Genomic DNA, 288,358 nt, shown 5'->3' on the forward strand with positions numbered 1-288,358 from the left:
AAAAGAACGCTTAAAATCTTATTTTGAAAAGTTTTAGATAAGGGTTAGGTCTCAAAAAAATTATTTCCAACAAATATTGATGTCAATTCTTAGTATTTAATGCTTCCCAACTTCTTATTGCAAATTAAAATGAAAAATCAAATTAAAAAATCTAACCCTATTGACTTGCATTTGTTTATAACGTTTTTTTCAAGATGAGGGTTAGAGTAAGAGTTGGACCAGAAACATCTTTTTGACCATATTTCAACTCTGACATACTGGTCAAAAAAATAAAAAACAGAAAATTCACTTTCGTTACTTGCAAATTTTCGTTGCAAAATTGCAGTTACATAATTGCACATTTTCGTTACCAGACTGCAGTGTTTCGTTACATTAATGCATTTGATTGAGCTGGGTCGCGGAGGTAGCGACTGTTGTGTTTCCTCTGTTGAGTTGTCGGCACATTATTAGTCATCGTCGTGAGTGTGAATCTACATTAACATTCGTATTTCTTTATTTGGGAGTGAGTGAGCGTGTGTGTCTTCTGTAGAAGTGATAGATTCTGTTCCAGTGTTGTCAGAAATATAATTTTCATATAAAGGAGAATTAGTTTTGACGAAATGTCCTCTCCGACCTCCTTGGAGCAGAGATATGATCCCTGTGTGAAAATAGAGGAAAGACCTTTAAATTCCTCTGTATAAATGGAAGGGTGATGTAAAAGTTTGTTTAACGATGGGTATTGGTTTCTTAAGCAGGAGGGGAAGGGCAAATTAGGGAACATAGAGCCAGTTATTTTAAATCCTCAGTCTTCTGTGGGAATGCATAGTTTCTTAGAATGTCCTTACTTTGTCTTAATCACTTTAGATGATGGTAAATCAATTTTGAATTAAAGGTAGGTCGCCACCCCGTGGTACAGGAGAACAGGGTACAATAAGGGAAAAAGAGAAATTTCTTTATAATCCCAATTATATGGGTATGCATTGACAGTATGTTCTCCCAGTTCGGTCTGAAGTGTCTATGGGTGAAAGGAAAATCAATTTTGTATATCTTGGCTGCATGAGGTGGGAGGGGTAGCGTCCAAAAGGGAAAAGAAAGCAAATTGTTTAAAAACCTTCTTCCAAAGGATGGCCTGGATTATTTTCCAATTTGGCCTGAAGCATCTTACGTGCAAGTGTTACCGATTTTGCATCAATGATGGGACCCAAGCCCCTCAGGAGCTGGAGGTGTGGAACCCATTATAGAAAACTGAGAATTAAAATAATTCTTCCACTGTAGGAAGATTCTGTCTCAATAGAAGAAATATGGTTGATATGTTGTCCTAAGAGCTAGCGGATTAAAAGCGGGTTAAGCTAAAATGCCTCATCGACAGTAGGAATTAAAGAAAGTTTGGCTAAAATATGTAACATTGGTGGTGGGTTAATTTTGTTTTACTAAAATGATGTCACACAGGCTGCTGGAGTAGAGAATTTGAAAAGTTTGACTTAAATGTAGTCACAAAAGACTGCATGATTAAACAAGTTTGATAGAAAAAGTCACATAAGATTAGATCAGTTTGACTGAAATGTTTCCCAAACTGTCGGATAAGGGAAGTCTGAAAATAGTTTATTCACACAAGACTGTCGGCTTAGACAAATTTTACTGATATCTAGGTGTCACCCTTACTGTTGGATAAGCCAAAATTGATTGAAATGTTGTTATCACGGAGACAGTACGATGAGACAATATTGATTGAAATTAAAAGTTTTTCGTAAAGATGTCGGATTTTTGGAGACCTATGACTCAAATAATTTACTCAAACTATCATACTAGACAAATATAGAAAAGCTGCCTCATAGACAGTAGGATTAAGGACATGTTTCGTGAAAATGTTCTTACGCATACTATCGGATAAGATTGATTTGAAATGTCCCTCAAACTGTCTGTTTAGACACGTTAGACTGAAATGTCCCTCAAACTGTCTGTTTAGACACGTTAGACTGAAATGTCCCTCAAACTGTCTGTTAAGACAAATAAGACTAAAATGTTGTCCCTCAAACTGTCTGTTTAGACAAATAAGACTGAAATGTTGTCACCCAAACTGTCTGTTTAGACAAATAAGACTGAAATGTTGTCACCCAAACTGTCTGTTTAGATAAGTTCGATGAAAATGTTGTCCTTCAAACTGTTTGTTCAGATAGGTTTGATAAAAATGTTGTCACTCAAACTGTCTGTTTAGACAAATAAGACTGAAATGTTGTCACCCAAACTGTCTGTTTAGATAAGTTCGATGAAAATGTTGTCCTTCAAACTGTCTGTTCAGATAGGTTTGATAAAAATGTTGTCACTCAAACTGTCTGTTAAGATAAGTTCGATGAAAATGTTGTCCTTCAAACTGTTTGTTCAGATAGGTTTGATAAAAATGTTGTCACTCAAACTGTCTGTTAAGACAAATAAGACTGAAATGTTGTCACCCAAACTGTCTGTTTAGATGAGCTTGATGAAAATGTTGTCCCTCAAACTGTCTGTTAGATAAGTTTGATGAAAATGTTGTCACTCAAACTGTCAGTTTAGATAAGTTTGATGAAAATGTTGTCACTCAAACTGTCTGTTTAGATACGTATGAATAAAATGTTGTCAGTTAAACTGTCTGTTTAGATAAGTTTGATGAAAATGTTGTCACTCAAATTGTCTGTTTAGAAAAATAAGACTGAAATGTTGGCACTCAAACTCTGTATAGAAAAATAAGACAGAAATGTTGACAGTCAAACTGTCTGTTTAGATAAGTTTGATGAAAATGGTGTCCTTCAAACTGTCTGTTTAGATAAGTTTGATGAAAATGTTGTCACTCAAAATGTCTGTTTAGACAAATAAGACTGAAATGTTGTCACTCAATCTGTCTGTTTAGACATATAAGATTGAAATGTTGTCCGTCAAACTGTCTGTTTAGATAAGTTTGATGAAGATGTTGTCCTCAAACTGTCTGTTAGATAAGTTTGATGAAAATGTTGTCACTCAAAATGTCTGTTTAGAAAAATAAGACTGAAATGTTGTCACTCAATCTGTCTGTTTAGACATTTAAGATTGAAATGTTGTCCGTCAAACTGTCTGTTTAGGTAAATTTGATGAAGATGTTGTCCTCAGACTGTCTGCTAGATGTAGCCAGACAAGATTTTCGGATTATCACACAGACTGCAACATAAGACAAATTTGACTGAAACTTTGTCATTCAAACTGACTGACGAGACAAACCTGAAATATCACAATCGGATGAGATACGGTTACTTAATTATTGTCACATAGACTATCGGAATAAACAAATTTTGACTGATTAAACGTCACGCAGACAGATAGATCGGACAGATTTGAGAGAAACAATATCATATAAACTGTCGGAATATACAGGCCTAGCTGAAATGTAGCTAGACAAAACTTTTGAAAAGACAAAAATTAGTGAAACCGTGTCTATCGCATTAAGAAAGTAAAGAGAGTAAACAAAAATAACATATTTTTTTATCACACTGTTGTCACATCGACTCTTAAAGTAAACAAAAGTCACACAGTATGTTGGATTGACTATTATGCTGTAATACACTGCATTGGACATGTTCGACTAGAACCTTGTCACACAGACTCGCTGGAATGTCTCATAGAATGTTGAATTATACAAAATTGTCGGAAACGTTGTCTAGTAGACCACAAGATACAAGCAATGTTTTCACATAGAGTGTAATACGACAACTTGGACCGAACTGTTAACACAAAAGTTGTTTAGAAAAAAAAAACTGGCTAAATATTGTCTTTTGAATTTGTTTGATTAAATTTAAGTCACAAAATACCTAATACTTAAATAACTTTGAGTGAGATATTGCAGCAGAAACCGGTGGATTAGACAGTTTGACCAAACACAATTTTATCATACAGACTGTTTAATCAGACACATTAAAATATTGTCAGAGAAACTGCTGGATTAGACAGTTTGACCCAAGAAAATTTTGTCATGCACATTATTTAATTAGACACATTTAAATATTTTCAAAAAAACTGTCGGTTTAGACAGAATTTACATACATGTTTTCATACAGACTGTCGGATTAGGCAATTTTAAGCGAAATGATGTCACAGATTGTCGGTTTACATAATGTATAATACTAAATCCTTTTGCAATGACAGCGACATGTTTTGTTGTTCAATTTTTATTGCGTCCTTGACATTCGCTACTTGATATTGACCAGTTTATCTTGTATATAGTCTAAGGGACTAGGGATATAATTATTGTTAATCTATGGACACTTTAGTTCCAATCATTTGTCACACAATCCATGCTAAGCCTTCAAGTCTTTCTCTTTCCTACACACCAACACTGGTACATGAGCGTGATGTACAATATAGTCACTGACACTACCCATCACTGTCCTCCGGAACTTTCCCTGTCCCCTCGTTCCAGTTACAATCATACCAGCCTTTTCCTCATCCGCAATCTTTACGATTACCTCTCCTGGTTTCCCAGACCCCGTTCGAAATTTCCCCTGGATCTGTGTTAAGACCAAATATTCGTTTTATTAGTGTTAGCAAACATTAAGAAGACCATGTGAAGATATATTCATGACTTTAATATATCTGATCAAGTTTCTAACAAAACTGACAAGAGAATTTAAAGTCATCGAAGGACAAAACAAATATATTCCTGCCTTGAACTTTGAATACTGCATTATGCGAGTTTAATAACCAAAGCATCACTGGCTTGAACATTGTATCTTTACAATGAAAATTGCCAAAAATATTATAGACAGGAACATTGTATCATGCTATTAAAACAACCAAAATATTGCAAGAATGCAATGGTAATAATAAGCAGAATATTGCTGGACAAAACGATTCAAGGTTATATTCCAACATCTTTATTGACCAACATTGAGTAAAATGACTAAAAGATAGCGGGTTTGAACATTGAATTCATACCATTAATTAAATATTGCTGCCCTCAAATTTGTGTCATGGGTTAGAGTTGTGGCATGACTATCGTATCTGGATGAGGGTAATCACCAAAATATTGCTGAATGTAACATTCAACCAATACAATTGTAATGACCAAAATAGTGCTACCTGAATATGGTATCATATGAAATGTTGTTTGCCTTATCATTATTATTGTACCGTAAAATCGTATTCTCCAAATTATAATGAGCAAAATATTGCTTGCCCGAAAAATATTATATAATGATAATGACATTAACTTTGATTATATACTAGCGGAAAAAAGAAACGCAAGTTCACTTTTGGTAATATAACTTTTTTATCCGTAGACCAAATGTTGTGAAATGTGACACATAATCGTCGGTTTAAATTCGGTCAACCGTGACTTCGGGCGACGCTGCCCGATTTGAACAGATTTTCCAACAAAGCGTGCGTCCGTAGCACTACCACGGGCTATCAACTTGAAAACCATACCAAATCCAAGTTATGAACAGCAAACATCCAGTGCACAACATTTCATTCCAAGGCGATTAAAAAGCAGCATGCCAAAAATGTCAGAAGTTGATAGGGGTAGGGCTATTGCCCGAATTCTACAGGGCCAATCGCAACGTCTCGTCGCCCAGCAATTTGGAGTCCATGAGTCAACGATAGCTCGATCAGTTGGGGCCACGGGAAGAGTAGCTGACCGTCCCAGGAGCGGACGTCAACGCGTTACGACGCCACGTCAAGATCAGGGCATACGTCTCTTACACCTACGTAACCGATTTCAGACAGGGACGGAGACGGCAAGTCATATTGTAGGCACTCATGGTCGCCGTGTGTGTCCAAGAACAGTTAGGAATCGGTTGCGGGAGGTCAATCTAAGGCCAAGACGTCCCTATGTTGGTCCGCAACTTACACCCAGGCGACGTCAACGTCGAATGCAATGGCTGCGTGCACATGCACCAAATCGGTTTCGTTTGGTCCGCTGGAGATGTGTGTTATTTATGGAGGAGTCTCGGTTCACGTTGTACAGGTCAGATGGACGAAAACGTTGCTATCGACGTCGCGGTGAGCGATATTTTGACGCATGCGTTAAAGAAAACGGCAGATTCGGGGGAGGGTCTGTTATGGTTTGGGCGGGGATTTCTCATGGCGTGAAAACACCTCTCGTGATCATCCAAGGCAATCTTACAGCCGTCCGATATCGGGATCAGGTCCTCATTGCTCATGTCCTTCCATTAATCCAAGCGCGAAACCTTACATTGCAGCAGGATAATGCAACGCCGCACGTTGCTAGGGTGTGTCGTAACTTCATCAACCAAAACAATGTCCCAGTACTCGATTGGCCATCCTACAGTCAGGCTCAGGAAGCGCGTCAACGTCCCAAACAACGTCGCTCAGCTCACGCAGGCCCTTCTTCAGGAGTGGAATAACATCCCACGAAGGACCATAAACAATTTGATGGGGTCAATGGTAAGGAGAGTTAGAGCAGCGACTGCAGCTCGAGGTGGGCACACCCGCTATTGATTTTGATCAGGAAATGGGGTAGTAGAGTATCCACGTTTAAACGCTATCCATGCCAACGCCGGCTGTGTTAAGACAACAGAACTTATCAAATTTTAATCAGTAATGAGGAATTAATATAAACAGCTTAACAATGATATGATCATCCATAAAACATTTGAAATATTTACCACCGGACAAAAACTTGCGTTTCTGTTTTCCGTTAGTATATTTGTTTTTTTGTTTCAAGATTGTTTTTAAACTATTACAGCAATAATTTTATTGCAAGTTAAAATACATTCCTGTTATATAAAAGATGCAGTCTGTTTACTATTATAAAAGTCTCCTGTAGTCTCCACAGTTATATCATCATCTCCAGAGGAATAGCTCTTATTTCTTCGGTTACGTCAGTTAGCCCTCAACACCATCTTAAATGTACTTTTAGCAAATAATATTTATCAGTTTGGAGAAGCAAAGGCAGGTTTTTGTGACATTGACCTCTTATCCATGTTTCATTAAATAACTTGATATACCGGATGTTAATTTTGACTAGTCAAATTCTATTCTTAGCAATGATCCCTTAATCTTGGCTTGATATCTGAAACACAACCCCTACCTACATATTTCAGTTCTCAACATTGTTGTAAGGTTTCATCAAGTTGCGTCATGTAATAAACTGGATAAAGAAACGAAAAAGAATTGTTAATGGACGGAGAGAGGCGAACGAACGAGATGTTAGTCCGTAGCAAATTATATTTTCAAATACTTTGATAATTGATAATTCACCTTGCCATCGACTTTTGCCTTGTACTTGTCCTCGATGGCTTTAACCTTCACTTCCAGTTCCTCTAGTATTTGTTGTACCACTCCGGGACCTGTAAAATCACAGTATGTATGCTGCTTGATTCATGGTAACATTGTGGAAATTAAAGGATATTTACATTTATGTCTACTCCAGTCAATTTATCAAACTCCAAAGCAGCTAAACGTACACAAAATCATTTGTCACTGATACAATCGCAGATGTTACCCTCCATATATCATTGCAACCTAACAAACCGGCATGCAGTGCTCAAAGAAAACGTTTTATCAGATGTCAAATTCCACATTCGCTAAAAGCATGCGGCAACTTTCAACTTTGAAATGATTTGATTTCTGTGACAAATAATATTTTAAAAAAGCAAGAGGCCTGGTGCCCTTGAATGTCAACTGAGACAAGCATTATAAGGTAAGTACTTTCAGGTGTAACAAAAAGGAGATTGTAACATTAATGACAATAAGGTATACATGATATGTGTTAAGCCTTTCAGGCCAGTGAAAGTTAATATGTGCATACCATCCAAACTGTAATGTTATATTGGTAATTTTGCGAATTTAAATTACATTACATGAATGAATTATGTTCAAATAATGTACTTTTCTTATATAATCTATAGAAACATTTATCGATTCCCCAGAAGGAAAGTTGAGACCAATTGTCATGAAATTTGCAATTTTGGTAAAGCACTTAGAGACCCTTCTATTCCTGATTTTTATTTATTCTACTATATGAAGGTTTCTGGCATTTAAGTCAATTTGACCACTATTGGTCCCGCCCATTAGCCCCTAGGATTCAGTCAAGATCAAAACGTTGTACAATGAAGCCACCATGCTTCGCCAATAATTAAACAAATAATGATCAACAATGTATTTTTCCTATATACACTATAGAAAATTTTACACTCTCCCCAAGGGGAAAATAGAGACTCTGGGGCCATAAAATTCACAACTTCGGCAGAGTACCGTAGGACCCTTTCATCCATTAAGAACTCTTGATTCTACCATATCTTGGCATTTAGATAAAGGGTTTAAAATTTGAGTCAATTTGACTCCTTTTGCACATCCGCACATCAACCCGAGTAGGTCAGCCAGGATCAAAATGTGAACACCATCAAACCTTCGTGTCGTCCTGATAAGTCTAACCAAGTTTTAAATTATTCCAGTGGAAATGATACAAATCATACTTAAACTATACCTTTCCTATATAAACTAGTGTAAATTATAACCACCCTCCTCGGAAGGAAATGTGAGACTCATGATATTAACAACTTTGGTGAAGCACCTGAAGACTCTGCCACCCACAAAGATTATTTGGTTCCACTATATCTTGTTGTTGAGAAGTATTTTTAAATTTGAGTCGGTTGGATTCCTTTTGGCCTGTCCATCGGACCCTTGGGTGGGGATGATATAATTCAATATTTTGTTTATCTTTGGTCAGGAAAAGTTTGAAAATATTATTGAAATTTTAGGTGTATTTGAGAGGAAGTCAAAACGCTGAAAAGATTACGGACACACGACGCCGGGAAAAGTCGATCGCAACACTTTATGTCAGATGACCAAATTTGTTAGGTAGTGGAATTAAAAGTGACAAAAATTAAAATTAGTTTATAAACATTCGATGCAATGTAAAAGTCATGTATAATTAACTCGGTTGTAACATTGATGGAATCTAATGTTCACCAGTTTGAATAGGTTTGCCTGGTCAATTTCGAGCACATTTAAAAACGGCTCTTTTTACCAGATTCACCGGTATCATGGGTCTCTTGCTTACTCAAAATAATCTTCAAATATCTGTCAATGTTTTATCCCTTTTCGAGTGTGACATGTTTTTTTAACCCTGCAAGCTTATGTCCAAATCCCATAGTCTGTTATTGCTATTTCGGGAAAATGTTTACCTTAGTCGCTAATTGTGCACGGTATGTTTTAGGACTGGCAAAAATAAACGAATACCAAATTGGCTTGCAGTTGACCATCTTATTATTTACATTTGTTATTGATATTTCTGGGGGAAAGGTATATATGTTCTCAAATTATATAACAAGGTTCCTCATAGTGTGTAGATATACATGGGCGATTATGGAATGGGTAGATAAAATAAAAGGCCTGAAAGATCTTTTTCACATTTCCTTCATGTATGTAGGTTCACCTTGACCCCTAGTTTTGGCCTTTTGTTTTCGGGACTAATCAGAAAATAAAATGCCTAGAGGAGATCATTTTGGATTTGACAATGACATATTTTTTTGTTCGATAATTATTGTAAAGGTTTTCATTTTCATAAAATTATTTGTACATCACGTACGAAAACAGAGAAAAGAAGGAAAAAGAACATTTAAAGATGATTAAACAATGGTGCAGGTAAAGGTGATTCATTTCAAAGTTTACTTTGGAACCATCTCATGCTACTGGTTCAATGTAATGGCTCACAGTCTCTTGATAAAAGCAAGATAGATTGAATGATGACGTGCAGCTAACACATAAAACACGTCTGTTCTCAAGCATGCGAGCTATATACCTACTAGCTAGGTGAAGGTCGTACGATTCGGGAACATGAATCAATACGAGGCTGTCGTTTTCCCGGCGAATATTCTCCATGTACCCTGGAATAAGAATTTCAAAATGATGGATGAGATCAGGAATAGAGCATGTCCTAGTAACTGTATGATTCTAAAGATATACTATTTTAGTGACTGTTTACCTCTAAAGATATACTATTTTAGTGACTGTTTACCTCTAAAGATATACTGTATTAGTGAATCTATGCCTCTAAAGGTACACTGCTATAGTGATTACATTAAGACTGCTTTCATCGTCCTTGCCTTAATACTAGTATTGATTGTTTTGATGATTGCTCGCCTCAGCTGAGCCATTGTTTTGGTGATAACACATCTTTAAGGAGCCATTGTTTTTGTCAGATGCAGTGTAGCTCAGGATACAACCGAAAGTTGTTGTGCTATCGTGTAGGTAATTTGCCCTACATAATTAAACACCAACCGGACTCTCCAAAACCTGATTTGGAATTAATTGCATCTTATGAGGATAATTTGGTAAAAGATTTATCAAAATCTATATGTTAAGTCTTTAGAACAAGTATTTTTTATTCTTTGTCATGATTTTCGTACGACACTGTTTTGTCAGCAATCATGGGTGTCAAATACTGAAATAAAAAAGGAAAGCTTTGAAGTAGCGCGACGTTAAACACAACAGAAGTGAATATTGTCAACTAGATGATATGATATATATGTCTTAAACATTGTAGATTTTCACCATTAATATGCCGTGCCAGCATAGCATCTTGATCAGTACAATTCTCATGTTGGGTAAAAACCTTCCGGTCTTCAGATTTTAGGAGTTCCAGGTATCGATCTAAATTTACCTTGACTCTTTGTCATTGGCACGACCAACTAAGGTCATTTGGAATAAACGCGTCTATGAATCAGCTTCTTAGCTAGACACCAGCTTTTTCCTATCGATGCGTGTACTTTTTAGCGACAGAAACGTTATCATACACATTCATAAATTTATAATTCAGCCAAGAACCATCCATAACTTCTGCATATCATTGTCGTAGATCAATCGACAACCATGACAAGCGATAATCCTTGATTTAATAGCTGAAGATCATTGCCATTTCCTATATAATTATATAATATATAATAAAGATCAAATAAGATGAAGTACACGAGAAAGAAAAACATACAACATTTCATAATGAGATTTGTGTACCTGTAGGTATACTGACCACGGTTTCTTCGGTTCTTAGAACGCACCCAATAAGTTGTCTGGTAGTGCAGAGGTAACGCACCTAATAAGTGGTCTAGTGGCGCAGAGGTAACGCACACAATAAGTCGTCCGGTGGTGCTGAGGTAACGCACACAATAAGTGGCGCAGAGGTAACGCACACAATAAGTGGTCTAGTGGCGCAGAGGTAACGCACCTAATAAGATGTCTAGTGGCGCAGAGGTAACACACTCAACAAGTGGTCTAGTGGCGCAGAGGTAACGCACACAATAAGTGATCTTTTGGCGCAGAGGTAACGCACATTATAAGGTAAAAGTTAACATCTTAACTCAATGTTCCTTTGTCTTTGACAGTGTAAATATCTTATTAAAAATAAAACACAGTCCTTTCACCTAGACGTCCGTGGTAAGATTCCTGGTATTATGTCTGTTTTACATGTAACCACGCGAGTTTTCTGTAATTACTCTGGTATCTTAATTTGGACCAACATCAGTGAATACGTTGAATAATTTGTTTCGCTGTTGTGTCACACAGTTACCAACAACCAAGTTTTATCACTCAATCACAATAATTCGAAACTTGTCTCACAGTCACTAAGGCCTCAGCATACGTTTAAGATTATCTAGGACTTGTTGCACAATTACAATTCCACGGCCTTGTCAAACATTTACAACCACGCGGACCGTTTCACATAGTCACATTAACTCAGACGTTTGTCACAGAATGCAAGTCGTTTAGATATAACCACACGATCACTAGTCACAACCTTCTTACACAATCACTTCGACCTTGTCATAAATCTACCATCACTAGAAACTTCTCTCATTAACTAAATAACTTGAATCTTGTCACAAATTTACCATCACGCGAAACTTCTCTCATTATCTAAATAACTCGGACCTTGTCACAAATTTACCATATATTATTATAGAGGCAAGCAGTCCTGTTCTGGTTAACTCCCTTCCGTCCTTCGTTATGCTGACAAGCAGTCCTGTTCTGGTTAACTCCCTTCCGTCCTTGGTTATGGTGACAAGCAGTCCTGTTCTGATTAACTCCCTTCCGTCCTTCGTTATAATGACAAGCAGTCCTGTCCTTGTTATCTCCCTTCCGTCCTTTGTTATGGAGATGAGTGTTTAAGTCGTGGTTATCTCCCTTCCGTCCTTCGTTATGGTGACAAGCAGTCCTGTTCTGATTAACTCCCTTCCGTCCTTCGTTATACTGACAAGCAGTCCTGTCCTGGTTATCTCCCTTCCGTCCTTTGTTATGGAGATGAGTGTTTAAGTCCTGGTTATCTCCCTTCCGTCCTTCGTTATGGTGACCAGCAGTCCTGTTCTGATTAACTCCCTTCCGTCCTTCGTTATACTGACAAGCAGTCCTGTCCTGGTTATCTCCCTTCCGTCCTTCGTTATGCAGACGAGTGTATATGTCCTGGTTATCTCCCTTCCGTCCTTCGTTATGGTGACAAGCAGTCCCGTTCCGGCTTTCTCCCTTCCGTCCTTCGTTATGGAGATAACGATCTTAATGCATTAATAATTGATTCTGTCCGCGAATTTTCCAAATTAAATCTGTTATTCATGATTCATAGTGTTCCACAATAAAGTTATTCATTGCCTTATTACAACTTTAAATGAGGATGTTGATCCTTCTATGAATGAATTATGGTTCATGTTTGCTGATTATACCATTCCACAAAGCGCATTCGGCATCGGTCTGACAATGTAATACTCTCGGATCAGACAGGATTCATCATATATATAGGCATTGACATTTTAAGAGGTAAATCATTTGTTCTCATCGATTGTTCATGTGTTTCTCAGTAACAATACGTATTCCATATCAAAAGAAAGGAAAACGAAATATCACACTACATTCCCCCTCCCTTACATATACACTATTACATCCACATATAAGAGTAAATCACACATCTTTACAAACAAAGAGGCTTATAACAATGTTTCTGGGGGATAAGGACATGTATTGTGTAATATAACTAGTAAAGGGACCAACGGAAATTCGAACAAATTCCGTTCAACAGTTTTGATACATCAACTACCTGCAAGGTAAATTAAATACATCTTACAGCTCATTTTTAATGAGAAACAAACGTTTTACACGATGTAATGGTGACAAATTAGTGTGGTATCCAATGACAACGCCGATGGTATGTGATTAATTCACTTTCAGGTAACATATTTCAGAGACATTTATATATATATTGAAACTGCAAAGATAAGTATCCAGTTCAAAAAATCCCTGAAAACAAACTTCTTTTCGAGCAGAACTTCATTTAAACATTAGATCAACCGCCATTAGTTTTGGCATTACCAAAATAGAAAAGGGGCATTTTCATTTTTCAAAAGGCGTATTTGATTTGTCAGTAACAATTCACACCCCCAGACATGCCAGTTCACACTCCTAGACATGTCAGTTCACCCTCCCACATGTCAGTTCACACTCCTAGACATGTCAGTTCACATTCCCACATGTCCGTTCACACTCCCAGACATGTCAGTTCACACTCCCACATGCCAGTTCACACTCCCAGACATGTCAGTTCTCTCTCCCACATGTCAGTTCGCACTCCCAGACATGTCAGCTTTCACTCCCACATGTCAGTTCACACTCCCAGACATGTCAGTTCTCACTCCCACATGTCAGTTCGCACTCCCAGACATGTCATTTCACACTCCAAGACATGTCATTTCACACTCCAATATATGTCAGTTCACACTCCCACAAGTCAGTTCACACTCTCACATGTCAATTCACACTCCCAGACATGTCAGTTCACACTCCCACATGTCAGTTCACACTCCTAGACATGTCAATTCACACTTCCACATGTCAGTTCACACACCCATAGATCAGTTCACACTCCCACATGCCAGTTCACACTAATAGACATGTCAGTTCACACTCCCAGACATGTCAGTTCACACTCCTAGACATGTCAATTCACACTTCCACATGTCAGTTCACACACCCACACGTCTGTTCACACTCCCACACATCAATTCACACTCCCATACATCAGTTCACACTCCCGCATGCCAGTTCACACTAATAGACATGTCAGTTCACACTCCCAGACATGTCAGTTCGCACTCCCAGACATGTCAGTTCACACTCCCACATGTCAGTTAACACTCCTACATGTCAGTTCACACTCCAAGACATGTCAGTTCACACTCCCACATGTCAGTTCACACTCCAAGACATGTCATTTCATACTCCAAGACATGTCAGTTCACACTTCCACATGTCAGTTCACACTCCCTCATGTCAGTTCACACTCTCACATGTCAGTTCACACTCCCACATGTCAGTTCACACTCCAAGACATGTCAGTTCACACTCCCAGACATGTCAGTTCGTACTCCCAGACATGTCAGTTCACACTCCCACATGTCAGTTCACACTCCCACATGTCAGTTCACACTCCAAGACATGTCATTTCACACTCCCAGACATGTCAGTTCACACTTCCACATGTCAGTTCACACTCCCAGGCATAATATCAATTCACACTCGGAGACATCATATGTTCATTCTTCTTATGCGGGAATGACGGATATAGTGTCAAAATGTGTAACTCGAGTGAAGGGAACCTAATTTTGAATTAACGGCAACGGCTACTATGACACTGTGGACACAGCAGTGCAAAATATAATAAACGGAGGAGAAACTTTCGAAATCCTTATTCTGTTGGGATTTAGATGCTTTAATCTAGTTTTGTATCAATTATTAGTCCGAGTTCCGAGAAATGTTGTGTTGTGTGTGTGTGTGTGTGTGTGTGTGTGTGTGTGTGTGTGTGTGTGTGTGTGTGTGTGTGTGTGTGTGTGTGTGTGTGTGTGTGTGTGTGTGTGTGTGTGTGTGTGTGTGTGTGTGTGTGGTTATGTCTGTCTGTGTGTGTGTATGTGGGTGTGGGTGTGTGTGTATGTGGGTGTGTGTGTGTGGCTATGTTTGTCTGTGTGTGTGTATGTGGGTGTGTGTGTGTGTGGGTGTGGGTGTGGGTGTGTGTCTGTCTGTCTGTGTGTGTTTCTGTGTGTGTGTTAACGGTGAAGCATGAAACATAAGTATTTGCGAGTACGGGTTGGGCCAAAGAGGAGTAAAAGATTAAAAGCTTTAGGATTAGTGTCACACAGCAGTGAAGAAATTCTAGCAGTTGTGTTGTCCAATTATGAGAATGTGTTTACAGAGGATGGGGAAAATCAATATTAAGGCATGTGTGTTATGACAAATACATTGTATGGTTAAAATCGATAAATGAAAAATAATTCTGTGTAGAGCTATCAGGATATATTATGTTTGTTACCTTTAAAAATCTGTTTGGGACAAAAAATGGGGAATCATTTTTAATCCTGATGAAACTAAGTCCCTTCTTTTTCTCTTCTCAAGACAGATTGACTGAGATTTTACATCTTGCGTTGAACTTCAACAACTTGATTATAAAAAAATTGTTGGAAGTTATAATCATCTTGGTTTATTTTTCAACAGCCATGCTAACTGGTCAAATCGTGTAAATTATATTTATGAAAAAGTTTACCAAAGAATAAAAATTATATTACTTTCATTCGTCCAATTTTAGAATATGCGGACACAGTGTGGGCAAATTGTACCAAAGGAGAGACCAACATCATAGAGTCAATCTAACTTGAGAAAATACGTATAATAAGCGGCTTGAGACCGGGAGCAAGACAAAGGGTTAGGGTTAGAGACCAACATCATAGAGTCAATCTAACTTGAGAAAATACGTATAATAAGCGGCTTGAGACCGGGAGCAAGACAAAGGGTTAGGGTTAGAGACCAACATCATAGAGTCAATCTAACTTGAGAAAATACGTATAATAAGCGGCTTGAGACCGGGAGCAAGACAAAGGGTTAGGGTTAGAGACCAACATCATAGAGTCAATCTAACTTGAGAAAATACGTATAATAAGCGGCTTGAGACCGGGAGCAAGACAAAGGGTTAGGGTTAGAGACCAACATCATAGAGTCAATCTAACTTGCGAAAATACGTATAATAAGCGGCTTGAGACCGGGAGCAAGACAAAGGGTTAGGGTTAGAGACCAACATCATAGAGTCAATCAACTTGCGAAAATACGTATAATAAGCGGCTTTAGACGGGGAGCAAGACAAAGGGTTGGGGTTAAATACAGAGAATCTGATTTATTTTTCATTTGTAAAACGTCGTCACCTTCATCGAAATATTTCATATATGTAATGTTGGCCCTGCTCAGGTTTATGATTCAAATCAACCTTATATCATTAATAATACTGATCAATATCCTCTCATAATGGAATTTTCAATGTTCTAGTAGCAAGACATCAAATATATCTTACCAGCTATCCCTAAAATTTATGTCTGAATAGAATAATAATCTTGTCTGTTTTCCACAATGGCGTTCATTAGTACAATAAAAATATGTCTTATTTCAACCTGTTGCAGATGCCGAACACCACCGCACTTCGTTAATGGGAAAGTAATTTCAATATAACTTTATGTAAGTTGGGAAATTCTGTTCGTACTTTGAACGCCGATTTATTTACCACCCACATAATACGTAGCCTTGTTTGTACCTCTTTTAACTAGCCAAAGACAGCAGACACCTCTTAACACTCAAACATTTCTAAATGGCTGTCACGAGTTAGATACAGTCACGAATAAATCTATTCTTGAGTTGATTAAGAGATCCATTACTGATACCAGACGTCTTTTTCAAACATCCAATTCAGACATTATTGTGTCAGGTTTTGTCTGCTTGTTATCTGTATGGATTCAGCAAAAGAACGTGAATTATGTATGGACAGTTTGGCTTTGCTGCCTTCCATGCCAATTGACTTTCGGACTGATTCTTGTCCCAGTCGTTGAGTGATATTATTACCACTAAAACTATTGATATCTATCACTGAACTCTTTCGTTATTTGACTAATGTGTATATTTATTTATAATAGCAAGTAGAGGGCTTTTATAGGCTATGCCTGTTTCCCAATTCCTGTTGTTAGTAAAATCATGACAAATAAAATATTCTGAAAAATACGTGTAACCTTAAACATTGAAGATGGTGTGAATATTAGTTCTAGTATCGTCCACTGACTTAAATCAGAGAGTGATTAATATGATCTTTTATTGTTTCCATTTGCTATGGTATTACAATGTCTGTTGGATAAACCTGTTCAATAAGATAATTACAGGTACAGGATCGTCAATATTACCATAGTCCCTGTTATTTTGTGTGTCACTGATATGGCTCTAGACTTGTATTTAACGTTCACCATTATCGTACTATGTAAAAGTGTGAGCACGCATTTTGATGACAAACCAACCGTGAGGTGACATTTTACTTATATACAGTTAAGTCTAGTAGGCATAACTTGTCAAGACAGTATTTTGTGAACAATGAATGATATCTAATTACCAATACGATTCGAATTACTTATACTCGGATTCATTTTATGGACAGCTTACAAACGTCACAGTGAATAACAAAAAAGGTCATTTATTTCATCCTACTTTTGATATCGTTTATATGCATGAATTGCATTGTATCAATAACTACTATAGAATAATTTTGCAATATTCTCTGAAAATACACCAAAACGTGGCACAGGAACTACGTCAATACACAGTACTCTGTGGAAGGAATTATTCGTATCGACCTCTGATGCCGCGAACACAAGACCTGCAATAATCAATAATCTACTGTCGTACAGCAACACTGCCTAGCCAATATGTTGTTGAATTATCTAAAATATTTTGTGCGTTTCGAACGCATTGCCATCTCGACGTAATTATGTTTTTACGGTTTTATCTTTATCAGAATATTTCTATTACTACAATCATTTGGTTTTTTCGTTCCAAGTGCTTGAAAAAATACCGGGTAGCTGGAGTAAAATGTGTAGTGACAACTAAATGGGGGCGTAAATCTAAGGAATTGTAAACAAACATCATCAACTTCTCTTAATCTTTCATATATTACCTGTAGTTAGACTTTATACTTATAGATATCAAAGTTGACCTTGACAGTGCACGATATATTACACTTGTGATCTATAAAGAGACAAATGGAAACAGAATGGCTATAATAATACCTTACTGTATACCACATTTGCTAGTCATTTACACTCCTGCTATGTGCATTTTATATACTTACAATCAAAAGCCTGTTCAGCGTATGCGCTTCCATCGATAGCAATCGCTACTACCCGAGTGTTGTCTGATTCCGCCATGTTTTATGCTTGTCAGGGACGATGATGACCGTTTGCTGAGGGATTTTGTGGTGCAGTGTTTAAACAACTGGCACTGTTACCTCCGTGCGGCTATGTGCTCACTGAAGAATATTTCTGGCCGTCAGAAGACATAATACAGAAGCTATCTGGTACAGCTTCAGGTCCTCGGCTATCGCATTGATTTCTATGCATACTCGTTATAGATAAGTGAGGCCTGACTATCAGTGACCCTGCTAGTATAGTATAAAAGTCATGTAGATACTTTATAGGTATCTCGTCCGCTGAAAGGCCGAAAGGTCGTATTAGTGGAAGTAAAACCCATTCAATAAATACATAATTTATTGTTATATAATTTATAGTCACGTGATGGCGTCAGCTATGGCACGTTCATAAACTCGCTCTGAAGAGAATCTATGGTTTTACATAATAATGGTCGAAATTTGTCAGTTTAATAGGACGGACTTGTAGCTTGGTGTTTGCTTTTTTCATGGACTCAAATTATTAACTGTGAAAAAGTGATTTAAAGGAGTAATTCTTGTTTATATGAGTACACCTGGACTGGTCAGTAAAAGTGAGTATATAAGTCCTGCTTCATTGGATGCAGAAAAACCTAGCGCCAGTAGAAGAAAACCTTCTGTATCAGACACTCCAACCATGGCTCATAAACCAGATGTAAATAATCAACAACCTAATCTCCTTACAAACCAGGGACAAACAATCAATTTAACTCAGCTCGTACAAGCTACTATAACTAACCCCAATTTTATAACTAGCATCGTTCCAAGTCTGGCATCAGCGTAAGGACCAATCATCGGTCAACAAATATCTGCCGTTATGAGCCCTTTCACGGAACAAATACAGTCCTTGTCTAAAGAATTGTCGGAAGTAAAACATGAAAATAACCAGTTGAAAGACGCTGTTATACAGTTAGAGGGTGAGTCGAAAACTTGGAGTGTTCTATAGAGGAATTAGAGCAGTACGGAAGACAAACTAGTTTCCGGGTTCATGGTGTTCCTTTGAAAATTGATGAGAAACAATCAACTGACGATAAAGTGTTAGAAATATGTTCCAAAATTGGTGTACCTATTACTTCTGAGGACATAAACATATCTCATATTATTGGTAAAACTCAAAACGGCAAAGCTCAAATTATCTGCAGATTTCGTAACTGGAAGGTGAAGAACAATATATATCAATCGAGACTTCAATTGAAAAATCACCCACCCCGCGCAAGAGTGTTCATTACTGAAGACTTGACGGTTTACAGGCAGAAAATAATCATGGGTTTGGCTCTGTGTAAAAAAGCTAAGAAAATTGATTCCTTTTGGACAAACGATGGGCGCATATTTTATAGACTACAGAAAGAACCGGCCAAAGTACTTGTAAAACGGTACAAGGATATCGCGGACATTGTTCCTGGAAACTGACCAGTGAAATCCAAACCTCTATGTAATATGTATATAATGTTGTTCAGTATTATGTTGTTTCTATGAGTCAGAAACATGTCATACTGAGGTTTTTGTGCTATATCATGAGAGTATTCTTTTTACTTGCCATTAATTATTATATAAGATGTTGTAAAAATTTTTTGGTAAGTCTATTTGTTATTAGCTCACGACGATCTACCTGAAATTATTATACATGTATGTACTGTTGGTAAGTGCACCCATAGTCCGAATAAAACACATATCTGAGCATGTACATATAGTAACACAAGTAATGAGGTGAAATCTACCCTGACCAATGTCTTCTATTAGCATGGTCATTGTGTCGTCTGCACGTACTTTGTACCCCAGTAGATTTACCTTGATTTTTGTCGTCTGCTATGATGTCTCGTATGGTAACTTATAAGTATAATGATAAACTTTTGTGTTGTACTACCGTTTTTACTTTTGTCTTCATTATAGAAATGGTTCTGCCCGAATTTTTGTGTTTAGAGGAGAGAAAACACATAATGTATTGTATGTAATGTTAACTAGTATTTATACTGAAAAGTACTTCAGTAAATCAAACTGCTTATATATATCAAGGGTACATCTATGTTTGCGTACACACGTGTTAGCTCACATTTCTAGTTGTAACTATATTTTGTATTTGATGTCTATAAGGGTAGCAGTTTAAACACTTCCAACTTATCATTACATTTTTCTTTTTTTTAATTCTTTTATTTTTTTGACAAGTTTTTACATGTTACACAATACACAATATACAAGAGAAACCACACAAAACATACACCCACACTCTCACACTTGTGTGCTCTTACTTGAATATGTCTTACACATATACATGGATCATCATCATCATCATCATCATCATCATCATCTTTATCATCATGCACATGTATCTTCTACTTACTGCACACAAACTCACTCATCAACATTCACACCCACTGACACTCGCATAGCAAACTTACATGTACTTAACAAAATACTCACACACACATACAATATCATATCACTTACACTTATCAAAGATATTTCCACACACACATACTCATGAATACATTTATATATATATATATATATATATATATATATATATATAAACTATACATCCGAAACAAAAAAGAGGGAGGGAGAGATAAACTATACATCCGAAACAAAAAAGAGGGAGGGAGAGAGGAGTAATAGAGAGAGAGAGAGAGAGAGAGAGAGAGAGAGAGAGAGAGAGAGAGAGAGAGAGAGAGAGAGAGGGAAAGAGAGAGAGAAATGGGAGGGTTATAATCATTATTAAATAAAAATAGCACTAATTTTGTGGAAATTCAATAAATTTAAAGTCAGTTTGGTAGAGCCAAGGCCATGGCCATTGGGAACAGACTTCTTAGCATACATACTATAGTTCCAAAATGGGCATCCATTTTTTCCAATTATTCTCAAAATTTGTTTTCATAATAGTGTTTTTGCTGGAAATGTTGTACTTTTGAACATGGAAATGATCCTTAATCTTATTTATAAGAGCATTTAGATTAAGACATTTTTGTAGAAATCTTGACATTTAAACATAGTGTTTAATGAGAATTCAAATTTCGTTATCTACAGTGTTAGCATTAGGATGGATAATTCCAAATAAATATGTTTCTTTGTTTATCCAAAAAGGAATCAGAAGAATATCAAGAAGAGATTCAAATCTCTCCAATAGAGTCTGTACCTCTATACACTCCCATAGACAGTGAACAATTGTTTCTCTTTCCATATTACATAGTGTACATAAAGGGCTAGGTATTATATTAATATTGAAAAGAAAGGAGTTCGTAACCAGAATGTGATGTATAATCCTTACTTGAAACCACTGTAGCTTAGAACTTTTTGTAATAATAAACGGAATTATTAATATATTTTTCCACTTCTGATCATCAAAGTGAAACTCATCACTCCATTTTCGAATACCAGTAGGGTTGGAGCTGGCTTAATAATAGCATTGTAGAAGTCTTTGTCACCTTTTTGACTTTTATAAAAAAAAAATTCCCATAGAAGTGGTATAAAAGGCTGAAAAAGTCCTAATGGATGGAAGTCATGTTTTCTCAAGAAACACTTGACGGCTGTAATCAAGCCATAATACTGTAAATAGTTGGTATTAATTAAAAATTTATGGAGAAACTCATCAAAGGAGAAAAATGTCAAATGATCAGAATTTTTAATTAGGTCATTGATGGTATATATACCAGCATTAAACCATACTGGATAGAAGACATATCTATTGCCCACTTGAATGTTATTATTGTACTATAAAGGGATTTTTAAAATTGACTCGGGCATACTTTTCCTATGTATATGTAAATCTTCAGCATACGCCATTACGTCATAAAGAGTACGAATATTTTCACCAATATAGCACCCAGATAAGAAACCTGTCTGATCCTCATTTATAAGCTTTTCTAGAACTGATTTTATCCTATGAGAAATTATTCCAGAAGCTATTTTGTAGGAAATGTTTAACAAAGAGATAGGTCTCCAGTTTTTTAAGAAATGACGTGGTTTATCTCCCTTTGGAAGAAAGTATATCTTAGTGTAAAGCTATCTGTATCGTCGGTCCTTAGTTCCGTTTCTAATCTTTTTGGGGTGAATATTTGTAACGTTTTCTTAATCTTTATTAATAATTCTGTGTATAGTTTAATATTATTAAACCTGTTGTTAATATGTATGGATGTTGAACTCAATCCCGGACCAAATATACATGAATAATCAATTTTTCACTTAATATTCGTAGTATTAGAAATAAGTTAAAGTATTTAGAAGATATAGCAAGTGAATATGACATAATTTCGATATCGGAAACTCATTTAGACGGAAAGATATCTTCCCAGGAATTAGAAATACAAAGTTTTAGTGAGCCTTTTAGAAGAGATAGAAATTCTGCTGGAGGCGGTGTTATGGTTTATGTTTCTAACCAAATTAAAGCAACTAGAATATACGATATTGAATTCGTGGATGGTGAATTAATATGGCTTCAACTGGAATTGCCGTCGAGTTGTATTTTCCTGTGTACTATCTATAGACCACCTAATGCGGCAAATTCCTTTTGGGATCATATGCATGCCTCTATTGAAAAAAATATTAGATATTACATCGAATATAAACATTGTTGAAGATGTCAACGTTGATTTAATTACAATGTCACAGTATCATAGACTCTCTGAAATTCTTAATAATTTTAATTTAAAAAACATTATTACCCAACCTACTAGAATAGGAAACATACGAGTTACTCTTCTAAATCCAATCATACTATCTGAATCAAGTAAATGTATAGAATCATCAGTATTGCCTATTACTAGAGACATTAGTGATCATGAAGCATGTATAGCATCTATTGAGGTAAATTTCAAATAAACAAAGTCTTATAAGCGTCAGGTTTGGTGTTATAAACATGCTGACTTTACTAAACTAAATAGATTAATAGAAAACTTTTCCTGGGAAGATATGATTCTTGAATCTAGGGATATTGAGGAAGCTTGTTTAAATTTTACTGATCAATTTATATCCTTTGCAAAAGAGAGTATTCCATCTAAACTTGTCATTATACGACCCAACGACGAACCGTGGATGAATTCGGAGTTGCGTAAAAACATCAGAATACGCAATAGACTACATAAAAAAGCTAGGTTAACCCAAGGTGAGAATGACATTTTATGGAAATTTAGATGACGTCATTGACAGTTTTATTAAATCCGACCCCAAATCATATTGGAAATTACTTAGAAATTTAATTAAATAAAAAAAATGCAACCAATGAAATACCTCCTCTTATAGATCCACATACTGTTAATGTAAAACATAACGATACAGAGAAAGCGGAACTACTAAATAATTATTTCATTTCAATAAGTCAGTTAGACGACTCTGAAGTTCAGGTACCAAACCTAGCCCCGAAAACAATTTCAAATTTTAGCAACATAATTATTGATACAGATGAAGTAATCGATGTTCTCAAAAGAATGAAATTAGGTAAAGCATCTGGTGTAGACGGGATCAGTCATCATATGTTACGTTATACAGCTCACAATGTGTGTAGACCTTTAACACCATTATACAATATGTCTCTCACACAGTTTTTTTTATTTTATCAACACTTAGCTTCTGAAAGGTACAACTTTGAGGAGCCATAAAAAACAAACCAAGTGACCTAAATCTTTATACTTTATAGATTTGTGACCACAACGGCATGGGGAATGCACCACCAACAGGAAATTTGAATCAGAGAAGGGGCCGTTTTGGAAACCGGCCCTTTGTGGAAAAAGGCAAACGTTACGCCTCTTTATAAAAAAGCAAAACATTCGCCATCTAATTATAGACCGATAGCATTGTTATCTACGGTTGGTAAGGTTTTTGAAAGAGTGGTTTTTAAGCATATTTATAATCATTTTTAAACAAATTCGTTATTTTATTCAAGGCAATCTGGTTTTATGCCTACACACTCTACCGTTCACCAACTCATTGAAATCTACCACAACGTTTGTCTCAATCTTGAGGAAAAGAAACACACATGCATTGTTTTTTGTGATATTTCAAAAGCATTTGACAGAATTTGGCACAAGGGTCTAGTATCAAAACTTAAATCTTATGGTATATCAGGAAACATTCTGAACTGGTTAATACATTCTTTAAAATCAAGACAACAAAGAGTATTTGTAGGTGAACATTTTTCTAATTACCAAAGTTGGAGTTCCCCAAGGTTCAATTTTAGGGCCTCTTTTGTTCCTAATATACATCAATGATATAACTGATGAATTATTTAGTGTATCACGTTTGTTTGCCGACGATACTTCATTGACTTATGGCTCTTCCTCTATACTAGAAAAAGAACGAGTTTTAAATTTTGATATGCAGCGTATAATAGATTGGTCCAAAAAGTGGTTGGTAACATTTAATCCTAATAAAACTAATGTCATTTTTATCTCAAACACGTTACGAAACAATGCCATTCATGTACAATTTGGTGAAACACGATTAAATATGTCAGAGAGCCACAGGCACTTAGGAGTTTTATTGAGTGCTAATGCAAAGTGGGGGAATCATGTTGACTTTATATATCAGTCAGTATTAAAAAAGATCAATGCCTTAAGGCAATTAAAATTTTAGTAAATAGAAAAACTCTATCTAAAATTTATACCTCATTTATACTGCCAGTTCTTGAATACTCTTGTGAAGTTTGGAGTGGTTGTTCTAAATTTCAGTCTGATTTACTAGAAGAATTACAATTAGAAGCAGCGAGAATTGTGACCGGTCTACCAAGTTACGTTACTAGGCAAGCATTATATTTCGAAACGGGGTTGGAATCATTAGAAAACAGACGAAATAGAAGAAATTTTATTTTATTTTACAAGATCCATAATAATCTAACACCTTCTTATTCACACGATCTTTTACCAACAGTTAACAGTAATTTAAACAGGTATGAATTAAGAAATAACGATGATTATGTATTACCGAATTATAGACTAACCAATACCAGATTGTCTTCCTTGCCTAACACTATTAAACTCTGGAACAATGATGAAATAAGAAATCTACCAACTGTGTCTAAATTTAGAAAAGCTATCAGTCCAAGACAAAACAAATCTACTATTTTTTTTTAGTTACGGACCACGTTAAATAACGATTTGTACCGTGTAAACTTAGTAGAATCATCATCATGTTCTTGTGGACATTTTTGTGAAGATGCATATCATTATTTTTTTGAATGTCCTAATTATACTGTTTTGAGAGCAAACATGTTTGTAAATTTGCGTCCGTATCACCCAATTAATCTCGAAACTCTTTTGTCTGGAAAATCTGAACTCGCCGTTACTGAAAACGAAGACATTTTTCACATCGTACAAACATACATGCGAGCCAGCAACAGATTCTGACTTCACTCTGTGAATTGGTGATCTTGCCTTCTTCTCCTTTTTGTATCTCTAATAGCTACTAGTAACTATATTAATGTTTTAATATTGAATGTTATTAATTAATTACGAGGAATGTTGCCTGGCACTTTCGTTAAGCTTAATTGAAAGCCTTGAAGAGAACGAGATGGGCTATAGGAGCGGTGTTTTAATGAACTGTGTAAGAAGGAATGATATGTTGTGGAGTTATAGTGCCAGACATGAGCGTTGACTACGTCAGATTGTCAAATCAATTTCTTCTCTTCCTCTCCCATCTTTTCTTTCCTTCCCTTTTCCCTACTATATTTTACATTTAAAAATGATTTGTAACTGTACATAGCTGTTGTCACATTCATTGCATATATCATTGTGGAGAGGGCTCTTATAAGTTGTGATAACCTGTGCCCAATCCATTTGCTTTCGACAATTAAATATGTTTAAACTAAAACTAAACTATCACATATCAATGATATAACTATAGTGCGAAGGTACATCCGATAAGGCAGCAACGGAGGACGATAGCTTTTCTGACAATTAACATTTCATTGATATATGTACAACTTGCCTTGTAAATTTACGTTTTCATCTAACAGGACAGTTTGATATTGCTTAACGTCCTCTCCGCAGCCATGGACATTTCACGACAATTGTGATACTTGGTGTAGATAACTACTGTTGCAACAATGGACCGTTCAAAAGGGAAACAAGTTTATTGCAACTGTCAATACAGAATTAGTTAAAGTAGAGACAGAATATGAATTTTACTGCTTCACATCACAATTCGAATTAAATATATGGATACCAGAAGAGCAATTTACATTGTACTTCTCTCACTCTCCAGAGAACAGGACAAGATATACAGTTCTTACTTTGTTACTGTACTTCTCTCACTCTCCAGAGAACAGGACCAAGATATACAGTTCTGTATGTTTCTTTGTTACTGTACTTCTCTCACTCTTCCGAGAACAGGACAAGATATACAGTTCTTACTTTGTTACTGTACTTCTCTCATTCTCCAGAGAACTGGACAAGATATACAGTTCTGTATGTTTCTTTGTTACTGTACTTCTCTCATTCTCCAGAGAACTGGACAAGATATACAGTTCTGTATGTTTCTTTGTTACTGTACTTCTCTCACTCTTCCGAGAACAGGACAAGATATACAGTTCTTACTTTGTTACTGTACTTCTCTCATTCTCCAGAGAACTGGACAAGATATACAGTTCTGTATGTTTCTTTGTTACTGTACTTCTCTCACTCTCCAGAGAACTGGACAAGATATACAGTTCTTACTTTGTTACTGTACTTCTCTCACTCTCCAGAGAACAGGACAAGATATACAGTTCTTACTTTGTTACTATACTTCTCTCATTCTCCAGAGAACTGGACAAGATATACAGTTCTTACTTTGTTACTATACTTCTCTCACTCTCCAGAGAACAGGACAAGATATACAGTTCTTACTTTGTTACTATACTTCTCTCACTCTACAGAAAATATAACAAGATATACATTACAGCTTACTTTGTTACTTACCGCCGTTCCTTATCTTTCCCACTTTCCTAATTTCAAAATCTAAAACTTAGATAATCAAGTAATATTTACATAAACCTCTATACCATATTTCGAAGAAATAATACCATGACAGCATTTTCTCTTCCATGAATGTGATTGTCTCTCCTTGTTTTTCATTAAACATAAAGATAATTTCTACTAATGAAATTTGCATGAATTAAAATTACGGTGCTGCTCCAATTATCAGGCCTCTAACGCCAACCAATATCATCAATATCACAACATTAATACCAACTTACAAACGTCAATGTCACAACATTTATACAAGATTACAAACGTCAGTGTCACATTTATACCAGCTTGCAAACAGCAATATCACAACATTTACACTAGCTTACAAACGTCAATATCACAACATTTATACCAGCTTACAAACGTCAATATCACAACATTTATACCAGCTTACAAACATTAATATCACAACATTTATACCAGCTTACAAACGTCAGTGTCACATTTATACCAGCTTACAAACGTCAATGTCACGACATTGATACCAGCTTACAAACGTCAATATCACAACATTTATACCAGCTAACAAACGTCAGTGTCACATTTATTCCAGCTTACAAACGTCAATGCACGACATTGATACCAGCATATAAACGTCAATATCACAACATTTATACCAGCTTACAAACATCAATATCACCACATTATACCAGCTTACAAACGTTAATGTCACACCATTTATACCAGCTTACAAACATCAATATCACCACATTTATACCAGCTTACAAAAAACAATATCACCACATTTATACCAGCTTACAAACATCAATGTCACAACATTTACACTAGCATACAAAACGTCAATATCACATTTATACCAGCTTACAAACGTCAATATCACAACATTTATACCAGCTTACAAACGTCAGTGTCACATTTATACCAGCTTACAAACGTCAGTGTCACGACATTGATACCAGCTTACAAACGTCAATATCACAACATTTATACCAGCTAACAAACGTCAGTGTCACATTTATTCCAGCTTACAAACGTCAATGCACGACATTGATACCAGCATATAAACGTCAATATCACAACATTTATACCAGCTTACAAACATCAATATCACCACATTTATACCAGCTTACAAACGTTAATGTCACACCATTTATACCAGCTTACAAACATCAATATCACCACATTTATACCAGCTTACAAAAAACAATATCACCACATTTATACCAGCTTACAAACATCAATGTCACAACATTTACACTAGCATACAAAACGTCAATATCACATTTATACCAGCTTACAAACGTCAATATCACAACATTTATACCAGCTTACAAACGTCAGTGTCACATTTATACCAGCTTACAAACGTCAGTGTCACATTTATACCAGCTTACAAACGTCAATATCACAACTTTTATACCAGCTTACAAACGTCAATATCACGACATTGATACCAGCTTACAAACATCAATATCACAACATTTATACCAGCTTTCAAACGTCAATATCACAACATTTATACCAGCTTACAAACGTCAATATCACAACATTTATACCAGCTTACAAACGTCAATGTCACGACATTGATACCAGCTTACAAACATCAATATCACAACATTTATACCAGGTTACAAACATCAATATCACGACATTGATATCAGCTTACAAACATCAATATCACAACATTTATACCAGCTTTCAAACGTCAATATCGCATTGATACCAGCTTACAAACGTCAATATCACGACATTGATACCAGCTTACAAACATCAATATCACAACATTTATACCAGCTTACAAACGTCAATATCGCATTTATACCAGCTTACAAACGTCAATGTCACGACATTGATACCAGCTTACAAACATCAATATCACAACATTTATACCAGCTTACAAACGTCAGTGTCACATTTATACCAGCTTGCAAACATCAATGTCACAACATTTACACTAGTTTACAAACGTCAATATCACAACAGTTATACCAGCTTACAAACGTCAATATCACAACATTTATACCAGCTTAAAAACGTCAGTGTCACATTGATACCAGCTTGCAAACATCAATGTCACAACATTTACACTAGCTTACAAACGTCAATGTCACGACATTGATACCAGCTTACAAACATCAATATCACAACATTTATACCAGCTTACAAACGTCAATATTACAACATTTACTCCAGCTTACCAACGTCAATATCACAACATTTATACCAGCTTACAAACGTCAATATCACAACATTTATACCAGCTTACAAACGTCAATATCACAACATTTACACTAGCTTACAAACATCAATATCACAACATTTATACCAGCTTACAAACATTAATATCACAACATTTACTCCAGCTTGCAAACGTCAATATCGCATTGATACCAGCTTACAAACGTCAATGTCACGACATTGATACCAGCTTACAAACATCAATATCACAACATTTATACCAGCTTACAAACGTCAATATCACAACATTTATACCAGCTTACAAACATCAATGTCACAACATTTATACCAGCTAACAAACATCAATGTTACATTTATACCAGCTTACAAACGTCAATATCACAACATTTATACCAGCTTACATACGTCAATATCACAACAATTATACCAGCTTACAAACGTCAATGTTACATTTATACCAGCTTACAAACTTCAATACCACATTTTTACCAGCTTACAAATGTCAATATCATAACATTTATACCAGCTTACAAACATCAATGTCACATTTATACCAGCTTACAAACGTTGTCCATGAGATCATTGTATGTAATTCCTTTATGATCATTTAGCATTTCTAGCAGTGAACACCAATAGTCCGTAAAATTTGAAGAATGATATTCTGCGATGTTCATTGAACTCACCAGTCTGGAAATTCAAATTCTGGTTCCAGAAATACTTTTAGGGAAGGGAACATACTTTTCATAGTAACATTACCACAATAGACTGGACAGGTTTTGTGACAAAGTTAAGAAAGGAGGAGTGCCAGTTTGGGCCTTCTGGTGGCCATGGCGAATACTTTTTATTTTTTTGTCTATTAAAAACTTGAGGTCAGGCGGTAATGACATGATATTAATCTAAGGTCAGCTCAAGGCTGTTCAGTTGTTATAGGGGGGACGAGTGGGGGATCAAATTCATAATTATTGCAATAATTATCAAACCAAAATATTTTTTTAGTTTTTTCTCTTAAATATCATTTGATGATATATTTCAAAACCTTCATTAGAAAAAATGACCAAAAAATATGCCATTGTTGAAAAGTAGGTCACGGTAATTAAGTACCTAATTACTAATTAAGTCACACTTGAGCATCGCTTTTTGTCTTAATGCATCTATAAACAATAAATTTCATAGTATAATAATTCTTCCGTGCACTAGTTGTATTCTTGAGCTTTAACATAAGATGGTTTGACACTAGAGCTTTAACATAAAATAGTATGACATCATGACATCTCCCTGATGTATACCTTGTGAATGATCTTGTTTCAAACACTAGCAAACTTCAGTAATCTACAATGCAGTGTATGTAACACATGGCATATCCAGATATATAAGTATACTTTGTTCTGTGTAGTTCGTACATGCATTGACTTATGCACATATCTTGTGTATCACTAAGCCGTTAAATATAATTTCATTCATACAAGAGTGACATATATATAAAAGTATTATAGTATTTTGTTTAGTTTTTATTAACTTTTTGTTATTTTTGTAAAATGCTAGTGTGTGCTTGCTGCAAAGCAGATTATAATGTCAGAATATATAGTCTGAATCAGGCAGATGTTCTGTCTTTCTTGAAAGATAACATCAATAAATATTTATGTTTAGGTGACCCTTTATGTAATAAATGCAGAGAGATTTTATAAACACCATGAACCAGTAGAGCATTCTAACAGTGGTTTAGACCATCAGAATGAGACACCTGACTCTAAAAAAATCAAACTACGCTTACTGAATCGCGATGTTTCGTTTGTGGAAAGTCCAGAGATGAAAAAGTAAAATGGTGAAACCATGCACGAAATTAAGAGTTAAGCTTTTCATTAAGACAGGTGTCTTGATTCCAAACACATCTAGGTGCTGTGCTTCTCATATAGTGGATGGTGATATTCATTCCGATGTTCTTCAGTCACTCACTCCTACCAGTGAAGACTCGGAACTGGATTCATCTGAAATATCAGAAATCCTGCTTTCACTGAAATCACTGGCTTCTAGAAAAACTGTTTGGACTTTGATTCACCTTATAGATTAACTGATCAAGATTATTATCGACTCGCAGGACTTTATAAATCTCAGTTTTCCGAGCTTTTACAGTCGGTTAACACATCATTGTACTCTTCACGAAACAGAAGTGCAAGGACTGCATTAGCTGTTCTTGTAAAGTTGAAAACGGGCATGTCCTTAGCAATTTTAGCTACTTTGTTCACTATGACAAAGCGAACGTGTGGAAAATGTATACACTCTGCTCGAAAAGCATTAATGAATCACTTTGTTCATTCCCTAATTGGCCTGCATCACATCACAAGAGAACAAGTTATCCAGAACCATACTACAATGTTTGCAAAGACTATGTTTGCTTCAGGTGAGGATGTCGCTGTGGTTGTTGCTGATGACACTTATATTTATGTTGAAAAATCCAATAATTACACATTCCAACGTCGCTCCTTCTCAATGCACAAGGGACGTCCTCTCTTGAAGCCAATGCTTCATGTAGCTTCTGATGGAGAACATCAATGATTGGTTTCAAGATTATGATGTCCTTGTTGTTGACAGAGGCTTTAGAGATGCGACAGATTTTTGAGGGATTCTGGTATCAAAACAGAAATGCCATTTTTTCTACCGAAGGGTTAGAAGCATCATACCGTCAAAGAAGCAAATGAATCCCGTCTTGTTACAAAGGTAAGGTGGGTTGTTGAGTCAGCCAATGGACGGATGAAGCAGTGGAAGACGTTGGGACATGTACTACCAAACACACTAATTCCCGTTGTAGGAGATTTTGTACGAATTGTTTGTGCAATTTGCAATGCATTTCGCCCTCCACTTGCTTCGAATTCTCCCAATGACATTGTAATTGCCGAGAGAATGATGGCATTGTCCAAAACACCTAACAAACTTCAAACTCTTATTGAGGCAGAAGGGTTAACAAGGAAGCGGTCTATTTGGGTAAAGCTTAATGAGGCCAGTTTGCCTGATTTCCCAAAGTTATCAGAACCAGAGTTGAGAGACCTTACCATGGGGGTATATCAGCTGATACAGGCAAAATCCTACACCAAAGAGCACTTAACTGAAGATGGTCAGTATGAACTTATGCTATGCAGGGAGAAACCTGACTTGATCAAAGTTCAGATTCGTTCACGACATGTTGCTTTGAAGGTGTACAATCTTTGGATTGAATATTCTAATGGACTGACCCCAATATCAGGCTGGTATTGTCAATGTAAGGTTGGTGCCAGAGTAGTCGACTGCTGTGCCCACATTGCATCTGTCCTATGGTATCTTTCTTATGAACAACTGCCTCCTCAAGTTTCCTTAGGTGAACTGGTCAGACTGCGACAGTGACTCCTAAATGAATATCCCAACACCACCATTCCCCTTACTCAAGCAGTAAACAAAAATACAATCCCGTAAGTAATAGACAAAGGTCATTTATGATCCTGTGAAACCCGGTGCCAAATTGATTTTTTTTTCATTTTAATATCATCCAAATTTGCAAAAATATTTCAAATAAATACACTGCATGTGATAAACGTAATGTTTATAGATGCATTAAGACAAAAAACGGTGCTCAAGTGTGACTTAATTAGAAATTAGGGCACTTAATTACCGTGACCTACTTTTCAACAATGGCATATTTTTTGGTCATTTTTTCTAATGAAGGTTTTAAAATATATCATCAAATGACATTTAAGAGAAAAAAAATTAAAAAAAAATATTTTAGTTTGATAATTATTGCAATAATTATGAATTTGATCCCCCACTCGTCCCCCCTATAACAACTGAACAGCCTTGAGCTGACCTTAGATTAATGTCATGTCATTACCGCCTGACCTGAAGTTTTTAATAGACAAAAAATAAAAAGTATTCGCCATGGCCACCAGAAGGCCAAAACTGGCACTCCTCCTTTGTTGTGTTCAATCATTCATGTTACATTTGCACAGCATACCTCTAAATAATGTATCTAGATATGTAGTCAAGTCAGGTACAGTATGAAATGAAATAATTGTTTAAAAAAAAAAACAACAGTAAGTCTTGGTGTAGTCTTGGTTTCCAACTTTCACAATCAATTCTGAAATATTCAATACTCAAACCTGGCAACATCTACATTGTCAGAAACCTTTCATATGATTTTGAACGTTGATGGTAACAGCGGTAAAATTTTCAAATGTGAATTCTTTATGAGATCAAAACAAAGTAAAATCGATATATAACATAGAAATACAAAGTAGAATTTGAGAAACAAGACAAATGGGTGAATAAGTTTCACCAACACATTGCCTCAACAAGATGAACCCATAAACTATGTATGAAATTCCAGTGACTAGTAGTGTAGGGGATTGAACCAAGACAATTGTTTTCTTAATTGCAGGTCAAGGTCAAAATGATGGTCAGAGTGACCTACTGTTCATTCGTGACAAATCGCCTGACAAAGGTGAACTGTACTCCAATTATTAGGTTCATGTATGGTGAACGGTTAATCCAAGTAAATTCCTGTGATTAGTAGTGTTGAAGTCCATGACAATCTTAAATATTTGATATAGGTCAAAGGTCCGAGGTTAAAATGTAGGTCAGAGTGACCTTCTTTTGATATGCAACTTACTGGCTTGACAAGATGAACCCATATCCAAGTACATGTATAAAGTTCCAATGATTAGTAGGGTAGAAGATAGGACCAAGATTGGATAGCAGATTGAAGCATGGCTGGAAAAAAAAAAAAAATACAAAACAAAACTATAGTTCCCTCTGGTTTCCCATGAGGAACTAATGACAATGGAGCCATCACCCCTCAATACTTCCACATATCTAATATGGAAAAACATGATACAGATTTTTACATTAGCGATGCTACATATGAACATGAATTGTGAATAAAAACAAAAACAAAATCAGTTTTTAAATAACAGTATTTAATCGCTTTCAAATCTGAACATAATGCATCATATGTCCATTTCATGTTGCTGTAACCGACTCACTTAGTTATAACAATTCTGGATAATAACAAATCATCTTATTCCTCAGGAAATTAGCAGCCAGATTAAGTCAAATATATGTGGTGAAACATTGTAAGCAATACATATCACATTAAAAAAATACCGCTATATAATCAAGGGAGAAAACTCCAGAAGAAAGCTATTAATCTGGATGAAGGAATGTGCCTTAATGCATTATCAAAGGTCCATTCTATTTCATGTTAAAATGGATTTTTTGTCTTTGTATCATTATACACCCACTACATACAAGATAGGAACACTGTTGTTTCTCCTCACAGTAAGACCATTATTCAAGTTTCTCTTGCACGTTTTCCTCTCATGCGATACTCAAAAAATTTTACACAATAATTACAGGAAATCCTTAAGCATGACAGACTTTCAGTCTTTCACAGGTATGTTTCCCTCAAGTTTCACTCGAATGATCCTCTTGACACCAGAGGTTCCTTAGCATAGATTCCTTGACACCAGACTCCCATACAAGATTGTCATTAGAATTCTCCAGGTACTAAACTTTTACATAAGTTCCTCAGAAAGCTGGGATAAAATATCATCACTCAGGTCTATCAAGAAAGAAAAAACATTCAAATGTATCTCAATGTTAAAAGTGGAGGCATCTTTGGGTGAAACTACAGATGGGAGCAAGATGAAGACATCCTGTCTAAGATGATGGAGAGCAGAATTGATTCACATTCCTTAGACAGTATTTGATTGTTATTTAAAGTGGATCATTAACTGTACAAACAATACCGTTATTACAAAACAGAGTGTTCAGGTGTAAACAGTATTCCTGGAAATGAGACATACTTTGTGCAGATCCTTACTCATTGATTCTTGTTTCACCAAGAAAAACTACATATATTTTAATTAGAAGTGATGATATATTTGCAGTTATTTCTGAAAATTCACTCCTAGATTTAATACACCTAAAATAATCTAGAATCAAAGCACTCAACTTCAAAATTAATCAAGACTTAAAAGATTTTTACTTCGAGAACAAAAACATTTGGAAAGATAAACTTACCATCTTGCCATAGATTTTCGACTCCCACATTTGCTTTCATCTGGGATGTTATGATAGCACTGCAAACAGGTGGAACATTGTCAAACTTGTTTCCTAATGATAAACCCAGGGAATTATCAGGAGAGGTAAGCGACTTGAACTTGAACCGTTTTCTGTAAGGTGTATTTGTAGATGATAGTGTTGAAGTGGACAGATCTAAACCTGTTGTACTGACATTACCAGTAGTATATCGGTGATTGTATTGCTGATTGCTACTATCTGAATCAAAACTGGACACAACACTTGGACAACTGGTCACATGGCACTGACCTTTACCAGCAACATGTATATTTGTAGGTGATGCACACATAACATGTGAAGAAGTGATTGGCTTATTGGTAAATCTTGGTGTATTATGACTTAATAATGCAGAGGATGCAGTTTCTGGTTTTTGAAAACCTGACTGATTATCCTTGGATGGATTTTGAGATTTGCCAGTATTTAGCCCAGGTTTTAGTCTGTCAGAATTAGTTACACCTGGTGTGGCAGGATCTTTTGACATGCTTAGAAATCCAGGTGTGTTCTTGGTAGTCCTATCTACAGGACATCCTGGTGCAGTACTGATCGTCGACACCATCCCTCCTTGGGGAATCTTACTAACAGGTGCTTTACCTCCTTGGGTAGCTACCGGTGAAATGGTACCACTGTGAAAGGAGATAGTCCAATCCTTTGGCTTGTGGATCACAGGAACAAAAGCAGAATCATTCTTCACAGATCTTTGATCAGGTGTTGAAAATCTCGGAGTGGGTGTATTTGATGCAAACCTTGACTGTTGGTTCCTGATATTTGTTGTCCTCATGTTTAATCCTGACTGGGGAGTCCTAACATCTGGTGTCCCCATGTGGAACATCGACTGACAAATGTTGGTTGCAGATTTCTGTGGTGTAAAGTTAACCATCATTTCCCTCTCCATGTCCTTAAAGATTGTGGGTAGTGCTCTATCCTTATCAAGGAAGCGAAGCCTCGTAAGACTCTTGGACTTAATACAGTACACACACACTATATTGGCAGGCGTGATGTTCAGGTAGTGGTTCCGTGATGTGGGGCTGATGACACTCACCTGTGGGGGAAGAAAAAGAACTTGTTCATGATAAACCTAACAGTCTTCCCTTGTGACATTATAACCTTATTCAAGGTACCAATGTACATTACTTAGGCATTGCATACTGTAGTTACAAATGCATACAGCATAAAACTGACACGCCCCACACAGGTGAACATCCAAGGCGGTGATGTGACAGTGGTCGTTATCAATATGCATAGTGTCAAGCGATCAACCGGGTGAACACCTGTGACACGACTGACTGAGTGTAACAAAACTCTCCATGTGGTGACAAAAATTTCTGGACTATCCCGAGAATATTACTAAAACAAGGACTCTCCCCTTTCCAAAATGCATTTCCAGAGCAGGATTTAGAATTTCCAAACTGATGAGTACAAATAATGTTATGGAAATGTGTTCCTGGACATTTTCATCCAGATTACGAGTTTCCTGCACTATCGGCATTCAGATTATCGAGAGTCCACTGTATATCAATTCAGTTTGTATATCCATTAAAGCTAGCAGTTATTATTTCATCAAAACACACATTCCATGCACTATATATTAAATGCATCAGTATAAAAATACTTAGAAGTAAACACAGGGATTAGAGCCAATGTCAAGGTGCTAGGTGTAGATAAGGGTGTTTCTGATATCCCTTGCTTGGATACCACCTGGTATGCAGGGCGATTGAGGAGTATTTAAATACTTTTGGTTATCTAGTAAAAACAATAAAAAAAACTGAACAAAAACAATCTGACCCTCCCATCCCAACTCCTTAAGTATTTCAGCAGTAAAAGGTGAAATAACATTGCTATCTCATTTTCTTAAAGTTTCCCGCCAAATTTCAAATCAATGACACTAGTGGAATTACAAATAATTTAAATGTATTTCTCAAGAAGGTGTTCATCGGCACCACATTAGATTTCTGACGGAAATGAAAAATGATGTTATGTCGGGATCCTTTCAGGCAGGTTTCGGCCGAGTACAACTGATCAAATTTGAGAAGTTTAGAAAAAGATATTGTTCAGAAAAAACCATGACTGCACAATCATGTTACAAAATGGTCACTGTTGCTGCCATGTCGCAAATATCATCATACAGGTTTCACCTATTAAAAATTAAAACTGTTTAGTCAACTTCAATATGCCAGACAACAATATATGTTCTCTACATTGTATGACAGTGTAACCGTTCTGTGTATTTACCTGTCTCAGGACTAGCACACTGCCTGTTTGGAAGTCACATCCATGCTCCTTCATCAGGCTCTCATGAATGGTGCCCTGGATAGAACCTTCCAAACAAATACCATTACATAATTAAACAATAAAAACAATCAAATCCTTCATCAATCTCTCATAGACTTTGCTGTGGACAGCATAACAAGCTAATGGGGCCTGTATTACTCACCTACATATTTCACCTTTACTTCAAATCATTTTCAGTCACTATTACATTAATTGTTACTTTTTTTCTAAACGATGAAGAACCAAATGACATTTTAAGTATATACCTCCAGGTTCACACAAAAAGAATGATTTCATATTCTAACTTATACTTGTTTTGCTCACCTGGTTTATACAAACTAAGTAAAAGGATTCTAAAGATTTACAGCTTTTTTTCCCTTTGGTCCACATCCCTACCAAATTAAGACTAAATCCTCTCATTTCTACAAAATAGGATTTCTAAGAATTTGTAACATATCCATTTGATCCAGAGGGCCTTTACCAAAAATTTTTATAAAATTGATTTCCTTCACCAAAGAAAGCCTCAGACAACACTAGGAATGAATCCAGGCACTCCTAAAGAAGCAGAACAATATCAACGAACATAACATGATCCCTTTCCCCAATTGGCTCCCCCATCCACCCAGGAGGTGGAACACACACTGTTCATACAAAAAAAAGAGTCTCCCTCATCCAAGGATATTTTAAACTGAACTGATATAGAATCCTGACTTTCCTACATAGACAGAAGAATTTTAAATATTTGCTCTGTTTCCCTATTGGGCACTGCCTCTCCAGCGCGAAGGGTTCAAGATCCACAGTTTATACTAAACTGATAAACCTTCACTCAGATTTGGGCAAAATCCAATAATTCCTACATGAGGCATATGAATGACTAAAGAATTCGTAAAATTTCCCCTTCTGGGCCCAGTTCCTCCCATCCCACGAGGTAGACACCCACCATTTATATAAAATTGATTCCTCTTCACTTTAAGATGGCTCTGAACAAATTCAGACAGAATCTTGACATTCATAAGAAAGAAGAATTTTAAAGAATTTTCTTTATTTCCCTTTTTAGACCTCTTTGTGTACCTTTACCAAGGTACCTAACTGGCATGGTGTCGATATCTGTATTACCGGACTTGTCCTTGAGAGTGACACAGGCATCCTTCCCAGCAGGCCATTCAAGAGTTTCTATCACAGCCATAACAAACGGAACTTTCCCCCTCATCAGCTGCTTTTTCTTAGCCTAAAATCAAGAAACAAAATCATGTAATTGTTCTATCGATCTACATTTCAACATTAACAAGGGATCTCATTGGGATCTTGGCAATGACCGCTGTCATTTCTTCTTTAAATGTTGCCTTTTTTCTGAATGTTTTCTCTTCTTTTCACTATTTTGTTTTAATTCCATGAACTGGAAAAAAAATCTTCATAAGAAAATGCTATACTAATCAGTAATTGCCAAATCCAAAATGGTCGCCAGGGAGACCTACCTTTGAATTTTGCTCAATCCAACAAAAGTCAAACTGGTACAAATAGGGACCATGAGGAACCTACTTATTAAAAAATTTGTGTACAGACTGACAAACCACAAACCCTGGACAAAGGGTGATTCAGATAGCCCAGTAACTGATGATGGTGGCACCAAAGAATGCTTCAAACTTCAAAGAAAATGTTCAAAATTTCCCTCTAGTCCCAGGGTGTCAGGAGTAGCGTTTTACATTAAAACATCAGCTTAATTCCACTTTTGGTGCCATGCTAGGTTGAAACCTGTCCAGGCATATGAGAGAAGAAGAATTTTATAATTTGATTCTTCTATTTCCCTTTAGCTTGCTCTCCTAAGAAGTGTGAAGACATTGCCTTGTGAATTCTGTGAAGCAGACAACATATAATCGTGAATAACTGTGTCCTGTGTTATTTATTTAATTCTATGAAATTAAAAACTCCTTTAAAGATGTATTGTGAATAATCTTAGATAGGAATCCAAAATGGCTGTTGGTCAGCTATTTTCATTTTCTGATCTATCCCAAAATCCAAAGGCACAATTTTGGAAAAGGATAACCAACAACTAAATCTGAGATGGATTCATCCAGTTCTCCTCAAGAAAGTGAAAAACTTCTGTTGTCAAAATCTGAGATAGTTGTTGTCTGTCAGCCCTTTGGCTTTTCTAATAAGTCCAAAAATCAAAATGGCATAAAAAGGGACCAAGGAGAACCTACATATCAAATTAAAAGGAAGAGGCATGAAGTACTTTCTAAAAATTAGAAATAACATTGAGATCACAAAGAATCTACATATGAAATTTAAAAAATCCATGAGACTCTTTTAAAGAAAGAGTGATTTTCATTGTCAATATCCAAGATGGCCATGTGTCAGCCAATTTGTTTTGTTTTTATTAGTCCAAAAATCAAAAACAAAGTTGGGGACTAAAGTTGAACAGAAACCAACATATGAAATTTGAGCAAGTTCACAGAAGCAGTGCTACTGGGTTAGAACCCTAATGTTTCATGTGCTCTTGGCCTTTTAGTTCATGGGAAGTCATTTAAAAGTTTTAACAAATTTGACCAATACGACATTGAATATAAGTCAAGGTCATTTCTTTTCACAAACTTTGTCTGGCTTTATCATGGGAACATACCAGCAAAATATCATACCTTTAGACCTTTTGGTTAATGAGAAGAAGTTGTTTAAAGGTTTGAACAAATTTGACACCTGTGACCTTGAATATATGCCCAGGTTATTTCTTTTCCTAAACTTGGTCAGCCTTCATCCTAGGAACATACCAGCTACATATCAACATATTAAGACATTACGTTCATTGGTTATTAAGAAGAAGTTTTTGAAAGGAAAAGGTTGGCCTTTCAGGCCAGGTGAGATAAAAATTGTCTTTTTAAACTGGCTATGTTTGGCAGCCAAAAGATAAGTTAATATTATCTCATGATGATATTTTATGATCCAAAGTGAGCGACTACATTCATTCTACCGATTAGAAGGCACCATTTCAGTGTCTTAATTCAGGATATACCATGACATAATTGTCTACATGCCTTTTGTAGGCTGGAGGCAAGAGAAAACTGCTGCAGTGTGTCCTGTCCAATCTCCTTTATGTCACTCATTAGCGTCTGCCAAGGTCGGTCATTAAACAACTCCTCCCCAGACTGAGAAGACAGGATCAAGTCAGTTTTCTGAAAATATAGCAGTTCTTCAAATAAATGATTTCATGCTTTCTCTAGATGTTAATTTCTGTTGCTAAAGTACTTGCCATTAATCAAAAGGACCCTGAGGTATGTGGACTGTAAACCTATGCTTAAACAGAAGGTTCAATCAGAAATGGCATTAAAACTGTGAACTTTGTTATAATTAATATTGTTAAGTTTGACAGAATGGCCTGTACCTTGTGATTATTGTCATGGTCTATATTTAATCAAATTTTTGTTTGTTATATTAAGACAACAATAGAATGATGAATTTGACTTCTGAGTGATCATGCACTTTCCTGTTTCATTTTTCTATTTAGCCCTGAATTAAAATCAGTTTATCATACCTTTATATGCCCTTCTTTTACCCAATTTTAATGATGGAATATTTGTCACTTCATCTCTCAGTAATGAGGATCAATCAATAATTCTTTTACCGTTCAAGTATGACAAATTGAAATGGTTTATACACATTAACAAGAGATCCCAGTGGGATCTTGGCGCCCACCATTTCAGGATCTGTTTTCAGTTCTTGAAGATTTATTTATTTTTTGTTTTTGTTACAGGTTTTGCAAATGTTCAAGAACTGGCCTTCATTGAATGTACTCAATGATGGCACAAGATATTATTATTAAGCACCTATTAGCAAATATCATTTGAGAAAGATCCCAAAGTATTATTAGATAGCAGTCAGTTACAGGTGGATAATGGACATGGTCTTGAATCAATCTGATAGATTATCAAAGACAATATGCTTGTGTTGTATTACTGTCGACATCCAAGATGGCTGCCTGTGGGCCACCTTGATTTCAAATCAATCCAAAAAAAGTACAATGCACAACTAGGGAACAAAATGAAACCAATACCTATGAAATATCAGAAGTATCCATCCAGTACTTCCTCGGAAATAGCGGTAACAAGATTTTACTCCCAAAATCCAAGAGGGCTGCCTGTCAGCCATCTTGATTTCGGATCAGTCCAAAAAGGTAAAATGCACAACTAAGGACCAAGGGGAACCTGCATATGAAATTTGAGAAAGATCCATCTAGTACTTTCCCAGAAATAGCGGTAACAAACTTTTACTTTCAAAATAAAAGATGGCCACCTGTCGGCCATCTTGAATTCGAATCAGTCCAAAAAAGGTACAATGCACAACAAGGGACCAAAGGGAACCTGAATATGAAATTTGAGAAAGATCCATCCAGTACTTTCTCGGAAATAGCGGTAACAAACTTTTACTTTCAAAATAAAAGATGGCTGCCTGTCGGCCATCTTGAATTTGAATCAGTCTTAAAAAAGTACAATGCACAACTAGGGACCAAGGGGAACCTGCATATGAAATTTGAGAAAGATCCATCCAGTACTTTCCCAGAAATAGCGGTAACAAACTTTTACTTTCAAAATAAAAGATGGCCATCTGTCAGCCATCTTGAATTCGAATCAGTCCAAAAAAGGTACAATGCACAACTAGAGACCAAGGGGAACCTGCATATGAAATTTGAGAAAGATCCATCCAGTACTTTCCCAGAAATAGCGATAACAAGAATTGTTTACGGACGGTCGGACGTCGGACCACGGACGCAGGGCAATTTGAATACCCCACCATCTGATGATGGTGGGCTAATAAAATACAGTCAGATATGTAAAATTGCAAGAAAGTTACTATCAGTAAAAACGATCATAACCGATAATAGTGCAACATCACTTCGAACATTAAGACTTCTGAAAACATTTTGGAGATTCATTATTAGGGCTTTTTACCAACTGGTGAAAAGACATATTGTTCTGTTTCTTATCATTTTTATTCTACTCCCATGATTTCTGTATAATCACCTGTTTTTGAGTTATTATCATTTTCATATTTTGACCAATGACATCTTGGTGAATTTAAAGAATCTTTTTAAAGAATTTGCCCTTTTCCCCTATTGGGCACGAGCCTATCTGCAAACCAAAGGGGCCAAAAGACCCATCAATTACACAAAATTGATTCCCCTCCATCGAAGAATGCTTCAGACCAAATTTTCGAGAACCGCCACTTATTAAAAAAAAAATTGCTCTTCTTTCCCAAAAAATGCTCTTCACCAAATTTGGTCAAAATCCTCTTGGTTGTTCATAACTAGTGGCGATTTGTAGAAAAAGTCGATGGATTGACAGACGATGAAAGAACAATGAGTCCCTAGGGCTATGATGTTATACCTCCTTTACCTACCTCAATCACCTGTACTGGGCTGACTGTATCTTCTTTCCTTTTGGATATATCAGGACTGTTCAGGCGTTGACCCTGTATACAAAACATTGTAAACCTAATTCAATGGCTGCTGATTTATAAACTTTCTTTAATATGTATATGCACATATATACAAGAGATCCAATGAGCCTGCATTGCACATTCATCACTAGGGTATTCAATTGTTTACACAAAAAAAAACATTTATAAAGCATCTATATTAAATCTTAACTTTGAAACTTGCAAGCTTACACTGCCAGGTGGACATTTATCTACTACTGATTGTAAGCCATTTCTGTGTTTTAATGAATTTGACTCCTGGTATCTTGAATAAAAAGGTCCAGGTCATTACATTAAGTGGTATTTGTCAGCTTTATCCTATAACTACAAGTCAAATGTTATAATTCTGGGCCCTTCAGTAAAACAAATGTTTATGTGGTTCAAAGATTAAAACACAGCTGAATGATAAATGCTGTATCATGTCCTGTTTCTACTAGTGACCTTTCATCTACACAAATATCACAAAAATAATCCAAATCCATTTCACCAGTTATTTTTCCATTCTTCTTTCCCACTCTTATATATGGTACATCTGGTACAAGGTCTTTTTACAGCTTGTGGAATGAAATAGTGGGAGTTATATACCAAACAAGTGAATTAAACTGCATCATACAGACCTTCTAGGACTTGTCAATGATGCTAATTATCTTTCTGTAACTCTATAAACTTTATATATGTCAACATAAAACTTGGTACAAGGATGTATTATTACCACATTAACAATATCTCTTCTGATATTGCTAACTTCTCTGGATAGTTTAGGTAAGTGTCTAGAAACACTTCACAATAACCCATGCTATTTGCATGAAATGTACATGTGTGCCAAGCTGTCAATCTCACTAGGGTAACATTGTCATAACTTTTATACATGAGATGGAAATTCTGTGTGTTAATGTTTTCTTATCTTGCTAACAGCATATCTTTTAATGTCACTAACTTTATAATAATTTTAAGATATAGCTTGAAGACACTGTACATGTATGCTGCTGGTAAATGAGGAAAATTGAATTCACCATCTATAATTTGAACAATTTTACAAACTTCAACATAAAACTTGGTACTAAGATGTATTACGATCATATATATCATGTGGCTTACCAAATTGTATCAAGAATGTTTCCAAAAAAAAGTGATCAATGAAAAATTTACTTTAATGATTCATTTTCAACTTAATTGCTAAAAAGAATGGTTCCCACAATGTAAAATATTTCCAGAAATTCTTTAAGTTCCATCAAAATTCTGTGAATACAGGACTCAGGACTCTGTGTCGACTGATCACTGAGAGACTTAACCAAACTTACTGCCACTTATTGTCACTTGATGATGATTATAGACAGACCTCTAAGGATGGATGTTATCCCAAAGTCCTCTGCGTTCCACCAATTGGTCCTTATTCAGAGAGTGAACTTTGGACCAGAGCAATGTTAATTTAAGTTCATGATTGATGCAAATCTCAATCAGAATACTATCAGGATCATTTAGCCTGTCAGTTTTGAGAAGCCTTTAGCATAATACTTGTTTGTCTCACAGCGATCTTAGAGGCCCATGGACCTTAATAGTCATCTGAATATAAAGACCTATCTATATGAAAGAGGCTCAATGGGCCTGAATTGCTTAACTGTTCAACAACTTACATGAAAGAATTTCAATATCTGCAATGTCCTGTTCCTCAAGTATGCTTTTACGCAAATGCCATGACCCTGGACCTATTCCTCATTGGAAGAAGAAATTTAAAGTTCTAAACACAAACTTGATTGCCCCTCACCCCAGCATGCCACAGTTCAAATAGTACACTTAGCCTCTTTGATTATTGATGTTGTTGGAATGGAAAGTTTACACATGGTTTACAATAATGGACGAAACATAATGGCTATATACTAAAAATGGTGGCATTATTTATGATATACAACTAACCACAAATATGCAAACAGGTAGCATTAGCCAAGTGTAGTTGTACCCAATATACTAACCTGTTAGTTTAAAACATTACTTCAGTCAAAACTTGCTCCCTACTATAGTTTGATATCTATGAGTCAGTTAGATACCAATAAATATTTAATTGGAGTTAAGAAAAGAATATCTTACAAGTTGCGGAAGGAGACCTGCTGGTCCTGGAAACTTCCTTTTCCTCTTGCTGCTGTGAAAAGTATGACCACTTCTTAAATCATCATCACATCCCGACGTGTAGCCTTTTGGACTGGTGATGAGCGAATCTCTTGGCAGGGCTACCTCCTGAACGAAAGGGACCAGGACTTTGGATGGCTGTATAGGGATGTTCAAACATGAACCCTGCATACTGTTACTCAGCTTCCCTAAAGAAAGGTAACAACCCTCAGTATATCAGTAATAATTTTTCAGGTGAGTCTAAATTATCATATCACAAAAATTTAATGAGTCTAATAATGTCATCCAATTAGTCTGATAATGTCATCCAATTAGTCGGATAATGTCAACTATTTAGTCTGATAGTTTCATCTTTTACCCCATTTGGCCTCTGGGGGTCAGCCAGGATCAATATGGGCATACCATCAAGTCATCATCCTTTGCTCATAATTCTAACCAAGTTTTCAATGGAAATTAACCAAATTAAGAACAAAAATCAAAGATCTTTGGGCCATGAAATTCACAATTTTTGTCAAGCAACTTTAGATGCTGCTATCCATGAAGACCATTCTTCCATATCTGGGTGTTGAGAAGAAGATTTTCGAAATCTGAGTCAATTAGACCCCTTTTGGTCTCACCTCTTAGGCCCCTGTGAGTTGGGGACTGCATAATTCACAATTTTGGTTCATCTTTGGTTCATCGCCATAGGTCACCATGAGACTTTGTCCCAAGGTGTGACGTAAACATACACACATGGACAGACAACGTCAGGTCTATGTATTGAGTAATACTCATAATGTGCTACTATGTACACACAGTCTACACTCAATATTCCAGGAGTTCCACAGGGTGCAGAAGATGACAGCAATAATATCGCCAGTATCACGAGGATTCTGGTCCCTCTACTACTAATTAGTATTAATGAGCATTAATAAACTCACATCGAATGAATCCCATCAGCTACGACATCATAAGCTTAACAATGCTGTAGCAGCCACCAGAGGTGTGAACAGCTATGGCATACGAGATCAGATTGAGAGTGAATATTCTTTAGTTTAATGAGGAATAATTTTATGTTGAAGCATTATATAGATGTTATTCAGCCATAAGAAATTTTACAGCGTTTCCAGACAGTTTGGGCAAAATCCAATAATTCTGACAGCAATAACAGGATTTTTAGAATGTGCTCTTTTTCCCGTTTTTGGCCCTGTGGCTGCCCCTCCTGCCCCAGAGGTCCCAGGATCTACTGTTTGTATATAATTTATTCCCCCTTCACCCAAGAATACCTCAGACCAAATTTAAACAATATCCATTCCACAGGAAGCTCATCAGTCCTTCAGATCAGGTGAGCTAAAATTTTGGTAGCTCTTTATATCATCATGCCACAGAGTTTAACTCCAGAGGCTTTGAAAGTAAGTCAAGGTCAATCATTTGAAAATGCTTGATAGTGCTTCATTACAGTATGATAATGGTCAATTATTGTTACCTCTGGCCTTTGGTTATTGAGAAGTCATTTGAATGCAAGGTTTATGCATGGGAACTGTGCATGACAATAGCGAAGTACAAGGTCTATAGGTAAACCTCAAATACCCTTAATAACAAAAAAGTTAAATTCCAAACCTCGGATAAAGTTGTTGTTTGGAGAAACATTGGATGACCCTCTATCACATTTGTTTTCCGTTGAGGGTAAAGGTTTTCCAGAGATAAAATTCTGGTTTGGGAATTGCCTTCCTTGATTTCCCAGAGCCTGATCATGGTGAGTTACACATCTTCTTTTATTGAAATAGTTCTGGTCTAAGTTGCTTGGTTGACCTTTCTGTAACTCTGAGTCTGTGACTTTAACTGGAGTAGCATTTTCATTACTGATGTCATTCAATGGTACATCCTGTGAACAGAATTGGGTGTTATAAGCTCAGTATGTTTTAAACCAGAGATATTACAAATGGGGTTTGGCCCCCACCATTGCCTGATCTTTAGTGGGTCTTTATCGGTTTATCATTTTTTAATTCTTTTCTATTCTGTCCCCTGTATTTGTGGTTAATTTTATAATAAAGAAACAGTGATGATAATTACTGGGATTTCAAGAAGTAACAATAAACTTTCATAGTCAAAATCAAAAATGGAAAAAGGATTTCTAAGAACTAACATTTCCCCAATTGGGTCACAACCTTAACTTATATCAAATAAAACAATACGAAGTCCATTCTCTTGAACAAAAAATTGATGTCATGTCCTTTTCCTCCATTTCCATAATTCATCTTCTACGTCTGTCCACCCCAACTTGGAATTTTTCACAATAACTTCAAAATTTTTTTTTAGATAGAATAATAAACTCAGGACTTTTGACATACAGATCAACATGTCATTAAAGAACATTATGTTAGATCCATTCTCTCAAATTATTGTTGATAAAAGTCTATTTTTCTTCATTTCTGTCATTTGGATTATTCAACTCCATTCCAGTAAATGTCCTAACCACGTATGTACACATGTGTAGCCGCATGCAAACGCATGTTGGAGGCCAAACATGCAATACCCCAATGTCCAACCACAACAAAATCTTGTAGCATAAATGCATTCAAAGGCATATGTGTATTTGTTTTTTGTAATTCGTCAACATAGGCTGCTATCATAGCATTGTTATGGAAATGCAAATCTTAAGGGGGTATGAAACTAATACAGACATGTATAAATCGACAAGTATAAATATTTGTTAGAGATTGCTAGGCCCTGTTGCCTATGGCTGTGCATGCACAATGAATAGTCATATCAATATTTTACCTCCCAAAATTTTTCATCATCGTCTGGTATTTCGAACATTAGTGAGATAATGCAGTTTTCTGTTAACAATACGTAGGATCAAGCATTGCGAACAGAAGAGAACAATGTTGTCATAATTCTTCCGGATACGGAGATTCGTGTCGAGCGCCTTTTGTGAATATGCACAAAATTATGTGATGTCATTGGTTTGTGTGTAGTGGCATCTTCAGACTGTATTACACATAACACTTCGCTTGGGCGGAGCGATCTACCCAAAAACCCTCATAAACAGCAAAACTTATCCCCAAACACCCAAAAGTATTATACAATATACCCAAAAGCAACAACTGGACAACAAAAAAGTTTTTTATATGGTTAGAACACATAACCTTCTGAAAATTACAGCTCCCGATATTAATTTGGAAGGGAGATAACACCTATAAAATTACGTTAATTCATTTAATAATGTCAGAGACGTATATCATGGACACATATATGTCTCTGATAATGTCTTCAAAATTAACAAATAAAATCCTTTTGCACCTTTGTTAGTTTGATATAATATTCCACTTGTTTCAACATATGATACAATATTGATGCAAATGAAGGGAAATTGCAGAATCTATTGCATATAGGGCTAGGATTGCACACACACACACACACACACACACACACTTCTTCAGTCTGATGAATGTTTGATTCAGTAGTATCAGACAGAAATAATAATGTTACAAGGCCTTGCGTCGAGATGGTACTTCTGCATGAAAGCCAATTTTCTTAATATGATCAATTGTACTTATTTGGTAATTCAACAATGACAAAAACATATTTAGAATGTTATATTAAATTGGGAATGATTTTGATCAAGCTATATCATTAATAAATTTGCTTAAAATACTTTATTCCTAAAACCCTATCCAAGATATTGCATTGCCACGACTGAGGTTTCCCTCACCTCCAAATAAAGGTATCAGAACGAAACATTCACAATGGACTTGTCACTAACACATCTACTACAACCTGTAACAGCCAGCACCACAACTTACCATGTCATCAGAAGCGTTCGAAATATGCAGCTGTCTACTTCATTATCAACAAAAATATCAAAAAATTAATTTTAATGGCAAGTTTTAATTTTTTTCTTAAACTTGCCTACCTTTTTCTAATGAAATTTTCTTAAAAATCCATTTGAAATAAAATCATTAAGATGCTGTCTCATACAATCTATGTCACCGAAACTTTTGTTCTACCAGGGAAGCAATAGTTATAATCCCACAATCAACCACGTTTTTTTGTTGAAGCACGTTTGAAACAATACTGTTGGAAACTTTGTTATATTTACCTTATGAAAGTGACACCTGCATTTCTAAAGAAGTTGATAAATGACACAGCTTCTGCTTTGTATTTAAATCAAAATTTATAAGGACCTGTGTAGAAAAGGAAAACACATGCCATAAGTGATGTATCAAATTTTGAAACAGCCAAATAAAATAAAGATGTGATGTTTCATATGTTGGCCACACAACATTCAAGTCCGTCATGTTTTCTTTCTTTTTTGATAAAGCGGTCAAGAAAAGATCGAAATCATGCAATATGATAAATACTCAGCATGAGATTTAGTGTAAACTGTCGCTAGAACACTGACGTTCGTCGGTGAGAGGATACCCGGACAAGTAGAGGAGTCACAGAGACTCCAGAAAAAGTACAAGGGAAAGTAGGGCAAGATTTTGCTTTTAACAAATTTTGTCTTAAACATCATTGAAGGTGGACAATCAATTCTAAGGTTAAAATTTTTGATTCAACCCATATTGGGACCTGGTGAGGGGACCCAAAAGGAGAAGTTAGTGCCCAGTCTTAATTTTCCCTACGATTGTAAACAACCCAGGATTCAAATTACACATTTTGAGGTCAAAATATCAAGCATACAAATACCAGAAGCAGAGACATATATTACACATATGTTATATACGTCTCTGCCAGAAGCAAACAACAACAAACAGCAGCAAACAACAGCGAACAACATCAGCAATATCAAAAAATTGTAAAAATGATGTTTTTGCATGTACAATATCAACAATACACGCCAAAACACGCCATGTACGCCATGCAAGTCACATACCAACCAATTCGTCAGTCGAATTATTTATTTAACTATAGCAACAACATCAATGATGTTGTCAAAACCAACCCGTCAGTCGAGTTACGTACTTTGCTATAGTTAAAAACGTCAATGACGCCGTCAAAACCATTCCGTCTGTCAAAATACGCACTCCGCTACCAAACAGAAACGGCAAGCAAGCAAAAATAATGACATCACACACAGTAAGTCAACGGGAAGTGTTGGTAGGAGTTTACCAGGGCCGTAGCTTCCACAGAAAGAAAATGGCAGGGCTTACACATAAAAAAAATCCGTGCATAGAGTATGTCGGACAAAAATTACAAAACTAAGGTTGAAAATAAATAGGTTGACGTTTGTTGTTAATAAATGAATAATAAAAAAAAAAATGTCTCAGAAAACGATTCAAAACATCTTTGATATCCTGAAATTCAGACCCCTCGGCTGGGCTTACACATTTCTGCTGGGCTAGCTACGCCCCTGTTTACTAATTGGTTAAGGAAATAGAGTTGTTACGAGATTACTTCTTTATTCATCGAATAATTGTAAACTAACTTATATGTATAATTTCAGCAGTGATCATTGCACTCGGAATTCTCGTGGAACATAACTGCCTTCGCTGTACATGTGAACTATTTTTACAGATGTATAATGCACGGGACGGGGTAGAGGATCACACCTCTCATTAGTGTCAGTAGGCCTATACACTAATCAGAGACGTATATATATGTGATATATACGTCTCTGCACTAATGAATTAGAGGATCAACAGCGCCCTAGACATGGACCAGAACTTCCAAACCCAGACAACATCGCTTTTGCAGTTTAGTGTCTCACACTGGTCAAAAACAGTTCTCTATTTATATATGTTCTGGCGGAGAGTAGATAATTTACTGCGAGCAATCCAGTAATTTTTTAATAGACTGCATTACCTAACTTTGTTCCACGTTTTCGACGCTAGACAGCGCTCTTTAAGTAATGAGATCGGACTCTCTCTAATCGTCCTTTCGGAACTTCTCGCGTATGTGCTTAGAAAGTGAAAGTGTAGGTAGCGGCCGGCCGGTAAGTTAAAATAGACCTGCTAAATAATTTTCAGATATGAAAAAATAGATTCCTCTCCTGAATTTGGCTATCAGTTTTTTCACACATACCACAGACCTTAATAACACAATGTCTCGTTAATATCCATTAGGCATCACTGCAGTAAGAAGTTGAACCACAGTGTTAGGAGTTTTACACGGCGAGAAATTTATAACTGGCGCCGTGGAACAGTCGGCACAATAATGTCAGTTTATGAAACGGTCGACCAGCAGCTTCTTATGTTATAGGACTACAGACTTGTCATACTAATGACAAGGTAATTAGTCAATCTATTGAGACAACCCGATTTGTGTGAACTTGTGGCCGTCACTTGAAGTGGTCTAAATCGACTGATAATTTTCTTTTCTTTAATTTGGTAAATGATTCGCTAAATATATCACACCCAAAATATGTCGCCAGACTTCTTAAAACATCATTAAACTGTCTGATTACAATTAGTCGGACACTCATCTGGCAGTGAAATCAGACACTCACCCAAAAAACCCACTTTGCTTCAAAACCTTCATTACATGACATGCAAGCAATTTACTTTTTATTTTTATTCTCCTCTTTATACTGTCAAACTTCACAGCTTAGATTATAATTTTCTCATATACTGTTCATTTAGACTATGATTTTAGTGTAGTAAATATTTTGATTTGTTGTTGCAGGCACAGTTTCTCAGCAAGAAAGCCATGAGACTACAGAAATCATTGTTCTGGGGACTCTCATACTCTTGCAGCCTAAGTGCAAGAACTGCATTATGTCTTTCCCAAGATGTGAGTCTGATTGGACGGCTGTCATCAAGGGTATCCCACAGTAATGCAACAACAAGACCAATGGCTTTATCTGATCAATATAATACATTACAAAGCAGTGATGTTTATGACAGAAAACCAGGGTGTAGTCAGTGTTACAGATTCAAACACCCTTTGTTGCTGAATTTAAACAATTCTTCCAAAGTTTGCAGCAACTTCTCATGGTCTTTACATAAAGACCGATTGACTCAATCAAGATTTCTAAGGAATAGTAAACCATGTCGTTATAACATCCATTCATCGCGAAACTCGGATCTGTTACACACAAAAAAATTGATGGACCCTTCTATACGCTGCCTGACTCTATCTCCTAAAGGTATTCTGGATGCTTCCCCAAAGAGAATTCAACCATATTTAAGGCTTATCAGATTTGATAAACCTATAGGTAAGATTGTATGCTAATTGTTACTAATATCCATTTAGTAGGATGGTATTTGAAAAGTATAATGGTATTCAAATGGTAAGTTTTGCAATTAGTTGATTTTCTGTTGACAAAGTATTTTTTTATTCAGAATATAACTTTTTCAGTTGAAATATCTAGGTATAACTGACACTAATTAAGTGATCACAAGCTGTACATTATAACACTAATTAAGTGATCACCAGCTGTACATTATAACACTAATTAAGCGATCACCAGCTGTACATTATAACACTAATTAAGTGATTACCAGCTGTACATTATAACACTAATTAAGTGATTACCAGCTGTACATTATAACACTAATGAAGTGATCACCAGCTGTACATTATAACACTAATTAAGTGATCACCAGCTGTACATTATAACACTAATTAGGTGATCAAAAGCTGTACATTATAACACTAATTAAGCGATCACCAGCTGTACATTATAACACTAATGAAGTGATCACCAGCTGTACATTATAACACTAATTAAGTGATCACCAGCTGTACATTATAACACTAATTAGGTGATCAAAAGCTGTACATTATAACACTAATTAAGCGATCACCAGCTGTACATTATAACACTAATTAAGTGATCACCAGCTGTACTTTATAACACTAATTAAGTGATCACCAGCTGTACATTATAACATTAATTAAGTGATCACCAGCTGTACTTTATAACACTAATTAAGTGATCACCAGCTGTACATTATAACACTAATTAAGTGATCACCAGCTGTATATTATAACACTAATTAAGTGATCACCAGCTGTACATTATAACACTAATAAAGTGATCACCAGCTGTACATTATAACACTAATTAAGTGATCACAAGCTGTACATTATAACACTAATTAAGTGATCACAAGCTGTATATTATAACACTAATTAAGTGATCACCAGCTGTACATTATAACACTAATAAAGTGATCACCAGCTGTACATTATAACACTAATTAAGTGATCACCAGCTGTACATTATAACACTAATAAAGTGATCACCAGCTGTACATTATAACACTAATTAAGTGATCACCAGCTGTACTTTATAACACTAATTAAGTGATCACCAGCTGTACTTTATAACACTAATTAAGTGATCACCAGCTGTACATTATAACACTAATTAAGTGATTACCAGCTGTACATTATAACACTAATTAAGTGATCACCAGCTGTACATTATAACACTAATTAAGTGATCACCAGCTGTACATTATAACACTAATTAAGTGATCACCAGCTGTACTTTATAATACTAATTAGGTGATCAAAAGCTGTACATTATAACACTAATTAAGTGATCACAAGCTGTACATTATAACTTTAATTAAGCGATCACCAGCTGTACATTATAACACTAATTAAGTGATCACCAGCTGTACTTTATAACACTAATTAAGTGATTACCAGCTGTACATTATAACACTAATTAAGTGATCACCAGCTGTACATTATAACACTAATTAAGTGATCACCAGCTGTACTTTATAACACTAATTAAGTGATTACCAGCTGTACATTATAACACTAATTAAGTGAGCACTAGCTGTTCAATTCTTTGAAAAACGAATTAGTTGATAAACAGAGGGCTTGCTGGTAGTGATATCTAGGGTTACATCTTCTGTGTGGGAACCAACAAACATAAAAAATAGAAGCATTTTAAGTATCATATCAGTTCTGTTTAAATACAATAAGCCTAGTATATAGCAACTATCGTCTCATAGTTGCAAACCATATGGAATCAACATGACTAATTTGTTTACTAAGTCAGAAAGTAATTACAAGTTAAAAAAGTCTATAAAATGTTATTATTGTAATTCAGCTACACTCAGTAATTGTTTTTATTATTTCAAAACCAATTTTAGGAATGGCCACCAATCCTCAGATTGTGGTTGTCAAGAAAAAATGAGCTACATGCACTTAGTCAACTACTTTGAAAGGCTTTGACACAGAATTTTTCTGTTGGTGTGTTATTTATAGGCATTGTACAGGGGCTGTTTTATGTTAAATAAAACATTATCAGTATAATTACCATGCACAGGTCACTCAAATTTGGTGTTTTTATACATGTATGAGTAGAAATGCTGACTGACCTGCAAGCATGGCAAAAAGATAAAATCATGAGTAGATAATCAGAACTCTAAACAACAGAAAAATAAAAGTGTTTCAATAAATCATTGATTTAAAAAACTCTCTCTTTTCATTGTTGACAATTTTTTTTTATAATAAATGGTTCTTTAATTGTCCAGGTACTTTATTGTTATACTGGCCCTGTACATGGAGCATTGCAATGGCTGCGACCCCAGGTCACATTCCTGATCTTTGGCTGTTGACATTATTTGGGACAGGTGCTTTCTTTATGAGAGGGGCTGGTTGTATCATAAATGACATGTGGGACAGAGACTTTGATAAGAAGGTAAAATTTAGTAACTGTAATCACTGGCCATGTGCTCTTGGTGCAGATAATTCTCTCTAGGTTTATAGTTGATTTATATAACAAAAAAAAGTTTTCAAAACTTTTAACTTTCAAAACTAAAATTGCATTAATAGTAATACAGGATTGAAGGTTAGAAATACTGAAATATTTGTAAATCTAAAGAGATTTCTCAGAAATGTTTTCACATATGTGGTAATGTATATTGGTATTTATACTACATACAAGTTCTGATATTCTGACCTTGTGATACCAGGTGGAAAGAACAAAATGTCGTCCCCTAACTAGTGGTGAGCTGAGCATGTTCCAGGGCCTGGTCTGTTTAGGAGGAATGCTATCTGTGTCTCTGGCAATACTTTGTCAACTAAATATGTTCAGGTTAGTCTGTGCTGTATTTTTATATAAACTGGGCAAAACTGATCATCTTTGTTCATCATTGTTTTGTTGACATTTTCACACAACTGCTACACTGATTTCAATAAAAATATGCAGAAATGTTCCATAGCCGAATATGACAAATCAAAATTATAAGTTGTGTGATTCTTACCACCAGGGGTTCAAAGAGCAAGGCTACATGAGAAAAAGATCATATGAGAGTGCCTGCCTTCTGGAATACTGTTTAGATATTAGACATGGTCAGTGGAAGGAACACTCTCACTCAAGTGTGACAAGTCCTTTCCATGTGCAAAAACAGGTATTGGGGACAAAATCAGAGGCACTTCCTTTCAGTGGTTAAGCTATTTGAAATATGAGCTGTCAGAACTTAAATAAAACAAAAATTGTGGTCAAAACTAAGAGACTGTCATTTAGATCTCTAGTTGGAAGATTTCAAGATTCTAACTTATTTTACCCATGTAACCTTGAAGATGGGTCAAGATTATTTATTTGGACACACTTGGTAGCACTCCATCTAGCATGCTACAAGCCAAATATCAGCACTTTAGGACTTGCGGTTATTGGGAAGAAGTCATTTAAATATTGAATGAATTTGACCATTGTGACCTTGAAAGTAAGTCAAGGTCATTTGTTTGAACAAACTTTGTAGCTCTTCATCCCAGCCTGGCCAAAGCTCAATATCATTGTACTGGTATTTGAGAAGAAATTGTTTGAAGATTTTAACCTATTTGATTTGACAGATTTTAGTTAAACTACACCATTATTACTGCATGGGTCTCTTGTATTTTGTGGAGGTAAAAAAACAGATTTGTATTTGGTGTCAGTTGATCTCTAGTTACATAATTTGTTTGTCAATCAAAACAAGCTTGGTTTTGTTAAATTCATGAAATGGAAATATTCTGAAGATTTTCTTTATGATTATGTTACATCTAATAATTACAGGTGCATTAATGCAATTTTCCTAGTGACGTTGTTATGAAATTGCACATTCTGAGGCTTGGTAGCTGCCTTGTAAGGGATCAGTGAAAACACAAATCTGTTTTGTATCTTTTTAAAAACATAGATTTTTACTTACTATCTTCAGATGATGGGTTATTCAAATTGCCCTACGTCTGTGGTCTGTCTGTCCATCATTCCCTGACAATTTCTTTTTGGAATTTGCCATAGAGAGACTGCTGAACTTGCCAAACTGGAACACCAGACATTAGATATCATTTTCTTTGTAAAAATTGATAAAGATCAGGCCCTTGAGCCTCATGTTGTTATTTCGTTTCCTTTCAGTATCATACTAGGGGCATCTTCAATGATTCCAGTGATTTTGTATCCACTAGCCAAGAGGTTCACCTACTGGCCTCAAGCAATGCTGGGTAAGGTTTGATTTCCTGTTTCCTTGTTACCTTTACTAACTTTGTAAACCTTTCTCTTCATCAGCCATTTATTGTACATAGAATTCCATGCATGACAACCAATGGCCAAGGTTGATGGCAAATGACATTCTTAATGTATATTATTATGTAACCCCAACCACCCAGAATACTCTCAACCCAGCCCTCTCCACAAACACACTCACACAACAAAGTTTGAAATACATGCTGGAATTAGCTTGTCTGTTCGTGCGTCCATCTGTCCGTCCGTTAATCGGTCCATAAAAAACATTTGTCACTTTTTTGTCAATTTTGTCTTACTTGTATTTGTTTAATTGAACTCTAAGCAATATTAGGGACCATGTTTAGATGTGCATGCAGGCTTTGTGTGATGGCCAAACACATCAGAAACTTCCAGAACTATTAATATGGAAACATAATGTGAGCTTATGGCATACTGTTTTGTCTGCCCATCTGTCTGTCAATATGTCAACTTTTCCTCAGTCACTACTGTAATCAACACCTAATCTGAAGCATCCTTTGGTGATGTGATTCATTGTTGGATAATGGAGGATCTATTCACTTAGGGCCTGAGGACAGGGATCACAAGGGGAAATAGAGCAATTTTTAGGTCACCTATATAGCATGTATAGCATGGGCTAGTGGGAATCAATTTTGTTTAAACATTTGGTCTTGGCCCCTTTAGGGCTGGGTGCATAACTCAATAGAAGAAAAATATTAATTTCTTTAGAATTCTTCTTCTTCTGTAGGAATGCCAGGATTCTATCCCAATTAGGTCTGTAGCATCCTTGAAGGAAGTGAAATCAGTTTTTTATAAGTGACTGGTCTTGGACCATTGAGGCATGAGGGGCTATGCCCAGTTGGGGAAATAGAGTAAATTCTTAAAAAAAAATCTTTCTTTTTTAAGAAGGTCAGGATTCTATCCTAATTTGGTTTGCAGCAACCTTGAGTGAAGAGGATTTTTTTTTTTATAAATGATGGTTCTCAATCCCCTTAAATGGGACACAATAGAGGAAATATGGCAGATGCTTTCATTTTGTTCTATTCTATAGGAATGATTGAATTTTACCCATGTCCATATTTGGTCAGAAGCATCCATGGGTAAATAAACTATATGATGCATATGACTAACCTAGATGCTGCTTTATTCTGTCCATCATGTCACACACAGGGTCCTGTTTTTTGCAGGTGTGACCTTGAATTGGGGTGTGTTGATTGCCTGGTCAGCCATCACTGGGGGTTTGGACTGGCCAGTACTACCCTTGTATACAGCGTGTGTGGTGTACACCATCATATATGATACCATTTATTCTCATCAGGTATTGCAGACGAAAACAAACCTTTGATCTCCTCCTTTGAATGTTTATGCACTAAAAGTTAATTCAGCTTATTTCAATGTTGTGAAGCATGTCTGTTGTCTTGTTGTTAGTGCATGCTATAAGGTATAGTGTATTTTGGGACCCTCATTGAAGATAGTCATTGTGTTTTGACCATTGTGTTGTTTGTAAACTTTCCATTCAAACCATTACTTCCTAGGGCAAAAGTAACTGATATTAGATATGCTTGTAGCAAGATGGGAGGAAAGGCTACCAAGTTTGTTCAAATGCATAACTTTGATCTACGTTTAAGTAGAGCTTAAATGTCAGTAGCAGATCTTGGTATTTGAATATTCATTCAGTGTATTTGAATGAATTTCAAATATTTGGATGGTAATGCTGACATTTATGTACTTATACTAAAATAGATACCTGTCTTATTTGTGTATACCAATGTATTTAATATCAATATGTTAAACGTTTCAAACTTGATTTCAATAAGACATACCTGGGATTTGGGAAATGTATAAAAACATGAGAAGAGCAAATAGTACAGCAAGATTTAAGGTACATTTCGTTTGTATAACAGAGGACTACTTTAGGGCCTACCTGTTTGTCTTTGTTTGTCATCTGTCTGTCTGTTTACCATCTGTCCATCATCTGTCAACTTTTCTAGTCATGTATGAGTGAGTCGATTTTAACTAAACTTCGTCTGAAGCTTCCTTGTGGGAAGTTGAACTGATTTTGTAAAAACAGTGGGTCTTGGCTCTCTGAAACCTGAGGGACAGGGCCCAAAATGGGAAATTTTGCATGTTCTTTTATTATGAATGGTGGGTCTTGACCTCCTGTTGGCCATAGGGGCAGGACCTAGGAGTAGTAATAGAGCAAATTCTGAAAAATTCAACTCCTCCAGTAGGACTGATTGGATTTTGCCTTGATTTGGTCTGAAGCATTCTTGGGTGAAGGGAAATCAATTTTGTATCTTTCTTTAAATTAATTGGATTTTACACATCTTTTGGGCTAAAACATTCGATGGTGAAGAGAATCAATTCTAACTGCTGAATCTGTCTCCCCTGTGGTCAGACGGGTGGGTCTCAATATGGGATAAAGAGCAAATTCTTTCAAATTCTTATTTCTTTGAAGGAATGCTAGGATTTGGAGTCTCCTCCAATTTGGTCTATAATATCCGTATTTGAAGGAAAATCAATTTTGTGTAAATGATGGGTGTGGAAGAGGTAGTCTTAATATTCCTCTTTAGGAATGAATGGATTTTGTTCAAAGTTAGCCAGAAGCAAGCTAGATTGCTAATTAAAGGGGTATCAATTTTGAATAAACAGTAGTTCATGACCCCATTAGGCAGGAAGTGTGGGGTACCATGCCGAATGAGATCAAATATTTCAAAATCCATGTTCCTCTGGAGGAATGCCTTTTCTGTCCCAATTTCGTCTGAAGTATCAAAGTTTGACCTGAAGCAAATTTTTTACATAAATGGTAAGTCTGACTTTGTTAGACCATGAGGCAGGGCCCAAAATAACAAAAATATTTTTAATACTTTATTTCTTAAAAATTCTTTGTTGAATGATTTAAAAGCTGAATTAGCTAAGTGGGATATACAGGCCACATGGGCCTCTTGTTTAAATGAATGACTTTGAACCTCTTTCAAAGTCATAGGTTTCAAATGATTTGTTTTTAACTGAAATGTTCAGAGTGCTGATATGGAGATTGTGGCATGTTGGGATGAATGATTACCAAATTAGTTCAAATGTATGACCTTGATCCACATTTCAGGTCACAGGGGTTATACATTTTTACTTATTTAAACAACTTCTTCTCTGTAAGCAAATGTCCCAGGGTACTGATATTGACTCTGTAACATGTTGGTATGAAGAACTAAGTTCAAATGATTATTTTAAGAACTTCTTTTGCTGAAGGAGCAATAGGTCTGGCTTCATGGCATTAGCTTTGTACCCTGCTGGATAAATAGGGTTTCAAATTTGAAGAAATTTAGTTAATGAATGGACAGTCTTCTGTATAATTCAGTTGCAGAAGAGTTAAACAATTTAGGAACATTCAGCTTTTTTTTCAGGTTAGTGTTTTTAAAACTTTAGTGTAAAATATATTCTGAACTATGTTAATTATTTAAAACTTTTTGTACTGCTGGTGTTATATATAGGTCTTATAGTGATCAGGTGACTGGTCCAAATGAAAACCACAAAATGGTGGATGCTGCTTGTTATGGCTTGAAATGAAAAATATTTTTACACGAAAACATAAATTTGCCTTAAAATTGATTTTCAGGGAAATGAAACCTTTGACTGTCGCCCTATTGGTACCAAATTCTCATTGGGCAGTTTGACATCATAGTACTAATGGGTTTGTTTTGGTTGCCAGGCTTGACCTTCAATTTTGGAGCCCTGTTAGGCTGGGCTGCTGTACAGGGCTCTGTTGACCTGTCCGTGGTGCTGCCTCTGTATTCGAGTTGTTTTGCTTGGACACTCTTCTATGACACCATTTATGCTCATCAAGTGAGTGCTACATGTCTCTCAGTATATACTGTGCATGCATCAATGTTTTGCTTCTGTTGTCGCCCTTAGTTGCAACTTTTTTACTTTATTATTATAATATTTACACATCCCGTGAAAATGGTGCAAATGAAATAATCAAACATATCTGCCACTTTTTCTCATCCTCTCGAATGGTAATTATTAATCACGGTGTTAAAACATACAATGAACAAACAAAAAAATTAATATGATTGCATAGCAGACAAGCAGGCCCAAATTGGTGAATATTTTCTCTGATTATTAAGCATGTGTCCAGCTTTTGTGCTACTGCCAGTTACCGGTATGTTGTTTTGCTACTATAAGAATTACATTCTTTATACCCATTTTTATTGGATGCATTTCAGTCTCCCTTTGTTTGTGATCCATCTTTTTTAGAAGCGATGAATTACTTAATAGATTTTCACCAAATTTGGTTTGAAGCATTCTATTTTACATATTCAAAATCCTTCTTATGCAGGAATTACAAGATTTTGTCTGGCTTTAAGCACCTTTGTTCAAGTGGGGGAAATTAAGGATTTTTTTCCTCATTTCTCAGGATGATTATATATTGCTTCTTTGCTCTTTGTCTGGGGATCACGGAAACTAAACTTGATCTTAAAATCTTTGTACTTCTGTTAGGCTGTTGGCATGAGTTTGACATTCAGGAGTGATTTGATTAATGGCCTTTTAAAATGTAATTACTACTGAACAAGAGTAAATTTGAACAAATTTTTATGCAACTTGGTATGCAGCCTTCTATGAACAATACCTAAAATTAATTATTTGATTTGATAATATTTACAGAGTTATGGCCCTTTACAGGTTTATTACCATAGACCTTATTAACACTTATTAACTTAAGTAAATATGGACAGGTTTAGATGAAACTTGGTATGCAGTGATACTTAAATAAGATCTCAAATGATTTGAACAATCGGACCAATTAGATTGTAATCAATAGATTTATGTCCCTTTAAATTGTAATTACCGTAGGAATTTATGAAGAATAACATGAGAAGATATGAACAGATTTTGATGAAACTTGGTATGCAGCCTTATATCACTAAGATCTCTGATGAGTTTGACAATAAGGTTTCATTCATTTGTATCAATAAGCTTTCAGATAAGTTCACTTAAGTAAATATGGACAGGTTTAGATGAAACTTGGTATGCAGTGATACTTAAATAAGATCTCAAATGATTTGAACAATCGGACCAATTAGATTGTAATCAATAGATTTATGTCCCTTTAAATTGTAATTACCGTAGGAATTTATGAAGAATAACATGAGAAGATATGAACAGATTTTGATGAAACTTGGTATGCAGCCTTATATCACTAAGATCTCTGATGAGTTTGACAATAAGGTTTCATTCATTTGTATCAATAAGCTTTCAGATAAGTTCACACACCATGCACACAAATATGTATTAGCAAGTTTTCCCCAGTTTTCCTGTCATGGACACGTTGTGTAGACATTGAGCACATATTGTACATCACATAACATTGTGTGATCCCACATTAGAGCCAATCAATGAATTAAACTGCAGCATACAAGCTGTTTTGTCCTTGACAATAAGAGCCTAATTATGAACAAAATGGCAGACAGGTGACCATCTTTGATTTGATACTGCAAGATTATTATTGTTATTTCTTAAGAGGAAATTCTCAAATTTCATATCTTTAAGAACAAATAAATGGAAAGAAGTGAAAATAAGGAAAAATCCTACTTTTACAGAACAAATGAGGATCACAGAATGGTAGGTGCCCAATCCCTTGGGGTTTGTTTATCATTGTAGTCATCCCTTGATGTTGATCTAAATATGATTTCCAAATCAGATATTAAATTATGAATGTTTGTCTTTTTAGGATAAATATGATGACATGCTGATTGGCATTAAGTCTACAGCTTTGAAGTTTGGTGACCAGAGTAAATACTGGTTGTCAGGATTCGCTACCACAATGGTGGGTGGACTGGTGACTACAGGGGTCATGTGTGATCAAACTTGGCCATACTTCACAGCAGTGGCCTGTACTTGTGGTCATCTCTTCCACCAGGTTTGTTAAATATAGCAATCAACTACACTAAACCATTTATTTATTGATAATATTTACTGACTATTCATAGTTATAATTTTATTTGTACTAATGCATGGTTTTTGTACAGATTTTGTCTAAAGCATACTATGAAGGAAAGAAGAAAAATCAATTTGTATAAATGGTTGATCTTAGCCCCTGAATTTGGGAAGGGCAGAACTCAACAGGGATCTACTGTAGAAATGGCAGTGTTTTGTTCAAATTGCTAAGGACAGGGCCCAGAGGAAAAACTTGCAATTTTTTAGAATCCTTTTCCATTAATTTGGATAAAGCCAAATTTCAAATGGTCTCTGACCTGACCTTAATTTCACAGGTCAGGTCCATTGGTCAGAAGTACAGTTTCTGCCTTTTGTTCACATAAACAGTGGCCAAACAGGGCAAAGCTGACTGGTTTGGCCAAATGGCCCCTTCAGTTCAGGCAGTTGAGAACCAAACAGGCACTATATAAACTGGCTGACTGAATGTGCAAATGAACAAACAAATGCATGAATTGTGAATCAGAGATTGAATGAAGATCAATAGGAATGGTCAATGTTATCATACTAAAGACAGTAAATGGGAAGGGGGAAGGGGAAGGTAGGAGGGGTTGGGCATTAAGGTTAACCATATTATGTACAATTACTTCATTTGGCCACAGAAGGGGGGTACAAAATTTCATTGCAGGTTTTTCATTAGAAGTTGAAAATGTTAAAGTTAACAATATATGACACAGGACAAAAGACAGTCACAGTAGATCACCACGAGACTCAGGTGACCAAAACACTTTACACATAGCATTAATAAATATCATACAATGTGGGACATCAAAATCCCTCTTATTAAAAATAAAAATTTCATAATCACTGTAGATTTTCTCATATTATTTTTCCTTATTAAGGTTTGGTCAGTTGACCTGGAAAACGCAGATGATTGTGCGACGAAATTTCGCTCCAACTCAAAACTTGGATTCCTGATGTTCATAGGGGTTACAATAGGAACGCTGATGAAAGCAACAGAAGGGGAAGATGAGAAAGAAAAGAAGAATTGAAGATGGCATTATTTCTCAGGAGCAAACATATTTGATTGATTTAAGACATTACAAGGAAACAAACAAACAAAAAAAAGGAGGTCCATGGTTTTAATAGTAAAAAATAATCAGATTATAAAGATCTTTACATAATGGCAGTAGTAGGAATGTAAAGACTGAAACAGTTCAAATTCAGAATATTTTAGCAGTGAAGACATGTAAGAGGCCCAATGGGCCTGAAATGTTCACCTTTTCTACAGCTTACAAAGAAAACTGTGTCAGTTCATGAAGCTAATTTTCTGCAAACTTGAAATCTCTTTCCAAAAGCATGCTTCTACACAAATACCATGACCAACAACCTATTGCTTCTTGAAAGAAGAAATTTTAGGCTTTTGATGCACTTGATCCATGTGATCAAGATCAAATCATTTGATAAACAAAGTAGGCTTCATTAAGCCTTTGGGTATTTTCACATTTTCCCCTGTGGACTTTGAAAGGTCAATGTGAGAAGTTGTTCAAAGATTTTAAGAGAGACAGAGAGAGAGAGAGGGAGAGGGAGAGAGAGAGGCAGGGGAGGGGGAGAGAGAGGCAGGGGAGGGAGGGAGAGAGAGGCAGGGGGGAGAGAGAGGCGGGGAAGGAAGAGAGAGAGAGAGGGGGGTGGGGGGAGGGAGAGTAGGAGTGAGCATATGTATTCAATGTATGCAAAACATAAGAATGTTTTCATCATTCAAGTTGTATCCATTTCTTCCTTTCCTTAGTAATTGCATTAAAATACTGTTCTCCTTTATCTATAAAAAAGGCATTGTATCTCTGAACTTTATACTATTTAATAAAAGGAAACAAATTTATAACTTTTGAACTCGAAGGCAATGATAAATTACAACAAGTGCAGGAATATCAGTATCTGTATTACTGTATGTCTATCAGTCTAAACATGTGTGCTTCTTCAGGACAATTTGTGGTGTGAATCTTACTCCTAAATTACTAACAAGAGATCCCAGTGGGATCTTGACGCCCATCATTTGAGGATCTGTTTTCAGTTCTTGAAGATTTGTTTATTTTTTTTGTTGCAGGTGTTGTAAATGTTCATGAACTGGTCTTCATTAAATGTACTCAATGATGGCACAAGATATTTTTATAGGGATATAGTGATAAAATGAACACCCTTTATTAAGTTGTATACTTCAAAATGGATGATGATGATGATGATGATGATGATGATGATGATGATGATGATGATGATGATGATGATGATGATGATGATGATGAAATGATGCACATGTACAAGAGCAAAAGTATAATAAAAGTTAAAGTTTTTTAAAACTATTTTTTTTTTGTTTTTTAAATTTCAAATTTTATACTTTATTTTATTACATTAATGTTTTTGTAACACCAACACTTGAATATTAGGAATTATTGACATTTTAAAAAAATCAATTCTTCTGTTACTTCTCATGTGTCAACCCATATGCCATTAACTCAATTCATTGCATGGTTTAGTATAAATACCCTAAACAGTGTATTTATCAATGTTTACTTAATTTAGAAAATCTGATACTTGAGAATGACTGATCATGTAGGCAAGAAATAGCCATAAAACAATTACTCGCTGTTCAAATCCAAGATGGAGAGCTATAGGCCATTTTGTTTTTCAGATCATTTAAAATATGGGACAATGCTTAACTAGGTACCAAGAGGAAGCTAAATATGAAATTTGATAGGGATCCTGTCACAGCAATAACAAACTACTGTATTACTGTCGACATCCAAGATGGCTGCCTGTGGGCCACCTTGATTTCAAATCAGTCAAAAAAATGTACAATGCAAAACTAGGGACCAAGGGAAACCAAAACCTATGAAATATCAGAAGGATCCATCCAGTACTTCCTCGGAAATAGCAGTAACAAGATCTTACTCTCAAAATCCAAGATGGCTGCCTGTCAGTCATCTTGATTTCGGATCAGTCCAAAAAAGGTAAAATGCACAATTAGGGACCACGGGGAACCTGCATATGAAATTTGAGAAAGATCCATCCAGTACTTTCCCAGAAATAGCGGTAACAAGAATTGTTAACGGACTGACAGACAACGGACGCAGGGCGATTTGAATACCCCACCATCTGATGATGGTGGGCTAAAAATATGGTATTTTTTTAAATTGTTACTCGTGACATTATAAAAGTCCTATGATCTTATCCTATTCTAATCATAGACTTTCCTACAGCATTTGAATTGAGAGAATTGGAATTCATGATTTGTACTCTGACACATTTTGAGTTTTTAGAAAGTTAATCATCGGAAGGAAATGGGTATTACATATTTACAAGCCAACGAGTCCATAAAAGATAGTGTATCACACTGAACAACATGATTATTATCATGTCAGAATCTCACACATTCTTATCATATATTGACATTGGAATATTGTTTTTTGATCAGATTGACTAAATATATGAAATTTTAGTAATGGAAAATAAACATGACATAGCCAGATGAACCACCAGAAACAGTCCATTGCTGGTCAGGTGGCACAGTAGAAAAAACCCTTATCCTTCCACCTTGGTGGTCTGGTGATCAATGCCCGGAATGGATGTGGAAAGGTATGGGGTCACCTGCCTGACCACATGGGTTTTCCCCGGGTACCCCGGTTTCCTTCCACAGTAGTAAAACCTCTTGTGTGCTTCCACCAGGGCCACTTAGAGGGATTAATATAAGCTTAAAGATTGCTTTGTAAATGTTGTAAAATTAATAAAGTTTATATTTTAGAAAACCCAATCCATGTGGATCACACAGGTGTAAGTCATCAAAGGGCGAGCACACCTCTAGTTAGGAGTCTGAAAGTAATCACTGATTAAAGGAAGGCAGTTGAGTATGATGAGTATGTATTAAGATATTAAGTGTCTTTGTTATAAAATATCAGTATTGAAATGAAAACAAATAATATTAAAATTACATTGAAAAAAAGAGTAAGTTATGTCTCCATCAATAAATTGTAATTTATGTTTGATGTTAAATTGTAGCTTTGCTTGTGCAACCAAAACAGTGGCAGTGTGAATGAAGTGTGTTGTGAATAAGAGCTCTCCTTCATGAGGACATATTTTGTACTGTGATATACATTGTAGATTTCTTTGTAAATAAAATATTTGAAAAAAAAAAAAAAATTTTCACATATGAACTCTGTAACCTTGAAAGTGGATGAAGGTCATTTATTTGAATAAACCTGGTGACCTGTCATTCTAGTATGCAACAAGATGACCTAAACTACATAACTTGAATGTGACATTAACATTTGACAGCTCAGCATTTGGTGACATTTGATGTTTTGTTGCCCCACCTGTTTGGCACACATTGTTTTGTTAACTACATTAGTCAAGAGGGTGGACAACAGTGCCAGCTTCAGACTTCTGAGGGAAATGAGGAATGTACTGCCTGATCCTAAGGTGAAGACTGATTTCATTGCTAATGTGGTGGTCTTCTATGCTCACATAGTGTTTCAGAGAAATTCAACTTTTCCATCTGTTGATGAGGATGTGGTTTGTGTCAAAGTGACAGCTAAGGATTTGGATATTCACCATGTTTAACTACAACTTTTGTCTTTCACCTGACCAGTTAGCACAGAGCGCTGGACTGGAGTCTTTCACCTGACCTGTTAGCCTTAACCTGACCTGTTAGCCTATCATCAGATGATCAAATGATAAACATACACAACCATTGATACCTTTTTTGGTGATCCCAATTTTATTGACATTGGTATAAAAACTTATACCTATATGAATATATACAAATATATCATAATCATTTTAATTATCACAGTTCTTTAGTTTCATGTGTACATATATAATTGCTTTAAGCAATTCTCTAATTCAACAAATCTATGAAAATTTCACATCACTGCCATTGAAAGCCGTGAAGAAGAAATCACTTGAAGGTTCCAACAAATTTGACCCTTGTGACTCTTGATGAGCTTCATTCAAGGAAACTTCTAATCAAATAACATGTTACTAGGCCTTATGGTATTCAAAAGACCTCATTTCATGGTTTTAACAAATTTCATCACTGTGACCTTGAATATGAGTCAAGGATATTTCTAACATATATATTGTCATGCTTTATCCCAGGCAAAATACCATAATTCTCAACCATTTCGTTTCAACAATTTTTTTTACAATCTTTCTCAGGCTTTATCCAAGGAGCCTTCCTCTAGATCTTCTGATTATTGATAAAAATCACCTGTAATCTTATATATGGGTCTAGTAATTTGTTGAAAAACACTTTGACAGGTCTCATCCCAGGAATCTTTTGATAATCAAAAAGAAGTTGTTGGAAGGTCACAAGTTTGACCCTTGTGACCTTTACAGGTCAAGGTAATCTTTTTTTCAGAAATTATGAAAGTGTGCTTATTATCATTTCACTTTTAAACCCACTTCACAAACATGAAGATACTTGAAAAATGAAACAAGTGGCCCAATGGGCCTGAATAAGTCACCTGTCCTGAAGTTAACACAGAAGACCTTGTTGGTAAGTTAAGTCAATGTCTTAAAAATACTAATTCCCAAATACCAAAACCCAACTTAAAAGAAAATAAGTTAACTCCCACTTTTGACCCCTGTGACCTTAAAAGAGGGTCAAGGTCAAACATTTGAACAATTTTACTAGACCTTTGTCTCAGCATCCCACTGGACAATATCATTACTCTCGATTTTTTGGTCAATGAAAAAAGTCATTCAAATGAAAACCTTTCCAACTAATGGTGAGATATCAAGAGGCCCATGGGTCTTAATGGCCTTGTAGTCCTCCATTTCAGTATGCTACAGAACTAATATTAGTACCCTAGGCCTAAGTTGACTGAGAAGACTTTCAAATGGAGTGGTGAATGGCATGGTATAATGGATGATGGATAATGGAGTTAGATTATCTAAAAAACTTGTTTCGATAAAGAATATACAATTATCCTCTTGAGCTCCACAGGAGGTTAAACAGAAAATATTCTTCCTATTCAGTCATACACAGAACAGCACTCTATAACAGTTAATTGTGTTCTGTCATTGCTACGTAGCAATCTGAAGTCCTTTCTGTAACAGTTCTAACATTATTGGGTAGATTGGTGTGAACTCCTTTCCGTGTCGAGACTTTACATGTTGGACATATCCCTCTAAGCTTCCCCTGTAAACAGATAGTAAATGCAATCAATGGAAAATATTAAGAACTTTGTACAAGTTTGTCAAGACTTAATAGGATCTGATAAAACCTATTGGCATTTAATAAGACATTTTTTGTAAAACAGAAATTGAAACTAATTGGATTTTATGTAAGAAAATAAAACATTCATGTAAATGGTTTAAAATATTTTTTCTGCAGGTTGGTAATGTTAACAGAATAGAAAATCTACCAACACAACCAGTAGAAAATTTTAGTGTTTAGTTTTAATGACTACACTGTCTCTTTTATAGGGTAAATTAGTAGTGTGAAGTACATTATACTGACCTATGGAGGGTAAAAGATGGTAATAAATTGACCAACTTTTTCAACTGTACTATAATCCTCTGTATATTAAGGACGAAACAATTAATCAATTTTAATAACTGCCCCACCCACACCTGGGGCTCAAAACCCACTGATGACAAAATTGATTCCCCTTCACCAACTGATGCTTCAGACCAAAGTTGAAATAATCCAGGAATTTCTATGAAAACAGGATATAAAAGAATTTGCTTTATTTTCCCTAATGGACAACCACCCTTCCAGTGCAAGGGGGCTAAAACCCATCATCTATACAAAATTGATTTCCTTTCACTCATGAATGCTTCAGACCAAATTGGGACAGAACCTTGGTATTCCTAGAAGAAGAATGATCATATTGAATTTGCTTCATTTCCCATTTTTGGCCCCATCCCTCAGGCCCTAGGGGAGTCAGACGAACTGTTTATAGAAAAGAAATTTACTCTCATTTCCTCCAATTTTGGTCAAAATCTGCTTAAATGTTTGAAAAGTTTAGGGGACGGAAGACATGCTGTGGTATGTCATAAGGAGGGAGAAGGTAAACTAAAAATTCAGAACCAGAAATACAAACTTGATGAGTGTCAGTCGGTCTTTCTCAGAGGGATGACTATCTAGCCACTGTGAGTAACGACTGATGGACCAATCCACCACCTGAAAATAAAAAAAAACAACATTAGTTGACCTTATGAAAATTTATTGATCTAATTTCTGCTACATGTTCATGGATGAAATCTATCATTTTTCTACCACAATATCATGCATTATTCCACCCTCAGAACATTATGTAAACATGCCAGATATATGATATGTGTACCACTAGTGGAATATGACCAGTGTGTCTTTTGTTTGGTTGAGAAGTTACATTTTGACCTGAAGGACACCATACGTTTTCATGGAAACTAAAACTCACAATAAGATGTTCATGACTGAATTTGTAATGATTTGTTTCTTTATCTCGATGTCTATCATTTTATAGCTTTGAAGACAAACAAACGAATAAAGGAATGTTCCACATATTTCTGAAATTGTCAGTTCATCATATTAATTAGTGGCAACAGGTCATATCACTATGCCCCAACTGATGTTGTAAGCAAAACAGCTGTTAATAAAGAGCAGGTAATTTCATTCTGGAAATATCTATTTTATTCTCGTACAAACAGGTCACAAAAAATCTCTCATTGGTCATTTTCCAAAAGTTACGAGATACACTCATTTTAACTTAATTCAGTGAAAGATATATTTTATACAACAACCACTTTTTACAACCAATTGTTGTATAAACTCCAACTTCACCTCGATATTTCAACTTTTACTTAAAACATTTCATTTACAGTTATATTACTACATTTTTCCAGGGGGAAATGTAAGACCATAGGGTCTTAAAATTCACAATTTTGGTAAAGCACTTAAAGATCATTCCACCCATAAAGAGCATTTGATTTCATAATATCTAGGTGTTGAGAAGAATATTTTTACGTAACCTCAGAGAAAGTCTCAGGATGACCTATTATGATTGCAATAAGCATTGGAGGCCAAGTGAACTAAAAAAAAAAAATCGAAAAAACATTCATCATCTGATGCTGTGCCCTACGTGCAACATGGCATAAGCTCATCTGTCCTTCTGACCAGGTGAACTAAAAATAGTCATAAGTATGATGACCAAAAAAAAAAAATACCAGGATTTACCAGAAAGCCATCCAGTAAATAAGCCACCCATATATTTCAATGTATATTATCATCTTTCTTAATGCTTTGCTGCAGAACTGCACAAAAGGTCACAAGTTGCTAAGTGCACAAAAATCACTACACTGATAAATTGACTTTTAAAGAGACATAGTGATAACTTGTGTTCTTATACACTAAAAACAAAATAATTACAGTCCAGTTTCATTGGTACTGTGATTATTTCATACATACTTCAAGCAAACACTTGATATGGTTATTTAAACATAAACATTGTTATGTAATTGACTATCATGAGAGGAATTATACACAATGGATTTGATTTTTAGTATAGCCATAGCCTTATGATCAAAATCAAAGAAAACATTTAACTGTCTCTAACTATGGCCTTTGCATTTATTAGGTCCCTATTTTTGCTTTTTGTTGATTATCCATTTAACCACACTGGGCAGCTTGGTAGATTCCCGTATGTTTGCATAAACAGAATCTCCTTATCACTTACAACATGTGGAGACCGCAGTTCTGGGGGAGCCCCTTTAGCAAACAGAAAGTGTAGACATGTGCTGTACGGAATGATGTCACCCAGAGTTGGACTCCGAGATATGTGTTCAGGTGTCTGAAAGAGGAGAGGTCTGGAACAAACCAAACATTTTATAAATGAGCTATTACAGGTTAATGAAAAAATGACGGTTGCTTCTAATCTGGTGTGAGAAATTGACAACAACATCAACAAGATAATTTGGTGATCTTATAGTCCCCCATTGACACAACGTCTCACCCAGAACATCCAATACACCAAGTTGGAAAATCCAGTGACAAGTAGTGTAGGAGAAAGAGCCAGAGTTTTATTAAATGTTGATCAAAGGTCAAAAGATAGGTCAGATTCATTTACTTTTGATACGCAACATGATGTCTCACTAAGGTTAATCATAACCCAAGTTATTACTTCCCATGATTAGTAGTGTCGAAAATTGACTACAGACAAGTTTTTCTTTTGGTGTAGCTCAAAGGTGAAAATGTAGCTTCTAGTGACCTCCTTTTAATATGTGATACACGATCTCGCCAATGTGAACCCATATTCCAAGTATTTGGCTCGCATGGTTAGCAGTGTAGAAGAAATGTTCTGGACAAGATAGTGAAAGGACAAATGGACATAACACAAAACCATATATAGTCCCTCCTTTACTTCAGTAGATGACAGCAGCTTAATGATAATTATTTCAGACTAAATATCAATTCAAATAAGTTAATATCTGACTGAGCAATAAAGTCATTTCAAACATTGTTACTGTCCATTAAGCCTGCTACCTCAATACATTTTTTCCTCGCCATTTTATGTTCAGGATCAATGTCATTTCCCTAAAATAATCCAAAGAATCAAAAAGTTCTACATCACATGAAGGAGGTTATTGGTCCAGGTTACAGGGTAAAAGGTCACATTTGACAACCTTTGTACATTCAACTTATAATTATACTTATTGATGGGAGCAGGACAATTATATCATAAAAGGAAAATTCTTTATCACCTAAAGGCCCTCAAAAGTCTGTAGTCTTTGCCAATATCGGAAACCCTTTTACAGAATGGAGAGATTGCCAATTCCATCTGAGCAAAATCTGCAGCCAGTCGCATCTTTCCGCCTTCCCCTAGGGGACGCACCAAACAGGCATGTCTTACAAATAGCATTACACATCGACTTGCTATTGGTTTGATGCTGTAAAATATACAAATGGTTTTAATGTCTCAACATTCCTATGATCAACAACTGGAATATGTCAGTATGAATATTCATTTTGATGAGAAAATAATTACTACTCAAGGCAGTATGACAAATTAAAAGATATTACTTCTTTATAGTTTGATACAAATTTAGCTTTTCATATAATGTAAATGATTTCATAGAAAATTATCTTCTGAATATTTGATATTTTGTACATGAAATGGGTTACACTAGTTTTAAATTGTCTTTGCACCGATGTCAAAATCTTTTAAAAAGATTTCCTGCCAAATTATGAAAAAATCATTATCAATAGATACAATTTTTATAACATATTATGTATAAATGTAAAACCAAGTCGTTTATGGATTTCAGACCCAATTTAATGTCCAACACCCAGAAGTTAAAGCTGCTTCTTTAGACATGAAATAAAGCAAGCATATTTTCCTTCTCTCAACCTGAACCAGGTTTTACCAATCTAACAAGCAACACAATGGGCCTGAAGTCTTTGTCTGTTAAGTAAATTTCCTTCCTTCAACAAACCAGGAAGTGCTCCATCCTAACATAATTCATGTCCAAATTCAATATTCTCTGATTTTTTTGTTATTGAGAAGAAGCTATTTAAAGATTTAACACATTTGACCCCTGTGTCATTAAATGTGGTTCAAGGTTATTCATTTAAACAGATTTGGTTTCCCTTCCTCCCAGCATGCAACAAGCCCATTATCAATATTCTTGGGCTCTTGGATATAATACATTTCATCCCTGTGGTAACATTGAAAGCTGATAAAGTTCAATCATTTGAACAAATTAATATCTTTTTATAATGCTAAAGGCCAGATATCAGTCCTCTAGACTTCTAGGTACTTATTGAGTGTGAAGTTGTTAAAACATTTTAACACAAAGTAGATCAAGGTCATTCATTTTTAGGAGCTTGTTAGCCATTCATCAGAGCATGCCACTGACACAATAATGGCACCCAGGGTTAGTGGGTTATTATAATTCAGAAGTTGTTTTCTGATTGAACAAATCTGAACTTGAAAGAGGGTCAGGGTCATTCATTTAAACAAACTTGATAGCCCTTCATCCCAGCATGCTAAAGGTCCAATATTGTTGTACTAGGCCTTTCAGTTATTGAGAAGTCATTTAGATATTAAACTTAATTTTTGAGGACAGACAGACAGACAGACAAACAGCTGGCAGTTTGAACTGGTCAAACAAATTTGGAATCATACAAACATAAAAAGATTTTTGAGTTGAAAAGAACAGTATTTGAAAACTACCATTAAATATTAATGTACCTTTCCATGATGAAGTCCTGACAATCAAATGGAGATAAGTAATCTGTCTGACATCTGGTTACAAAGTCCTGTAACTCCCGCATGTATAGAGAACAATGAGCTTCCTTCTGATGGTCCACATCCATCATCCTATAAAGTCATTCCAGAATTAAAAATTATCCCATGGATATTTCTTAGGAACGCTTTCATATGGTGTTTCATAACTAAAAGGCAAATTGATAGATGTAAATTCAATTATGATTTCATTTAAAATTACTGGCTTTGTAAAGGGTGATAACAAGTGAAAAAGTAATATTTATGAAGTTGTACATTCAACAAATAGATCCCAAAGGGTCTTTGGCACCCACCATTGTTTGTTCTGCTTTTGACATTTAAAAGATTTTTTTCTAATTTTATTCTGTTCCTTTTTGCTTTTTTTTTATTAAGTTTGAAAATTCCTCTTGAGAAAATAATCTTTAAATGTGGTCTCGTGTCAGCCAACTTGTTGTTTCTGATCAGTTCCAAAAGCAATAGGTCAAGGTCATTTTGATTCAAACACACTTTATTGTACAATCAATCAGATTTAGGCATAAGCTATCACAACTTAGTAACACCTTCTTTGTAAGGTCAAGGTCATTTATATGAAGAAATTTACAATTCTCTGGGTCCTCTGGAACATTAAAAAAGACTCTTACATTTCTCCTGTGACTAAAAGATAAGACAAGGTTATTCATGAGGAAAGTATACTGAACTCCAACCTAAGTACCTCCAAACCTAAATATCAGTTCCCAATCACTTATATTTTTTCCTTGAAGAAGATAAAAGTTGACTGGCAGACGTCTGGATGGACAAACAGATGACAAATCCTTTCCCATACCAGAGGCTCACTGGCACATCATACCAAGTAAGGTAGAAAGTGGATCTAGTTAGATTATGTCCGGATATATTGGTGTATGCTTACCCTGAAAAGTCCTCCTGGTGTATAGTCAGTATGATGGCTTCAACAGCATCGGAGATAGAGGACAAAAGAGGGTTTACTGCAGCACTCATCAGGCCCACAGTCACCTAGGATACAAGTATTTATTTAGGAGTATCTCCGGTTTTGTAACTGTTGGCTAACAAACCAATCTCTTGTTTTGATCGTATTTCATTTACTTTATGCTATACTGATATAACCTTTTACAGAAACCAATATCAACTCTTAAATGTAAGCCAAAGCAAAAATTTGTTTACTGGTAAATGTCAAAAAAAATGTATAAATTGTCAACATTATATACAACTCATACATTATTTATTCAGCTTATTGTAGATTCAGCCACAGCTTTTTTTCATTTGGTTACCAAATTTAATAATACATGACAAACCTAACTTCTGATAATAAGGTTCACCATACTGTTCTTAAATGAATGGTATATCAGTGAAATATATTCACTGCAGCATAACTCAAGATAAAGGTCATAATGAAAGAACTACCAGTGGCAGATTACACTCCCAGTGACAGATTACACTCCCAGTGGTAGATTACAATCCCAGTGGTAGATTACATTGCCATTGGTACTTTACACTACCAGGGAAAGATTTCAATCCCAGTGGTAGATTACACTCCCAGAGGTAGATTACACTACTATGGACAGATTACACTCCCAGTGGTAGATTACACTACCAAAGGAACATTACACTTCCAGTGGTAGATTACACTGCCATTGGTACATTACACTACCAGGGACAGATAACACTCCAAGTGGTAGATTACACTCCCAAAGGTAGATTACACTGCCATTGTTAGTTTACACTACTAAGGACAGATTACACTCCCAGAGGTAGATTACACTCCCCGTGGTAGATTACAATGCCATTGGTAGTTTACATTGCCAGGGTTGAGATTACACTCCCAGTGGTAGTTTACACTACCAGGGACAGATTACACTACCAGGGACATATTACACTCCCAGTGGAAAACTCTTCTTCCAGTCCTTACCTCCAAAGCTTTCTTGATACTTTCTGTAGCTTCAGTGGGATAAGTTGTGAGACCAGCTAAGATCTGAAATCACATGATATCAAACTGCTGTAGGATTTACAAAAACATACTTTCCATCTCCACCAAACAAGAGGCCCATTGGACCTGTATCACTCACTTGGATATTTCAGCTTTCACTGTAAATTGTTTTTATTCACTATTATTTTTTGTATTTGCACCAAATGTTGAGGAATGCTAAAGCTTTACAGTAAATTTTGACAAAATACTTTCATCAAAGCAGGAAAAGATTATCGATTTTAGACTTTTTTGTTTTGTCTTATATTCTGCCCCTACCCTCTACAAGAAATCCATGAGGGATCTTGGCACCCACCATTGTTTGATCTTTTCCCTTCTTTTCTCTTCTCTGTTTTTGTTCTTAATGATATGAAATTTGTACACTCCGTTTTCAGAAAAAGCAATGATAATCTTCACCTGCCAAATCCAAAATAGCCGTCTGGGAGCCATTTCATCTGATCAGTCCCAAAACCAAACAAGCACAGGGAGAGACCAAAGGGAACATATGTATGGAATTTGAGAGGCATCCATTCAGTACTTCTTAAGAAATAGAAATAATAATCTTTACTAGGCAAAATCCAAGATGGATGCCTATTGGCTATTTTGTTTTTCTGATCAGTACCAAACTCACAGAGGCACAACTAGGGACCTGAAGGAACCTATACATAATATATAATAAAGATACATTTAGTACTAGTTAAGAAATAGCGATAACAAACTTTCAAAGTCAAAATCCAAGATGGCCACCTGTCGGCCATCTTGTTTTTTTATCAATCCCAAAATCAAACAGGCATAACTAGGGACTAAGGTGAACCTACATATGAAAATTGAGAAAGATCGATCCAGTACTTCTCATGAAATAGTGATAACAAAAACTGTTTACAGACAAACGGACGATGGACCATGGATGCAGAACAATTTGAATAAACCCTTGATTTACATAAAGCTGAGTCCCATTCACTCTCACTTATTTGTAATGAAATGTGATCAACAATACTTTCATTGCCAAACAGGAGCAGATAGATTGCAAAGATTACATCTATCAGCCATACAGGGCCATACCGTTCAATTATCAGAAGAATTGGATATATTGTTTATACCAAGCTGAGGTTCCTTCATCAAAGTATGCTTCATACTAAGTTCTATTGTTCCATTTACAAGGAAGGAACTTTAAGAATTGGTGAAAATTCCCATAAAGGGCCCCAACCTTCAGGGATCAGGGAGCAAAACCTAACACTTCATAAATTAGCACTTAAACCATGCATTCAATACATACAGAACCTAATCATAATAATAATATTAAACTTCGTCTCTCTACTGTACATATTACCTTTCATCTCTCTATTATAATTTTATACTTTGTTTCTCTACTGTAAATATCAATATCACAGTTCATCTCTCTATTGCAAATATTACCTTTCATCTCTCTATTATAATTTTATACTTTGTTTCTCTACTGTAAATATCAATATCACATTTCATCTCTCTATTGTAAATATTACCTTTCATCTCTCTATTATAATTTTATACTTTGTTTCTCTACTGTAAATATCAATATCACATTTCATCTCTCTATTGTAAATATTACCTTTCATCTCTCTATTATAATTTTATACTTTGTTTCTCTACTGTAAATATCAATATCACATTTCATCTCTCTATTGTAAATATTACCTTTCATCTCTCTATTATAATTTTATACTTTGTTTCTCTACTGTAAATATCAATATCACATTTCATCTCTCTATTTTAAATATTACCTTTCATCTCTCTATTATAATTTTATACTTTGTTTCTCTACTGTAAATATCAATATCACATTTCATCTCTCTATCGTAAATATTACCTTTCATCTCTCTATTATAATTTTATACTTTGTTTCTCTACTGTAAATATCAATATCACATTTCATCTCTCTATTGTAAATATTACCTTTCATCTCTCTATTATAATTTTATACTTTGTTTCTCTACTGTAAATATCAATATCACATTTCATCTCTCTATTGTAAATATTACCTTTCATCTCTCTATTATAATTTTATACTTTGTTTCTCTACTGTAAATATCAATATCACATTTCATCTCTCTATTGTAAATATTACCTTTCATCTCTCTATTATAATTTTATACTTTGTTTCTCTACTGTAAATATCAATATCACATTTCATCTCTCTATTGTAAATATTACCTTTCATCTCTCTATTATAATTTTATACTTTGTTTCTCTACTGTAAATATCAATATCACATTTCATCTCTCCATTGTAAATATTACCTTTCATATCTCTATTATAATTTTATACTTTGTTTCTCTACTGTAAATATCAATATCACATTTCATCTCTCTATTGTAAATATTACCTTTCATCTCTCTATTATAATTTTATACTTTGTTTCTCTACTGTAAATATCAATATCACAGTTCATCTCTCTATTGCAAATATTACCTTTCATCTCTCTATTATAATTTTATACTTTGTTTCTCTACTGTAAATATCAATATCACACTTCATCACTCTATTGTAAATATCAATATCACACTTCATCTCTCTACTGTAAATATCAATAACACACTTCATCTCTCTACTGTAAATATTACCTTTCATCTCTCTATTATAATTTTATACTTTGTTTCTCTATTGTAAATATCAATATCACAGTTCATCTCTCTATTGCAAATATTACCTTTAATCTCTCTATTATAATTTTATACTTTGTTTCTCTACTGTAAATATCAATATCACACTTCATCTCTCTATTGTAAATATCAATATCACACTTCATCTCTCTATTGTAAATATCAATATCACACTTCATCTCTCTATTGTAAATATTACCTTTCATCTCTCTATTATAATTTTATACTTTGTTTCTCTATTGTAAATATCAATATCACATTTCATCTCTCTATTGTAAATATTACCTTTCATCTCTCTATTATAATCTTATACTTTGTTTCTCTACTGTAAATATCAATATCACATTTCATCTCTCTATTGTAAATATTACCTTTCATCTCTCTATTATAATTTTATACTTTGTTTCTCTACTGTAAATATCAATATCACACTTCATCTATCTACTGTAAATATCAATATTACACTTCATCTATCACTGTAAATGTCAATATCACACTTCATCTCTCTACTGTAAATATCAATATCATACTTCATCTCACTACTGTAAATATCAATATCACACTTCATCACTCTATTGTAAATTTGTTTCTTCATCCTTATACTATAAACTTTACATTTCATCCTTCTACTGTACATATTAAACTGACAAAAGACAAGTATTTCAAAATGGAATTTTAAAATTTTGTATTTATGATATTTTGCAATAAAAGTTGAATGATAAGATATGTTAATTTTCATATTGATAACAATATTCTAGTCATAGCTATGCCAGCTCAGGCACAGGTATCACACATTCATTTTGTGTAAACTTCTAAACTAAGTAAGATGAAGGGAGACAACTTTCCTTTCTTTGTACAAGTAAACACCACATTTATTTGCTTTCTCTGCCATTTAAGGCATAAATACTAACAGTTTGTCAGATTTTTTAGGCTTGTATTTGTTTCAATGTTGTATGGGTCTTATGGGTCACTATAAGCTGATGATCAGAGGTCATGTTTATGTTTTTTCATTAACAAATGACAACAAAAAGAACATGCTTGTAATGTAGTCCCATTTCAAAATTCAGGGATTAAAAAATCAGTATTGTTAGTGGTCAGAGGCCAGCAATTAGAAGCTTTAAGAGTGGATATGCACCGTGGTATGTGAACAAAATCCAATAACTCACTGCTACAAAGTTTATCATATGACATATCAGTTGTGAAACAGATGTAGTTAGGGGATAAATATCAGAAGCACATATGTTTGGATACCAAATGGAAGTTATTGTAATATACAATTGTAGCAACACTTTCAATGTTACAGACACTTGCAGTAGGGTTGTAGAAGCTGAGAGATACCTTGGAGATGGACTGGTGAAGCAGGTACAATGTATTCACTGTTGCACAGTTACGACTCTGGCCTTGAGAAGGTAGAGCTATCACCTGGCTAGCCTCCCCATCAGTAGCAAGCTACAAGTAAAAATAAAACAATGAAACAAAATTTAATTGAAAATGTGAGAAATAACGGTAAATTAACATTTTGAAAAAAAAATCAGATATCTTTATTTAGTAAATGGTATTAAAACATGCTGATAAATGAACTTTATGGTTGAAATATGAAGTGTGATATCAGCATGGCATGAAACTGGTAACACTAGGCATCTTTTTACCATCTGGTCACACTAGGTTGATTTCTTACCACATACACTATGTATGTTAGTGATAGTAAGCTTCACACTGGTCATTTGTCTAATTAAGGTGACACATGGTCTAATCTTCTGTAGGTTACCATCTACCCTATGTATGTTAGTAAGCTTCACACTGGTCATTTGTCTATTGAAGGTGATACATGGTCAAATCTTCTGTTTGTTACCATCTACACTATGTATGTTAGTGATAGTAAGCTTCACACTGGTCATTTGTCTAATGAAGGTGACACATCGTCTAATCTTCTGTAGGTTATCATCTACCCTATGTATGTTAGTAAGCTTCACACTGGCCATTTGTCTAATGAAGGTGACACATGGTCTAATCTTCTGTAAGTTACCATCAACTATATGTATGTTAGTAAGCTTCACACTGGTCGTTTGTCTAATGAAGGTGATACATGGTCAAATCTTCTGTTTGTTACCATCTACACTATGTATGTTAGTGATAGTAAGCTTCACACTGGTCATTTGTCTAATGAAGGTGATACATGGTCAAATCTTCTGTTTGTTACCATCTACACTATGTATGTTAGTGATAGTAAGCTTCACACTGGTCATTTGTCTAATGAAGGTGACACATGGTCTAATCTTCTGTTTGTTACCATCAACTATATGTATGTTAGTAAACTTCACACTGGTCGTTTGTCTAATGAAGGTGATACATGGTCAAATCTTCTGTTTGTTACCATCTACACTATGTATGTTAGTGATAGTAAGATTCACACTGGTCATTTGTCTAATGAAGGTGACACATGGTCAAATCTTCTGTTTGTTACCATCTACCCTATGTATGTTAGTAAGCTTCACACTGGTCATTTGTCTAATGAAGGTGACACATGGTCAAATCTTCTGTTTGTTACCATCTACACTATGTATGTTAGTGATAGTAAGATTCACACTGGTCATTTGTCTAATGAAGGTGACACATGGTGAAATCTTCGTTATAGAAGAGTATAATTAATTCCTTACCAATTGTTCACTCTTGTTACAGAAGAGTTCGATTGTTTTGGCGACATTCTTGGATACCGTTACACACAACTTGTTGTCTACACTCGCTACGTTGAGTTCACTGAAGTAATAATCATGACACATGCGTAACTGGTTCAGTCCACAAGGATAAGTAGTTCATCTCCAAGTAATCTACTTCTGGAGCTAAATTGACCACAATTGTTACACTACAGATGAAAGACATTCAGGATGATAGAATTCGTTTTCTCACTATTTTTTCTCTTGAAAAAATGGTCAAAACAAAATACAGAAGGGAGAATGATCATCACATTGACATGCACACCACTTATCACTAAAAATCTGAGTCACAGTCATAACATAATAATAATGGTGGTCTGGTGGGTCACATAACATAATAATAGTGGTTGGGGGGGGGGGGGGGGGGGGACATAACATAACATAATAATAGTGGTCTGGTGGGTCACATAACATAATAATGCTGGTCTGGTGGGTCACATAACATAATAATAGTGGTCTGGTGGGTCACATCACATAATAATAGTGGTCAGGTGGGTCACATAACATAATAATAGTGGTCTGGTGGGTCACATAACATAATAATAGTGGTCTGGTGGGTCACATCACATAATAATAGTGGTCAGGTGGGTCACATAACATAATAATAGTGGTCTGGTGGGTCACATAACATAATAATGGTGGTCAGGGGGGTCACATAACATAATAATGGTGGTCTGGTGGGTCACATAACATAATAATGGTGGTCTGGTGGGTCACATCACATAATAATAGTGGTCTGGTGGGTCACATCACATAATAATGGTGGTCTGGTGGGTCACATAACATAATAATAGTGGTCTGGTGGGTCACATCACATAATAATAGTGGTCTGGTGGGTCACATAACATAATAATAGTGGTCTGGTGGGTCACATCACATAATAATAGTGGTCTGGTGGGTCACATCACATAATAATAGTGGTCTGGTCGGTCACATCACATAATAATAGTGGTCTGGTGGGTCACATAACATAATAATAGTGGTCTGGTTGGTCACAGTCATAACATAATAATGGTGGTCTGGTGGGTCACATCACATAATAATGGTGGTCTGGTGGGTCACATAACATAATAATGGTGGTCTGGTGGGTCACATCACATAATAATGGTGGTCTGGTGGGTCACATAACATAATAATAGTGGTCTGGTGGGTCACATAACATAATAATAGTGGTCTGGTGGGTCACAGTCATAACATAATAATAGCGGTCTGCTGGGTCACACTCCAATAACCTGTCTGTAGAAGAGATCCCCTTCCCATAAATTGTCTACAGGGGGCTCCCTCTCCTATAACTTGTCTACAGGGGGATCCCCCTCCCATAATTTGTCTGCATGGGGACCCCCCCCCCCATAATTTGTCTGCAGGGGGATCCCTCTCCCATAACTTGTCTGCATGGGGGATCCCCCTCCCATAATTTGTCTGCAGGGGGATCCCCCTCCAATAATTTGTCTGCATGGGGGATCCCCCTCCCATAATTTGTCTGCATGGGGCATCCCCCTTCCATAACATGTCTACAGGGGGAATCCCCTTCACAAAATGTGTCTACAAGGCAGTCCCTCTCCCATAACTTGTCTGCAGGGGGATCCCCCTCCCATACCTGTCTACAGGGGATCCCCTTTCCATAACTAATATGAACTAACTGAAAACTGAGAGAAGAGGTCTGTGGAAAAGATTTACAAAATAAAAACAATAAGGGGCTGTAACTCTTGAAAAAATACAGATGAATTAAATTGCATTTCTTGTCGTGATAATTAAGCCCATCAAGTTTGAAAAAAAAAATTACTTGGAAACTGTGAGAGGAGATCTTCAGATAAATAAATGGTTACAAATGATAAAAGGACAACACTATACCATAATCCATCCTATCAAAAGTTTGGATGGATATAAAAAAGGTATATTCACAGAAGATGGGGGTCAACAACAACAAAATTAAATAGCTGTAGGTCATCCCGACACTTAACGTCAGGTGACCTTAAAATAAAGATAGAAAGTTTTCAGATTAATTTCATAAATCTCATATAGATGGAACTTTATGTAAGTTCCTCTATTTAGCATCTGAAAAACATTTTTACACATCAACAGATTCATGTTAATTGAACAGCTTCCTTCAACACCTACCTTATGATTGTTTTCACAACACTCTCCACCTCTGAGGCTGTAGGAGGATTCATGGAACTGCTGTTGCTGAAGATGAGATTGATAGGATCAAACAGTCGTGACAGAGACTTTGAGAGGTAGGCCATCTCAAACTTTGCCAGAGTGAGTCTCAGTGTTGTCTCAGGACTGTAAATACAATATGTAGAGTATAGTAAGAGGCCCAGTTGGCCTTCATCCCTCATCTGACATTCAATGTTCATCACAAATACATTAACACATACGCCATTGTCATTCAAAGTGGGCACATATGATCAATTTTAACAAATTTTCACAATAAACTTTAACTTCCAAGGCTCAGCTCTAAACAGTGACATTTATGACCTTGATTAAAGGTACATTTCACTTCTGTTTTCTTTTCTTTTTTTTTCATGGAATTTGTCAAGATTTGACCGAGAAACACTTTCCAACAGATATTCTAATTCTTGGATTTTTGGCTTATCAGAAGAAGTCTTTTAGTTTTTAACATTTTTTTAAAAACAAATTGAACCCTGTGACCTTGATTGTAACTGAAAGTCATTTTGTTTTGTAAACTTTGTCAGGCTTTCATCCCTGAGACCTACCAGCCAACTGTTTGCTTCTAGGACTTTTGGCTAATCAGCAGAAATTGTTTAAATTTGAACAAATTAGACCCTTCTAACCTTGAATGTCCGTCAAGATTATTTCTTCTCATAAATTTTGTCAGGTTTCATCTATACATGTTAATGTTAAAACCAATATATATAGATTCTGTAGTAACTATCAGGTAATGAACATATCAGATAATAAATTTGCATAAATATAAATAAATAAAATAAATAAAAGTAACCTCTTAAATTAAGTGAGTAATGGCAATGAAAACAGGACATTCTACCCTCAATGCAATGCCAATATTTATATACAAGGTAACAACCCTCATTATAATGCCACTATTTGTATACCAGGTAACAACCTTCATTATAATGCCACTATTGGTATACTAGGTAACAACCTTCATTATAATGCCACCAATTATATAACAAGTAACAACCCTCATTATAATGCCACTATTTGTATACCAGGTAAATCAGTTTGTGGTATCACATTCCACTTGACAATTGTATCCAGATTTCAAAATCATAACTATGAAATGGTATTGATCAGGAAATAACTTTACATCTTTGAAACTGAAAGAAAAAATTGCATTGAAATATGTTACTCACTCGTATTTGTCTCTTCTGTTGACCTGTAAAAAGAGGTCTTCTTCTCCACCCTCTTCATTGGTCAGATGGTCAGCCATGTGTGAAGAAGTGTTAAGACAAAACTGTTGTAGGCGGCGCCACAGGTCATTGTACAGCCGCAGCAGTTTGGGGTACTCTCCCTCAAATGCCTGTTTGAGGAACATGGATCCTGAAAACCAAGCATGACCATATACTTTAACATGAAATTATAATAGTCTCATGCTCAAGGTTTATCTCAACAAAAATTGGAATGGTAAAGTAAAATATATTTCTATAATTCAAATACTGATTTATCTATTGCAAAAAATTTAACATTAAGTTGACAAATCAGAGAGAAAAAATATGTTAATGGATCAAAAAGTTAGACAGAACCACTGGATTTTATTTTCCCTCTTCAACTCAATATTCCTTTTAATGTGTAAAAATATAACTGTTTTCAGTTGCATTTACAGTAGTACCCCAATACATATAGAACAGAGTACCGAGTGGTCATACAACAGGGTTGTCAGATGACAGGCAATCACACAATATATGAAGACTAAATACATGAAATTTCAATTTTAACGCACAATCATTTTTATCTAATAAATCATAATTATTACCTACATTAAAAAAATCACAGGACTTTAAGACAGTTCTACATTTACAAATGTACTTTTCAGGTATGTATATCACTGCCATGTATGTTCTTGATGTTGTCAGGTTTAGGTCAGGACTAAATAATAACTGAGGACACACAAAATTCTATCTAAATTATGACTGAGGACACACGAGATTCTATCTAAATTATGACTGAGGACACACGAGATTCTATCTAAATTATGACTGAGGACACACGAGATTCTATCTAAATTATGACTGAGGACACACGAGATTCTATCTAAATTATGACTGAGGACACACGAGATTCTATCTAAATTATGACTGAGGACACACGAGATTCTATCTAAATTATGACTGAGGACACACGAGATTCTATCTAAATTATGACTGATACAAAAGATTCTATTTAAAATTTTGGCTAATTAATTATTCAGGACAATTTGCTTTGTGTCATGTTACCTTCCGATGCCTCGGTAAACTCTGTTGTCAACATCCTTGTAACACTGTCCCAGAAGTCCTGCATGATGTTAAGGTTTCCTTCATGGTACTAGACACCAGAGAAGTAATATGAACACATCAATAAAAAGGAATTTTGTGGATTATGTATCTTTCAATCATTATGAATACATTTTAAAACAAACAATACACTTTGGATTATCAGGAAATAATGCTGACTTTAAATCAGCCTTAGTTTTACCTTGATTTTAGTTTTGATAAAGACTGATAGCCTACTTCCTGGACAAGTCTAAAATTTATTGCATGTGAAAACAATCGTGATAAATCTTTATTGGAACAGTTCAAGGCCATACACATTACTTTGAAGTTGTGAAATGTTATTGTTTTTTTCTATATTGTAAACTTTTTGTTTTAAATTTTGTGCATAAAGACTACCATCAAAAATTAAACTACAACAAATATTTTCAAATTTACAGTAGCAACATATCTTGCAATATCTTACAGGACAAAACCAATTCTGGTAATGTGTAACAAAATGAGTAAAAAAGGGGTTTACTGGTAACTTTGGAATGGTGTGTATCGTAGAGAGCAGCATCTTAGTTTAAAGTACATCAGGTCAAAAGTCAGTCAATGCTGGACCGAGGAAAAAACCCCGTGAGTGATAGGTAGTGATGCACGCCTGATAACGGGCGGGGTGTGTACCCAAGTGGTGAAGCACTGTGGCACAATATCGCCAGTATGATTGATCAGGACAGATAGATGCTCTCTTTTGTATGCCTCGCGCTGGCGAAAATATTTGTAAGTAAACAAGATAAGAAATGATGTATAAGGTAGATCAAAGATGGGAAGTTGATAACGGGTACTCTAGTCGCACGTGCCTTCATAATTAGATGCTCTGGGGGCTGGGTTATTGTTATCCAATTGGGACTAGGCTTAAATTAAGTATTTGGGTATCATTTATACAAAGACAATAGCCAGCAGAAGTCTAGTCGAGTCTGGGATTGAGTAGCTAGAGAGAGTTGGGAGTCGGACGTGGAGACGGGCAGAGTCCCGTATGGGACCTGCTCCGTGATGGAGCGGGCCCTGGCCAAGTTGGCCCATGGACATTTGTATGGAAATCTTTGATATGGACGGGCAGGTGTTTAGTTCTTGTCTGCCTTACACAGGTGGTTATTTTTGGTGCCACGACATGCTGCTGTATGTTGGTTAGGAACTATTTTTTGTAATGGATATTAACGCGAAGTACAAACTATGGAAAACCACTATACAATGAAATAAACATTTCGGTCAACCCAAGTAAACACCGTGTTTAGTCATTGTGTTACAAATGTGAATTAAAACTGCCTCTCCTCAGATCAAATATTGTTTTCTTTAAAGGTTGAAGTGAAATCACATGAGTTTAAATACTAGTACTATTTTCTCATCATTGACACGTGAGGCAACCAAACACGACCCAAATGGAACAATTATTACGATCATGTTTCTGAGTCCACAGAGGCTGAAATAGCTGAAAACAAATGCTCTTTCCATAAGCTGATTTAAGTCAGATGTATACATTTTTGTGTGACAAAAGGGAATCAATGTTACTCCTTTGAAATTGTTTAAAATCAGTGATATCAAATTACTTGAACACACTTTGAAGTTGACTAACTGTCATATTGATGACATGCCATTTCCATAAAGTGTTTGCTAATTTCATTTTCATTGGCTATAAATCTAACAGAAAAATGTGATGGAGCCAATGAGATTGCCTCATACAGGTTTTGAAAAAGTCCTGACACTGATGAATGAATGAATGAATGAATGGACGGGACTGCTAGATTATCTCCACCAACTTTCAGAGGACAATAGTTACAATTGTCATGATAACAAATTTTGGTGTATTTGATATTTGTTTACACACAAGGCTAGAGTTAGATATTAATAATCTATTTTCTACAGTGTACCGTTTCTATAGGGTTAGGGTTAATGCTTATGCTTGAATTAATCTTTCAACCAATTTGTCAAAAAGTGATCAAGCACTAAAATTTCATTGCACTAAATCAAGTTCATGTGCGATAAGTTTCTTTTGCAGGTCTATTATTTAACAGTTGTTCAAGTTTTGGCAAATTCACAGGGATTAAATTTTAGGCATGACTCTCATTTGGAATCCAAGTATACATGCATAACAGATAATATATATTGAGATTCAATGTAAATATGTTTGTTGGCTATTTAATTTGGTGCTATCTTCATTGATCATAAATATACATACAGAATATAGTTAATACATTGTAGCAACATTGCAAACACAATTTCTAATATCATAAGTAGTTTGATAAGTCAAGAATACAATTAGAATATAAAAAACCAGAAAGTGCAGAATAATACCTTTGCCAATTCTTCTATGAAGCACACATGAGTGACAGGGTCTCTCTTCTTCACCAATACTTTCTGCAGGTGTTGAACCTGGAAAGTTTACCCAAGATATCAAATTTACAGCCAAATATATACCTGTCCTATCATTACAGCTTTTCTGAAATAAAACACTATGACAATGAATATTATGACAGGAAATGGCCAAATGGCCAATTTCCTAGTTTACATAGTAAAATATGACTATATCCAGATAACAGTGAGAATTTTCAAGGCTAGCATTAGTTTTAACAGACTGATATATACCTGAACACATGAAGCATAGATATTGTCCATCATCTTCTCCATATTTGTCCACAGCAGTGCCCGGAAGGCAGCCGTGTTCCCAGTAACAGGCATAGAGGCCTTGCCAGGCCCTCCTATAACAAGTAAGAAATATGAATAATTCAAATATGTTGATGGTAAATGTTTCATGTAAGATTTTTACCAATTCAGAGCAAAAGGCACTTAATTGAAGCCATCTTACCAATTCAGATTGACAATTTGATTGTTATGTAACTTGTTAAATTCAAATCTTTTATTTTGATACTTCAAGGCCTGCAGCCCACAATACAATTATATCACACACATTTCTTCACACCAAACAATTAATTCATATTCCAAGTATAAAGCAAATATATTCAATTATATTTCTATGCCATGTCAATTTTTAGACAATGAGTTGATCTACAGGAGAAGTAGAAATTCAAAACATCTTCTCTATTTATTCAAAATTAATTCCCATTCACACAACAATGCTTCAGAATCAAATCTACTAGAGAAGTAGGATTTTAAAGAGCCAGACACACTCCTCGACCAAAATTATTTCATATAAAAAAAAATTCATGATTTTCTATTTTTCTCGGGTAGCAAAACTTCTGACTAACCCTGTAATACCGCAATTTTAAGGTAAATCACTACCAAGCTAACATGATAAATAGTTTTAAAAAAGAATTTGAAACGACTCAGTGCAAATTCATAATTGTGCGGAAGTCCTGCCCTCTGACGCATGCGCAAAGAACTGTAAATAAATCAGCCGTCTTCCAACATGACAGAAAGCATGCAAGGGATGCGAGGACGAAAACGTGTTTTGACGGACTCTGAGGCGAAAAGAAGAAAGATGGCTGGTTCATACTCTGTATTGCTCTCTGTTTGGCTCTCTCGTGTAGTATCACTCTAAAATCACATTCATAAATACTCTTATCATCGAATAATCGATTTAGATAGATCCATATTGTGAAGTTCTTTATGTTCGTTACCGTATCTTAGCCCCATTTGAGGGCTTCTTTGCAATTAATCATAGTTTTTCTCGTAATCTGCATGTTTTTGTGTCATATCTAAGCATTGAAAGATGTGATCAATACATACATTAGATGATTTCTATACATGATATATAGAGTATTGATCAAATTTCTTTACAAGCGATGACACATGGACGTACTGCTCACCTCTTCCTCCATTTTTGTTTTGGTTCTGACCACGTCTGAATGTATCACGTGACTTTCCTCATCAATATTCATATCCTGGTGTTGATTAATGAGACTAATTCCAGCACCGATATCTCCGGTACCCTTTCAGTTTCAAGTTCGAAACTTTATACAAGTCTTTATTTATATATTATCTATTAGTATACAACAACATTTCCAGTCAATAAAATATGAAAAAATATCTATAACGGGGTGGGTCTGGCTCTTTAAACTTTTGCCTTTTGGGTCCTTCTTTTCAGGCCCCATGTGGCTGAGATCCACCAGTTATGCAAAACCTCTTTCACTTTCCTAAGTCCTTTAGACCAGGTGAGGTAAAACAGCCCTGTGATAACCCAAAAACCTCAGGTCTAACATTGCTGAGATACTAGCCCTGTGGTTATCTTCAGACTGCCCTTATACCATGACAACAACTCGTGATTAAGAGTCAATTATGAGTAGCTGATCTACCCTTACTGAGATACTAACCTAGTGAATACCTTTGGAGTCACTGATCTAACCTTACTGAGACAATAACCTTGTTATTACCTTTGGAGTCACTGATCTACCCTTACTGAGACAATAACCTTGTTATTACCTTTAGACTGCCCTTGATTTAGAGTCAATTTGGAGTCACTGATCTACCCTAACTTAGACAATAACCTTGTGATTACCTTTGGAGTCACTAATCTACCCTTATTGAGACAATAACCTTGTGATTACCTTTGGAGTCACTAATCTACCCTTATTGAGACAATAACCTTGTGATTACCTTTGGAGTCACTGACCTACTCTTACTGACACAATAACATTATGATTACCTTTGGAGTCACTGATCTACCTTTACGGACACAATAACCTTGTGATTACCTTTGGAGTCACTGATCTACCCTAACTGAGACAATAACCTTGTGATTACCTTTGGAGTCACTGATCTACTCTTACTGACACAATAACATTATGATTACCTTTGGAGTCACTGATCTACCCTAACTGAGACAATAACCTTGTTATTACCTTTGGAGTCACTGATCTACCCTAACTGAGACAATAACCTTGTGATTACCTTTGGAGTCACTGATCTACCCTAACTGAGACAATAACCTTGTGATTACCTTTGGAGTCACTGATCTACCCTAACTGAGACAATAACCTTGTTATTACCTTTAGACTGCCCTTATACCGTGACAACAACCCTGTGATTTAGAGTCAATTTGGAGTCACTGATCTACCCTAACTTAGACAATAACCTTGTGATTACCTTTGGAGTCACTAATCTACCCTTATTGAGACAATAACCTTGTGATTACCTTTGGAGTCACTGATCTACCCTAACTGAGACAATAACCTTGTTATTACCTTTAGACTGCCCTTATACCGTGACAACAACCCTGTGATTTAGAGTCAATTTGGAGTCACTGATCTACCCTAACTTAGACAATAACCTTGTGATTACCTTTGGAGTCACTAATCTACCCTTATTGAGACAATAACCTTGTGATTACCTTTGGAGTCACTGATCTACCCTAACTGAGACAATAACCTTGTTATTACCTTTAGACTGCCCTTATACCGTGACAACAACCCTGTGATTTAGAGTCAATTTGGAGTCACTGATCTACCCTAACTTAGACAATAACCTTGTGATTACCTTTGGAGTCACTAATCTACCCTTATTGAGACAATAACCTTGTGATTACCTTTGGAGTCATTGATCTACCCTAACTGAGACAATAACCTTGTTATTACCTTTAGACTGCCCTTATACCGTGACAACAACCCTGTGATTTAGAGTCAATTTGGAGTCACTGATCTACCCTAACTTAGACAATAACCTTGTGATTACCTTTGGAGTCACTAATCTACCCTTATTGAGACAATAACCTTGTGATTACCTTTGGAGTCACTAATCTACCCTTATTGAGACAATAACCTTGTGATTACCTTTGGAGTCACTGATCTACCTTTACGGACACAATAACCTTGTGATTACCTTTGGAGTCACTGACCTACCCTTACTGACACAATAACATTATGATTACCTTTGGAGTCACTGACCTACCCTTACTGACACAATAACCTTGTGATTACCTTTGGAGTCACTAATCTACCTTTACGGACACAATAACCTTGTGATTACCTTTGGAGTCACTGATCTACCCTAACTGAGACAATAACCTTGTGATTACCTTTGGAGTCACTGATCTACCCTTATTGAGACAATAACCTTGTGATTACCTTTGGAGTCACTAATCTACCCTTATTGAGACAATAACCTTGTGATTACCTTTGGAGTCACTGACCTACCCTTACTGACACAATAACCTTGTGATTACCTTTGGAGTCACTGATCTACCCTAACTGAGACAATAACCTTGTGAATACCTTTAGATTGCAATTATACCGTGACAACAACCCTTTGATTTAGAGTCAATTTTGAGTCACTGATCTACCCTTACTGAGACAATAACCTTGTGAATACCTTTGGATTCACTAATCTACCCTTACTGACACATTAACCTTGTGAATACCTTTGGAGTCACTGATCTACCCTAACTGAGACAATAACCTTGTGATTACCTTTGTAGTCACTGATCTACCTTTACTGAGACAATAACCTTGTGATTACCTTTGAATTCACTAATCTACCCTTACTGACACATCAACCTTGTGAATACCTTTGGAGTCACTGATCCACCCTAACTGAGACAATAACCTTGTGAATACCATTAGACTGCAATTATACCGTGAAAACAACCCTTTGATTTAGAGTCAATTTTGAGTCACTGATCTACCCTTACTGAAACAATAACCTTGTGATTACCTTTGGATTCACTAATCTACCCTTACTGACACATTAACCTTGTGAATACCTTTAGAGTTTCTGATCTACCCTTACTGAGGCAATAACCTTGTGATTACCTTTGGAGTCACTGATCTACCCTTACTGAGACCATAACCTTGTGATTACCTTTGGAGTCACTGATCTACCCTTACTGAGACCATAACCTTGTGATTACCTTTGGAGTCACTGATCTACCCTTACTGAGACAATAACCTTGTGATTACCTTTGGAGTCACTGACCTACTCTTACTGACACAATAACCTTGTGATTACCTTTGGAGTCACTGACCTACTCTTACTGAGACAATAACCTTGTGATTACCTTTGGAGCCTATAACAGAAGATTGCTGCTGACTGAGGGCCTGCATATCTAGACAGCTGCGGATGTTCTTATGTAGCCCCTCCTTGCAGCCAGTCACCACCTTGTCTACCGTTTGATGCAGGCATCGCAAGTTGTGGAACACTTGTAGTGCAGTTGCCACTTGTGTCGGGTTCTGTAGAGAGCAACATATCTCAAAATCATGATGCTTCATTTGGAATAGTTATATGGAGGATGCTATGTATACTGATCAGTGTTATTTTCTCTCTTCCCTTTTATTTTCACTCTATTATCAAAAGAACATCCCACTACCATTGTGAATGTACATAGTAGTTATTTGATTTCTTCTAACAAGATGCACCTCAGATATATTTATCCTGTTTTTCTTTACTCCTGAAGAAGTTGTTTGACGATTTGACTAATTCGACTCAAACTGTGAAAACAAGTCAAATAACTTCATTATCATTGTATGGTTCTTTAGCAGATATTTATAGATTTACACATATTTTAAGTCCATATCACCTACATTAACAGACAGCTAAATATCTCAGTAATGACCTTACTGGTAATCCAAGGATTTAAAACTGAACCTGTGTAAAACATCAACATCAATATATAATGCTAAACATGAAATAGTACAAAAAATTATTGATAATTCTATACAAACTTGTGTTTCCAAGCCCTGGTCTAACATTTTCTGAGCTTGTGTTTCCACATCCTTCCTTGCCCCTCTAATGAATCTTCTGTCTTGTTCTATTATTTCTATACCAGCAAAATCCACTCCTTCACATATGTAATCTATAAGATAAAATATAGATATTAAGCCTCACATCTTACAACATGACTTACCTTACAGTGAAACTTTACTAATCCCTTACAGTGAAGTTTATTTCTTCACATTTATGAGAAGCATGAAATGCAGATTAAGACAAGAAATATAGTTATAATATCCACAACTTTTTGAAATACAGCTGTAATGCCTATGAGGATAAATTCCAGAAAGCTGGGATATTCCAACTGAAAGGCGTTTTTGTAACATATCAAATGTGTAGATGAAGAAGTGCAGTATCCAGTGAAAGGTCATCAGTCATACACTTACTAAATAAAAAAGGCTTTACTAGAAGGGTATGAGATACTTACCAATTTTTACCAATACTGAACTCATTTGAGATCTGACTTATATCAAGCAATACACCAAAATTGATTTTAAATTTGACAGTAAAATTGTTTGATGGAAATGATCTTTTCTAAGGATTCTGAAGTCATATAACTCTGGCATATACTGATAGATTTTGACCAATATCAAACTCATCTCAGATCTTAACAATATGAAACAATTTATAAAATTTGGTTCAAATATGACTAAAAAATCTCAGCATGGAAATCCTAAAACAGACAGACTAAAAACAAAATGATTCACAATCTTCAATCTCGAGGGTATGAAATATCTTTTGAATGTTACGGAGCATATCTCTTAGGATCATTCATGGTAAAATGTCGCTGTATCACAATGATGGAACTTGAGAAGACTTAAAAATAGTCATTCAAGAAAAACCATGATTGTATAAAGCCATTACAAAATGGCCACAGTACTGGCTGCCACCTTAATCTTTTGAAAAGGTAAAAAAAAATAAGAACGCTTTATCAGCTTCTTTTCCTTCACATTCCCTTCAATTTTCAGCTCAATGGCATCACAGGAACTTAAAAAGTTTTAAAATGTATTGAAGATGGCAGCCATCTTTGATTTTTGCCTGACCCAACAAATAAGAAGAGTTGGTCAAGACCATCTAAGAATTATTCCTGGCAAGTTCCAACTGAATCCCATTGGTTGAACTGATGAAGTTTGTAAATATATCACTACTGACATCACAAGTCTGAAGGTGCCCAATGACAGCTTAAACGTAGTAGCTGTAAGTCATCCTGACCAAAGTTCATTTTTCTTGATAATGAAAGGTTTTCAAAGAATAATGTTCATTAAGATTATTTTCAATTTTATCCTTTGGACCTACCCAATTCATTGAGACTCTGTGCTGCCTTGGTTATCTCCCTTGCCCCACCCTGCAGCTGACTGTGAAGCCTCTTGCTGAGGTACATAATGCGGATGATCCTTCTTAATAAGTCACAGGTTTCCTAAAAAATGGAAAAGGTTTTACTAAATCAAAAGTATCAAGTGGTTTCCATTTTACATAGATGTTTTCAAATGATAACAAGAGTGCGGTGGACACAATATATGCCGTCACAAAATATAAAGATCAAGATTGGTTCTTTTTAATTATCGCTTTTAACATGTCTGTATCATAAATCTTACAAAAATCAATGAACCGTAAAATCGCCCCTTCATGCATATCGAACCATGGTATTAGTGACATTGAGCAAGTTTTATGAAAATTGGATAATTAGTTTTGGAGAAGTTGCGTTCACAAAGCTCCACTTAGAGCAAGCTACAGATACAAAGTTGAAAATGGCATTAATCTTACAAAAATCAACGATCCAAAAAATCACCCCTTCATGCACATCTACCTATTGAAGTAGCGACATTGAGCAAGTTTCATGAAAATCTGATGACTAGTTTAGGAGGAGTTGTGTTCACAAGAAATGGGATGTACGGACGAATGTATGGCAGGACATACGGATTGGACAGACGGAGAAGATGACACCAATTTATGACCGTCTCCGGCAGCATATAAAAAAGATGTTGACCAGGGTTTTCAATTACCTGATATTGATTTTAACAATTTTTTTTTCCTTTTAACCTTCTTTTACCTAAAAAGATAAAAATTCTGACAGTGACATAATCAAAACTATGACTCAGTAAAATGAGGACAAAATATAAGAAAATAAATGATACATAAGAATTTGCTCATTTCCCTCCTACATCAAAGGTTGAGACACCTTTATACAAAAGTGATTTTCTTTCACTTTGGAATGTTTCAAACCATATTTGAGGAGAAATTCAATCAATCCTACAGAAGGAGTAGGATTTGCCAAATGTCCCTTTTTTTTAGCTCACTCAAGTCATTCATGACTAGGGGCAATTTAAAGGAAATGTTAATGGATGTAAGGACTATAGATACAGAAACATTGCTGCAGGCCCCGTGATAATATAACAAAGAAGACCTCATTTGCCAGAAACATTGTCACAAGCCCCTATGAAAGTATACCATACAAGCCCCCATATTTCCCAGAAACATCATTACAGGCCTCTGTAATAGTATACTATCTAAGTCCTATCCCCCAACAAGAAACATTATTACAGGTCCCTATTATTCCTTTTATTTCTCCGACCTATTCTTTAGTCTTTGTCTCCCCCTCCCTCTGACAAAACCCTTGTAGTCCACTGTGTTTTATATACTTACCTGTATCTCCTTTAGTTTTTATTTTGTTTTTCTTTTCTTTTTTGTGTGTGTGTTTGCAAATGGTTGTTCAGTTTTGCTTTCATATTGTTTGATTTTATATATATGATATAAAAAAATAAACTTCATTTATTTCAAATCGTACAAATCACTCTCAAGGTAAGCATGTGAGGTTTAACTGTGGGAGGAACCCAGAGAATACCCCTGTCATCAGGAAACTGATCCCCTACTTCTTCACATCAAACCCCTGATGTCAGATGACTGCTGTTGACAATTCTTACTTGTAAATTTCTCAGTTGTGCTGTTCTGGCTGCTATCTTGTTGAATGGTTCGGACACCTTTGTTCTGACCCTTGGTAAAAAAAGAAAAAACAAGAAGGCTGTAGGCATAAATGGTCATTTGAGAAGTTAAATGATCTATTTAAGCCATCTGAGAGTTAAATCTATTTAAGCAATCATTGCCCTCCCTAAGTGATACTTATACCAATGAAATTAGGTTGAAATCACTGTATACATAACCATTAATTACTATACCTCTCCATAACAGCCAGCAGGGACTGTATACATAACCATTAATTACTATACCTGTCCATTACAGCCAGCAGGGACTGTATACATAACCAATAATTACTATACCTGTCCTTAACAGCCAGCAGGGACTGTATACATAACCATTAATTACTATACCTGTCCATTACAGCTAGCAGGGACTGTATACATAACAATTAATTACTATGCCTGTCCATTACAGCTAGCAGGGACTGTATACATAACCATTAATTACTATACCTGTCCATTACAGCCAGCAGGGACTGTATACATAACCATCAATTACTATACCTGTCCATAACTGCCAGCAGGGACTGTATACATAACCATCAATTACTATACCTGTCCATAACTGCCAGCAGGGACAGTATACATAATCCATTACAGCCAGCAGGGACTGTATACATAACCATTAATTACTATACCTGTCCATTACAGCCAGCAGACACTGTATACATAACCATTAATTACTATACCTGTCCATTACAGCCAGCAGGGACTGTATACATAACCATCAATTACTATACCTGTCCATAACTGCCAGCAGGGACTGTATACATAACCATCAATTACTATACCTGTCCATAACTGCCAGCAGGGACAGTATACATAATCCATTACAGCCAGCAGGGACTGTATACATAACCATTAATTACTATACCTGTCCATTACAGCCAGCAGACACTGTATACATAACCATTAATTACTATACCTGTCCATTACAGCCAGCAGGGACTGTATACATAACCATTAATTACTATACCTGTCCATTACAGCCAGCAGGGACTGTATACATAACCAATAATTACTATACCTGTCCATTACAGCCAGCAGGGACTGTATACATAACCATTAATTACTATACCTGTCCATTACAGCTAGCAGGGACTGTATACATAACCATTAATTACTATACCTGTCCATTACAGCCAGCAGGGACTGTATACATAACCATCAATTACTATACCTGTCCATAACTGCCAGCAGGGACTGTATACATAACCATCAATTACTATACCTGTCCATAACTGCCAGCAGGGACAGTATACATAATCCATTACAGCCAGCAGACACTGTATACATAACCATTAATTACTATACCTGTCCATTACAGCCAGCAGACACTGTATACATAACCATTAATTACTATACCTGTCCATTACAGCCAGCAGACACTGTATACATAACCATTAATTACTATACCTGTCCATTACAGCCAGCAGACACTGTATACATAACCACTAATTACTATACCTGTCCATGGCAGCTAGCAGGGACTGTATACATAACCATTAATTACTATACCTGTCCATTACAGCCAACAGACACTGTATACATAACCATTAATTACTATACCTGTCCATAATAGCCAGCAGGGACTGTATACATAACCATTAATTACTATACCTGTCCATGGCAGCTAGCAGGGACTGTATACATAACCATTAATTACTATACCTGTCCATTACAGCCAGCAAGGAACGGTATACATAACCATTAATTACTATACCTGTCCATTACAACCAGCAGACACTGTATACATAACCATTAATTACTATACCTGTCCATTACAACCGGCAGACACTGTATACATAACCATTAATTACTATACCTGTCCATTACAGCCAGCAGACACTGTATACATAACCATTAATTACTATACCTGTCCATGGCAGCTAGCAGGGACTGTATACGGGTTTGCATCATCTGCAGTACTCCTGTAACAGAAGTCATGTGTACAATGAAAACTATCTGTCAGGGAACAGGAGTATACAGCTACTCATCATAGCAAACAAATATCTACCATCAGATGTGATAAACCAGTTATGCTAGGATGCAGATGATAAGATTCAAGTACAGCAAACATTTGTGATGCATCCCTTTAGTGTCCCATTCCTCCAGCTCCATGGATCTAAGGCACATTATTTATACAAAATTGGTTGGTACTTTCCCCAATCATACTCCTGACTGAATCATATGAGGATGAAAAAAATCAGCATAATGAAATAATAAAAAAAGTTACTTAATCCAAGGATACCAACAAACCAGTACCAGACATTTGTACCAAGTTTTTATGAGCACCTGTCCATCAGGTGTTTGAGACTGAAACAGATCGTCTCGAACCATCTTTTGAAACTTTATATAGGATGATTTTGAGATTTAAATAAAAATAGCATTCTTGTGGATTTCTTTTATCATACTTTTTAATATGAATCACAATTATATCTTCTAAACTATTGTGATTGCTTTGGAAGTCATAGCAGAAGTTTACAATAGCCTGTTGTATCCTGGGACTGATAGGTCATTGGGTCAAATTCTAGAATGACCATCATGCTCGTTAACGATAAGATTGGCTTTGTGTAACTTACAAAAAAAAATAGCTCCGCAAACGCCGGCAATATCCCACAGCCTTATTATAAAGTTGGAAATGTGTGGTTGGGGTGAGTGGAAAGTTATCTCAAGAATGAGATCATAGGAGATCACCATTTTCACTGAGCATTTTGGCTCTATGGACGTAAATAAGCCTGTAGATTTTTGTTGGCATTTGCATTCCGCTCACTATGTCACGACATCACTGCGAATCTCCATTTTCATTGGAGATGTTGGGCCTATGGACCTACAGAAGTTTCAGTTCTTGTTCTCATCTGACATTCTTGAGATAAAGAGCAGAATGCAAATTCAAGATGTAAATGACATAATGGATATTGGGCGGCGATAAAGAACAACAGAGTTGTATAGGTCAATAGGCCCAACATCCTCAGTGAAAATGGTGACCACCGGTGTTGTCGTTCTTGAGATAATGAGCGGAATGTAAATTCAAGATGGCGCACATAACCGCCATATTGGATATTGGGCGGCGATGAAAAACAAAAGGGTTGTGTAGGTCCATAGGCCCAACATCCCCAGTGAAAATGGTGATGACCAATGACGTAGTTTTTGAGATAATAAGCAGTAAGCAATTGTGGACGGATGGACGGCTCGACGGACGCCGTGCGTGATCGCAATACCCAACACCCTTTCGGGCTGTAGGGTAAAAATATCATAGGATTATAAGAATTTTGTCAGCCTGCAAAGGCCTTCGCTAATATCTAACAGTACAGACACTGATGGAGATATCGCTAAGTAAACTGTACATAACGTCAGACTCTATATCTATGCGTAGACATTCTTTGGAAGCTCAAAAGCAAGATCAATAATTGCTTTTTTTACAATTTTGAAACACATCAATAAGATAAAGGATTATCTGTATATAATTCATTTGCAAAGTTATATTAAATGTTTCACTGATGATCATATTTGCTTTCTGTTGTTTTATTATACTAATGAACTTTGGTCAACATCACAGTTACCACATGGTAAGAAAGTGTGTATATCTCGGTGCCCCTTAATAGTGGATCAAATTGAAAAAATCACTGAAAACCACCCCCTGCCGCTGATACTCGGGTGCGGCTTATAGCCTGAAAAATATGGAATTTGTGGTAATCCTCTTAAGGTCCACATATGAAACACAATTCCACCTTTACACAGGTAAAAATAATGATAGACAGACAATACATTTCATATTGTTTTCAATTTATTTTATTAGTTTTCATTGAAAAACCAATTGACAACTTCACTCTCCAGTCTTTTCCTCTGTGCTTTATGTTGTCACTTCATTAGCCCGAAAATAACATTAGCAGAACTTCATGTTTTAATCAATATTTTACTTTTGTTTATAGGTTTTAATCCTCTATGGGGGTTGGAGGAATGTATACTGAATAAAGATTGTGGAACAGTACAGGGTGAGATATATCTATATGTGTTTACATACCCTCCAATGTTTCCACTCCTGATGCCTGTGAAAGCAAGTCATCATGGTGAGCTACAATCTGAAATGTAACAAATAAATATGTAAATAGAAATAAAGCTTTTAAATGAGAATAGCATTTGTAAATTTGAATATATATATAATTACTAAGTAGACTGAAACATGGCACAAGACGTAAGTACTAGTTTCTGTTACAGTTATCTCCCTTAAATAAACGTACATTAAACATTGCTGTGATCTATTTCTTACAACTACATTCAATGATAAAGAGAGTAACTTTCATCAATTTCTAAGAATAATTTACATCTAAACAGAGAATACTTTGCCATGTGTATGCTTATGAATTTAGATAGAATACTTTACCATGTGTATGCTGTTATGAAGTTGAAGAGAATACCTGGCAATGTGTATGCTGTTATGAAGTTATATAGAATACTTTGCAATGTGTTTGCTGTTATGAAGTTAAAGATAATACTTTTCAATGTGTATGCTGTTATGAAGCTAAAGAGAATACTTTACTATGTGTATGCTGTTATGAATTTAAATAGAATACTTTGCAATGTGTATGCTTTTATGAAGTTAAATATAACACTTTGCAATGTGTATGCTTTTATGAAGTTAAAGAGAATACTTTGCCATGTGTATGCTGTTATGAATTTAGATAGAATACTTTGCCATGTGTATGCTGTTATGAAGTTGAAGAGAATACCTGGCAATGTGTATGCTGTTATGAAGTTAAATAGAATACTTTGCAATGTGTATGTTGTTATGAAGCTAAAGAGAATACTTTACTATGTGTATGCTGTTATGAATTTAAATAGAATACTTTGCAATGTGTATGCTTTTATGAAGTTAAATATAATACTTTGCAATGTGTAAAAAGAATACTTTGCAATGTGTATGCTGTTATGAAGTTAAAGAAAATACTTTGCAATGTGTATGCTGTTATAAAGGTAAAGAGAACATTTTATCTCTTATTACGAGTAGGCTGGTATATATGTTTTACGACATCATGTTACAAGAGCGTATCACAGATCGGTTTCCAGCTGTTTCATGCATGTCTGCACTACCAAGATGCAAAATATGACCTATATACTGGAGTGACCATGATGCATGTCCAATGTTACGTCCATGACATTAGATGAATATGAAGGCCAACCATTCAAAATGTTGCTTGAAATGACAGAACCTAATATTACTAGTCATTGAATATTTGATATATTTTACTGCTAATTATTTTTGTGAAGAAAACTTATTGGAGGGCCTAAAACTGAAGTAACACATATCCATGGCATTACAATATCTAAACAGAAAGTAACTTTTCATTAATTTGACAATAACAAGTACTTGAGAAGGAACTATATTCCCGAGTGAACAGCCTTTGGTGTCTTGTTACATCCAAAAACTCTACATATCATTCCTACAGGAGAAATAGGATTTTAAAGAAATTTCCACTTTTGGGCCACGCTTCTGAGGGTCGAAACACATTGTTTTCATATTTTCTGATTTTGAACATGGTATTCAATTCATCATTGAGCACTTTGCATTTCAAAATAACAGATTTGGACTTTTTTGGGATTTACCGACACATCACTACATTATTTATAAAGAAAACAGAATATCCTCTGTTTGTCCATTAATTATCAGACCTTCCCAATATCCCATCACTTCCTATAGTTAACATCTGATCATCTAACTTTTTATATGCATTGCTATGTGAAGAATATGTTTTCATTCAAGGTATATCCATCAATATAAAATCTGTAATGTACCTGTGAGTGAATTTCTCTATCAAGCAGTGCAATTCCTTCAGCTAGCTTGGACAACTGTTCTGCAATGGCTTGTCCTTGAATTGCTCTGTTGGCATATCCCTTAACATCAAATGATGCATCTAGGAACTGACTAAAAATGTCTGAAAAAAAAGGTTTACAAATGAGATCTACTATATTTTGATCGAAAGAATACAAAAGTAGTGAGTTTAACAAAATACATAATCTCATGAGGCTGTTGAAGTCTGGAATAAATGAATAAATTTCTCAATGATTAAAAAGAGACTTAATCGCTAACTTAGTTTGTTTTTCTAATCGGTCCAAAAATAAATAAGGCAAAATAGAGGCCTCGAGGAACCTTGTTATGATGATTGCGAAAGATCCATTCAGTACTTCTCAAGAAATGAATATAACAAACTTTTATAACCTAAAATGGCCCCTTGTCAGAAATTTTGTTTTCCTAATCAGTCCAAAGATTTAAAAGGGCATACCTAGGGACAAATGGAAACCTTCATACAGATTTGAGAAATAAGTATCCAGTAATTCTCAAGAAAAAATCATAACAGTCTTCCAATTCTAATGCCAACCAACTTTATAGACAAAAACATCAATCAATAGGAATGCACATCAGACTAAGCCTATCAAAGTCCTCTCCTTATGATGAGAACAGCTGGTAAGAAATACAGATCTATATATAACATACATTGATTTGATCAATATTCATAAAAATTGTCATTTCAGTAAGGAAATTTAACTTGATATATCTAATAAAATGGGAAATGTTGTGTCAAGTGAATAATACAAAATACTGGACAGTGTATTGTTGATATATCCATATGTGGAAAGTTATCAGGAATAAATATTCAAAGATATTGGATTCATAATCCCAAATGATACAAGCCATACAGTCCATATACATGTCACACTAACCATATACTGTTCAGGATTAAAAACCAGTTTCAACCAAAATAGAGATACATAATTTAAACTGGTAGGATTACACCAAATCTAATAAGTATTATGATATATGTAATTGCTTATTTGATTTAAAATATATTCCTTCACATCATTATGCAAACAAAATGGAAACAATACAAAAATCCATAGTTTATTACATAACAGGAAAATTAATATATTACATGAAAAAATAAAACAAGGTACTAGTATCTGTATGATTCCTATTGATATAACATTAATCAACATCAAGTGTATAATGTACTGATCACTTATATAAAGTCTGATACATAAAACCTCTTTGTACATCATTAACACTATTAAACAAAGCAACAGGACATTTATACATAAATGATTATGAATGCAATGATTACAATCTGTTGGAGAGTGTGATATACCTAAGTATATCTACTGCATTGAAAAACTTGGTTGCATTCGAGCTCCCTTATTGGAGATTCAAGTATCTGATCTTTGTAATTATCATAGTTAAGATTATAAGATTTCATAGTTGGGATATGTATAATGTTTGTATCACAACTGCCAACAAATTTAAAAAATATAAGTTGTGTAGTTGACTAAATGTTATGTAACTAATAAATTTTCATTGTCAAAATCAAAGATGGCCACCTGACAATCATATTAGTTTTTTATTATTCCCAAAATCAAACAGGCAAATGTTCAAAAAGGCACAATAGGGGACCATGGGGAACCTACACATCTAATTTGAAGATGAATTCTGTTCTCCATGAGAAAGAGTATGAACAGATGATAAATTTGTGGATTATTGGTATGTGATGCTGTTTTATAAATAAATTACATCTGAAAAGCCCATACCCAACTTCTTTAGCGAATCCCCATCCTCCGGTTTCGTGATTATTATGAAGATTTACGAGTCGTCAGCATACATATACATACCTGAACAAACCGTCTCAGGTTCATATATATATATATACCAAATATTTGATCAATGAGTAATGCAGACGGCATAAAAATCAAGCAATCCATATCAAAATCAACGCCTTCGTCGTATTTGCTTGATTTAGAAATGGAATTTTACTAACCGGTACAATATTCTATCTGTCTAAGGCAGGTAATTGTAATGTGCAACAGTAATAATAAAGCTACAATCTTTCAGATTGTGTATTTTTCATATGATCTTTCATCTAAGGTCGAAATCATATCATCAATTCTTGCAATATATATGGAAATTCTATATTTACCGTCCGACTGAAGCTGCTGTAGTAACTTGTCATCCATATTGGATATTTCTACTTCCGGTTTGCAACGTTGCTTAATAAACTGCGGCACGGTATCAAATGTGGTACGACAAAAACTCAAAACTAATCAAAACTTCCCAAAACTTATCCAAAATTATCCAAAACATACTCGAAATCGCCCATCACTTCAAACACCCTTAAAGAAATTCCATTTAAGATAGATACCGCAAAAATTCGCAACATTCTTGCTAGGTTTACGTTATTTTCATGATAGGATTTGTCTGTCTGTTATAGCGATTATCTCCCCTAAAACAAGTTACGAAGGGAACAACACGGATAAGCATTTAATATGAAAGTTGTTCAACAAGAAGCATATTTTTTACTGCCTGATGCATGTGTGTACTGAAGTGTGCTTTCAAAATTCGTTTTATATTTCGCTAGATTTTAACAAAACATCGGCACATACACATGCACCGATGCATCATCATCATCTGGAAATATGCCAAGTCCAAAACGAAAACTCACTGTAGTGTGGCCCAGTTGGTCAAACCTTCAGTGGACAGTAATGCCACAGAAAGCGGAGGTATTATTGGACTACTTTGGTAGTATATTTACACACTAGCCGGATGGAGAGATACCAACCCTACACAGTAAACCAGTACATACTCCACTTACAGATATACTGATTACGGAGAAACAAGTATTGGAGAAGTAACTACAACTGGACGTGAATAAATCTGCGGGTCCGGACGGACTTCATCCATAAATTCTAAAGGAACTAGCTCATACTATAGCGTCCCCACTTGTAACTATATTCAACACTTCAATACGGACTCGTGTTGTACCACATGATTGGAAAGTGGCTAACATCACACCTATTTTTAAAAAGGGTAAAAGAAAATTATCAAGTAATTATAGGCCTATTAGTTTGACAAGCCTTGTGTGTAAGACTCTTGAAGCCTTAAACGTATGCATCTAACAGCCCATTTCATAGAGAATAGTCTCTTCAGTACCCGGCAGTTTGGCTTCATCTAAGGTCGCTCAACCTCCCTGCTACTTCTACATGTAATTGAGACCTGGTCGAAGGTTCTGGATGACGGAGGAATTATCCGGATTGTATATATATGGACTTCATGAAGGCCTTTGACACAGTTCCTCATCAACGATTGTTAGGCAAACTACGTAGCTACGGGGTGGAAAGTAATGTTTTAGGGTGGATTTCATCCTTCCTTAGCGGTAGACAACAACGTGTATGTATCAACGGTAACAACTCTAATTGGGGTGAAGTTGTCAGTGTTGTACCCCAAGCAGCGTTTTAGGACCTATATTATTTGTGGTGTACATAAATGATTTGCCAGATGTGACGTCAAACTCTATACCGTACTTATTTGCTGACGACACAAAAAAATTCAAGAAGATTTCTTGTGGCCAGGATAGAACCCAGCTACAACATGACTTAACAGAACTTCAGGACTGGTTTGAAAAATGGTTATTGCGATTCCATCCAGATAAATGTGTTGTGTTAACAACTGGGAAAGATGCATATGATACACCCGCGTACTTCCTGAGCTCTGGTAATGAGAATCATTATCTACGCCAAGTTGATAGAGAAACCGACTTGGGAATTACCATCCGGATTCTAACTTATCCTTTGAACATCACATACAGGGGAAAATCAACAAAGCTAACAGTGTTATGGGCCTCATCAGAAAAACTTTCACTTATCTGGATGCTGACAATTTTATCCTTCTAATTTATTTATGACTATAGAGCTGCTCCACCTTGAACAATTAGAAAGAAGGAGCCGAATAGAGAGGTCTCCTAGACCTGTGTTCGGTATAATATCCTGAGGTATCATCATCAACACATCTTCTTCATCTAGAAAACAATGTATCATCGCAATCAGGCCGGTGGTGTGGTAGCGCAGTTGAAACACACTTATCTTTCACCTAGCCTCCGGGGTTTGATACGGGACCGGAGTATCCTCCCACAGTTAGGCCCCTCCCATGATTACTTTATATGTTGAAATTATAAAGTTTCCATATGTTCAGAAGTCATGCATATACAATCAAACAACATGAAAACAGACAAAGAAGAATAAAACTATAGACGACATGATAACGCAAACATGACATTATCCCCGCGCCTACAACTGTGCCAATAACAAAACCATTTAACTAATGTATAAAAAAAAATAACTCCTGAATACCTCAATCATTTTTGCCGCCTTTATCTGGCGAAAATAATCGTTACAAGTTACTATCAATAATAACTAAAGGATTCCTCCTTTCAGACTAATTCGTCTTTTCCACCTTCTACTCTTTACCGATGGAATAAATTAGAAATTGTTTGGCAATTCTCAATTTTCCGTGGACCTTAATACAAACATTTTTATATCATGTGCAAAACTTTATTTAATCCAGCAAGCGATTTTGATGCCAATGTGTAACAATAATTGTATATTTGTATTGTCGTGATTGTAATGTCATTTAAAATGTATATTGGGAGGAGGCGTTAATAAGTTGCAATAACTTTTGCCTAATTCAAAACTTTGTCGATCATTTGGCAATAAATGTTTAAACTATCGGCCTAATCATAATGATGCATTGTTTTCTAGAAGAAGAAGCAGAAGAAGAAGAAGACTTTATTATTATTATTAAAAACACGCTTCAGTGCAGACATGGATCAGACAGTTCAAAATGCGCATCTTATTTACAAACTTGCGCTCGCTTTTAGGCAGTGCCTATTTCATGTTATTATTCTTGTTATTTCAGTCGTCTGATAACTATATCTCACATAACAAATGTGATCACTTGTTCATATGTGTCAAAACCACGTGCAAAATGTAAATATATCCCACAAATCCCTTTACCGGAAACAATTTGAATTGTGGAATGTTTTGAGTATGCGCTTACGGTAATTCCGGCTAGTTACGGAAGCAAACAAGATGTCTGCCGTCAGTACCTCCAGAGCTAAGAAGCATGATGTAAGTTGACAAAGTCTCATACACTTCTTATATGTGTCCTGTAATGAAATTTCCGATATGCTGAGATTTATTTTTTCTTTACAGCCGTTGTCGAAGAAAACTCCGGCCAACCCGAAATACAGCCATATCGGACCGTCGGTTGACACAGGTAAGTTAGATAGATTCTTCAATCATTCCGAAACTAAACTGTAAACACAACGCGCAGTGGCTGTACTAATCCGAGGGGTTCAAACTACATATTGTACTGTCACTGTCGATTAGACAAATAATCGCTGATAAATGGTCAGAACGGGCTAACACTTTCCAAATCCGCATTACCTGTTGATAAAACTTGTCTTTAGTTAAGAGCCAGAATAAAATTAGGGGATGATATGCTTTTTATGGATATGCTGGAGATAAGATCATGAATTTTGTTTTAACACGAGACGAAGTTGAGACACACTTTCTCACAAAAGTGAACCTATAGCCCAAGTAATAAGTTCCAGTGACATGTAGTGCAGGAGATAGAGCTGGGACAAGATAGCAGAAGAATGGATAGATGGACACCTAAAACTATAGTTATCACCAGTTCCCTGTGGGAGATTTAGTACAAAATTCCTCCCAGACAGATGCTTTGTGAACAGCTATTAAAGTAACAATATCATAATGCATAATTCAGAAATTATGCCTACGGCTGGTAACACTACACATCCTACTCCTGTAACATAAGAGGCCGCGGGTTGGCCGTTTTATTATCTGACATTATTGCTACAAGGTGGCTATCATAAGTTTCTTGTTGTGTAAAACCTCTAACATTGTTGGAGTATAAATATCCATGACTGCTTAATTAGAGTTGAGTTTCCAGTCATTATCATGTTAACATTAACAACATGTATTCTATGCATCAGAGAATGAAAAAAAACTGCAACATATTAAAAAAAAAGCAACTTTATTTTTATGTTCCTGCAGAATAGAAGAAGTGTATTCTATGCTCAAGCCAAAACACAATTATTAAGATAGATTTTTCAGACATTCAGACAAATGAAAATGCATAAATTTCCATGCTAAGCATGGAAAACGATAAAAAGATCACATACTGTTAATCCTTGATTTATATTCTATTCAAGACTTAAGGACATATTTTATCAGTATATAGATTGTGATTTATCATTTAGGAAATGCAAAATATCTTACTCTTTATCAGAACTGATGGCCGGACCCGGGATTCCTGAATTTACAAGAAATAATTATAAAATTGATATAAATTGTTAACAAGCATTCAAAATAATTGATTTTGCAATTCAAGTTTCTAATGGTAAATATTCTGACACACAAAAGAAACGCAACATGTGATTTTATGCAAGAATTTTCTTACTTCACTGAATTTTGTCGTTTAAATGTAACACTTGATACAAGATTTAAATGTATTCTTTGGAATAACACTGTCGATTTCTCATTTTGCCCTCACCCATTCTGTAAAAAACGTCAAGGCTCAAGATGGGGTAGCCACTGAAATTTTCAAAATTCAATAACGAGTATGCCCACCGTTTGCATTTGTTGCAGCTCGAATCCTGCGATGCATAGAATTTACTAAGCAGTTTATTTGTGAAACAGGGATGTTCTGCCACTCTTCTAGACGTGCTTGATGCAAAGCGAGTATAGTCTCTGGTGGATTTGGACGCGTTCGAATGCGCCGATCTAGCAAGTCCCAGACCTGCTCTATTGGTGACAGATCGGGACTGTAAGGGGGCCAAGGTAGTGTTTGCACATAGTTTTGGCGTAGAAAATCCATTGCAAGTCGCACTACGTGACATCTGGCATTGTCTTGTTGAAAAATTAAGTTATGCTGGCGAACAAAAGGGACAGTGACAGGTTGCAGGACAGTGTCTATGTACCGCTGAGCGGTCAAATTGCCTTCAATGACTACTAAAGGGGTTTTGCAACCACCACAAATACCGCCCCATATCATTACGCTACCACCACCAAATCTGTCACGTTCCAACATGCAGTTGTCAGTGTATCGTTCACCACAATGTCTGAAAACACGTCAACGTCCATCAGAGCGATAAAACGTAAATCTGGGGACGTCAAAGAAGAGTACACGGCGCCATCTTTGCATAGGAAACACATTTGGATGATGTTATCGCAACCACTGAAGTCTGACGTCACATTGTCAACGGTTAAGTGGCATTCCCACTGCAATGCGTTGAGGTTTTATACCGTATGATCGCAAATGCCTCAGCACGGTATCACGGCTTATTCTCAGATGATGTGTCCCCCAGTCTCGTTTGTGGGTTTCTGTTCAGTTTGGAAGCGGTTGCACAGATGCTGCAACCTCATGAAACGGTCCTGGCGTGGTGTCGTAACCTTAGGTCGGCCAGTTCTAGGGAAGTCAGCAGTTGTACCAGTAGTTCTAAGGCGGGCGTATAGTAGTCTGATAGTGCTTTTATGGACATTCAGTACCCTTGCCACAGGATTTGGGGTGTTTCCATCCTATAGTAACTGCACTGCTCTGTTACGTTCATCATTGGTTAGCCGAGGCATCTTCTTTGCGCAACAAAAATGTTAATCAATAGTGGATAATTCTTACCAAATACCTGAAGGATAACAAACAGGTCTGATACTCACGAAGTGCTGCCACATGTACACGTGCACATGCAAATCAGGGTAAATGGTCGTGTCTTGTGTGTACGACAACAGGTAGTGTGACTGAGTTCAGTCAACCGTGAATCGATCGGAAATGTGTGAGGTATCATTTTAGTCAAAAAGGCTAGCAACAGTTTATTCATATTTTAAAAATGTTGACATTTCATATAGGTTGCGTTTCTTTTGCGTGTCAGTATATTATGCTAGGAAGTGTTTTCATGTTGATGTTTTCTTTTCTTATTTTCATACAGATTTTTAATGTTTGTTTGTTTGTTTTTCTTATTGTTGGATTTCCTTGTTAGCGAGTCCTAACATAGAGAACTAATAAAATATAGGAAAATGAATCCCTTTTCTGCTTATAGCCATATTTTCCCATTTTCCAAAAAAAGCTACAGTAGGCTGTATGTATAAAATATTGGTCACAAAAACACTGCCTAAAGAACATGAAAGACAAAAAATGAAAAATTTATTGAAAAGTTATCCTAAAAATGATTATTAATAAATGATAATAAATAAATGTTAATTGTTGAAATTAATAAAAACAAGTAAACAATATATCATGATTTTTTTTTTTTTTTTCTAATTATTATTTATGATTTTTCAACTTTGTAAAACTTTCCAAAAAAGTAACATGTCAATGGTATTTTCCCAATTTGTGGAAAAAGCTGATAATATTTCCCCAATTTTGCACAGGACCCCTTTCCCAAAATAGCTGGCAAAACCTCTGGGTTATGCACTCATTAAGAATTCTTGTGGGGATGAGCTGCAAACAGTGATTAAACATGCTCTTTATTAATTACTGGAAACCACATTCTAGTATATATTGGTAATAATATATTGTAGGCCTCTTGTAAAATTTCCAGACAAAATCTTACACAGGCAATAAATCACCTGTGCTTAGAATGTAGAAACGATTTGGATCTTCAAGATTGATTTCCTATTTTCTTATCTGCTGATAATCAGAAGGGTTAAACAACCGTTAACCGGTATATCATGATATGGATTCTACTGCTTTGATGATGATGATGACTTTGAACTAAAAATGGTTAAGAAAGTCATGAGGAAATGAGTGGAGATGTTGAAAAATTAAAAGAAGACCATAACAATAAGTAGGTTGGTAATTAAGAACAAATTAAAAAGTTACAAAAAAGAACATATTTTATGAACCTCTAGATATATTTAGCATCATCATCAAGTTTGACATGATTAATGTTTGGAGGTCAGCGATCTCCACTCTCTAGGTTTACCATATTCATGTTTTCTATAATGAATTGTTAGGATTTGTGACCTGGCCAAACATAAGTTCTTCAAGGATAAGTAGGTCAAGGCCAAATGCCTTACACTTCTGTTAATATTTTCACTAACTTCCATTATTTAAAATCCAACCTGTGCTGAACTACCAGTATATGTATGAATAATGTAAATCCATTCCTCTTTATAAATAGATCAAATTTTTTATTCTGTGATTCAGCTGGCATTGACATCACTACTAAGTCCAAAGTATGCCTACCACTCAATCTTTATATACATATCCACTCATATTAACCAACCAGTACATTGATAGAAAAAACATCCATGTACAATTCTTTATCAAAATAACTTGAAAAACTGAAGCAAGAAAATTTTGAAAAAGTTCGTTGAAATAATTAACGTTTGTCCATCCCTTTAGATTTTGTGGGATAAAACTTGATTAAATGAGTTTTATTTTAATGGTAGATATACTTACAGCACAATCAATACATAGTACACATTTGTCACTGTATTACTTGTACTACCATGGTCACATACAGATACATTCTTATGAATTACTGATCAGAATTTGAAGGAATTGATCATTTTGTTTCATTAATTTCCTTCTAACATATATTAGATATATTTATATCATATGGATATCATTGAAATGCATGATATAATTTGTAACTCTCCAAAACATTTATATGTTCCGGTAATAAGGAAATAATTGTCAGTTTTGTTGTAAAATCTGGTCTCTTTTACTGGCAAAATTGTCTTTAAAACCCTTATTTTTTCCATTTATTATTCAGCTTTTATAGGATAATTATTGTTTTTTTTTTCAATTTCTATTAAGACTTTCACATAAATACATTAAAATGAACAAATAAAAAGCATTAACCTCGCAATAAGTTTTTTTGAAAATATGATTGATTTTCTTGCTGGTATTTTTGTGAAATAGCATTGTAGTTAAGGCTTTGTACCACTCTGTTACTTGTGTTCAGCTCCTAGGTATCATGCGGATCAATACATATGTTTCCACCTGTCAGTGCATCTGTCCAACAGTATTGTAATATAATGATAACTCATTTACACCACTTGATATTACAAAAGTATGCCTGATTTTCAGTCAAAATGTACAAACTTGGCCTAACCTTACAAGTTCTACAGAGAATCTAACATAAATATGTCACTAAAAGAAAACAAAAAGAATGCTGCATTGTAATTTTTAGCTTACCTGATCCAAAGAAATGGTGAGCTTATGTCTTGGTGTGGCATTCGTCTGTCATATGTTATCCCTTGATCATCATCATACTAAAAATTGCTACTAGTCATTAACAATTAAACAGATTATGACCATATTTGGTCAGAAGCATCCTTGGGAAAGGGAAACCAAATTGTATAAATATTAGTTTAACATTGGTTTGAAGGATGTTTAGGTGAAGGGAAATCAATTTTGCATAAATTATGGGTCCCATAGGTTATAATGGGAACAGCTCATTTTGGGAAAGGGGTTGTATCTTTGAAGCAGTCGAGACCTCATAACCATGTTATACATGTAGCATTGCTAGACATCAAGAGATGAACACATTCATGATATCAGAATTGGTATAGGGCTAGAGTTTGTAGAAGACTATTGTTATATTCCATACATCTTTACCAGCTATAACTTCATGAATTTTGAATGATATTATTGGAGTTTAATGGCCTGATTGATAACTAAATCCTATATTTGATTTGTAAGTACTGCAAAGTAAATTTTTAGATATGAGAAAAAAAGCAAAATGTGCTAGTCTCAATGGACTACTTTTGCTCAATGTATACTTCTTACATCTTCCTGTTGTTCTCAAAAAATATCAATGCAAAATGATCCGTGATTTCTCTAACAATTTATCTCTAGCTTTACGGCTATCAACATTTTTGTTATTTTTGTCATGATCTAGTTTAGGATTAAGTTGGGGATGCCAAACATCAATGTTTCGGTTTTATTGTCATAACAACTATGTTGAAACAATTTGTAGTCTCTTATTGGTTTAAACTTAGATTTTATGCGGTTTTTACCTAATTTGGTATCAAGAGGATTAATGGAATGCCAAAAACAAATTTTCAACTATTTATGCATTTGTGTTGAATATAAGATATTCTCAGAATTACAAATATCATTAAATTTACTTTGTTCACAAAAGTCACCACCCTTATCCCAAGGCTTCATCTTGTGATTAGCAAACACACTCCAAAATGCCAACGTGAAATGTAAACTCCAAAATGGGATATTGGAAGGGTGTTATATACAGGGAATAAGATTACCTGGCTGTGGAAAGGTTGATTGATAATACCTAGGATTTCTATTGACTTGACTCATTAATATCTGAATCTATTGGTGTTTTAGGTGTTATTTCCCCTGATTTGAAATTTTTAAAAAATATAAAAAATGAAAAACTATTTGGTTTTCAGCTGAATATCAAACCCCATTTATCAGGCTAATTTGTTTTAAATTGAATGTTAGTTATCTCCCTTCCGTTATATGTTATCATTAATACCAGAGTCAATATCTATCTATATCAAAATGAGGTGAAACTTCACTCAAATTATAAAGGACACAATTTTTCATAATTTCATGTTTTCCGCTTACATGATGAAACAGTATCTGCAATTCACAGGATGACACCCCTCCTATTTTCAAACATGAAATGGATTTTTGAACTGGTCATTGAATCAGTAATATTGATTTTTGTGGTAAGTATTGATGAATAGAGTTAAAAAGCTGAAACAAATGAACATAATTGATACAAGTATGAGCTTTCAGAAAAAATCACGAACAGATACCATCACTGATCATTTTTACAGAAATTTACATTTTTCACGCAAATCTTGTTAATCAGGGTTAAACTAATGAAGAGAAAGGTTACACTAAAATGGTTATGTTTTCTCATCATCTTGGTGCAGTATGTTGTGATCAGTTGCTGCAGTTGACTTGGCAGATTGTACCAAAAACATAACCTAAAAATACTGAAACCTACAGGTGTGTTGGATAGTAGGAAGTGACCTGAGAAATATGTTTTATCACAAAATTTTCAAGAGATATAGTACTTAAGTTTGTCATTTTAATACCGTATTCGATCCAATAAGTGCCCAGGGCGCTTAAAAATTACAATTAAGGGCAGGTGAGGGAAGGGGGGGGGGGGGGGGGGGCGCTTATTAGAGACCATCTTAGATGTAAAAGAAACACATTCAGTGCTAAAAAATCTGCCTCCACCAAGAACTTTCCGTCTCATTTTTGAGGTTTTTTGTAAAGAGGTTTTCAATTCCGCGAATTCGCTTCCTATCTATACCGTACTGCTTTGATGCTTTGCTGTTTCCCCATTCCTTGGCAAGCTCCACAACTTTTAACTTGAAAGAAATTTCATATGACTTGATTTGGCCCTCTTTGTGAGATTGTGATGTATCTGTGGTCGCTATAATTTCAGTGTCAACCTCTATGTAACAAGGTGCACTCTGTCTTTATGTGCTTGTTGATAAATGTTTCAGAACATCTTAACATGATGACACGAAAGGGAATTTGTTTATGACAGAGAACATTTCTGATTGTTATCTAACTATATACATACTGAATATTTACTCTGGCAGTCATGAAATATAAACATATACATAATGTATGTGGCATATTGTCTTTGTTATACTTTTAACTTTGATGATATGTATTTATGCATTATTTTATATCTGTTTGACAATATCTATTGTTTTCATGATTGCATGTGTTCTGCATTTGTTTCTTAGTACAAATTACTGCCCACACGTATTGAACGCATTGAACATAAGAGGTATTTTGCGATTGCATAATAAGCATTGTTAATGTAAAGTAAAATTTATTCAAAATTGACAAATAAATCTTTAAAATCATAGTGTTAAATATTTTCAGGATTGTCTTTTTCAGAGCATTACGGTCTTATGATGGGCCCTTACCTTCATTCCCAATTGAAATTATTTCATATTTAAGACTAATTCCAAAAGTTGAAGTTTGCCCCTGAAAAGTTCCTTCCCAAAATGAGGAAACAATAAAATGTCCAATTCCTAATCAGTGAAAAAAGCCTTGATATTTATTTTCAAGTGGCCAACAGGACATGAAATTTCCTCTCTTTCTTTGTATAAAAAGATTATTAAACATAATGTACACACATTACTACTCAATATTTTGGCTGTATAAGTGAATTTTGATCTTTTATGGAATATAAACATTATTGTTACTGATTGGATCCTTGAATTGCTTTTTTTGTAGGAGCAAGTGTGACAAAGTACATGGCCAAGATCGAAGAAATGAAAAAAAGTAAGTACAATAAAATACATCATCAACTTATGATATCTCAGAATATTTGGTAATGTCAATAGAATAAAAATTCTTATAACACAACCAGTACATCATTTGAATGTGACATTTCGGTGACTACACGGTCACCTTCATCAGACAAATGACCCTTGTGGAGCGTACTAACACTGACGTACGTAGTGTACGAGATCTACACGGTCACCTTATATCAGACAAATGGCCAGTGTGGAGCGTACTAACACTGATGTACGTAGTGTACGAGATCTACACAGTCACCTTATATCAGACAAATGGCCAGTGTGGAGCGTACTAACACTGACGTACATAGTGTACGAGATCTACACGGTCACCTCCATCAGACAAATGACTAGTGTGGAGTGTACCAACACTGACGTAGGTAGTGTACAAGATCTACACTGTCACCTTCATCAGACAAATGGCTAGTGTGGAGCGTACTAACACTGACGTAGGTAGTGTACGAGATCTACACGGTCCCTCCATCAGACAAATGACTAGTGTGGAGCGTACTAACACTGACGTAGGTAGTGTATGAGATCTACACGGTCACCTCCATCAGACAAATGACTAGTGTTGAGCATACCAACACTGACGTAGGTAGTGTACGAGATCTACAGGGTCACCTCAATCAGACAAATGATTAGTGTGGAGTGTACTAGCACTGACGTACGTAGTGTACGAGATCTTCACGGTCCCTCCATCAGACAAATGACTAGTGTGGAGTGTACTAGCACTGACGTAGGTAATGTACGAGATCTACACGGTCACCTTCATCAGACAAATGGCCAGTGTGAAGCGTACTAACACTGACGTAGGTAGTGTACAAGATCTACACTGTCCCTCCATCAGACAAATGACTAGTGTGGAGTGTACTAGCACTGACGTACAAAGTATACAAGATGGTAAGGAATCAACCAACATTTTCTGTTGCACTATAATCCTTAGTTAACCTAAGATCGAAAATAGTGTGACGAGATGGTTAACAGAATTTAAATGAAAAAATATATTATGTGGTTATTATTACAATGCTTTGTAGTTGATTGTACGCTCCACACTGGTCATTTGTCAGATGAATGTGATCATGTAGTCATCAAAACGTCACACACCAATTTTCTACTGGCTGTAGTATAAGAACTACTGTTCTATCACCCTATGAGAGTCTGCCACATGATGGTAATTTCTGATGAAATGATGTTTTGAGTTTCCTGTTGACTGTTAAAACATCATATCTCTTGGATATTTACAATATCTGTAGTTTAATTTCTGTACTTTTGATAAAATTATCAATGTTCACTGGAATACACAATATTTATTGATGATTATCAGTAACCAACTATACCAACTTATCCAATAATTCATTTAACAATTTGAACAATACAGAGTACTGGAATACGATGTGACCACAATACAAACATCCTGTGTAGTGTTTACAATACATAAATGAATATGATGTGGCCACAATACAAACATCCTGTGTAGTGTTTACAATACAGAAATGAATATGATGTGGCCACAATACAAACATCCTGTGTAGTGTTTACAATACAGAAATGAATATGATGTGGCCACAATACAAACATCCTGTGTAGTGTTTACAATACAGAAATGAATATGATGTGGCCACAATACAAACATCCTGTGTAGTGTTTACAATACATAAATGAATATGATGTGGCCACAATACAAACATCCTGTGTAGTGTTTACAATACAGAAATGAATATGATGTGGCCACAATACAAACATCCTGTGTAGTGTTTTCAATACAGAAATGAATATGATGTGGCCACAATACAAACATCCTGTGAAGTGTTTACAATACATAAATGAATATGATGTGGCCACAATACAAACATCCTGTGTAGTGTTTACCATACAGAAATGAATATGACGTGACACTTTGTTATACTTAGAGGATTATGCAGTATACTACTGATAGACATATGGTTCACACCACATTAACAAAACATCATGTCATCTTCATCTCAAGAATGAGAGAATGATTTGTTAAATCAATATCAAGAAAATGTTTGATGGATGACCTCAAAGTCAATGGTAACCGGTCACATGACAAACAATTTGATGACAAATGACTGATACTCATACAAGAGGTTAGAAATGGCAGTACAACTACAGGTAGAATCTGCAATAGATTGTTACTTAATATCAAGGGACATAAGTCTTTCTGTCTTTGCCACATTCACTATTGCTCAATGTATGAATAGGGACACAACTCTTTCTATATTTGCCACATCACAATTTGTAATGGAAGGGACATAACTCCTGTTAGTCTATGTCTAGGTAAAGATACACATGTAGTGAAGACATGCTTTCAGATTGTAGAGTACATGACGTATAAAAAGTGGATAGTTACTGTGTAACTGAAGCTATTCATAGCATCCTGATAACTTCACCCCAAATAAAGGAGAAGAGTTGAAGTGATAGACATTGAAATATGAACCATCTATACAAACTTATGATTGACAAGTGTATTTCTTATCCTTATGAAGTTTTTATTGGCATATTTTCAAGGTTTCTTTTACAGAATTCACAAACGAGATAATTTTCATTACATACTTCAAATATTTACGTAAATCTTCTCTATCATCTGAACATGCAGTTATCTGTTGAGCCCTCAGGTATCTTGAAATCCTGACAGGCCTAAACTTTGGTTTGATTCATACGATATTAACTTTTTAATGTTCTATAGATAAAGTAAAAAATTATTATCAAAATGGCAAATGAAAAGATGTATTGGCTATTTCAGATCAACTCGGCTTTGACCAAGTCTGCTTCTGAATGAAAAATTACCCACGTTTAAATTGGAGTAGTTGTAATAGACTAGTACTTCAAAACTGTTAGGCCTTAGGTATCTTATAATAGGTTGTAGTTGCTATTTCTTGAGAAATACTATACTGTAGCAGAGAAGGGGTCATGCTTAAATTCAACATATCAACGGTATGGTTAGTTTCACTTGATTGATAAAGGTGTCTTTACTGAAACAATGTTGATCAATACTGTAAAATTAGAGTTGTTGAAAATAAATTTTCATACATTTTAATTACAGGTGATGAAACTAGATAACCATATAGTATAACTACCAGTGATAAAAATAAATTGCTATACAGTAGAATTACAGGTGATAAAATAGAGTTCTGTACAGTAGAATTACAGGTGATAAAATAGAGGTTCTGTACAGTAGAATTGCAGGTGATAAAATAGAGGTTCTGTACAGTAGAATTACAGGTGATAAAATAGAGTTCTGTACAGTAGAATTACAGGTGATAAAATAGAGGTTCTGTACAGTAGAATTACAGGTGATAAAATAGAGGTTCTGTACAGTAGAATTACAGGTGATAAAATAGAGGTTCCGTACAGTAGAATTGCAGGTGATAAAATAGAGGTTCTGTACAGTAGAATTACAGGTGATAAAATAGAGTTCTGTACAGTAGAATTACAGGTGATAAAATAGAGGTTCTGTACAGTAGAATTACAGGTGATAAAATAGAGGTTCTGTACAGTAGAATTACAGGTGATAAAATAGAGTTCTGTACAGTAGAATTACAGGTGATAAAATAGAGGTTCTGTACAGTAGAATTACAGGTGATAAAATAGAGTTCTGTACAGTAGAATTACAGGTGATAAAATAGAGTTCTGTACAGTAGAATTACAGGTGATAAAACAGAGTTCTGTACAGTAGAATTACAGGTGGTAAAATAGAGTTCTGTACAGTAGAATTACAGGTGATAAAATAGAGGTTCTGTACAGTAGAATTAAAGGTGATAAAATAGAGGTTCTGTACAGTAGAATTACAGGTGATAAAATAGAGGTTCTGTACAGTAGAATTACAGGTGATAAAACAGAGTTCAGTACTGTAGAATTACAGGTGATAAAATAGAGTTCTGTACAGTAGAATTACAGGTGATAAAATAGAGTTCTGTACAGTAGAATTACAGGTGATAAAATAGAGGTTCTGTACAGTAGAATTACAGGTGATAAAATAGAGGTTCTGTACAGTAGAATTACAGGTGATAAAATAGAGTTCTGTACAGTATAATTACAGGTGATAAAATAGAGGTTCTGTACAGTAGAATTACAGGTGATAAAATAGAGTTCTGTACAGTAGAATTGCAGGTGATAAAATAGAGTTCTGTACAGTAGAATTACAGGTGATAAAATAGAGTTCTGTACAGTAGAATTACAGGTGATAAAATAGAGTTCTGTACAGTAGAATTACAGGTGATAAAACTTTGAAAGAATATGTGAAAAAAATGAATTTTTGTAGATGTTTTGTTTCAAAGTTATGTATTCATGCCAATTAAAAAAATGTAGAGGGGGTGGTTGCAATCTTGATATAAATATTAATGTCTTATGTAACAGTTGTTGCACAGTATTGTGTTGTCTCTGTATAGAAAATATATGAATGGCCTTTCAACAGTAGATTAGGTTCTATAAGTTTAGAGACAAATGGTGTATTTAACAAAAAGCACTGCTGTGGTGTAACCTTATTATACAAACCAGTTAGCACACGTTACTGTTATAGAGTACCTGACAACCTATTTCAGTAACTTTTACTTTAAATATCTAATAATGGATTAATGAGTTCATTATTACTGGTAATACTCTGTACCTGACTGGGAGATTAGTGTCGTTAATCTTCATTCTTTTCCCGCCAGAACCTCAACATGTACAAAGGCCATTAGTTAAGAATAGAGTTATACATTTAGAAACAATCTAATTGTTAGGGGATTTGATGTCCCTGAAAACTTAACACAGCAGTGTATACACACCTATCTTATATTGTGTATTGGAGTGATTTGTTATATTGGACTTTTGTATATCATGATCTGGAAATATATCAAAATTACAACACCAGTGTTCATATTTTACTGTTGTTTAATTTTTCTGGGTGATTGTCTCCATTTAGGATAGTCCACAGTTTCTTTAAATTTTCTTTCATGTTAAATGTCTGTTGGGTATTTTATATGATGCTTTCTTTGATGGCTGCAAGTATGGTGAAATTAAATCACCTACAAATATGACTGAATACTGTATAATCATTAGTGTTTATGGCAGGTTTATTTTATCCATGAAATCAAATGTACACAAATAGTGATTCTTTTGGAAAACCACAAAAATTGAACTCCACAAAGGTATGATGTTACAGTATACCACAATATGAGGAAACAGCTTAAGATATAGAAATCAGTGGAAGCTGCATTCATTGGTACGTTGAACTTGACAACCGTCACCTGTTACAAACACTGTAATGTAAATAATTGACAACATCAATCCTTCAATGGTAATTTATCAACATAAATTGTGATAAAGACTTTGAAACAGGTACCATACACGCAAATAGTATATATAGACTGTGTATTAGTATTGACTGAGGGATGAATAATCACAACTGTAAAGGATTTAAAGAAAATGTCTCTTATGTGAAAAGATGCATTGGTGATTTCAGTGACTTTTATGTGTATACATTGTCACATTCATATCAAAAGTGGTGTATTTTTGAACATAATCGAGAGTGATTAAGTTTCAATAACCGCATTAGTTTTTATACCACTCTACAAATAGTACATTACATTTCCACATATCCTGCAGGAGTCTACTTATGTTATTGAATATCTTAACATATAAGTATAAAGAATGAGCTTAAGAGATAATCCATCACACTGTATTTACACCACAGAGAGATTTACACCAGAGACGAATGTCTAAGTGTTTTCCTTCTTTAAATCAGGACACACCTTTATCTTTTTTTTTTGCCGATTAATACTTTGAAACATTTTAAAAGCATTTAAAAGCCATATCTTATATTTAAATTAGATATAAAAAGCCAGCAGGACCTTTAGCTCATTACTTTCTATTGATATGGCTACATCATACCTGTTGGTAGATTAGACCTGCTTACCTTGGCCAGTGTGTATTGACATACAGGTATACAGGTAGCTGTGTTGTTCACAGACTCTGACAACCTTCTAGTAACACAACATTTCACCATTTGTCTAAGTTCCTTTCATGATTACATCAAAGCGAAACTATGATTTAGTCAGTTTCCCAAATCAGATCCAAAAGTGTGATCTTGGTTTGTTTCTGCATGTCTTTACATTGTATTGTGTCCCATCCAGTAATTGCTTTAATACAAACTGATTAGTGGATATCCCATACAGTGTGTACTGGGTGGCTGGTGTGGCCTTCCTGGATACAGGCTCCAGCGAAAATCTTTAACCAAGCTGGTATGGAGGAGATATATCCGTGGGTTATTGGAAACTGTTGTGCATTTTCATCTCCTTGCTAAATATCAAGATAAATTACGTCATTAAAACAACGAAATGCCCAAAAAAGGCAATCCATCGTTCTACAACTCGAGTTATATGACTCCAAGGAAAGCCCCTCCAAGGCCGAAACTTTTCAAAGAGGATCGCTACAAACTTACAGAAATATTGAGAGAAGCAGAGAAAGGTTTGTATTCTTCTGATTACAAAAATACTGTTATTTCATATGAAAACCATCCTAAATGTGTTTTGAGTATACCTATTATCAGAAAAAATGGTTATTAGTAAATCATTAGTATACGCTGGTTTCTGTTTAGTTCAAACACATGCAGAACTACAACAGTACTTGGGTCTTGTTTAGATATTTGGTTTTGAATAAAAGACCTTAAATTACTTGTGTTTGGGTGTTTGGGATGGAAAGCTAAATATTTGTTTTACATAGTGGTTTTAGATATTAGGTTTTGAATGGAAGACCTTAAATTACTTGTGTTTGGGTGTTTTGGATGGAAGGCTAAATAATTGTGTTACATAGTTGTGTTAGATATTTGGTTTTGAATGGAAGACCTTAAATCACTTGTGTTTGGGTGTTTGGGATGGAAGGCTAAATATTTGTGTTATAGTTATGTTAGATGTTTGGTTTGCCAAATAAAAGACTGAAGGTTATATTTGGACCACTGGGGTGTGGGATGGAAGGCTATTTCATATATGTTTGGGTGTTTTTGGTGTGAAACGAGTTCTCTTATCATATTCAATTTTGGTGATTTAGGGAATTTGAGAAAAGGCAGTATACCAGTACTTAGGGTTGGAAATTTGGAGTACGAGATGGAAGGCTATATATGTAGGTTTGAGGTATGAGAAAGAAGGCTATATATGTAGGTATGAGATAGAAGGCTATATATGAAGGTTTGAGGTATGAGATAGAAGGCTGTATATGTAGGTATGAGATAGAAGGCTATATATGTAGGTTTGGGGTATGAGATAGAAGGCTGTATATGTAGGTATGAGATAGAAGGCTATATATGTAGGTTTAGGGTATGAGATAGAAGGCTATATATGTAGGTTTGGGGTATGAGATAGAAGACTATATATGTAGGTTTGGGGTATGAGATAGAAGGCTATATATGTAGGTTTGAGGTATGAGATAGAAGACTATATATGTAGTTTGGGGTATGAGATAGAAGGCTATATATGTAGGTTTGGGGAATGAGATAGAAGATTGTATATGTAGATATGAGATAGAAGGCTCTATATGTAGGTTGGGGGTATGAGATAGAAGGCTATATATGTAGATTTGAGGTAGGAGATAGAAGGCTATATATGTAGGTTTAGGGTATGAGATAGAAGACTATGTATGTAGGTATGAGATAGAAGGCTATATATGTAGGTTTGGGGTATGAGATAGAAGGCTATATATGTAGGTTTGGGGTATGAGATAGAAGGCGTATATGTAGGTATGAGATAGAAGGCTATATATGTAGGTTGGGGGTATGAGATAGAAGGCTATATATGTAGATTTGAGGTAGGAGATAGAAGGCTATATATGTAGGTTTAGGGTATGAGATAGAAGACTATGTATGTAGGTATGAGATAGAAGGCTATATATGTAGGTTTGGGGTATGAGATAGAAGGCTATATATGTAGGTTTAGGGTATGAGATAGAAGACTATATATGTAGGTTTGGGGTATGAGATAGAAGGCTATATATGTAGGTTGGGGGTATGAGATAGAAGGCTATATATGTAGATTTGAGGTAGGAGATAGAAGGCTATATATGTAGGTTTAGGGTATGAGATAGAAGACTATGTATGTAGGTATGAGATAGAAGGCTATATATGTAGGTTTGGGGTATGAGATAGAAGGCTATATATGTAGGTTTAGGGTATGAGATAGAAGACTATATATGTAGGTATGAGATAGAAGGCTGTATATTTATACCTTGTTTGTTTGGTGTGTAGTTGATTAGTTTCTGTAGAGATGACTTGTGTTTGGTGTATGGATGAAATGCAATATGATTTTATTTGAGGTGTTGATAACATATAACTTTTGATAGGTATGGTATGGTTTGATATGTTGGATGTCAGGTAGTTGTTGGTGACATGATGTGTTTTGTAGTCAATGGCTGTAATCAATACAATTCCTGAAGCTAGGTATATATGGATTTCCCCTTGGGCTGAGAATGTGTAAATAATTGATTTTAAATTTATCAGCAGCTTCCGGTGTAACGACTATATACTCTATAAACTTTCATTACCGCCTAATCAAATTCAATTTCCTCAACTCTTTTTTAATTACTTATTATTACTAGTAACACTTGGTGATGACTGATTTTGATAAACATATCTGTATTCCATTCATCTGGTGTATGATTTGATGTTTGGAAGTTACTGCATTATATTGATCAAGAAATTTGTTAAAAAATCAGCTGGAAGATGTAGAAAATGCATTTTGCAGAACTACAATTCAGTACATTAAGTTTAATGAATGTTACTTGATGAACAAATTGGTTTCTGATGTACATGAAAACACACCTAAAAGGAATTTTAGATTTAGTAGAATTAATATAGATTAATAGATGGTGGGCTATTCAAAACACTCTGTCGTCCATAAACAATTTTTGTTATCACTATTTCTTGAGAAGTACCGAATGGATCTTTCTCAAATTGCATGTGTAGGTTTCCCTTGCTACCTAGTTGTGCATGTTTGATTTTAGGACTGATAAAATATACAAATGGCCAACAGCAGCCATCTTGGAATTCATCTTTTAAAGTTTGTTATGGCAATTTCTTGACAACTGCTCAATAGATCTTTTCTCAAATTTCCTATATAGGTTCCTTTTGGTCCCTAGTTATGCCCATCTAGTTTTGGGTCTGATCAGAGAAACAAAATAGCTGAAAGGTGGCCATCTTGGATTTTGACTTCGAAAGTTTGTTGTTACTATTTCTTGAGAACTGCTCTATAGATCTTTCTCAAATATCATGTATAAGTTCCTTTAGGTCCCTATTTGTGCCTGTGTGAGTTTGGGACTGATCAGAAAAACAAAAATGGCAATTAGGTGGCCATCTTGGATTTTGCTTAGTAAAGATTGTTAATGCTTTTTCTTAAGAAGTACTGAATGGATGTCTCTCGAATTCCCCATTGGTCTTTCCTTGTGCTCTTTTGATTTGGGGACTGATCAGAAGAAACAAAATGGCTTCCAGGCAGGCATTTTTGATTGGCAAGTAAAGATTATCATTGCTATTTCTGGAAAGGAATGTTCAAATGTCTTTCATTTGGAGCAAAAACAGAGAAGAGAAGAAAAAAGAAGGGAGAAGATTGAATTTTCAAAGAGCAAATAAAGATCAAACAATGATGGGTGCCAAGATCCCTCTGGGATCTCTTGTTAATTTTACATGTGAAGTGTTTAAAAGTTTAGTAAATTGTTTTTTAAAAAAAAATTGCACTTGCCATATACTAACAAATGCTACTTAACGTAGAATTTGATCGTGATGAAGCATAAAAGGGTACAGGTATATTTCTGATCCCTAGAAAACCTTTAGATTTGTTTTCACATCAGGATCATGTTGTTAACAACAGCTGTACCACCATAACTGTTGAGATTGATTAAGTTAAAAAAAAATATTCTCATTTCTTTTAGAGATTGATTGAAATGAACATATATACTGTAAGTAATTGCTTCTTTATTGGCTCAGAGTCAACATAACAGTAAAAAGTGGACACCAAATTGTGACAGGTAGTCAATATAAGTTTGAAATTGAACTGTTTAACATGAAGTGTGTAAAGTTAATATAAGTGGTGTCCTGTGTTTTGGACCACAGTTTGTGCAAGCATGTGAAGGTTTTTTCGAACGGTGACTGGTTTCATTCTCTCTCATAATTGGAGGGCTTACATGTTTTGTTTTTAATCCCATTCATCTCATTCCTGTCATCAACCACTTGCAGTAATAACACTTTCTCCAAAGTGAGCCCAAGGTACTTTGGGGAGAAATTTGTCAATCAAATCAGAAAAGTTGGACAGGTGAAATAGAATTTGATAATAGTGTTGTTACTGTTATGTTTATACTTAAACATGTACAGTAACTTCAGGTCAGGTTTCCCTGGATCTTACACCAGACATTAGATATACTGATGGATACATAGATGTCAGGATCTTAAAATTTGATTAGAATTTAAACCAGTCATTCCGGTTGTTTAAAATATGTGATATTTAATTTAGGTCATCAAACCATAAGGGTCAAGGTGACCTAAAAATGAATGTTTTGTCCGTCATTGCGTGCTGTCCAATGAGTATCTTGTTGAAATGCTAAAGCAACTTCCTTTCAATAACTGAAATGCTCAGGATGATGATATTTGGCCTGTATTATGCTAGGATGTAGGGCTACCAATTTTGTTAATATGAATGACATTGACCCACTTTCAAGGTCATAGGCATCAAATCTGTGAAGATGTTTAATGACTTCTTCTCAAGAACCAAAAGACCCAGGGTGCCGATATTTCACCGACCGTCAAAGGGGTCAAATGTGTTGAAATACTTAAAGCATCTTCTTCTTAATATTCGAAAGGTCAAGGGTCTTGATATTGGGCCTGCAGCTTGCTTTTTCAACAAGCAATACATCCACAGTAATAGCAATTGTGAGGTGCATGTATAAATATGATTTCAAGTTTGCAGAAATGGTATTGATGACCCAATAATGTCTTCTGTGTAAGCTGATATAGGTCTTTATAGTGAGATGATCGTTAAGGTCCATGTGGCCTCTTGTTCTGTTATAGATGTGCTGAGACAGTCAAATTGATATTCTTAGTGCTGCTTTTTTTAAAGTCCTTGTTTATCCAGTGCTAAAAGTTTAACTCTAACCAAGCTTTGAGCAGCTGGGGTCTTTCTGTCCCAAAATGTAGTATGTCTGGTATAGGAGATTGAGAAATGTGGTCAATTACAACCATAATTAGGTGGAACTAGAAATAGAAGTATAAATCTTCTATATTTTATCTATGATTTAATTACTTAACTGGACATGCATGGTCATCATGTTTCATTCTGGACATAAACTTGATTCATATATTGAACTTTTGATGATGAAATATATAGATCTAACAATGGTTGGGGCCAGAGATCTTGTGTCATGGTGTCTATAATGTTTTTAAGATACATCAAATGTGCACACAATAAAACAAATACAGATTAACTAAAACAAATAAAACTGGTGGAAAAAAGTAAAATTCATATGTTATCATATGTCTTAAGACTTTTTATATGCTAAGGATAACAAAACAGAATACAACATGCATTATCATAATTGTTGAATGATATTATTATGGTATATCAGACTTTCTCTTTATGGAAATTACAGTTTGACTAAAAAGACTACAAACTTCAAAGTCTATTATTATCATCATGTGTGATATGATTCCTGAACCGAAACACCACTTTCTTTGTTTATCAGGTTACAAATATTTCTATAATGGGTATGTCAACATTGAGTGGTTAACCTCAATTAAAATATATTGATTTATTTTTGGTTATTAATAAAAAACAGAACTCAGCTGTGTAGCAACCTGTGGGACTGATTTGTGTACTGGTGCCATTTTATTGATCTACAGGTACGTTTGTAAACATAATGTTGACAGTCTCTCAAAGAAGGAAAACAATTCCATTCACTTACTATACAAAGTCCTGCTTCCTTTGTTTAGAAAAGAAGAAATTTGTACGCACTATGATAAACATTTTTAGCAGTCTAACAGTTAAACAAATCTGTCGATATTCCTCCAGCAACAAAGCCAATTCAGATTGAATTGGTTACTTAAACAATGTTCTAAAGACGGCATTGTTACATATGGTCCAGCTTGCAGGAGCGGTTTTAAAACTTTTGAATGGTGCAGTCTGTAGTCAGAGACATTTTTTACAGAGTCACATTAAGAGAGAATTTTACAATTAAGTTTAGCAGTTGTTAAGAAATTAAAAGTGTCCATCATTATGTCGCGGGGAAGTCTGACCAGTACTGATGCAGTAAGTGATTCCAGACACAATACCAACACCAGCTGGTACCGGTTTGATCCAATCTGTCAGCCTAATCTTCTCTATCTTAATACCATCCAGAAGAAGGCACATTCTGTAATGATCAAAGGCGCTCTGGAGCGTAAGTTTTGATAAAAAAGGCACATTCTGTAATGATCAAAGGAACTCTAGATCGTAAGTTTTTATTGCAGCTTACTTGAAAAAATTTTTGATTTAGAACCATCTCTCTTCAGGATGGTACTTTGTGTTTGAAAGTGTTTTTAATTCTTCCTTCCACTTCTTTACATACAGGATGTTTTTTGTGGAGATTTTGCCTCATATTTCTCAGATATATTTTAGAGCTGACTGTTAAAGAATTGTAAAATCCTATATTGTCAGAGCAAAATCTATGTATTTATGTATCATACACATAAAAAGTACATGTAAAATCAAGGACTGAATAATTGTCTATATATTTACTAGTTATTGATCAAGTGGAAGGAGATTAATTATATCTGTGTATACAACTACTGTAATTAGAACAGTGATACCTGCATGTTGTATACAGGTACCTAGAACAGTGATACCTGTATGTTGTATACATCTACCTGTAATTAGAACAGTGATACCTGTGTGCTGTATACAGCTACCTAGAACAGTGATACCTGTGTGTTGTATACATCTACCTGTAATTAGAACAGTGATACCTGTGTGTTGTATACAGCTACCTGTAATTAGAACAGTGATACCTGTGTGTTGTATACATCTACCTGTAATTAGAACAGTGATACCTGTGTGTTGTATACATCTACCTGTAATTAGAACAGTGATACCTGTGTGTTGTATACATCTACCTGTAATTAGAACAGTGATACCTGTATGTTGTATACATCTACCTGTAATTAGAACAGTGATACCTGTGTGTTGTATACATCTACCTGTAATTAGAACAGTGATACCTGTGTGTTGTATACAGCTACCTAGAACAGTGATACCTGTGTGTTGTATACATCTACCTGTAATTAGAACAGTGATACCTGTGTGCTGTATACAGCTACCTAGAACAGTGATACCTGTGTGTTGTATACATCTACCTGTAATTAGAACAGTGATACCTGTGTGTTGTATACATCTACCTGTAATTAGAACAGTGATACCTGTGTGCTGTATACAGCTACCTAGAACAGTGATACCTGTGTGTTGTATACATCTACCTGTAATTAGAACAGTGATACCTGTGTGTTGTATACAGCTACCTGTAATTAGAACAGTGATACCTGTGTGTTGTATACAGCTACCTAGAACAGTGATACCTGCATGTTGTATACAGGTACCTAGAACAGTGATACCTGTATGTTGTATACATCTACCTGTAATTAGAACAGTGATACCTGTGTGCTGTATACATCTACCTGTAATTAGAACAGTGATACCTGTGTGTTGTATACATCTACCTGTAATTAGAACAGTGATACCTGTATGTTGTATACATCTACCTGTAATTAGAACAGTGATACCTGTGTGCTGTATACATCTACCTGTAATTAGAACAGTGATACCTGTGTGCTGTATACATCTACCTGTAATTAGAACAGTGATACCTGTGTGTTGTATACATCTACCTGTAATTAGAACAGTGATACCTGTGTGTTGTATACATCTACCTGTAATTAGAACAGTGATACATGTGTGTTGTATACATCTACCTGTAATTAGAACAGTGATACCTGTGTGTTGTATACAGCTCCCTGTAATTAGAACAGTGATACCTGTGTGTTGTATACATCTACCTGTAATTAGAACAGTGATACCTGTGTGTTGTATACAGCTACCTAGAACAGTGATACCTGTGTGTTGTATACATCTACCTGTAATTAGAACAGTGATACCTGTGTGTTGTATACATCTACCTGTAATTAGAACAGTGATACCTGTATGTTGTATACATCTACCTGTAATTAGAACAGTGATACCTGTGTGTTGTATACAGCTACCTAGAACAGTGATACCTGTGTGTTGTATACATCTACCTGTAATTAGAACAGTGATACCTGTGTGTTGTATACAGCTACCTAGAACAGTGATACCTGTGTGTTGTATACATCTACCTGTAATTAGAACAGTGATACCTGTGTGCTGTATACAGCTACCTAGAACAGTGATACCTGTGTGTTGTATACATCTACCTGTAATTAGAACAGTGATACCTGTGTGCTGTATACAGCTACCTAGAACAGTGATACCTGTGTGTTGTATACATCTACCTGTAATTAGAACAGTGATACCTGTGTGCTGTATACATCTACCTGTAATTAGAACAGTGATACCTGTGTGTTGTATACAGCTACCTAGAACAGTGATACCTGTGTGTTGTATACATCTACCTGTAATTAGAACAGTGATACCTGTGTGTTGTATACATCTACCTGTAATTAGAACAGTGATACCTGTGTGTTGTATACATCTACCTGTAATTAGAACAGTGATACCTGTGTTATATATAACTACCTGTAATTAGAACAGTGATATCTGTGTGTTGTATACAGCTACCTGTAATTAGAACAGTGATACCTGTGTGTTGTATACAGGTACCTGTAATTAGAACAGTGATACATGTATGTTGTATACAGCTCCCTGTAATTAGAACAGTGATACCTGTGTGTTGTATACATCTACCTGTAATTAGAACAGTGATACCTGTGTGTTGTATACATCTACCTGTAATTAGAACAGTGATACCTGTGTGTTGTATACATCTACCTGTAATTAGAACAGTGATACCTGTGTGTTGTATACATCTACCTGTAATTAGAACAGTGATACCTGTGTGTTGTATACATCTACCTGTAATTAGAACAGTGATACCTGTGTGCTGTATACATCTACCTGTAATTAGAACAGTGATACCTGTGTGTTGTATACAGCTACCTAGAACAGTGATACCTGTGTGTTGTATACATCTACCTGTAATTAGAACAGTGATACCTGTGTGCTGTATACAGCTACCTGTAATTAGAACAGTGATACCTGTGTGTTGTATACATCTACCTGTAATTAGAACAGTGATACCTGTGTGTTGTATACATCTACCTGTAATTAGAACAGTGATACCTGTGTGTTGTATACAGCTACCTAGAACAGTGATACCTGTGTGTTGTATACATCTACCTGTAATTAGAACAGTGATACCTGTGTGTTGTATACAGCTACCTAGAACAGTGATACCTGTGTGTTGTATACATCTACCTGTAATTAGAACAGTGATACCTGTGTGTTGTATACAGCTACCTGTAATTAGGACAGTGATACCTGTGTGTTGTATACAGCTACCTGTAATTAGAACAGTGATACCTGTGTGTTGTATACATCTACCTGTAATTAGAACAGTGATACCTGTGTGTTGTATACATCTACCTGTAATTAGAACAGTGATACCTGTGTGTTGTATACATCTACCTGTAATTAGAACAGTGATACCTGTGTGTTGTATACATCTACCTGTAATTAGAACAGTGATACCTGTGTGTTGTATACATCTACCTGTAATTAGAACAGTGATACCTGTGTGTTGTATACAGCTACCTGTAATTAGAACAGTGATACCTGTGTTATATACAACTACCTGTAATTAGAACAGTGATACCTGTGTGTTGTATACAGCTCCCTGTCATTAGAACAGTGATACCTGTGTTATATACAGCTACCTGTAATTAGAACAGTGATACCTGTGTGTTGTATACAGCTACCTGTAATTAGAACAGTGATACCTGTGTGTTGTATACAGCTACCTGTAATTAGAACAGTGATACCTGTGTGTTGTATACAGCTACATGTAATTAGAACAGTGATACCTGTGTGTTGTATACAGCTACCTGTAATTAGAACAGTGATACCTGTGTGTTGTATACATCTACCTGTAATTAGAACAGTGATACCTGTGTGTTGTATACATCTACCTGTAATTAGAACAGTGATACCTGTGTGTTGTATACAGCTACCTAGAACAGTGATACCTGTGTGTTGTATACATCTACCTGTAATTAGAACAGTGATACCTGTGTGTTGTATACATCTACCTGTAATTAGAACAGTGATACCTGTGTGTTGTATACATCTACCTGTAATTAGAACAGTGATACCTGTGTGTTGTATACATCTACCTGTAATTAGAACAGTGATACCTGTGTGTTGTATACAGCTACCTAGAACAGTGATACCTGTGTGTTGTATACATCTACCTGTAATTAGAACAGTGATACCTGTGTGTTGTATACATCTACCTGTAATTGGAACAGTGATACCTGTGTGTTGTATACATCTACCTGTAATTAGAACAGTGATACCTGTATGTTGTATACATCTACCTGTAATTAGAACAGTGATACCTGTGTGTTGTATACATCTACCTGTAATTAGAACAGTGATACCTGTGTGTTGTATACATCTACCTGTAATTAGAACAGTGATACCTGTGTGTTGTATACAGCTACCTGTAATTAGAACAGTGATACCTGTGTGTTGTATACAGCTACCTAGAACAGTGATACCTGTGTGTTGTATACATCTACCTGTAATTAGAACAGTGATACCTGTGTGTTGTATACATCTACCTGTAATTAGAACAGTGATACCTGTGTGTTGTATACATCTACCTGTAATTAGAACAGTGATACCTGTGTGTTGTATACAGCTACCTAGAACAGTGATACCTGTGTGTTGTATACATCTACCTGTAATTAGAACAGTGATACCTGTGTGTTGTATACATCTACCTGTAATTAGAACAGTGATACCTGTGTGTTGTATACATCTACCTGTAATTAGAACAGTGATACCTGTGTGTTGTATACATCTACCTGTAATTAGAACAGTGATACCTGTGTGTTGTATACATCTACCTGTAATTAGAACAGTGATACCTGTGTGTTGTATACAGCTACCTAGAACAGTGATACCTGTGTGTTGTATACATCTACCTGTAATTAGAACAGTGATACCTGTGTGTTGTATACATCTACCTGTAATTAGAACAGTGATACCTGTGTGTTGTATACATCTACCTGTAATTAGAACAGTGATACCTGTGTGTTTTATACAGCTACCTGTAATTAGGACAGTGATACCTGTTGTATACATCTACCTGTAATTAGAACAGTGATACCTGTGTGTTTTATACAGCTACCTGTAATTAGAACAGTGATACCTGTGTTATATACAGCTACCTGTAATTAGAACAGTGATACCTGTGTGTTGTATACATCTACCTGTAATTAGAACAGTGATACCTGTGTGTTGTATACAGCTACCTAGAACAGTGATACCTGTGTGTTGCATACAGCTACCTGTAATTAGAACAGTGATACCTGTGTGCTGTATACAGCTATCTGTAATTAGATCTGAGAATTGTTTATAGTATTAGGTTAGGTTTTGACTTTGTATTCATAGTATACATTTTGTATAATTGTTAGTTGTTTAGACAAAGCCTAACTCCACTGATGGGAAGAGCCATCAATAATTGATACAATGAATGGAAATATTTACTGAACTGAGTCTCTGGTAGCCATAACGCTGGAGTGTGTGCTTTGTTATTCAGCATTCCATTATAGAATTATCAGAGTATAGCTACAGCTTATAACTTACCAACCCAAGTTACTGTGAGTACATGTCAAAATTAACTCTGTCCTTATCTGTATAAATTGTTTGATCCCCACTGCAGAATGATTGACAAATTTTAGGATATTTCATTTGCAGGATAGATGGATGTTAACTTTACTCAATAATTGATGTGGTACAATGTATGTTGTGTATTAATAGAATAAGCCACTTTATTTAGGCCCTTATCAATCATTTGATTCAATCAATAAATTCAATGTACTACAAACCAAAAAATAATAATGACAGAGGATTTCTCAGGAATTGGTAAAAATGAGGCACCATTTTATGTGTATAAATGAAGCACTTATATACCCTGTCTAATTCCTCATTAGGTATATACCAACATGTGAAGGTTGTCATGTTTATGTATTGCTACTCCATACCATTGTTCCAGCTCTAGGTTATTAAAGTTTGTTTTCAGGAGATACACTGTGTTCTCCAAGAATCCTATAGTGTAATAACACTCCCCATGACAGCATTATGTTATCATGTTATCTACTTAATCTTCACACTAAATTATGATTAAATAATGCATGTATTTACAAAAAAATCTATCCATTTGTACTTTTTCAGATTACCGATTCAAAAGGGATGAAATCTTCAAACGAATGAAAGTGACAACATTTGTTCAGTTGGTAAGATTAAAATTTTACTTGATGTAACTGTTGGTGTTTTTTAAACTTTAATTTTGTGTATTTAAAACTAGACTGATAACCTCTAAAGCAAATCAAGGACATTGAAATCAATTAAATAAGAGTCCAGTTAGGTCTAGGTTGTGTGTAAAAAAGATGTTGAAGTATGATGGGATCTTATGATGGAAATGTCACATAACCAATTTGTTGAAGTATGATGGAATCTGATGATGGAAATGTCACTTTACCAATTTGTTGAAGTATGATGGGATCTGATGATGGAAATGTCATGACACCAATTTGTTGAAGTATGATGGGATCTGATGATGGAATTGTCATGACACCAATTTGTTGAAGTATGATGGGATCTGATGATGGAAATGTCATGACACCAATTTGTTGAAGTATGATGGGATCTGATGATGGAAATGTCATGACACCAATTTGTTAAAGTACAATGGGATCTGATGATGGAAATGTCATGACACCAATTTGTTGAAGTTTGCTGGGATCTGATGATGGAAATGTCATGACACCAATTTGTTGAAGTATGATGGGATCTGATGATGGAAATGTCATGACACCAATTTGTTGAAGTAGGATGGGATCTGATGATGGAAATGTCACTTTACCAATTTGTTGAAGTATGATGGGATCTGATGATGGAAATGTCACTTTACCAATTTGTTGAAGTACGATGGGATCTGATGATGGAAATGTCATGACACCAATTTGTTGAAGTAGGATGGGATCTGATGATGGAAATGTCATGACACCAATTTGTTGAAGTAGGATGGGATCTGATGATGGAAATGTCACTTTACCAATTTGTTGAAGTATGATGGGATCTGATGATGGAAATGTCATGACACCAATTTGTTGAAGTATGATGGGATCTTATGACATCAATGTCACATCACCAATTGTTGAAGTAGGATGGGATCTGATGATGGAAATGTCACTTTACCAATTTGTTGAAGTAGGATGGGATCTGATGATGGAAATGTCACTTTACCAATTTGTTGAAGTATGATGGGATCTGATGATGGAAATGTCATGACACCAATTTGTTGAAGTATGATGGGATCTGATGATGGAAATGTCATGACACCAATTTGTTGAAGTATGATGGGATCTTATGACATCAATGTCACATCACCAATTGTTGAAGTATGATGGGATCTTATGACATCAATGTCACACCACCAATTTGTTGAAGTATGATGGGATCAAATGAAGGATGATGATGTCCTTGTCTATTAGTGTATGTGTGATATGTACAGAGGGTGTTATCTCTATCGGTATCTGGATACCAACTCAGTATCAAGATACAGAATTAGTTTACATACAATTTCTAACAAGGATGAGTGATCCATAAAATGATGAATGATCAAGGTAGCCAAACTGAACATGTCTAATTTATCATACATATGCAGAGTTTTCAGACACTTAGGGATCACTTTGTCTGTCGTCACACGTTCTCTGAATTCATCCACATTGCATTTTCTGGTAAATAGAAGTTTTAATGGTTTGTTTCTCTCCTGTTTCCTAGTTGGTACAAGTTGCTGATTATGACCAGGAAGCCAGTTCAAATTACAGTAAGTTGAAATGTCAAACTAGACTTCATTTTAGTTGTTTATTATGTGAGGCTGTATGGTATCCTATAAATATTAAAGTGATGTACTTTTTAACATGATAAATAAGTTTACCATTCAAAGTGATATCCTTCTATTATAAAAAGTTTATCAGGTTCTGAGAGATACTTTTATTGAGGTATGTTTATCAGATGGAGAGACATACTGTACCCATGATATTTCTTAGTTTGTAATTCTCTAGAATCCTTACTACATGCATCTGATATACATATGTATAAGTTATTATTCCCCCTTTGGTAACAAATTACCTGTGACTGGAACTTCATGCTTGGGCCATAGGAAGGTCAAAGGGAAGCACTATGTAATACATCAAAAACAGTAATATTTTAGGAAGTGGTTTGATGTAGATTGTGGTGTAACTTGTGTACATAAACCTTTGATTATTATGTACAGCGAATGGCCAATATACAGACAGGACAAACACAGATGGACCCTACTCAGATCGACCAGACACCGCTGACAGAGAGGTCCTGAAAATCCAGGAGAAAGGAAATTCTCCTCGCCTCACAGAACGGAATGGGGGAGCTGGAGACACAGATAGAAGTCGATCCAAATTACAGAAGTAAGTTACATACAAAAAAAGAGCAAGTGCTTTCTGAAATTTCTCCATTTCTGAAAATAGGCTAAAAATTCCCTTTTTTCACAATGGATAATGCTCCCGAAATTCTAGATTAAAGAATGAGATTATGGGTCAAATGACAGCTTCAATTTGAAAAAAGTTATTTTCAAACAGCAACTCAAAATTTTTATTGTGATATAAAAATTATTATTGTTTGTAAGATAGGATAAAAGTTGGCATATAATGGTACTGTTGCAAGCTCCTAACTGTAATAATAAGACATGTATTTTCAGTGTTGTAACAGGTGAAGGGGAGATTCGTGAAGATAAACCACAGACTCTCAAGGTGACACACGACTGTCCGTACTTGTTACTGGATGTAAGAGATAATGATGACTACAAAGAGTGTCATATTATAACAGGTAAACTATTCTTTGTTACTTCCATAGATAGATAGTCTGTAAAACATGCAGGTAATCTCTTCTTACTACCATAGTTATATAGTCAGTGAAACATGCAGGTAATCTCTCATTACTAACATAGATATATAGTCAGTAAAACATACAGGTAATCTCTCCTTACTACCATAGATATATAGTCAGTGAAACATACAGGTAAACTTTCCTTACTACCATATATATATAGTCAGTAAAACATACAGGTAATCTCTCCTTACTACCATAGATATATGGTCTCCACAAACCAGATACAGTCTCCACAAACCAGATATAGTCTCCACAAAACAGTTATAGTCTCCACAAACCGGATATAGTGTCCATAAACCAGATATAGTCTCCACAAACTAGTTATAGTTTCCACAAACCAGTTATAGTCTCCACAAACCAGTTATAGTGTCACCAAACCAGATATAGTCTCCACAAACTAGTTATAGTCTCCACAAACCGGATATAGTGTCCATAAACCAGATATAGTCTCCACAAACCAGTTATAGTCTCCACAAACCAGTTATAGTGTCACCAAACCAGATATAGTCTCAACAAACTAGTTATAGTTTCCACAAACCAGTTATAGTCTCCACAAACCAGTTATAGTGTCACCAAACCAGATATATTCTCAACAAACTAGTTATAGTTTCCACAAACCAGTTATAGTCTCCACAATCCAGTTATAGTGTCACCAAACCAGATATAGTTTCCACAAACCTGATACAATTTCCACAAACCTGATATTATTACAACAAAACAGTTATAGTGTCCACAAACCAGATATAGCCTCCACAAAACAGTTATAGTCTCCACAAACCGGATATAGTGTCCATAAACCAGATATAGTCTCCACAAACTAGTTATAGTTTCCACAAACCAGTTATAGTCTCCACAAACCAGTTATAGTGTCACCAAACCAGATATAGTCTCCACAAACTAGTTATAGTCTCCACAAACCGGATATAGTGTCCATAAACCAGATATAGTCTCCACAAACCAGTTATAGTGTCACCAAACCAGATATAGTCTCCACAAACTAGTTATAGTTTCCACAAACCAGATATAGTTTCCACAAACCTGATACAGTTTCCACAAACCTGATATAGTCTCCACAAACCAGATATAGTCTCCACAAACCAGATATAGTCCCCACAAACTAGTTTTTAGTTGTATACTGACCATATAAAACCATCATCACTTGAATTGTAATGATGAAACAATGTTTTCTGATCATTTCAGCAAGGAATTACCCAACGATTATGTTATCAAGAGCTTATGACTCTGACACCAAGGAAATGCTTGCCTATGTATCCTTTTATAATCAGATAAGTTTTCTCTCTGCACCCCCGGAACATGTCGTAGCAAAATTGAAGGCACAAAGTTATTCTATTGGTTTAGGAGAAAAAACTCACCAGTCACAGACTGATACATTCCTTTTGAAGATTATGAAAGGGCAATATCCCAACTTCAAAGCCTCTACAATACATATATATATATACTAAACAAAAAAAGAAAGGTAACACTACTTTATTCTATGATTAATTAATTAACCCCATCATAAATCCTTACCAGTCATGTACGAATAAAGTAATTGATCAATTCTGATAAAACTGTAGTCATGGTTCATTATAAAACTTTGCGTTCAGTTGATTTTATTCGACTGTAAATGACGTTGGGGTCAATTTCAAAGATAACACCATTAGTAACGGGTATGGACTTTTTGCAAAGTAAACAGCATTGCAGCGTTGTCGCATGGAACTCGTAAACCGGCGGAAAATTCGAGGAGAGGTGTTGCGCTTCATTCAGCGATCAAGGCTTGGGCCAGCTCCTGCAAGTGTGACGGCTGATTTTGACGTTCTCTCACGCGTCGCCCAAGAACGTCCAAGACATGACCAATCGGTGACAAATCAGGTGATTTTGATGGCCAATCTAACACCTGTACATTATTCTGCTGCAAGAAAGTTCTGCTGACGCGACTGGTGTGTGCTGGTGTGTTATCCTGTTGAAAAATGGCGCCAACACCATGGCGTCTTAAGAATGGTAGAACCACTGGTCTTAAAATATCGTCCCGATATCGAATGCCGGCTAAATTGCCATTTAACACAACAAGCCTGGTACGAGTCCCACCACAAATACCTCCCCAAACCATTACACTTCCGCCGCCAAAGCTGTCCCGTTCTGTGATGCATCAGTTCGCAAAACGCTCCCCTCGTCGCCTCCACACTCTGCACCTTCCGTCACCGAAAACAGAACATTGTTCCATTGTTGTAAGGCCCAACGACAGTGAACACGGGTCCAGTTACGCCGATTATTACGGTGACGTCGCAACAAATTGGGTCCAGTGTAGGGACGCCACGCTTTCAATTGGTAGGCCCTCAACCTGTTGCGGACTGCTTGGGGAGACACATGACGCCCAAACAATGTCCTTGTAGTCTCTACTGCGGTTACGAATCGATTGCGCAAGTGTATCAATCGTATACGACGGTCATCCCTGGCGGTCGTTTTACGGAGTCGGCCGCTTCAAGGACGATCGGATGTTGACCCAGTTTGGTTTAAACGACTTACCAACTGGCAAATTGTCTTAACACTGCAACCAAAATGCCGTGCAACTCGACGGCGAGACTCCCCAGCCCTTTCTCTCTGTACTTGTGACAGCCGGGGCATAATGATAAAGTTGATATATAGCAAGATTCGGTGATTTCTAAGTCCTAAGGATCTAAGGAACGGTTGTCAGTTTGAATATGTATGAAATTCAAGCGAAGATACAAGTTAGTTGCAGAAAACCTCGTGCAGCTCTTTCGCTAATACAGACTTTCACGCTTGAATGATTTTGGTAACCCCCTTGGATTTTGTAATGTAAAACGTTACCATTTTCTAATGTTGCACAAACGTCATTTTGTTTCCACTCATTTACAGGTATTCGCCAAGGAAACATGTTAACCTTTATTTTTTTGTTGAGTATATATTCCATTACGCATCTTTGAGATTTGTTTCATATACATTAAAGAATCAAAGTAGCTTTTTCATCATGTCACTCATGGATCAAGCCTTCAATTTTACCATGACATGAGAACAGAGGTGAAGAGAGCAAAAGTGACCCCAGGAGTTTTGATGATGTCTAACCCTTCAAGGAGAGGGAAAAATTGTACCTACTGACCCAGCCCATTGGATGATTTTAAGAGCCAATTTAATCTGAAGATCAATCTTTTCTCTTCTTTTTAAGCAAGTTTATTTTTCTTTTTAATGTCTTCTTTGAAATGGCCTCAAATTTGACTTAAAGTTTGTCCCTTTTAGGAGGCCGTTGGGTTTTGTCCCTTGAACAAGACAAATGAGTGTATAAAATGGTAGATAGTACATCCTAATGAAGCTATGCATTGTGTTAGTGTAATGGCAGGTTTGCCCGTTGTGTGACTTGCTACAAACATAAAAGGAGCAAGATTTTACCATGCATGTGACTTTTGTCTTCTTGTTCTGATTTGCTGCAGGTAGTGACCCATGCACAAGTGCTAAACTTTGTCATTTTCCCAAATTTATATTACCACTCAACTTTTTAATGCCACTGAATTGACAAGACTGTCCGTAGGATCAGGGCAGTTTGTGATCTGTCACTGGTTCATATGACACGTATTTAGACAAAATATTTAGCGGTTTCTAAACATTTTATTGATCTTAAAATTATATACTAGGCATCTATATTTTGTTAACTTTCATTACTGTTGTGTTTTAAATTACACAGCATGGTAAGAAAAACATGTCTGCAAAGTTAACTAAAGTCAAAGTATGGTTTAGGTATGATATGATAGAGTTATCTCCCTTAACTGCTTTATCAGAAAAACCAAACTGGGAAGATAATTGTGTTGTATGATGAAGATGAGACTTTAGCACATAATGCTGCAACAACTCTAGTTCAGAGAGGTTATGACAATCTGTTCCTTCTATCAGGTGGTAAGTCAAATTTTACTGTGCATGTTGTGATCATATGAAAAATTGTGCAAAACACTTTTTATTTTTCGTTCAGCCATAGCCATACATACTTGAAAGATTATTCCTTCACGACACAGACTCCCTGTCATTAGTGAACCAGTCATTGTTTTAATGAAGATACAGTATGATTTTCTTCATTCTCTTGAGGATTTGATGTTCAGTTTAATTAAGTCAGTATCAAAGTTTTACTTGTTAACCAGTCACATACTTTCAAATTGTCTTTCTGGTAGAGAAACAACAATGCTTTTTGAAGTCAACTGATTTCCAGAACAACTAATATATGTTTTTGTTAGTTAGTTGTTTGTATTAGAAGAACAATATTCATTGATCATACAACTGTGAAATGTTTTGGAGATATTTACTGTACATAGAATATTGGATAGAATATACTAACTAGCAGAAAATAATGTGATTATAGAATATCAAAAATTCAAACTTCAGTATCATAAACTGTCTACATTAGAGTCATCGTGAGAGGACCAGGGATATCTGCGTTTTTGGAAATAATATTGATGAGATTGTAGTTTGCTTGTTATTTTTCGAATTGTGGGTATTTATTGAAGACGCAATAACTTGCATAGATGATAGACATCTGACATATTATGTGCAGGCATGCGAGTGGCCTATAAAGCATTTCCTGATGGCCTGTTCACTGGCACTCCAAAACAGAGTGTGACTGAGGCCAAACAAGCTCCTACAGTAAAGGTTCCTGCAAGTAAAGATAGATTATCTGAGGGAGACATTGACAAGCTTCACATGTACCTTGACAGTGCCCTCTCCGATCGCAGTGTTGGTAGTAAGTATTCTATCTTTGTGGTTTATCAGTTGCTTGTGGTAGCTTGTAACAGAATTTTAAGGTTGGTCGGGTAGCACATTGGTAATGTACTCGCCTTTCACTTAACCATCTGGAGTTTGATTCCTGGAATGGATGTGAAAAGGTATGGGGTTACCTGCCCGACCATGTGGGTTTTCTTCGAGTACTCCAGTTTCCTCCCACAGTTAAGACCCCTTGGATGCGTCCATCCGTGCCACAAGAGTGATTAATATAAGTTGGAAAAACTTCTTTCGCAATGGTTGTATAATAAATAGAATTTATTATTATTATTTATGATAACAGATCTTTTAAAGTGTGTGATCTTTGCCTAAATAATGCAGGGTTTGTAGTATAAAGTTAGAATGACTTTCTATCCCAATTATCAGATATTTTTTCTACAGTAAACTTCAGTGTGAGGTGAATTAACAGGATAACTTCGAAGAGCAACAGTGTTCAGATATAGGTTAATGTAATTGTAATGTGTGATTTGTAGGTCGGCTCTCCAATGCCAGTACATCATCCAGTCGAATTGGTGGAGCGTCACAAATGTCCAAGGCCAGTAAACCAGAGTGGGCAGTGAAGAATCGTGCTCCATTCAAATGACGATCTGATTGTCTTAGTGTTGTCAGGTAAGGCTTAATTATACCAGTAAACCTGAGTGGGCAGTGGAAGGCCGTACTCCATTCAAATGACGATCTGATTGTCTTAGAGTTGTCAGGTAAGGCTTAATTATACCAGTAAACCAGAGTGGGCAGTGGCGAACAGTGTTCCATTCAAATGACGATCTGATTGTCTTAGTGTTGTCAGGTAAGGCTTAATTATACCAGTAAACCTGAGTGGGCAGTGAAAGGCCGTACTCCATTCAAATGACGATCTGATTGTCTTAGAGTTGTCAGGTAAGGCTTAATTATACCAGTAAACCAGAGTGGGCAGTGAAGAACCGTGCTCCATTCAAATGACGATCTGATTGTCTTAGTGTTGTCAGGTAAGGCTTAATTATACCAGTAAACCTGAGTGGGCAGTGAAAGGCCGTACTCCATGCAAATGATGATCTGATTGTCTTAGTGTTGTCAGGTAAGGCTTAATTATACCAGTAAACCAGAGTGGGCAGTGAAAGGCCGTACTCCATTCAAATGATGATCTGATTGTCTTAGTGTTGTCAGATAATGCTTAATTATACCTAATTACACCTGTCAACCCTTGCTGTTTTGGAGGGGTATGGGAGAGGGTATCCTAATTCTGTCCTTCACTGTTTTATTTAGGAATGAGAGGGTGTGCGGGTGTGGGGGAGTATTATACTTTTGTCATTTTTGTGCATTTTTATTTTGGGAGGAGGATGTAAAACACTGTTGATACTTTTTCAGTTGTTGTGTTATTTTGCTGCTTTGGGGAGGAAAATTGATGGAAATCAAAATCATGAAACAAAAGCAGGAACTTTTTCATGTTTATAAAACTACTTCATTTTTACTCAAAGCTACCATATAACCTCTAACATTTAACCATAAAAACCTAGTTACTAAATAGTATTACATAAGTTTGTCCTTGCCTTTCCCATCCAGAATAAATTCTATGTTTATGTTTAATGTTTTTACAGTTTTTGATCAAATTTGTCAATGATTATGATTATATGAAAAAGTATTTTTAAAGCTGACTTTTCGTTCATTAGGATACCTGATCAGTACGGTTAGTGAAAGTCTTGGACAGTCTCACAAGATGATGAATGGACCCATTGGTGTCAGAAGTACCTCATATATATATTTATACAGCAGTAGAATGTGTGTGTGCCTTTACAAGCTGCATCAACCTGTTAAAGAACAGAAGACCACCCATCTGTTTCATCTGTTATACAGATCACCATGTATGCAATAAGTGTCAACTATCTCAGAAACATGAAAAGTCTTGAAATTTGGTTTTTATATTGCAGATTGCATTGGTAAATGAACAAAATGTTCATGGTTTTCGGGAAAAAATCCATCATTGTCAAAATCCTCAAATACAATACTTTATGCAGAAATGAGTAAGATGCTGTTGGACTTACTATAAAGTGTTGGAATCTATCAGGATTTTTTAATCTGACCAGCTGAGTATTCTGATCTCATGTAGTTGTTGGTAAACTCCGTCCATTGCTGAAATTTATTGAAAGGTTATCATGTAGATTTATCTCTTTATCACAAGTTTTTATTTACTACTGAAGATTTATCAGCTCAAATCAAATATTATTAACATTTCATTGAAAATGATGAGGGTATGTAAGGCGTTGATATTGGAGGTTTTCTCAGCACTTAAGTATAGAGCTGATTATTAACAACATTGTGCGTGATTGTAAGTAAGTGTGTAAGGTTATCACATCTGTATTTGTGTCATGATGAAATTTACAACATGTACAATGAGGAGGCTGTCTATTTTTTTTATTTATGTTGTATTATATTTCTTTGTTTTGACAAATGTGTGACCTTGATGTGAAAGGTTCTTACGGAGATTTATCTGCCCTTGCCTTTCTATAACTTTTACTATGCAAATTTTATCACTTGCATGCATCTCACGGCATTTTGAATATCACTTGATAAGATTGAATTTCACCATATTCTTGACTTTCTTGCTTATCTATACATAAAATTACCTAGGTATACTCTATATTTTTTCTGTGTTTCCACTGCCATTTAAAATGAGAGTATTAGAGGGATGTTGAGAGTTGTGTATTTAATGTGTTAGATGAGAATTGTGTATTTAAAGTATTAGGAAAAAAATTTGAAGACTGAGTATTGTAGACAGTGTAAGTGTCAGTCCTTTATCTTAACAAGAGAACTATATGCTGTTTTCTTCAGTTAAAGGAGGATGGGAGGTGTGCATTTTTTATGTCCTTTAGTATGAATGAGAACTGTAATTTTGTGTAAATAGTACATGAGAGGTTTCAGTGTTGCTCTGCTATTACAGAGTAAATGAGAGTTCAAATGTTATCATTGGTTTAAAGGACTAATAGCAGTGAGAGACGAGTATTCCTCACAACAAATGATATATATTTATCAGCCAAAGCAACACAGAGACAATGCTACATTTGTAACATCATAAGTTAAACTATTTCTATCTCAATCTGGCAATTCAAGAGATTTTTTTATCAGTTGTATTTTTTCCTGAATAATGAAATATTCTGACAGATATTCATCTGAGATTGCACTGTTCACAACCAATTTATAAAGGATTGTTTTCAATTATTTTTTTTTATTATTAGTGATGAAAATTTATCAATAACTGAAGAAAATGGTGAAATCTTAAGAGTGCTGATCTGATTTTGTAGCTGTGAATTAGTAACTCATCTGTCAAATTAAAAAAAAAATGCATCACTGATATTTGCAAATTGTTGAAGGCTTGTATATTTTTATCTGTACATAAATGTGAGCATCGCTTATATGTTATCAATAAATATCATTATTCCAGCAGTGTTTTGTTACTTTATGATTCTCTGTCAACATTGATTGTGGTATTTACCTTTGTAAGTATTTAAATACCAAGATATCAAATACATAGAGCATAAAAGTTTGGCTGTTACTGGTCAACAAACCAATAAGTAAGAAGAAACATGTATCATGGGCTTGTTGCTCTTTAATTCTTAGTTTGTTGTTTAACTCCAATAGCTCAGCATACCAGGAGGTATCCAAACCAGGGATACAAGGGACTAACAGAACTTTTCCTAAATCTAAGATATCCAATAAATACTGTAATAGATAGGAAGATTCTTATTTTTATGACTGAACTTTGGACACAATTAACACATAATTGTTTAATTAGCCCACCATCATCAAATGTACTGTTCAAATCACCTTGCCTCTGTGGTTTCTCCACCAGTCCTTAAACAATTCTTGTTTTCTCAGTTTCTGGAGTGGCACTGAATGGATCCTTTTCATATTTCAAATGTAGTCATGTGACCAATGTGTCCCTAGTTGTAAATTGTCCCATTTGCAGTCTTATTCAAAGAACAACATGACTGACAGTTGTCCATTATTGTTTTTGACATAATAATTTGTTATTGTATGTTCTAGTGACATACTGGGTTAATCTTTTTTCAGATTTCCTATTAAGATTTCCCTAGGTCCCAAGTTGTGCATTGTCACACTGGACTGATCCAGTGAAAAAAACAAACAAAAACATGGCCAATAGTGAGGTTTCTTTGATTTTTAACAGTAATAGCTGGTTATCACTCTTATTTTGGAGAAGTTTGTCTCTAGCTTAATCTTTTCTGATTTTGGGACTGATCAGAAAAAAGATCAGTCTGATTAGAGAAACAAAATGTGGGACAGGGTAGTCGTGGATTTTACATTAAAAGTTTTTTCCTTTTTTCTTGAGAAATACTTAATGGACCTCTCTAGAATTATATCTGTAGGGTTTTAATGGTCCTTTTCTGTGCTCCTTGGATTTTGGGACTGTCAGAAAATTTAAGTAGCAAAAAGGAGGAAAGATGAAAAAAGAAGGGAAAAGATCCAAGTTTTAAAGAACAAAATAATGTTGGATGCCAAGATCCCTGTTGGATCTTTGGTACATATGTGTTGAATGATTCTGTCACTTCATTTCTAAAATACCAGGATGTTGCTTACATGTAGAAACTAACTTTCAGAATTTTCATATGGTTTAATGTATTAGACTGAATTATTGGAATTAACCTACCACCAAGTGTTGGAAATACTAACAGTGGCCTTATAGAAGCTTAATTTGTTGTCAATTCAATTTAATTGCCTTGTTAAAATTTAAGATTATATAAAAGACGGGTATTTATGAAAATACATAAAGACAGGAATTTATTACTGTATATATTAAGTGCAAAACAATGAAGAAAACTGTAAATTGCAACTGTTTTGTCTTTCCAGGATTCTTCAGTACTTCTACAGACTAAAGCTGGAAATTAAGAGTAATTTAAGAAAGTTTGCCAAAGAGGGAAAATAAAAAAGGCGAACTAATTGAAAATTGAATCAGTTTGGTGATTTTAAATATCCAATCATGACAAATGATTGTAAAATGCCTGGTTTTGTTATCCTCAGAATTCAAAAAAGGACATGCAGAGTAGAGTTACAACAAAACTGAGGACTTAAGATTCACCAAACTGCATGAGCTTCACACCTTTTTGTTTAGAAGACAGTACAAAAACATATGAGTACCTTTAGATCACCAATAGATAGAGTTGACAAAATTACAATGATCTTCCTATGTCTTTTTGCAGACACATGACAATATGGTCAATCTCGTGATGCTCTTTTGGATTATGCCTTAGTTAGGAAAAAAAGGAAACCACATTTCTCTGAGGATCGGACGTATTGTTTATCATATCGGCAGACATTTATGGTATGTGGTGATCTCAATGCCTTTTAGCTTGTAACTACTTTCGGAAGAACAGACCATGTTTCTATCAGATAGCACACTACCTCTATGTAAGAAATCAGGACACAGGACTTGTAATATTACTTCTTAAAAAATAAAAATTATCCTCGAGGATTATTGATGCAACATAACATTGATAAATCTGTACAAAGGCAGCACAAGACCTTAAACAATACAAGTACATCCTAACACTACCGCGAGACGGATTAATACTCTAGTTTAGTCAGACTGATACCCTAGTTTTGTCAGATCGATACCCTAGTTTTGTCAGATCGATACACTAGTTTTGTCAGATCGATATCCTAGTTTTGTCAGTCCGATATCCTAGTTTTGTAAGAGTGATACCCTAGTTTTATAAGACTGATACCCTAGTTATGTCAGACCGATACCCTAGTTTTGTCAGACCGATACCCTAGTTTTGTCAGACCGATACCTTAGTTTTGTCAGACCGATACCCTAGTTTTGTCAGACCGATTCCCTGGTTTTGTCAGATCGATACCCTACTTTCGTCAGACCGATATCCTAGATTTGTCAGAGTGATATCCTAGTATTGTCAGAGTGATATCCTAGTTTTGTCAGAGTGATATCCTTATTTTGTCAGACTGATACCCTAGTTTTGTCTGACCGATATCCTAGTTTTGTCAGACGGATATCCTAGTTTTGTCAGTGATATCCTAGTTTTGTCAAAGTGATATCCTGGTTTTGTCAGACTGATACCCTAGTTTTGTCTGACCGATATCCTAGTTTTGTCAGACGGATATCCTGGTTTTGTCAGAGTGATACCCTAGTTTTGTCAGACTGATACCCTAGTTTTGTCAGACCGATACCTTAGTTTTGTCAGACCGATACCCTAGTTTTGTCAGACCGATACCCTGGTTTTGTCAGATCGATACCCTACTTTCGTCAGACCGATATCCTAGTTTTGTCAGAGTTTTGTCAGAGTGATATCCTAGTTTTGTCAGAGTGATATCCTTATTTTGTCAGACTGATACCCTAGTTTTGTCTGACCGATATCCTAGTTTTGTCAGTGATATCCTAGTTTTGTCAGAGTGATATCCTGGTTTTGTCAGACTGATACCCTAGTTTTGTCTGACCGATATCCTAGTTTTGTCAGACGGATATCCTGGTTTTGTCAGAGTGATACCCTAGTTTTGTCAGACCGATACCCTAGTTTTGTCAGACCGATACCTTAGTTTTGTCAGACCGATACCCTAGTTTTGTCAGACCGATTCCCTGGTTTTGTCAGATCGATACCCTACTTTCGTCAGACCGATATCCTAGATTTGTCAGAGTGATATCCTAGTTTTGTCAGAGTGATATCCTAGTTTTGTCAGAGTGATATCCTTATTTTGTCAGACTGATACCCTAGTTTTGTCTGACCGATATCCTAGTTTTGTCAGACGGATATCCTAGTTTTGTCAGTGATATCCTAGTTTTGTCAAAGTGATATCCTGGTTTTGTCAGACTGATACCCTAGTTTTGTCTGACCGATATCCTAGTTTTGTCAGACGGATATCCTGGTTTTGTCAGAGTGATACCCTAGTTTTGTCAGACTGATACCCTAGTTTTGTCAGACCGATACCTTAGTTTTGTCAGACCGATACCCTAGTTTTGTCAGACCGATACCCTGGTTTTGTCAGATCGATACCCTACTTTCGTCAGACCGATATCCTAGTTTTGTCAGAGTTTTGTCAGAGTGATATCCTAGTTTTGTCAGAGTGATATCCTTATTTTGTCAGACTGATACCCTAGTTTTGTCTGACCGATATCCTAGTTTTGTCAGACGGATATCCTAGTTTTGTCAGTGATATCCTAGTTTTGTCAGAGTGATATCCTGGTTTTGTCAGACTGATACCCTAGTTTTGTCTGACCGATATCCTAGTTTTGTCAGACGGATATCCTGGTTTTGTCAGAGTGATACCCTAGTTTTGTCAGACTGATACCCTAGTTTTGTCAGACCGATACCTTAGTTTTGTCAGACCGATACCCTAGTTTTGTCAGACCGATACCCTGGTTTTGTCAGATCGATACCCTACTTTCGTCAGACCGATATCCTAGTTTTGTCAGAGTTTTGTCAGAGTGATATCCTAGTTTTGTCAGAGTGATATCCTGGTTTTGTCAGACTGATACCCTAGTTTTGTCTGACCGATATCCTAGTTTTGTCAGACGGATATCCTGGTTTTGTCAGAGTGATACCCTAGTTTTGTCAGACTGATACCCTAGTTTTGTCAGACCGATACCTTAGTTTTGTCAGACCGATACCCTAGTTTTGTCAGACCGATACCCTGGTTTTGTCAGATCGATACCCTACTTTCGTCAGACCGATATCCTAGTTTTGTCAGAGTTTTGTCAGAGTGATATCCTAGTTTTGTCAGAGTGATATCCTTATTTTGTCAGACTGATACCCTAGTTTTGTCTGACCGATATCCTAGTTTTGTCAGACGGATATCCTAGTTTTGTCAGTGATATCCTAGTTTTGTCAGAGTGATATCCTGGTTTTGTCAGACTGATACCCTAGTTTTGTCTGACCGATATCCTAGTTTTGTCAGACGGATATCCTGGTTTTGTCAGAGTGATACCCTAGTTTTGTCAGACCGATACCTTAGTTTTGTCAGAGTGATACCCTAGGTTTGTCTGACCGATATCCTAGTTTTGTCAGAGTGATATCCTAGTTTTGTCAGACAGGTACCCTGGTTTTGTCAGAGTGATATCCTAGGTTTGTCAGAGTGATACCCTAGGTTTGTCTGACCGATATCCTAGTTTTGTCAGAGTGATATCCTAGTTTTGTCAGACAGGTACCCTGGTTTTGTCAGAGTGATATCCTAGTTTTGTCAGAGTGATACCCTGCCTTTGTCACACTTAAAACCAAATCTTGCATAGTCTCGATTTACTTGTTATCTCCCTTTGATTAAATGCCAGTTGATCACATTCTCTATGATATTGTGATATGTTGATATTAAGACAAGGAACAGAGAGAAGGAAAATTTAACCTGTCGCGTTGGACAGTTGTACTATTGCAATAAGATGAAAAGGCTAGACAGATATGACATCATTTACGTAATGGAGAGCATTAATTGGTGCAATGTTGTGACTCGATACAGAACTTAGTCATCCCTCGGGTATGTCTGCATTAACACAGATTGCTGATGTATATCGTAGTCTTCTGATTCAATCGAGAAAAAAACGCGATAATAATATTGAACAGTAAACAAAATGTTGATACTAATACGGAACAACAAACTGGAAAAACACAATACTGAATAAACAGGAACAATTCGTCACGTGGATACGATCTAGGAATAAGCAACAATAAAGTGCTTATAATTGTTCTTATAATTCGGGGGCTTGTTCCCAAATCACGACTGCGAGTTAATGTGATTATGGGGAAGATTTATGGCTATCATAATATATAATTAAATATCATTTTCCTTTGTACGTTATGAAACTTGAGGCGTTTGACGCCCGTTAGTTTGCTTGTTGGTTCCGTTGTCGTATACCGTGTTCTCATTTGAGAACGTGACATTACTTGGATTGAACAAGATTCAATTGGTGAATGTCGTCGATGAAGCAGAAGACGCTTACTCTACCGTAACAATTGATCTTACTCTCCTTGTACTTCTGAAGGTGTCTCCTTGTAGTCTTTCTTTTGTTCATATATTGCCGTAGTTTCACCGAATTTGTGTTTGGATAAGACTTCTGTTAACATATCCGTAATTCTTTTGTTGTTTTTTTTCTAGATATGGTTTTATGGTTTCCTTCTAAGATATAACGAGAACAATATGTTTTAAACAGTAATAACAGAAACAATATGTTACCATTCAAAACCTGACGAGGAAAGGTTAGCTGTACTAGAATATTTACACATGAATATAACAGATATCGCCAGAAGACAGCCGACACACGGCTTGAAAACGTTAGCAACTTACATTTAATTGTTGTTGAAAAAATCTGCCTTTATGCGAGGATAATACAACACAAACACCATACCTACATAAATGACCTTATAAGACAAATAGATACATGTATATTTTTCTTGTAATTTTCGTAATCTCATATATTTCTTGGTGTTTATTTGCATTAATTTTTCATTACTATTATTGGTTATGAAAGGAATTAAAAACATGTTATTTATTTATTTTTTTTTTTTTTATGTTTTATAATGTTATTATTTTATTTTCTCTCAAAAAACAGTTCAGCATTTGTCTGTTTCCGAAGTAATACCCCAAGGCATACGAGTTCCATGACCTGATATGATGATATAACAAAAAAATATAATAATAATAATAACAACAAAACAAAAAATTAAGACTTGGATGTGTGCTACCGTTTACCTCCTTTGTGAAGAAAAGTATCATTCATTCGTGTGTATTTTATATAATTCCTGACATATTATCTTGGTTAGCATCATCCTCATTGAATGCCTAGATTGCATGTTATATGGCTCGTTGTCAACTTGGGTGGGTTTTTATTTTCAGAAGGTGTAGAATAATCTGATATATAGATCAACGACTATTTCAGGAACCTGATGGATGTGGGGTAATTCATTGATTTATAAATTTAAATGATAACTTCATCGAAAGGAATGATATTAAGGTTTTTCCGTACTCGAAATGTTCGTGGTTTTTTATACGGAAATCCTATGTTCGTCATGTACATGTGTAAATTTAGAACCGTGCTACTGTTTGAATTATGGTTTTCTTTAGAAATGGTATTTTCAAGATATCTCCTTTTCCCGATCTTCGAAATTACTAGAAAAAATTATCACTCTTCAAAATAAGAGACTTTATGGTCAAAATCAAGCGAAATTGTTTTTTAAACCACATGTCACGATAATTCCTATATTTTGGTTTAAGGTCTACTAAGTACATTATGTGGATAATATATATGATTAAAGTTATATTAAAGTATACATCTGTTTCTGTCAACATAACGGTCCAATAAACGCTGTCCTGTAACATTTGGAAGTTTCGACAGTTTAGATATAATTTCTTACAAAATATGTTGTTTACTGGACTGGGAACAACATATGGCTTGCCATGCTGACCATTCATCCATTTTCAGCTTGGGTATGAATCCTTTTTGGTACACCAGATTATAAGGTATTGTTATAGAGAGGACAACTCACAGCTGGTACCAGGGAGCCACGTCGGGAGAAAGCACAACATCCCACTACATAGCCTAATTTCCTTAATGTATTTTGACTACAATAAATCATCGACTGTGAGGTATTCGTGGACAATCTCCTTTTGTAAATGCCGAGCATATGGTGAGACTTTAGTAAGTAAAGCAGTTCAATAAATCACAAGAAGGTAGGCCTACTATGGTTAAAAATCATTCATACCCCAAGCCAAGCTGGTTGTGAATGACCTTTTTGGTGTCACGGTTAACTCCATTTGAGATCGTTTATTATCTCACCTTTCAAAAGTCATGCTGTTGCGCGGAATGACATATACAGATTTTATAGCAAAAATGTACAAATTATTTTTTCTTATAATACCAATGTAGACATCGTTTATTAATGAAATGTGTTTTCGTTTGAAATCTTCACTACCTAGTATTCAATCTACATAGTAATTGTTTTGTGATCGTCTTAAGTATCATGTATCACATTATTACAGTCAGATTTCTATATTATCTAAAGTACATTTCCATGCATACATGCTCAAATCGAGCTTATATTGTTATCACGACAAAATTGTCTTATTACTAGCAAATTCAAATTGATGTTACAAGTACATGTATATACAGTTTCACCCGTATTTTGATATTTGTTTTAACTCTCGAGCCATCTGTGACGGTACCATGCTGGTCCGATCTCATTTTATGAGACTGAATACAAAATATTCCGAATTTATTTGTGAATCATTTGAAAACATGATGTTCCGTTGAAATTATTTATTGATCTACACAGCTATGCAAAGCGATTATAGAAATAATGCGATTTGATATAAGTAGTAAAATACTTTATTCTTGGTGATTTTCCGCTTTATATTGCAACTGATGTTTTCATATTTTATAGTTTTTCATACCAGTTCATTTTTCGAGAATAAAAAAAAGATTTTCGACAAGCTGGAGTTAATAAATTTATTTAAAGACCTCATGGCGTCGTACCCACTTCAAAAGAATATGTGTTTGTCAAAAAGGTGCTTTGCATAAATTACATGGCCGGGGATGTAGGTCTCCGTCTGTCGGGTGGGCGTTCTCAAACTCAGGAGATTAAGTCGTTTGAACTCTTGCTTCGCAGATCGCATCGTATGTGCGTTTTAGCTTAAATCCGCTGACCCAAATTGAAGCAATATCGTATACGTGTGGAGTGTTGAAGCTTATTTATTGATGTAGCTATGCCACTTGTTTACTTTTATCCAGATGCAATCCTTGCAGACTTGCAATTTATATAATTAAGTATGAAATTTCCTTGTTTTATAATTATAATTCACACTTGATGGAGTATTTTGTAAATGCTTGATTATATTTGTTAGTAATAAAATATTAAATTGTATGTACGACACTTTTACAACAACTACGCTAGTTTTGGCTATGTTCATTATTGGCGATGTTTTCACTTCTATCAAAATACAAAATATATATATACGAACTTTACCATAACTAGCATACCATGTTTTATTCTTTAGAATAGTGACAAGGTTCAAAATATGCACATGCACTTGTTCTCTGGAAATTATCCAACATAAAACAATCCCATTTATTGAACTCTGTTGCCTGTATACTTTCTCATCTAGATTTTGACATTTCTTCTGACAAATGTTATGTTCCTTCAGTCTGCTCCCAGGTGTTTCAGTTGTCCCTGAGCATCACGGACGAGTCCTAGAAGGACGAAACAGTTGTATGATGTAGCATCACTGACGAGTCCTAGAAGGACGAAACAGTTGTATGATGTAGTATCACTGACGAGTCCTAGAAGGACGAAACAGTTGTATGATATAGCATCACTAGCGAGTCCTAGGAGGACGAAACAGCTGTATGATGTAGCATCACTAGCGAGTCCTAGGAGGACGAAACAGCTGTATGATGTAGCATCACTGACGAGTCCTAGAAGGACGAAACAGTTGTATGATGTAGCATCACTAGCGAGTCCTAGGAGGACGAAACAGCTGTATGATGTAGCATCACTAGCGAGTCCTAGGAGGACGAAACAGCTGTATGATGTAGCATCACTAGCGAGTCCTAGGAGGACGAAACAGCTGTATGATGTAGCATCACTAGCGAGTCCTAGGAGGACGAAACAGGTGTAGGATACAGTTTGGTTCATTATTTGTCATTACTCTATGTAATTCTAGATTAGTATTAAGATGCTATATTTTCTTGTGTCTTCTGTACAATCTTTGTATTGAAATATTCTCTCTTGTGTCTTTTGTGCAATCTTTGTATTGAAATATTCTCTCTTGTGTCTATTGTACAATCTTTGTATTGAAATACTCTCTCTTGTGTCTTTTGTACAATCTTTGTATTGAAATACTCTCTCTTGTGTCTATTGTACAATCTTTGTATTGAAATACTCTCTCTTGTGTCTATTGTACAATCTTTGTATTGAAATACTCTCTCTTGTGTCTTCTGTACAATCTTTGTATTGAAATACTCTCTCTTGTGTCTTTTGTACAATCTTTGTATTGAAATACTCTCTCTTGTGTCTTTTGTACAATCTTTGTATTGAAATACTCTCTCTTGTGTCTTCTGTACAATCTTTGTATTGAAATACTCTCTCTTGTGTCTATTGTACAATCTTTGTATTGAAATACTCTCTCTTGTGTCTTTTGTACAATCTTTGTATTGAAATACTCTCTCTTGTGTCTTCTGTACAATCTTTGTATTGAAATATTCTCTCCTGTGTCTATTGTACAATCTTTGTATTGAAATATTCTCTCTTGTGTCTTTCGTATAATCTTTGTATTGAAATACTTTCTCTTGTGTCTTTTGTACAATCCTTGTATTGAAATATTCTCTCTTGTGTCTATTGTACAATCCTTGTATTGAAATACTCTCTCTTGAGTCTTTTGTACAATCCTTGTATTGAAATATTCTCTCCTGTGTCTATTGTACAATCTTTGTATTGAAATACTCTCTCTTGTGTCTTTTGTACAATCTTTGTATTGAAATACTCTCTCTTGTGTCTATTGTACAATCTTTGTATTGAAATACTCTCTCTTGTGTCTTTTGTACAATCTTTGTATTGAAATACTCTCTCTTGTGTCTATTGTACAATCCTTGTATTGAAATACTCTCTCTTGTGTCTTTTGTACAATCTTTGTATTGAAATATTCTCTCTTGTTTCTATTGTACAATCTTTGTATTGAAATACTCTCTCTTGTGTCTTTTGTACAATCTTTGTATTGAAATATTCTCTCTTGTGTCTTCTGTACAATCTTTGTATTGAAATACTCTCTCTTGTGTCTTTTGTATAATCTTTGTATTGAAATATTCTCTCGTGTCTTCTGTACAATTTTTGTATTGAAATACTCTCTCTTTTGTCTTTTGTACAATTTTTGTATTGAAATACTCTCTCTTTTGTCTTTTGTACAATTTTTGTATTGAAATACTCTCTCTTGTGTCTTTTGTACAATCTTTGTATTGAAATACTCTCTCTTGTGTCTATTGTACAATCCTTGTATTGAAATACTCTCTCTTGTGTCTTTTGTACAATCTTTGTATTGAAATATTCTCTCTTGTTTCTATTGTACAATCTTTGTATTGAAATACTCTCTCTTGTGTCTTTTGTACAATCTTTGTATTGAAATATTCTCTCTTGTGTCTTCTGTACAATCTTTGTATTGAAATACTCTCTCTTGTGTCTTTTGTATAATCTTTGTATTGAAATATTCTCTCGTGTCTTCTGTACAATTTTTGTATTGAAATACTCTCTCTTTTGTCTTTTGTACAATCTTTGTATTGAAATACTCTCTCTTGTGTCTTTTGTACAATAGATATCCGTTGGCAGGAAGAATTAAAGTAATTAACACCCCATCTCTACCATCATCTATAATGATATACAATATACTTTGTTTAGACTGACATGGTATAACAACATCGCAGTAAACGTATGTAATTTTCAGAGTCTATGGCTTTAAATCCGGTGTTTAACTATTGATGTTGAATAAAGATATTTTCTAAAGTAAGAAGGATTGAAAGTCTGGTACATTAACAGAGAAGGGTTTGACTACGAGAATATCGATGTATTTTTTAGAATTTCTTATTGTTTTTTGTATTAACCGTGAAAAATTAAAGGAAATAAAAAATTATCTACCTCAGATTGAAGGAAACCATTCAAATAATATTTGTCTAAAATACATGTTGATAAGGATTGTAACGTAACCAACAGATAAGTACAAACATCACGAAAAACAACACCCGTTATATGATAACAATAAATAAATAAGATAAAAACAACGATGTATATATTACTAGGATCGTTTTTCATCGTCAACGAACATTTTTATCAAAGCATTTTATCGGTAGTATTCACGACAATATAATCTCCTTTACAAAATTATTTCAATTATTCAATACCTTCGAAGAAAATTAGGCTATTTTTTCCACGCCACAGCCCATATAGGTTGCTACAGGATAATAACTTATCGTGATGAATATTGTTGGGGTTCACGTTTTATTCTTCTGCTACATTTACAATTCTCTCTATTTTCTTTGGACCCATCGGTTAAAATATTGTGATGCCATATTTTTATTGATTTACATGATACATCAATTTAAAAAAAAAAAGAAAATAATCAAATTGATGAACTTCTTCTTTATGTATTCTGAATCAGGGAACAACGAAATTGAAGCGACAGCTATTCTGCCAGAAATAAACAACAGAAATTAATGGCTTTCTGTCAGAAATAAACAACAGAAATTAATGGCTTTCTTTCAGAAATGAACAACAGAAATTAATGGCTTTCAGTCAGAAATAAACAACAGAAATTAATATCTCTCTGCTGTATCTACATATCTATCTCCGTGTTACCTCACTCTGTGTAGCAGTCATTGATACATGTCGGGAATCCTTTACAAGGTCACACTGTTTGTATAATGGGGCAAACTGATCTTATCGCACACGTTCGCTGTACGTTTTATCACACGTTAAACTGTTTTATACAAATAGGTATGTATTACTCATAAACAGGAAAGTCATTCACAAAGTGATCACTTCATCTTACATTTAAATGTTTATTGTGTGTGAGAATGTCTGTCGTAAAGCCTGGTGGTATAACCCATGGAGTTTGATTTCACAGTGTCGTATCAGCGAAGTTCATTTCTGAAAATGTGAATAAGAAAACCATCATTGTCATGTTTATGTTAAAATACAGGTATGAACACAACCTCGAAATCAAGCTGTCATATTTCGGATAAAATACACGTAAGAACACAACGCTGTAATATTTGGGCCCACTCTCTGTCTACTGACGATGGGTGTCATGGCAACAAATTCATAATAAAGTGATCAACCATCAACCAATGAAAAATTTAGCAATTTGATAATGCTCAACTTTGTGGAACCTGATTAAGGTTATGGATTAATTCCAGCAAATTGTATGTGAATATGATAATTTATATTAAACCATCGATCAACAGATGAACGTGCTCGCTAAGCGACGTTTCTTAATGAAGCGGATCCAGTGGTCGGGAATTCGCGTTCAGTTGGAGAAGAGCACTTATTGCAGTAAAAGCTGGATGATAATCAATAAACTTTTGGCTTTTATGACCACACTCGAGATAAAAGAGATACGAGAATGCCATAGTTTTGCTTTTGGAGGCTCTGTCTGTCATTGAATATTCAAGTTTAAAGAGGTGACATCAATATTATTTTTTGAGTCTTATCACGTGTTGTGAGTCTTACCACATGTTGTGAGTCTTACCACATGTGAGTCTTATCACGTGTTGTGAGTTTTATCACGTGTTGTGAGTCTTATCACGTGTTGTGAGTCTTATCACGTGTTGCTGACGCAACAACAAAATGTAGGAATAAAATATTTTTATCGGCTTAAAGGAATGTATGACGAGCAGAAATAAAAACAAACAAGTAAACATCCAATGACTAATACAAAATTAACATACATAATACTTTCTTTTGCCCTACCCATCTTACTTGTTCACTTTAAGTCATTTAAACATAAATTTGCTGTTTTGATTCCATCGTCGTTTATACAATAATGTATGTCATCTTTAATCTTTAATTTTTGTTATAATGACGTTTGCCGTGAAATTGTAAAAATCGGTGTTGTTCATTCGACAGTTCCTGCAAGTGACATGGTGTTAATTTGATTTATTTAGTATTTGTTTAGCAACACAAGCAGCATGTGTCTTGACTACAACAATTTAATTGAAACCAACTTTTCCGTTAACGTTCTATTTAATTTCCCAAATAAGTCGCGCGCTTATTGATAAATGTATTTAGTTTGAGTTTGTCTAAAATAGAAATGTCATTCATACAATATGGAAGATATCAGGATCTAACATATACTGCAGTAATAAATATATTGTTAAATCACACTGAAAACAGCCCACGAGGTATTAGATATGCATACCCATTTCTCATTAGGTGACCCGCGTTCCGACTGGAGCATACCTGTAGCATACCTGAGTTAACCCGCATTCAGGTTAGCGATATTCAAACTTGAATCTTAAATGACTACATGGGGGCGTGCGTCATAGTCATGAATGACTTTTTAAGAGTATTCTGAAAATGAATATATTCTGAACCACTGTGCGGACAAGTCCTCATTGACAACTCGCAACCAGCATGGATACGCCGAAATTAAAAGTGTATTATGGCGAAGTCGTGCTTTAGATGCGTGAATAACACCGGGCCATCTACAATACATCTTGATGTGAGAAAACTTAATATTCTACATTTGTTCTCATGGCTTGTATTGGGGCGCTGGCGGGTTACACCTGGGTACACGATTTTGTGTGAGCAGGCTTGGAGAATCTTAGGTAGGTTTTTCTTCATTACTATATAACCCAACGTACCTTTCATCATATTAGTATTACTAGATGATGGATTAAAAATATACATACAGCTAATTACGGAGTTACGGAAAATTTTCTTTTTATCTCTACTAATTCTGAACATCATTCGACAAACTTTATATCTCTTTGTTGATCATTAAGTAAGTGTGTCTATAAAAATTAGGTTAGTTGTTACGATTTTAACCCGATTTGGACTAATCATATACTTTAACGAACGCATAGAGTTATGATGGTTGCCTATTTGGATCTGGACAATGACCTCCTCTCTATAAGGATGCGTTATTCCGACTCATTTTCCAGAAATACACACAAGATTAGTGATTACTTGATAGCGAATCTATGATGTAGGTTTTATAAGTTAATTAAACATGGATGTATTCATTTCTTTCAAATATTTTCAACATTCAATGCAAAGGATTTATACGTTTTATATAAATTTGAAAATTGTGTCTTTAAAATTTGTTCTTTAACATAGAAAACTGACGATTACCTTGTGCACATGTTTATTTGATAACGTTTAGTTACATAACACATTCAGTAATCCTTCCCATGATAAATACCCTAACATTTAAAATGCGTATATATCGCCACGCCTAGTAACAGCCTCACATGTGCCCACTCAGGTCAAGATAGTTACCTTACAAACTAGTTAATGCAGAATAATCATTCATATTTACTTTATGCAAAACAGTTTTTAGTTTTTAACGACACATGAATAAATAGGAAATTATCATTTCAGATCGGAAGCAGATGATATGAGTGCGATAGGAACAAACATGGTCTTAAAAGTCCAGCCCACGCAACACTGGTGAACACACCCTGCCTGGGCGTAGGTAAGTGGGATGACAGCGAGTAAGTGGTCGGGTATTGACATAGGTTTTGTAGTTTACACAATGTCGACCCACATTCACCAGCCCGTCATACTAAAATGTTGGTTGTGTACAAAATGTCGGCACAGACACAATTGTTCCATTAATAGTTAACAGACAAGCGGAACAAAAAGTGTTCACAAAAGTGGCAGGAGGAAGGATTGATTTCGATGTTCACACATACTTGTATGTAGGTTATGAGAGTCCTGATGTACTATAATTACATGTCACGATCTCTGTGCTGTTCACCTGTTGCACACCTTCAATATAAAACACATGTTTCACACATTTTGCGTTTTACTTGGGTGCAAACAGAACAATTCTATATGTAATTACGTCACGTGTTAACGTCAAAACGGCGAAAGAAAAGGTAGTTAATTATCGATGAACATATCCAGATATTTTAAAGTGATTCTCTATTGTTGTTCTGCCAGTATTGGTGAAGGTTTATGCAGGTCGTACAGGTGATATATCTGTAGAATGTTAAAGTAGTCTCTTTGAAATCATGGTGATTACATATTGATGTAGTACGATGTAGTTTTTCTCCTCACGTGTGTAAAACACAATAACTGATATAACCAAGAAAAAAAACTGACACCAATTACGGATTTCGTTTATGAAAACTATCAACGGCATTGATTGTTGCAAAACCACGTGAATTATAGCAACAATCCAAAAAGCTGGGAACATGTTTGTTGCGTGGATAATCTGATGGGCGATGTAGGTGTCCCTTTTATTTTGGTTTTACGGTATTTTAATTTCGTTATATTTTCCGGTAATATTATTTTTTAGAAATGTTATTGCAATTTTTATAAAGCGGATATACAAACATCTTTATTACTTTTAAATATGTTTTATTTGAAAATGGTTTAATGTGTGTGTCGTAATTATGTCGATAAAAACTTGTGTAAACTCTCTCTCTCTCTCTCTCTCTCTCTCTCTCTCTCTCTCTCTCTCTCTCTCTCTCTCTCTCTCTCTCTCTCTCTCTCTCTCTCTCTCTCTCTCTCTCAATTATAGCGTTAACATTCCTAATGCGAAGGACGATTTTGATGTGAGTATATCTTAAACTTACCATGCTGGGCATGTTTACAACACGCACACACGCACACACCCACACCCACACACGCACACACACACACACACACACACACACACACACACACCACAAAAAACCATTGACATTATATACCGACACATTTATCAAATATGATATGATGAAAGTGAAGGTACATATACATCACCTGTTAATAAATACTTACTTGAACAAAGCGTATTAAAACATTTACATAGAATTATAGAGAGAAACCAGAGGAACTGCGTACAATAACTATATCAAATTCTTACAATTAGGTCATTGCTATATTCGTACTAGAAATCAGTGTTTTATAGATGTTTGGCCAGGATACACGATTGCATTTTATATAAACCGGAGGACTGAATCAACACACTTATCAAACATCTCTCTAAAAAAAAGTAAAATAGCAAATGTAGAAATAAAAATATATAGATGTAAAACTTCATCACATGACATTATAAAGTCAAAGTAAGCTATACGTGTAGGTGTCCTATTTATACGCTACAAACACTAGTACATGTGTACTGTGTAGATTTCGTCTCCAATCTTCCATGATAGGTGTACATGTATACAACTATTGAATTACAAACAGGTATGCAATTTTTATTATAGAACACATTTTATCGCGCTAATATTTCCAATAAATTGATAAAATATTGTCCATTACCTTTATTCATTATTTAATTGAATTTAAATTGATCTTAATTAATTAATACTATTTTTGCAATATACCATTCATAAATACACAACAAACAAGAATTACACGTATTTATCATTATTTTTTTATTAACTGTATTGACTGTAAGAATCAAAGGTTCAGACTTCTCAACCATAGCCTCGGAAATTGCATAACTGTACAAGCTTAAATAGTAGAAAGTTCTCTTATATGTCCTCATCTCAATTCTCAGATCTTAGATCCCCCAGCCTCAAGTTTAATAGCCATTTTCTTTTTATTGCATATCAATTTGCTCACCTGGAATTCTTTAATGTACCATTCCTTTTCATTCATTAAATCCTAAGGTTGATGCTAAGTTATACCGCTATATGTAAATTTTATACAAAGTCCTTGCACTAAATGACCAGGGATGATAAAAGGTCAGAATTCAGACGTTTTGATTTCGACCACAGGTAAACTTCTACCCCGACTCAGGCCAGTCTGTGTAGTATGTAGTGTAGTAAATAAAAAAATAAAAACAATATATTAATATAAAAAAAAGTCATTGGTCAAGCACCTTAATCAATTCTTATAACTGAAGCACTCTGTGACATTAATTTATACAACACTGGACGACATGACAGTAAAGGTACAACATATATGTTGATGTTTAACTCCCCGTCTGATTCTCCGCGTACTTTTTCAGAGGTCCTCGTGTAAATCTTTCTTTTTTTCATATTTTGCTCTAGATTCGCTTTCAATTTGAGTTTGGATTTTTATTATGTTGAAATGTTGGTATTTTCCCGGTTTTTGGTGTTTAGCATCATCTATTTTGCGTAAGTGAATGAAATGATGATAAAGGTCAGAAATCGTAATATTTCACTACAATGTCGTACGTTTTATTGGCCTTAGATTGAGTTTGATTTTGTCAACAATTTACTATTTTCTTTCTTATTTTGTAACGAATAAGAACATTATGGATTCCACTACTACATTGTATATTAAAATAACACGTTATTTGAGTATGTGGTATTGGATTAGAAGTTCTTTGTTTCTATTGGTTACGGCTATTGTCAAGCTCCACCACGTGATTCCAATGCATCTCTATCCGTATTGTTAGGTTCTTTACTGTAAAATTTCATTAGTTCAGAATTTGTCTATGATATATACTTAATTCCATTTCATTCGAACTAGAGCCGGGTACTACATATTGATCATATTTTTGAATCTATGATAAATATAATATAATACAGAAAACGCATCTTCTACCCTTCTCTCTGTTTACAATAAATGCAATATAATATTATTAGTCAGGGTTTAGAAGGCATCATATGTACAGACGTCATTTTTCGTCTTTTCTACCCCCAGTTGTAAACTTTGGAATAACATTCACGACAAAAATTCTTAACAATCTTTCCGTGTAGACTATCACAATGTATTTCCTCTAAGCTGGAGGGAGCGTCCCCAAGATATTACCATGTAGAACTGAGAGCAGGACAGACATTGAATGCTAGATCATGTTTTGAATGTCGATCTTTAAAATGTCACCTTTCAAAAATAAATCTTCCGTTTAAAGTTTTCACTGCTTATTGATGTCAATGTAATTGATGTTCAAATTGTCGTGGTAATAGTTACACTGGTATTATCAGTAGATTCTGTATTTGGTGAGAAAGACTGTGCTTAAATACTTTGTATGCTACATATAATAGGTAGCTTACAAATTTACAAAATGTTCTATTTTCTTGAATAAATAGAGTTAAATTTAAACATACAAATGTGTTACAAATGCGAATAGCTTATCACTATAGTTGCATAACTCTCTCCAATTTTCAAAGAATGAGAGGCAAATACAAAAATGGGTAAAAGTAATTAGATTTGTGTCTAGACATGTTCTAGGTCATTTATTGTCAGTTTCTGATATAATTGTCAGATAATATTCAAATGACTAATTAAACTACCATTTTCACATTGGAGAGGCCATGAAATATTATTGTACACATTAACATACAAAAGGATACACGAGAAGTATGTGATCGGTGACAGCTATATACATTGTGCGGATTCCTTCCCAGAGTGAAACTTTCCCTCTATATGATTTTTTTCATAAAAACAACGAAGGCAGTGTTAATTTATTAGGATTTTATAAACCGTGTCTTTTGTTAAGAGAAGGAATTACGAACTAATTGACAACCAAGAGAGAGAGAGAGAGAGAGAGAGAGAGAGAGAGAGAGAGAGAGAGAGAGAGAGAAAGAGAGTTAATGGAATGTTACACGCTGAAATATGTATAACGTCCGATGATAAGTGTTCAGTATTTCAAAAGGTTCTAACAATGTACCTGATTGACACAAAGGTGTTTGTGGAAATGACACAGATTAAGTGGTATGTAATAGCCTCAAACAGATATTTTAAGCACTCATCAGTGATGCTTGGAGTTTTATATGTGCCAATCTAGTAGGTGACTCAGGAAAACCCTAATGGAGCGATATCTGTAGTATAAAGTAGAAGGTAGGGGCCACTAACCCCCATGATTTCAATGATTTTAAAATTTAGGTGGAGAGGGACACTTACTGTAACAATAATTGTACAAATAAAGGTGAATGGGACAATTGTCCCATATTTAGATAATTGTCAAAACGTAAAGAAGCACCGAACCATAATTGAAAAATTGTTTACATGTTATGCGAGAATAGCAATAAAACCTCGTCTTTGTACACCCTCCATTTTTACCCTCGTCTTTGTACAACCTCCATTTTTATCCTTGTCTTTGTACACCCTCCATTCTTACCCTCATCTTTGTACACCCTCCATTCTTACCCTCATCTTTGTACACCCTCCTTATCTAACCCTCGTCTTTGTACACCCTCCTTATCTAATCCTCATCTTTGTACACCCTCCATTTTATCCTCGTCTTTGTACACTCCATTTTTATCCTCGTCTTTGTACACCCTCCATTTTTATCCTCGTCTTGTACACCCCTCATTTTTTATCCTCGTCTTTGTACCCTTCCATTTTTATCCTCGTCTTTATAAATAGAGTATCAGTTCACGTGGTTATTTCTAACCATGTCTAGGTACAAATATTTCATTGTATCTCGCCTTTAGACCTAAATGTCTCACAACATTCCTCACGGTGGCTCAGTAAATAGATTAGTAAGGCACGAGTCTAGTCCTTGTTTTTCTCAGTGTCCAAGTTCAAATGTATTTGGTGATGGTGGGTTCAGTTCATCATTGGTTAAATGGTCAGTAGGAATTCTTGTTATATAAGATACCATGGAAGTCTTGATTCCTTCACTTTATGTGTGGTAGTGGTCGTTCGGTCACAACGTATGAACCGAGGTCGACTGAACAGATGAAGGGATGGGATGAGTGACTTTGTATCGCTTTACTATGTCGTAACTGTTCAATGCACGTGTATATCATTCTTTCTCGCGTCATCGTTAAGTCCGGTATACTGAGCAAATTCAATGTTGGAATCGCTTTTGCTTGAGGATGTTGGGAGCGGTGTATATAGACATATATTTACTGTTATAGAGTGCTATATGTTTCAACCAACTTGACAGAACAAGGTATACAAGATTGGTAAAGATGGAAGCCTTGACCCTTGACCAAGTAACCTTCAGTTTAAAATAACCAACATAACGTATTTTTCCAATGAATCCTACTTCACGATTTGATAATTAACCAGCCAAGAGATACAATCAAGAGCTCAATAATTTGCTCGATTATCTTGACCTCGGGCCATTTTGATATCAATTTTGACCCAGAATGTTATGATATTGTACAAAATATCCACAAGTTCACAGTACCTTTCTTTATACACTGAATAACTCGACACAGATTGGTTAAATAATGAAACAAATTGTATCACAGATTTCCACACAGTCTTACATTGTCTATTATATCGGGGAGATAAAGGTTTTCTTTTGTTTTGAAATAACCTTGGTTTTTTTTTATCTCATGTAGATGTTAAAGATTAAAACGTTTATCATGTCACCATCACTACATTCTGTCGAATAGGAGATATCATGATAGAGTTCCAAGCTTAAAACGTGTGTAGTGTCAGGGGTTACAAGTCCGTTACTTTTGTCTAATATAAACAAAGGGCATGCAGACACAAATAATTCCGCTATGTTTGTGGTTTTATTTGGATCTGTATGATAAATACAGCCACATAGTTAGAAATGTCAATATTTGCATTTGAATTGGTTTAGAGGTCTGTGTGTAGCTCGGCGTCGGCACAGGATACGATATTTAAATATCAGAACGCATAGGCGGTACTGAAATATTACATCACAGAAACCATTAATATTTCATTCAAATCAATGAAAATTGGTAAACATATAATACAATATATCAATCATGTATCTCATATTTTCAAGGAAGATGAAACGTTAGATTTAAAGACATTCTTAGATTCATTAACCATTGTTACACATAGCGTGTGTGATGTTTGATGGTAAACTCGAACTTTACATCAAAATTCCTTATAGCGGAATACAAGTAAAGTTATAGACTATGATTAAGCCTTTAGAATATTCAGTGTTAACTTGATTTTTTCTGTCGGGGTGATTAGCAGCTAAAGTGTAACGTACACAACCACAACCTCTGTTAGTAAGATCGGCTACCGCCCGGGAATATATTCAGTGACATTACGGGTGAGATAGGCCTGCTATTGCTGGCAACAAAATATTAATTGTCCTTTGTAATCCCTGTAATGAACTCGTAGACGGTGAAAGAGTCTTCACTAACTTTTGTACAAGATTATTTCAACGACATTATCACTGATACCACACAAATTTCTTTATCACTGATACCACACAGTTCCTTTATCACTGTTACCACACAATTTCTTTATCACTCTCACTGATATCACACAGTTTCTTTATCACTGATACCACAAAGTGTCTTTATCACTATCGCTGATACCACACAGTTTCGTTATCACTGATACCACACAGTTCCTTTACCACTATCACAGATACCACACAGTTTCTTTATCACTCTCACTGATACCACACTGTTTCTTTATCACTGATACCACACAATTTCTTTATCACTCTCACTGATACCACACAGTTTCTTAAGCACTATCACGGATACCACACAGTTTCTTTATCACTCTCGCTGATACCACACACTTTTTTTATCACAGATACAACACAGTTTCTTTATCACTCTCACTGATACCACACAGTGTCTTTATCACTATCACTGATACCACACAGTTTCTTTATCACTATCACTGATACCACACAGTTTCTTTATCACTGATACCACACAGTGTCTTAATCACTATCGCTGATACCACACAGTTTCGTTATCACTGATACCACACAGTTTCTTTATCACTATCACTGATACCACACAGTTTCTTTATCACTATCACTGATACCACACAGTTTCTTTATCACTATCACAGATACCACACAGTTTCTTTATCACAGATACCACACAATTTCTTTATCACTCTCACTGATACCACACAGTTTCTTTATCACTGATACCACACAGTTTCTTTATCACTGATACCACACAGTTTCTTTATCACTGATACCACAAAGTGTCTTTATCACTCTCATTGATACCACACAGTTTCTTTATCACTGATACCACACAGTGTCTTTATCACTCTCACTGATACCACACAGGTTCTTTATCACTCTCACTGATACCACACAGTGTCTTCATCACTATCACTGATACCACACAGTTTCTTTATCACTCTCACTGATACCACACAGTGTCTTTATCACTATCACTGTTACCACACAGTGTCTTTATCACTATCGCTGTTACCACACAGTTTCTTTATCACTCTCACTGATACCACACAGTTTCTTTATCACCGATACCACACAGTGTCTTTACCACTATCACTGATACCACACAGTGTCTTTATCACTATCGTTGTTACCACACAGTTTCTTTATCACTCTCACTGATACCACACAGTTTCTTTATCACTGATACCACACAGTGTCTTTATCACTGATACCACACAGGTTCTTTATCACTGATACCACACAGTGTCTTCATCACTATCACTGTTACCACACAGTGTCTTTATCACTATCACTGTTACCACACAGTTTCTTTATCACTGATACCACACAGTGTCTTTATCACTGATACCACACAGGTTCTTTATCACTATCACTGATACCACACAGTGTCTTCATCACTATCACTGATACCACACAGTTTCTTTATCACTCTCACTGATACCACACAGTGTCTTTATCACTATCACTGTTACCACACAGTGTCTTTATCACTATCGCTGTTACCACACAGTTTCTTTATCACTCTCACTGATACCACACAGTTTCTTTATCACCGATACCACACAGTGTCTTTACCACTATCACTGATACCACACAGTGTCTTTATCACTATCGCTGTTACCACACAGTTTCTTTATCACTCTCACTGATACCACACAGTTTCTTTATCACTGATACCACACAGTTTCTTTATCACTGATACCACACAGTGTCTTTATCACTGATACCACACAGTTTCTTTATCACTGATACCACACAGTGTCTTTATCACTGATACCACACAGGTTCTTTATCACTGATACCACACAGTGTCTTTATCACTATCACTGATACCACACAGTTTCTTTATCACTATCACTGATATCACACAGTTTCTTTATCACTATCACTGATACCACACAATTTCTTTATCACAGATACCACACAATTTCTTTATCATTATAACTGATACCACACAGTTTCTAAATCACTAATACCACACAGTTTCTTTATCGCTTTCACTGTTACTACACAGTTTCTTTATTACTATCACTGATACCACACAGTTTCTTAACCACAGATACCACACAGTTTCTTAACCACTATCACTGATACCACACAGTTTCTTTATCACTATCACTGATACCACAGTTTCTTTATCACTATCACTGATACAACACAGTTTCTTTATCACTGATTCAACACAGTTTCTTTACCACTATCACTGATACCACACAGTTTCTTTATCACTGATACCACACAGTTTCTTTATCACTATCACTGATAACACACAGTTTCTTTATCACTGATAACACACAGTTTCTTTATCACTATCACTGATACCACACAGTTTCTTTATCACTGATACCACACAGTTTCTTTATCACTATCACTGATACCACACAGTTTCTTTATCACTGATACCACACAGTTTCTTTATCACTGATACCACACAGTTTCTTTATCACTGATACCACACAGTTTATTTATCACTGATACCACACAGTTTATTTATCACTGATACCACACAGTTTATTTATCACTATCACTGATACCACAGTTTCTTTATCACTATCACTGATACAACACAGTTTCTTTATCACTGATTCAACACAGTTTCTTTATCACTATCACTGATACCACACAGTTTCTTTATCACTGATACCACACAGTTTCTTTATCACTGATACCACACAGTTTATGTATCACTGATACCACACAGTTTATTTATCACTACCACCGATACCACAGAGTTTCTGTATTCGTTGTGGATTTAGAATGATCGACTATAAGATAATGTTATTTACATAGAAAAGGAACAGGGAAATATCATAAGGAACTGAATAGCTCTCTATATAAAGTCAATTTTTGTCTCGACTTAAAGCAATATGCATGAATTTAAATTGTATACACATTAAATACACCCGGTTTCTCTTTTCTGCTTGATGTGGTCTCTTCAGTCAACGATTTCTTTTTATATTGAACCTTGCTCAGATTGGCGTGATGATGCTGGTTGGCATGGGTTGTTTAATCATGATCCATCACATCCATTGATCCAATACGTCTATGGACGTGGTATTCAAAGATTTTATCGAAAAAGATCTGTAAATGTTGCATTGTGGGTAACGAATAAACCAACAACGTTTACTATATATATAGGAGGTATATCGGCGGTAAACAGCTATATAAAGTAGTATCGTTAAAGACCTATTGAATAATATCACAAATATTGAAATCTTCATCAAATCCTTGACAAGGTGAATTGTTCCGAATGAGATGGGAAGCCGAAATTATTTTGAAACAAGTATATTCAAGCTACTTATGGACACACATATATATCAAACCATATAACTAGACATCTGACTGCTAAAGATACTACATACGTACAATTTAACAAATCACTTCTGATGAGTTCAATAAATAAAGGTAGGGAATATGAAATAGTAGCTTTGATTTCATATAACAAGGACTAATTCTTCTCTATAGCTATGTTGTCATTGTAGCTCGATAAATATAATCACATCAAACGTAATCTTGCACTTGTAACTTTTTAAATCTTTAACAGATGCCTTTTATATACGTCTGGGAGACCTTGTTCTGATTTATTATCATATTACTGCTAATTTCACAAGGACAGTGACAATAATGATTTTGATATGAATGCATTTGTATTCAGTTTTCATAGTTTTCCCCCTTATTTCATTGATAGAATAACGCATTTTAACATCAGTTATTGTGCTTCTCTCACTATCACAAGGATTTTAAAGACTACAATGCTACTTTTACGTCAATACTTATTATATTTAATAGTATGTAGAAAAAAGTCTCTTCTCTTTACTACGTGTTTTTATTTTTTAAACAAGACTTATTTATTTATTGTCACATGAGAAAATAAAAGATTGTTGTTTCCAAAACTATTTCACTAAATGCGTTCAGAACAATATCTATGTACTTCGTGACTGGATTATTACCATCAACAAATATAGTAGATTAAGCGGGGAGTAATGTTTCTAAATATATTTATATCACTGCTATATTTACGGATAACGAAGATTTCCATTCCGGACCTTAATTAATACAGTTTTTTTTTATAGTGATCGATATTGGTGTGTTTGATGTTAACCCCCTGTCGCTTCATTCTATCCACCGACCAACCAATTTATACATGAAAACTGCCAGCTTTTCATCAAAACACAAAATATGGCGATATGGCGGATACAGTTCGCTAGTAATCTTGATAGAAGGATACAACATGTCCAATCGATGTGACATGGTGGTCGGAATAAAACACTGTATCAGGATGTTACATAGGACCACGGAAACTGGAGAAGATGTCGCATTCCATCCTGGTTTACAAGGTAATAATTTTATATACAAAATAGCGTATGTATAGAGAGCTCACGATTGACACTTCCACAATAGAAGTAAAAGTTAGTAAAATAAACTATAATGCGTAAAAATATATATAATTATACACAATTTTGTTTGTCGTGCACCATTCAAAGATTTTACAAAAGACTAAAATAATTAGCAATTTTTAATACAAAATTAGAATTAGATACTTTAGAGACAGATATTAAGTTACCTGCATCATACAGCTGTTTCGTCCTTCTAAATTTTGAAATCTTGATAGTTACTGAGGAAAACTCAAATAGATCGAAAGAAATGTCCAAATCTAGATGGGGAGGTGCACTAGCCCCATAGTTAGATATATTTCACAATTCAAAGATATCTGATAATTTCAAAAGAACGTCAAAATACATGTGTACATTCTGAACCGTGCAACTATTTAATGGATTGAAACACGGCATTTAGTTTACGGTAAAAGAAAAAAAAAAATAGCAGTGTCTACATCCTGGAGGAAGTATAAAATGAACACAGTGAAAAACACATTTCAATGCATTTTTTTCATTAGATACAATAAAGACAGATACGGACTTAACTGCATCATACACTGTTTTAAATTGCATATTTAAGTTATAATTCGTCAGTATATTTCAGCAGTTAAATCAAGTAAACTCTTTGTTATAATTGTATTTTATCCTTTTTTGAATTTTGTATCTAGATAAAATCTTTTGTTTAGTTATTGCGTTGTAGGGTTAAGTTAAATTCCTTGAAAATGTTTTTAACACCCTTAAAAGTATGGATGATAATTACAGACAAATTGTTTATAAATACACAACGTGTAAACACAATATATGCTGTAGAACTGTGTTGTACATATATACACACTATGTCTGTCATTATCTTTTTTTATCGGTGATGCAGTAATTATTGAGTTTACTTTTTTATCTTATGACAACAGCAGCTGTGTAAAACTGTTTTATGCACTACTTCAAAAAGAGAGCTATAAATGTTTCAATTTTACTTTTAAGCAAATCAATGGAAACAATTTGTCATTAATGTGTTCTGTGCTAATCATTGTGGAAAGACCAATGCTTAAATCACATTGCTTACAAAGTCCGACACCAAAGTATTGTTCTTGTAGACGGTAAGGCCTTCATGCATCATATTCACCAGCCTTACCATGTTACAATTATCACATGACAGTCATTACAAGACTTATCATGTCACAATCATCACATGACAGTCATTACAAGACTTAGCATGTCACAAACATCACATGACAGTCATTACAAGACTTAGCATGTCACAAACATCACATGACAGTCATTACAAGACTTTGCATGTCACAAACATCACATGACAGTCATTACAAGACTTAGCATGTCACAAACATCACATGACAGTCATTACAAGACTTAGCATGTCACAAACATCACATGACAGTCATTACAAGACTTAGCATGTCACAAACATCACATGACAGTCATTACAAGACTTAGCATGTCACAAACATCACATGACAGTCATTACAAGACTTTGCATGTCACAAACATCACACGTCTCGTCAAAAAGAAGACGCAGTGAAGGCCATCAACGCTTTATTATTACTCTTTATTTTTTGTCTCGTAAGCAACAAGGAGATGTCATGTTTGAAAGTATGTTCACTTGTGTGTCTTTTGTTCAATCGTCTAATGACACTCCAAAATCTTTGGAATATCACCATGGAAACATGTTGCAACCTTACACCTCTATTTTGACGTATAATTGTTTCTTTGTAATGTTATTTCAATTGACGCCGTGGTTTCAGACACTGTAAATTTAAGCGATAGTGCCTCTTGCTTTTTATTAATTTTATTTCGTTATTCTGCCATTCAATATTTCGCACATAACCATGCGAAACATAGGAAAACAAGTTAAAAAATACGAATATTATCTCTAAAATAGGGCTAGACATGAATGTGCACACGTCGCCTGTTATTTTGATGAAATCGGGTTACAAAATGCATATATTTTGTTGCTTAATTCATTTGCCGAAATTACCCAACTTTTCTTTTTTAGAATTTCAAAATTTGTAGAAACATGTATCAGTTTATATTTCCTTTTTAAAGAAGGTTCCTAAATTTGTCAATAAATGTATCAGCATATATTTCCTTTTTAAAGTAGGCTCCTAAAATTGATATGGTATTATGCAATATTTATTACGCACGGGGACAATTTTATATGCAAATAAAAGTAATTTGAATCAATTTTATCATTATTTGCACATAGTGCGCCTCTCACACATTCTTAACAATACACCTGTTCATGTATATGATACTGTTTGATCGTAGGGAAAAAAATTGATATTGAAATGAAATCAAATAAGTGATGTTTTATAAAATGTGTGTGAATAGGGGCTTGAAATGAGAGTGAAAATGCGAGGAGAGTTTAAAACGCATGGAATTTCTTTTCACTAGTGTTTAAGTTGCCTTGTGGAAGATATTTATCTACTGCCATTTCTTGGGATTGTGTATTTGGCAGTATTACTGACACTCAGTACAGCGTCGATGTGACGGTTGATGGATTATCCCGTCAATGCGATTAGCAATGAGTCATCATTAATTGATATCACGATTGGAACTTCGTAACCAATTTATCAGGGCTTTATAACTCATCCAGAATCTGAAATATGATTCCAAGATTAGGTTTATTTCGGGAAAGTATGTTGAGCTGTTAACTATGTCTGATAGATCAACGGAACCAATTAATGCATTTCGTTTTATTGGAAAATTAAATCTTTTTGTTTGGAAAGTCAACATAACGGGAAAGACACTTTATTGTAAATTACAGCATTCTAATATTGTTCTGTTGGCACATTTCTTTCTTTCCTCCTTTCTTTCTTTTAATCATTTTTATCACATCCTTTGTGATGATTCTCTGATGCTCGTACATGTGTCGTGGTGTTTAATTTTAGATACCATATTTCTCTTTTTCATATTGATTGTTTTTATTAATTTACACAGAAATGTCATCGATGAAATCATTCATGGACACCTCGTTCTACTTATTTACTGCCTGGACACCTCTTTCTACTTGTTTACTTTCTGGACACCTTGTTCTACTTATTTACTGCCTGGACAACTCGTTCTACTTTTTACTGCATGGACACCTCGTTCTACTTGTTTACTTTCTGGACACCTCGTTCTACTTATTTACTGCCTGGACACCTCGTTCTACTTATTTACTGCCTGGACACCTCGTTCTACTTATTTACTGCCTGGACACCTCGTTCTACTTATTTACTGCCTGGACATCTCGTTCTACTTATTTACTGCCTGGACACATGGTTCTACTTATTTACTGCCTGGACACCTCGTTCTACTTATTTACTGCCTGGACACCTCGTTCTACTTATTTACTGCCTGGACATCTCGTTCTACTTATTTACTGCCTGGTCACCTCGTTCTACTTATTTACTGCCTGGACATCTCGTTCTACTTACTTTCTGCCTGGACACCTCGTTCTACTTATTTACTGCCTAGACACCTCGTTCTACGTATTTGCTGCCTGGACACCTTGTTCTACATATTTACTGTCTGAACACCTTACTCTACTAATTTACTGCCTGGACACCATGTTATACCTATTTACATCCTGGTAACCTAATCTTATTTCTAAACTTTCTCTAAACATAGTGCTATTTTTTGTACTTTCTCGACATATAGTTCTATTTTTATACTTTCTCAGCACGTAGGACTATTTTCAAAACTTTCTGCACACCTACTCTTTTCCTTAACTCCTAGTCCTGTTTTCATACTTTGTTGACACCTAGTCCTGTTTTCATACTTTGTTGACACCTAGTCCTATTTTCATACGTTGTTGACACCTAGTCCTGTTTTCATACTTTGTTGACACCTAGTCCTGTTTTCATACTTTGTTGACACCTAGTCGTGTTTTCATACTTTGTTGACACCTAGTCGTGTTTTCATACTCTGTTAACACATAGTCCTATGTTTATACTTTGTTGACAACTAGACCTATTTTCATACTCTGTGGACAAACAGTCCTATGTTTATACTTTGTTGACACTAGTCCTGTTTTATACTTTGTTGACACCTAGACCTATTTTCATACTCTGTGTACACACAGTCCTATCTTGATACTTTGTTGACACCTAGTCCTGTTTTCATACTCTATGGACATACAGTCCTATCTTGATACTTTGTTGACACCTAGTCCTGTTTTTATACTTTGTTGACACCTAGTCCTGTTTTCATACTCTATGGACATACAGTCCTATCTTGATACTTTGTTGACACCTAGTCCTGTTTTCATACTTTGTTGACATCTAGTCCTGTTATCATACTTTATGTACACGCAGTCCTATCTTGATACTTTGTTGACACTTTGTCCTGTTTTCATACTCTGTAGACAAACAGTACTATATTTATACTTTGTTGACACCTAGTCCTATTTTCATACTCTGTTAACACATAGTCCTATGTTTATACTTTGTTGACACCTAGACCTATTTTCATACTCTGTGGACAAACAGTCCTATGTTTATACTTTGTTGACACCTAGTCCTGTTTTATACTTTGTTGACACCTAGACCTATTTTCATACTCTGTGTACACACAGTCCTATCTTGATACTTTGTTGACACCTAGTCCTATTTTCATACTCTATGTACACACAGTCCTATCTTGATACTTTGTTGACACCTAGTCCTGTTTTCATACTAAGTGAAACCTAACCCTAACACCTACTCCAACTTCATTACTTTAACTTTAGAATACTTTCAGAACACCTTTGCCCGTTTTTAAACATGGAAGATCGGGCCGAGTTTTTTTTTACTATTTCTGGAACACCTATTTTTGTTTTTTCTGGACACGAAATCCCATTTCCATACTTTCAAACATCTAACCATATGTTTGTGCTTTCTGTAAACCTACATGTAGTTATACGTTGATATTTCTAGAATACTTTATTTTTACTTCTTACCACATCTAAGAAATAATTTTTGGACTTTTTCAATATTATCTGGACACATAATCCCTATATTAATACTTTTGGAACGCATCAGTTTACAACAGCAACGCACAGACCACAAGAAGGTTCCATCATCACAGTGAATTAGTACAACGTCAAAGTCATGATCACTTTAAATACCAAACTGCCCCATTGAGATTTTAGATGATTCATGGAAGAAAGATTGAATCTGCAATGAAAACGCGCCTTTTCTTATGTGTCGATATGAACTGTCGATGCTCTGTTCGAGAGCGTTGCCCATTACTGTGGGGTCAAACATGCAATTTCTACAATTAATTTATACGTCGCGAGCTTGGGACATGCATTTTAATGTAATGTTAAGACTATACCACTTACAAACAGGCCACATCAGGACACATTTCTACATTTCTATTAGAGTGTAGAGTTCACACTATTCAGTCCGAACACACCGTTATTAATACATAAAGCTAGAAAGGCTGTTCTATTTTCGGGGGATATTGCAACAGCCGCGGTCTAAAAACGAAAGGATTAGAGACCGATCTATTTACTTTCAAAGGCTGAATCGATCACACCTATTCATATGAAAACTTTCACAGCGGACAGCATACTAGCAACGAATAAATCTCATTATTAAAAATCGCTAAAGCGAACTGCTTCTCTGCAACATGTGGTAGTACCCCATATAATGTATAGTTGATGAATAATGAAATTCTCGCATATCTATAAGCCTCGTTTTTCAGTCGGGAACTTGGGTTGGGCGAGAGAGGAGCTTGACGAGGCATGCTGGGACCAATGCATGCAACGAGACCCGAGTATTACACCGGTCGGACAGGTAAGAGAAGGTAAGGTCAGCAGTCATTTTCTTCTCATCTTATAATAATTACTGTTTTATTTTATATAACATTATGTTAATAACATAAAATGTCTAAAGATAAGACCAGACACAAATCGTTTACTACTACGGGGAAAATTACTTCGAAAAATCAAATTGATATTTGAATATTTCTTTTTAAATTTCAAATGAATTCGGCGAAAGTATTAACGGCGGATAGATATTATACACATAATAAAGACAAGAAAAGCATAGGTGTATTTATATATCTGCTCTTGAAAGCCGCATTGTAGAAAGATCAATTAAACCAAGCGTCAAAACTGATGACCTGTCATATATATAGATTTTAAATATCAATAACTGCTTCTCTGCTGTACAAATATCGACAACATTGTAGACTCGGGTCATTAACGAGCCAGGGATCATGCATTAGAACTGCAGTCTGTTGGTTGGTACACCTTTGTATTATCCAGATAAACTTTAGTATTTGTAAGTGAACAGTTTGTCGGTTCGTGCACGTATGTGTTGTACAGATAAACTTTAGTAATTGTAAGTGAACAGTCTGTTGGTTAGTACACCTAGGTATTGTACAGATAAACTTTAGTATTTTCAAGTGAACAGTCTGTTGGTTAGTACACCTATTTTTTGTACAGATAAACTTTAATATTTGTAAGTGAACAGTCTGTTGCTTGGTACACCTAGATATTGTACAGATAAATTTTAGTATTTGTAAGTGAACAGTCTGTTGCTTGGTACATCTATGTGTTGTACAGATAAACTTTAGTAATTGTAAGTAGTTTTCTAGTGTTGTTTAGTTAAACGTGGAAAATTGCGTTTTAAACGATGAAGTCAATGGCTTGTATTGAGGAAGAAAACCCTAGCTTTCGTGGCTACCAAACGTACTTAGAATTGTGGTCATGTAGCACTGTTTCTTGCATATGGTACAAAAATGGCCACATCCTATGTACAAGTTTTATTGTCATATTGACTAAGCATGCCTGTTAATTACAAATTATTAAAGAGATGATCATATTCTGTGATATTTGATACGTAAACGTGATTTGTATCATGACTGAGGTACCGGTAAACACAATCGTAAACATTTATAAAGGAGGTTAAGATGTCACATGATGTGATGGACAAGCTCTTTAATTACTAAAGTAAAGCTTAATGTGTTAGGTAACCGTGTGTCTGATATTGGATAGATGTACCATTAGTTAAATGGGAGCAGACATCTGAATATTGACACCATTGAATATGTGGATACTTACAGGGGATGGTTTTCATACAAATCCATTTCGTCAACGTGGCGATTGATAAGCATTAGAATTGAAACGTGGCGAGCCAGGCTATCCCAGTGAGGAGATCAATGGTGGGGTGTGGGCTGGCCATATTTAGTGGAGAGACTGATGTGCGGCAAAGTCTGGCTAAAATTGTCAGGGATTATATTTGGAGCGTAAAATGTGTATGCTTGAAATAACAATATTCCTAAAATGATTAAGCTGTGACTTCCTACGTCAGGGAACACATTTAACCCCCATCTGCGTTTCAATCCATATCTTGTTCGGATTGAGAAACAGAGAGACTCTGGGACAAATGATAATAGTTATGAGACTCTAGACACTCATCTCGACAACGGGTATTGTATACTACCCTAACTTTGTATACTGACATAACTTTCCCATATATGGCTATATTGTGATGTGGCACTCTACAACAGGCTTAATTGTGATGTACTTCAGGTTTTTTACACTAAGATTTGAAATATAAGTGGGGAAAACCGGAGTATAATAATACCAGATGAAAGATGCCGTTAACATCTTCATATTGGACATCATGTATTGTCATCGTAAGTTAGGATTTCTGAATAGAAAGCCGCCATGACAGGGTAAGATTCATATTTGCTTTTGATGATAACTTAAGTTTTCACTAATGTGATATGAGAAGCTAACATCAGCGACACTGACTCACCATTGTCTCGACAGTTTTAACAAGTGTTTGGCGCGTCGTGTTAAAGTGATATCCTATTCTGTTTGCATTTCAGACTATTAACAACCTGGAAACTACCCTGAACCTTGCCTGAATGTCTCTGTGTGTGGCTATTATACTTCTTGCATATGCTTAAAGGAAGCCTGCCTGATGGTCATATATGTATATGAATTTATCTATAAATAGTTTTATTCAATACAAACTGAAATTATACAACTACAATTCAAAATACTTCGTAATATATTTTGAATTCAGTATCGAGGATCGAGGTTTTTTGGATTAGCACCTTTACCAACCTCTCTGTATACAAAAGTGGCCTCCTATACTTTCGTAACGACCAGAAACTAACGAATGTGAATCTCCTCACCTTTTGATTGTTGCTCAGAAAGCCAGTTTATCTGATATGGCTATCGAGCAGCAATCAAAGATTGAAGGAGGTAAGCTTGCTGCAATAGTAACACAGACTGATGGAGGTAAGCTTGCTGCAATAGTAACACAGACTGATGGAGGTAAGCTTGCTGCAATAGTAACACAGACTGATGGAGGTAATCTTGCTGCAATAGTAACACAGACTGATGGAGGTAAGCTTGATGAATTAGTAACACAGATTGAAGGAGGTAATCTTGATTAAATAGTAACACAGATTAAAGGAGGTAAGCTTGATGCAATAGTATTACAGATTGAAAGAGGTAAGCTTGCTGCAATAGTAACACAGATTGATGGAGGTAAGCTTGATGCAATAGTATCACAGACTGAAGGAGTTAACCTTACTGCAATAGTATCACAGATTGAAAGGGGTAAGCTAGCTGCAAAAGAAACAGATTGAAGGAGGTATGGTTGTTGCAATAGTAACACAGATTGAAGAAGGTAAGATTGCTGCAATAGTAACACAGATTGAAGGAGTTAACCTTGCTGTTATAGTTACACAGATTGATAGAGGTAAGCTTGCTGCAATAGTAACACAGATTGAAGGAGGTAACCTTGCTGCAATAGTAACACAGATTGATAGAAGTAGCCTTGCTGTTATAGTAACACAGATTGAAGGAGGTAAGGTTGTTGCAATAGTAACACAGATTGAAGGAGGTAACCTTGCTATTATAGTAACACAGATAGAAGGGTAAAGCTTACCTGCTGTTACATCATCGCCTTGTACGCATGTTGTTTTGGTATAGATGTCTCGAGGAGACTGAAGAAGGTTATCTGAGTGACATGATATCGATGGATTTGAAGAGGTACGTTTGCTCTTAAAGTACACCAGATCGATTAAGTCATGAGAAGACAAGATTAGAGACGAGTCTTGACGTAACCCTGGATGAGACATAATTTAATTATATGCTACACATGCACGATTATAAGTGGTACATAAATTGCTAATAAAAACTAAAATTTATAAAGGCCGGTCGATTCCTTAATAACTTCACACTCCAATATTCTTCTGGAAGTGTTATAAGAACTTCTGCTAAATTTAAATGGATTAAATGTTATAAGATTATGGAGTTTCTACTGTTGATCATACCCCGTACTACCTGTTTTAGAAATGTTAGGTGAACCTTATTGTTTACACACTGTTAACATCGTTCATCAGGTGTATTATTTAAAACGTACAGAGTTTTTGTTTCCTTTGGATGAGGATTAACCCTTTGATTTCGTGCTTTTACATCAAGGACATTGCTTCCAATGATGTTTTACTCAATGGATTATTAAGTTTCATTGGCTTTTTAAAACACTAACATTGAATTCAATGTTGAATCGGTGCTTTAAAGAGTTCTTTAGGGATTATTTGTAAGGAAAAGAACCAGTAACATGTGATGAATATAATATCACATGTCACGATTAGATATTTTTTGTTTTAATTAATTTTTGTTATTTCATGTAATTTTTACAAAAACATTTAAAGCAAAGTAATTCGATTTAAAGGATGATCGTTTCAGATTAGGATGGTAAACCAGAGGACTTCTGAACAGCAAACCATCACGCGGATGAAGATGTTTACATAGTGCAAATTATGATTGATTAATATAGAATTTGATCTTTACATGTCGTTTGTGTTTACCGCTCAGTGATTTTATCTTGTGCTGTATAACCATGGCGTCCTGATCTGTACCACGTACTGCGGATGATGGCAGATCTTCCTCAACGTGTATTGTCATTGATATTGATCAAATGACGAGGCCATTTCTGACAAATTTGCATACAGGGCCGTCAAGCATAAAGGTCATATCCCTTTTGAATACAAGCAATCATATATCAGGTCTCTTCGTCAAAGATCTTGTTTTTCATTCCTTTTCCTTTGCCAGCTGAGTTCTGAAAAGAAACATTCTTAGTATCTAACAGACGGAATGCATTTTAGCAGTAATCTTCTGAACTTGGCAATATACTTTATCAACGCAGTCGCGAAAATGGCTATGCTTCGAAATCATTTTAAGATCAAGAAATAATATAGACATGCTTTGGTATAATCTTAAGATAAAGAAGAAATAAAACGATATATTTTAAAATATATTTTAAGGATATTAAAAAAGAAAATGGCCATGGCCATGCTTTAACATCCTTTTAAGATAAAAAATTAAAACGACCATACTTTGACATCATTTTATAGTAAAGAAAAAAGTACATACTTCGTTATCATTTACAAAATTAAAATAAAATGGACATGCTTTGAAATTATTTTAGGATAAAGAAGAAATACAATAATATGTTTTGACATCCTTTTAAAGTTAAGAAATAAAACGACACATTTTCACACCATTTTAGAAAAAAAAGAAAAAAAAAAGAAAAAAAGGAAAAAAAAAAAAAAAAAAGAGAAAAAAGAAAAAGAAATAAAATGACAATGCTTTGCCATTATTTTAAGATAAATAGATAAAAAGACATATTTTGACATCCTTTTAAGATAAAGAAAATAGACATTCTTTCACATAATTTTAATAAAGAAATAAAATGGCCATACTTTAACTTCATCAAAGTTAAAACAAAGCAATAGCATGCTTCAAATATATTTGAGCGTACATAAGGTATCTACACATCTAAAGCCTCCCGTTAACATTTAACAGAACAGATTTATTTCCTCGTTAAAATTTTCTTATTGAAAACATGGTTTTAATCCCCGTGTAATTTTGTAGTAGTTTATTTTAATTCAAATTATAATATCTTGACCATTAATATTATGCTAGGGTTGGTAACAAGTTCTATTTAAAAGTTTTGTTTGACAACAGACTTTTCATTGTAATATATTTGCCACGGATTGATAGGACAATTTTAATTGTAACATCTTAAATGATAACACTTCATTCGTGTTGATAACATGATTGTAGCTTTGATATCATACCTATTCTTCCTTCATAAATAACGACAGAATAGTCGCTTTAATATATACAAATAACGATTGGTGTTTATCGTAACGAAATAAAACATTCACAAAGGTAATTAAGTCAGAACGAAATATGCAATTTACCAGTAATGCAAGATTCTCTCAGAACAAAATGTAGTATAAACCATTATTGTTATCATTTATTTATTGTTTTATAAAAATGAATAGGATTTTAACTTGTCAGAAACACACCACTTAACAGATATATTAACATGAATTTATATTTGTTCTTGATCATTATTGCATATAAATATAATCTAACTATTAACATTCCTATTAGGATCTACATACTTAACGACGTAGTCTATAAAATATCGAGGTACAGAATTCGAACAGTCGTCAATAGATTACAGGAGATGTTTTACAATTTTATTATTTAATGACTTCATTACGAAGTTGTGAATAAAATGGTCCCCTTTTATAGAGAGGAAACCAACCACAGTTATTAAGTACGATTATATTCAATACATTTTCCTGAACAGGCATGCGCGTTCTACTGGTGTGAATTTCTATAGCACGGTGGGCTTCTCAGTGGGACTACCACCACTCAGACGGCGGTTCCACTATTCTCCAGAATATTTATGAATATATAAAACCTGTAATACTATTAAAGCGTATTGGCGATTCAAAAGCAACCACTGAAATTTTTCTGAAGTATGTATAAAGTCACTAGACCGATGAAAACATTGCCAGCTAAAACATGCCAATCACATCTTATACAAATCTGTTATAATATACATCAACTGAACCGTACAGACGAACTCCTCAACTCTACAACATTTAAGGTTGATCTTAGTTACGAAACACCATTTCTTTGAGATATATGATATTTTATGAACCAAAATAACGCAAATGTACATTATGTATATACATTTATCAAATGAATATATTTAGTTAATTAACGATGTGTAGGTTCTGTATTGAACATCTACACATTTTGATAAATTAATTAAAGGCACACATCTTTATGTTTTTTTTCCGCTTTATTTCAATGATTAATGTTCAGATAGACAAAATAACACACAACGTAACGAGTCTCAAGACGGTTTCAGTTCAATGATTTATTTTTGTTTCCAAGACAACACTTCCATGGCTCAAACTACATGAAATGAAAACATTCTGAATAGTTCGTAATACCTTAGTTGTACAGGAATTTGATATTAAGATCATTGAAGTAATACTCCAGGACCCTCTATTGATGGTATACACTGATGATAACATTATTAAAACAATCGTCACTGCTGGTCAGTAATAGAGCTGTCGTCAGATATTCAATGGAAAATGACATCTGTTAACATACGTTTTTTCAACATACAGGGACAGAAATACATTATCTTCATTATTATGTTACTAAAAATATCATTTTGAAAACTAAAAAAAAAAAAAAAAAAAAATGTTAACCAGACTCTGAAAATAAATACATTAAAATAAATATATATACTCTCTTATTCATTATCGGTCGCAAAACAAAAATTTAAAAAGGGGAAAAAAAGGTCTTTTTTTACAATAATTATTTTCATTTAAACTATGTATTAAGCATATGATTACCTTATAGTATTCGGCAGATATAATAATGAAATTGTCAATAATAGACGAAAACGTCTGAAAAGCTCTGTACATGACATAATAGATCTATATTAGAGTGGGATTGTTTTCTCAAACACTCCAGTGTATTACTGCCAATGCTGCAAACTTATATATACCGGCATAGTTCTTTGATGTGTGTTTACTGCTTAAGTCACCTCAGGATATTACAAAGAAAAAAAAACTTTGGTTTCCATGGAAACATTATTGACTCGGTAAATATCATTTCATCTTTAAAATGTCATCACAGATCAAGAATAGGACAGTGATATGAATGCCCATTCGTGGTTCGTCGGATATCCGCTTTGATTGCCTCTGATGATAATCTACATGATAAAGGTCCAGTGGGCAATAGAGGAGAAAGTGGCTTAGGTTTGTTAGGTGACAAAACATTGATCGAACATGATACCTGGGTATCTAATAACCCACTTGGAATAACTTTATACATCAGCTTATAATTTGGTCTCATGAAATAATGAATTCTATATTGAAATATCCTTTCAGCCGTTCAGCACGCACACGAGTTTGCATTTTAGTCATGGCCGAATCAATATTCTGGTACTGATTGCAATTCACCTAGGTGAGAAATCCTCCCTGATTATCCGCAGTGTGAATTCACCCATTTCTATCGCTTCACAATAGACCAAGAGACCTTTTTAGAAAGCTTTCTCCTGAAAGCGAAATACATCCGACTTCTTAATTTGTGGCTCAGCATGCTGGTGGAAACGATTCACTGCAAAATGAGACGTCCAGTCAGGCGTGAACAGGTAGAAAGAAACGAATACATTACATTGTTTTCATGTAAATGATAAAACTTTTGAATATAGACGTATACTCTATATATTTATGTCTGATGTATATGGATACACAAAAGCGGAAACGTGACACGGGAAAGAAAAGCAAATTTCATGTAAGGGTTTGATGGTGGATAGCTTTATTGTACTTGATAAATTGGGAAATTTTAATCTGGTCGGTACACAACTCACTGTCTTAGAAAATTAACTCGTGTGAGTGATCTTCATTTAAATACGTACAAGATGCATCACTTTATCAAGCGACATCATTAGTGTAATGTGCTAATCAATTGGGAACAACATTAAGGCGCAAAGAGTGACTGCCATGTTATTGAAATTCAAATATTTAATCCTACCCATTTTCGAAAATACACACGTAAACCGCTATTTTTGGAAGTGTACAAATGGGATAATTTTTCAACAACATTCAATTCTAAGAGTTCTAGGTGAGCTGTTTAAAGACACAATGGGAACGAAGTTGAATTGCTGACATGCTATCGTGGAACACCAGAATCCTGTTACAATAAAGATAGATATTGAACAACTAAAAGAAACTTCACGTTGTTTACTATGGTTACCCATGCTGAATTTTTACTTTCTACTTTTACTGGTAAAATCTTAAGGAACCAGAGATGTCGAGTACTCAACTGTGATCATATTTGTACAGGACACAACACATGTCACGAACTCACCCTAACTATAGTCATAACTCCACAGGAGACAAGATATGTCACGAACACACCCAATCTTTGACCATAATTCAAATAAATGATAAATAAAATAAAATAAATATAGTGATCACAGCATTGCTATGATACAAGATTTAAAGGACACAAGACATATCACAAACACATCCTAGCTATGGTAATAACTTCAGAGGAGACAAGATATGTCACGAAGACATCCAAACTATTGTCATATCTTTATAGGACACAAGACATGTGGCGACCACACCCTAAGTTGGGCCATAATTTAAGAGAACAAAAGAAACATAGTGATCACACCATACCTATGGTTATCACATTACAAGTGATAGAACATATTACGAACACACTCTAATTTGGCGATAATTCAGGAGGACACAAGACATGAAGTGTTCACACCATACATGCATGTATGTCTATATCTGAGGATGACATCAGTGATTTCATGAACTCACCCCAGCTGTCATCATATCTTTTGAAGACACAAGAGTTGCTCAAACTGACACTATCTGGTCAACGTTGTATAAGACACAAGAGATATTAATACACTCCACTGATTTATTGTGGTACTTTTGATATTATGATTGTAACTAAGGAACATTCATATATACGAACACGGAATTTAAGTAACTTATTCTTTGATGACATCGTATGTATAATTAAACCAGGTAGATCTCTCGAATCTACATACGTGTCTAAAACGTGAAAATGGATTACACAACCGTAGTTGTTTAAAGAACTAGTCATGCTTTTACATTTTCCAAGATAAACATAGTTTACATTTTCCAAGATAAACATAGTTTACATTTTCCAAGATAAACATAGTTTACATTTTCTAAGATAACATAGCTTACATTTTCTAAGATAACATAGTTTACATTTTCTAAGATAAATATAGTTTACATTTTCTAAGATTAACAGTTTATTAACAATTTTTTCTTTCTTTTCCTTTTTCCATACAGATTATAAAACTAGATGCCATTATTTCAGTTTCTATGATAGTTTTATCGAAAGTGTTTTACCTTGTATTCCTGTAACTAAACAACTATCTGGTGGTCAACATCCAGTAAATTAAGGATACCCGAGTTACCTTGCGATGTTACAAAGACTTCGATTTGAAATTATCGGAAAAGTTACGGATATCTCGCGGTATTAGTAAGCTGACTTCTGATGGTTATTACCGAACGAATTGGGGATACATGGTGATGCTACAAGCCACCCACTGGTTAATATCGAGAACATTGGGGATACATGGTGATGATACAAGCTACCCACTTGTTAATATCGAGGACATTGGGGATAGATGGTGATGCTACAAGCCACCCACTGGTTGATATCGAGGACACTGAGAATACCAGGTGATGTAACATTGGCACCTTTGGTGATTACGAGCTAACAGGAGACACCTGGTGACGATACTTAGAGTATAATAATGGCTTTGAATTTTACAGGGATTATTTCACTTGTTTCTAGTCTGATTCTAATGAGTCTAATTTTCACCCCAGGGTACTTGACCTTACAACACTTATAGTGTTAAATAAAAGTGACCGAGACGCATTATAGTTTTCTAGCTTTCATTGCATCAGATTATTCTCCACTGGTCAATTTGCCTTTTTGTGTTGAAGTCCCAGTTTCCCGCTTTGTTCTATGTAAACCAGATTCATACACATTCGGTGGTAAATCTGAGGCGTCCACCAAAAAGTGATCCTTGTGGATATAAATGTAGCATTTACCGCCAGTATTACATTCATCTATATATCATTACTACGCCACAGTGTAGTATATGAGAGCGTATACTACAAAATGAAGTGATTCAGTCGGTGTAGAAATTGATAAAACTGGACGTCTCCTTGATAAACAAAACTGGCCGCCGATCACTTTCGATATCAGTATACAGTGCACTGACATATCCGAAGTTGATGGACTAAGTAAAAGGCCTTAAATAATAATAATGATAATAATAATCTTTACAAAGCTATCAAAATTATGACAGAACAAATTTATTGTCAGACATGCAATTTTTGTCCTACCAAACGAGATTACCAAGTTTGCCAACTTTGTCTGCTAGACGTTGATCTGACAGTCAAAATTGCAAATGTAGAATGCGCTAAAAATAAGACTTTGTCACTAACTGACAGGAGCGACTTCTATTTACACTTTCCATGGTTATTCTATTATGAAAATCTAATAAATTCACTCCAAGACACATAAGGATTTTTTTCCAACGAAACTTTAGAAACAACGTTTCGTGATATCTGACATTTTAATGAAATATCAATTTGAATTAATCTGCGTTAATTTAAAACGAAAAACAAATAAAAAAAAAAAAAAAAAAAAGAAAAGAAAAAGAAAATACGGATATATAATTATTGAAAAAATTGCGATAGTTTACACTTAACAGGTACCATTCTCTTTATCTTCAATTTGGATTGGCTTCATATCGACTGCATACGCCATCTGGTAACAGTTTAAAGGCAATCTTGTTTGAATATTTTCTTAAATAAGACACGCGTCACGTCATCAATATTTCAATAATTCAATAACATTGTTTTATGAAAAAGCTAAAACTTATTGCATCTGTTCACAAGGAATTTGTTGAAATCTTAAAATCGTTAAAATCACTGCATCAAAATAATATTGTTGAAAATATTTCAATGTAAGACATGTTGCAGGAAGTCACAAATGTTCTGGTATGGGGTCCTCCACGTTTTAATATCCTGGTTATTACAATTGATATAATTTTGTAAATGTGGGTTTTATATTGAGTATTTTCATCATTATAGAATCCCAAATAAATCAGATAAATAAGAAACAAAATTCAAAATGTCTTTTCATACATAAAAACCATAAAAAGCATGTCATGAAATCAAGAAGTAAACATTTGACAGAATATTTATTGCAACACGTTATTGTTGTTTAAAAACAATCAATTTAAATATGATCACAACTGTTAGATGTTTACATACGATATAAATTCTGTTAGAAATGATTTAATATTTTAGAATTCTGTAAGATATGATTCAAGTTTTGTTAGATATGAAAACTGCAGATGTAAAACAAAAATGCAGATATATTAAGATATGTCACTGGAAATAATCAACAAATATACATTATTGAACGATATATTCGAAACAAGCAGAAATGCGGCGCTTTTGTTTAAAACTTATTATATTATTGTAGAAATGTCTTTATCAGCAACAATTCGTGGCCAAATATTATAAAACACATACTTAAGTATGCTCCATGCATGCCTTAATATCTGACTTGGCCATCACCTTCAATATATTCCTCATCTCATACACGTGCTTCAAATACTGAGCTTATCTACATAATACATACGAGTGTTTTCTTTACAAACACAGGAATAGAAAAGTAAAATTAAGAGGTCAAGACTTCAGACACTTTGATTTTACAAACGTATATGATCACACAAGTGTAATATCCTGCTCCTTCATACGTGAGTAAGAGAGTGTAATATTACAGGCCTACCTGTAAATACATACCTGTAATGTACATCGTATATCGTGTTTGAGAAACGACCAGTAGAACAATATCGTAACAATACAGATACACTCTTCACAAATATAAGGCTGGTGTGGTAAACAAAAACCCATTCAAAATGTTTTTAGATGCAAGCTGGCATTTAAATAAAACTATCATAAAGAGCTAGACAGAACATAAAATGTATTTCTATAAATAAAGTGAAATTTAAGAAAGAATGGAACTAGAACAGTCAACATATCAAAATGCCTTCATGGAAAATTCGAATAAATAAAATTATTACATGTAATTGCAAACATTCAATACAGTACGGTCAATAAAGCAAGAAAAAGCCTGGGATAACTAGAATATAAAACTTGGTAGTGTTTTTTTCGAATGATTTCCATTAAAATGGATAAGCTAATATTCAGATCTTTTACATACCATGCCGGTAAATTTGTATGATTTTTCCAAGCCACTACAGACTTAATTCTTTTTGGCACAGTTTGGTGTTTAAACCTTCTAATCTACCACACCATATATCAATAATTACCTTCACCTTTAAAAAGCACTCTTATGAAATTATTTTTTGTGACTCTATACAAATACCAAAGACACGTGCTACGAAAGAAATGGTAGACCACTCCTACTTAAATACATACAGATCCTCACACACCCACGGACATATTTCAGTAATCTTCAAGTTCCTTTTTTACACCACAACGTCATTAGATATAAAGATAGGAATATATTGAGTACACAACCATTTTTCGTTTTATCACGCAGTCAATGACATGCGCTGTTCTCGCTTAGTCTTAATGTGATCCAAAGTTTGTGTCATCGTTTCGGTTCGGTATGCTGACCAGTCTACGTTCTGTTGTAGTTTATTTTGCATCTCCTCGTCCGTGGGATAAGGACATAGCTGTGAATTTAAAACAGAATTTCGTGTAAAACATGGCCATTCATCAGCAACATACAATATTATCGTGCAAATGCAGTAAAATAGAACAAATGGCTGTATTGTATGTGTACAATGTCACTATCTGAATTTGAAGTCAAAGTGTCAATTTAATTTCAGCAATATAAAATATATATATTGATATACGAAGCATGTTTCGAATTATGATGTTTGATAGCATACATCTTAATTCATTCTTTATTCGCCTGGTAACTGAAATAAATTGATACATGTGATTTTCGTTTCAGTCAATGAAGACGGTATGATGCCTTTAGTTAATGGTATAAAAAGCTTCAAAACAAATCTGAATTTCTCGATCTAGATGTCAACATTTTTTTTGCATGAAAAGAGCGTGATTGTGTCTGCAGATCTAAGCGCTTAATACTTTTCTTTAAAAACTACCCTACACTGTATTTGTTTACATATAACTGAATTTGCTTGATAACTAAGTAACCGTATATCATACGCATTGACCAGTCTTTGGAACGAAATAGTTGTTAATACATCTTCAATGTTGTTTTCCGGTAGATTACCGCTTGATGGTCTGGACGCTGACTTGTCCATATTTCATATCTTAAACATAATAACGTACCAATTTACTACGTTTGAAAGTAGCAAGGGTCGACCAGTTGTTCAACCAAACCTTTATTTTAGCTTTTTAACTACCACTATAAGTACTATCAAAACCAGGATGCAGACATTTTTTAATCATGCAATGTGAGTTTCGGAGAATTCAAAACACGTTTTGATAAAGAATGAAATCGACTTGTGAAAAATATATCTACTATAAGCACGCTCATAGCCTAGTTATATAACGTTCTTCCCACCAAATGTTGAACGGAATTACCTGAAATGCATTTTGTGCAAATTACGTCTAAAACCAAACTAATCCACAACTTTTTACTTTTGTTAAGATTCTGTTTGAGACTACCAAACAAACCGTTGGCATACCCCCGGGAATAGATTGTCCCATTGTTTGCTAATATTTATTTTCTTCAAACGAAACTAAATTCATCGACAAACTGTCAAAACCTTAAAACCGGATATCTCTTTAGATCATTTAAGTTGAAACAATAATGTGAAATTGTCATCTGATAGGAATCAGTGACATGATAGACTGGCCGTTTTTCGCTTACATCAACCATTAATTACGACTAATGCCAACGGGAACAGTTTTCGACTTAAGTTGTATGATTTTGATATCCCAGGTTATAACTGTCCATTTCTGAACAATATCACGCCTGATTCTCTCACGACGGTTAATCTATCAGAGTTAATGTGATATTGATGCCTTTATTTCCCCAATATCACGACTTCCGTGATAGGGTTGACAGCAATCGGAAAAAAAACCTTTAAATACAGGATTTCAAACGATGCGTGTTGATTTATTCCCAATATTTCAGTTATCATCTTATAATAAGGAAACAACTCTGATCAGTTCTTTATCTTGGTCTGAATATCCTTTTTGTTTAGAATAATAATCCTTTGATATAAGAGAAATGTGCTTTATGTGTACTTGTTTCCTCACTGAATATCACAAGACATAGTAAACTGAACAGCTGCTGGATTGTTAATATTCTTCCTATAATCATAACATTAAAGTATAAAAAATAACAGAGTTGTCTCCCATAATTTAAAATTGATTAGTCTGTCAACACTAAATTTATGATTGCGTGTATGTAACGTAAGGTTTGTATGTGTGTAATGTATGTATGTATATTTATGGTGTATTATGTTTATGTCTGACCACCGTGTTGACTTGGGAGAAGACTTAAATAGGCTCTGGCCTGCTGTCTAATCCTATTGATTAATTTTATCAATAAAATATTCTGAAATAAAATGTGTGTTGGTGATGAAGATCCCGAGGAAAGTTAAATTACAATAAATAACTCCTAAGGAAATATCCTATCTCTTTGTACGGTATGGAGTTAGATACAAAGCCTGCGTTTCTATCTTTTGGTTTTCGCAACTTTGTGAACTTTAATTTACATGGCGAGTAAATCAATAGTGCTAAGGATGTTTCAACGTCTCAGATTCTCCTTTTTCAAGCTCTTCGTTTAAGTCTTATTGTTGTTCATATTCGTTTTATCGATTTTTAGTTTTAATTGTTATTATAGACATTTATCAAGAATATTCCAGCATTGTAAACAGACACCAAGTTGATGATGGATTTTCTCAAATTACTCTTGGAATCTAAGATAGTTCGAATGAATGACAGATCAATATGAATTGATACGCCGCAGTTTTTTCCCATCATATGTACTCGCGTATTGGCAGGAAACAACGTGATTATGAAATCACAACACACAGACACAGCAACAGTACAGTGTTTGACCAAATACTTTTATCAAAATAAGTCGTTTACCTCCTGTCTCATTTTGTTTTTCAAGATGTCCGAAGTATGATTGATGTAGAAATCTTTGTCAATGAGAATGATGTCCGCTCCGTTGCTTACGACACAAAAACTTGGCTGAGGTTCCAATATGAGACCAGCTAAACCCTTAAAAAATAAGTGGATAGCAGAACAATTTATTATGTTGCTAGGTCAATATGAGTTATCTCCCTACTTAAAAGTAGTTTCACGATGGAGGGTAGATAACTCTTCTTTATACCGAACATTTCATCGGTCAAGAGAATAGAATCTTAACAGAAAATTTTAGACACAGTAGGGCCAAACGATGTGTTAAACTGCAATATATGGATGTTTCGTCCTAAAAGTATCGTCATTGAAATTACGAAAAATAAAACTAATTTCTCTCGGTATGACACTCAGACCTAAAACTTACAAAAGCATGTCCTTTAGTTAATGTCTGTACTTCTACAAATTCTGGTCTAAGATCAGCTTCGGTGATGTCGTCCTGGTCCTGTAAAATAAATAGCGCCATAAAATGAATATACTGAGCAAGGATAGTGGCAAACACGGTAATCTTATCGTGCGATGATCATATCTACACTTTAACAGAAAATATTTCAATGTAAATAGCGATCCGTCATATTGAGTTGGATGTATAAAAGTATTATGTTTTGTGATTCAAACGAATCTAAATTGATGATACATGACATGAATGAATGTAAAATTTGTTCAACGCTACTGTCGCTCCAATTTGTGCACCTTTGTCTTGGCTAGATCTTCCTGAATCGTTCGCTTATGTTCCTTGAATCCCATCAACTCTTTTTCCTTTTCGAAAAAGCTCTGACGTCTCTTTCCACGAGTGCCTGTGAAAATGCAAAATAATATTTTTCTTGACAAAGAACAATACCGAACAGATTGGATATTGATTGTCACGGAAGTAAAACACCAAGTTGTCCGGAAGGTCCGGAAAATGATAGAGATGGAAAGCTTTGCAACAGATACAGTGGGTAGATATTACCTAAAAAAGGTGGTATCACTTACAGAATTGGGATTGGGATGAAAAGTTTAGCATTTTCAGCGAGCGCCCGACTAACGTATTTTTTCAACGAAGAACAAGGCATATCCTACTCATTACCCTTTATAATGATGTTATTGATGTCATTTCATATCATTGTAATTGTTCAATCGGATAATATAGACACAACCCTTCAAATAACTGAAACATAAATGATATGATTTTATAATTTAGATATTTAGAATGTATTTTAACCATTAACCTAGTTAAAAGTTGGGCCATCTTTGCTTTCTTTAAACCTAAATAATACTACCAGATATGTGTAACGGATCAAGCTGTGTCGAGGTAAAGTCATTCGGTAGATCTTCTATTTCATCATCCATTTCTTCGTAATTAGTTTCATTGGCATCGTTCTCTTCATCTGCTGTCTCTTCAGACACGCGAGGCAAGATCTGTGACTCAATTTTCGGGAATGAAGTTCTGTGTTTATTTTCCTTGTTTTGAGTATGGTGTATATCCGGTAGAGTGACGTCATCACTTATTTGGTGATTCGTTTTCGTGCTATCTGGAGGGAGAGGATGCTGAAATGGACGTGGTTTCCCAGGATATTCTTCCACGAATTCATCTTCTTCATCCACATTTCGCAGGGGAATTTTTAACTCTGCTAGAATTCGTCTGCTAACATTCCGTCTTTCTTGATTATCTCTCTTTTCCTTTGTAGAAACGTATGTTACCACCTTGGCTAAAACATTTTAAAACGTGAAATCGTGAATTTGATCAAATAAGAGGTTTTAAACAATTCTGTACCAGTTAATAAAGTCATATACATGTTGTATGGCACTTTAACACATTAATATCACTGTTCATTGAATATATAAAGATACTGTTATTCATCTAGCTTCACTTGCAATAGTTCTATACATACCCTTCTTCTTCCATTCAAATGGAACTACTTTCTTCAGTTTTTTAAGGATCTGCACACTCCCCTAAAAATAAATATGAACACGTGACCTAGCTATCATCAAATTCAAAACATTTCTAATTTAGTTATTCATTAGAAGATGATAACAGTTCATGGATACTTAAACCTACGTATGTATAGCGAGCATCATGAAGGACCTATTGATATTCTGTGTATATATAGAAAAATCATTACAAATACTAGTATTAAGCGTAAGGGGTGATTTGTCTATATCCAAATGAGGAATATATACATATATTTGTAGTTGTTTTATGTTCTTCTATGTGTGTGATGTAATTTATATACATAGCACAATTTAGTCGTTGGCTGTCTAGACAGTTCAGCAATTGTCAATTGTCAATAAGGAAATTCAGTTTCATATTTAACGTAACAATTTGATTCCTTCTCAGACAAAGTAATATGACACCTTGAAAGAGACAAAGAAAAGACGTACCGACTTAACAACTATAATCCAGTCGTAGTAGTTCGAATCTTGTGCAAGGACATCCCCTCGTCTGGGAAATAGGCACAAAACACATACTTCAATAATGTAAATAGTAGAGCTAAGTAACATATTGCTTGATTATGTATTTTGGTACAAAACAAAACATTACTCAAAGACAGTACAAAACATGTTATTAGCTTTATGACATATGCGTAAAGATACCCAATATATATATAACGGAATTTATTGAGTCATGGGACAAGTTCACATCTTTTTCAAATTTCCGTCGAGCAATTAAATTTTTTCTCAGCCGCTTCTAAGATTTAAAAAAATCAGTCATTATTATCTCTGACGAGTCAAGAAGGACGAAAAAAATGTTTGATTCAGATTAATTCGATTTTGGTTCCATGTATCTTATTCTAAGTTTGTATTGAAGTTTCCGATGCCTGCAGTAATCTGCACACCAGGTTTTAGTTCGAATAGTGGCATGGTTCAGAATACACCTATGTTATTGTTGGTTTCCTGGAATCATTATATATATGTATTGAAATAGCGAGTTTATGCATCTTTCGATCGGATTTGATTTTCTTCAGTCGTCTGCTCGGTTTCAATACATAGCTACTAAGCATTCCTGACGACTACTAGAAGAATGAAACTGCATTATAATGATGAAAACACAAGTGTAAAGTTTTATTGCTACTTCATCCAAAATTCCTCGGTAATTCAAAAGTATCAAAATTAAGATGACTAGGAAATGCTGTTTGCATCTTACTTGAAATACAGGAACTTTGTCTTATCAGGGCATTCTTTCAGCTTCTCAATTGGCCATCCATCCAGGAAACTTAGAGACCTTGGTTTATGGATATAGATAAAATTACTGAAAGGCTTGTCATAATCTCGTGCATCAGCAGGGCTCAAATTAATTTTATCTAATACTATTACGAAAACAAGTAAATGAAAGAATTATAATTAGATAGAACAATAAAAAGCTATTCTAGTTGTGAATATCAAGCTCCAAATCATAATGGTTTAACAGGATAGCCTCTCTTTGTACGCTTTATCAGTGTTGGCCTGTATTAATATGGATATTTTCCCTCCACTTTATAGCTAAACAATTTTCTAAGTATTTATCGGATTACGTTACATCTAAATGGTTCAGCATTCATCAAAAAGTGACTGTATGTTTTAATTCATATTTAGTCAATTAGATGAGAAATCCAAGCTAAAATTCTGCCTTCCAATGGCCATTAACAAAAGCAAACAATATGAAGATAACCCAAGTCACCAAAAGCGTCAAGGTGTATATGATGATTATTTTAATTTGTGTCATCTAGATATTACTTTTGCTTCGAACGCAATAATTGTCTGATACATAAATGATCAATTATGTAAAAAAAAAAGATACCAATTCATACCGGAGAGAAAGCGATTTGTCAAGTAAATCAAATTGTTTATGATTGTCTAATTTAACGTACAAACTGAAATAGTGGTTCTAATATGAGTTTATGATGTTAAGAGTAACTTACTTCAGGAATTTTTCCTGATCCGGGTCACCCAGACTCTTGGTGCCACCTGACATGAATATACGCTTGTAATCCTTTTTGCCTATACTGAGAAACTCGCAAGGCTCCTTACAAATTATCGTGGCATTTCTCTTCGTGCCTTGAATGATAGACAGTTCCTGAAAATAGACACAAACTAACGTCAGACCTTCAAAATATATTGATAAACTGCAATTCATATTTCTTTAACAACATATTTAGCAGAGATGATCTAAACAGATCAGTGACAGTCATGAAAAAAATAAACTTTTATATACTCTCAATATATTTAAAAATCTGATTAGTCGTGAACCTTATTTGCATTTTTTAAAATTTTTGTCCCATTTTTATAATTAAAAATAAACAAACACTCTACAAAGGAAAAAACATATTTTTCCTAGTGAAGTGAAATATGCTACGTTATTATGGGACCACTTTAGATTAGGTATTCGTAGACGTAATTTGGCAAACAAGTTAACAAACAGTTAATTAGAGATTTTATCGTATGTACAAACCCCAAAATCACCGCCTTTATTTATATGAAAGGCTGGTCTGGCATACGTTCTCGACTCGTCCATCACCATCACCACAGCTGAAACAAATATCTATTGATATAGGTAACAGTTACTCATACTAAGAATATCAAGAAAGTACCAACATATCAAGATAATCATAATCCAAAATCAAATAGGGTTAACTGGTTCAGATATGAACAAAAGAAAGATTTACACGGAGACTCATGAAAAAATACAAGGAGAATAAAGACAAGGTGTTCCGAAAGAGTAAAATTTGTTTGCTTCATAGATGACACCCTCCATGTAAACCTTGGTGCAATCAGTAATGTCACGTTCTCAAATGAGAACAATGTATTGAACAAAGTAAGTATTTGCACGAAGATTTATGAAAAAAGACTTGATATTTCGGAAGGGTAAACGTCTTCTGTTTACATTTACAAGTTTACAAGTGATAAAAACTTTTGATATGTAATGTGTACAATTATATACAGTAGAGACAGATGACCAATTACATATCTTTAGCTCACCTTCTCCTGACAGAACAAAGTAGTAGGCGGACGCAGGGTGACCTTGTCGTAAGACTATCCGCTTTGCCTCATATCTTTAAAATAGAAATATTCGCCTATATTGCATAAAAAACTTAACACAGAAATGTCTTTTTTTCAAAGGTTTCTTTATGAATATAGCAAGATCATTTTTGAAATTTCTGGTCACTGAGAACGGACATAAAAATGAATTATTGCTTTTACACAAAAATACTGTTGTGAGGAGCGCAATATTGAAAACGACAGAATGTTAAAACATTTTGAAATTGTATCAAGACATGACAATATGATACCTTTCATACTGTCCAACTTGAGCAATCTTTAGTTGCATATTTTGAGGGTAATCGGCTATGGCTTTGATATTGCGTAGTGCAATTTGGGCCTGAGGAAAAAAAGAGAAAGTAATGAATGAGGTTATCCAACGTTATCTAGGTTTGTAAAATAACATGAAAACATAATTCGTGTATTTCTCGTTCACATGCCTGAACTACATAGCCAGGTATTAATGTTTTTCATTACAATTATATGTTGTAATACATGTCACGTCTTACTTCATTCAAATCGTGGCACGCTTCAGAATATACACAATTACCTCACGTTCTTCTTACATTATCAGACATGTGAAAATTAGTAAAGCTTTGGGCAAATGCACCTCCCCTAAGTTTGAGAAAGTAGACGCTAGCATCACAGATTATATGGTGCAGTCTCATTATTTTGAACTACTACAAGTGATTTGAAGTATATCAAAAGGTAATACACATTTGTAAACAAAACTCAGTAGAAACAATGTAAAGATTTAGCAGCAGTCACTGAACAAATGGAGGAAAACACATGAAAAAATACAGCCATCGGGCATTGTGTAACATTCACGATATCGTGTGTTAATTAAGCGATGACGTCCTTTAGCGATACCCAGACACTATAAGTTATATTCTATTATAGTTGTGCTAATAGGCCATATTACCTGACTGATGTAATGTGCCACATTTTCCGACGTCAATTCTTGAAACACAGTGATTTTTTTATCGTTTTTTATTTTCTGTTTTACAACTTGAGTATTAATGTATCGATCACCGACTTTTTTCTATGTATAAAGTACCTGTCATTTTGAATTAATAAGATTCTTACCACATACACTTCTCTTTCTGTTCGGTCACGTGAATTTTTACATAGTATTTTCTTTGTTTCCTCTGGAACTCGCATCTATAATACAGGACAAAGAAGAAATATAGCATATACAGAAATAAGTATTCGGGTTTGTCACCAAACAATCTCTACAAAGATTGATTAACAACACTGGAGCCGTGATGCATAAAATATGTATTGGGCTTGTGACATGTTATGACTATAAACAACATGATCGACAGTCCTCAGATAATGATTCTACATCTCGTGTTAAAATGGTTATTGTGTATTTTCGTGTTGTGTCCTTGTAGTACATTTGTTCTGTACCAGAAAGACTATTACAGTGTATATCGTGAATACTAGATCGTGACAGCTCGTGTTGATGAACGTTGTAATGTAGACCGTGCCAGCTCGTGAAGCTCGATGTTACAGAGTTTATCGTGCAAGCTCGTGATACTGTACATTGCAGTGTATATCAAGCAATGTCATGATGCAAGACTTTACTGGATTTATCGTGCAAGCTCGTGATACTGTACATTACAGTGTATATCAAGCAATGTCATGATGCAAGACGTTAGTGAATTTATCGTGCAAGCTCGTGATACTGTACATTACAGTGTATATCAAGCAATGTCATGATGCAAGACGTTAGTGAATTTATCGTGCAAGCTCGTGATACTGTACATTACAGTGTATATCAATCAATGTCATGATGCAAGATGTTAGTGAATTTATCGTGCAAGCTGGTGATGTTGACGGTACAGAGTATACCGTGTACATAAGATCGTTCCAGAGAAAGAAATCTCACAGAAACATAATCTACAATTCTTAAGTTTAGTTTAACCAGGGCAGGTTTCTAGGTGTCCTTATTATATATTTTCAATACTTCAGCCACACACTGCATTTTAAAGGAAATACAAAATGAGAAAATGGCATTTCATGATCCAATTACATTTTGGACACCAAGTTTGTAATAGTGACGGGATGACATGGCGAAACCTTTTATTTGCCCTTTCTTGAGTCAATATCTGATGTATTTTCACCTCGGGATACAACGTTAGCTATTTCAGTTGTTTGTAGATCGTACCAGCTCGCGTTTTCAGTGACGTCGTTCAAACATTCAATAGTTATCTTACTTACGAATCGCTTAATTAGCACATGGAACTTGACAGTGTCAACCACTTACCGATTTATTTGCCTTGAAGATAGACCTGTCAAACAGAAGATCAGTCGGTGTGTCATAGTCGTGGAAGTGTAACCCCTTGATAAAAGGCGAGACCTCATCTTCATGTTCCTTGTCTCTGTTATCATAAAGAGATTTATTTAGGCCAAAGTCCGATACTGTTAGGGCAGTATTGTCGGCTACGCATGGATACATATTGTGGATACTTATTTTACAATAGATACACATTGTACAATAGATACACATTGTATAATAGATACACAGTGTACAATAGATAAACATGGTATAATAGATACGCATTGTATAATAGATACACATTGTAGATACACATTTTGCAATAGATACACATTGTATAATAGATACACATAGATACACATTGTAGATACACATTGTAGATACACATTGTACAATAGATAAACATGGTATAATAGATACGCATTGTACAATAGATACACATTGTATAATAGATACACAGTGTATAATATATACAAATTGTATAATAGATATACATTGTATAATAGATACACATTGTAGATACACATTGTACAATAGATAAACATGGTATAATAGATACGCATTGTACAATAGATACACATTTTATAATAGATACACATTGTGCAATAGATACACATTGTATAATAGATACACAGTGTACAATAGACAATTAATGTATAACAGATACACATTGTATAATAGATACACATTATATAATAGATACACATTGTGCAATAGATACACATTGTATAATAGATACACAGTGTACAATAGACAATTAATGTATAACAGATACACATTGTATAATAGATACACATTATATAATAGATACACATCGTACAATAGAAGCACATTGTATAATAGATATATATATTGTACGATAGATAAACTTTGTATAATAAATACACATTGTATAATAGGTATACATTGTGTAATAGATAAACATTGTAGATACACATTGTACAATAGATACACATTGTAGATACACATTGCACAATGTATACACATTGTATAATAAATACACATTGTATAATACATACACATTGTATAATAGATACACATTATATAATAGATACACATTGCACAACAGATACACATTGTAGATACACATTGTGTTATAGATACACATTGTAGATACACATTGTACAATAGATACACATTGTATAATAGATACACAGTGTACAATAGATAATTAATGTATAATAGATACACATTGTATAATAGATACACATTGTATATTAGATACACAGTGTACAATAGATAATAAATGTATAATAGATACACATTGTAGATACACATTGTACAATAGATACACATCGTATAATAGATACACATTGTATAATAGATACACAGTGTACAATAGATAATTAATGTATAATAGATACACATTGTAGATACACATTGTACAATAGATACACATTGTATAATAGATACACATTATATAATAGATACACATTGTATAATACATACACATTGTATAATAGATACACAGTGTACAATAGATATACATATTGTATGATAGATACACATTGCATGATAGATACACATTGTATAATAGATACACATTGTAGATACACATTGTGCAATATATACACATTGTATAATAGATACACATTTTGCAATAGATATACATTGTACAATAGATACACAGTGTATAATAGATACACAGTGTATAATATATACACATTGTATAATAGATATACATTGTATAATAGATACACATTGTAGATACACATTGTACAATAGATAAACATGGTATAATAGATACGCATTGTACAATAGATACACATTGTATAATATATACACATTGTATAATAGATATACATTGTATAATAGATACACATTGTAGATACACATTGTACAATAGATAAACATGGTATAATAGATACGCATTGTACAATAGATACACATTGTATAATAGATACACATTGTATAATAGATACACATGGTATAATAGATAAGCATTGTACAATAGATACACATTGTATAATAGATACACATTTTGCAATAGATACACATTATATAATAGATACACAGTGTATAATGTATACACATTGTATAATAGATATACATTGTACAATAGATACACAGTGTATAATAGATACACAGTGTATAATATATACACATTGTATAATAGATATACATTGTATAATAGATACACATTGTAGATACACATTGTACAATAGATAAACATGGTATAATAGATACGCATTGTACAATAGATACACATTGTATAATAGATACACAGTGTATAATATATACACATTGTATAATAGATATACATTGTATAATAGATACACATTGTAGATACACATTGTACAATAGATAAACATGGTATAATAATTAAACATTGTAAAATAGATACACATCGTATAATAGATATATATATTTTATGATAGATACACATTGTACGATAGATAAACTTTGTATAATAAATACACATTGTATAATAGATACACATTGTATAATAAATACACATTGTGTAATAGATATACATTGTGCAATAGATACACATTGTAGATACACATTGTGTTATAGATACACATTGTATAATAGATACACAGTGTACAATAGATAATTAATGTATAATAGATACACATTGTATAATAGATACACATTGTATATTAGATACACAGTGTACAATAGATAATTAATGTATAATAGATACACATTGTAGATACACATTGTACAATAGATACACATTTTATAATAGATACACATTGTATAATACATACACATTGTATAATAGATACACAGTGTACAATAGATATACATATTGTATGATAGATACACATTGTATGATAGATACACATTGTATAATAGATACACATTGTAGATACACATTGTGCAATAGATACACATTGTATAATAGATACATATTGTATAATAGATACACAATGTATAATAGATACACATTGTGCAATAGATACACATTGTATAATAGATACACAGTGTACAATAGATAATTAATGTATAATAGATACACATTGTATAATAGATACACATTATATAATAGATACAAATTGTACAATAGATACACATTGTAGATACACATTGTACAATAGATACACATTGTACAATAGATACACAGTGTACAATAGATAATTAATGTATAATAAATACACAATGTATAATAGATACACATTGTACAATAGATACACATTGTATATTAGATACACATTGTATAATAGATACACATTGTATAATGGATACACATTGTATAATAGATACACATAGATACACATTGTATATTAGATACACATTGTAGATACTCATTGTGCAATAGATACACATTGTACAATAGATACACAGTGTACAATAGATACACAGTGTACAATAGATAATTAATGTATAATAGATACACATTGTACAATAGATACACAGTGTACAATAGATACACATTGTATAATAGATACACGGTGTACAATAGATAATTAATGTATAATAGATACACATTGTATAATAGATACACATTATATAATAGATACACATTGTAGATACTCATTGTATAATAGATATACATTGTATAATAGATACACATTGTATAATATATACAAACTGCAATGAGTCGTATAAAGCACATTTTTATTTACGTTACTTGTTTTCAGTAAAAATATCCATCTTTTTGCTTTCAATCGTTAGGAAAAAAATCCTCCATAACTAAAAATTTGGCGAATCTCAATGCAGCGAATAACTGATGAATCATTGTATTAAACGAACAAAAATGTTCTTAGTAAATTATAGAATAAAAAAAAATATATCGATAGCGCAATGCTTCAAAGTCAAATTCAAATCGAAATCGATACAAGAAGACAATTTCACGAGCATTTGATACACAGTATTAGAGATAGCGTAGACTCTATTTTGTCCAGAACAGATAAACATTCCCTGTAGTATTGTGACTTACTGAACGGATACTTACCTCAAGGAGTGAGCTTTGAACAGCCTGAGACAGATGACGGTCAGTTTTCCCACTAACCGAAATTTTTTAAGTAGTTGTTTCTACAAAATTAACAAAAATAGTCATTCTCACCTGGTATGTACCAACACCTTGTACATTCGAATGCAAATCATAATTGCGATTGCCTTTTTCCTAAATAAATCGAAAGGTGTAACTTTCTCGCCATCCATCTCCAGAATTCTGAATTTAGACTTTCTTGACTGAATCGTCCGTTCTTTTAAACGTTCCCGAGCTAGATTCTTCATCCGGACTATTACTATAGGTAGAACAGTGAGAGCGGTTTGTTGTGATCTAAAATTTTGTTGTGTTTGTTTAACGGCAGTACGTTCGGTCCAAGTACCGTTTTTCATGCGGCCAAGTGCAAGCTGAACTTTACTTAATCCGACAACATTTGGAAACCGTTGTACGTCAGGGTTTGTCTCGTCACTAAACTCTCCACACTGTTTACTAAGTCTAGCTATATCTACTGATAGCTGTTGTCTGGTATTTTGTTTTCGCAACATATTTTCTTTTTGGTCAAAATGAATTGGGAAAATGCCATTAACGTCTTAGAGCATTTGTTCCAATCAACCGATATAATTTGATATCATAACAAAACTGGTGTCTGATCAATCCTGGTTGTGGACAGGACGACATTCTCTATCATACTGCAAACCTCATCAGAGTACCGTAACGAAGATGTCCTCAAATGTACGGTCGTATTCGTTAAAACATTTGTATACATGAAAAAGATAACACACAGCTCGACCTTAAAAGACTTAAACAATTGCCTTTCATCAACCCATAAACCTGTCATTGTGTCATAGATAAACACATCGACAAAGGATCATATGTGTTTTACCGAGGGTAAGCAATATAAAAACAAGAGTGAACATTTATTCAAGAACAAGTCGCAGAACAAACATAGCTTATTTTGTATTGTCAGTAATATACATGAAGAGCATTCTAGCAATGTCCATTTCGTTAAATGATTCAACGATATAGGCCATCAACGAGGGAATGGGATTATCGATCTTAACATGTAACTCTAAAACAATATGTCTTGTTAGATATATATACAACACATAGGTGTCCAAGTAAACCCAACCAAAAATGACCCAGGCTGTTCAATGGGAGATTACACCAGCAAACAAACAAATATCAGAAATTTATATTTTGTATTCATCAAAATTGAATGTTTAATGCATAAAGGATGTGCAATCCTCTGTGTCCAGAGTTGTCTCAGAATACTTTACTATGACTACCGACTTTTGTATGAACTGTGTTTACAATCAGTGTATTTGATATCGAACCAGTTTTGTATTGTTTTTACAACGATAAAGTGGCAGTTAGGGTTTTATTGTGTTAAATGCCCTTTCATGGAAATCCGCCGCATCGCATACTGCTGACTGATATTGTGTGTATTATTTGAGAATAAGATATTTGAAAATTTAAGATATCGTACACATAATGTTTTGTTATTTCCATGTATTTTGAATCGTATTATTCATAAAGAACACACCCTAAAGTTAGCACAGATTCATCAAAATATGTTGACACATCTCTGGATTTTAGAGGTTAAAAATTTTTAATGATAGATGCCTAAAGTTTAGACTTCGGTCAACGGCCACTTTTACAGTTCTCTAATACACTGACAGTTCTCTGTTTGGTTCCTAGAATTCTGTGTAGTTTCTTTACTGATCGATCAATGAAGTTCAGGTTTCCGAACGTTACTATATCATAAATTACAGCAATTCATTTTCCCCGTTTCATTTTTACATTAGTAAGTGCCCGATATCAGATTATGGTTTTACCGTGATGTATACCTGGAGTATAATGTGCGGGATTTTATTGTAGTGCTAATGATCTTGTTATTCTTTGACTATTCAGTTGTTTATTAGTGCCCTACCTAGCTGGATTATAAGTTGGTATACCATGGAAGATATATTTTGTTGTTACTGCCACTAAATATAAAATGATTTTCATATGATCTAGATCTCAAAATCAGACATATTTTTTATGTCAATAGTTTTGATGACATTCTGAATTTGGCGTCCACGTAAAGTTAGATTTCGGAAAATCAAAGAAGACAATAAAATTATAGGGGAAACAAATAAAAATTTAAAACAAAAATACAAAGGTGTTAAGCTGCTATTTACATCCTGAAACAAACTAAACTATTTACTGTTTGCAAATTATTAATTAAGTTGATACTTCTAGACCTGACCACGCCCGAACTATATAACTGGTTTATACCAATGTATCTACTCATGTTCAACATACTCCCACCACCTACTGAACATAGTAAGATAGCAAGTTGTGCAGAAATGATACAGTATGTATAAAAACCTTCAGAGATTCCACAGACACATAGAAATAATTACAGTTCTAAATATTTAACTGAGAATTCTTAAAATACCTTGTGCTATAATCAAACAGATTTACCCATCTTCAATTCAAGATTGTAATAAACAGAAAAAAGAAGTGCTTCAAGCAAATCATTTTAAAAATCCACATCCAATAACATCTTTACCGTTGGAGATTCATCTATGAAGTACTGAAAAGTAAAACAATGAAAATGATGATGTTGACTGAAAAGTAAAGGTCGTTATAAGATAAAACCTGCGTGGTAAGGTCAGTTTTGTATTGAATGTAAAGTAAGGGTCGTTGCGAGTTAAACCTGCGTGGTGAGGTCAGTTTTGTATTGAATGTAAAGTAAAGGTTTTTGTAAGTTAAACCTGTGGGGTGAGGTCAATTTTGTATTGAATGTAAAGTGAGGGTCGTTGTAAGTTAAACCTGTGGGGTGAGGTCAATTTTGTATTGAATGTAAAGTGAGGGTCGTTGTAAGTTAAAACATGTGTGATGAGGTCAGCCATTTTTGTATTGGGTGTTAAGTAATGAGATTTGCATGTAATATAATCCGACTTTGATCCGTGACTTTTTTATTTTGCGATTTCATCAATACAGCAAAGGTTTTGTTCGGTCTTCTTTTTTGTCATGTGAGCGCAAAAATACCATTTGTAAATCAGCCACTGAAGTCGACTAAGAACACTACTTCATTTTCTGTATGATACTTGCATGTATTGATATATAATACTTCAAAACAGCAAAAGGCGTCGATGAGAATAAATCTATATTTTAACCTAAATAAAAACACCAAGGAAAAAATACAGGTGAGTGAAGTCAACGGATTAGATTTAATTTGAAGTAAATACGAGTAAATACGTTGTGAAGATAATTTCTACTCCTTTCGTCACTATCTATTTTGCTCCAAGCTATACATTTTCTACATTTCAGGAAAATATCAAATTATTGATGTAGTCAAATCCACATTATAACCCTGCATTTATTTTTTCTCGTCTGATACCAGTTGCACCTGGATTCACCTAGCCTTTCAACAGCTAATCTTTTCTGTGGTGGGCGTGGTCTATATGGCATAACCAATCATTTTCATGGCGGGTTTAACAAGGCCTTTCTCTACTATCCACACAATGGGTAGTTCTCAAATTTGTGTAAAAGATTAAGTCTTTCAAAGAAGAGAATAAATCCAATTAGTTAAATCCCCTTACTTCTAACCTTATATAAAAGTTAAATGCATGGACAATTAATTAATCATCAGATGTCTTCAGTGTTACAAATAGTATCTATTTGGAATATTTTTGTAAGGACATGGATGACAGTATTGCATAAAGCCAGCGTTTGAGACATAGCACATGATATATACTTTGATGGGGAAATTATTCTAAAACTGCATTTCATTGTAGAACTTCCAGAAAAATTCATTGTAAAAAATCTGGATTATGTAACGTAACTTCGAAAGTCTCCGTCATGATGAAAAACAAACACATTATCAGAAACACATATTTATGTAGAACCTGTGTAATTCGTGTGATAGTCCAAAGAGCTATTATTAAAAAACACATTATCAGAAACACATGTTTATGTAGAACCTGTGTAATCAGCGTGATAGTCTGTAGAGCTATGAAAAAAAACACATTATCAGAAACACATATTTATGTAGAACCTGTGTAATTCGTGTGATAGTCCAAAGAGCTATTATTAAAAAACACATTATCAGAAACACATGTTTATGTAGAACCTGTGTAATCAGCGTGATAGTCTGTAGAGCTATGAAAAAAAACACATTATCAGAAACACATGTTTATGTAGAACCTGTGTAATTCATGTGATAGTCCTTAGAGCTATGATAAAAAACACATTATCAGAAACACATGTTTATGTAGAACCTGTGTAATTCATGTGATAGTCCAAAGAGTTATTATTAAAAAACACATTATCAGAAACACATGTTTATGTAGAACCTGTGTAATTCGTGTGATGGCCTGTGGAGCTATGATAAAAACACATTATCAGAAACACATGTTTATGTAGAACCTGTGTAATCAGCGTGATAGTCTGTAGAGCTATGATAAAAACACATTATCAGAAACACATATTTATGTAGAACCTGTGTAATTCGTGTGATAGTCCAAAGAGCTATTATTAAAAAACACATTATCAGAAACACATGTTTATGTAGAACCTGTGTAATCAGCGTGATAGTCTGTAGAGCTATGAAAAAAAACACATTATCAGAAACAAATGTTTATGTAGAACCTGTGTAATTCATGTGATAGTCCTTAGAGCTATGATAAAAAACACATTATCAGAAACACATGTTTATGTAGAACCTGTGTAATTCATGTGATAGTCCAAAGAGTTATTATTAAAAAACACATTATCAGAAACACATGTTTATGTAGAACCTGTGTAATTCGTGTGATGGCCTGTGGAGCTATGATAAAAGCACATTATCAGAAACACATGTTTATGTAGAACCTGTGTAATCAGCGTGATAGTCTGTAGAGCTATGATAAAAACACATTATCAGAAACACATGTTTATGTAGAACCTGTGTAATCAGCGTGATAGTCTGTAGAGCTATGATAAAAAACACATTATCAGAAACACATGTTTATGTAGAACCTGTGTAATTCATGTGATAGTCCAAAGAGTTATTATTAAAAAACACATTATCAGAAACACATGTTTATGTAGAACCTGTGTAATTCGTGTGATGGCCTGTGGAGCTATGATAAAAACACATTATCAGAAACACATGTTTATGTAGAACCTGTGTAATCAGCGTGATAGTCTGTAGAGCTATGATAAAAACACATTATCAGAAACACATGTTTATGTAGAACCTGTGTAATTCGTGTGATAGTCTGTAGAGCTATGATAAAAACACATTATCAGAAACACATGTTTATGTAGAACCTGTGTAATCAGCGTGATAGTCTGTAGAGCTATGATAAAAAAACACATTATCAGAAACACATGTTTATGTAGAACCTGTGTAATCAGCGTGATAGTCTGTAGAGCTATGATAAAAACACATTATCAGAAACACATGTTTATGTAGAACCTGTGTAATTCGTGTGATAGTCTGTAGAGCTATGATAAAAACACATTATCAGAAACACATGTTTATATAGAACCCGTGTAATTCGTGTGATAGTCCAAAGAGCTATGATAAAAACACATTATCAGAAACACATGTTTATGTAGAACCTGTGTAATTCGTGTGATGGCCTGTAGAGCTATGATAAAAACACATTTTCAGAAACACATGTTTATGTAGAATCTGTGTAATTCGTGTGATAGTCCTCAGAGCTATGATAAAAACACATTATCAGAAACACATGTTTATGTAGAATCTGTGTAATTCGTGTGATAGTCTGTAGAGCTATGATAAAAACACATTATCAGAAACACATGTTAATGTAGAACACGTGTAATTCGTGTGATAGTCCAAAGAGCTATGATAAAAACACATTATCAGAAACACATGTTTATGTAGAACCTGTGTAATTCGTGTGATGGCCTGTGGAGCTATGATAAAAACACATTATCAGAAACACATGTTTATGTAGAACCTGTATAATTCGTGTGATGGCCTGTGGAGCTATGATAAAAACACATTATCAGAAACACATGTTTATGTAGAACCTGTGTAATTCGTGTGATGGCCTGTAGAACTATGATAAAAACACATTATCAGAAACACATGTTTATGTAGAACCTGTGTAATTCGTGTGATGGCCTCTAGAGCTATGATAAAAACACATTATCAGAAACACATGTTTATGTAGAACCTGTGTAATTCGTGTAATGGCTTCTAGAGCTATGATTAAAAACACATTATCAGAAACATATGGTTATGTAGAACCTGTGTAATTCGTGTGATAGTCCTCAGAGCTATGATAAACTTACTCCGAGAGGTAAATATAGTATTTCAGTTGCAAATTTTCTCTGTTACAACAGTAAATCATTACAAATGCTCTCGTCACTAATATATGTACAATAACAATGAATTATACTACAAATGATACACTTTTTCACTTGTGACAGGGATATATCTTAATAAGATTTAATTGCTCACAATGACATTAATAATATAAGGACACTTCTTCCTTTTCAATATCAATACAAATATCTTATGATATGCACAAGTAATTTACAAGGCCCGCATTCAATAATAATTTAGCGAGATAGCGCATTTGTTTAACTATGTATTAAACCTGCTGAGATTCTTATCGAGTTGGTAAGTAACTCTCCCGGGTTATTATAGAAACGTTTGCTACCTTAGGTGTGAAGACTTTATATTTGAACACCACTTACATACTTATAATGTTTGTTTAATACCTATCTCCCCTGTGTGTCCCCTTTAAGAGGCCGTGGTCCTTTGTTTTGTAATTTGGAGCTCTGTAAGAAAGGAACTTATATCCGTTCTCAATATAACAGGCGTGAGTTGATTACATTGATCCGTGTAGATATAAGATCTTTTATAGCCTCTTTTGTAGTAACGGTAGTGTTTGTACAACAATTTGTATGTACATCTAAATTTAATCGCTATTATTCCAAATATAAAACTACATTTATATCTGTTGTAACCTTCGACCTATTTACCTATGCCCAGCTGGGTATCAACGAACAAAATTGAACAAAATTGATTCTAATATTTAAGCTGTCATATTTTGATGTATACACTAAAACTCCTATGATAATTATTCTATCATTATAACTTGTATAACCACAAACTGGATGTTCATAAGTACTATTACCTCATATCAGGTATATGTATGTTTGTATTAATATATCATAATATCTATATTATACTTGTATGACTACACTACAGAAATAATATGAACACTTATATGTATAAACTATCATATATACTTATATGTAGATCTACATTGTAGACTTTCATAGTTACACATGATGTAAGATGTAATCAATCTTAGGAGCCGTGATTTAAGATGTAATCAATCTTAGGAGCCGTGATGTAAGATGTAATCAATCTTAGGAGCCGTGATGTAAGATGTAATCAATCTTAGGAGCCGTGATGTAAGATGTAATCAATCTTAGGAGCCGTGATTTAAGATGTAATCAATCTTATAAGCCGTGATTTAAGATGTAATCAATCTTAGGAGCCGTGATTTAAGATGTAATCAATCTTATAAGCCGTGATTTAAGATGTAATCAATCTTAGGAGCCGTGAATTAAGATGAAATCAATCTCAGGAGCCGTGATGTAAGATGTAATAAATCTTAGGAGCCGTAATTTAAGATGTAATCAATCTTAGGAGCCGTGATGTAAGATGTAATAAAATCTTAGGAGCCGTGATTTAAGATGTAATCAATCTTAGGAGCCGTGATGTAAGATGTAATCAATCTTAGGAGCCGTGATTTAATATGTAATCAATCTTAGGAGCCGTGATGTAAGATGTAATCACTCTTAGGAGCCGTGATGTAAGATGTAATAAAATCTTAGGAGCCGTGATTTAAGATGTAATTACAATGAGGAACCTTACATTTAAGTTCTAATTAGACTTTTAATACGTTGTGTAAGATATCATTACGCGAAGGAACCGTGATGTAAGAATGTGAACAAGAAGATTTATCGGTCATTTAACAGGATGGAATTAGTCTAGGATAAAGTCCTAAATTTTCAGAAAGAAGAGAAATATTTTGTTATATTCAATTTTGAAATTAACATAAATACGATAATTTCGTCAATTTCTTCCACTAAACGACAAAACTATACTAAAGAAATCTCTTGATATCAATATCAATTGTGATGAATGTTTTGACGGGGAATGAACATTTCATAAACCATACATATTTAAGAGATCAACAGATCAAGCATAGGATGATAAATTGTGGGACTGGTCACCACTTATCAAATATTTCTCAGGTGGTCAAATGTACTGGTTAAAGGCAAACATGTACCCTGTCACCCTAGGTGTGTGGTAAAACACGGACTTGTTATTTTTACTTCTTAACCAAGTATTGTGTTTCAATCAAACACTCAGCGCATACAATTCACACTTGAGTTTAATTCATGGATGCATTTGCGTTTCTTAAATATCACTTTACAAGTTTTGACTCTTAACATCTTTAAAAAAAGATCAAATATATATTGAGATGTATCAGAGATCACAGATAAAAAATAACTAACTTTCTAGCTTATATCTGGATACTTACAACAAACATTAAACCAATTTACGTAATAGTGACATCAGACCCGATTTAACAAATCACGTGGTACAATTAATGTGGAAATCAAAACTCATCCAAATTGCTTTCTTCACATTTATACAAAAGTAATCTGATAAATTAGATTTCAATATCGTTCTTCGTTCAATGTCTCCTAACTTGTTTTTGATACTTTTGATCCAAACGTTTGATATCTAAAAGCGTCACCAAAATGTTAGATAGTAGCATTTGTAACAACCCATACCATAACGTCCGATGTTCATTGTTGATGTTTTCAATGACAGGTAGATCTAGGTCTATAAATTTGAAGGTCATTTCAATCACTGTAGGAAATCGCAGTCAATAGCGGTTAACATTAAGACGAATCAATTGACTTATTAATATCAATGTTGACGAATCTGTCAGTCCTTTACACACACTTATTGACAGTGCATATTCAGTAATAATGAATCACCTAAGTTCTGGCACTAACACATTGAATGTTTGGTGTCTGGGTGTATAATGAGAGTCTCAATGCATTAGACTAGAGATCAGTTAAAGAAATATTCAGAATGTCAAATCTTTCAAACTAAATACATTTCATTGAGAACACATCTTAAATTCTGTAAGAGGTATTTTCTTTATCGAAACGTTTGAAAAGCTTTCATTGTAAAATTACCCGTGTATGCTCCACTTATCTTCTTAACAAACGAAACATGACGGAGTAGTGAACAGGAGGTTAGTTCATGATATTTTCAGGGTCGGTTTTTTACTTAATGACTAGTATTACTTGTCAGAATACACAATTAACGCTGATAAAATCATACGGGTGTTTTTTTTAAAACTACTTATACATCCGTGTCGATTCAATACAAAATGGTAAATATATGATTAATATCTTGGTACAAGATTTGTATCATAATTAACGATGTATTCAGACTTTTCTTATTTTGAAATACTTTGTATATTTTTCTTTTTCGAAGTCATGCCTAGTTCGAATTGACATTGAATATATTAAGAAAATCGATACGAAATCAAACCTAGTGGCTAATATCAAAATCTGACGTAAACACAAGATAATGAAATGTTAATTACGTGAAATAAATCTGTGATATTAAAGCATTTTCCAGACCACTTTGTGTTATATTTTACACCAACTAGATGTGTGTTATCTGCCTACTTCGGCACCCAATCATATTATTTCATATTCTCCTTAAAAACAATATGATACTGAAGTTGTGACAATGAAAACAAATAGAACCTATACATTGACCAGATTATCAACATGACGTGAATTATACTTAACCAGTAAGGAAGCTTTGATACTATTGTAACTATCAAACCTTACATCAGTGACTTAACCTCGTTGATAGATTACTTCTGATAAGTCACAATAAACAAGTGTCGTAACCATTTTGATACATGTATACTATGTAACCATGAAGATGTCGTTATGCCGCGAGGGATTCCGTCACCATTTTGATACATGTATACTATGTAACGATGAAGATGTCGTTATGCCCCGAGGGCTTCCGTCACCATTTTGATACATGTATACTATGTAACCATGGAGATGTCGTTATGCCCCGAGGGTTTCTGTAGTGAAGTAAATTTATTGTTAAACACTGAATAATATGTATTATTTTCGTTTCTTTGCGAAATTCATAATTGACATAATAGACATTATTTTTTATGATTTGTTTATGTGTCATCCTCTGTTGTTTCATGGCTTGATTTGTTTATGTGTCATCCTCTGTTGTTTCATGGCTTGATTTGTGTTTGGAAAATGACAAAATATTAAGTGATCATAAAATAACTAAATATCAATCATACATAACAGATACAGTGCCGAAAACGGAATCATGGCAATCACGCGTAACACTATATGAGTTACAGTGCAGAAAACGGAATCATGGCAATCACGCGTAACACTATGTTAGGAAATACTAATTGATAAAGGTAGTAGTGATTAACAGGAACATTTCGAACATACATTAATATAAAAGAGAAGGTAAAAATAAGTCTATAAATCACAGATGGGTTTTTAAAGTTGATGTTTTTTCAAGTGCAAATAACTTTCAAAAACAAATGTGAGCCATATTTATATGATAATATGCAAATCATCCATTCTTATCATATAGATTTCGATATATTTACTGATATACAGACCTTGTTGAAATCCCTAAGTTGTTCCAGCTTGGATGGTCTCCTTTTGTTTGGATGCAGCGGCTGAAGGCTGTTAGTTGCCATCACTTTAGACACGACATTGACCAAGGACAAACGTTTGTGCACTTTTGACCACTCGGACTTGGATGCCGTAACAGCACTGTCCGAGTCGTGTTTCCGAGTCCTAGGCATGACCACTCCTCCTGTCGAAAGACTCCATTTCCTTGCGTCTTTTCCTTCTTTGAAAACAGGTCCATCAGTATCATCAAAGTCATCCGACGTAAATACAGAATTTGAACTATCACGTGATTTCCATCGAGTTTTAGGTGTTTTAATGGTGGGGCGACGGATGCCTAAACGACTCAATGTCGAGGAGTTTTCAGGAACACTTGCGCTTCGCTTTTCCTTCAGTATTTCGTTACCGTTACTCTGTTTAGACGTTTGCTGTTCATCATTGCTCTTATGTCTTGGAGTTTTTGGACCATCTCTTTGTTTTGGTGTTGTAGAACCCTCCCTTGGTTTAGGGGTTATGTGTCCGTCTCGTGATTTAAGGGCCAAACGTTCGTCAGTTTCCCTAGGAGAAGGGAGGTACTGGACAGAGGTGCCCTTGGTTGAGGATCGTCGTCGATTGTCCATATTTTTCTTTTCAGTCATTGTTGATATAGATAATGGCGGTGTGTCAACACGTAAGTCGTACAAGTATACAGAGACATATGTTTCTATTGTGTATACCACTGTGCCAATGAACTCGAACCAATTAGGTATCTAAACAACGGGAAATAATAATGTCGTTCCCATTCTAAAGAGAGCGTGTTGTCAGAGTAGATATTTGCTATCCGTGTCTCAAGTGAAATTGTTTCTATTCTTTGTATAGAACGATATATGTTGTAAACGTCACGCCTTAAATATCCCGGCACTCAATCTTTCCCTAACATTTAGTCCGAGATTTAGGGTGGAATCCGCCTCCTTATGTAGCCACACGGATCTATCACTGATAACAGACAACACTTTACTAATCCATAAACTTGGCATGTCTCTTAATGTGGTGATATACGATGCCGATTATCACCGATATAAGGAAGCTTCAGTCCGTGCTTTCCTTCTAATAGCTATATAATTACCTGTTCAGCTTTTTAGTTGGATTTTACCGAAATTTACGATTAGCGTTCCTATCTGAGTATGGTGATTCCGCTTGTTTCATCGATTGCTGGTACACAGGGTGTCAAATATTGAGTCTACAAACAGATTGTTATCAGACTGTGTGACGACAGGTGTCAGTTCTCATGTTTTACCCATCACACGGTATCGGTTAACAAGCTCACTCATTATGATATCATTAACACCCGCATAACACGAGTTCACACATGTGAAACTCGTCTCTGATTAATAATGAATCATGTTCTGATTCCATTTGATGTTGATATATGTGATTCCGTCTTGACCCAAGCAGCGCCTCCTGGACGGTATTAGGACACAAAAGAGGTCAACTATTCTGTGATTTTTTCAGCCTTGTTTCAAACTTTAGAATATATATCATTGATGTTCACAGGTAGATTCAATTCCATTATCCATGTCCATTTAAAGTAACTGTAATAGAATTGGGATTTTTAAAGGGTTAACTTCAGCCCGAGGAAATATTCTCGTCAAAATATATATATTCCAATAGTAAAACACTTGATTCTATCAAGAGCTTTATTTATACGTGTTCTTAAAGTATCGAGGGTGTACTGTACAGTAGGCGTCAGGTTATAATTGGCACACGCTGGTAATTCAATATCACACCTCAATGTTTTTTATCATAGCGCATTTCAAATGTACCGATAGCATATGTACATAGCACTTAGGAAGGAAATGTTTTTAAAAATACCATTTCGGTATGGATTAAAGGTACGAGTGTCCTGTAGATCATAGAGAATTCGCTCCTCCTTGCCTCGCATAGTTACAGCATTTTCAGGTTTCCTTACTAACATATTACCAGATGTCTTACTATCTGTATTGTAAACCTATGAGACCTGTACATGTCTTGTGTCGGTAATGTTCACTGTCTGTATCTGTTTGACTTATATACTTGTTTCAAAATTAGGTATGAATTTAACTTTTTGTACGATAGACAGCTATGTTATATGTTTGATGTTGCTATCAATGACGATTTCTTGTGTGTTCTGGCATATAGTTACCGTGTCGTATATATTACATGGAGTTCTAACGTATAATTATATGAAACCAAGTCATGGCGGCCGCGCTGATTTCTCGTCAATCACAGATGTTCTAAGGGGGACTGGACGTATTTCTTAGGAAGGCTTTTCATTTGTTCTGGTCTCAAATATTTTGCGTGTTTATCTATAGTGTGTTTACTAGTCTAATGTTAACTGTGTATTATTTCTGCTGATATGCAATTCCTTACATTAACTGGGCTTTCTAGATAAGGAAACCCGGATAGCACTCTATAAATCTTTCTAAAGAAGAAACACTATCTAATCATACTTCAGTATTATACTCCTATTGCTAATTAATGATACGGATCTCCTACATTTATATCGCTTTCCTAAACTGCACAATATTCCATATAAACAAGGTTTTATTGCTGATTGGTCTACCTGTTCATCCTAACTTTTTTCCAAACTTTTAAGTACCATTCCTTATACTACCTGGGTTACAGTCTCATTGTGATACTGTTTTCTCAAGAAAAGTGATTAATAATATTGATTTAAAAATATTCCATAGAGCTTTTGACCAAACTTCCACAATCACCTCTGAAAAACCTGTCCAATAAGAGCACTTGATATTTTCACTCTGTACACCATTATCTCCCATTCTGAACTGAAAGAAGGTCTTCGTCCTCTTATTAAGCGAGCTTTCTTTCCCAGAAAGGTGAACGATGGTACAAGTATATGGATGTGAATTATATTGACACTTAATTCATGAAAAATACGTCTAAATCTAAGAAGAAATGTACAGAGGACGAAATCTTTCAAATAATTGATTTTCTGGAAGATGACATTTTCGTTGAGTTTGATGGTACGATCCTCCGGCAGACTATTGGCATATCTATGAGAACTAACTATACGCCGGTATCGGCTGATCTATTTTTGTTTCCATACGAGGCTGAATTTATAGTAGATCTTATCAAAACAGGTCACAAAGGTTTTGCAAAGTCGTTTAATTTCCTTTTAGATAATGTTGTGTTGTCGCTATTCTCCCTTGCTTTATGTCATGATGTGGGTATTGCCGGCCCAATATAACGTTCTGATTATAATGTTTTAAAGTCATTGCAATATTAGATAGTGGGTTAATTATATTAGCTAGTACTCCACAGTGAGCTGCTTCGATTTATTCACAAATATATAGGACATTATAAATGTATCATAATGTAAACATTGTGTTGCAAATCTTGCAAAATACTAATTGCATTTCATTTAATATCACACGGCTTAAAATAGATCGTTAAAAACTCTTTTATTGTAACGTTAAATGCATGTCTTATCTTCAAGTTAATAGAAATATTTATCATTTGACGTGCAAAAATTAAAAAAATAAAAACACACAATCTGGAGTAAGTCAGTCCGAATTACAAATAGAATAGATATAAGTAGGTAATGGATGTTATATAATGACATGTAATGAAAACGTGTCGTGTTTGTATTATAACTTTCTTTACATTTAGTCTTAGTTGTTATCTGACCTAGTTTAGGTATTACTTTGAAAAGAGTCTATTGAATAGTAGTACTTTAATTGATTTAGCTTCATTGAGATGTAAAATACATTTATGCATCACTAACTTTTAAGAAAATAAAATTACTTTCAAGTCATTGATAACGGTTACCTGTCTAAGCATACGTAAACATGTAAGTGTCAATTGTTGTTTTATAATGATTGACCATCACTTTTTTCTAGAGGACGCAATCCGCAGTCACAATTCAACAGTACAAAATTTTAGTAAACCATTATACTGTAAGGTAAAGGACAGAGAAATAACTGTGAGGTTAAGGACAGAGCAGTAATTGTGAGGTTAAGGACAGAGCAGTAATTGTGAGGTTAGGGACAGAGCAGTAATTGTGAGATTAAGAACAGAACAGTAACTGTGAGGTTAAGGACAGAGCAGTTACTGTGAGGTTAAGGACAGAGCAGTAAATGTGAGGTTAAGGACAGAGCAGTAACTGTGGGGTTAAGTATAGAGAAATAGCTGTAAGCTTAAGGACGGAGCAGTAACTGTGAGGTTAAGGACAGAACAGTTGCTGTGAGGACAGAGCAGTTACTGTGATGATAAGGACAGAGTAGTAAGTGTGAGGTTAAGGACAGAGCAGTAACTTTTGAGGTTAAGGACAGAGCAGTAGCTGTGAGGTTAAAGACAGAGCAGTAACTGTGAGGTTAAGGACAGAGCAGTAACTGTGAGGTTAAAGACAGAGCAGTAACTGTGAAGTTAAGGACAGAGCAGTAACTGTGAGGTTAAGGACAGAACAGTAACTGTGAGGTTAAGGACAGAGCAGTAACTGTGAGGTTAAGGACATAACAGTAACCGTGAGATTCAGACTGAACAGTAACTGTGAGGTTAAGGACAGGGTAAAAACTGTGAAGTTAAGGACAGAGCAGTAACGGTTAGGTTTAGGACAGAGCAGTTACTGTGAGGTTAAGGACAGAGCAGTTACTGTGAAGTAAAGGGCAGAGCAGTAACTGTGAGGTTATGGACATAGTAGTAACTATGATGTTAAGGACAGAGCAGTTGCTGTGATGTTAAGGACAGAGCAGTTCAGGTGAGGTTAAGGACAGAGCAGTTACTGTATGGTTAAGGACAGAGCAGTAACGGTGAGGTTAAGGACAGAGAAGTAACTGTGAGATTAAGAACAGAACAGTAACTGTGAGGATGAGGACAGAGAAATAACTATGAGGTTAAGGACAGAGCAGTAACGTAACTGTGAGGTTAAGGACAGGTCAGTAATTGTGAGGTTAAGGACAGAACAGTTACTGTAAGGTTAACAACAGAACAGTATCTTTGGGGTTAAGGATGGAGAAATAGCTGTAAGCTGAAGGACGGAGCAGTAACTGTGAGGTTAAGGACAGAACAGTAGCTGTGAGGACAGAGCAGTTACTGTGAGGTTAAGGACAGAGCAGTAAGTGTGAGGTTAAGGACAGAGCAGTAACTGTGATGTTAAGGATAGAGAAATAACTGTGAGGTTAAGGACAGAACAGTAACTATGAGGTTAAGGACAGAGCAGTAACTGTGATGTTAAGGAGAGAACAGTAACTGTAAGGTTAAGGACAGAGTAATAACTGTGAGGTTAAGGACAGAGCAGTAACTGTGAGGTTAAGGACAGAACAGTTGCTGTGAGGACAGAGCAGTTACTGTGAGGTTAAGGACAGAGCAGTAAGTGTGAGGTTAAGGACAGAGCAGTAACTGTGATGTTAAGGATAGAGAAATAACTGTGAGGTTAAGGACAGAACAGTAACTGTGAGGTTAAGGACAGAGCAGTAACTGTGATGTTAAGGATAGAGAAATAACTGTGAGGTTAAGGACAGAGCAGTAACTGTGATGTTAAGGAGAGAACAGTAACTGTAAGGTTAAGGACAGAGCAGTAACTGTGAGGTTAAGGACATAACAGTAACCGTGAGATTAAGACTGAACAGCAACTGTGAGGTTAAGGACAGAGCAGTAACTGTGATGTTAAGGAGAGAACAGTAACTGTAAGGTTAAGGACAGAGCAGTAAGTGTGAGGTTAAGGACAGAGCCGTAACTGTGATGTTAAGGATAGAGAAATAACTGTGAGGTTAAGGACAGAACAGTAACTGTGAGGTTAAGGACAGAGCAGTAACTGTGATGTTAAGGAGAGAACAGTAACTGTAAGGTTAAGGACAGAGTAATAACTGTGAGGTTAAGGACATAACAGTAACCGTGAGATTAAGACTGAACAGTAGCTGTGAGGTTAAGGAGAGAGCAGTAACTGTGAGGTTAAGGAGAGAGCAGTAACGGTTAGGTTTAGGACAGAGCAGTTACTGTGAGGTTAAGGACAGAGCAGTAACAGTGAGGTTAAGGACAGAGCAGTAACTGTGAGGTTAAGGACAGTGCAGTAACTGATCTGTGAGGTTAAGAACAGAGCAATAAATGTTTGAAAGCAATGTAAAACCTGTGATGACAGCAATACTTCAGAAAGCCGATTCTTCTAAGCGATGAGCTTTGTTAAAGACGGTTGCATAAATTCATCAACGACGTTTTATAGATATTATATTTAGAATCAATCTCCTAACTATGAAAGTGTCAATGCGTAGATATATTAATTCATAAGCGACTTTTTACCGATTTTTGTATTTAGTATTAGTCTCCTCTATCTGATATGTTTCAGTTTAATCAGGGCCATACTTTGAGGATATATCCCTCGCATGCTTGTGATATTAGTCAAACTAACAGTATCTCAAAATTTAAAACCATATTCAAATCATTTTGATATCTTTTCTAATTCATTTAGTTTACAGATGCATAAACGAGATGCAATTAATTTAAAAAAAAAAAAAAACTCGATAGAATTCACCATTTTAGATTAAGTTGTGTTAAAATTTCATCAGATAAACAATACTTACTTTAGGTGTCTGTCATGCGTCCGGTCAGTGTGTCCATTATTATTAGTGTACGTCCGTTAGGACCCCACCACTGGTAAGAGCGATTGAGTTGTTGTAAAAAGTTCGGTGACAACAGTGGAAATGAAAACCTGGTATATATAGTTCACAAAAAATATGAAACCATAATAACGCCTGTCAACCAATACAGTTTCTTTGTGATCACAAATATATCATTCTTTGATTAAAAACCTTTACCTGAACAAAAAAGTTATAACAAAAAGAAAGAATTAGTGAGTATCCTGTTTCCTCAAGAGATACTTAAACAGCCTTCGCCTTTCATCACAAGTGCTGTAGAATTGTTAAAGGAGGTTAGACCGAGTCGTCACGGATTATCAGTCCCTATGTAACTTCTAGTAAAGTATTAAGTTGTTTTGTGTATTGTATGGCAAGTAAGTGGAAATTGCAGGTAATTATGAACAAGACTTAGCTGAATAACTTATATAGAACTAGCAATTAGAAAAACGGTAATATAGAATGGACGAATGGAAACCCCTGTAATGTTTACAACAGCTAATCAAGCGTAGGATAGATAGAGATTTTAAGAGAGTTTTAAGTGAATGTCAAAACGTACATGTAGGTCCACTTGTATACGTTACACAAATTTCAGAATTTTGAAAAAAATAATTGCCTCATACCATGAAAATGAAAATCGCCGCGGTGTAAGCTAGTTTTCAATTATGACAGCGGAGAATGGTAAAAGCCGTTGAATTACACTAAGTATGGAGAAAAAACTTGCTACGTGACAGAGATTGTATGAATTATTTATCAGAGATGACTAAACGAAATAGCAGTTGTATATATTTACCATAAACTGTGTCGTATTTGATGTACTTTGTAGTTAACATCTAACACACATTACTGGTTTGAATTGTGAGCCTTATTAGGTAAATTCAGTATATATGTTTTCATATTTGAATGTTTAAATTGGGAATCTGAAGGTATAACGACTTACTCTTTGATAGATAACTACAATTGCTAGCCAGGAATATTGGACTAATTAGTACTGAAATATCAATACACAGCACATGTTGTTTACCATAAGTAGCGTCCATCCATCCCAACATATCATATTCAAAGTATCTCAGTATAACTGAGCATATACGTCCTATAACCTACCATTCTATACAGTTTACACATCAGGATATACAATGTTAATCACATTGCCTTTAACCTTATGACAGCTGTTATATAATACAAATTGTTGATACTGGTATAACCAATGTCCCGTATTACTGATGTAACTAAATGTAACTATATGCATATGTAAAACAAGCTGTGGATACTGGTATAACCAATGTCTGGTATTATTGATGTAACTAAATGTATTATTGATGTAACTAAATGTAACTATATGTATATGTAATACAAAGTGTGGATACTGGTATAACCAATGTCAGGTATTATTGATGTAACTAAATGTAACTATATGTATATGTAATACAAAGTGTGGATACTGGTATAACCAATGTCAGGTATTATTGATGTTACTAAATGTAACTATATGTAATACAAACTGTGGATACTGGTATAACCGATGTCGGGTATTATTGATGTAACTAAATGTAACTATATGTATATATAATACAAGCTGTGGATACTGGTATAACCAAAGTCAGGTATTATTTATGTAACTAAATGTAACTATATGTATATATAATACAAGCTGTGGATACTGGTATAACCAATGTCTGGTATTATTGATGTAACTAAATGTATTATTGATGTAACTAAATGTAACTATATGTATATGTAATACAAGCTGTGGATACTGGTATAACCAATGTCTGGTATTATTGATGTAACTAAATGTTACTGTATGTATATGTAATACAAACTGTGGGCACTGATATGACCAATGGTATAAACGATGGTATAATTATTGTATAATCAATCATCTTTATGTTCTTTTTTTTAACTTAAGAATATTTGTTTAACATCATATACATTGTCAATAATTTAAATGATTCCACTGTTTAACTGTTGATGGAAAAGGACGTTTCTAATTTGACATAACTTGTGTCCAATTCCTTTTGAATTTTTCAAATAAAATATGTTTAAACTAAACTAGAGGAAAGTTATCAGAAGACGATACAATATAATCAATTACGGTCTTATTGTTACAAGTTGTTTATTAATTAATTTGTTACTTCTAACACGTCCATTAACTTTATCTAAATTATCTTCTTTTTACAAAACTCAACACACCATGTATGAACATTGTTTAAATCAGATTGTAATTTGCAAATATCAAGTGGGGGTAGGGGTAACTTTATCCATTTTTCACTGAGCAGGGGATTTATCTGTCTTTAGACTAACATTCATTATATAGGTAAGAGATGGAGCTGTTTCAGTATGAACAATTTTTGAACGCCAAAGTAGTCATACCATCAATACCTGTAGCTTTATGGCCATATAGGATTTTCTTTAAAAAATTGTAATAAAATTAATTGATACATCTGGAACAATGAAAGAGGTGCCATCCTTTGTTCTATCATAAACATAATCTTTCAGTTTCTGAAAATAATCTGTAACGTTATCCAGCTGTGAGTAAGCTTGCTGACAACCTCAGTAAACTATTTGTTAAACTGACTGACTATTTCACACTTCTCTAATCATACTTATTATCAACAGTTGACATATTTTGAGACGGTAAAGTTTCTTTTGGACGAACTTCACGTAAAAACTTATTTTATCCCAATTGGGGAGCATAACCCGTCTCTGACGACCCTTGTTTAAATTACTATGGAATAAAAAGTTTTGTAATAGTCAGATACATAACCTGATCACGTTGTGTTTTTTATATATTGTTCAAGGTCACCTTGACATTTGTATTACTCTTTACACTTGGAGGAAATAAAAGAAATAACAAAAGTCTAAATACACTTGTTTCTGTATGTTATCACAAAGAAAAATCTACGCAACGTTTCCTTATATTGACATGGACCATTTTTAACAAATCTACCAAAATATACCGCTTTATTTCTACTTCAAAATTTATTTCAATTGATCACAAACTAAATTCATTTATTTTCCTTGAAAAGTCATGAAAATATATACCGTTACGTTTCCTGATCTTGAGTGGCCCTGGCTAGAGATGTCTCAGCCAACGGTGAAACGCTGTGCTCTTTAAGAAATATTTACATATAATCAAGCATTAAATTTCTATTTCAAAATAAGAATATCACTTAATCACTCAATAAAACCACTTAAATCCGTTTAAATACCATGCAATAACCTAAAAATACAAGAAGTTAGATTTCCTTATCTTGGCGGCGCCTGGCCAGGACCATCTTTGTTAACGGTGTGTACTTTAGGATATGTATTAAAAAAAAAAAAAAAACAAGTAATTTCTTATTCATAATTGTTTTCAGTTGATTTAAGACTAAACACATTTTTTGTGTGTTTTTTTGTGTTTTTTTTTATTTTGTTTTTATAACATCGAAAATTGTAAGATAAAAGACGTTTCATTTCTTGATCTTGGCTGAGACCGTCTTCATTGGGCTCATTCCCAGAACACCAACTCTGCCAACTTGAAAGGAAGGTGTTTACATAGGGAATCCTTTGAAGCTAAAGTTATAGTCTGTTTCAACTAAGAATGTCAACTTATTTTGTAACTAGTATATTTACATATCAATAATGAAATAGATAAAGTTTCTATTTGTATTAATTAATTGTAACACAGTTTTTAGCATATAAAAGTATTATAAAATAGTTATTATATATTAATATTTGATATCATTATTCATTACTTAATGGTTATTATGTAAGATTATTAATTTAATTCATAAATAAAATTCATTAAGTCACATTGATATACTGATGTCAGCAATTAAGTTGAATTTATGTTTATACATGTAATAGTGAATCAATATGCGCATTTTAGCACTAAAATAAAATATTATTTAAAATAAACAGTCAACCCCTAAATGAAGTTGAATTAGAACTGACTCGTTTATCTATGACAATACATTATCCACTTTATCTAAATATTATGTCCATTTGCAACTTTTGATAGTCAAGTACTTGATAAACTGAAAAAGTACAAGATTAACTAATATATATATATGACAAAAGTAAAATAATGAATCAAGCAATGAGAAATTAATGCTTCAAAGTGCAGATTGATTTATGATAAATCTCCAAATAATAATAATAATCATCACAACTGACCTCCTGTGGAAAAATGTTGTCATAGGGAAAGTTGGTGTTCGGGGAAGAACCCCTCCATAGAGGGTGTATTTATTAGGACATATAACAGGAAATACACTCGATTTCTATCTCATAATTAATTGTAGTTAATTAAAGACTGAATACACATCCTTCCTTTTAAATACGACGAAAAACCCCTTAAGTTTATAAGACTTCTGATCTGGCAATAGCCAAGACCGTCTCAATAGACGGTGTGTATTTTTTAGGATATATAACAAATGAAGCACTTACTTTCCTTTCCAAAATTAAGGATGTGTTGCTTTGAGAAGTAAAAAAAAAATCCTGATTTAGAATTTTTTCTGGTGATAATTTTTTGAAAGGTTTGATTTTAGAAAGTAGTTGAAAAGGAAAGAAAAAAATATTAGGTTTCCGCACTCCTTTTTCCGGTACAGGTGTCGGAATATGTGTAGCAGGAAAACAATCATATCTTATTTTTTTACCTGAATAACAGACATCCATTTATATTTTCACAGCAAGGTAAGAATACGACACTTGGCATTAAGAAATAAAATGTGAAAATGCGAACTTTGAACTACAAAGCAACCTAAAAATTAAATGTTCCTAACAGATTAAATTTGCTTATTTGACAATCTTCAAGTATTATTTTTATGAGATTTTATGTTTGTAAAGAGTAATTTTCGAGGATACTTTTTCGTGATTAAAGCACAGGGGTTTCTCCGTTCTTTATTTTTTGCAATTTTCACCTAAATAGCCAATCTTCTGAAGATCAAGAAACGACCTGAACTTCTGTTTTTGGATCCTAAAAATCCGTGAAAGTGGTCCTACAAGTCGAAACTCACGAATTTGAAATCAATGATGATAATCTATGTAAAATTTAGTTGAGACATACCCAAGAGTTACAGAGTTACACTCAAGAGAAGTACCTTAGCAACTAGAAAATATTTAAATGGTTTTCGCTAAATAAGCCGATTCTCGGGCCTTTCAAAAGTAGTCCATAATAAAAATCCTTGATATGCCGTTAGATTTCCTGGTCAAAGGTTGGTCCTGATAAGGACCGTCTCAGCAAAACGTACATTCATTAGGATATACAGGATATAAAAGAACGTATTTTCTAATTCAAATTTATATTTAGCAAATACACGTTATTACGTGGGTTTGATTTCCTTGTCTCATTTTTTTTTTTTTTTCACTTTTCATTAGTTAACGGTTTATTGTCGGATATAATTGTATATCTGTATCACTTATAAGTTGGAAAACTTTACTAATTACTTTGATACTTTATATGTCATTAAAATATGTTTATAACTAAGAAAATTTATTTAAAAAAATATACTCTTTGAGTTCTACGAGTTCTTTGATTTCTAATAATAAGTTACATTACATCAGCTTGTGCGATATCATGAATATCATATTATAATTAGATTACATTATTTTACTTTCACATATCTATTTAACTGATTTTACGTCCACTATTACAGTGGACGAGTTTCATTTGTTTGTAGATATAACATTGACCAGTCCGTGTATACAAAAAAAATGAAAAAAAAATAGTTGTGCAAATTTGAAGATATATAATTTCTTTTTCCCGTTGTGGATTTCCATTTTTTTTTCTCTTACGGGTTTGCGTTTTTCTACCAAAAGGGAACAAATATTGACATTCTTTCTTCAAGTTTTCTCAAAGCGGCCTCAGTCTGTATTCATGTGGTCCTACAACAAGAAACACGATTAAAGGGAGGCCACTCGTGTCCTACATTTCTACTTCTCGCCATTTGTATAAGTTTCACTATTTATAGTCGTATTAGATAAGTGTTTTGATATATTTTCTTGGCTTTTTAACGTTAAGTCACTTGTCGATAGAATTCGACACACGCCTTAACAGAAATGTGCGATAAACAATATAACACACGACGGTCCTAGTCAGCGCCGGTCGTGGTTAGTGCCTACTCGGGTGTTCGATACTGTTGTATACATGTGTAACATGGCGGCGAAGCACTGTTGCGTTCCTCTGTGTACAGATGATTCAATATATGGAAGAAGATATAATTTCATCTATTCAGTAACAAGGATTATCGGAGAAAGAAATGGCTAATCAACATCAGAAGAGACGAGGGCCACTATTCAAGGTACTCTAATGAATTGAAATTATTATCGATTTTAGACAGCCCGCCCAGTCATCCTGCTATTTTAGTTGCATGGTAGCTATATTTCACATATATAACTTTTGAATACCAGCGACGGTAGAAATTAAAATCTCCTTCCCCACCTTCAAGCTCCAACACATACACACACCCGTCGAAAGCGATACTACACGTGCCAATTTAAAGTATTACACCATGACACGTTTTACTCTACGTAACCAGAAACAGTTATCGTCTATACAGCATGTCCTATGATAGATAGGGAAATGTTTATTTTTTAAATCATGTCACAGCTTTGGCTAGTAGTGACGAGTGGCTGAGGCTAGTTTAAGCTGACTGTGGAGACTGGACACTCGTGTTAAATTACATGTTAACATGTATGCGTGTAGATATCAACATTGAAATAAGCATATTCTAGTAAAAAGCTTCGTCATATTTGGATTTGTTTCTGTTCTGAAGGAGTTTTTAGGTATCTACCCACATCCAATTAGAGTTTGTCAAGTTTACTTACTTACTTAGATATTGACTGATTCTTAGTGTGGATATATGTTCAATCAGTTTTACACTGTAGTTACATGTAATATTTTTAGATTACAGGAAATTGTTGAGTGGATTGTCAGATGTTTCAGATAACAGATTCTACATTTGTGTACTTTGAGCACTTTACCTAGGAAGATTTCCAAAGGACACTCACTGGAATAAGAAAACTGAAAGAAGGAGTTGTACCAACAATGGACACTGGAGTAAGCCGAAGTCCAACAGACCACCTCCTTTAAAATGTCCGTTTGTACTGTGAGAAGAACACAAATTCAATACAATAACTCGGTGTGTGTTGCAAAATATTAGTGTTTGTTTTCTTCTATTTTTACCCGCCAAAGGTAAAGCAAAGCTGAAACTCTGTGTCATTGTGAAATGTTGGTCATTATTTAAATAAAAAAAATCTGTGTTCAAATTGGTCATGCAAAAACGAAAAATAACATTTTATTGTGCAACAGAGTTTATTTCAGATGATATATGGTAGTATAAGAAAACAAACCTACGAATATTACATGAAGACAAGAATGAATTCAATTTGAAAAGTGAGATTACATATAGATTTTCACACTGAATGGGGTTTTCCTAAACCCAGCAAACCTAATCTGAATTGAAAAAATGCATCACTTTTAAAAATAATAACTTCAACATAAAACAAAACCTGTCAGTATGTTGTCACCTTGTATTTTTGTCCGTTAATATTTTACTATTAAATGAGGTTTAAACTTTTGGCTGGTGTGATCTTTCAAAATATTTTATTGTCAATACCTAAACATTACAATAATTGAATTTACAAAATAAAGTACAGTATAGATGTATTAACAAAAGGAATTGGACAACAGGATTAAAGCCAATATAAGTCTTTTCCTATAAGTTACAAGTTACCGGAACTGTTTATTTTATTTTAGAGTATAATATAACTTAAGGACGGAAGCTGAGAAGAATAATGAGCATAAATATAAAAATAAAAACACATTCTCGCTCACTCTCATACATGTACTGTAAATGAAATTCAGTTAGAACTTGCCATGATATTTAAATCTGTCAATACACGATGAAACAATATCTTTGGACATGTTGTCTAAAATATTTGATAATTCTTTCATCAATGGCTAAAACTGTACATTGTAAGATATGTAGAGGCATGTCTACCTGTTACAGCAAGGGCAAAGTACAAATTTAATAAAAATATTTGTATCCAGTTGTTTTTTTTTTTACTTCAAAAAGGAATTAGTTCTATATCATTCAATGTTGGTCATTACATTTATGGGAGGTGGCAAATATGACTAACATGGTTTTACTGTCTTAACAAAAACAAATATACATTTCTTATTTGTTCTTTTTCATAAAATTCAGTTAAAAGTGTCAATAGAAAATGTATGTAGATTAATTTACAATTTTTAATCAAAGAGATTGGAGAGTAATTTCTATAATAATTTCTGTCATGGATAAATGAGATATTGTTTGTAAACACTTCATGTACCCAATATTTTATTTTTGTGATAAGTTTGTTGATTTATTTGAAAAAAAAATTTCAAAGCCTGTGTTATATATACTACAAGGTAAAAATGATTGGTTTTATTGTTTCAAACTGTTTTGCATGAATAGAGTTTTGTATTAGGTACCATCCAATTGATTTTGGGTGCTGGGTTCGAGTCCCAGAGGGCTCATTATGCATTCAAAAATTCATACTACACAAAATTCCTTGTAACAAAACAACTTCTAAAGTATGAAAAACAGATTTTCATTACAACTGATTTGTAGAGATGTTTTGAAAAAAAAATACAACAATGACATTCAGGTTTAATTATATGACTGTTAATTTAAAGTGTTTTGTATTAGGTACAATGATTAAGAATGCTATCTAATATCAATTCTTTAATGGGTGTGTAGTAACCTAGGTTCAACCTTTGTGTAAATGTGAACACAATAGTCCACTTCTTTTCTCATTCAGTTCATATATACACATTTTGTATATCCATATAAGAAGAATAAAAATATTGTAATTAGCAAAATGATATTATTACTTTTTGTTGGTTTGCAAACACGAAGAGTTTGATGAGGATGCAGCTCCAATTACACTACCAGATCATGAACGCCAGCCTCTTCCTAGTGAAGACCAAGAATAGGTATCGCCTCAACCACTGACTGATGCCAAGAAGTTGGGGCTGTCACGTCAGTACATTAAAACATTGGAGGCGAAGGTGAAGACCCAAATAGGTCCAAACGTTTTGTGTTGAATGGTTTGCAACCAATGAGCATGCATTAAATATGTACACAGGCTTCAAAACATATGCTTGTTTAAAAGCAGTTATCAAAAGTTTGCAAGCTACTGCTTCACATATGACACGTTGGAGTCAGGTTCAACGTAAGAGAGTAGGTGTAGAAACCCTTTTTGATCAACTTTTCATGTTTTTGTGCCATACTTGACAAGGTCTTAATGAACATGACCTTGCCATACGTTCCAATGTATCAATTAGCACTGTACGTAGGATTTTACTTGTATTTTATGTCGGGCAGTTTACCTATTTGGCCATTTAGGATTGTTATACATTGTAATATGCCAGAAAGATATAAAATTACGTATCCAAACACAACGCTAATTGTTAATTTTACAGATTTGCATGCCCAAACACCTAGTGCTAAGGTGCTGAACATGAAACTTGATCAAACTTAAAAGTCACATACTATTTTTAAAGGTTTTATAGGTATAATGCCATGTGGTGCAGTTAGTTTTGCGAGTGCCTTACACATTGGATCTATTTCAGACAAAATCAAATAAGTAAATAGAGACAACGTCAGTATCAGGTAAGTGGTTTCTTCAGTGGGACGCTTCACTTGAGCTTGGATACCAAATGTATGCAGGGCGATTAACGAAATATCAAATAATAAATATCAAATTCTCTAACAGTCTTATATTTCAGACAAAGAAATAACCAGGGTGTCTGGATTGATCAACCTTCTGGATGTTGGAGATGAGGTGATGGCTGATAAGGGATTCCTGATTCAGGATCTCTTGCAGCAGGTTGAGGCTAACTTTGTTATGTCACCTTTTCTTAGTTTGAAAAGTCAATTTTCAAAGCATGAGGTGAAAAATACATGAAATTACCAGACTAAGAAGAATTCTTGTTGAAAGAGCTATCAGTAGGTGCACAGAGTACAGAATCTTTGACACTGTGTTGTTTCTCACCTTGTACAAAATGTTTGGCACTGTGTTGTCTCTCACTTTGTACAAAATGTTTGACACTGTGTTGTCTCTCACTTTGTATAAAATGTTTGACACTGTGTTGTCTCTCACTTTGTACAAAATGTTTGACACTGTGTTGTCTCTCACTTTGTATAAAATCTTTGACACTGTGTTGTTTCTCACCTTGGTAGGCTCTGCGAATCAGGTTTGGACACTATGTTGTCTTCTGACAAATTTCGGAGGGAAAATGTTTTTGAGTGAATACTTGACATCGTTATGGCCTATTATCATTTTTTTTTGTATAAATAGTGGACCGTTGATTAAATAGACTCCTCCATAACCTGCTGAAATCATCAAGGCTACCATGTTTCTATGTGATGTTAATGATAGTGCATGTTTATGATGAGGATGATGGTGGTGATGATGAGGATGATGATGGTGATGATGATGATGATGATGAAGAAGACGAAGACGGTTGTATGGATGTGTTGTTAGGATCTGTATGTGTGCGCGAGTGCGTCCCAGGACATTGTAATATAATTTGTAAAAAATGCTTGACAAAATAAAAAGATATAAAAAAAAAAGTTTCTTTGTGACAAGTCATACATAATAGTAGTTTGATTCATGATATCATTCATTTGGATGATTGAATAATATGTCAGAAATATGTTTCCTAATATTTCCATCCGGATTGTGAGTGTTCTGGTTTATGGGCATCCACATTATCATGAGTTCACTTTCTATTTATTTTTCTGAAGTAACTTTACCAAAAGACAAGGTCATTAAGTTACATGAGTCAAGTAGTAAATATTTTTACTGGGAGATACTTTGCTATGACATGAACCATAAAGATCAAAATGAAACAAGTGTATGATCACTACAATTTTATCTCTTTATCCCAACACAAAGATGATTTGAATTTTGAAATGAAGAGTCACTGTTTATAGAACCTATCCATGTACTACTTGCACCTTTATTTAAACCATTGAAAATGTTTTTGTAAGTTGCAATAACATGTGTATAGAAGATATCAAATATATTTGTAATATTGAAGCATATAAACTTAATTCTTTATCATTGTATCTTCTTGTTGCATTGCAGAGTCCTTTTCTCCCATGTCAGTACCTGAGGACTGTAATCAAAATTGTCTGGAAAAATCTGTAGTAGCGCAAGTTTAATACAACATAATGTTTGGTAGGACAAGTTTCATTCAGTTTTGTTCATCATTGCTTTACATTTCACTAACAGCCAGAATCATTTAAAGATATGTCAGGTTTGGGTAGTGGTTGAAAGCAGGAGTTCCTGGAGAAAACCCACTGCCCCATATACATGTAGGCATTGAACCCATGACCGAGAGGTGGAGGGCTAGTACTAAAGATGGTCAAATGCTTTAAAACCTTGGCCCCTGCAGCTCTTTGATTATGTCCCTCAAATGAAGTGTGTGTGTGTGTGGGGGGGGGGGGATGGTTCAGCAATTGAGTCATATTTAAAACAGGTAGGGGCAACTGGGGCAAATGACAAATCCACATGTGTAAATATTTTTCTTATTTTTTACTTGCAAATCTACTTTTTGAAACGTGCAGTAGTATATAGCAATCCCAAAAGATGATTACATTCTGCACTACCTGCCTTACATGTACACTCAGATTCCTTTACATTGAAAGGTAATGTCAACTCAACCTACAAAAAAGAATTCAGTGTTTATTGTTGTTACCACTTATGTAATAATTTTATTTTGCAGTAAGACCAGGGAATCCAATTAACTAACAAATTGTTCCTCAATTAAGAACATGGGCTATCACATGCCTAGATGTACATTGATATGTTTTTTCAGCATATCTAAGTATTTTTTTTATTACCTGGTCTTATTATCAGATAGATACATCAAATGGTTAACAAACCACATCTATATATTCAATTCATAACACTAAAACAAGAATCAATAGCAGAGGCACATACAGAATGGACTTTTTATTTTGTTGTTTTAACAACACAAAGAAGAATGATACATATTTGTTCCAGATCTATAACAAAGCTATCTATTTATAAAATTGGTATATGAACTTTTCCTAGTTTACTGAAGCTTAACTAAAAGTAGTTTCATAACATCGTTTAATGTGTAAAATGCATTATCTGTGGTTTATACATACAATTGAGAAAAAAATGTCCATTTTATTCACTTGACAATCTAATTGCCAAAGATTAAAATAATAAGGGTTTCATATCATAAACTTCTAGCTCTTTGTCTTCAACAGCAGAATTTTTAAAAATATATATATTAAAGGTATTACTACATATATTTTCAAGATCATGTCAACCTGCTCTGAGGTGTAATCTTTATGAAACCTTTGTTACAAAAATAAAGTAAGCACTGCATCATTAATATGATCTTCCCATTTGTTATGGGAAATACATATTTAACTTGATCTTTAGTAAAATTAAAGCCTGGCACCCTTACACCATAGGGCAAAGGTCATGAGTATGTTTATCAAAGTTTGGATCCACTGCAGTTATAATGCAAATGTAGAGAAAACCATGTTACTAAAGTTTATAAATAAATGCAGAGAAAACTGAGTTGTATATATATATTTTTGATTGTACAAAATATAATACCCGGTTATAAGCTGTGCCTCCCATGAAGGTAAAATGACTATTCATGAACACCGAAATTGATAATAGAAATCCATATGGAGAAACACACTTTTTTCTAAATTCTATCAAATCATAACTACACATTGTTTAATTCACTGGCATATGACCGCTTTCAAATGAACTATTGAAAGTTTAATATGTGAGTAAATTAAATTATTCAAAATTTTTAATCATAATTTAAATGTTAGAATGAGACTAGATTTATCTAGTTATTGACACTATCGACCAATGGACAATCAGGCATTGACCAGTGGCCAGAGGCCTACTGTTGTTAGCACGAAGGTAAGTGTATATACAATCATTCCCGTGTATATGTCCATGACTTGTGTATTACTCAATCTTTGTTAGCCTCATTGGTAGGCAGACAGGAGAGAGGCTTGTTTCCACTAGTGGGACGACCGCCTTCTCAGATTTTTGCCTGACAAATAACATCGCCACCTCGGAACTTTATTATGGTATTCATTTTACTGGTGCAAACCTGCTGGTCAACAACATGTCCACACATAACTCTTACCATTTTATGTCAGAGTCGAACTCAGTGACGTGGTTGTACACGCCCAATATTTATTTGAAAGATTTCGCTATTCATAAGACATATTTACTTACAACAAAAACACATACTTCTATTCGGTTGAGACATTCTCGAAAATTTATCTATACGGTTTTCACTTTAGTTGTCTCTTGTACGACAACTTCTTGGGTGAATACAGTTCACTCAATTGCAAACAAACACAACGTTCCTCTTCGAGTAAAATATCAACAAAGTAGGGATATAAAAAATGCAGGTATCACGTAAGTAATTCACATGCCATAGACGTATTCGATAAACGATTGAAGTTCATGTTTAAAAGTCAAAGCGAAAAAAGCAGTCCTGTACGTGTTAGCTACTGTGCGTCTTGACGATACGTCGTTGTATCTTAGATATCGCGGACATAGCTTGCAGCAAAATTGCTGTATCCTTTTTATCTGCTGCGATTTTGGAATCCTCGCAGACTTCTCCGCCTGTTTTTTCAATAGAATATTGTGTAATGGCAGACAAGGATTTAAGACTTTTTGTCCATGTGCTGTCACCCTGGCTCCATCTTTGACTCCATGTCGTTCGTTAATACACCTACAGTCTCTATTTCTATTTAAAATGGTCGCCGCGTTAGAAACGGGTCTTCGTTACAAGATATTTTTTCTCACCCATTTGCGATTCTATATTAGAAACAACTGTATACTGATATTTTAAACATTCCAAACATATTTATAACTATCGAATATTCGTTTGTACACCACGGGTATTCGTGTGTGTCTGCCTTTCCCCCTTCCTCCCCCGTCTATTTATACACGTCTTATAATTAATAAGCGTTATGCATGTGATCCATTACTAATGTACCGCTCCATGCTACGCTAATGGAAAGCGTTCGGGCTTTTTCGGTGTTTTCCAGTGTTTATTCCAGATCACTAAAGCGTTTTGAAAGCATCAAAATCTTAAAACAGAACGTCAAGAAGTCGGCAACCTATGATGATCCTGCTATTTCACAATAATTACCTATAATACAGACGCAGTGAGGTAAAAGGTAATTAATTTTAGTTTGTGTGTTTGGGTTGGTTATAATTTATTTGGCGATTTTGTGTTTACATCATAACCCAATATTACTAAGTTACTAATATTTCGATTCAAATAATAATACATTTCACAATTTAAATTTGCAGCAACATTTGAAAAGTAATTATTGAAATGATTGGCTATTTCCACATTATCGTGGCAATTTTTATCATTTATTTTCAGAACTATACGGCTATATATGGCTTCTTGATGCAAGGGTACAGATTAAGTTCTATTTCCGGCGGTCTGTGACCCTTTTTGGCAGATTTACGCCCCTTTCAACTGAGAAAATTTCCAGGGAATATTGTTTTCCGGACTTTTTTTGCTTATGCTTTGAGTTATCGAAATGAAAGTTAGTATATGGCTTCTTGTTGCAAGGGTACATATTAAGTTTGAATCCTGGCTGTCTACGACCCTTCCTGACTGAGTTATGCCCCTTTGAACTTAGACCGTGACACTTTATGCAGGCGACACATACAGTTCCGAGGAACTCTTGTGTTTGTATTAAATAGATTACCCATGTCTAGCGTTAAATGGATACATGAGCGATGAAGCTATATATTTGTGAAGACCCTTTTCCAGTACAAAATCTAAATGGGGACAAATAAGCTTCATGGAAGAATAGTTTATCATGGAGCGGATTGTGTGTTATTAATACGTTTCCTTATTCTACGATTGCTGAGGATATTGGAATTATTTCAAACAAAAAATAAAACTTTGCCTCCAAACTATATTTTAAAACTGAAGATGTTGAGGTTAATCTTGATGAAGATTGGAATAAAGATTGTACAAAAGACAAGTGAATATCACCTTTTCATAATTTAGAATAAGATACAGTAGAGCCAAACAATGCATGATCTACAAATACACAAAGTATTCTAAACATACTTAGCTCTTGTTATATACTTCCTTCCGAAAAAACAAACTAGAAATTGTTGGCTAGCATTTTGACGAACTTTTAATCTCTACACAACATCTTACCTAAACGTAAATCGTTTCCATAAACATGATAGCTAACCATTCAAGCAAAAAGACCTTGTGGAACTTGAGAAGTGTAATAGTTGTCTTTGACCTCATCATAACAACTCCTGGTTTCTTTTTTTTCACAGATTTATCATCAATACAATAAAAACCCATGTTACATGAAATACATCATATTACTACAATACAAACACAATGATACGATAAGATAGACATATAATATATCCATATATCCAGATCACTCTGACCGTAGTCAGTTACATTCGTTTGAAATAATGAATATACGTAAATATGCATTACAACTGCAAAATCAATCTACAAATTAGATATAAATAACAGTTGGTATCCAATTATACTACATATATTAGAAATACTCACCTCTTTAGCGTGAAGAGGGTTTCTCGGAACTAAGTCCGCCGAGCCCTCAGACTGACTCGTTCAGTACACACTATAAATAAAACAATACACAAATTAAAAACTATGTTTCTTCGGACTCACCTGTCTACTAAATCGACCACTCCCGATATTTGAATTAACTCACTTCCAAAATATCAACTTTACTTTAAAAAAAATTAGCCTTTAAACAAAGATTTTATTAAATAGATTCTGTATTAAATTACGCTAATATTTTACACATAGTACTTACGTTTACAAGTTTTAGACTCTAGTGCCGCTACCTCTCATGGTCGCTAGGGTGGCTATTATCATACTTCGACGATGTTGAAGCTCTGGGCACTTTGTTCAAAAGAGACTAGTGCGCCAGGTAAAACTTCCCAACATTCAACACTCAATTACTATACATAGATAATACGTACTGGACGAACAGGTTTACTACACATTACATCACATCTGCTCAGTATCTCACTCTCATTCTCATATGCTATTTCCGCGCGCGCGCGCTAAAAAATTTGCCGCAATGTGCCACATACAATGTTTACGGTTGGCTGATTTGCGTTACATACGAACGCATATAGCTAAAATACTACAAATATGTTAAAAACAATATTGCCAAATAATGACACTACAACAGAAGAATTTTTTTTTTCAGAAGTTTTTTTCGGAATTTGAAATTTCGAACATGTTCTGATTAGCACATTCAATAGCAACTGATCAAAGTATGTTACAGCCAAAAGTTTATCACTATATGCCAATTGGATATTGACAAAATGCTACTTAAAGAAATTGATAATTTTAACCCCTCTTACCTAGAAATGGGTTAAGATAATATATTAACAAACTTGATAGGCAATGTCCAGAATGTCAAATGCCCTGGACTACCTAAGTACGCGCCTACCGACCTGGACACTGTCGGTTGGAGGAGGTCAATGGTAGTGACCGGATACTAATTAGTTGATTATTCACCCGAATAAGGCAGCGAGACAGCCAGTGTTACCTGTATTACATAAAGGAGTGAACTCTCAGCTCTCATTCTAATAAGATATAGAGATATTTTGCTGCGCGTTTTACTTTTCTTTTTATTGGCAAATACTATGTTACATTAATATACTGTTATATCAGCTAACAGTTTGCCTTCATCTTGACTATCTTTAACTTGTTTTACATATCTGTTCGTAAATTATCTCTACAGAGCTAATGTTTTTTTTATCTGTACATAAATAATTGTCAAAAAATAAATCTTATATCTCTTAGTACCCTCGGCTACTACTCCAGTAAATGCAGAACAGACGTCACGATAGAAGACCAAAAAAAAAAAAAAAAAAAAACACAGAGCAGAGGAAGTGTACAAATTTCACAGTAACACATGCAAACATGCTAAACAACATCATCCATTTCCGCACGAAGGACAATTAACGTGCAAATATATATACTGAGAGGAAAAAAGAAACGCAATTAGCAGAAATTTGATATTGTAAATTAAATCCTTGACGTACATCCTTGAAACTTGACAAATGCGTGCATTTGAGTTAGGTCCCTATGGTACCGTATTAAAATCACTGATGTATAACTAAACTGCGCACGCCGCTTGTACAAAAGAATAAGAGACAAAAGCACGATATCTCGAACCCAGAATAAAGGACTGGTTCAAAATCTGTGTGTGCGAATCTTCAGACATATCCGTCTTGATTTCCCACATTTTAAGCATAAACAGTTTACCGTAAAAATGCAACAACTGTCCGAATTTGACAGGGGTCGTGCCGTTGCACTTCCTATGCAAGGTACCACGCAAAATCAAGTCGCTTATCAATCTGGAGTCCATCCATCGAAAATTTGCCGTCTAATCCAAAGACTACATGCCACCAGAAGGGTTGCAGACCGTCCCCAAAGCGGTCGCCCTCGTGTGACGACGCGTCGGCAGGATAGGCAATGCGACTTTCGCACCTACGCAATCGCTTTCTGACGGCCACGGAAACAGCAAGGAACACAATTGAGCGTCATCATGTTCCAATTGATCCAAAAACAGTGCGTACTCCACTGCGTGCCTTCGGTCTAAGACCGCGGCGACCATATGTTGGACCACAGCTTAATGCGCGGCGACGTGCCAGACGAATGCAATGGCTGAACGCACATTCCGTAAGACGCTTCCCAATGCAACATTGGAGAAGGGTCCTGTTTTCAGATGAGTCCATTTTTTCTCTTTACCGGGCAGACGGGCGACGTCGTGTCTCTAGACGTACCCACAAGCGCTATGCAGATGCTAGTGTGATAGAGAATGACCGCTTTGGAGGAGGATCGGTCATGGTATGGGGAGGGATTGCGCATGGTATTAAGACTCCTCTGGTCGTTATTCAGGGAAATATCACGACCTTCCGCTATAGAGATCAAGTCCTAGCGCCGCATGTTGTTCCTCTAGTACAGCAGCGTCAACTGACTTTTCAGCAGGACAACGCCCGGCCGCATGTAGCGAGGGTTTGCCTTGGTTATCTTGCAGCAAACAATGTCCCCATCCTAGACTGGCCCCCATACAGCCCTGACCTCTCCCCAATTTAACATTTATGGGACGAGTTGGACAGAAGGATAAGACGTAGGCCGAATCCTCTAATCAACGTCGCTCAGTTGGCGTTGGCGCTGGATGAGGAATGGAATCGTATACCAATGAGGAGGGTTAATATCCCGATCAATTCAATGCACAAAAGAGTTCGTGCAGTTACTGCAGCTCGCGGTGGGCACACACGATATTGATGGGTGCAGAACGCACTTCATTTTGAGTGGGGTACTCTTGAATCAACGTCAAATTTGAAAGGTTTACTTAACGTACACGAATGAAATTCTCGTAGATGACAGAGTGGTCAACTATCTTCCAGTTACACCATAATTACATTCTAAAACCCTTTTCTATTTCCCGTAGTTGACCTGGAAATTCCTAATTGCGTCTCTTTTTCCTCTCAGTATACATATCATATAATTAATATTTGGTGTTTGCCAATTGTTATCTACATGTATCAAGGAGTGCAGTATTCACGGCAAAACAAAGTCTGTGTTGTACATACAAAATGTATACATATTTAAGGGAAAGCTTAGAATACTTCATAAATGCAACCAATGAGCAGGGATAGTTAAACTTTTCATAATATACTTTAATAACGAAAACTATTCTGTCAAAATTTTGAAATAATCAATGTTAAATCATTATATTCTGATATATTGTACACAAAAGGTAACGTTCAATTAAATTCCTTGTTTGAAGAATGGGGCTATTGTTTTCTTCTGGGACCCCTCCTCAAGTATATTTCGTTTTGTTCAAAACTAAGCCCTCTTTATCAGAAGACTTACACGCATTCCTAGAGCAAATTAAAAAAAATAAAAAAATTACCAAAAAATACAATTTAAATGGTATCGGCATTGTATGATGAAATACTTTAGTATCTCCTGACTCTCCTAAGCCTTTGTTTTGTGATATGATAATTAACAAATATATATTTTAAAACTAAATACATGCCACTATTCATATTTCATTGGTAAGTATTTTATAGTATTTTCCGGATTATATTTGTATTACGTATCGGACACACAGTCAGAGACCATTGGAGTGGTCAGATATATACGTGTATAGGGCCAAAAACCAGACATTGTGTTTCCGAACAATACCCAAAAAATGGATGGAGTATTATGTCTTTCTCATCTTTTCTTTATTCAGAATCTTCAACTTAAAAATTCTTTATTTCTTCATACTTGTTGTATACAGTGTGCATGCATTCTTTTGGCCTAGGCGAGGTACAGGTGCACTCCATTCATACGTAACATGCATGTTTACGTGTATTTCAGTTTTAATTTCAACAAATTTTATTGCTCAAAAAAAGGGCAGGGGGAAAGGGCACCAGGTATTGCCTGTTTAAGCCTTCTCCCATCAACTTCTGAATGGCAATGCAAGTGAATTATTAAACACATGCAGACAATACGTAACGGATTGGTATACCATAGTGTCTCCATTTCCCCACTGGAATATATACAGTTACGTTTAGTCAGATCCTTTAGTGTCAATTATATGTTCTGATATACATTGCAATAAGAATGTATTTATTTCTTCTTCACATTCATGACATCCTTGAATTAACACATTAATATTAAAAAGGTCATGGGTAATATTTTGGTTTATCAACTGATTTCGATGAATTACTCTTAAATGGGTGTAGTGTGGACAGGCCAAGAGGTAATGTTCTGCAGATTTGTCGCCTAAATTACTGTTAAGTGATCAAGAAAGAGATCATAGTTCAAATTACTGACTTTATATCTACGTTGACACATAATTATATTTATTCGACGGCTACCAATTTGTTAAAACCTTTTTATAGTAGCAGAAACAGCTTCATCATTTTTGATGAGATATAAATTGTGATAACGAGTTGTTATTTGATTTGATGTTTACGTGTATATTTCGTGAGTACAATTCCACTTAAAGTATTTTGTTTATGTTTTAAACATAGCTTATCGTTAATTCATAAAGGTTAGTAACTAGATATATGGAAGTACATGTATAGAAATACTAGTTTTTAGGCTAAATGTACTCAGTGCACATAGCCTATTGCGACGGCCTTTCAGACAAAATTTACCGATCATGGCCTTCTCATTGGCTGAAATATCGAAAAGAGTAAGAGCCTTCTAGCGGCAATTTTCTGCGTAAATAATGCCACGATTTTTCAAATCGCTATTTTAAAAGCATCCAAAATTAGTTTATTTTTTAAAATAATAATACGATTACTATATATTTAAAAAAGAAGCACAATGTGGTTGAACTATTGATAAATTTTGAACAATATATTTTAAGGAATTCTCGACATGACGTAAACGTACAGAACACTGGACGTGCGAGTTGGCGCCATGATAAGAAGCTAGTCTGGGGGCTTGGTTTGAATTATCAACTAACAGCACTTATAAACAAACAAAAGTTACAAACAGAACATCAATTTTGCTTTAATCCTTGTCCTTGTGGCAAGAACGTCTTAATATAAAACATCACTTTACCTCATTAAACGTCACAAAATTGGACTGTTCGTCCTACGCGCACACCCGCCGATATGACACCTTTTTCAGGTTTTTCACACCCACCGCCATGACACTTTTCAAGTTTTTGAAGATAAAAAGTTTGCGCTTCGTAGGCAAGGTACATTTGGTGCTCATGATTTATGAATGATATATTTTTTAATACTGTACTGATCATGATGTTGACTTATATTTTTTACCTTTTAGTTTTATTTGATGAAGGTTAATTGTGCTGATTTCTCAAGGTTAATGTGTATCAAAGTTCCTTGAAATAAAAATATTCCTTCAAGCAAAGCGCGTATAAAAAAACCCCCAAAATATTCATGTTTATAATTATCAATTAACTAAAACGAAATATTTCCATAACATATTTATTCATTTTGCGTGTCATGGTGACATTATCTAATGCATTGGAGATCAGAAATAGTAGTAGCTATAGTGAAAATATTGTAAATTTTCTATATATATGGAAGTCTGGTATAATCTCATAGAACTATGCCTTTATAGACATAATTACTGGAAGAAAAGTCTAACCATGATACTTCAAGGAAGATAGGCATGTAAATACATTTAATGTAATTACTTACACTTTTATCTATCTGAAATGTTGTGTATACCTTATCCACTTTCCTCAACTAAAAATATAATTATAATAAGTAAGGACTATTACTTTGCAATACATTTAAATAGAGAAGTAGGTATAAAGTCCTTTTGATTTGTCTAAATCCTCATATTAGGCATTATTTCGTTTAGGAGACTTATTGTAGGGTCTCAAAGTATGCACACTTGGCTATCGGTAAGCTTATAGATAGAACTCTACTCTTATAATGTCATGTACTAATTTGGTTGAAAGTCTGTATATATACATTGATATCTATTAACCTAGAATGTGATTGGTTTGCAAAGTGTTTCATATCGTGTTTTGCGGTTGGAAGTTGTAGGTTGTTCTCAGTTCTAAGTATTGGTGTACATCTGTACCTTTGGATTTTGACCCTTGCACGGACAGCCTAAATGTGGGTAAGACAGCCAACATTCGTATAGGTTATGCCCTATTGACTCGACTGGAGTGTTCACCACAGACTGCCTACTATTGTTGTGTTCATGTATGAAGTAGATTGGAGGTCTGAGAGCTGCAGGGAAGGAAGGTTTTGATGAACGGCGCAGAAGACTGTCCACGGACAATAACCCCAAAAAGGCAATGGCTTCGAAAAAAAGACCAAAAAAGTAAGGAATATAGGAGCTAGTTCCACGTTCGTTTTCGATATATTTTTTTCTGCATGATTATCAGACTAGACAAGTCTTACATTTATCGTTTATGTAGTTATGTAGTAATTTGTTGTTACTGAATACGATTAAACAATGAATAATTACCAGACGGGGCATAGGGCGCCATTCTGTTTATCTTTCACCCGGGTTGGCTTCATATCAATCGGGAAAACAATTTATTATTTATATTGCCATTCTCAATAAACATCAAAACAAAAACCAGGAATACGTCGTTTAATTTTCCCGCTTAACAAAATACTGACGTAGGCAAGTTCAAATCCGAGAAAAACCGAAATAATAGTTAATTTTGTCATCATTAATAGAAATTGTATGAAATGGTAGTCACGCATTTATTTTGAGTAATGATGTAAAGCGATAATAATGAGTTTGAGGCAAAATTACAAGTTTGACAATAAAGTTGATATGTTTATTAATTTGATAGCGTTATAACGTCACTACCAACCGAATAACTGTAAATACTATAATTTGGTTACTTATGATATATACATGGATCTAAACGGGGAACTGATGGTTGAGTGAAAATATTATATGTTCCTTAAACCCTAGTTTTCAATTCATATGGATAACGTTATTCGGTAAATGTTCCATTTGAAATCTTTTATAGCTATTCCTATCCACTTTGTTTTATTCTTTAGAACTATTTTCATTTAAGTTCAAAAGGCGAAAACAAATCATATCGTATTTTCCTTTTAGGAGCGTTTGACACTTATTTTGTATCGTAATAGTTCCAATAGATAATGCGGTAAGTTCTTTCTATAGCTTATGATCCGATTGCTTTTTAAGTTGTAAATCATGTTGTCAAGAGATTTCTGATTTAACGTTTTACTTTACAATTGCTTTGAAAGGCTTTCAGTTTTTCCTGACATGGAAGTTTTAACAGAACCAGAGGATGTGACGCTCAATAGGTAATATTAATATTTATAGTAGCTAAAAGATTACGTGAAGTCTTATTTTGTTGAATACAAGAACTTGTCAGATAAATCTCACATTGTTAGGTAATCAATTCACTCATCGGGGACATAATTAGTATATTTGTTTTTTTTTTATTTTCGGAACGTATGGCGAACTAAAGCAGTACTTAGTTTAAAGGACGACTTTGTTGTATGACAGTTTCGGGAATATTTTAACGATGAAAACATTAACCAAATGGTTGACAATAACAAATATACATGTAAGTTCCTCCATATATTACTTGTATACACATATTACAAAATGATAATGTAATACTTAGGGAAGAGAAGTACATACCGACTGTACCACATGTGAAGGTCCCAGATGCCAGATGCCATTGTTACACTAATCTAGAATTGACTTACTGAAATTTTAACCTTCAGGTCATCAACACAAGTGGATTTTAATAACCACTTTGAAGATATACATGAAGTAATACCAGACCAAAATAACATGGATGGGGAACTGACGGAACCTGACGAAATGTAAGACGTTTCCGTAGTCCCATTTCATTCGCCCCATTGTTCGTAGGATGCATTCAGTTATTAGATACTGAATATTGTGTTCCTTACTACTATTAAAAAGCTGCGTTTTTTCCTTCAAAATATCTTTATAAAACGGAAGAATCAAATAAATATGAATCAAGTTGCATTGTTAAGAATTCGATATTTGCATCAATATATAATACAGAGTTAGATTAGAGATAAATGTGTTGTATAATATGCATTGCAAGGAAGGCGATGTTAACATAACTAACGATAAATTGTAAAGATATTTATATATAAACACAATGTTAAACCATCTTAAATATTTATAGCTGGACTCTGTTACCAATTGTCTAATAAACGTATCACATTGTTTTACCACGTTACATAATTCTCCATACTGTAAATAGGAAGAGAGCAATGTTTATAACACATGTGTCAATTAACGTTTGCAAATGTATAGAACAGTACCTGCTTTCTTTGAAATGAAATTTGTATGATTCACAATTAATATATATCTTTAGCGAAAAGATTACCGGGCGATTCAAAATGGGGGACGATTTTGACGCAAGAAAAGAAGCATATTCTATTGTAATGAAATGATGAAAAGATCTTTCCGGAAGTATAATAGAGACAATTATGCTAGGATTTGTGGTCCTTAGTTGGGAAGACATAACTCATATTAATGATTCTACATGTATATATTATAATGGTGTTACTATCCTTAAATGAAACATAAATATTAATACACTGATGCAACAAAGTGTGAGGCAATCCTGTTAGCTCCTTTGATGATATAAATGAAATGGTGTGAGAGAGCATATAAAGAGGAGTTTTTTTTACATCATTGATCTGGCTTTGAAGACGTCTAGTTGTTAATACGAGATGACGGAGTTCGAATCAACAGCAGTGGTTTAAATTCAACAAATTTAATTAACGATTCACTATTATATGTATGTAAAGGATAAACACAGTTAACAAGGGATAAATGCCAAGTATAAAGATTTCCACTCTAGTTGTTATTGCACTATGACCAAAGGTTATGTTGCTCACTGATTACCATACAGCACCATCACATAAAGTATGCTTAATACTATTTTATAATACCATCGTTTATAATTAACAGTTAGAATGTAAACAATGTCCCAAATGTATACGTTTCTAGAATCACACGTACTAATTGATAGTTGGTTTCCTTCATGGTTCCCTCTTGGTGATATAAATACAGTTCTGATTACTATAGGGAAATATAGACGATGTGAAAAAATGTTCTGTTCAGTAGAAAATATCAACACAATATTTAAGTACACGAATGTTCATATCAAACTTAGCAGGGGACGGTGATGTAATCTAGATCACACTGTCTCTGAAGCCATAGGGGTTTCTCGGGAGTCGTTGAAAGTGTCTAGGCCAATCCGCATCCCTGTCGTGACTGTCTGTAAGCGTTCCGAGCTGTCTAAAGAGAATATGTGACGAGCAGCCGTGACGAAGAATGCTTATAGGAATTGTAACGACCTGGGTGCCGCCACTTTAGTGTCGTCCTGGCCCTACACTGGCTACCGGACCCCAACGTCCTGTGGCCCATAACTCAAAAAACAAAATGTCAATAACCTAAGGGTCCCTTCCGCATCCAACATATTCGACTTCCTATAATAACCTTTTAAACATTAACAATATGTTACAAGCATTTAGGATACGACTAGCAACCTAGACCAGTTTATAAATGACACTGAAGCCAGTTATCTTTCCATAATCATCACGTTCGTAGAATACACACTCATGTTCCTTACAAATATCACATGGATCAGCGAGCGGATATCACAACAGTCATTCTCTCGTCAAAATAAAGAGCAAAAGACATAGCAAAGTTCAGATGCAGGAAACACAGATTTAACCAATGAACTGGCACTAAAAGACACATAATTGTAATTACCTACTGGTACTTATTATTAATTTTAACGACCATTACAGATGGTCGATATGACCATACAAAAATTATCAGTATTACTTCAGGTTAATCATCGGCTATAAATGTAAGAGACGAATTAAAGAAAAGTGATTTTTTATTAATGCAATATAATTATATGATATTCCACACAAAGGATATGTTTCAGGTGGTAAAGACGTTTTCATAATCAACTTACGGTGTTTACGTATCGTAGTGGAATTGATGTTCAAAGGCTTGTTCCCGTCCTCACGATTTTTGTGCAATATGTCAGCACCTGACATAGAAATTCACAAAACAGATTTTACAAGATTTGTAATGAAGGTTACGGGGAAGTTTTACGGTCGCCATTATATTCTCACTGGGAAAAATATTTCCCTTTTTGGATATGCGAAGTTAATTATGGTTATCTGAACTCCATAACTCCTCATAAAGATCAACACAAAGTATCATAATTGTACTAGATACAAAAATGTTTGAATATAAACAATGTCTGTATCAACTCATATTATGCCGTGCATCTGAATATGTTTTCGAATCAGTGGAATAAGAACAGAATAATCCCAATAATTTCACGATTTTATTTTTAAACGCATCGAGCAATTACCGCGGTCATCCGTGTTTGTTGCATTATTTATTCAAAGGAATACATATTTCATATAACAGGGAACCCGATAGTTACACTGACGGATCAGAATATGAGGACGATTTTGAATCCAGGTAAGGCCCATACTTATTTGATGCAAAACTTGAGACGTTGTTGTCATTTTATTTATAGTATGGAAACCTTTTTTATCAGACAACTTTAAATGGTATAGGAGGTTCGGTATTATACGGAGGGGGAAACTGAAATCGGGTTGCATACCTGTTGATATTGTATTATAGTCCTAGCCTCTTATAATACCACATTGATAACTAGTGTGCAGGGAACTGTAATTATCACTTCCATTAAGTTGGTAACGATACCTGTTTTCTCCCTTGAAAACACAGATGAGATGATGTGAAGTGCTAATAAGAGGAAGATGTTGTATACTTAAAACTGAAACACTATGATAGTAAAGATAGAGGCGTATTTGACTGTATGTTACTTTTTTTGTAGTTCAGAATCAGAGGCTACATATCCAGCAAATGTAACTGGCCCTGACAGGTTAATACTTTATATCCTTATCCTAATAGTAGCATATATCAAGCTTTGAAATTTTAGAGACACTCACTATACTTGTAAACGTCCACCACAATTGGTTGTTAGGACCACTTATAAGGGTCAGCAGCATCTCTTCATACTTCAGCTTTCCTTTAAACGTAAGGTACATATTTCAAGAAACATCTTATTTTCGAAAAATAATGTAATGTTATCACAAGAAATTCCAAAATTATTTTTCTTAGGATATCGATGTCCATATTATTACTTCTTTCGTTGAATTATCCTTATCAATTCAGTAAAATTAAACTTCTTTTCTACTTTTTGCTTGTGATTCATTTCAGTCTTGGAATGACTGAGAGAAATCTAGACAACGGCATAATCATTCGTTATCCCGAAAAATACGAATTTACACTTCCGTATGTTTCCTGTCCATTGGATATTCCGATGAGAAATGCAGTGCTACCAACACTGAAAAAAAACCTGGATGATTCAAGAATTATTACAGATCTATATGGTATATTTGACAACTGCAATTCAGGACAACTTGTTGCCTTGCCTTTTCCAGACGATTGTACTGACGAAGTGCGAATCGTAGTTACCATCAAAGGAAAATATTCGCCACACTTCAAATATTTTGCGCATTTCAGAAAAATGGGTAATTGGTCGCTTGTACCTGTGCACATGGAGGTAAGTCTGAGCATCCAAACAATATTGCCGTTACCATGGACGTTGACCAGGCAATGAACGATTGTCTTTAAAAAATATTTGAGACGAAAGTAAGATTACATTATTCTTTTAAAACATCTTGTTTTGTGATTTCACTTTTTTCATATTAATATAGGGCGATGTTGCAGAATTTGAAGGCTGTGCCTTTGATATTTTCTTTTTGGCATCTGCGCCAATTTGCGAAACTCTCATACTGGACCAAAACGGAAAAGAATTCATCTCTGAATTTGATAGCAGGGTAAAAATTGTATTTCCACAAGACTGCGTCCAAGCTCAGGAAACCCTAGAAATTCAGGTAATTACTTGAATAGCAGAGTAAGTTTGGTTTAGATTATTTATTTATAAGTTTGAAAGGTTAATGTTCATCCCTATGGAAGTCGAGGACGTCCAATTCGTGTTGATACATACAATATGAAATGGCTATTGACATCTTCAATACGTCAAAAGATAAACTTGAAAGACTTGGAATTTTTTTTGACACGTTTGGATAATTATGTCCCCCAAACGTAGTGGGGGGACATATTGTGCTTGCTCCGTTTTTTCTTCTTCTTTTTCTTCTTCTTCTTATGGTGAAAAGACCTATTGTTTTTGTTATGTTTCTTATTATTACCTATTGTTTTTGTTATGTTTCTTATTATTCTTATTATCATTATTCTTCTTCCAATTTTGTGGGTTCGTAATCTTTTAAATTGAAATATATAGATATAAAGTCTATCCGCCTTTATGTAGATACGTATATGAACTTGTCGATGCCGATATTTTAAGTAGGTCAAAAATCCAATATGGCCGCTATGACGTCATAAGTTAAAAACTTAAAAACGACGATATCTCCAACACCGTTGATTATACAGAGTTTGTGCAATATATTATTTTTAGAGAATTTCCTTATCTAAAATTTTGTCATGACATGTTATCAGAGAATATGTCGAATAAAAAAGCTCGCTGTTGGGTAAAGTTTTCAAAATTCAACAAATTTTTATTTTTTTTTTCAATTTTGAACTTTCTTGAAATTATTTTCTTCAGATCAATGCAGAACGTCCTTCCGATGAATTTAGTGTTTTCAGTTCTTCTAAAACGTTTACCATTTCCGCTGTACGCCATTTTGAAAATTTCCTTTGATCTTTTAAAAATGCCGACAAATAGGAAAAACTCGTTCTAGAACAATATTGATGGGCTATATTTTATCAAATTGTTACTAAAAAGATTTCCCCAGATATCTTCTATCATTAAGTGACATATTCAAATTCATCGGAAAAACAAAATGGCCGCCATGACGTCATATCCGATTTTTCTTCTCAATTTCTGCAAAGCCTTGAGTCTTGATATTTCACGTGTGAGATGTCTGTTGAATTATCTATCAAGTTTGTTAATATAAATGACCTTGACCGACTTTCAAGGTCACAGGGGTCAAATATGTAAAAATCGTTTAATGGTAATTTATCCATTGTTAAGCTGCCCAAAGTCTTCAATTTTGGACATAAATATTTTGTGGACATTTCCTGTCGAGTGATATAAGACAAACGTACCTCAAAATTCAACTTCCGGTTTGCGGTAGGGGGTCAATGTTGAAAAGTGCTATTAAGGGTACCAATCTTTGGAAAACTTCTTCTCAAGTTCTGGATGGCCTAGAGGCTTGATATTTCACATATAAGAAGCATATGTAACTGGCAACAAAGTTTGATAATATAAATGACCTTGACCCACTTTCAAGGTCACAGATGTCAATTAACTAATAATCGTTAAACGAAAGTTTCTCAATTTCTAGAAGGCATACAATGATGAAAATTGATTATAAACCTTCTGTGCAGACTTCCTAGTGATTGTCATAAGGAAAACTTCCCTCAAAATGTCAACTTCCGGTTTCTTAAAGGGGTCAAAGTTCAAATATACAAAATAGGGTACCAGTGTTCAACAATCTTCTTGTCAAGTTTCACAAGGTCTAGAGAACTAATATTGGGGATATATTGATCATCAGATGTTACATTATAAGGCTTGCAAATATGAATAACCTTGACTGACATTCAAGGTCACAGGGGTCAAATATGTTTGAACCTTTAAAAAGTGTATTTCTTCATTATTATTTAGTTATATCTCCTTAACATTTTAAGATTCAAAGTTCATCTTTGCATATGAGACTAACAAACAATGAATCTTTCTCATATATCGTTATCAGGATAAATGTCAAGTTCCGGTCAACTTGTCGCCAAAGAAGTGAAAAGCCCGCCAAATTTTTAACAACAATTTCTAGTTTATATTTTTCTTATTTCTTCCACTTTCTTCCGCCGGCGAGGTTTCCGACGCGTTTCTCAAGAACTATTGCATGGAATTTAAAAAAACTATGTTCATACATGCGAGGCGGAGTGCAGGCCACTTGAATTTTTCCAATCGGTCATCTGAGCGGTAAGCTGTGGTCTAAATTTGTCGAAATTATACATATTGTCCGATTTTCGTGAAAATTGGTATATATGTATTAGGTGGTACTATAGGAGCAAAATGGCGTAGTCCATTTTTCATTCGGCCATCGATCGGTCATCTGAGCGGTCAGCTGTGGTCAAAATTTGGCCAAGTTTTAGATATTGTCTGATGTTCGTGAAAATTGGTATTGGTATATATGTATTAGGTGGCACTATAGGAGCAAAATGGCGTAGTCCATGTTTGGCATGACTTCAGGTCTGATTATCGTGATCATTTATAGCCGAAGGGGTTGTTTGGGGGACATTTGTAATGGTCCCCATTACAATTAGTACTTGTTTCATGTCAGGCTTAATCAGGCCACGCCACAGATATATCTGCAGTCTGCTTATCACCAAAATTAACGAAATTATTGTCAACCAGAATTTCAGTTTCTTTTGTGTTATTCGCAGTACACTACCATTTCACTTTAAATGTACTTCAAGTGAATTACATAATGTATGTCTTAGTGTAATTCAAAACTGTATGCATTTGTACCATCATTTATCTGTGCCTGTCCCTTTGTGTACAGCATCCCGCATATCTTGCGTTTTTTTGTTGTAAGTTTTAAAAAAAAAAACGGTCAATTAATAGTAAATCGTTGAAGACCATATCAGATTCGGCATGCTAATGACGTTAGGGGTAGGAGTATGTTACTGTTCAGAATTGGAAAAAAAACAAAACATATACGTTATAATTGTGATTATAACTATTAATGCATTTTTGCTTGAGTTATGAGCTCACTAGCAGTCAATTACGATGTGTGAGCTTGTATGGTAAATCAGATATATGACTACATTGGTCTCCTAAAGTTGTTTATGAATTGAATTAAGTTCAGTAGTTAAGTTGTAGTTTCTTGTGTATTTTGATAAACCAACCTGTGTTTCCAGATTACTCCCCAGTGCGTCGATCGTCCTTTAGATATGGATAGTGAACACTTCATCATTGGTTCAACAAAATCGGTACATGTGAAACATAGACCGGGGATATTCAAGAAGAAAATGACAATTCAGTTAGACCTCGATCTTTTTGACAAATCTTTGTCTCCGAACTTAGAGAAGTACTCCATGGTCGATGTGCACTCCGTCAACACGCACATAAATGGGCTGGAAATGTATGAACTCACATCAGAGAGTTACAACCGAACTGACAAAGGGTTCTCTGTACGGATGGAAGTCGAGGATTTTACCAGGTAAAAAGAGGTATAATTGGAAAAAAATAAACGATTTTTTTTTAGAATTAGACTTTAATGTTAGATATAAAGTTCTCATAATAGACATAATTATATATGTAATGAGATACTCCTTATTAGCTGTAAATGTTTCGTCTGAGAGTGTTTCGATGTATAAAATTCCTTTGCACAATATCTTTATTTTCTGAATGGCAGCCATAGCGCCCAACTTGGAATCTTCGAGAAAATGGTTACGGAAACTGGAAAGTTGCTTACCCGAATGGCACATGGTGAAATTTTCCATTGCCATATTCTTGTTTTCGTTCCACCTTCACCTATTACTTATCAAAGAGAGAGCATCCGTGTCGAATGTGTCGAAGAAAAGCGAATACCAGAAACTTTAGAAAAACTTAGTGATAACAGGTATGGGTACAGAGAATTAACTAGATGCCGATCCCCACCAATCTTCCTTAAAGATGGAGAACGAATACGTATAAATTTGAATGGAGGTATAAAGCTTCCCGAGGGATTTCAGAAAGATCAAATGATTATTACGTTCCTCCGCGAAGGTCTCCATAAGCACGTCGTATTCCCAGCTGTGACTAAGTTTGGAAACCGCCCTTCACCTTGGGCGTATTTGAACTTCAATCGAAGTGATGGCAAAACGATCTATGAAACTTTCTTCGACGCTGAATTTCCGTTCAGGAAAGAGAAACAAAGTAGGTGACATCAAACCAGAAAATGTCTAACATACTTTTAATTTAGTAACAAGCTATCAAATAACTGTATTGAAATATGTTTGCAAAGTTCTAAAAAATAATAGTTGATTTTAAAAATATGAAACTACAGACGGATCGATCTACAATTTATATCTTTATGTAATGAATTGTTTACATATCTTTCATTCATATACTTGTAGAAGCCGATTACGGAGCAAGCTTTGAATCGTTGCCGTATCTAGCAAACCGATCACGTGGTAAGTATTACTTTACATAATAAAACTATCGTGCTAAATGAAATATTTAAAAAAATTACCACGAAGTTTGAAAGAAAAGGAATCCGATCCCTTTTTTCCAAACTGTTATTATTGTAAAATAGTTGAAAAAAGAATCGCTGTTATGATTAAACAAATAGATTTGTAGTCATGACTGAAATTTCAATATGAAATTAGTTTTATTATTCATTTCAAAAGAAGACCATCATTAATTTTTAATCTTTACCGATATCATGTCCATTTTGTAAATTCTTTCAGCTGTTAGTGCATTGGATATAAATGAAACAGGAAAGACTATCCCATTTTCAAGACCAGGTTGGTATTTGAAGTTGTCATCTTGAAACATTGAAATATTTTTCTAAAAACTACTTGTTTACTTCAATTCATGGATCAGAAGAACTTCTTTGTTTATTGAACATCATGGTTAGCATATCTTGCAAACACAATCTCTTAATTAATACTAGCACCTAATGTGTGTACAAATGCAGACTATTTACCGTGGCTCATGTAACAACTATAATCCCAAAACAATATGTGAAAAACAACATGGTAAAAAACTGGAATGAAAACGAAAGCAGATATACGTGAGGATAAAAGCAAATGGAGAGTGAGGTCCCGTTCTGATGATACAAAATATCACGTTATCACAAAATTTGCGCATAATGTTGAGGGATAAAGTCATTTCGAAAAAAAAGTTTTGACTTTCCGGCTTTTTAGACAGATGGCATTGATATGATACTATTCAGATCAAGACTTTTAAGCACATTTACTATAGATACCCCCCCCCCCCCAAAAAAAGCCGTTTTTTCAAGAGAAATTTAAATCAAACTTACATTTGATAAAACTTAAGGGTAAAATATCAACAAAATAGACGGAGACTCCAGAGGAAGTACAAGGAGAATAAGACCAGGTGTTCCGGAAGGGTTCGCATCTTCTGCTTCTTCTACGACATCCGCCAGGTTGATTTTGGAAGCTCCAAGTAGTACATATATATATAAATATAATGCTCCTAAATAAGAATAGTTTTAGCAAAAGTCCGATAAAAGGCTGCTTTCACAAGTGTTTGCGTCGATAGCTAAGTAAAGAAGACAAAACTTTCAATTTAAGGACATATTGATTAGAATATTGAAATGATAAATTAACATTACTGCGTCATGTTGGTAGGTTACATTGCAAATCCGATAACATGTATGTCTCTTTATAGTCTCCGCACCATCTGACCAGTCCTCACGATCGCCCAGTATCATCGACAAAACCGTCCTAGTATTGACAGAATTGCTTTCACCAAAGGAATGGAAATTTGTTTTAAGGGAAATTATTGGTACGTCATGACTAACACATGCATTTATACTGGTACAGATTTTGATTTTGAACGTGATATAACATTTAATGTTTAGGTAAGGTTGCTTAATTTTGATGACTGAATCGAGGTTTTTTGTGGTACGAACAAATGGCGTTAACTTTTTTTTGAAAGAACCTATTTCTGTCATAATATAGTTCAACTGAAAATTTAATGCAAATCTAACTCTCATCCAATTACAATTCTGAGTACAAAATAAGTAGACTAAGGTCATGAATATCACAAACTACGGCTTCAGCCTATTTTCGTTTTATAAACATTTACCTGCAGATGAAAAGAAAGAGGTTAATCCCGATAGCATAATCGAGGAGGCAGTTGCTAACAACAAAAGTGATGTCAAGGAGGCAATTTATCAGTCGCTGAAAAGTTGGACGCACATGTATATGTCAAGCTGCACACAAAACCAGAAAGTTGATGAAATAATTCAAAGACTTCAGAAAAAGTACCAAGGAATTGCAATCGAACTAGAGAAAAAGGTGAAGACTAACCAAGCGAAAATGTGAAGACTAACCAAGCGAAAAGGTGAAGACTAACCAAGCGAAAAGGTGAAGACTAACCAAGTGCAGATTAACTAGATTTTATTTCCATATGTGCATATGAAAATTTCATGAAAAAATGAAATAAGATCATTCGTATGAGCAAAACCTCACTAGGACTCGGTTGCTCTTATTCGTCCTTACTTGTGACAGTATATGTATGTGTGATGAAATATCATAGAAACATCGAGCTTAGGTCGTTCTCATAAGGTCGATTGCATAGATATTCAAGACAAAAATGACCAATAGATGGTTTATAAATAACATTAATCTCAGTTATAGTATATCAATCAAGCATTGTTTTCATATAAGAACCCAGTGTTTCAGAAAAAATGAAAATGTTCATCTTTGCCCCTATCTTTAATTAAATTTCTTTTAACTTGTTTTTATCTCGTGACATAGAGATCGGCTGGAACCTAAAACCCGGGGTCTAAGATTTTACAATAAATTTGATTTGGATTAACAGAAACACCCGGAAGTGGTCGTAGTTCCTATATAATGCTTTGATAACAACTGGAATTTCTGTTCAGTTAAACTATCAAATGTTGATACGTGAGTTAACTAGATAATTAAAAATTGTGTTCGGTTAGACATATTTATCTGCCAGAAGGACACTAGCTAGATTTTCATTGTCCAGTGGCCAGAAAACACTGTCGTTACTTAATCTACTACACATGGCCAATATTATTAATTCATTCCTTGATTACATAAGTTTTTACCTAAGCTCTATCTAGGCAGATCGCATGAAAGTCAGTGTATACTAATCTTGTGAAAAAGTCTGTTTATCTATGGTGTAAATTTTCTTAACAAACAATTTAGAAACATTTGGTATAATAGATATCTTGGTCTGTTAGAAATGAGCGGAAGCAGACAGGAGAGAGGATGGTTCTCCATTGTTGGGACAACGCTCTATCGGACTTTTGAGAAGGTACAATATATGAATCTGAAATCTAACAAGTTTTGATTATATAGTGAACGAAGCAAATAACACATAAAAGCACTTAACATTAGCGATATCGTTTTGATATACGGATATTTTGTGTCATTCTTAATCAAAGAGAAATTGTGAATTCAGTAAGATAATACATTGTTTAAATCACTGAATTCTAGTATTAATCGATTATCAGAAAAACCTATTGTCTCATCTAATCATAATACATTTATTGCTACTATAAATAACATGACAGCATAAGCATAATCCAAACCCACGTTTCAGGACACTGGAACAAAATATGAATAAAAATAAGAATGATATAGAGACAGTCTTCTGCTTCATCGACGACACCAACGTTGCATTCTCGATACTCCAGAGGCTACGAACACTTTCGTTAACTGCATCCCTGAAACGTGCCATGGCAACATTGAAGGTTTCGTGTGCGGTACCATGTGGACAAGACGAAAAGACTAAACCGATTCTTTGATGTATATCAAACGATTCTCGAGGTCGCATAACAGTATAATTTAATGGCTTTGAAGTTGGTTTTAAAATGGAGCGAATCATCCTGTGATAGGTCAGTTCTCCTGGAACCAATCAAATTTCATCACTTGTGCTTTTAATTTTGCCATGACATATTCTAGGGGTGCCGAGAGCGAAAGTGATCGAAATCCCGGCGTATCGAGAATGTTTGCCATGTAAACCTTGGCCAATCCAAGTTAGTAATGTCACGTTTTCAAATAACAAGGTATACAACGGAACCAACAGGCAAAACAACGCATTATACACGTCCAGCTTGATATCACACAAAGAAATATAATAATTCTCAATGATATCACTAGGACGACCATAATTTCAAATAACTACATTTTACATGACTGTGTACAGGTGAATATATTGCGTTTAAAATAACAATTCAATATTTTGAAATTAAAATCATTTGAATAACTTCGTTTTCATGTAAATAAGCAACTGAGACTATTAATAGTGAAACCAGTGTATTCATTCTTTGATAGATGTTTAGTAGTGTTGTAGTCGCATTTTTCATGAATATCTTCTAACTTATCTAAGAAAGTCATTACAAAAATACGTATTTATTCCCTTAATAATGGAGTGTTATTTGAATGTACCCTAAGTGATATGATTGAGAGAAATGCTGTTCCGGTCACATACCAATTAGTGTTTTTCAAAATGACATTATTTTATTTATTCTTTATCGTTAAAAATACATGAAATCCTTCATTATCCGTACTAACATTAGATCCTTATCTAGCTGCCTTATATATGATTATCATTATATTGTAAAGAATCATTCGTGTTACAATGTATTTATGTATACTCAATAAAAGTGAAACGCACAAAGTTCCCATCTGTAGCACACCTTAGATGTACGGAAATAATGGTATATTTGGACAGATATTACATGAAGAATGATTTCGTTTCTCGACAATATACCATAAAATTCAGCCAAGCGTAAAGATATCATTGCCTGACTTTGTGAGATTCTTTAGTCTAAAACACGCGGTGTGATCAAGCCATGACGGATTTGTTCAAACAAATATTGACCAAGATGCCACGCTTAACGCAAATTAAGAGGGTAGAGAAATTGCGATGTTGATGGATGCTGTCATACGGCAGTTTGGCGTTGCCCCGCTCACAGTTCAACGTCTCTTTTATAGTTACTATGTTACTGGGTTAGTTTCCTATCGTCCCAGGAGCGGTCGTCGCGTGTAACGACCACACGACAAACAAGGCGATTCGATTATCGCACGTGCGCAACAGATTTAAGACTGATATAGAGACTGCGTCGCATACCTTAGGTACTCATGGCAGTCCCATTAGTGCTGAAACTGCCAGGAACCGCTTGAGTGCCGAGAGAATCATTATATGCCGACCTTAAGTCGGGCCACCTCTAACACAACGAAGTACGTCTTGACTGGATGCGCAGACACGGCCCGAATAGGTTGGGATGCGTTGGTGGAGGCTTGTTCAAAGAATCTAGATTCTGTCTGTATCGCTCAGACGGAAGAAAAAGGGTATATCGCAGATTTGTTGAACGTTTCGCCGATGCATGCGTTGTCGAACGCGATAGATTCGATGTGGCTTCTGTAATGGTTTGGGGAGGCATCTCACATGGAGTGGTCGTGGATCCAAACCTCAATGCCGTTCGATACAGAAACCAGATTCTCCAACCACTTCTCAGACGTCATAACCTAATTTCCCAGCAAGACTGCTCTACTGAATGTTGCCATAATTTGCTTAGGGCAAACAAAGTTCAGCCTCTGGAATGGCCCCCATTGGCCCCGAAATGTCTCCCACTGAGCATATTTGGGATGAGCTGGACAGGCGTATTCGCATTAAGGGAATGTTGTTCAAATTTCCGAAAATGTCATAAGCTATTGATTGCATAATTTAAATATGCGTTTCTTTTTTGTTAAGAATAAACATATACTGTATATACATTAAGATCAGTTATATGTTATCATCATTTTATTGCAGAGAGTAAATCGTGTAAAAATGTATTATTTATATATGTATAAAATATATGTACATTTAAGTGTACGCATGCGTGGGTCAATAGCATCCTGCATGCTTGGTATCATTTTTCAAACGTGGTACATCTGAATGTATGTGGCCACACGTCTTTCATGTGAATATCTTGGTCGTTACATATTTCTCTTCATTTACACTGATGATGATATATTTGGTACATTGTTATAATCATCTGTTATTACTAAATATGTGCTAGTGCTTAAAGTGACATTTGCCTAACATTGAATAAACTTTTTTATTATTCTTATTTCTCGTCCATTGTTATAACTTTGAACGGTAAACTGTCCCCATTGAACTTTGTATACAATTGTTAGATACTTATTTCTTACTTCCTTCCATCGTATACGTATGCTTTGTCAAAGTATTGAAACCTTTATATCAAACGGCAATAAAACAGGATTTTCACATGTCGAACACGGACAAAACATCTATCTATATAAATAAAAAAACTTTGTATTTTTAAAGCTTGTGAAATATTTAACAACATCATTGACTTCATTTCCTGCATGTGTTTTTACGGAAACAAAAGAAAAGGGCAATTTGATGTTTGTAAGTTAAAATGTAGCAACAGTTTTCTACAGGTATGACACATTTACAAAAGAGGTATTCCACTGTTAATCATTCCTTATTGCTAGCTTGGATGGAGCCTTGATTTGTAAAATATTTCTGAAGCCGATTTTGTGCCCTTTTGGACCTCTTGTGCCAACGTTATCCACAATTCATTAGCGACGCAGATTTTGTCCGCATATGACGGAGCGATTTTGATGTGGGTGTCATGTAACCGTAGTACAGCATATTCACAAGCACCGCCTTATTTAACAGTAACGCATGTCATTGCTTCCTCGTTTGAAATTTAGTTTCAAAGTAAAATACTCTCCGAATGTTATTTATTTGTGTGTCATACCTTATCACATCAATGTATAAACTAGCGAATGAATAGTCATACCACTACATATGTTTAGTCTTTATATACGACTTTTTTTTTTAATTTCACAATAATTAAATTACGTCGTATATAACTGTATTGTGTTGCGAAGAATTGAGTCAATTGCAGCTTTTCCGCGTGGCCAACTTGAGCTAAAATCATAACCTTCATGAAATTTGTTCACTATAGCCAGGAGACGTGTCCAAACTTTTGAAGATCTATATTATTTCTTTACGAGTCTCATTCCTTGTGCAACCAATTGATTTGTGAAGGAAAGCGATCCCAGTACGCATATACTTGCAAATCTAAATGATATAACATTTATTAATGCGTAAAATATTAAAGACAATATTTCTTACAGTGTTTTGCAGTCAAAATATGCTGTTTGGGTCATAAATGCGATAAAGAGTAATACAGCATTTAATTGCCAAATCGTTTCATTCGCATGTATTTCTGTAGGCAGTGTAGTAGAGCTTAATCATGATCTATACAACACATGTGTAATGCTGTTGTGTATGTGATAAGAACGTGTTTTGCGGAGGTTGTGATGTCTTCTCTTCTTTGTAAACAATTGTTTATTTCCAGAAAGTCTCTCTTGACCATTGGGAATAAGTTCAGCATTTGATCTTACGAGGAAGGCTTTGGGTTGTGTTCTCTCAACAAGACATAGTAGAGTTTCTACAAGGTTTGTGTTCGATCTATGTAATTTCGGTTCTGATGTTTAGGTCATCTGGGTCGAAGTCTGCATTGGAATCGCATTTTGACCGACACTGTGCTCCATTTGTCTGTACACAGTTGTTATTTTCGATCTAATTTCAATGTATTTTTAAAGAAAACTTTCACACCCAAATGTGAACCAAAATCTTGAATTCCATGTTTCAAAATCTTACCAAAGGACGGGTATCTACTTCAAAAGCCAGATATTGAAGAATAAACTAGAGACCAAGATACCTAAATGGTTCTCTGAATACAAATACTTGCAGCAGGGAGAATGATTATCTCTTTTGCATTCACACCACATACCAAGATGTCACTTGTTATCAGTAGTTGGTCAGTATTCATAAAACCTAGTGGTCACGTATCAGTTAGCAGTATACATTATATTGAAAATAATAATAAAACACCATCATGTCAGAAAAGTCATAATCCAGTATTCATAAAACCTAGTGGTCACGTATCAGTTAGCAGTATACATTGTATTGAAAATAATGATAAAACACCATCATGTCAGAAAAGTCATAATCCAAATTCAAATTCAAGAAAACTAGGGAAAACTATGAACAAAAGAACGATTTTCACGGTTACTCTTGCAAAAAGAAAAGTCAATAGTAGCTTTATCGACGTCACGTAAATATTGGTCGATCCAAGTGAATTATTCCATGTTCTCAAATGAGAACAAGGTTTACAACAACGGAACCAACAGGTAAACCGACCAGCCACGGAACGCATTGAGTGGAAGCAAGGTTTACATCCCAGTCAGCCGAGTGCGGAATTAATCACTCGTTAGTTTGCCTGTTGGTTCAGTTTTATATACCTCGTTTTCAGTTGAGAATACTTGGATTGACAAACATTTACACGGCGGGTGTCATTGATAAGCCTGAGAACGATTGCTCTTTCAGAACACCATGCATCTTGGCACAACTTTGAAGATATTACCAGAGTTTTATCTCCATTTCCTACCGTATGACTGTACGGCAAGTGATAACATTGATTTTCGAAAACAATATGAATAATGGTTTCCATTTTCCTTGATCAGTTTCTGCAATTAAACAACTTAATTTTGTCGATATATAATATAATGTGTACAATTTTATACTTCTGTATACTGGTTTGTATCAACAGTTACATTCCTTGGTCAAAGATCGGTATTCAAACTCAGTGTTTATAGTACAAGTGTTGGTATTCAAACTTAATGTTTATAATACAAGGATCGGTATTTTGGAGAGAGAGAGAGAGAGAGAGAGAGAGAGAGAGAGAGGGGGGGGGGGGGGGGGGGACAGAGAGAGATAATAGTGGGGAGAGAGAGAATAGTGGGGAGGGAGACAGAGAGTACCCGAGCTAGAGGTTTTATGAGGAAGATCATTGGGGTTTAGACCAACATTGTGGGGAAAAACACAACATATGCAGGTTGTCTGTATATAAGATGAATGGGGATGGGAAAGTGGAAAAACAAAGAGACATAGGAAAGAAAGGAGGAAATTATGAAACCTGAAAATAAGATGGCAGAAACAACAAGGATATCCACCATGACGTTATCTTCTGAAGACTTAGTGAAGGACTAACACTTAGTCTATACAAACCTTTCGTATCTAATCCTATAATTTAATTTTCTTGTCCCTATTTTTGCCAGTAACTTTTTTTCAACTTAACCACTAGCAATGCACTTTTAAATCCTGTAATCATCTTTCATTACGTTAACATGAGCATTTATATGTAATGACATATGTGAACATTTCATTATTTGAAAATATAGCTTTATGATGATAATTTCATTGTCTACTCGATTACTGAGATGGGAGTTATGGTGCAAAAAAAAAAAAAAAAAAAAAATACTTAAAATGGAATTAGATAGCTTTTATTATTGTTTTTTTACTTTTTTACATTCCCACGACAAATGTGTAATTGTCTCTGGTTATGAGCTACAAATTACACAAAGACGGGAGATAACTACTCAAATTCAAAATAAAAAAAACCAAATTAGTTGATAGTCCATGATAAACTTATCTGTACTGGAACCACTGAAGATTTGTACTTGTTGATTTATAAAATGCCAATTTAAAAAGTTTAGCCCAGCTTACTTTGTCCATGGTACTGAAAGAAGTTTTCCACATTTTGGATATTATTTAAGTAGACTAAACATAAACATGTCATTGTAATATGAATGGTTAAAGGAGACTGTTGGTGTTTCTGCTGAATTTCGGATAACGGAGCCATTCGATGTTATTCTTAGGACGCAAACAAAACACAGTGAGTCTGAATATCAGTCAGCGTATCGACCTATGTATGTATGCTACTTGTGCCGCCCGTCTACCCAACTGCTTGTACGTAGCGTATATATCTAGGCCTACACGTGCACACTTCAACAATTTCAGTATGGACATGCAGTCACATGTTTAACACTTGTACCTGACAATGTTCACCCACGCTCCCTCTCCTTTCACCTTGTCAGCTTATGGCCGTTAGTGCAGGCTGTACTGAAGTAGAATGCATACAGGGTTTACAGACGTGTCCAAAGGAACGTATTACTGTATCAACTGACGAATCTAATACAAAGGGAGGTAACTGTTGATACAAACAAGTATACAGAAGTATAAAATGGTACACATATATCAATAAGAATGTTTGCCAGATTTTACTTGCAGAAACTGATACAGGAAAAGGGAAACCATTGTTCATTTGTTTTGGAAAACTAATGTTGTTAACCTTTTTTTGGGTTTTGGTGATAAAACAAATACCAATTTACTCTACCTAGAAATCCAAAAATCTTGCTGTAGCTCCTACAAGTACTGAAAGCATAAAAACATCAGAATAAAAAGAATATATTGACCGTATATATATTGAAATAAAACTAAGAAAAGAGTTTTTGAAAAAATGGAATTTTATTTATCAAGTCAAGGTATGTAAGTATAGAAAAGATGATGATTATATTAAATATTGTGTTCCATAATGAAATACATTGATGTAATCATGTATTAGATGTATAGATTTATGTAATTTCAAAACATTTGATTGAGCAAAAATTGACACTTAGGAAATGTGTCACTTATATACTTAAATCATGTATACTCTTCTTGATCTTTGTTATAGAAGCTGAAAGTATGAGACATGATTTTGTTATGCTCTATAGGTATGGCAAATCGGTTGATTTCACCAACACATGTCCGTGGGAATACCTGTATCATTGAAGTTGTCAATTTCAAGATATGGAATAAGTAAATACATTCTATCGATGGAAAACATTAGATGTTTTACAAAATTTGTAGATTTCACGGCCCTGGGGTCTTACATCCTCCCTTGGGGTGGGTTTTTTTAAAATTTTTAATTAATTTTTTTTTTTTTTTGCTTTTTTATATGGGCAATTTTCGGGGATGAAGGATATTTCTTCAACAGGCAAGTGGAAGAAGAAGTTAGGCAATGGACAAGAAAATTCTGAGTTTTTAGATATAGCTGAACTGTCTTCAGTAGGACACCTGAAGGTTCAGAATTTCGATTATCACACGATTTAGCAGTCTATTCCACTCTAAGATTTAAGCCGCAAAATTCATTTGTAATTTGTCAACTTTTTCAGTGTACGAGTTTTATCACTTAAAATTAAGTAGATTTCAGGTACATTCTGTAGCTGGTGTATGTTGAACTTGTATTATCGTCAAAGGTTAAAGTCACCAAATAGGTCACCAAATTATACTTTATTGTAGTGATTATCATAGACTGTCATTCTTTTCTTTAAAAGTCTTGATATAGGCTTGATGGAAAAAAAATCCCTTTTTTGTTTTGTTGTAGTTAAATAAATAATTCAATATTACGATACTGTGGAATATTGAACAATTTCTGATTATATTGGAAAATTCTGTTAATGCAGTTTTACAAAGCTGCTAAACACCATGGAATAACAGTTCTCGTGCCCATTACAAACATTATAATTTAAAATGCGATGGATGATATTATATCTTAGAAAGGAATCCGAGCTACTTGCATGCACACGCAATACTGAAAGATGACAAGGTATCCTTTATTATTTATACCAGGACTTAGAGATGACACAAAAACGTAATAAAACACCAGTACAGGTGTATGACACAGTAACCTAATTATATACCTGTGCAGAAAGATGACAGGGTATCCTTTATTATATATACCAGTACGTAGAGATGACACAAAAACGTAATTACACACCAGTACAGGTGTATGACTCAGTATCCTAATTATATACCTGTACAGAAAGATGACAAGGTATCCTTTATTTAGATACCAGTACGTAGAGATGACACAAAAACGTAATTATACACCAGTACAGGTGTATGACTCAGTATCCTACTTATATACCTGTACAGAAAGATGACAAGGTATCCTTTATTTAGATACCAGTACGTAGAGATGACACAAAAACGTAATTACACACCAGTACAGGTGTATGACACAGTATCCTAATTATATACCTGTACAGAAAGATGACAAGGTATCCTTTATTTAGATACCAGTACGTAGAGATGACACAAAAACGTAATTAAACACCAGTACAGGTGTATGACTCAGTATCCTAATTATATACCTGTACAGAAAGATGACAAGGTATCCTTTATTATATATACCAGTACGTAGAGATGACACAAAAACGTAATTACACACCAGTACAGGTGTATGACTCAGTAACCTAATTATATACCTGTACAGAAAGATGACAAGGTATCCTTTATTTAGATACCAGTACGTAGAGATGACACAAAAACGTAATTATACACCAGTACAGGTGTATGACTCAGTATCCTAATTATATACCTGTACAGAAAGATGACAAGGTATCCTATATTTAGATACCAGTACGTAGAGATGACACAAAAAACGTAATAAAACAACAGTACATGTGAATGACATTGTTTACCTATTTCTAAGCTAGTGCTGAAGCATGGCACGGCATACCCAAGACTATCAGTAGAAGTATAATACCGAATTTATAATTATATACAACGATGTCACGGTGTATATATATACCACTACAGGAGAATACTACGTTTACGGTATTATATACGTGCACTTTACAATGGTCAATATTTTATAAACACATTCTTTTGATAAATCAATTCACGAATACTCCATTTAAAGCTACTTGGTGTCATTGATATATCGGTCATGTTCGTATTATCTATATGGATAGCACTAATCGCATGTGTACACGGTCGTTCAGTTTATCAAAGTTTATCATATTTTTCTTTCAGATCGTTTGCAATTGCGTCGAAATTTTCATGTAAAAGTCCTTGTATAATTGCATTAAATTTCTGTTCTGTTGTCGTAAGGCTTGTCTTGTAAGCCCATCTCGTTAGCGACTGGTAGATGGCCTCCTTCACGTCACCTTTGTGGTTACACTCTGCCTCCGAAATGATGTTCTCGGAATTCAGCCCACTGTTACCTGTAAGACAAATTAATATTTGTCAAACTGTTGCGGATGTTCATCAAACTGATTGATAAACCTTATAGATTATCGGAAACAGCAAGCCTTAATTATTATCTTTTCTTCCTTAGAATTAAGTTAAGACTATGGATACTATGATAAAGATATGCTGACTAAACGTGAAATTTATCTACTCGCATAGAAATCCGATATTTATTCCAACTTTATGAACAGATCGATGAATTGTTAAAAGTATACACAATTGTCGACATGTTGAATTTACTTGTTGTTTTCACTGACGTACCGATAATAGCTCTCAATACGAATTTCCAATCTTTGGGTGGAATCGAAGTTGTCAAAGTATTGATGACTCTTTCTAGGACAATGGGTATCGTGACCTGCTGATCTTCTGTTGTGCCTGGAAAAGACAAGAAAATGATGTCAATAAAGTCAAAATAGGTAATACTGAATTTCTACCCTCTAAGCAAATCAATTTCAGAAAATTTATTTCAAAAATGAAAATCAAAATTGAAATTATTTTACTTTTATACTTTCACAAAAAATGTAGATTTCCGATTCCAATGTTTCATATCTATTATATTTTGCTGTTATTGTTGCATGAAAAAAGGGAGGAAATCATGCATTTGTCTCCTACATATTTTCCGGTTTTACAGAATGAGTTTCATGGTTATTATAATATGATATTAAGCAGTTAGTGCTTCTATTTCCACTGTTCGTTAACTTTAATAAGGAGTGTAACTGTTTCCCTGGCTGTGTGTAATAAAGTGCGCGTTGATGATCAAAGTTAAAATCTGAAGTATATTTGGCATTGATAAGATTGATTGACGGCTGTAATTGTCATCATTGAGCCTCGCAGTTGATGTTTGAGGCTGTGCGAGTGATAGCGATAGAAATATCTACGGGGAAAATATTATCCAAAAGAAACACAAATGAATAACACATCTTGCTACAAATTCAGATAAAGAATAGCTAAACCATGAATTAAACTGCATCATACATTTGTTTCGTTCCTATAAGACCCGTCAGTGATGCTAAGGGTTAAAAGTCTGAAGCCTTTTGGTATACATCAGACAATTTAAAAAAAACACGTGTATGCTCTGAACCGTGTAGTGCAATATTTGAATGAATAAAAACGGGACATGCAGGGTACGGCAAATCTTACCTCGTGCTGAGCTAGATGTATACAGCCTTGCAGCATCCGGTGACAACGATATCGTCACTAAACATGATGTTGTCGATGAAAATAGATAAAACAGTTGAAATCGGGTCATACAGGTAAAATAAATCTTAAAAGGAAGCTTTGAACATAAATAAATAAATTTTATTTTCACCGATAAGTTTAAGGGAAAAAATCCTACCTTAAATCTTCATATCCAGATGCACGTCTGTTATTGGATTGAATTAACTACAGCGTCAAATTAGTGATGTCCCAGACATGACACTGAATCATGGTACTTACATTATGTTAACCATGCTGATGGACTTTGGCATAACACAAAATACTCACATTGTGTTAAGTTGGCTGAACGATCTCCTATCCCCAAGGACATTGTTGGACTTGCTGCTGTGGCAGTTCCTAAAGGTATACGACAATTTGTTGACACGTTATGTTACTACTTATTTCTGTTAGCTATTAAACACATCTTTATATTTGTTTTGTAGGTAAACAGTAACTGACCTAACGGATTTGAAGTAGTAAATGAAATTCTAAACCATCGTTGTGCCGCTACATTAATGTCTTTGATATACCTACCCTGTGACATCTTCCTAAACGTAAAGTCAGCATCAAAGAAAGTTTCGTAAATCAATTCTCTGTGACCGTCGACTCGGTTGAAGTCTAAGTAACCAAAATGAACTGGTCTGTTTCCTATTTGAGTCTCCACTGGAAAAACGATGTGCTTTTGTAAGCCTTCAAGGAGGAATGTTATAATCATTTGATCTTTTCTGAATCCCAGTGGAAGTTTTATTCCACCTCGTAAGCTGATGCGTATTCTGTCTCCGTCTTCAAGGAAAATGGGTGGTGACCGACAATTTACTAACTCCTCGAACCCGTGCTGCATATCAGAAAGCTTTTCTGTAGTTTCGTTAACCTGTTTACGTTCCACGCATTCTACACGGATGCATTTTCCCTGGTAACTGCAAGCATTTCTTGTTGCAAATACCAAAATGTGGCAATGAAATATTTTACCTAGTGCCATTAGAACACGGAGCTTTCCTGTATCCGTACTCATTTTCTTGTGGTTTCCAAGCTGGATGTTATGACTGTCGATAAGAAAACAAATATACCTTAATGGCTGGGCAGTTACTTAGGTACACAGACATGCATGCAAATGGCATCTTATAACACCCTGTTGTAATCATTTCCAATGAGGACCGATACATGATTATAACATCAAGATGAAAGCAAAGCAACTAGCTTTTTTATCAATAAGTCGACATTTTTTTAGGATCTATTACCTTTCTTTGCTGAAAGTTAATCAAGACGCCCGTGTGCCAACGAACATCTGGCTGTAAGATTCTCTTTAATGATAAAATTATTCTTATGAAAATGTTTAGGCTAACAAAAATCGTCTCTCAAGCTTCCAACAAATCTTTGAGAGTATTGATCATGTACTAAAGGATTAATATTTCTAACGTTGGAACATACAGCTTGAAACAGATTTGATTTTTTCGTTTTATTGAATATTATTTCTACGATACCTGCGTAAATCGTCGACTTTCATGCTGACCGAAAACCATCTACCTTTTTTATTGTAACTCTCGGGGGCGAGTTTGTGTAAAGTCATTTCTTTTAGGTTTTCGCCAGTATGTACACCGACAAAATTGTATTTAGTTAGGTCTGGGTTCGTAGAGTTGTCAAAGAGGTCGAGATCAAGTTGCATTTCCATCTGCTTTTTGAATATTCCTTTTCTGTGCTTAACATGTACTGATTTGGAAGCACCTATAATGCAGGGTTCATGATCAACGTAGAATGGGCCATCATTGTTTTGTGGAATAACCTTGAAATACATGAAAACGCTGTTTGAATAAAAGATTGTACAAACGACACACAAGTTGAGTAATATACAGTATACAATAAATTAATCTGTAACATACAGCAATTTCGTTCGTCTAGGACTTGACAGTGAAGGGCCTAAATTTTGAGGCTTATGAGGCGACCGAAGCAAATATAAAGCTATCGAAGAAAAAGTAAAAAATCTAGATGGGTAGGTGCCAAAGCAATGAAAACAAGTGTTCATGGTAACGGAGACCATTATATAGCCCCTCCCCCATCCCCTCAGGGGCCATTATGTTAAATAAGAAAAACAACGACTTCATCATTGTGGTACTGATGTCAGACAATATCAGTCCTTTTGAAAATCGAATATCTATATACCAATTTTTTTCGGGCTATACCGAAATCGAAGTTTTGATCTATCATGCTGCTGTTAACTGTCAGATGACCGATCGAAGGAAGAAAAAGCTCTCGCCTATCATACATGAAAACTGAATTCCATCCTATAGTTTTCGAGAAATGAGTCGTAAACCTCGCAGGTGAACGAAAGCGGAAGCAATAAGAATAATAACTACAATTGCAACACAACTTGGGAATCCATTTGCTAGCGCCTCAAAATGCACCTCCATACCAAATTTAATGGAAATCGGACGATATATAAAGGTTGGTCGAATGGCACTAGGGCTGCCGAGTAGAATGGGGTCACCTGCCCGACCACGTGGGTTTCCCCGGAGTACACCTGTTTCCTTCCCCTTGCGCGTTTCCATGCGGGACAACAAGAGTGATAAATATAAGTTTAGAAAACTTGTTTCACAAATGTTCTTAATGCAATAAAGTTCAATTTATAAAAGAAAAAATAATATCGACCAATCAAAGGTCAGAAAAAAGCGGCCATTTTTTTCAAAACGTGAAATAAGGGTAGAATAATAATATATATAATGTATATAATAATAATCCGACATATCAATTGTCATGGAAATCGGACAAAGTATAAATTCCGACCAATCATAAACATGCGTGTGGCGGCCATTTTGCATAATACAGTGGATTCCTTTATAAAGACACCTGCGATGATATGATATTATGCATTCTGTCAAATTTATGTTTTTCACACTTTCATGCGCACTGAAAACCATCTATTATTTTAATTGTAACTCATGTGGGTGCGTTTGTGTAAAGTCATTTCATTTGTTTGGTTTTTGCCAATATGTACGCCGACAAAATATTATTTAGTAAGTCTGGGTTCGTAGAATTGTCAAAGAGGTCGAGATCAAATTGGTTTTTCATCTGCGTTTCATGATACTGTTGATGATGATGATATATATATGGTTTGATGATTATCTACTCGAAAGTGTCTGATATATGACGACAAAAGAAGAAAGAACGGAACAATAACAATACTTTTCCCCGACTCTGTTGGGATGATTTCATGATTAGAAAAAGAAACGGAGCAAAAACAATTTGTCCCATCACAAAAATATGAGAGAAGAACAAATCGTTATCGGATTGATAGAGTATATATGAAATATATTCAAACCAAGTTCAATATACCCGCTTTGACTATAATATGACTAAAGACACCTTTGAGTCTTTAAAATATTATGCCATTTATGATAACATAGTGCGGTATGTAACCAATATCATGTTTCCTGACGAAATATATAGAATATTATTAGTATTCATTACAATTAGACCATGTACAATAATCATTCCTTTCAATTCTTGGTACAGTGATGACCGTCTGAACACTAAGTGGAAATTCAATAATTGAACCGCATCAGGTTTGAAGAAAGTGCAATATTTTTACCTGGATATATAGAGTTTCTTTCTGTGTAACACAGTCACGGGGGAAAATTATTTTTATCGTTTCGTCTTCTTTGCATACATATTCTTTTCCCTCTGGTCCAAGTTCGATTCTGTGGGTGATCGGCTCAGAAATCAAAAAGATAATGTCACATGCGCCACCTTTGAATTCAGCAGTATTATCCTGTTTATAAGAAAGTTTCTTAGTATAGAATTTTTTCTGGGCTAAAATCTGAATAAACAGAGATTTACAAATGACATTCCTAAAATAAACGGACAATATGATCATATGTTCTGGAAAAGTAAGCGTATAATATATAAATATTTAAAAAAAAATATCAAAATTAAGATTAACTCGGAGATCTTTCCAACGCAGAACGTAAGTAAAATCCCTTGTACCTGACAAATAATTATGGTAGCTTTACAGACAGCATCAAACATAGGTGAAGAGGTGATTTCTATTTCTGTTGTTTTTTTTTTTTTTTTCTTTGCTTTTGCTTTTGTTTTGTTTTTTTGTTTAGTTTTTCACTCAGACAAACCAGAAGACGATTAACTTTCCATCAAAATGGTCTTAATCGTATGCATTTTTCAATGGTCTCCATGTCACTATTTCATTGGCTAATGCTCTTGTAATATCGTACTATTTAGCACGTATCTTAATATATTTATCTATGATTTAGCAATGATTTCTTGTTGTTAAAAACACTTTAAACTAAATCTTACAAATATTATTTTATGACCAGAAAATAAAGTTTTCATACTACGAAATGAGCAGACACTAATGATGACATAAAACTGATATTAGAAAATACTGACAAACCTATTTATGAGTTGAGTGTGGATGTATTCTCACCTTCAGTTTCACGGATTTTTTCCTCCATCTCATATTTTCCCGGGTATATGCAAAATATCCACAGTGAGGTGAACGATTTACTTTCATGGTAAAAACAATTCGTACGTCATCATTGCAGTTGTCTGGAAAAGGCAAGGTCGCTAGTTGTCCTTCTTCATATATACCATACAAATCTGTAATTAGTCTTGAATCAGCCAGTTCCCCTTTCAATGTAGTCCAATGTGTATTCATCTGTATCTGATCCAGAGGGCGGGAAACGTATGGAACTTTGAATTTGTATTCCTCGGGATAACGAACGACTATCCCATTGTCAAGATCATGTTCAATAATTGCATATCTGCAAAAAAAGTTCAGTACATGAAAAAAAACAGGACTGTACAGCACATGAGGTTAGCTTAAACGAAAAATGCACTATACAGCTGTTTCGCCCTTGATGACATTGAATTGCAAAAGGAGTTCTATGAAGCTTCAAAATTGCTTCACACAAATGAATCATTGTTCAAATTGTAAAATTTATACGCAAAATTAAAACATGGATAACAGACAACAGATGGAGAAAAACTTGATTTTAGCCAAGTTCAAACAGTACCATACAACATGCAGTTCATAAAAACTTCTTCAAAATCTGACCCATGATTAATAGCAACAACATAAAAATTACTCTGTGTGGATATCATACAACACCTAGACTGTATGGTTGCCAATTAACAATTGGGGGCGTTGTTTTGAGCCAGAAAGTCACGACAAACCCTAGCGACATGGGTGATCACGTTGTCCTTCTGCAGCGTACGTTACGTTACTGGATAAGAGGAAGGAAATGTGTTCTCAAGACCTGATCCCGATATGTTACTGTTGTAAGTTTTCTATGGATACACACATGAGGTGTTTTCACGCTTTGAGATATTCCAGCCCATGCATAACAGACCATCCCCCGAATCTATCGCTTTACGTTACCTAAGTGTCTGATATCGCTCACATCGACGTCGATAGACACGTTGTTGTACATCTGACCTGTAAAACGTGACGTGAGATTCGTCAGTGAACAACACGCGTCTCCAATGGCCAAAACGATACTGATTAGGTGCATCTGCAAGCAGCCACTACATTCGAAGTTGGCGTTAAGTAGCCAACAGAAACAGGGACGTCGTAGCTTTAAATGAAACTCCTGCAACCGACTCCTGACCGTTCTTTGACACACTGACCGCCTATGAGTTCCACTAACTTGGCGTTTCCATCGCCGTCTGAAATCGGTAACGGAGTTGCGAGTGACGTATGCCTCCCTCTTAACTTCGCGACGTAACGCGAGGGCGTCAACTCCTGGGAGGGTCATAACATCTCCCTGCGTTTCGTGGACGCCCAACTAGACGGGATATTGCTCATGTACACCATATTGCTGAGTACAGTTCGATGCGAATGACCCAGCTCTACAATCGCTTCGAAAGGAAAAGTTGTGGAGCTGATCTGTACTGTTCCAATGTTCGATATGTAATTATTTTCCAGCAGATTTGGTGAGGGGGTACTCTAAATGCACGCTTTCCTCAAAAATCTGCAGAAGGAATACAGCGTCGAGCGGGGATACGAGCGATTATTTTAACAGTGCCCGGATGAATCTCGGTGTCAAATTTAATTAAATTTCGTCCATGTGTCTTAAAGTTATATTACAAAATCCCGTATTTTTCCTCACTATCATACTGTAATAATCAATACCTATCTCCAAAGGAAAACATGACGAGAACCTTGGGTAAATAAATTATGGCTCTTTAAGAAACATAATGTTTTTGAGAAATTTCTGTGAGTTTGACCCATTTCGGTTCCGCCCATCAGCCTCTACAGGTCCTTTTTATTAACTACCATCGCCGATACTTGTTTATCGTTATAATATGTTCCTTTTTAGATAATACAACCTACAAAAATGTTCGAATATGATACTAAAATAACAATACAATTCAGAATCAATAAACCAAGACAAAAATAAAATACCATCTAATAAAAATTCCATGGCATAAACATACAAATCTACTACAATACTTATGAGATGTCGCATGTAACGTGAAAACATAACAGCTTAAATAACATAAATATATATAATAAATATACCGTGTTAAAAATATGCCATAAAATATTATTATATATTTAGAAACAAAATTCGTTTTTTGTTTCTTTTTTGTCCTTTTTAATGCAAAACTCTTGTTATTTTGTAATAATTGATATTCTTAGGATATGAAAGTTGAACTTACCTTGGATAAAAGTCATCGTCATAACTATTGTCATCTGTATCAGTATCTGAATGTCCTTCTATTTCTCTGATTAACGAAACATTTGCATTAGACAAAGGAATACATAAATATTCAAGTAAAAACAAAACTCAAATACGGGGAGAGGGGAGTTAACTAGTACACGCCTGCTAGAATATAGATCAATGTTAATAGAACGAACATAAAAAACTCAGTAAATTCTGTATCTAATTAACAGAGCCTAGTATCGCATTTAAATTTGTTGATATAATACAGATATTTACACGAATTGTTAAGATACATAACAAAACAACACAATGTAAACGAACAAACTCCCACAATCCGTTCTATAAAAACGCAAAATATGTGTCTCTATTGACAGCAACAAAATCATACAACATAATTAACAAAACAATAGAAATAGAAATATGTCAAATATCCCGACGTATTTCAAGTGACATTACTAGAATAATTTGAATACTCCATTTTTTCCTCTTTAGTGTATTACTGTTTAAACAGTAAGAGTCAATTCTGAAACATAACATTCCATAATTGCCCTTTAAATATAAGTTATCAACACATTTCAATATTCCAACCGAATCCCAGGGACAGTTTTATACGAATAAAATGATAACGCAAAACAACAAAATCGGCGCTCGAATTCGGCATTAAACAAGTGCAACTAGATATCTAATTATTCCAGCTTGGGGATAAATTTTGTTGGCACTTTGAAACAGAATTAAAACCAAGAACTCGTATGCAACACTTACTTTTCATCAGTTTCCTTTAATTCCTCTTCTATGATACTGTCAGCAGCCTGTTCATTGATATCCCCAAATTGATTGTTAAAGGTCACTTGCGTTGAAAACCTGTGATGCATTATTCAAAGTGTTCCCAAATCAAGCATAATTTTTAATGTTTTTGCCTTCAATGACCCAATACCTTTTTATGCAAGAGAATAAATCATTTTTAGAATTCTTAATTCTGTTAATTCCATAGTATTTATTGGGTGGACATCCTAGAAGGCAAAATCCATTGATATGAAGATTTTACAAACGACTTACAAGTGGATAACGTATTTTGATACAAATAATACAAACTTTATCACACAGCTGTTTCATCCTTCTAGGCGACTGAGGAAAATTCAAAGTTTCCGTAAGAAAAGTTAAATTTAGATGGAGGCGTACACTAGCCCCATATCATTTTCTAATTGAAGAATAGAAAATCACATGTTTTCAAATGTAGCGTAGTTTGTCTATACATATCATATATTAACTGATTTGCAGAATTAGCATTCATGAGAAAGGTTTGTATATGTATATGTAAGTATACAACACAAATCAGTATCTAGCATACACTTTAAAAATAGCCTTAATGATATCAAAAGTAGATAAAAATATAACCAAAAGAAAGATGTACTCCAAAACACTTGGAAAACTATAAAGAAAGCAAGCAAAAAGAAACTTTTCTGACGAATAGGTTTTCTAAAATGGCAAAGCGTAACCATCGACGAAACAGCCATACCGCCTAATGAATATCGAGTAGTAAACACAAGTGAATCTTTCAATGCTATAGAATTAGATACAGTAGAGCCAAACAATAAATTAAACTGCATCGTACAGCTGTTTTGTCCTTCTAGGACTCGTCAGTGATGCTAAGAGGTTAACTATTGAAGCGTAGGAGGCGACTGAGGACTGAGGGCTGATCGAAAAAAAAATATCAAAATGATAATACAAAAGAAAACATATAATTTCTTTGTTTATGAAACCGTATGACTTTTCCCTAGATTACATCTTCCTGAGCAATCTGTTGATGGTGTATCTGTTATCTGTTTATAACTTTCATAACAGTGCCGATATCTTGAACACTAAACATAATTATCTGACATGGATGAGCAAACCGTGTTTCATTTCATTGATTATATGCAGTTAATTTACATAGACATGTCCTAAAATCATCAAGACAATACCAACAAGTCAACATCATTATTCCAAACTGAAATTCCGTAAAACTAGGGCAAAATATGAAAGATTTACACAGAGACCAGATGATCGCCTTTCTGACTACAGCATTTGTGCCGTATCAATTAATTACATTTAGCCACGCTAAAATTAAAACCTATTGTTGTTTGGTATATTTAAAAACTTTCATTATTTTTTTTACGTTCTTGAACCATAACACAAAAAAGGAAGTACAACACAGTCCTGGCAGTGCTTGCAGAACAGATTGTATCTTTTTTATTTATCGTAGACTCTTTTCGTTCAGTATCTTTCAATACTGCATTGGGCAGTCATTGAATGATAACATGACAAAAAATGACCAATAAGAATGTTTGTTCCATGAAGAATTAAATTATCCAATCAGTTCAAACTAGACAAACCGAGTTAAAGTGTTGAAAAAATGTACATGTAGCAAAATGAAATGAAAGTCAATATTGTAAAAATGTATAAAAGTGATATGCATATATTTGAATACGGGCAGATGTAATACAGCATGAACTCATATATGATGATCTCATCAAAGTTAGTGTATAATGGTAAAAGTGACAGCTCGGTAAATAAAGAAATAAGTCATTTTTTAATACTTTGAATACTCCTAAATGGACTTCGATTAAATTAACATTAATATAGCTTCTAACACATCTGGATATCTACCTGACCAATCATACATGAATAAGTTAAGAGATTTACATGATATAAATATTCATTTATTTCTTATAGAAGTACTCTCCACTCAAGTGATCAGCTACTATTAAGTACATAAATTCTATAAGATGTATCACCGATTTGTTCGCAATAAAAAGAAGAAAACACGCAATATGGTATATCACTGTAGTGACAGCTGTTACAAAAGACCCAGAAACTATTTTCGTTAAGGTAAATAATGTCGACAGAATGTTCAGGGAAAACATTCGTTTGTTTACAGTACTACGACAACAGAAAAGAAAGCGCCAAAACAAAAAGATACAGTTTTTCCTAATTCATAAATGATATGAAGATTTATCTTTGATCAAGAATTCCTCGTTTAAGGGAATCTTATTGTGGCTGTTTGAACTTAGTTATCTACTTGAACTGTAGCGTGCAACATATTCAGTTCAAGTTTCTAAATTCCTATTCAATGAATAATGCATCTTTAAAGCAAACATTAGTGACAATAAAGAAAATATTTAAGTGTCTGGACGTTGATTGTTGTACCAAAGCATTAACATGTGGATCTTGCAAACTTGAATGCTAATGTATTTATTTCATCTTTTAAACCACAGACTGATGATTAGTTTAGGGTAAAAATGATAGTGATAAACATTAAAGTTCCTCTATGTATATCAGTGTTAGTTACTTTGCATGCGCTGGCTTGAAAACTAGACATTACCTGTTTTGTCTCATGTCCTCTGGTTCTGTTAAAGTTTCCATCTCAGGTTTACATGGATACCTTTAAAACAATGGTAATGTTTCATTTGACTCGTAATCGTTCCAACAGAAAGCAGAAAACTTATGAATAATCAAAACTAAAAAACGGAAGTCATATGTTAATAAAGTACAAATTCAACTAACGTTTTCCTAACTATTAGAAAGACAAATAGGAAATATATCGGAGTGTTAATAATTCCCACCCGGGAACAGAAAGATTAGAAAAAGTTGTGTGAAATGAAGCTCCAGTCATTCGCTGAATCAGAAGATAAACACAATCAATATTAACCAAGCAGATATCAAGTCATATGTAGTCTTATGTACTGTTCTTCCTCCTTCCTTACTTTTCTTTTCTGGTAATCTTCGCCATTTTGAAACATGTATTAGGTGATACTAAGATCTATACAATGGAGAAATCCCTCAGTTTCCCAGCAATACTCAGCTGTAGCAGCAATACGGGATGTTGTCCATATAAATCTACAACTTATTTGTCCCAAACTGTATACATCCTTGACGTACTGAGACATGCGAATTGTAATGCAGTATTGAGCGATCCCGTGCAATATTTCCTACACTATACACCGACACGGTGATGTTACGTATGGAAGACACCTACAGACGTGGCCAATGTTTGCCAATTATAAATCACAAAAGACAAACGCGTGAGAATGATATAATGTGGTCGATAGATATTTCTGTTGTCATGTACCTTATAATATGCTAAGGATTATCCTGTGGCGAGAATATTGATTACAATCAAAAAGTGTATTAAAACGTTTTAAATGTAAGCTGGTTTTGAGACCTATGTTATAAAGGAACAACAAAAACCCAGGTTGAATACCCTTGCACCCCTATCCCTACATAATGAAATTTAAAAAAAAACATCTTTCAATAGAAATAAAAATAAAAAATACATTACAATAATTATCAAATATATCTGATTATTTCAGAGAAATGTCGCGTGCATTTGTATCACTATTCGAGTGAATTAAAACGTTGCAGTTCAATGACAACACCGGGTTCTAAAAATCCACCAGCAGCGTTTCTAAAAGATTGGTATATTATACAAAGATAATCTTGGTAAACGAATAAAGATACTTTTTTCCACTTATTATCTTTTTAGTTTCAGATTTTTGTTGTTGTCTTGAGTTTTTCGAGATACACTTGGATTGGCACTAGCAACGTGATCTGGATATTTGATCACATGATCACTTGCTTTGATCCTAGGGCTTTTCATTTGACTTATCAGGTCATAGAACAATCCTGCGATGACAAGCAATAATTGTAAGTGTTGAAAAATTCCATGGGGCATGTTTCCTTAACACAACATGTCAATACATGTGAATATAACAATCAGGAGGTTTAAAAAATGTCACCTTAAAGTGATAATAAAATGGAAAAATTGACAAGCATGCCATCAAACACAACTTTTAATTCTCGGTGTATATTCCGTTAAATAAAATTATTGTGACTAATTGTAATGCTTGTAAATCATGCAGAGGAAGGCAATATGAACATTTAATGTGGTACAGATCTCTTTTACGCGATTGATCACAATTTATATTATAAATGCAGGAAAACGACACTTGCAAAAATAGATTATTTCCGGTATGTGAATTCAGACAACCCTGGCATTCGCTCTTACCAGACAGGTTTGTAGCAAAACGTCAATAAATTTAACCGTGCTCATGTGGTACAGACATCTTTATCACTCAAGGTGAAGATTTAAGGTTTGATGAATGTCATCTAGTACGTGATGATTACAACGTCAGTGAGCATGGGTAAGGAAACATCGTCAAACTGGCTTTTCCACTTGACAAGTTACATTGTCGATGATAAACAATTTACGTACGGATTGAATTTAGCTTTGGTCTATTTCATGGAATGGTGAAATGATTTGCTCTTGGGACAAATTGAACATAAATCGTGAGACAAAGAGGTATGTCTTTTTATTATGACGGAACACCTTGGTCCATTAACTTGGTCAATCTAAACATACGTGACCGTTGACGACAGGTAAACGCGCATTCCGAATCAACGTGTCTGAATATAGAAATATGCGTCCCGAAAACAAAACAAAAATATATATTATAACATGTGACCTTTCACAATCCTTAATATACAATGAACATGGCGATGGCACTTGACCCCTAACACTATCTAGTTGGACTCTTCAACTTTAAGTATTAACGTGTAACTCATCAGGTGCGTCTATGTCACCTGAGACAATAGGTCGGGTTTTCGCCTGTAATCGTCGAAATGCATATGAATAAGAATAATAATTCAATTACACGACACTCGCTGCTAGAGTTAGTATTTGAAATAGATTAATTGAATTGTTTTGAAACAACGATTAACGTATCAGTAATGTCTTGTGTTTTATACTTGGATAAAGAAACCATCGACATTTTAGATAAATATTTAAGATTGGAAAGCAAATCAATGCGCGTGATACTTTTGTACAATTTGAGTTTGGTCTTGTCACACCTGATAAAGTTCAGTTACCTAAAACTTGATACATGCGCGCGCTGTATTTAAAAAAATACAGAGCCAGGGAATATCTCATGTTTTAGTACATCTCTTTAATGATAGTAACTTTGGCGATCTATAAGAATGATTCATGATACGTAGCATAGACGTTTTTTCTGATGATAACATTTGGATATAACTCACTGAAATTGTCCGAATTCACCAAAATAGAAGATTCATCTTTCTAAATTGACATGTTAGTAACATGTCTACCGAAAAGTTATATGAATTGCAAATTGGTTTCAAACTCAACTCGACTCATCACCCATGAAATCGATCAACGCTCTCTTTTAACAACAGACCTCGTCATCTTAAGTAAAGACATAAATGAAATGCATTAAATATTATATTAATTTAATGTTTATTTAACTGGTTCCCCTACCTGTGTTAGCAGTTATTCATGTAAAAATTCTTACTCTTCCTGTTTTTGTTGCTAAGTCCACTTCATGATAAGATAAGACATAAGTGACAACCATCTGGGCACACTTCTGCATGGAAGGGTTTATCTAACATTAAAAGAGACCGAAACTATTTTTGAATCTGTTGAAATATTTCTTCGTGCAAGTAACATATATTTGATATCGTCTTACAGAACAGGTGACAATACTGTACAGTCTATACTTTTGTAATATTTGGGTGGGTGTTGTACGCTGTGATATCAGGGGAAAGATATTGGTTACAATCAAATGGTAGCAATTACTGTTTGTCTAATGCTGAATATTCTCAATCAATAAAACTGAATTATTAATATGTACAAATGATTCTGACTAGAAATGACTATAAGTAACGCACGTCCGGCCTGATGCATGAACCCTAACGATGATATGTACAACGCATGCGTCCGGCCTGACGCATGAGCCCTAACAATGATATATACAACGCATGCGTCCGGCCTGACGCATGAGCCCTAACAAGGATATATACAACGCATGCGTTCTGCTTGGTGCATGAGCCCTGACAACGATATGTACAACGCTTGCGTCCGGCCTGACGCATGAGCACTTTCAACGATATGTACAACGCATTCGTCCGGCCTGACGCATGAGCCCTAACAATGATATATACAACGCATGCGTCCGGCCTGACGCATGAGCCCTAACAACGATGTGTACAACGCATGCGTCATCCTTAGCGCATGTACCCTAATATTTTAATGGCACAGTATTGATTGATAACTCGTGTGTTATTTCTATGTATACCTTACTATAAACAGTACTACCAAAGTAATCAGAAAGACTCACGGATCACTATATATCCGCCCATACGTTATGTATCCACTAAACAAACGGCAAACCCTGCACAGGTCAAAAAAAAAAAGTAAGCACAAGCTAAGATTATACAAGTACGTAATCTAACCTTGAACGTCTATACTGGCTGACTGTCTCATTTAAAGACGACTATCGCGAACATTCTCTGCTTTTATACTGTTTGCGAGCCTCGTTTTGACTTTAATAGGATCAGTGCTTCACAGCGTTTGAAACAGTGGTTTAGAAATCTACATTGACAACCCGAAAGTAAATCCCTATATCAAAGTGTAACAGCTAGCTATGTATCGGTAAGGCTGCCAGCTTTAATGATATAACAATACTCTATTTCACTATACTTCCTTGTCTTTCTACCCAGGCTGTCCTATCACTACCTTTTCTAGAAAATCGTGTCATAAGTGTTTTGGTTTTGATTACATGAACATTATAAAATGTATATTATTTTCTGTTTGGTGCTGTGCAACAATACCTAGAAGGAACGAGATGTACATTACAGCAATCATGAACATTTGCATGGGCAATTTGGAAAGTGGTAGTGTCTGGAATGTGTGTAGTTAGTATGTGGCCAGGCAATTATGTTATATATCATATATTACTAAACAATATATATTTTTGAACATGGTAAGAATTGCTGTAATATATTCTTATTATGTCCAATCCTTTTGCTTGTTTTAGAAGTAATAAAACATGTTTAAGCTAAAGCAAGATTCAATCCATTTGTTTCAGTAAAAGGCTTTTCTGTTCCTTTTTTCGTTATTCTTTCACATATCAATGCTATTCTGGTCGAATTCATAGACAAATGAAACGGGCAAAAGTTGATAGTTGCATTGAGCCAAACATCAGTAGAAACTGAAATATTTCAGTTCAAATGCACGATATTATCAGCACCGGTGGGTCGCGTCATGACATTTATGACCGCTATAAATGACACAGCTGTGTAGGCAATTATTATAGTACGCGCATTGCCATTTCCGTTATCGTTTGATCTCAATTTGTCCGTTTGACAACAATTTTCACTGGATACTTAGCGCCAACCCCCAAGATGACAAGTTCAAGATGAAAAGAACAAGATGACAATAACAAGATGTCATATACGATGTCAAGTACAATATGACAAGTACAATATGACAAGTAAAAGATGACAAGTATAATATGACAAAAACAAAATGACAAATACAAGGTGACAAGAATAAAATGACAAATAAAAGATGACAAGAAAAAAATGACAGGTGCAAGATGACAAGTATACGATGACAAGTACAAGATGATAAGTACAAGATGACAAATACAAGATGACAAGTACAAGATGACAAGTACAAGATGACAAGAATAAGATGAAAAGAACTAGATGACTAGAACAAGATGACGGGAACAAAATGACAGGAAAAAGAGGGCAAGTAAACGATGACAAATTCAAGATGACAAGTACTAGATGACAAGATCAAGATGACAGGGAACAAGACCACAGGAACAAAAGGACAAATACAAGGTGTCAAATACAAAATGACAAAAACAAGATGACAAGTACAAGAGGACAAGAACAAAAAGACAAATAAAAGATGACAAGAACAAAATGACAGGTGCAAGATGACAAGTATACGATGACAAGTATAAGATGATAAAACTAAGATGACCGGAACAAAATGACAGGAAAAAGAGGACAAGTAAACGATGACAAATTCAAGATGACAAGCACAAGATGACAAGAACAGGTTGATAAATACCAGATGACAAGTACAAGACGACAAGTACAAGGTGACAAGAACAAAATGACAAATACAAAGTGACAAGAATAAGACGACAAGAACTAGATGACAAGAACAAGATGACAGGAACAAGACCAAAGAAACAAAATGACAAATACAATATGACAAGTGTAAGATGACAAATTCAAGATGACAAGCACAAGTTGATAAATACCAGATGACAAGTACAGGACGACAACGACAAGTACAATGTGACAAATACAAGATGAAAAGAACTAGATGATAAGAACAAGATGACAAAGATAAGATAATAAATAAAGGGTTACAAGTGCAAGATGATAAGTACAATATGACAAGTAAAAGGTGACAAAAACAAGATGACAAATACAAGATGACAAAAACGAGATGACAAAAACGAGATGACAAGTACAAAATGACAGGTGCAAGATGGCAGGTATACTATGACAAGTACAAGGTGAGTGACACATACAAGATGACAAGTACAAGATGACAAATATAAGATGACAAATTCAAGGTGGCAAGTACAAGATGACAAGAACAAGATGACAAGTACAAGACGACAAGTACAAGATGACAAGAAACAAAATGACAAATACAAAGTGACAAGAATAAGATGACAAGAAGAAGATGACAAAAACAAGATGACAAATACAAGATGACAAATACAATATGACAAGTACAAGGTGACAAGTATAAGATGACACGAAACAAAATGACAAATACAAAGTGACAAGGATAAGATGACAAGAAGAAGATGACACGTACAAGACGACAAGTACAAGACGACAAGTAGAAGATGACAAAATCAAGGTGGCAAGTAAAAGATGACAAATACAAGATGACAAGGTCAAGATGACAAGTAAAATATGACGAATACAAGATGACAAAAACAAGATGACAAGGTCAAGATGACTAATACAAGATGACAAGGTCAAGATGACAAGCGCAAGATGACAAATACAAGATGACAAGGTCAAGATGACAAGTGAAAGATGACGAATACAAGATGACAAGTACAAGATGACGAATACAAGATGACAATTAAAAGGTGACAATTGAAAGACGACATGTACAAGATGACAATTACAAGATGACAAGGTCAAGATGACAAGAACAAGATGACAAGTACAAGATGACAAATATAAGATGACAAGTACAAGATGACAAGTAAAAGGTGCCAAGAACAAGATGACAAAAACAAAATGACAAATATAAAATGATAAAAACAAGATGACAAGTACGCGATGGCAAGTACAAGATGACAAGTACAAAATGACTAATACAAGATGACAATGTCAAGATTACAAAATGACAAGTACAAGATGACAAGTAAAAGATGTCAAGTACAAGGTGACAAGTACAAGATGACGAATACAAGGTGACAAGTTCAAGATGACAAGTACAAAATGACAAGTTCAAGATGACAAGAACAAGATGAAAAGTAAAAGATGACAAAATCAAGGTGGCAAGTAAAAGATGACGAATACAAGGTGACAAGTTCAAGATGACAAGGTCATGATGACAAGGTCAAGATGACAAGAACAAGATGACAAGTACAAGATGACAAGAACAAGATGACAAGAACAAGATGACAAATTCAATATGGCAAGTACAAGATGACAAGAACAAGATGACAAGTACAAGACGACAAGTACAAGATGACAAGAAACAAAATGACAAATACAAAGTGACAAGCACATGATGACAAGAACAAGTTGATTAATATCACATGACAAGTACAAGACGACAAGTACAAGGTGACAAGTACAAGATGACAATAACAAGATAAGAACAAGATGACAAATTCAAGGTGGCAAGTACAAGATGGCAAGTTCAAGATGAAAAGGTCAAGATGACAAGGTCAAGATGACAAGAACAAGATGACAAATACAAGGTGACAAGTTCAAGATGACAAGTACTAGATGGCAAGTTCAAGATGATAAGGTCATGATGACAAGGTCAAGATGCCAAGACCAAGATGACAAGTAAAAGATGACAAGAACAAGGTGACAAGAACAAGATGACAAGTAAAAAATGTCAAGTACAAGGTGACAAGTACAAAATGACAATAACAAGATGATAAGAACAAGATGACAAATTCAAGGTGGCAAGTACAAGATGGCAAGTTCAAGATGACAAGGTCAAGATGATAAGGTCAAGATGCCAAGACCAAGATGACAAGTAAAAGATGACAAGAACAAGGTGACAAGAACAAGATGACAAATTCAAGGTGGCAAGTACAAGATGGCAAGTTCAAGATGACAAGGTCAAGATGACAAGGTCAAGATGACAAGAACAAGATGACAAATACAAGGTGACAAGTTCAAGATGACAAGTACTAGATGGCAAGTTCAAGATGATAAGGTCATGATGACAAGGTCAAGATGCCAAGACCAAGATGACAAGTAAAAGATGACAAGAACAAGGTGACCAGTAAAAGATGTCGTATAAACGATGGCAAGTACAAGATGACAAATATAAGATGACAAGTACAAGATGACAAGTAAAAGGTGCCAAGAACAAGATGACAAAAACAAAATGACAAATATAAAATGATAAAAACAAGATGACAAGTACGCGATGGCAAGTACAAGATGACAAGTACAAAATGACTAATACAAGATGACAATGTCAAGATTACAAAATGACAAGTACAAGATGACAAGTAAAAGATGTCAAGTACAAGGTGACAAGTACAAGATGACGAATACAAGGTGACAAGTTCAAGATGACAAGTACAAAATGACAAGTTCAAGATGACAAGAACAAGATGAAAAGTAAAAGATGACAAAATCAAGGTGGCAAGTAAAAGATGAAGAATACAAGGTGACAAGTTCAAGATGACAAGGTCATGATGACAAGGTCAAGATGACAAGAACAAGATGACAAGTACAAGATGACAAGAACAAGATGACAAGAACAAGATGACAAATTCAATATGGCAAGTACAAGATGACAAGAACAAGATGACAAGTACAAGACGACAAGTACAAGATGACAAGAAACAAAATGACAAATACAAAGTGACAAGCACATGATGACAAGAACAAGTTGATTAATATCACATGACAAGTACAAGACGACAAGTACAAGGTGACAAGTACAAGATGACAATAACAAGATAAGAACAAGATGACAAATTCAAGGTGGCAAGTACAAGATGGCAAGTTCAAGATGAAAAGGTCAAGATGACAAGGTCAAGATGACAAGAACAAGATGACAAATACAAGGTGACAAGTTCAAGATGACAAGTACTAGATGGCAAGTTCAAGATGATAAGGTCATGATGACAAGGTCAAGATGCCAAGACCAAGATGACAAGTAAAAGATGACAAGAACAAGGTGACAAGAACAAGATGACAAGTAAAAAATGTCAAGTACAAGGTGACAAGTACAAAATGACAATAACAAGATGATAAGAACAAGATGACAAATTCAAGGTGGCAAGTACAAGATGGCAAGTTCAAGATGACAAGGTCAAGATGATAAGGTCAAGATGCCAAGACCAAGATGACAAGTAAAAGATGACAAGAACAAGGTGACAAGAACAAGATGACAAATTCAGGTGGCAAGTACAAGATGGCAAGTTCAAGATGACAAGGTCAAGATGACAAGGTCAAGATGACAAGAACAAGATGACAAATACAAGGTGACAAGTTCAAGATGACAAGTACTAGATGGCAAGTTCAAGATGATAAGGTCATGATGACAAGGTCAAGATGCCAAGACCAAGATGACAAGTAAAAGATGACAAGAACAAGGTGACCAGTAAAAGATGTCGTATAAACGATGGCAAGTACAAGATGACAAATACAAGGTGACAAGGTCAAGATGACAAGTAAAAGATGACGAATACACGATGGCATATACAATATGACAAATACAAGATGACAAGGTCATGAAGACAAATACAAGATGTCAAGTAAAAGATGACGAATACAAGATGACAAGTACAAGATGACGAATACAAGATGACAAATAAAAGGTGACAAGTACTAGATGACAAGATCAAGATGACAGGGAACAAGACCACAGGAACAAAAGGACAAATACAAGGTGTCAAATACAAAATGACAAAAACAAGATGACAAGTACAAGAGGACAAGAACAAAAAGACAAATAAAAGATGACAAGAACAAAATGACAGGTGCAAGATGACAAGTATACGATGACAAGTATAAGATGATAAAACTAAGATGACCGGAACAAAATGACAGGAAAAAGAGGACAAGTAAACGATGACAAATTCAAGATGACAAGCACAAGATGACAAGAACAGGTTGATAAATACCAGATGACAAGTACAAGACGACAAGTACAAGGTGACAAGAACAAAATGACAAATACAAAGTGACAAGAATAAGACGACAAGAACTAGATGACAAGAACAAGATGACAGGAACAAGACCAAAGAAACAAAATGACAAATACAATATGACAAGTGTAAGATGACAAATTCAAGATGACAAGCACAAGTTGATAAATACCAGATGACAAGTACAGGACGACAACGACAAGTACAATGTGACAAATACAAGATGAAAAGAACTAGATGATAAGAACAAGATGACAATAATAAGATAATAAATAAAGGGTTACAAGTGCAAGATGATAAGTACAATATGACAGGTAAAAGGTGACAAAAACAAGATGACAAATACAAGATGACAAAAACGAGATGACAAAAACGAGATGACAAGTACAAAATGACAGGTGCAAGATGGCAGGTATACTATGACAAGTACAAGGTGAGTGACACATACAAGATGACAAGTACAAGATGACAAATATAAGATGACAAATTCAAGGTGGCAAGTACAAGATGACAAGAACAAGATGACAAGTACAAGACGACAAGTACAAGATGACAAGAAACAAAATGACAAATACAAAGTGACAAGAATAAGATGACAAGAAGAAGATGACAAAAACAAGATGACAAATACAAGATGACAAATACAATATGACAAGTACAAGGTGACAAGTATAAGATGACACGAAACAAAATGACAAATACAAAGTGACAAGGATAAGATGACAAGAAGAAGATGACACGTACAAGACGACAAGTACAAGACGACAAGTAGAAGATGACAAAATCAAGGTGGCAAGTAAAAGATGACAAATACAAGATGACAAGGTCAAGATGACAAGTAAAATATGACGAATACAAGATGACAAAAACAAGATGACAAGGTCAAGATGACTAATACAAGATGACAAGTCCACGATGACAAGCGCAAGATGACAAATATAAGATGACAAGTACAAGATGACAAGTAAAAGGTGCCAAGAACAAGATGACAAAAACAAAATGACAAATATAAAATGATAAAAACAAGATGACAAGTACGCGATGGCAAGTACAAGATGACAAGTACAAAATGACTAATACAAGATGACAATGTCAAGATTACAAAATGACAAGTACAAGATGACAAGTACAAGATGACAAGTAAAAGATGTCAAGTACAAGGTGACAAGTACAAGACGACAAGTACAAGATGACAAGAAACAAAATGACAAATACAAAGTGACAAGAATAAGATGACAAAAAGAAGATGACAAAAACAAGATGACAAATACAAGATGACAAATACAATATGACAAGTACAAGATGACAAGTATAAGATGACACGAAACAAAATGACAAATACAAAGTGACAAGGATAAGATGACAAGAAGAAGATGACACGTACAAGACGACAAGTACAAGACGACAAGTAGAAGATGGCAAGTTCAAGATGACAAGGTCAAGATGACAATAACAAGATGACAAGTACAAGATGACAAATATAAGATGACAAGTACAAGATGACAAGTAAAAGGTGCCAAGAACAAGATGACAAAAACAAAATGACAAATATAAAATGATAAAAACAAGATGACAAGTACGCGATGGCAAGTACAAGATGACAAGTACAAAATGACTAATACAAGATGACAATGTCAAGATTACAAAATGACAAGTACAAGATGACAAGTACAAGATGACGAATACAAGGTGACAAGTTCAAGATGACAAGTACAAAATGACAAGTTCAAGATGACAAGAACAAGATGAAAAGTAAAAGATGACAAAATCAAGGTGGCAAGTAAAAGATGACGAATACAAGGTGACAAGTTCAAGATGACAAGGTCATGATGACAAGGTCAAGATGACAAGAACAAGATGACAAGTACAAGATGACAAGAACAAGATGACAAGAACAAGATGACAAATTCAAGATGGCAAGTACAAGATGACAAGAACAAGACCACAGGAACAAAACGACAAATACAATATGACAAGCACATGATGACAAGAACAAGTTGATTAATATCACATGACAAGTACAAGACGACAAGTACAAGGTGACAAGTACAAGATGACAATAACAAGATAAGAACAAGATGACAAATTCAAGGTGGCAAGTACAAGATGGCAAGTTCAAGATGACAAGGTCAAGATGACAAGGTCAAGATGACAAGAACAAGATGACAAATACAAGGTGACAAGTTCAAGATGACAAGTACTAGATGGCAAGTTCAAGATGATAAGGTCATGATGACAAGGTCAAGATGCCAAGACCAAGATGACAAGTAAAAGATGACAAGAACAAGGTGACAAGAACAAGATGACAAGTAAAAAATGTCAAGTACAAGGTGACAAGTACAAGATGACAATAACAAGATGATAAGAACAAGATGACAAATTCAAGGTGGCAAGTACAAGATGGCAAGTTCAAGATGACAAGGTCAAGATGACAAGGTCAAGATGACAAGAACAAGATGACAAATACAAGGTGACAAGTTCAAGATGACAAGTACTAGATGGCAAGTTCAAGATGATAAGGTCATGATGACAAGGTCAAGATGCCAAGACCAAGATGACAAGTAAAAGATGACAAGAACAAGGTGACAAGAACAAGATGACAAGTAAAAAATGTCAAGTACAAGGTGACAAGTACAAGATGACAATAACAAGATGATAAGAACAAGATGACAAATTCAAGGTGGCAAGTACAAGATGGCAAGTTCAAGATGACAAGGTCAAGATGACAAGGTCAAGATGACAAGAACAAGATGACAAATACAAGGTGACAAGTTCAAGATGACAAGTAC

The 288,358-nt window shown here is 34.8% G+C and overlaps 8 protein-coding genes across 11 annotated transcripts; 3 read left to right on the forward strand and 5 right to left on the reverse strand.

The window, feature by feature from the left end:
• Nucleotides 1-4,152: 4,152 nt before the first annotated feature.
• LOC132549639 (universal stress protein in QAH/OAS sulfhydrylase 3'region-like) lies at nucleotides 4,153-18,219 on the reverse strand. The gene is made up of 4 exons (XM_060213588.1): nucleotides 18,131-18,219; nucleotides 9,753-9,833; nucleotides 7,204-7,292; nucleotides 4,153-4,490 (listed from the first exon to the last, which is right to left on the reverse strand). The coding sequence occupies exons 1-4, from the start codon at nucleotides 18,204-18,206 to the stop codon at nucleotides 4,281-4,283; spliced, it is 456 nt and encodes a 151-aa protein (XP_060069571.1). The 5' UTR covers nucleotides 18,207-18,219; the 3' UTR covers nucleotides 4,153-4,280.
• A 16,079-nt stretch (nucleotides 18,220-34,298) lies between these two features.
• On the reverse strand, nucleotides 34,299-47,516 carry LOC132549616 (uncharacterized). Its single transcript, XM_060213563.1, has 9 exons — nucleotides 47,454-47,516; nucleotides 46,879-47,143; nucleotides 45,241-45,467; nucleotides 43,078-43,149; nucleotides 40,719-40,856; nucleotides 38,806-38,917; nucleotides 37,651-37,736; nucleotides 35,362-36,460; nucleotides 34,299-34,900 (listed from the first exon to the last, which is right to left on the reverse strand). The coding sequence occupies exons 1-9, from the start codon at nucleotides 47,514-47,516 to the stop codon at nucleotides 34,854-34,856; spliced, it is 2,109 nt and encodes a 702-aa protein (XP_060069546.1). The 3' UTR covers nucleotides 34,299-34,853.
• A 3,639-nt stretch (nucleotides 47,517-51,155) lies between these two features.
• Nucleotides 51,156-64,182, forward strand: LOC132549634 (4-hydroxybenzoate polyprenyltransferase, mitochondrial-like). Of its 2 annotated transcripts, none has more exons than XM_060213584.1 (8): nucleotides 51,156-51,196; nucleotides 51,886-52,417; nucleotides 54,702-54,868; nucleotides 55,143-55,264; nucleotides 56,564-56,649; nucleotides 57,856-57,986; nucleotides 62,397-62,585; nucleotides 63,502-64,182. In XM_060213584.1, exons 1-8 carry the CDS (start codon nucleotides 51,158-51,160, stop codon nucleotides 63,649-63,651), a joined length of 1,416 nt encoding a protein of 471 aa, XP_060069567.1. In that variant the 5' UTR covers nucleotides 51,156-51,157; the 3' UTR covers nucleotides 63,652-64,182. The 2 variants fall into 2 exon arrangements, with proteins under 2 accessions (XP_060069567.1, XP_060069566.1); XM_060213583.1 differs by lacking the exon at nucleotides 57,856-57,986 and adding an exon at nucleotides 60,375-60,508.
• Nucleotides 64,183-68,538: 4,356 nt separating this feature from the next.
• Nucleotides 68,539-104,331, reverse strand: LOC132549630 (conserved oligomeric Golgi complex subunit 5-like). 3 transcript variants are annotated; one of them, XM_060213579.1, is made up of 22 exons: nucleotides 104,277-104,331; nucleotides 102,106-102,245; nucleotides 100,337-100,394; nucleotides 98,189-98,243; nucleotides 96,259-96,328; nucleotides 94,634-94,754; nucleotides 93,292-93,422; nucleotides 92,628-92,799; nucleotides 88,265-88,377; nucleotides 87,974-88,051; nucleotides 85,607-85,694; nucleotides 84,527-84,713; nucleotides 83,310-83,474; nucleotides 81,135-81,234; nucleotides 79,816-79,926; nucleotides 75,785-75,847; nucleotides 74,768-74,871; nucleotides 73,828-73,956; nucleotides 72,338-72,523; nucleotides 71,314-71,443; nucleotides 69,700-69,779; nucleotides 68,539-68,792 (listed from the first exon to the last, which is right to left on the reverse strand). In XM_060213579.1, the coding sequence occupies exons 1-22, from the start codon at nucleotides 104,311-104,313 to the stop codon at nucleotides 68,678-68,680; spliced, it is 2,433 nt and encodes an 810-aa protein (XP_060069562.1). In that variant the 5' UTR covers nucleotides 104,314-104,331; the 3' UTR covers nucleotides 68,539-68,677. The 3 variants fall into 3 exon arrangements, with proteins under 3 accessions (XP_060069562.1, XP_060069561.1, XP_060069560.1); XM_060213578.1 differs by having other exon boundaries at nucleotides 69,687-69,779; XM_060213577.1 differs by lacking the exons at nucleotides 98,189-98,243; nucleotides 100,337-100,394; nucleotides 102,106-102,245; nucleotides 104,277-104,331 and adding an exon at nucleotides 97,780-97,803 and having other exon boundaries at nucleotides 69,687-69,779.
• A 2,889-nt stretch (nucleotides 104,332-107,220) lies between these two features.
• LOC132549633 (centrosomal protein of 41 kDa B-like) lies at nucleotides 107,221-144,902 on the forward strand. Its single transcript, XM_060213581.1, has 12 exons — nucleotides 107,221-107,259; nucleotides 107,344-107,407; nucleotides 115,391-115,438; nucleotides 133,956-134,017; nucleotides 135,567-135,612; nucleotides 136,063-136,231; nucleotides 136,522-136,649; nucleotides 137,913-137,980; nucleotides 140,504-140,618; nucleotides 141,268-141,453; nucleotides 141,965-142,100; nucleotides 143,138-144,902. The coding sequence occupies exons 1-11, from the start codon at nucleotides 107,221-107,223 to the stop codon at nucleotides 142,072-142,074; spliced, it is 1,035 nt and encodes a 344-aa protein (XP_060069564.1). The 3' UTR covers nucleotides 142,075-142,100; nucleotides 143,138-144,902.
• A 44,146-nt stretch (nucleotides 144,903-189,048) lies between these two features.
• On the reverse strand, nucleotides 189,049-214,205 carry LOC132549641 (uncharacterized). Its single transcript, XM_060213589.1, has 16 exons — nucleotides 213,555-214,205; nucleotides 202,828-202,907; nucleotides 198,915-199,029; nucleotides 197,732-197,806; nucleotides 196,897-196,985; nucleotides 196,586-196,659; nucleotides 196,059-196,135; nucleotides 195,529-195,683; nucleotides 194,775-194,852; nucleotides 194,012-194,072; nucleotides 193,522-193,582; nucleotides 192,910-193,338; nucleotides 192,341-192,444; nucleotides 192,015-192,092; nucleotides 191,594-191,728; nucleotides 189,049-189,192 (listed from the first exon to the last, which is right to left on the reverse strand). Exons 1-16 carry the CDS (start codon nucleotides 214,203-214,205, stop codon nucleotides 189,049-189,051), a joined length of 2,406 nt encoding a protein of 801 aa, XP_060069572.1.
• A 37,054-nt stretch (nucleotides 214,206-251,259) lies between these two features.
• LOC132549617 (uncharacterized) lies at nucleotides 251,260-253,869 on the forward strand. Its single transcript, XM_060213564.1, has 5 exons — nucleotides 251,260-251,731; nucleotides 251,932-251,988; nucleotides 252,265-252,321; nucleotides 253,211-253,327; nucleotides 253,637-253,869. The coding sequence occupies exons 1-5, from the start codon at nucleotides 251,260-251,262 to the stop codon at nucleotides 253,867-253,869; spliced, it is 936 nt and encodes a 311-aa protein (XP_060069547.1).
• Nucleotides 253,870-264,220: 10,351 nt separating this feature from the next.
• LOC132549618 (uncharacterized) lies at nucleotides 264,221-266,672 on the reverse strand. The gene is made up of 3 exons (XM_060213565.1): nucleotides 266,172-266,672; nucleotides 264,725-264,893; nucleotides 264,221-264,438 (listed from the first exon to the last, which is right to left on the reverse strand). The coding sequence occupies exons 1-3, from the start codon at nucleotides 266,670-266,672 to the stop codon at nucleotides 264,221-264,223; spliced, it is 888 nt and encodes a 295-aa protein (XP_060069548.1).
• Between the last annotated feature and the right edge of the window lie 21,686 nt (nucleotides 266,673-288,358).

Source organism: Ylistrum balloti, unplaced genomic scaffold (genome assembly GCF_031769215.1).
Source record: "Ylistrum balloti isolate Yb309-2 unplaced genomic scaffold, AGI_CSIRO_Ybal_v1 Utg370070, whole genome shotgun sequence".
Lineage (NCBI taxonomy): Eukaryota > Metazoa > Mollusca > Bivalvia > Pectinida > Pectinidae > Ylistrum > Ylistrum balloti.

Excerpts from the sequence above, each read along its gene's own strand:
- LOC132549639 (XM_060213588.1), bottom strand. The coding sequence starts at position 18,206 with ATGGCGGAATCAGACAACACTCGGGTAGTAGCGATTGCTATCGATGGA. Across the intron at positions 9,834-18,130 it reads CGCTGAACAGGCTTTTGATT|GGTACATGGAGAATATTCGC; the intron begins GTAAGTATATAA and ends TTCTTATTCCAG. Across the intron at positions 4,491-7,203 it reads AGGCAAAAGTCGATGGCAAG|ATCCAGGGGAAATTTCGAAC; the intron begins GTGAATTATCAA and ends GTCTTAACACAG.
- LOC132549634 (XM_060213583.1), top strand. The coding sequence starts at position 51,158 with ATGTGCTTAGAAAGTGAAAGTGTAGGTAGCGGCCGGCCG. Across the intron at positions 54,869-55,142 it reads ACAGAGACTTTGATAAGAAG|GTGGAAAGAACAAAATGTCG; the intron begins GTAAAATTTAGT and ends TTGTGATACCAG. Across the intron at positions 60,509-62,396 it reads ACACCATTTATGCTCATCAA|GATAAATATGATGACATGCT; the intron begins GTGAGTGCTACA and ends TTGTCTTTTTAG.
- LOC132549641 (XM_060213589.1), bottom strand. The coding sequence starts at position 214,205 with ATGACTGAAAAGAAAAATATGGACAATCGACGACGATCCTCAACCAAG. Across the intron at positions 193,583-194,011 it reads GGATTATAGTTGTTAAGTCG|GGGAGTGTGCAGATCCTTAA; the intron begins GTACGTCTTTTC and ends ATTTATTTTTAG. Across the intron at positions 189,193-191,593 it reads AAAACAAAATGAGACAGGAG|CTATGTCCTTATCCCACGGA; the intron begins GTAAACGACTTA and ends TTAAATTCACAG.
- LOC132549630 (XM_060213578.1), bottom strand. The coding sequence starts at position 104,313 with ATGGATGACAAGTTACTACAGCAGCTTCAGTCGGACG. Across the intron at positions 94,755-96,258 it reads CACAACTGAGAAATTTACAA|GAAACCTGTGACTTATTAAG; the intron begins GTAAGAATTGTC and ends TCCATTTTTTAG. Across the intron at positions 75,848-79,815 it reads TTCACCAGTCCATCTCCAAG|ATCTTAGCTGGTCTCACAAC; the intron begins GTATCTCTCAGC and ends ATGTGATTTCAG.
- LOC132549616 (XM_060213563.1), bottom strand. The coding sequence starts at position 47,516 with ATGAATTATGGAAATGGAGGAAAAGGACATGACATCAATTTTTTGTTC. Across the intron at positions 47,144-47,453 it reads TGTTCAAGAGAATGGACTTC|GATGTACCATTGAATGACAT; the intron begins GTATTGTTTTAT and ends TTCTGTTCACAG. Across the intron at positions 45,468-46,878 it reads AAACAACAACTTTATCCGAG|GGAAGCTGAGTAACAGTATG; the intron begins GTTTGGAATTTA and ends ACCTTTCTTTAG.
- LOC132549618 (XM_060213565.1), bottom strand. The coding sequence starts at position 266,672 with ATGAGTACGGATACAGGAAAGCTCCGTGTTCTAATGGCACTAGGTAAA. Across the intron at positions 264,894-266,171 it reads GGTATATCAAAGACATTAAT|AAATTCAGTATTACCTATTT; the intron begins GTAGCGGCACAA and ends CTTAGAGGGTAG. Across the intron at positions 264,439-264,724 it reads CGTATTGAGAGCTATTATCG|GTAACAGTGGGCTGAATTCC; the intron begins GTACGTCAGTGA and ends TTTGTCTTACAG.
- LOC132549617 (XM_060213564.1), top strand. The coding sequence starts at position 251,260 with ATGGTTACGGAAACTGGAAAGTTGCTTACCCGAATGGCACATGGTGAA. Across the intron at positions 251,989-252,264 it reads TCTAGCAAACCGATCACGTG|CTGTTAGTGCATTGGATATA; the intron begins GTAAGTATTACT and ends AAATTCTTTCAG. Across the intron at positions 253,328-253,636 it reads TGTTTTAAGGGAAATTATTG|ATGAAAAGAAAGAGGTTAAT; the intron begins GTACGTCATGAC and ends ATTTACCTGCAG.
- LOC132549633 (XM_060213581.1), top strand. The coding sequence starts at position 107,221 with ATGTCTGCCGTCAGTACCTCCAGAGCTAAGAAGCATGAT. Across the intron at positions 134,018-135,566 it reads TGACAACATTTGTTCAGTTG|TTGGTACAAGTTGCTGATTA; the intron begins GTAAGATTAAAA and ends CCTGTTTCCTAG. Across the intron at positions 136,232-136,521 it reads AGTCGATCCAAATTACAGAA|TGTTGTAACAGGTGAAGGGG; the intron begins GTAAGTTACATA and ends ATGTATTTTCAG.